Source organism: Anabrus simplex, chromosome 5, assembly GCF_040414725.1.
Source record: "Anabrus simplex isolate iqAnaSimp1 chromosome 5, ASM4041472v1, whole genome shotgun sequence".
NCBI lineage: Eukaryota > Metazoa > Arthropoda > Insecta > Orthoptera > Tettigoniidae > Anabrus > Anabrus simplex.
In genome coordinates, this window is record NC_090269.1 from 322,720,403 (window position 1) to 323,008,760 (window position 288,358).

The window sequence follows — 288,358 nt, forward strand, 5'->3', positions numbered from 1 at the left end:
GCCAGCCAGCTTACTACCAGTCACATCAAGTTGGTGAGTTTCCATCAAAATAGCAGGCCACTATGCCTAATACCAGTCACATTTTAGATGGATACATTTGTCTATAAGGGCGGGTACCCTTGCCTACAGCCAAACACAATCGGGTAGGGGACTTTTAAACAACAATGCATGCTCCCTTGCCTTCTGCAAGTCAAATCGAGAAGTGAATTATTCACTACAATGGTAGGTCTTCCTTACTAATGCCAGTTACACAGGTGTTGGAGAAGGACCCCATTTCTACTGCCAGTCAAAGTCGGTGTGGGGAGTACTGATTACAATAGCAGACACACCCTTTCTCGATCGCTACAACACGATACCAGTGAATATATATAGGTCGACATACGAAAGTATATGCATGCTTAAAATATTGCAGACCTTCATTTACAGATTGATTGCTGCAAATCGGTACGTCATACCTACAAAGGATTGTACCATAAGACGTCAGATTTAGCGGCCTAAATGGCTGGTCGTATATCTGATCTATTCATGGGTCAGATTGAGTTAGAAACGTGGAATAGGGTAAAATTTTTGTAAGATTATCTCACATTGCATTACTTTTCAGATAATTATCTGACAGCTACATACATAGCATTTGGCTCACATATGGCTAATGGGTGGGCCAATTTTCGTGTAGGGTTTGATGATTCTATCTTTCTTATAAGTGATTGAAAGTATGAATTATGCATGTGAAAAGTCCAAATTTACTTAACATCGAGAAATAGACAAAAATCAAACGTAAAAGGGATACAGATACAACAAAACGTCATAAGACCAAGGTTGTAGATCACTCCAAATTGAACGGAGATTGTGCCTTCCCTTATGTGATAGGACTTCGCGAAGATCTGCACCATCATTAAAATTGCCTCCATATTTCGATATTCTTCGGGGAAAAAAGTGAAAAATTTAAAGCTCTTGGAAATGTTCTGTCCGTTACAGGCTAAAACGTATAATTTTGCCAAATTTCTGTTTTCTTGTTCGTCTGGCAGATTATGCTGCAATGTGGATTTTGGGCGAGGAGGGTTAAAATTAGGACTTTCAGGAAACTAAACCAAAAAATTATGCAGATGGTTGTTACTATTACCCCTTAAAAGCGTAGCCGTGCGAACATTTCGCCAAAATAGTCAATGTACAGGCACACAGTCGTTAGGATTTTACTTATATATATAAATAAGGAATCTGCTCCACGTACAACACCTTTTGGTCTATGTCTGCTGGACTTACCCTGCAAAACCGACCATTCATGACATCTCCCTTATTAATCTTTCTGTCGAGAAAATACACATGAAAAAAAGTTTTAGAAATGGATTTCCAACAAATTTGGTCTATTTCCACTCAGGTTGGTCATGTACTGTATATACTGTAGAAGAATAAATTCAACATTTCGGTTCCCTATAAACCGCCAGTCCATTCCAGGAACAGGAAATGTTATTGACCTTTAAAATCTACCTTTGGAAAGGTGAATGCTAAATATAAAGTTTGGTTCAAATATCTTCAATAGTTTTCAAGTTGTGAGAAATACGCTCAACACACGGCCGTTCTTAAGTTAAGTCCGGGTAATGATATCTCCCTTATAAATCCTCTTACCGAAATGATGCACATGAGAAAAAAGGTTAAAAAATTAATTTCCATTAAGGCAGGTAGATTTCTATTAAGTTTGGTTGTGTACATTTTGTGGGAGTGCAAAATCACGGTTTCGGTTTCGTATAAACCCCCCAGTCATTTCATGGATTTAGAAACAGTATTTGCCCTGAAACCTACCACAGGACAGGTGGATTCTAAATATGAATTTAGGTGGAAATATATCCAGTAGTTTCCAAGTTATAGACAAACAGACAAACAGAAAAACAGACACCAAAGCTAAAAGTATGCAGATGGTCATTATTACACCTGAAACGGATAACTGTACAGAAATGTCGCCAAAATAGTCTTGTACAGACACACTCTAGAAGTGCAGACCTTTATTTCGAGAGTTACTGCTTTGAAACTCTGCGACATATCTGCAAACGGACCTCACCATCAGACGCCTCTTTCAGTGTCCTACATGGTTGGCCCCGTGACATCTTCTCGTATCGCCTATATTTATGGGTTAGGTTGAGTTAGAATCATTGGGTGTGAAATTTTGTACAGTTTTCGCATACTACTTTATATTTGTAATATTCATGTGACAGATAGAATAATAATAAAATTTGGCTATCACATTGCCACTGGTCATGCCAATGTGCGTGCCGAATGTCATGATTCTATCCTTCCTGTAAGTGTGCCAAATTAACGTTAACATATACGTGTAAAAGTACAAAATTAACTTGAAATCGAGAAATACAAAAACGTATAAGGAATATAAATACGATGAAAAGTCATAGGACCAAAGTTATAGATCTCTCCAAAATGAAAGGCGATTGTGCTTTCTGATTTGTGATAAGACTTACAGATTAACCACCAACTAACCGTCATTAAAATTGCATCCATATTTCGATATTTTCCGGGGCCGAAAGTTATACATTTGCATAGCTTAGAATATTTCCTCAAAGGAAAGAGTGTCAAGCTTTCGGGATTAGCACTCGCATACATACGGTGTAATTAAGGAAGAAAATAATTCAGTAAAGAAAGTTGAAATTAATAGAAAATGGATTAAAACTAAGGACAGCCGGATGACGACAAATATGTAAATACCAAGTGAATGTATTGGAAAATCAAATGCCCCTCAATAAAATATGCTGGTGTGAGTTATGGATACAAGAAAGAGGTAACAGAGGAGAAATTTAGGCGCAGGCATTCTTAGGTCAACAGATAAGATGACTAATGGTGTTATTACTTAAGCTATTCGAGGACGGTTATAAACTCCAACGATATGCCGCCAATATCCCGGAGAATGGCCGATTGACGCTCTCTCTTGTCTTCTACCCAAGGAACAACCACGAATTTAAAGGTATGATGAGGAAAACGGTAATACGTTATTTCCCTGCTGGCAAGCAGTCAGAAAAGTTGCCATGGCAACCTGTACGTTCGTTGTCGGTCTGTCGGTCACACACGCAGACCTTAATACCCGTAGAAAATAGTAAATTTCTCCGTCATTTGAATAGTAAAGTAAATTATGAACATAACGAAAGGTTATTTATAATGAAGAGACGTTTCACATACGGTCCACGGAGTTTACAGGAAATCAATAGTATAAGAGAAAATGGAGGAAAACCGTTCTGGTTTTCCTATAAATCCCCGTCTAATCAAAGATTTTAAAATGAAATGCACATAGAAACCTTCCTCGGGGTGAGTATACTCCAAATATGAATTTTGGTTGAAATCTATCCAGCCGTTTTGCCGTGATTGTGGAACAAACAAACAAACAAACACGAAAAGTAAAAACCACCGATTCGGTCTTGAGTTGACCTAAAACGGATAAATATCTGAAAAATTGGCAAAACAAACGAAATTACAGACAACGGACCCCCTACAACTTTATTTATAAGATTATTTACAGGTTATACATTAACCAAACAAATCAACAAACCAGAATATTTAACAATTGTCTATCACGAAGCACATGGAGATTGTGACCTTGAAACAGTTGACTGCTGACTGCTTATATTAGCAAGTCGTCCTAAAACACAACACGTGTTCACAAAAACAACTCCAGGTAACCAATAACTCAACTCCACCATCAAGACAGCTGACCGCTTCTTTATATATGTTGCCTGGCCAGTCTTCTAGAAGGATATGTCACAACACATCTTCTAGTAAATTCTAGAGTGCTTAATACATAGTTACAGTTGGAAGGAAGGTTCTACTATATAGTTCTCATCTTACCTAGTGTTATTCTGGATATTACAATGTGTTGCATAATACTGTAGTGGATTACACATCATATATAACACATTAACTAAACTTATATATATATATATATATACAGCACACGTTTCATGACGTAACCTCACAAGCAACGCATCATATCGTCCGTACATATAACTTAACTACGTAAACAATAATGATACTAAATGGATGTAAACACTTCGTAGCCATACCTCACAAGTCATAATAATAATCGCAATCATAAAACAATAATAATAATTAGGGCTTGATATTGGCATTATTAACCCATGGGTTAAAGAATTTTGTTTTCAAGTTATATCAGTTTATCCCACTTGAGTCATACACAAGCCACAAACTACAGCTGCTTGACAGGACAGTATTTAGGCCACTGATGACTTATAATAATAAAGCAGCAAACGAATGGATGATAAATCACCCAGGACACCAGATTTCCATATAAGAAATAGGGGAATTACTTGGGAAGGCATATCGCTTGGCATTCACCCCATAAAATGTAGTGAGTGGGTTCCAAAATACTGGAATTTATCCATTAAATAGGAACATATTTCGTGACTAGTTTTTAAGCTCATATGTCACTGATCGTCAGGAAGATGCCTCCAGTAGAGAAAAATATGTTACAGTTAGTCCTACCATGCAACAATTAGCCAAGTATTGCTGACACAAGCAAGCGAATCTAGTCCTCAGCCTTCAGGAAGCGTAACAATGGAAGAATTGTGCCACCAGAAGAGACCTTTTCCGAAGGCAGGTCCCAGGAGAAAACTGAGGGAAGGAAACCTGAATAATTTACAATTTTGACACATACTTCAGTAGAAAATTATGTACGCCAGGAGTTCGAAGCTCGTAATTCAAAGAAAAGGAGGCTGAATTTCAATTCGCTTAATGATAAAAGGTGACAAAATCTAGGCTTTCATTTTCAGGAGAAAATGAATCATCCAGCTCAGATGAGGATTTCAATATGGTGTCAGAAGACTCATTAGATTTTACTACATTCAGGGAGGAGGTACTGGCAACCGGTGACTTTGATCCCACACCTGAAAATATTGAAACTGGGGACTTTGTGCTCGTTAAATTTGCAAGCAAGAAGAACATTGGGTGATATGAATAAAAATGAGATGTAACTCGGAGACAAGTCTCGAAGGAGGATTGAGACGTAAGTCACTTGCGAGACAGAACTCGTCATGTATATGAATATTGTTTCTCGCTAACGAGACTTGTCTCCTTCCGCTTGAGATGAGTCTCGCACACTGGCTCTGGTATCTGTCAGCTGAAAAGTGAATTAACAATCGGAGGGCTACAAAGAATGGTTTTGTTGGAACAGATGAAAGTGTTAGATTTGCAAGCGAAAAAGATCGAAAAGCGACAGTGTGTTCTCGAAAAAACAGAAGAACTCTTTTCAGTGCAAAAACAGGTTTTGCAAACTGCAAATGGAAAATCTGTTACATGAAAGGGAGAAGAGAGCAGAAAAAACAAGTACAACCGAAATGGAACACCCGACGATATTTTTTCATTTAGAATAGTTTTTGACAGCCTTTTCTTCTTCAGTTGTGTTTCACTTGGGAGCCTATTCTGCAAACTATACCTTTCGTATTAATCAATATTCAATAATCACAACAGTTATTATTTCAATTCGTTCTAGGCTCACATAAACGTAGTGGCTCGTACACTTGTTATACTTGCACCCCAGCTTGGGAACGACTGATTTAAGGTTGATTTCCTTGTAAGTTCCCTTCAAGATATTGTGTAAGAAGTTACATTGTATTTATCATCACATTTAGGATCCACATTCAAATGCATAATTTTCTGCGGTCATTGAAAGTCAATCAAGCACTTTTTAATAACGCTTCGTACTTCATTCTTCACGAATATGAAGAGTTTATTGATCATACCTGTGTATAGCTGGGGGTGTTCCTGCATATAATGTACTTTTTCTACAGTTTGTTTTACGTCGCACCGACACAGATAGGTCTTATGGCGACGATGGGATAGGTTTAGGAGTGGGATGGAAGCGACCGTGGCCTTAATTAAGGTACAGTCCAAGGCATTTGCCTGTGTGAAAATGGGAAACCACGGGAAACGATATTCAGGGTTACCGACAGTGGGGCTTGAACCCACTACCTCCCGGATGTAAGCTCACAGCCGCGCGCCCCTAACCGCATGGCCATCTCACCCGGTATATAATACACAATCATTACCTATACACTGTTGCAAAAACTGTCTAAATTTCAAACTTTCAAAACATAGAAATAATACAAAATGCTATCCATATTCATAAACGAATATAACTAACAAGGGAGCTGTTTTATTTGGATCGGACAAATCGCAATGAAACTTAGTAATATTATGAGCTAAGATATGCGGAACTCAGTGGTGATAACCGTTCTGTCGTGAAATAATATTTTCGTACCGGTATTTATTGACAGTAAATTGTTGCTCCAGTTTTAAATGGAACGTAGTGTGTAGATGACAGCGATTTCAATGAAACATGGTAGGATGATCAATTAAGGTATCAGAACATCGCTGCATGACTGACGTTGTTATATAGGTTACCCGCAGTGTGACAAAATGAATGACTCAACAAGAATCCGAAATTTTAAGGCTATTTACAGCATGCAAGTTTATATACAAATGACGAGGATTTCATATTACGTATTTTAGCTTCAATTGTAAACGACAAAGAAGTATTAAAAGCCCAATATTTTGAAATATTCATATACTGTGCATGTTAGTAAAATGGGTTTGACGAGCAAGACATTCTGTTCATGTTGTCAAAATCTAATTTTCACTTTAAAGCGCACTGTTTAATGTAACTTTAAAACAGAACTATCAGTGCATTTCTTTAAAATAGAACTATCAGTGTATTTCTACAGTGCATACGCGAGGTCAATACAGCTGCAAACCACCCAGCTGTTCTTTAGCAAATGTCGTTGATTTTATGACAAAGTGAATATCAACAATATATATAAGACAGGTGGATTGACAATTCATCGAAGTTTCATCGAAATCTGTCTGATGCAAACCAAATGCTTCCCTTGTAGTATTCGGTGCAAGTGTTTTGGTGCGATGGTTAAGAAGGAGCAGCACTCAGAGAGGCAGCAAATCATTGGCCGAATAATGTCATTATGCGAATATGTTAAATGTTGTGAAACCAGTTACAGCATATTTTTCTCAAGGGCAAGAGCCGCTGGTTGAAACTTCTAAATAAACCTAGGAACAATGCAATCGAAAAAGGTATGGGCAGGGAATTTTACGGCACTTAAAGTAAACATAAATGGGATAGCATACACCAGGACCAAAGATACTCACACATTCGTTCAATACCATTTGGCCAACATGTGATAGAGAGCGATAATTTTCAGACTTGAAAAAATATCCTTCCAGATATCAAAATGTGAATAATAATAATAATAATAATAATAATAATAATAATAATAATAATAATAATAATAATAATTTCGTGTGGCAATTTCTAGCCTGGTACAGCTCTTGTAAGGCAGACCCTCCGACGAGGATGGGTGTCATCTATCTGCCGTGTTATTGCAGTGGAGGATAGTGTTGTATGTGAGTTGCAGGAATGTTGAGGATTTAATGTTAAAACCTCTGACCCGACCGCGAATCGAACCCGGGGGGCCCATGAACCGAAGAGTACTACGCTGACCATTCAGCTGAGGCGCAGGACAAAGTGAATAATGAAACCCTTGAATAACTGTAAGTCATATCTTAAACATAGCTATGTTTTGTTTCGGCCTTTTCCGTGATTGTGAATTAATTTTATTTATAAAATGTTAAGTCGTATTTTGTGAATAGAAAAAATGTCAACGTACAGAAAAAATCACAAATGTGGAATAGATTAAGAATAATTAAATTCATTTAATAATTACTAAGAAACTTTTCAGAATTGTATGTTGCACGGTTTTGCATATTTCTGGTTTGATTTTGAACATTTTAGACTTCATGATGCATGTAAATCCTATCGCTAATGGCTATCATCATCATCATCATTTTTATCATTATTGTTATATGAATGTCTCGTGTACTGGCTCCAGAAAATGTTGTGCTAACTATTCCACATTTTCTTTGCGGAAACGGTAGAGATCTTTATAATCATGTTTGAAAGAATCTCTTCGTGCTTTATAAATTTTTCTTCTCCGTTGTAAAACCATCATAAACTCCGCCATCACGTTTTCAGCCTGATTCTATCGCTTTGAGTCACCTTCTGGGCAGTCTCAAGAAATTCTGAGATCAATCTCCATTCAGAGAGACTAACCTCCAGTTTATTCATATACACTTGGAGATGTGTCTCCGAGAGAATCCGCTAACGATCTGTGTCTCAAAGAGCAAAGATAACTGCCGAGACATCGCTTTTTTATTCATATACATTTGAGACATGTCTTAATATTTATGAGACAAGAGATACGTCTCCGCTTTATTCATGTCACCCAATGTTTATCATGTTGGATCGGAAGTAGTTGTGAACCGCAGTGACGAATACAAAATTACATTTCTGAAACGTTGCGCAGGTGGTAAGACATCCATCTATCTCGAAACAGAGGACGTGAGTTACGTTATAGCTGGGGATATAGTTATGAAACTGGAAACGCCAGTAACTGTTAAAAGTAGACAGCGTGCTGATAAGCAACTTCTATTCAATGTCTATTTTTCATCATACTGTGTGCGGTTATTTCAGGTCTCTATTGGAAAAATATGGATATGCATTTTGTGCACAAGAAATATATTTTTTATGTTCACAGTTTCAGTTCCAATGATTTATAAAATTTTTGTTCTACTACGTACTGCAGTTCTGCAAATTTTCACATGCGTATATACCTCCCTTACTAGAGGTGGTTGGTGACATTGTAGGGTGTCTATTTATGAATTGTGTTTAGCTTTTGTTGAATATCTAACAGTTTAAAAATATGACACATTCAGAAGGAAAGTATACGGAGCTGACTGCAACAGTTGATCATTATTCAGAATATTTGTTAAAAAAATAACATGTAAATTTTGTCTCTACCCTCCCCTCCTTCCCCATCATAAAAACGTACTTCAAGCGCACATAGAGAAATGATATCCTTCTCGCTGCAAATTTACATGGGAATAGACTTTCTGAAATTTAACTAGGCATGAGAAAATATAAACTCTTCTCTGAATCAGTGATGTACTCTGCCATATCTTGACCCGTATCCCATTCTTATTTAATTTCAGTACCAGGTACATAACACTAACAATTAAGTGAGTTAATTCAGCCTTTATTTCTAACGAGTTAACAACTGCCATTGGCCACGTTATTTACACATTACGAAAACATGTTATCCTCTTTCATTCTGATTTTCTTTTAGAGAACAGCAGTCGAAGGGCATTACTAATCGACTCTTACATCGCCCTTGAATGTTGGCGAGAGTGCTCGCAAGTGCGCATAGCGAGGAAACGATATCGGAGGTCACATTTTATGGCAAACTTTCGAGTTTTCTTATTCAAACAACGTCACCTAACCTAACGTAACCCTGTATGTACTAAAAACATATATCAAGCACCAACAGAAAAGTGATAACCTTCTTGCTATAAATTACATGGGAATAGCCTTACAAAACTTTAACCAGACGCAAAAAATATAATCTAATCTCAGAAATCAGTGATGCGCTCTGTCATATCTCGAGGTCTATTGCATTTTTACTTAATTTCAGTGTAGAGTATTAAAATTAAGCGATCGTTTACCTAGTTTTTATTTCTAACGAGCTAACAACTGCTACCGACCACGTTATATACGTATTTGTTACGAAAACATGTTCTCTTTCAGTTCTCATTTTCCTTACGGAATATCAGTTGACGAGTGTTACTAGTCGACTTCGAGATCGGTGTCGATCTAACTGTTCAAAGTTTCAGAACTAGAATGACCAGGCTGCCTACTGCCGCGAACACTCATGTGTAATTATTCCGCTCAAGTACGCACACTGCTCATTCCAATCACTGCCTCAGAGTAGGGATCGAATAGCTGGAATAGTATAATTATTCAGAGAGTTACGTACCAGTAATATCAGAAAATTTATGAACGAGAGGAATGGCATGCTAAAGAAGACATAGATCTAACTCCTCACTCCCGAACTACTTCCCGCCAATATTCAGGCAGGCTGTTGTACTCGATCGTTGCCTACGAGATATACAAAGCCGGGAAGTGTGCGCTAGTTGTGAGCATAAAAACCGTCCCCAACCAGGTTCGCAGTACCGCCGCCGGATGTCTCGACATCGCGCTATACTTTGCATTTGCTGTAGTGTATTAACATATGGAGAAAAGTGCTTTTAATATGTTTACGTACAGATTTCCCTTATTGTTAATGTTTAAATGAACTCCAAGTAGATTTCATATTGAACTCAAATGGGTCACATCATTGGCCTAGAATATGAATTATGGTAGAAAGTTACGGGAATAATGAAGTTGAGTTATGCGAGAGGCCGGGTGTGTGTGGCAATCCCGTTTGTTCAAGCTTGTAGCCAGATAGTACACATGTCATGATTATTTGGTTGCACAAGAGAGAATCTCCACTCTAGAGAGAGAAGGTCTGCAACAGAGCTATTCAAAATTTAAGTTGGTAGGACTTCTGAACAGCGAATCAAAGCACAGAGAGCTCGAGGCTGAGTGGAAAAAAATATGGACGCCAACATGAAAGCCCTCAAATATTGGCAAAAATCCGCAGGGAGATAACATAGAAGAAGATTCAGGCTCCTACATAGTCGGAAAATTAAGACGATAGGTCCTAGTAAATTATTGTAATTCATGAATGTGAGTAATAAAGGCAGGATATTACACAACTGATTAGGAGATTCCCTAAACTCCATGCCATGAGGCAAGCGTACGAAGAGGAAGCTACGCGTATCTCGGGAGGCTCACTCTACTTTTTGGTTCGGGACGACTCGGATGGAGATGTGTGGTGTTCGCCGTGGAACGGAATTTTGAGCATTTCTCAGCCTAATACATGCTATATTGAGAACGCATAACTAAATCCGCTGGATTTATTTTTACTAGAGAATTGGAAGTATAAATAACCAAGAATTTTGAGGTATAAAGTCACGTGATAAACCTGTTCGTTGGGAATTAAAGACCCAAATGGTACAAAGTCGCGGGACGCCTTGCAGTGCCACGTGTCGGAAATCACGAAGTTTTCAGAGACGGAGTATTTACTAAATTGTGACAAAGAGTGTATTGAGTATAATTCATGTATATTTTTCTCTGTATTTTAGTGTAAAAATGCGAGTGGTGTCGTGTGCAATGTTGAACCAAAAATGAAGAAAATGGATGTCGAGGAAGGCATTTATGCACACGTTAATGCTAGATATGATGGTGTGAATCTCATCATGGGGCCTACCTGAGGGCAAAAATGCTGTACGGCTGATCAGGGAACAACACCGGACTCGGTAAGTACCTCCTGGTTCATATCATTTTCACCTATACATGATCAGCTGAAATTAAACTTGTAAATAATATTTTTGCATGAAATGATTAAGTTCAACTTTATTTTTCGACGTAGCAAGGGTTAGCTAGATATAGGGAGTAAATTTCAATACTGATGCCTTCAGGAGTGCACATGTGTAGGATAAGAAACGTGTGTTGAGATATGAACTTCTGTAATAATAAGAAACGTGTGTTATGATCTTATATAATGTGTGATATTCTAAGATCGTATTCGGGTGTGTAAATATATTAATTAGAATAGATGGCAATCCGTATGTGTTTTATAGTCACTGGGATAGGATAGTGATAGTTTATGGCATGCTGCGTGGATAATTTTAATCATCGAGAGAAAGTTCATTGACATCATGAAGATATGAACCAGTGAACAGTCATGCACATTACAGTGGATAGTTAGAATCTGTTTCATCAATAAGTAATATGCATTTGACCAGTAAGTGAAAATGTGCTGTTAGAAAGTAGATGTTCTGTCATATCATTCATTTTGGTGATTTGGTTGAGATTAGTTTTGAAGTAAGACCTTTAACATACGAACACTAGTGGCAGGTAACGAACCTGTGATATTATGGAATGAGATATTTGAATATAGTGCCGGCAAATGAAATAAAATGTTTCTCGATATGTTATGATAAATCCTGGTAAGAATTGCACCAGTAGACATGTGAAGTGTGAGATAAATATTGTGTATTGAAAGCGTTGTATGCTCATGAATAATTGATATTGTAGCCCAAAGGGAGCTAAGTTATATGGAAGACGATTTTTGAAAGGAACATATGAAGTTAATTAGAACGGAGATATATTAGTCTGTGGTGACAGAAAGATTGCCGTGCGTGTTAAATAAATGAAAGGGACGCGTTCTCAGATAATACGTTCCTATTTGCTCTGCGCGTATAAAGGAAATTTTAAACTGCGTTGATTAGGGTCATAAAATGAAAGAATAAATGTCATTGGTTATATAATTCCGATGGAATGATTTAGGAACAGCACATTGAGGTTTAAAGATTTAATAATATTTCGTGATAGTCCATTGTAAAATAGGAAATTATAGGTCACTGTAATATTGCGATCCACATGGTAAGAATTTCGATTCCGACCAGGTCAGTGAACATGATTTTCCCGGCAATTATGAATATGACTGACTTTGCTTTATTGCGTATGCAATTTGTATTTTACTGTGCATTTGGCAATGCAAATTTTGATTTGCAGTTGCAACCTCTGTGTTTGATGTTGTGAATTCATTTCATGTGGTTGTGTGTTTGAGGCAATAAGGTTCTGTCCTATTGTTATAGATGCAGTGTAGATTAAGTTTTTGGTGGGAATTCAAATTAGTTTAGGTCCCTTCGCTACAAAGTGATCGTTTACTTTATGTGTTAGTGAAACAGATGATTATGTGTACGTGAAGTAATATCGTAATGGAAAATTAAAATGTTTGAGTTGATTTGCATCAGGAGTAGTTATCGATCCGGTGGTGTTCCGTGTTAAGTGTATATAGATGACAGTAGGAAGCCGATATAAAAGAATGATTTAATAATTTTAATGATCTAATAATTTCAGATTTAATCATTTTTGGAATTCATGAGTGATTTAATAAATGTAATGAGTTAATAAATCTAATATTTAGTATTTTTAACAGAGGTAAGATTTCGGATGATTTAATAATTTTTAATAATACTATTTTCTTTTTACAATTTAATAATTTTGAAAGTATAATGATTTAGTGATTCAGTATCTAGTTCAAATGTTTATATTCAGAAATACTTTATACACTACCGCTCATTAATTTCAATACGCCCAATAATTGACAACTATCCTGGGGCCCCAATAAAGAAGGTATTGGAAAACACGGAGCAGGCGGCAAGAAATCTCGGAAGTCGTGATGCAGTAGTGATCATCGGCGGGACGAACGACGTAGCTCACAACGACGCTAAGAATGTTATTTCTGAACTTAAATGTACACTAGGTAAGCTGACTCATACTAACATTTTTGTAGTGAACGTGCCCCACAGGCATGATTTGATTAGAGATTCGTGTGTGAGCATTGAAGTGGACAAAGTTAATACAGATATGGTTAAAATTTGTAAACATTTTCGTTATACACAGGTAATTGATAGCAGCAGTTTCGAGAGACACTGTTACACAAAGCATGGCCTTCATCTAAACAATTCAGGTAAACGAAAGATAGCAAATAATGTTCTAGATTTTATTAATCATAAGATATGTACGGTACTGTAAAAAAAGCAACTCCCTTGAGTTATAATACTGACCAGGAAAACTAGTAGAAAGAGCCAGCTGTACTTCAAGCTGGCTCAGCCAACTAGAAAATGAAACTCAGGAAAGTAAGGAATTTCAAGTTACCCAATTGCAACAGTCAATTTTTAGGGAGGAAGGGGGTCTGAGATTGCTCTTGGTAAATTGTCAGAGTGTAGTAAATAAACAATTAAAATTTGGTACATTGATGGAATCTTATGAGACTGATGTGGTGATAGGAGTGGAATCATGGTTGAGAGAAGGGGTGGGTAATAGAGAAGTATTTCCAGAAGGGTACACAGTCTATCGTAGAGACCGAGGAGATAAAAAGCGAGGGGGGAGTTTATTCTGGTGAAGGAAACATATTGTTCACATGAATGGTTTACCGATGAAAGGGATGAAATATTAGGGATAAAATTAATTTGTGATAATATGAAGGAGGTGGGAATTATAGGAACATACAGGCCTGGAAGAGAGGAAAGAGACATGGAAATATTTGAGAAAATAATATACTCATAAAAACAATAATAATGATGTGGTAATAATTGGGGGAGATCTAAACTTGCCTGAGGTTGAATGGAATGGAGCTGCGAGTGAAGCCCATGAACAGAAACTGGCAAATAAGTTAATTTGGGAGGGAGGATTTACACAAGTAGTACAAGAACCGACTCGTCTCAATAACTTACTAGATGTATTCTTGATTAAACTATGGGAAATTGTTGATAGAACTGAGGTAATTGAAGGAATAGGTGACCATAAGGCTGTAATAATGGATGTAGGACTGGTACCAAAAAGGCTTAATAAGAAGGTCACACAAGATAAGAAATTGTATAGAAAAACTTAAGTTGATGAATTTGGGACTTACCTTAAATCACAATTCAGTTGTTGGATAAGTGAAGGGAGTAACGTGGATACACTTTGGGAATCGTTTGGGAAGGAGAGAAGCGATTTGTACCTGTTAAGAAGGGTAAAATGACCTCAGACCCTGTTTATTATACAAGGGAAATAAGAAAATTAAAAAGAAAATGTAGAATAGTAAACAGGAAAATCAAAGAAGGCAGGGAGAGTAGAGAAAGTAGAAAACAGCTAATGAGGGAACTGAATAGAGTGAAAAAGGAAGCAAAAGAGAATTATATGAATGGCATCCTTCAAGAGCGTAATGACCACAAAGGGAAATGGAAAAAGTTGTATTCATATATCAGGAATCAAAAAGGAAAAGGAATCCAAATTCCTACAATGGTGGGAGAAGGGGGTGAACACTATTTAACAGATACTGAGAAAGCAAACCTCTTTAGTAGGGAATTTAGAGATTCAGTAGATGATTGTCAGGAGTTGGAAACCGAAACAGAAGTTACAGAGGGACAGACACAGAGGGAAACAAGAAGCTTTTCGTTCACAAATGAAGATATTTTCAGAGAAATCCAACTGCTTCAGCAAGGAAAAGCAGCAGGAAGTGATCAAATTACTGGTGAGGTGATAAAGACAATGGGGTGGTAGATAGTGCCTTATTTATGATTTCTCTTTGACTATGTCATAAATAATACTGTAATACCAAAGGAATGGAAGGAATCTATAATAATACCAATTTATAAAGGAAAGGGTGATAAAAGGAAACCAGAGAACTACAGACCAATCAGCCTGACCAGTATAGTTTGTAAAATACTGGAGAGTTTAATATCAAAGTACATCAGAGGGATATGTGATGATAAAAATTGGTTCATGAGGAGCCAGTATGGATTTAGAAAGAAATTTTCTTGTGAGGCACAACTGGTGGGATTTCAGCAGGACATATCAGATCAATTGGATTCAGGAGGCCAGTTAGACTGGATAGCCATAGATCTTTCCAAAGCCTTTGATAGAGTCGAACATGGAATATTATTAAAGAAATTGGAGGGAATAGGATTGGTCGCAAGGGTTACACGTTGGGTAAAAACATTTCTAAATTCAAGGGTTCAGAAAGTCAAAGTAGGAATTAACGTATCGCAGGAAGAGAAAGTTTGGAAGGGAATTGCACAGGGCAGTATAATCGGTCCGTTACTTTTCTTAATATACGTAAATGATTTAGGGAACAATATAACATCAAAAATAAGATTGTATGCAGATGACATAATTGTTTATAGGGAAATAAATACCAATGAGGATTGTTCAGAATTACAAAGGGACCTTGAGAGTATCCAACAATGGGTTGAAGAGTATAACATGAAGGTTAATGGAGGCAAATCAAGATTTACAAACAGGAGTTTTAAAACTGAATTTGAATATAGTTTGGAAGGGGTAGTTATCCCAAAAGATGGCAAGTGCAAATACTTAGGTGTAAGATTTGAAAGTAATTTGCACTGGAAGGGTCATGTGGATGACATTGTTGGGAAAGCATACAGATCGTTACATGTCATAATGAGGCTACTTAAAGGATGCAACAAAGAATTAAAAGAGAAAAGTTACTTAAGTATGGTTCGTCCATTATTGGAATATGCAAACAGTGTTTGGGATCCTCACCAAGAATACCTAATAAAAGAAACAGATAGTGTGCAGAGGAAAGCAGCAAGATTTGTAACAGGGGATTTCAGGAGAAAGAGTAGTGTATCAGAAATGTTAAAGAAACTAGGGTGGGAAACTTTAAGTAAGAGAAGGGAGAAAACTAGACTTATAGGTTTATATAGAGCCTATACAGGAGAAGAAGCATGGGGAGATATCTGTGAGAGGCTTCAGTTGGAAAATAATTATATCGGTAGGACTGACCACAAATATAAAATTAGAAGGAATTTTAGCAGAAGCGATTGGGGGAAATTTTCATTCATTGGGAAGGGTGTGAAGGAGTGGAATAGTTTACCAGGTGTAGTGTTTGATCCTTTTCAAAAATCTGTACCGATATTCAAGAAGAGAATAAACAGCAACAGAGAAAATAAAAGTGTTAGAGGGCATTCGACCAGTGCAGGTTAATGTAAATAAAGAATGTGTGTGAATAAATTAATTCCATCCCCTGGTCTAAGGAGTTTGGACAGCCAAAGTAGGGGACTGCCTGTAGGGGTGAAGTACAGTGGGGACTTCGAGGGCCCTGGGACCGCTACGGTAGCTGTAAAGGCCCTTCAGGAACTCTGAAAAGTGGTGGTAAAAGGGGCTCTGGTTAAGACGCAGCAGGTCGTTATGCTACTTAAGTTCCAGAATGGGTAAAGAAAAGAAAAAGTAAATAAATGCAATGTAAATTTTAATCTTATACCAGTTGTACAGTATCATTTGAAGTAATTCCACATACTGTATATCAGATGACTATATTTGTAAGTAGTACAGGATATATTATAAGTAGAATTTTGTAAACAATGTAAATTTATTAAGGATGAGCTGTGTGTTTAATAGAAAAAATTGTTAACGTAAATTATATAATATTGTATTATAGGAAAATTTTATTCTCTTGTTAATTTAACATTTAGTGCTTGACAATAATGTATTTTAGTGTACCATTTGCCAACGAGGTAAACACCTCATTTGCAAATAGAGATTTTGATTTTGACTACTTCTCTATAGATAAGGTCTAATACCGTGGGCACGGTTGAGGAAGTAAAGGAATAGTACAACAGTTGTACACAGGTCATGATTTTTGTTTGTGGTCATCAAGATACAATAGTATCCAACAAACAATGTTGTGTACATAAACGTTATGTATCTATCGGATATGTTTGTTTACCTATTTGCCGACGGACGCCGCATTTGGTGCACCTGTGTTGTTCCCTGTAGTGATGTGATATCTGCAGCGAACGGCAAGCATTGCCACGATACATAACATGTGGTTCCTGCATGCCAGTTCCTTCGTGACAGTTGAAGTGTGCACATCGCTAGTATAGCTCCACGAGTGGAGAAATCCGTAGAAGAACGTGCTACAATTGTAGCACTTAGCCAAGCAGGTTTATCTGTTCGCCAAATTGCGAAACAGTGTAGTGTCTTTGTGGGAGTGCAATACACCCTTCACCGCCAGAAGACAACAGGCAGCAATAAGGACATTCCACGACCAGGACGACTTCGTAAAACAACCAAAAGTGATGATAAATATATCAGAATTACCAGTAAGAGAAATAGATTCAAAACAGCGCCCCAAATTCGTGCCGAATTGGTAGAAATGAACACGACAACAATATCTGTTGCAACAGTAAAAAGGAGACTGATAGAAGCTGGCTTGAAATGATGTGTCACAGCAAGGAAACGCCTTCTAAGGCTCATGAATAAACAGAAGAGACTTGAATGGGCAAGAAAACATCGTAATCGGACATCGGGAAAGTGGACGAAGGTGTTATTTACCGATGAATCGAAGTTCGATATTTTTGGAACCAAAAGGAGAATATTTGTTCGCCGATTTGTAGGGGAAACGGTAGCCTAGCAGTGTGTTCTACCTACAGTTAAACGCGGTGGAGGTTCTGTTATGGTTTGTGGATGTTTTGGCGGAGATAGAGTTGGCGACATTGCGAGAATAGAAGGATGTATGGATCAGAAGCAGTACCACCGCATACTCCAGTATCATGCAATACCAAGTGGATTGCGCTTAATATGGAAAGGGTTCTCCTTACAACAGGGTAATGACCCAAAACATCGGTCGGCATACTGTACGAACTACATTGCATCAAAGGAAAAACCGAAAGTACTGAAATATATGATATGGCCGTCCCAACGCCCCGATTGTAATCCCATTGAAACTGTCTGGGTTGAAGTGGGCAGACGTATCAGGGAAGTCAATATATCCAGCAAGGAACATCTCTGGTATATTGTTAAGGATTTGTGGAATCATATAGATTCACGATACCTACAAAAACTGATTGACAGCATGCCTCGAGTTTGTGAGGCAGTCATTAAATCCAAAGGAGGATACTTTGATGAAAGTAAAATATGTTTGTGATTGTATTATATATGTGTAAGTTAATATAATTATCTTTTGTGAAAAATAACGTTTAATTTGTGTTGTAAATCTTAAATACCAGGGTGTATTGAAATTAATGAGCGGTAGTGTATTTTTCAATGGTTAATGGATAGAAGGGAGAGTGGATACGGAGTAATGAGTTCATGTATAGAGAAATGTATTTCGAACTTATTTTTGATTTTAAAGGTCACTCTAATGAAGGTAATTGATGTAATGTTGGTCAACTATATTATTTTTTGAAATATGGTGTTAATCAAATATAATAAAAACCGAGATGTATTTCGTAAAATGAACAAGATTTTTAAAGTAATGTCGGCAAATGATAATGAGAGGTGATAAGTGTTCAAGTAAATGAAATGCATTAGGATGAATTTGGAATTCATTAATAAGATTGTTGTTTTCATGGTAATAATTGATGATGGAAGTAAATTGATTGGATACTTAAGCTGACGAATTTCAATAGATAAAGGCACTAGCTAGTGGTTTGGAGTGAATAATTGAATGAATTAAACAAATTTTATACATGAATATGACCATAATACGGTTATAGTTGACCGGAGGTTATGAGTGACGTATCCATGTACAGTGAAATGTTAGCCGAACTCCTTTATTTTGTGTAGGGATTTTTTTCTTTGCCAAAGTTTATATTTTATTTAATAAATTTGTGTTTTTACCAACAGGTTCTCATTCAGATCTTTTTATTTAATTTATCTTCTCTCTTATCCTTCCTGCTCAATAATTTAAGGTTAGTTATGTTGTTCGAAGATATCTCTGTGGGTCTTACCCGTTTAGCGACCCTGTGATTCAATTTTGCCGGTGCCACAATTCAAAAGCTGGAAGGGTAGAGGGTTGAATATTCACTATAAAATATGGTATATCGTACTGTAAGTCCAATTCTTCAAAGAAAGGAGAACATTCGAATTTCAACAGTTTTCTGCCTTCCTGCCGATCCAGTTTTAACGGAGAAGTGGAGAATTGCTATATCCGGAAAGGGGGGAAAATTAGGTTTCCTTTGGTCACCTGGGACGCCATCCAGAGTCAGTAATTTACATTTTAAATAATGAGACTTCAGTTTGTGGGTTACAGATTCATTAGATCACTTCACTGCCTCCGACTTCCGCATCAAAAAACACTTAAGAATTATGTCGGCTTTTCGAATGGAGAAACTGGAATATCAGCCCTCATTAAAGAAAGGCTACATTACGAAGCCATGAATTTGACATGCGTGGAGGAAACGTTACGATCCCTTGTCATAGATGAAATGGCTATTAAGCCCAGAGTACCCTATAATAGTTATCTTGACCAACAGCGGTTTTGGAATTACTTGACGAGACACTCGAAGGCAAGTTAACTAATCAATTCGCGATTATTGTATTTTCTTTCAGATGTACCGGTACTATTTTTAATAGGCCTAAGATATATGCAAGTTTTGTTATCTTAACGCAATTGATATTAAGAATGACACCATGCCTTTTAAGAGAAACCTGTCTCTCTGGAGTTGTCTTCCTTGGCCATGATAGGTCGTTATCTTGTTCCGAGTTGCGGAAGAAAATTCCAATTATAAATCATGCTTGGGACAGATTATCCTCGGCCACTATTGACAGTCCACTCATGTGCTTCATTAGGATGAAAGATCGTGGAGCAGTACGCTACCCATCAAGAAAATTTGTAGACTTTCTGCAAAATATGTTGAATTTTACGCGCCACTCATGTTATCTGGGCAACATGAATTTGGTTTAAAAACCTTAACGTTTTTGTTGTTCCAAAGTTCATTGAGGAATTCAAATGTGACGACTGTGATCAGAAAGCACTGACTGTAACTCTCATTACAAATCTTTTAAAACAAATACTCGACAATAAAGCTCATAATAATTCCTGATATCACTTAAATGTGTGCTTTACTTTACATCAAATAACTCTAAATTACATTTAGGTGGTCCTAACTTAATTATTTGTAGTGTTTTACTTCTTTAAAAACCAGCATGTACTATTAATTGAATGTATTTCGCGCGAACAGCATAGCACAATGTCGAGACCTCTAGCGGACGTTCATACAACTACTTGCGACCGCATTTCTATCGGTCCAGTTCTCGGCCTTATATATCTCGTAGACAACGACTCGATACTGTACCGGGAACGCCGCTACGGAAGCGAAGTTCGAAGTATGTTTATTATACTTCGCGCGAGGCGGAAGATATGCAGCCCGCCGAACTCAATGACGTACGCAGCGAGTGACGTAGCCGCCTCGGGTGTCCTCTACATGACCATATATGGTCGTGTTCCAGCCCACCTGCAAAAGTCTATTTTGCGTTAAAATATTGCTATTTTGACACTGCCATCGTAAAGACTATTATAATGGACGCAACCTGTCACCATTTCAGGGAAATCCACCGTATACCTTAGAGAGTTATAAGGGTAGATAATACCCATGTTCTAGATCAGGGTCAGCCAACTGGCTGGCGTGTGGTGTAATAGGGCCCGTGTGACGTCGGAGAGCACATGTGACGTATGAGCGCAGAAGGTGGGGAGACGCTGTCGTAGAGTGAGCCTCGTTTTGTAGTAAACACGTGCAGTGTCATACGTAGGGTAGTGGTACAGTGCGATACATAAGTATGGATGAACCGGGGACATCACGGTGCGACAAGCTACCTAAACCTCCGATCTTTTTATCTTTATGGGAAGATCTATATTTATTTGTTGAAAATGATAAGAATGCTACAGCTAAATGTTTAGTTTGTATGTGTAGAAATAAAGTTGCTTTATAACTCTTATGCTACTTCGTAACAAAGCTACGTTACAATAAAATGTGTAGAGAGAAATATGTACTACACATACCGCATTGTACCTGCAGCCCTTGGGCCTCCCCCTACGAATGACGTTGTGTTTCCCCTCTCCCCTCTAGCCTTCACTTCTCAGTTACAGTACTAAGTACTTCGTTTCGCTGCCCGAGCAGAGTGTGTGACGTGTTACCTGACATCGCACGTACACGCAGTTGGCTGACCCTGTTCTAGATACCTCCACACAATCGGGTATAAAAGGACGACCCGGACTAAAAAATCAGTATCTGTCACTCCACCGTCTCTGCAGCACGGGTGACGGGAGGAGCGCTGTGAGTGCAGACCGAACCTATAGTTGGAAAAAGTCTTTGAAATCAGAGTGTTGGAACTTTGTTATTTTCTTAACGTGCCGCGTTGGGGCTTAGTAATTTTCTTAGTGTATCACATTGCAACTTTGTCATTTTCTTCAAGTGCCGCGTTGGGACTTTGTTATCCAGTGACTATTGAAGGAACTTTTTATTCTATGACAAGCTGTGTCAACGTAAACTTTCGTGTGAATGGTATGAGTTTTCTTCCAAGTACCACATTGAACTTATGTCTTATGACAAACTGTGGAATTTAAGGTATTTTTAAACATTGCGTTCGATTGTGAAAATATGAAATACTTTCAGAGTACTGCATCAGAACTTGTGCTTAGGCTCGTGTCAACATGATAGACTGTGACAACTTAGAATACACATGCCATGTTCCGAGGGAACATAGAACTTTCTAGCGTTATAAGTGAATTCACAATTTGCGGAGTTGGACTTTTTCCAAGTACCATTTTTTCTTTAATGATTATTTACTTTGCTTATCGACGGAATAAGACATTTTCCGACTGCTATTTCATTTACTAAGTTTATTGCAAATGTGCCAATGTGTTCCGAACCTTCATAAATTGTGCATTAAGAACTGTGGTGACTATAAACGGCAATCCTATAGAACATTCTAGTTTACCGTACCTGTGTTAGTAAGCTCACGTCACGAGCTTAACATTTTATACATTAATTCTACCAGTACAAGGTCAAATATTTAATGCAATCATCCTGTTTTTCAAGTGACTGTTTAGGAACAATTTCGATTCAATGAAGTGTCTGAATCAAGGATTTAGTAATACTTGTCACATTTCATTGTACGAGTAGATGCAATCATTGAAAGGTCATATCTATTTAACAGTGCCACAAATAAATGGAGTGCCGTACAGGGACTTGCACGTGAATCATGTCTTAAAAATCGAACCCCGGAAAGTGTGCGTCCAGAACTTCGAGAAATTCCAGAACTTCACATCCAGGCGGGCGTGGTTCCTACCTAGGCCGTATCCAGCGCCATCCCAGGACCCGGAGTTGCCAACTGGCCACGCCACTTCAATTCTACTGTATGAAGGTGATATTAACTTGTTTTCAATGGTCAATAAACTCAGATTATCCAAAAAATCTCGAAGTTCGATGAACTATACCCCTCTCTGTACCAACTCCAATGTTTTACGCCACACCCTAAGATATAGTCCATGCTCATCAATTTAGTGTCAAGCGCCTCTAAGATAAACATCTTTTCCTGGTACAATACGCAGCAGTAATCTCATCTATCGGAGATAAATGGTAGCAGAATACCCAAAGCACATCATAACAATGGTCAATGTAAAGTTACTGTTGATCAATTTTATGAGCTTTCTATACTGGGGGCCTTCATATTTAGTTTTCTTCTGAATCTGTGATATTAGAGCATCTACTGTAAAGTGAGTCGTTCTGCCTTTCATGACTCCATCTTGTGTCATTATTCAAGAGATCGTTCCTTCAGGACTATTTTCTCATTCTTATAATCAGCTTCAAAATTTAATCACCACCAATATTTTTATAGTCGGTACAGTAAAACTGAATAAGACATAAATAATCAAAAATTGTATTCTCTATAACTTTTGTTATGTAGTACTTTTCAATATGACAAGATAGGTATTAAAAATTTAATTTTTGGCACCTTCCCCTAAACTACCATTTCGAACCGAGTAAATAAAAATATTTATAGCATAGACTGTAGTTCCTTATACCCCGACTTAACATAAAATTCTGTTCACCCATTTTCTCTTACCTGGGCGCTGATATGGACTTGGCAAAAAAATAATAATTCAAATTCATGTATATCTCTTATGATAGCCGGTAAGGTAAAAATGTTTAAGACATAATTGATAGGGAATTTAATAATATATAACTTTAGTTATGTAGTATTTATTGATAGGATCCATCATAACAAATATTTGACAATTAAATTTTAGGCCTTCCCCTAAACTACCATTTCACTCAGCGTGAATAACATTATTTATGGGCTAGATTGTAGCGACTTATTCCCCGACGTTGTATACCGATTTTCAATAAACTCTCTCTATCCGTTTTCTCATGAGTGTACGTACATACATAGGCCATACATACAGATAAGACAGAAATTACGGAAAATTAAAATGTGGATTTCCCCTTGTTACTATGGTCACGACCGGTAAGGAAATATCATTATTCTTGAATTCTGAGCAATGTACTGATAAATTAAAATTAGTCAGAATTGTCTCCAAATGCTCCTAAAATCTCTAGAATCGATCAAAGAGAATGGAATCGACTAGACTGATGTAAACCAACACGAACATAGCACGCGAGAACGAGAGATTGACAATCGATATACAGGTTTCAGTACACATCACACATTTCGTTTGAAAGCGGTCAATGAACGAAGGAGTTCCGGCCACTGGTGTGAAAAAGATGAAATGGCGGAATTTGAAAACAAATCTTTGAAGTTCACCAAAAAAATAAGCTAAAATCGGGAAAAATAATAGAACAATCGGGAGGCGGGAAAAACTGTCGAAAATCAGGAGTCTCCCACCTAAATCAGGAAAGTTGGCAGGTATGGAGTTGTTAACTCCAAGTAGTTGCATGATAAGGTCAAAAGGCACTTGAAGCATCAGTGTGTAGAGGTGTTGTGTCTCTTTCATGGAATAACCTTCGTAGTAGATTGTATTCATGAGCTGTCTTGTGTAGATTCAACAAATTGGGTGTTCAATAAAGCCTTAGATGTGGGAGAATTCACAATGTGACGCGTGTTGAAGACTGAAATGTATTAGAAAAAGTAAATGTATGTTATGGAAACACATAGAACATTCTACTAATGGGTGGAAGTTTAATAACGCTTACCCCTAGTGTTGACAGAGAGGTGATTAGCCTTGTTGGTTGTTTGAGACGATCTGGCAGTCGTTATTCTACTAGTACGTGTATTGTAGGGGGTGTCTGTGAAGGCGGAGAATGAGTCGGGAGTGGGGGTAGGCGGGGAGCATTAGTAGTGTGAATCGGTGACTTGGAAGTGGCTACTATTGCGATAGGGAAGTTGTTAATGTGTTTGTAATGAAATATTTTCATAAAATTATTGGTATTTATATTAAAGGCAGTGAGTAAATTAGCGATTTGTTCAATGAATGGACTATTTGTGTTGAGAACATAGTTTAGATTACTATTAATGTTATAATGCTGATCCAAAAAAGTAGGCATTTTTTAACTTTGTCATCAGTTTACTCTTATTGACATTTTATAATATGAAGGCCTTGTTCAATCATGGTAAAGTTATGGCCAGTGTCCTTCATATGATTGCTCTTAGCAGAATATTTTCTATGCTTTGAGGCATTGTAGTGTTCCAAATATCTAGTTTTTAAACTGCGTCCAGTTTGCCCTATGTACGTAAAAATACACTGGGCACATTTGAATCTATAGATTTCGGAATTCCGCATCTAAAGCTTTATTCAACACCCTATTTGTTGAATCTACGCAAGACAGCTCTACAATCTACTACAAAGATTATTCCATGAAAGAGACACAACATTTCTACACACTGATGCTTCCAGCGCCTTTTGACCTTATTATGCAACTACTTTGAGTTAACAACTCTACTGTAATTCTACGTACGTGATTCTCATCCAACAACGTTCAAAGATTTATTTTTCGATATTTTAATTAATCCACGCTTCATTAACATCAACAAATTTGTACAATCCAATTGTATGTTAGATCATTATGACTATGTCTCATTCTACAAATAATCAACTTGTACTATTAATATAATTTTGTGTGGCTATTTCTAGCCGAGTGCAGCCCTTGTAAGGCAGACCCTCCGATAAGGGTGGGCGGCATCTGCCATGTGTAGGTAACTGCGTGTTATTGTGGTGGAGGATAGTGTTATGTGCGGTGAGTGAGTTGCAGGATTGTTGGGGACAGCACAAACACCCAGCCCCCGGGCCATTGGAATTAACCAATTAAGGTTAAAATCCCCAACCCGGCCGGGAATCGAATCCGGGACCCTCTGAACCGAAGGCCAGTACGCTGACCATTTAGCCAACGAGTCGGACAATTGCACTATTTTTAGACAAACACTAATATCCATTCCACCCGTACATATAATACTATAACAAGTTTATTATTGAATTTTAGTTACACTTAAGCATTACTTTCTGCACAGACTTAATTTTTATGACTTTAATCTTTATTATACTTTAATGAGGAACCCAGTTCAGGGCGCTGACTTAGCTTTAGATTAAGTGTGGCTGAAGATGCTTATAAAGCTTAAACAAAACATGTCCCATTTTAACATCTATGTAACATATGTAACTTAGACTAAAGTATTAGAATGGTGGTTTTTAATAAATTTGTTTGAAACTGTTTACACACTGTAATAGTCCAGAATGTTATCTTTGGCTCTTGATTTACAGAAAAATCCATTCCAGTCTCTCGGAGACTCAAAATTACGAGAGAACTTGTTGTGTCATATTCTTCTAGAAGCCTGGCCAGGCAATGTATATAAAGAGACAGTCTTGAAGATGGAGTTGTTTTAGTGAGAGTATGAGTGCAAGTCATTAATAGAGTATGTGAATTTGTTGCGTTGGTAGTTGGTTGACATGCAAGCGTGTGCGGTCTTCTTATTCTTTGTAACAGTGTTTTGTTCGAGAGCGTAGTAGTCAAGTGTTCAAAATGGTGGTTTATTGATGTGTATGTATAACGTAAATATAAGTTGTAAATAAAATAGTGTACACAACTGAGAGCATTTCATGTGTGTGCCTTAGTGGACACAACCTTCTTACCCTACACTTATTCCACACAAGGACTGAAGATGAAGCTCCGAATCAGAAACGAGCCCATCGAAGGCTGAAAAAAGATGGATGTAGAAGAACTGGGATTAAATAAACATGTTAGTTTAATATATTCGTTTTAAAAAATTGTTTTTAGCAGTGTGAAACATGTACAAAATTGCCATTTTAAAAAAGGAAATATTTACAAAAATGTTAGCATAATAAGCTGTGATAGTACATATATCACACCCTCGCACTGTATGTAGAAGTTAGAGATATCATGGTCAGTATTCGATTTATTATTATTTATTATTATTATTATTATCAGTATTTCATTTGTATATTTTGTCATTTATATTTGTAAGCTGGGAGATATCCACATATGTAGGTATGAGTAATTTGTTTTGTACTGGGAAAACATTGCTATCTTGGACTCTGGTAATTCGTATGACTCGTGCGGATATCCCAGTGTCTGATGAAATGTGTTTGTTGATGTTGTTGTACTAGAAAAATTTTATGACTCATGTAATATACCCCAGAGTTTGTTATTGTCTTGTGAGCAAGAAGTAGTTCAGGGCATGCTCTTGACATAAGCATCACTCATGATTGGCTGGCAAGGACCAATCCAGACGTATTATCTGAGAGGAAGGGGAATGCTGATGTCTATAAACGTTGATCAAACGGCGGGAACCAGAGAATCACTACGGAAGAGAACCACAACTAACAGCAGATGTACCAGTACGCAGCATTATGTACCCGCCCTGGGATATAAAGTTTATCATGCTCTATCAAAATTCGAGGGATCCATTCTGGTGAACTCTGGCACCCATACTACGGACATTTCGATACATTATTTTGATTAATTTATTTCAAGTATTTTATGAAGTTTTTAAGTAATGTTATTTACTTATATATTTTTGTTTATTGGTAGTTATCAAAATAGTTACAAAGCACCAAAATCAGAGTAAAATAATAATAAAAAATCACACCCCTAGTGATAACTCTCCTTGCACAGCCATTCCACCATGTAGTTTCTTTGAATTTTCTGAATTTGCTCTGCCTCTCAGGGATTTTCTCTGCCGCCCCAACTGTTGTCTCCTTGAGTCTGTTACTGTGTCTTGAAGAATATTTCGGTCTAGGTGCCGTTTGTCATCTTTTGCCAACACACACATGTATATAATTTTCAGATGTAGCCATCACCATTTGTACAGTAGGCCTACCATCACTAGCATGGTAGTATTTCAAATCACTGTCAATCTCTGAATCAGCAAGAGCAGTAATAACATTACAACTTTTACTATAATTTGGGTCCACTTATTCAATACATAAGAAGTGTGATAAATTAAGCCCATAGCACTTCAAGACTATTTTATTTTTTTACATTGTTTTTTTTTTTCTATCAGTTTATAGCATAAGACTCTCAAGTCTTGGACTTTTAGAAGATATGGACTTAGAGACACTATAATTTTAACATAGTTTTATGTTGTTAATATGGTTTTAAATTGTGATCAATTTGACGTTGATTAACTTATATGATTGTCAATTTTTCCACAAACTTATATCAGCTGATCATGACGCAGAGGGCTGTCAAAACTAGTTCCGATTGAAATATATGTTGTAATTACATCTAACAATTATTTTTTTTAAATGTATTGAATAAGGTGGACCCAAATTATAATAAAAGTTGTAATCTTGGTTCAATACGGACAAACAATGAAGTTTATTAATTTAACAGTAGTAACATTATCGTAGTCTACAACTTCACCGCCTCCATCATCAGAATTCTTCTACTATTCTCTATGCTCCAGTACCAATTCTTGCATTCTTAAGTTCGAGTATCAAAATTCACTTCATTTACAACATACTCGTATATACAAAATCACCTTCACTTAATTCACAAAATTCATCATTTAATTCTAATCATCCTTGAAAAAAGGCTAAGGAAAATAATAGAACCACAACTACAGGAAGAACAATATGGATTCAGAGAACACCGATCAACTACCGATCTCATATTTGCACTTAGAATACTGTTAGAAAAGCATTGGGAGAAGGGCAAAGACTTAACACTAGTGTTTTTGGATCTCGAAAAAGCATTTGATAATGTTCCAAGGAAAACTATATGGGAATGTTTAAGAAAGAAGAATGTACCCAAAGGGCTTATCCAGAAAGTTAAAATGCTTTACGAAGACTGCTGCAGTTGCGTACAGATAGGAAACAGTAATTCTGATTGGTTCCAAACCACTAAAGGAGTGCAACAAGGCAGTACCCTTTCACCATTACTCTTTATCACTGTCATGGACGAAGTCATGAAAGAAATTAAGCAGAAGAACAATATGGACATCAATGCATTTGCATTTGCAGATGATGTAGTCATTTGGGGAAATACAGAGAAGGAAGTCCAAGAGAGGCTGAACACCTGGAATGAACATTTGAAAGTACACGGATTAACAATAAATAAATCGAAAACTGTTACTATGTCTGTCAACAGGCAGAAGAAAGGAAAAATAATGCTGGAAGGTACACAACTGGAAACAGTAGACCAATATAAATATCTTGGGTGCATCATTTCAAGTGATAACAGAATACAGCATGAGATTAACAACCGCATTCAAAAATCAGCTGTTTTACCATCAAGTTCGGAACCTCCTCTGGAACGAACAAGTTCCCTTAAGATCAAAGCAGATTCTATTCCAATCATACTTCACCCCCATAATAACATATGGCCTAGAAACCTGCACAACAACCCAACAAGTGGACAGCAAACTACAAGCCGCAGAAATGAAGTTCCTACTAACTATGGTACAGAAGACGAAAAGGGACAGGGTAAGGAATGAAAGAATAAGGGAGCAAGATGGTGTGTACTCATCCCTGAATGAAAAAGTGACAAGGGCCCGTTTGAAATGGTTTGGCCATGTCAAACGAATGGATGATGGAAGGACAGCAAAACAATGGCTACACACAGTCGTGGCCGGAAAACGACCGGTAGGAAGACCTAGGAAGAGGTGGCTGGACCAAGTGAAAGAGGACATAGGAACAAGAGGAATCAGCTGGGATGTCGTCTTGAGAGAAGAGTGGTACATGGACAGACAGAAGTGGAGAGTGCTCGTAAACCACACCCGGGCAACTGGAGTGGAAAACTGATGATGATGAATTCTAATCGTCATCAGATTCCTCTATAAATCTCTGTATATCATTCTTATCCACCATTATCACAAAAAAAAAAAGTAACTCAAGAATATGCAAGCCCAATAAAATCTTTAGTGGTAGCTCAAAAATGTAATCATAGCTGATGCTATGATGAATCTACCAACACGTGTTGGTAGTATGATACATATGCTTCTATGGAATAACTAAGACAGGGTCATTTTGACAACAGAATATTGTCTCTCAAGCTAGAAAGAGTTCATATTGTATACAAGTACCAATGAAGCAGAACAAGTATCATGTAATACTCAACATTAGACTTCATACAACAGGAAGTCATGTCTGGTTAGCCATGTTGTTGGCTCTACAGTATACAGGGCCACCAGGTGGACAATTACGCCAATGTGAATAACATTACAAATGAAGTTTTACTGAACAAATTCCGTATTTGCACCAGGAAGGCATCTAAACCAGGCTCAAATAAATATATGCAACACAGTTTGCACCTGCAACACCAACAGGGTGTGGAAAAAGTGGTGGAGAAGACTTGAAATAATTCCATATGCCACAGTGTAGTTTCAAACAGCTAGGTCCACCTTTTGTCCACAAATAAGTTCTCCCACCCATTTAAAGGATCTTCATTTAAAAATATCAAATACAATTTCTAAAAACCTAAAAGGAAATTAAAAGCCTGTATCCAACATGGTCAAAATAATATGCACAGCCATACTATTTAGTAAACAGCCCCCCTGGTGGCCACAATCATTAAGGCATTGAAGTCTAAACGGTCTGACATCGAGGTTAGCCAGCCAGAGTCCCGTTGGTTGAATAAATTTTTACCATCAGAGTTGGTCGGCAGAGTAGGGGAGGTGGTGGTATACAATCTGTAGTCACTAGATTGTGCGCCAAAAGCCTGGATTAAATTACAAACCTCTCCGCAGTGCTCATATGGAGTGAGGGCATATGATGCTGTTTGATGGCGATTCATACATCCAAAGGGGACGTTAAGCCTCGAGCAGACCCCTTGGTACTTTTTGACAGGAGCAGTCTATGTGCCAGCACCGGGTTTCACCCTCTCCCTTCCTACTATCATAAATCACGTCACTCATTTCACCTAATTAACGCCTCTGATGAGGCTAACGTCGGGAAGGGCACCCGGTCATAAAAACCTGCCACGACAGATTCACCTCACCTCATACCCGACCCCGTAGAGAAATGGGACAAGGGTTGCACAAACAATACTATTTAGTAAACATGAAATTTATTATGTTGCATTGTGCATTACAATAAATATTAATATAAGCTTAAGATAAATACGGAACATACATTACAGCAAAAGAATAGCGAACTTCTGCATTGATTTCAGCACTCCTCCCGATCTGTGGTATATTACAGAAAACGCGAGTTTATTAAAAAAATTTGGCGAGGAAGGCATTATTAATTATAAAACTGTATGTAGTACAGCAACAGAGGTATTAAACAGCTATAGGTTCAACAGAGGGGTATTACACGAACTCCAGATTGTATAAAATAGTGACCGAGTATTTTGGAATCCTAGTAACTCAATAAATTTTGAGCAACACAAGCAGACCGTAAAAAATATTAACTTTGCTGTTACAATTGTCTTCACATTCCCATGCCATCATTAGGAGAGCGGATATCATCAATCTTGAGTATCATCTTGACCAGTTGTGTAGCAAGTACAATCTGCTGCTGCTTGCTATGTAGGGTCTCTATTACATGCTGTTCTTTCATGTCTGAAACAAGAGTGAAAGTATTTTAGAAATGTATAAAAACTTTATAAAATTATTACACTGTATGTTGTTCTGAAACACATATGTGACAATTATTATGGTTGAGTTTAGTGATGATTTATAATTAGACATTTACGCCCAGTTGCATAAAGACATCTGACCGGAGATCAATTCAGAACTTAGTTCAGAAAATGAACTAAGATTAAGACTCCGTGGCGTTGTATAAACCTGAACTCTGTTTACACACGTGTAGTTCAAATGTAATCGGAGTTCAGGAAAGTGGACGTTGCAACAACGCAAAACAAATGAAATACGAAATAGCTTTGCTCGTTGGATAACACTTGAATGGTGGGATTGACCTGGCCGTGACTCAACAAATGAAATATAAAATTGTTTTGCCCTTTGAATAATACAGGATGAATTGAGCTGGCCTTCACTGTCGACAAATGCACGTCGTTTGCAGCATGTAGGGGGGCCTACTGGAATTTCTTCATATGCTTTTCTTGCAGCAAACACAGATGAATGGCAAACATATCAGACTTCCCTCAGTCAACCCTTGTTTTTCCTCTTTTTATGATCCCCACGGTATTAGGTTCCCGAAGCATAGCGAGTATTTAATTTTCACGACCTTCGTCGTCATTCTTTCTTTTATTCATTTTTTGAAGAATCTCTTAGTGTTAAGAAGGGGTAATATCCCAGTTGCAGTAGGGCTCGTTGGGTCTTGTGTGGTTATACCACGTCAGGATAAAAATGTTGTCATATAGAACTTCTAACCGACACCACTTCCAGGCCACAAAACCAGCCCTTTGGACGATGGGCAGAAAAACTTTACACGCCTAGAAGAAAAGCTCCCAGGTGAGAAGGTTGGTAGTGCACTCGCCCCCGAAGGGAGTTAAAGCGAATACAAGAGAGAGAGAGAGAGAGAGAGAGAGAGAGAGAGAGAGAGAGAACAAAGCCGGGTAAAAACAGATATAACGCAGCCAAAAACCCCCAAAAGGAAAAAACCACACACTTACCGAGAACAGAGAAGGGAATCGGCCTAAGGCCGTGGTTACAATTACCAAAAGGGGCAATTGCAGTGCCCCATTGAAAACGGTGAATGAAAAACAACACCTTGGTAACACAAAATAACTTTAATTGGTACCGAATGAGATGTAACAACTCCAAGAGGAGGGAAAAAAACAACCCAAATCCTAACTGAAGTCACATTTTAGTAAAATCTACGATTAATAGAGAAAAGAAAAATGCCAGAAAATAATTTTGATATGTTGAGACTAAATTAAATGAAAATAGTAAAGTAATTTGCAACCAAATAAATAAGAAAATATTTTTACTTTAAATTAACTGATAATAATAAAAGGATTTGCATAGCAGCCTATATATAATTCATTCATCACATCCCTGACCCGGTCACTGACTGGAAAACAGGTTGTAGGTTTTTCAATAAAAGGATTTGCAGCCAATAAATCAGAAAATATGTTGATTTGGAATTAACAGACAATAATAAAAAGATTTGCAACCAATAAATCTATATATATAAAATAAGAGTTTTGTCTGTACACTGCTCAAAATTTAAAAAGGATGTTATTTCTGTATCAGTCACTCCATAGTAACAAGGAAATGCATTTTTTAATTTTCTGTAATTTCTGTCTGTCTGTCTGTCTGTCTGTCTGTATGTATGTACACGCATCACGAGAAAACGGCTGAAGAGAATTTAATAAAAATCGGTATGTAAAGTCCGGGAATGAGTTGCTACAATCTATGCCATAAACAACCTTTCTCACGTGAGAGAAATGGTAGTTTAGAGGAAGGCCTAAAATTTAATTCTCAAATATTTGTTATTAGTTGTCCCATCTATATATATATAAAATAAGAGTTTTGTCTGTACATTGCTCAGAATTTGAAAAAAATGGTATTTCTGTATCGATCATGTCCACAGTAACAAGGAAATGCACTCTTTACTTTTACGTAATTTCTGTCTATGTATGTATGTATGTATGTATGTATGTATGTATACGCATCACCAGAAAACGGCTGAAGCAAATTTAATGAAAATCAGTATGTAAAGCCGGGTGATGAACCGCTACAATCTAGACTATAATTTTATTCGTGCTGATTGAAATGGTAGTTTAGGGGAAGGCCTAAAATTTAATTCTCACATTTTTTTGTTATTAGTGGTCGTATTGATAAATACTACATAACTAAAGTTACATAGCATTAAATTTCCGATCATTTATGTCTTATGCATTGTTACCGTACCGGCTAAGATCACAGAGATATTCAAGGATTTGGATTTTTGTTACTGAGTCCGTACCACCGCCGAGTCACTAGAAAATGGGTAAACACAATTTAATGAAAATCGGTATGTAAAGTCGAAGATTAAGGAACTACAGTCTACGCTATAAATAACTTTATAAGGCGCCCTAATATCACAGAGTCGAAAGAAAACTAAATGTGAAGGCCTACAATACAGAATGCTCATAAAACCAATCAACAATAACATTACATTGACCACTGTTTGTTGTGATATGCTTTGTGTCTTCTGTTGCCACTCATCTATGATAGATAGGATTACCGCTGCGTAACCAGTATTTTTAAAATTTTGCTTTACATTGCACCGACAAGATAGGTCTTACAGCGACGATGGGAGAGGGAAGGGCCAGGAGTGTGAAGGATGCGGCCTTACTTAAGGTACATAACAGCATTTGCCTGGTGTGAAAATGGGAAACCACAGAATACCATCTTCAGGGCTGCTAACAATGGGGTTCAAATCTATTATCTCCCGGATGCAAGCTCACAGCTGTGCACCCCTAACTACACGGCCAACTCGCCCGGGCGTACCGAGTGTAACAGCATGCCTGAATATCGGCGGGAAGTAACTCGAGTTGGATAACTTTCTTCTTTAGTGTGCCATTCCTCTGATACATACATTTTCTGATACTACTGGTACGTAATACACTGGTTCATCCTGGTCATTCCAGCTGTGAAACTCAGGACTGTTACATCGGCACCGTAGTACTGTTCGTTAAAAGTGACAAAATGTGAGGTTTTTCATTTGATCGAGTAAGTATTTCATATGATAACATTGCTTTTAATCGCTACATTCCTACTGACGTTTTTGTAATGATCTATGTTGATTTCAGTTAGGAAAGCCACACAAAGTCGGTCTTTCTGAGAATCCCGTAGCGAAGCACGGGTACATCAGCTAGTCGTAAATAAAATCAGTATGCAAAATCGGGGAATAAGTCGCTACAATCTCGGCCATAAATAACTTTATTCACGCTGAGCGAAATTGTAGTTTAGGGGAAGGCCCAAAATTTAATTCTCGAATATTTGTGTTATTAGTGGTCTTATTGACAATTACTATGTAAATAAAGTTACATAGTATTAAATTTCCGATCATTTATGTCTTATACATTTTGACCGTACCGGTTATGATAACGGAGATATTAATGATTATGGTTTTTTGTTGCTAAGATCATATCAGCGCAGTCACGAGAAAATGGGTAAACAGAATTTAACGAAAATCAGTATGTAAAGTCGGGGAATAAGGAACTATAGTCTACGTTATAATTAATTTTATAAGACAGCCTTATATTACAGAATCGTAAGAAAACTTAATGTGAGGGCCTGCAATACAGAAGGCTCATAACATTAGTGATTAAATCACTACATTCCTTCTGACGACTTCAGGTAGGAAAACCACAAAGACAGTCTTTCTGAGAATCCCGTAGCGAAGCACGGGTACATCAGCTAGTCAGAAAATATGTTGACCTCCATACCTTTCTACCAGAAGTTACTAATAACTAACATAAAATGCGATCGATCACGGGTATGAAAAACTAAGCAAACCTTTAGTTCCAGTAACAAGATTACGGTTCAGCTAGATGATAAGGAGATCACTTCGTCTTCGTCACCTTGAGTAATGAACCCCTTTACAACCATGGGGCTGTTCCCAAGGTAAGTAACAATTTATCAAACGAAAAAGAAAGTTTTAAAGGGTGGCGAAAATGGATTAACGAAAATCAAATATCATCAACAAGATTCACCACACCAATAACATTGACAGAGAGCAATGAAAAAGCATGCGTATCGGTTCACTCAAACCAATTCTCACAACAATCCAATCAACATCATGTTGCTAGGGTAACCCAAAACAACGCAAAGCCTCCTTCCCGAGCGAGGAGGAAAAGAAACCACAGCAAGGAACAATATCAGGAAAACTCCAAGAGAAAAGAAAACATACAAAACAGCAGAAAAGTACACAGAATTACAGACAGGAAACCCCAGAAAGAAAAAGGAGATAAGCTCAATACCTTGGAAAAGCCACCTTGGTTCACAAGAAAATATAACAATACAGGCCAGAAACGAACATGATTAAATTTAAAATTAAATTTTCCAAACCAGCCCACCGTGCCTTTTCCACGCTCCGAAGAATAATTGGTTAGAAGAACCCATCTTTTAGAAACACATTAGCACTCACAACGCCAAGTCCGAATTTGATGATATTATTATTATTATGCTCGACCTGATGAAAGTACTTTTGGCATACATCCAAACTTTCCTTCACGGGGTATGAGAAAATAACTGCACAGGTACATACCTTTTTCAGACACTACACTTCAGAAAATCCAAACCTGGTCACTGTTGGTAGTGTTTACCACGAGGCAAATGAACTTAATCTTTCCACGAAGAATCCAGAAGAAGCTTTTACACTCGTACAGTTGCAGTGCAATAGTAGCGATTAAAATGTTTCATTCAGAGAAAATATGTATTGCATCCTAGATAATTCTATAGCCATTCTAAGAAAGTAACTACTGTGTACTAAAATTAAATTTTATTAAATTTTAATGTGTCCTAGAATCTGTGCAAAATGACATACACTATTGTAGTTTGTGGTGTGTGATTCATCAACTCTTAAAGTTTGGCTCCCATGCAGTTGGCAGGTCTGCCTGACCTTCAGGCGGCGCCAGTGCTGTTCGTTTCCTCTGTTCTGCACTGTACGCACGCCTGGACTGTCCCTCAAACCAAGTGTAAATTTTAAGGATGTTCCAATTTAAAATATAAACGAACTACTCAACCAAGTGCTAAAAGATAATCCCTGTCAAAGAAAACAGGTTGATTAAAACCACCCTACTCCTATGGGTGGGGGACGCAGAAAAATATATGTGCAGTGTGGAGGTAATATGTAGTTCACTGAACTAATGACAACTTGATGAAATATAGCCCAATTGTTCATTACCTGCTTATTCTTGGAAGAATACTACAGGCTTGTTATTTATGGTGGAGAAAGGCTTTATAAACTTACGCGAGAATGGAATTGGGGTCATTATTCTTTTTACATTGTCTGATGTGCATTCAGATTCAGTAATCAGTATGAACTCAGTGTGTGAACGGCTCATTTATACTTGTTTGGCTGCAGTTCTCTTCGCTTCACTTAATTTGATATTTTCTTCGCAAACACGCTTGACATTGTACGTAGCTAAGATTTGATTTGATTTCACCTACCATACTGATTTGTTGATGTTAATACCTCATACAGTGACATTACTTGGTATTGTTAAACGGTGATGGTGCTTCTTATTCAATGTATATACGAGGTCAAAATGGGACGAAGATCTCGTACTTCTAAACTGTCAGTGATAGGCTAAAGCAGTCTGTAATCTGGATAAAGATGAGGGGAATTGGTGCAGTGTTTCCTGGGTGGTGATGTTTTGAAACAACCAACGAACCTATAGATGGTTGTGGCAATTGGAAAGGCCCGGAAGTCAAGACTTAAGAAGTAAGCGTTGTGTTAGGTTAGGGATGCACTTAGCAAATACAGTGAAACCCTGTTAAGAAGTTCCTGCATAAGAAGTTTTCCCGCCTAATAAGTGTGATATTCTTGGTCCCTTGATCTGTTGCATTAAGATATATGTATATTTATCCCGCTTAAAGTGTTCTGTTGTGAATATATATTTCCCGGTTAAACAGTTCAAATTTTAGAGCACCTTAAGATAGAAAACGTCCGCTCAAAGCAGCTCATGGTTAGAACCCTGTGTTAGGACAGTTTGCCTGTCATGGAGCCTCTCCGGGCTTGCCAAGGCCATATGACGTCACGCTGTGACACCGCCACCACCAGATGCTCACTCTCACCTTGTGGAATCGAATCGAACCCATCATTTAACATTAAGAATTTCATTCTTCAGGTTCCGTATTGAATCAAGATTCACAATAGAGAAATGGTAAAGTTAATATCCACCTTTTCAATACAATATAATACGTGAAGGTTTACATTTAAAACATCACGTTTATTTACATTTGGTACCGGTTTCGACAATGTTTGATGCCATCATCAGCCAGGACAACTATACAAAGATATATTACATTAATCGTGACTCCTACAGTAATATTACATTAATAGTATTGAATATAAACATGAGTATAATTAAAAGTATATACATATATAAGCTGACAGTCAGTGCGATAAAAGATTGTTTTTATAAGGTGTACACCTTAGTATTTTAGTTAAAAAATGAGAAAGTATTAAAAGTGAAGTATAATAATCAGCTTTTAGTGACATATTTGTCTGTTGAACAGTAGGGTTATGTTTATGACGGCTTTGTAGCCATGTTTAACATTATACAAGGAGTAGACACATGCTTAGATATGAGTGTTTCTACATAAAAGTATGTACAGTAAAATCTAGAAAGTATTCAAATGTGGCTTGAGCTTGGACTTAATAGATTGGATGTCACTGCACGTTGATGTTGGTATATAGAATGTCCGTTGGTAGATTCTATATATGTTTTTTGTACTCCAATTTTGTATGTTTATATCATATTAGTGGATAGAGCATTGTGGATTAAGTGCAGTTCTGTTGTGATGGTATTGAAGAGATTCTTGTGCTTTGAGTTGCGAGTACCTTGGTTGTTCGAGAAAGATCTTGAACCAAGACGGAACCTATAAGAAAATATAATCCGCGAATTTAGAATTACGTAAGCCAGGAATGTATAGTATTGATAAAAGAATAGAAGACTCACCTCGAATGCCAAGCCATTTCTCTATTGTCGAACCCATCAGTCGTAATTTCCACTTCACCGTTTACATCAAGCAGAATAGAATTGAATGGGATTCTACGCGGGAAACATAAAGCACGCAATGGATGGTTTGATAGAACATTAATCCAGTAAGTTGCGTGCTGAGACAGGGTGAAGTCATTGAGGTGGCATCAACATTAATTAAAAACCGAAAAATGTATTTGTCCACAACACAGCAGCTTCTTATGCATTACCATACTGTTTGTTAGGAATACATGAACGACATCCGTAGGGAATGCCACTTACAAAATTGTTCACGGTAAATACTGTACATTCCAAGCCATGTCAATTATCGTACTGACATACCGTACTGTATATGGACTCCAACATAATATGATTTGAAATAAGGTCAACAATAATTGCAAAATAAAGTACCGTATAGGCCTAATCTACCTACCACAAAATTTAATATTCAAACCTGTTTGGTTTATATTCCCTTGCTTATTTCCTTCCAGATATTCTCTCTTACGTTGTTGTTGCAATAATGCTTTTGGGTCTTGTCGTAGAGGAAATTACGTTTTGGAACTAAACTGATAAGATTTTCTTTGTCCATTATTAGTTAGGTGAATAAAATATTACGAAACAAAGAAACATCCCAACTCTTTGCAGGAAACAGCCGACCAAAGAGAATGCAGCCGACTTGCCAGCTGATTATGCCGCCAAACAGCCGGCCGAAAGATCCTGATCGTCTACGAAGTTGAACGAATGTTGATAACCAGCTGGGTGTTGGTGAGAGGAGGCCTGATACACGCACTCGAGGCATTGCGATACCACGTGTTGGCATAAAATTGAAAGTTATTTTTATTTTTACCTTTATACGAGCTAAACATTGTATTATTGTGTCACTCGTAATATTATTACATCGCATTATTAGAACATAGCACAAGGATGAGGAGACATGAAATAAAATTCTCGTGGGGAAAGAAACTGTTTACGTTTAGATGTGCTAGTGTTGCTACTGCGCCTTTATCACTCACATGTAATACCCCAATACTTTCCCATGCACTCATTTCTGCAACTTCGAACCTGCTTTCCTTTTCTTCATTACCTTTAGCATGAAGAGGATTAAAGCAGGAAAATAAACTCAATATCGGCTTGTCCACGCGGGTACTTGCGAAACAGCCAGAAACTACGCCCATGGCCGTGACAACTAGTAGGAATGCAGGGGCGATATAAGCCTATGAATAGGTTCTAAGAATATCTCAGAATAAGTTGCCGATGTCCCGTATGCTGCCGTTAACTTGATGATGTCGGGTGTGTGTGTGTGTGTGTGAAAAACAGAGGCGGTTTATGGAAGGTTCAGCCAGTATGCCTCAGATACATGGAAAACAATGTGGGAATGTGGGAGGTTTATAGTTTTTTTTTTTTGCAAGTTGCTTTGTCACACCGACACAGATAGGTCTTACGACGACAATGGGACAGGAAAGGCCTGGGAATGGGAAGGAAGTGGCCGTGGCCTTAATTAAGGTACAGCCCCAGCATTTGCCTTGTGTGAAAATGGAAACCATGGAAAACCATCTTCAGGGCTGCCGAAAGTGGGGTTTGAACCCACTATCTCCCGAATACTGGCTGCACCTAAGCGACTGCAGCTATCCAGCTTGGTGGTTTATAGTTCAGAAAGCAGTAAAAACCTAAAAACAGTCAACCCTCGACAATTTCTTTTCCAAGTAGGAGCCTAGATTTTTGTGTTTGGAAATGTATTTAATGTCTAATGCAGTATGGAATTTACATAATGTACTGTGACCATTCATCTTTATGCCATGGAGATGTTAGGAGGTCTGGCTAATTATATATGCCGTTTTCCGCAACATCCTGTGACATATAACGCAGTAGTTAGCATTCTGTATGCTTTCCGAGCGCGTGAGAAGAGATGATAACGCTACGCACGGAGATGGAGGTTTTTTGAGACAGGGCCAAATTAAGGCGTGTTAACCGTTGAAAAATAAATGCCCACTATAAATTCAACACCGCATTCATTAGTACCACTTCACCATAATTTATGAAAAAGAGGAAGAAGAATACTTCTATATGAGATAACTTTTCTAAATTTATAAATCAGGTCTCATTCGAGCAAATGTATTTTATGCTGACTGTCAATGCATATAAACACAATACTTTAAATATGGATCAGTAATGACGCCTATCATACAGTAGTACGCAGATCAAAGGCGACTACTGAAATCTGACATGTGGAAAAAAGTGGGAGATATTGCATGATGAAACATGACGCATGATTTTCCAAAAGGACGCTTTGGAAATTATGAATAACCTACTGATCGCTTTGGTTTCACAGATGTTCAGTAGAAAGTAGAGGTCATGAGCTTTAATTCGATTGTTATCACATCGTTCAAAAACTTCTATTACCGGACCGTCATTTCCAACAGGGACATATTTCACTTCCCCCCTGACCATTTTTCCGAAGGTTATAAATATAGCCTGGACCGAGACACTGTATCTCATTCTCATCTGTGTAGCTGCAGTGGTAACACGTTACTTAATTGTCGTCCGTATAGTGGCAGCCCAACATATCAGAAGCGGACTTGGATATCAGTTACTTGGATATCAGTGTATCAAGTGTTGTGCCATTGAAGAAACACATCAATGTGATTTAATATTTTTACGGAATAAGCCGTGTGGTACAAGTTAATGTACATAATTGTAGAATAGAAGCCTTAATTTGGCATTTCAACATCACAACCGTCGAAGATAGTTAATTATGACTTATGGTGCAATCACCAACGGAGGGCAAACGCTTCAGGTTATTTAGCGTGGTGAGACAGTTAATTAATATATGCAGGGGCTAATTATCATCGCTCTCGAGCATTTAAGAACGAGTGACATTTAGCAAAAATTAAATAAATGTTCTTGACAAAATTAATATTCGCATCCTCCAGGGACATTCGTTGTGATAGTCTGTGTGACGGTCAGGGAATGAACAGTGATTTTTACAAACGTATCACTACTTAGGTTAATCTGTTTGAACTTAAGAGTGGATCTTGTTACAAGTAGGCCCCCTTTGAAAGTGCAAAAAACAGTATTTGATAACTCATTTTCCATTTTTTCTGTATGTTCGTGAGTGGTCGTCGAACCCAAGACTCGGAGCCTGCAAGAGTCGCGCCTCAGTGCCTGCAATCAGCTTTACAAGGATCGTCCCGAAATTCGACTGAGAAAACAGCAGTTCGAGTCATGGATCGTCGTATGAAGAAGAACCAAGGACTACTAGGAACAATAATATTCATCATGTTCGTGTAAAGATCTAAGATGTACCCTAGATGACAGCAAGCCTTACTCACCGAGTGTTAAGTACATACTTTAATATACCCTAAACACGAGATATGCATGCCAGTAATAATAATAATATTTGTAAATATTATAATGTCATAATTAAATATTAAATATATAGGGAACATTATGCGCGTATGACTGGGAAAGATTTATTATTATTAGTTAGGATCATCAAGTGATTTTTAAGATAATCATTGATATTTAACAAAATTCATTTGCATGAATTATTATATAGACTTCAAAGTTCTTAGCTTATATGAACTATCTTTGGGAAGAACGGCAAGTTAGCTAGATTTATATTTCTTCGTCTGGTAAAGATCTTCAGAGTAGTTTGGACATAAATGATACTTTGAGATACGGATATTTGTAATCCCGGATAATATTAGATAATCATTGGAGTTGATCCAGCTCGAGGTGTAATTAATTTATAATTATATGTGAAATTGTGAGAATAAAATAACCTGAAATAATGGGGTTTTCTCTGTGAATTAAATGAACGGATTGAGATACGATGCCAAGATATGAGAGGGCGAAGCTGTAACATGTTTTGTTGTTAGAGTGATAAGGAAGAATAAATAATTATAGCTGTTGTGAGATATAAAATTGGGCTGAATATATAGCCAGATAACGAGTAATAAGAAATAATGGCTTTCAAGTGAGTGCATACTTGACAATGAGCCGAGATGATATGTAAGAGAAATGAAAGGGAGAGTGACAGATGATTTATGGTATCCACAACCCAGGACTAGTCACAGCTGTTATTGTGATGAGCAGGTATATGCTGGTCGACCGTAGGCCGAGCAAACTTTGCAGTCTCTAGCAAAGCGATGATAACGGGCCAAGCTCTTTTCATTTACCAAAGTAATCTCAAACCCATTCTAATTATACGTTGAAAGTAACACGGATAATTTCCGGATTTTGTGAAGGATAGATCCCTTCTCGTGCTAAGCATTAATTTAGCCTCTGATTGGAGTCCAAAAATTTTTACCTTGGAAGCCGAAGCCTGTTGGTTCGAATGATGTTCGAGCGAAGATTTAACCAGATATTATGGCTTGGTTAAGCCATATGTTCAAGATGTGTTGTGTAAAGATATTCGATATTTTTTTTATATATATATGTTTCTGTGCGTTTTATTATTTCCCAAAATAATATGGTGATGGGTTTGATTCCAGCCTTGACTGATTTTCTTTAAATATATAATTTGTTTGGTAAACCCAGGATATGCACATATATGTTCAGAGTGTATGTTCATCGTAAGTGTTCAATGTAAATATACATTCGTCGTGGTCAAATGGATCACATGTTCGATACTCGGCAACGCAATCTCGTGTGTATATCAGATGTGCTTATATTGTGTTATAATTTCTTTTCTCCAAATCATGACCGGTAGACAAAGGATACTATTTAATATCCAGTTATGACTAACACATAAAGGATATCTGGTTCTTACCCAGGAGTCTCGAGTTCGATCCTAGGTACTGGGGCCTGTTTCATAAAACTAACTAATAATATTAGCTAATAATATTAGAACTCATAAAACAAATTATTAGTTGTCAAAATTCTGTTTCATAAAGATGTATGCCTGACTAATAAAATGGCTTCACTAATAATATTAGTTCATTAGTCAGCTGATACAGTTTGAGGTTAGAATCGATTTGTTGCATGTTCTTACAGTAGTTTGTTTTCGTTCCTTGCAGTAGGCTAGCGCTTGACCCACTCATACTCTGTGCTTTTTGTGTTTGACTACAACCGGAACCGGCTATTCAGTGAAGTTTCAGATTCTTGTCAGTTTATATAGGCTACAATGGGTAAAAGAAACGACAATAATGTCAGGAAAGAAAGTTTCCTTAGAAAAGTGCTGGAGTTGAAGGGGCAGTTGTTTGGAGCCTTTTCACTAACCGTGACAAAGGACTCGAAGAGGCAAGCATGGATGGAACTGCGGGATTATGCTGTGGCTATTGGGCTGGTCACAGCCGACAAAGATCACACTTATGTGCGGGATGCTACTTGGCCTAACATGAGGAGCAGAACAGTGGTAAGTTTTAGCTGTTGTTTTTCTCTTAGTTGGAGGTTATGTTAGTGTTTATTTACTAACTTCACGCCACCCTTTTCTCAACTGGGTGTCGATATTTTTTAAAGGGGGAGAGGGGGAAATAAGGAGACTATTAGCTCCGCAGTATAGTTTACTGTGCTGTATACTACCCATAGTCATTTAACATTATGCATCATACAGCCATCCTTTGTGTTTTTATGACTGTGACTGAGCAGAACATAACCTGAAATGAATTCCAGTGATATTTATAAATCTTTGTTATAATATGCAAAAAAGCATACAAAAATTATTGTATACAATAGATGTAGGTAGTACTTTAGTATAGACAGTTACAACAGGATGTCCTTCTTCTAGACTTACATGGTTTCTTTTATTTACAGGCAAAAGTTGATAATGCTTATCAGACAGGAAGTGGGGGAGGAAGTAGCAAAAAATTAGATGTCATAGACCACCTGGTTCTTGACATTATCGGAAGAGAATCTCCTGTTTTACAGACATTCGGAACAGAAGATTCTCTTGGAGAAATCGTTCTTCCTACAATGGGACCAACTTCCGCTTCAACCAGTGACTATATAGTGGCGGTGGAAGAAAGTAGGCCTATATCTGCCACTGAAATTGATGGAAACTGGCAAAATGGAGAGCTCCAGCATCAGCAGGAGACACCTAAGGCTAGAGGTAAGCTGGAAATGATTTAACTTAAGACTGTATTATGGTATCTAATTCCACCTCTTGACTGAGACTTCTTTGTGTGACTTTAAACTTACAGGCTCAGGCTGCCCGCTAGTAACCAAGATCTGTTTTCCCTGGATTACATTTAGTGGAACACTGTACATAATAATGTGATGCTTGAGCATGTTTATCATACTCTGGTATAGTCATCTTGAAACATATTTTGCATGAACACTAATGGCATGAAGAAGTTGAAATAAATGTATCATATGTCAAAAAAGCTACACTTCATCATAAAATATAAATCTGTGAAGTGGATCATCGGCAATCCCATTGTACACAGCCACTACAACCAACAAAAATTGACTACATTGCTCACAGCAAGCCATCAGTCATTCCTCTAATGCCTGTGCTCATCAGGGACCCTTTCTTGAAATTGGCACGAGTGAGCATGCCAGTTTTAAACATGCTCATAACAGAAACGTGTGGATTATTGTTCAGAAACTTGGGTACGTTCCCAGTTCTTGTCGCAAATGGAAGTGTCGTTAAATATATAAGCTGGTCAACTAGTGTGTACAAAAGAAACACCACTGACACAGTACTTTATTTGTAGAATTCTTTTCTGTGATAATTTCCTTTTTCTATAATATTTTCTCCTTAATAGCAAGGGAAAATCTGGAACAAATATTTGTTTATAGGAAGGGGAGTTAGGGATTGGAATAACTTACCAAGGGAGATGTTCAATAAATTTCCAATTTCTTTGCAATCATTTAAGAAAAGGCTAGGAAAATAACAGATAGGGAATCTGCCACCTGGGCGACTGCCCTAAGTTCAGATCAGTAGTGATTGATTGATTGACAATACTTGAGCACCTCTACAGTATGTAAATTATATGGGCAGATTTTAAAACATTGGGCGTTTGAAAAAAAAACATTAAGAAGATAAGAGTTATTGTCTTTTTAATCTGTAATATTATAATTTAAATTTTGGTTCAACGATTACAAGGAAATTAGGCCTACAAATTTATATTATTATTCCTAGCATTTACCCGTTGGTGCAAGGTCCGCCATTTTGCACGATCTTGGGCATCGTGTGGTCTTAACATGAGAGTCTTCGTATCATTTACTGTGTCATGCCAGCTTTGCTCTGGACGTTCGTGTGGACGTTGCCCATTAATTTCAAAGGAGTGAGTTAAATTGGCTCCGGGCGAGTTGGCCATGCAGTTAGGGGCGCGCGGCTGTGAGGTTGCATCCGGGAGATAGTAGTTTCGAATCCCACTGCGAAAGCCCTGAAGGTGGTTTTCTGTGATTTCCCATTTTCACATCAGGCAAATGCTGGGGCTGTACGTTAATTAAGGCTACGACCGCTTTCTTCCAACTCCTAACCCTTTCCTATCCCATCGTCGCCTTAAGACCTATCTGTGTTGGTGCGACATAAAGCCGCTAGCAAAAAAAAAAAAAAAAACTGTTCCAGATGCGGCACACAGGACATGACCATACCATTCGAGATGCTTTTCCTGTGCTTTCTCAGTGATGGGTGCAATGCTCATTTGCTAGTGAATGGTGTCGTTTTTGACATGATACAAGTGTGATGCCATTTCCATATTATACAATTTATTAACTTCATTATATATACCCGCATTGACTTTTGCTCACCTGTAATGGAGTGTGTTCCACCTTCCAATACCTATTTTATTGTAGGCCTTTATATGTTTAGGACTAACACATTACACACGGTATTGATAATAATTAGGACAAAAAATAGCTTAAGATGTCTCTAATAGAGACTAAAACATAATAGCCGAATATGTGTCTATTACAGATTATTTATAAAGGCTGGTGTTTAACAATTTATTCCTGTCATTAATCTTAGGGTACCCATTTTCTGGAAAAATAGGGAAAACATGGAAAACACAGGGAAATGACTTGTCACATCAAAATTAATCTTTCAGTGTAATACTGTACCCAAACGTAATGATCGAGTGAGACTGATATTAGGCGCGACACGAGCCGAACGCAGTGAGTAGTATTTTGAGAGAGAGATAGAGACAGATAGTGAACACATGCGGTAATGAAGAAGAGTGAATGAAAAAGAGAGACATACTTGCACGAACCGCTCAAATGTTCCATCAGCCGTATTGTTCCAAATACAGTGTGTCCCACTCCCAGCATGGCCGGGAGACTACATGCATGTTCTGAGCGGTATATTCATAACCTTCTGCGTATTCTGTGTCCACTATTACTACATTTATTGCTTACTCATGCACCCAATAGCCTTCATCATGAGTACTAACCTCTTTAATTTCACTATGTACGGAGGATTTTGAGATACCGACTTCTTGTGCAACACATTGTACAGATGTAGTGGGAGATCGTACGAATGATGTGTTAATGTCGATATTTTTTTCTAATAGAATCCCTCGTTTCAGTTTAGGAATCACAACATTAAGTGATCCTGTTAATTTATTCACGAGATATCTGTTTCTTTACCTGGAAGAGGAACCCCGGGAAATCTCTTCTGAAATTGCCTACTCACCTCTTTATGAGTCGGTTTTTACATATGTGTCATACATAAGAATTCTTTGTTCTAGTATGAATTTAACTGGCATTTCAACATTGTAGTAATGTAATTAATCTAATTAATTCTACTGTAATTCAGCCCCACACGGTCTTGTAACAAATGTATCGCTTCACGGCTTCCCATGACACACAAACTCGAGTACTATACGCGAACTTTTTCTTGAGCCCGATTTTTACGGGGTGAGGGGTAAGGAGGGAGCGTTGACGGTTCCGGTTATACTGCCAACTGGATGGAAATGAAATCTGAATTGAATCGATAATATGATCGATCGATATGAATTTTCTAAACATTTATTATCTTACGCCAACAACTCTGTTACACATACATTATTTAACATTATACAACATTTCTCGATGCAAATCTTGTTCCTAGCATGAATTATTATATAGTTTGGCTTAGCTGTGTAAACAACATCAGTACTAGTTCGTAAAGTGTACGCCAGATGTCGCACAGCAATGCATAGTTTGTGTTTCAGAGATTGCCAATATGGATATCGAAGATAACCGAGGTCTACCGATTCAGCACTAGGGAGCTCAGGGCTCAAGAAAAGGTTTGGGTATAGTAACTGACCTCCTCATGGCAATGCAGTGAGTCACCACGAGATTATGAATACACCGCCCGGAGTGTGTATGTCGACTACCAGCTCCTCTGGGAGCGTGACACACTGTACCAGCTTCTCCACCGTAGCTACCATTGTGGACTTCACTCATAACCCTGGCTGGGGCCCTCCGTATTTATTTGGGGATGCAGCCTCTGAAGGTTGGCGGGCTCCCCCAAGGCAATCACAAATCAATGGGAAAAAGTTATTATCTATGAACATTTAATTTTTCTATCAAGGTCTGGAATTACGTTTCATTAAGAGTGAATTTTAAGCTACACCACATGTAATACTAGATACATCACACGTCTCTTGCACTGCCTCCTTTAAGCGGTTACCACAAGTACCGGTATGTCTTTTTCATTAAATGTCTTTCGCTACCACACGTGCGCACTCTATCTGTCTCCATCTCTCTCTCAAACTACTACTCGCTGCGTATGACTCACGTCGCATCTAATATCAGTCTCTCTCGATCATTGCATCTGGGGTACAGTCTTAAATTGAAAGATTAAATTTGTCCATAAAATGGGTACCCTGAGATCAATAGTGGGAATAAATTATTAAACATTAGCCAATATAAATTAGCTTAACTGTAAGTCTTAACTTTCACCTAATTTTCTCCTTTTTTTATAGGTACTGTCAAGAAGAGGGTACTCGTCCAGCATCCCGAGGAAACTAAAGAAATAGAGTCCCTCAAAAAACGGAAGCTTCAACTTGAAGTCCGGAAGCTGGAGCTGGAGGTGTGGGAGAAGGAAAATTTACTCAATATTGAGCATTCACCCCTCACAAGTGGTGTTCAGGAACGTGGGAAAAGAACTTTCTGTACCAAACGAATATTTAATTGTAGAAAACAATGATGGTAACTTTGTTGTAGTTCAGCCTCAGATGTAAAAAGTGTAAATAAAAATCATAAAAAGCACAAAATTACTGTGTTGGGTGTTCATATGATTTGTCTTTTATGCATCACAATGTCTGTTCACACGAAGTGGTCGTAAAGGAATTGCAGTTTTTCTTGAGCCTGGACTGGAACCTCCTCACCCTCCTGAATATCCTCTTGCTCCAAATGATCCTCTTCCATTTCAGGAGCCATGTAGTTATCTAGACGTCTTGACAGGTTACAAAGTACTACACAAGCATTGATAACTTAACAAGCAAAGGTGGGATTTAATCGCATACCAATGCTAAGGACAGGAAATTTTTCTTTAAGGAATCCTATTGCACACTCTATAACCCTCCTTGTTTTTTTATGTGCTCTTAAAAATCTTTGTTGAGACTGACTAGCAAAATCTCGGATTACTGGTGGTATGAGCCAAGATTTTAAAGGATAGATGGAGTCTCCAAGCAGAACTGCACCAGGGAAAGGTCTCTAGCCATTAGCCATCCTATTGTTCAAGCCACTTAATCTTAGAACCCTAGTATCGCTGACACTGCCAGGCCAGTTTGCACATACATAGTAGAATTCTAAATTTGGCCCACATACTAGCAGAACATTCAAGGAATGTTTCCCATGTCGATCAACAAATGCCGGTTCATATGCACTTGGTGCATCAATTTTGATAAGTGTTCCATCAAGTACTCCACAAATTAAAGGAATACCACCAAGTTCAGTGAATCTGGCAACTACTTCACCACAGTCAGCTGGCCAACATACAACATCCTGAAGAAGAGTGTTATTTATCGCAGTCACAACTCGGTGCACAACTCTGCAGACTGTTGCTTTTGAAACACCATGCATATCAGAAATACAATGATACTGTGCACCACTACCTAACCAGTGTAGTGCAATCTGAAGCTGCTGTTTTGAGGTTAGTGCTTCATTCCTTGCAGTGGGAGATTCTAAGATATTACCAATCCTATCAAGCACATATTCAAATGTTCTGTAATCTAACCTAAATCTCTCATTGTATTCATATGATTGTTCCATATCAGTATAGGCTGTTCTTGGTCTAAAAGTTCTTGGACGGCGAATATAAACTCTCTCCTCATCACTATTTGAATCAGAGTCAACCATTTCACTGATCTTCACAATTTTATGCCAATATATCAATATACCACACACTTTGGTTTCACTAATAATATGAAATATGAGTCAAAATACACCAATAGAAATAATCCCAATAATATGAGTAAATTTTATTAGTTATGTTGTCTATGAAACAATTTACTAATATTATTAGGAACATCTACTAATAATTTAGACTCATAAACTAATAACTAATATTATTAACTAATAATTTTATGAAACACAATACTAATATTATTAGTTAATATTATTGGTTTTTACTAATAATATTAGTGAAATATGTTTTATGAAACAGGGCCCTGGAACCATATTTAATATCCATTTGTGACGAGAGTTTAACAAATAAATTCAATACCCATTTATTTTAATATCATGTATCAGTGTATGTTGATCGAATGAATTGGTGTACATCAAGAATTAATTATGGCAAGACAATTTCAAGAAAAGAAGGCATATAATGTATATAATGGTATCAGTTTAATTGTTTCTTTTACTCATATGTTGAGATACAACATTATTTGTGTGGTTCATATCATTATAATAAATATGTTTAGAATCTATACTTGAACAGAGATTCTTCTCATTTACAAAAATTAGCATATTCCTTTCATATTATAGAATCCTACTTTCATTATTTTTAGATAGTGCCTATTTTATTTCTTTATCGGACATTCCATTACCCATATTGCTCTACGAATTCAGCCGGTGATCTTATGAAAGTAGGGAGGATGAGACTTCAAGCCTGGTAAGTGACTTCTGGCGATTCTCATCGAAATGTTCCACCTGTACATCTGTTTGTGAAACCAAATTAAGTAATACTGCCTTGATATACCTAATGTAAGCCTTATTTTTGTTGCCCAATTTTTGGGGCCAGTTTCATTTTGTCGCCTGATGTGTTCAGAGCTGGTTCATACTTAATTTGGTGCGACGACTAAAGCCCTAACGGTTGCAGTACGGTCACCATCTACCGTTTTAATGTTCTTAGTATTTCTTTTATCTCTTGTGCAAGGTTTTATATAATATGTTCCTTTCTCTTGTCAAGAATTTTTATAATACAGTATGTTCAATTAGAGTATTTTACTTTATCTCTAAAAATGTGCCGGGCTGAGTGGCTCAGACGGTTAAGGCGCTGGCCTTCTAACGCCAATTTGGCAGGTTCGATCCTGGCTCAGTCCGGTGGTATTTGAAGGTGCTCAAATACGACAGCCCGTGTCGGTAGATTTACTGGCACGTTAAAGAACTCTTGCGGGACTAAATTCCGGCACCTCGGCGTCTCCGAAGACCTTAAAAGTAGTTAGTGGGACGTAAAACAAATAACATTATTATAAAAATACATGTCATGATAATCTAATACTGTATTTTTATTGTGGCTTTCTTTTAGCAGCTCTCATATATATGACTATTTCGGTATTGTTCACAAACAAGGAAATCTGTTGGCTGTGTGTTTCACATGTATGTCAAAATACAGAATAAGTTTTCGGGCATAACCCGTTTTAAGAAGTTTCCTGCTTAAGATTTTTTTTTTTTGGTCCCTTGAAAAACTTCTTAACAGTTTCACTGTAACTGGTTTCAAATCATAACGCTAGTTGAGGCACCTTGTCCTTACTAATTAATATGTTGAGTGAAAATAATGTGTGTTTGAATCTTTTATAAGGGATACCACATGAGGTATATGTACAGAGTAAATTTTAAAGCGATTGGTACAGAATTATATATTATGTTATATATAATAAAAATCTTCCGGGCTGTTATGCCGTGGTCCACTCCTCTCGCTTCTCCCAGACGTTTCAACTACTGCTGCGGTAGTCATCTTCTGTGCCGTCGTGTAGATACGCTCTCCTGTATCCTGCTGGCGACTGCGAAAGTTGTTTGGGAAGCAGCTGTATTTATATGTAAGTGTGTGGCCTCCAATTGGTTCGCGCTGTGCAATCCGACATCCGATGGATGAAAGCACGACCTCCGATTGCGTCGCGCCGAGCAGCCTGACGTTTGGTTGGCTATCTGAGCACACAACCTCTGATTGGTTCGCGCCAGGAATGGATTCTGACTGGGTCGCTCCGAGAAGTCCGTCGTCTGATTGGATCTCGGAGTGTACGACCTCCGATTGGGTCGTGCCGAGCAATGGATCCTCTGGTTGGTTGACTGTAATGTCCCTGATCTTAGTAAACTTCGACCGTACGTTATATAAAGGGGTGTACCAGGCCTTGCTGAGTTTCAGTCCTTCCTCCTTTCTATTAAAGTTATCCGGATGTTTATGTATTTCGATTGCTTCCCTGTAGAGACGGAAGTGAAAGTGGGATGTTGTGGCCAGTATGTCAGTATCCTCGTAACGGATCTCGTGCTTTCAGTCAAGCAGTGCATGTTCCGCTACTGCTGATTTGTCGTACTGCCCCAAGCGACAATTCCTTTTGTGCTCCGTCAGGCGAGTGTTGACACTTCTGCCAGTCGTGCCAATATAAACAGCTCCACAGCTGCACGGTATCCTATAGACCCCAGGAGATGTTAGAGGGTCACGTGGATCTTTGGCAGAACGTAACATGTTTCGTAGCTGTTGGGTCGGCTGAAAAATGGTTTTAACTTCGTGATGTTCAAGGAGCCTTCCAATACAATCCGCGACGTCCTGTATATACGGCAAATAAGCGATACCCTTCTTTCTGGGTTCTTCTCGCTTACTATTCGCTGGCTGTCTTCTGGGGTGGAGTGCTCTCCTGACCTCTTGTACTGTGTAGCCATTGGTTTGTAAGGCTAGATCAAGATGCCGTAGTTCCTTCTCGATGTACTCTGGTTCACAGACACGAAGGGCGCGATCCACCAAAGTCTTCATCATGGCGCGCTTCTGGCCAGGATGGTGATTAGAATTTTTATTTAAGTATCGGTCTGTGTGTGTTGGTTTCCGGTATACTTGATGCCCTAGGGATCCATCATTCTTCCTCTTCACCAGCACGTCCAGGAAAGCTAATTCTCCTTCCTTTTCCTTCTCCACAGTGAATTGTATACGAGGATGAATACTGTTCAGATGTGTAAGAAAACCGTCAAGTGCCTCCTTTCCATGTCCCCATACCACAAAAGTGTCATCCACAAAGCGGAACCAACAGCTGGGTTCATTTACAGCAGTCTGCAGGGCTTCCTCTTCAAAGAACTCCATATAAAAATTAGCTATAACAGGGCTAAGTGGGCTTCCCAAGGCAACACCGTCTGTCTGTTCATAAAATTCATGTTTCCACTGGAAAAATGTCGTCGTAAGTACATGCTCAAATAAAACGATTGTCTCCTCTGCAAAGAGATGTTGAATATGTTCAAGAGTATCCTTGATTGGTACCATAGTGAAAAGCAAGACGACAAAACTAACGAGTACATCCCCCGGTTGTACTCGCAAGTGTCACAATCTGTTTATGAAATGGGCCGAGTCTCTGACGTGCGAGTCCTTAGTCCCTACGTAAGGTTTCAGTAAATTGCTTAAATATTTTGAGACTTCATAAGTTGGAGAGCCAATGGTACTAACGATGGGACGAAGAGGGACGCCTGACTTATGGACCTTAGGAAGACCATATAGTCTTGGACACAAGGCTTCTGATTTCTTCAGCTTCTTCTGTTCTGGTGAAATAGAAGATTTCTTAATCAGAGTATTGGTATTGCGCAGGATACTCATAGTCGGATCACGGGGAATTTTTTTGTAGATCGATGGATCAAGAAGTTCTTTGATCTTATGTTCATAATCCACGGTGTTCAAGATAACAGTAGCATTACCTTTGTCAGCTGCTAATATGATAATACTTTCGTCGGCTTTTAAATTCTTTAGCGCAAGCCCCTCGTTCTTGGTAGGATTACGTATTGGTAACTTGGCCTTGCAGAGTATCTTGGAACAGTCGTTACGTATTTCCTCGGAAACCTCTGGTGGCAACTGACGTATTCCTGATTCTATGTTGGAAATGATATCTTCTATTGGGATGGTCGCCGGTGTAACAGCAAAATTGCCTCCTTTTGCAAGAACAGTAGTTTCATCTTCTGTTAAACAACGGTTAGATAAATTAACGACTGTCTGGGCAGTATCCACTCTGTCGATCGGATCCCTCGTCCTCATATTGCCACTTACGCGTTCGTACTTTTTCTTCTGCTGTAGCATATCCTTCTTCTCCTGATGTTCCATGGTGTTGTAAGTAATCCTGTCAATTCGGTCCCAGTCACTCCAGTGCATCGAGTTGCCTGTCGTCAAATGTAGTGATAAAAGCCGTTCATCATTGAGGGCCAGTTATTTACGAGTAAAATGAATACGTTCCCTAAGAAGAGCTTGTTCCGTGCTGTTATAAATTCTGTGTGCCGAAGGAGTTGAAAAAAGTCTCTTCTGTTGAAGAAATTGTGGAATAACACAGGTGTCGCGGCAGCGGAGTAAAAATGTAAGAGAGCACAGTAGATGGGATTTCCTCTTGCGAAGCGTTTCAAATTGACAACTTAAACGATAAATATCCTCCCAGTACAGGTGGGTCATTAAAGTATGAAGGCTTTCACGGCCGGTGTCAATATAATAAAAATCTTCTGGGCTGTTATGCAGTGGTCCACTCCTCTCGCTTCTCCCAGACGTTTCGACTACTGCTGCGGTAGTCTTCTTTTTTCTTTTTTGCTAGGGGCTTTACGTCGCACCGACACAGATAGGTCTTATAGCGACGATGGGACAGGGAAGGCCTAGGAGTTGGAAGGAAGCGGCCGTGGCCTTAAGGTACAGCCCCAGCATTTGCCTGGTGTGAAAATGGGAAACCACGGAAAACCATTTTCAGGGCTGCCGATAGTGGGATCTTCTGTGGCGTCATGTAGATACGTTCTCCTGTATCCCGCTGGCGACTGCGAAAGTTGCTTGGGAAGCAGCTGCATTTATATGTAAGTGTGTGGCCTCCAATTGGTTCGCGCTGTGCAATCCGACATCTGATGGACTATCTGAAAGCACGACCTCCGACTGGGTTGCGCCGAGCAGCCTGACGTTTGGTTGGCTATCTGAGCACACGACCTCTGATTGGTTCACGCCGGGAATGGATTCTGACTGGGTCGCTTCGAGAAGTCTGCCGTCTGATTGGATCTCTGATCGGGTCGTGCTCAGCACGACTGGCAAAATTGTCAATACTCGCCTGACGGAGCACAAAAGGAATTGTCGCTTGGGGCAATACGACAAATCAGCAGTAGCGGAACATGCACTGCTTGACGGAAAGCATGAGATCCGTTACGAGGATACTGACATACTGGCCACAACATCCCCACTTTCACGCCTGTTTCTACAGGGAAGCAATCGAAATACATAAACATCCGGATAATTTTAATAGGAAGGAGGAAGGACTGAAACTCGGCAAGGCCTGGTACACCCCTTTATATAACGTACGGCCGAAGTTTACTAAGATCAGGGACATTACAGTCAACCAACCAGAGGATCCATTGCTCAGCACGACCCAATCGGAGGTCGTGCACTCCGAGATTCAATCAGACGACAGACTTCTCGGAGTGACCCAGTCAGAATCCATTCCCGGCGCGAACCAATCAGAGGTCGTGTGCTCAGATAGCCAACCAAACATCAGGCTGCTTGGCGCGACCCAATCGGAGGTCGTGCTTTCAGATAGTCCATCAGATGTCAGACTGCACAGCGCGAACCAATTGGAGGCCACACACTTACATATAAATACAGCTGCTTCCCAAACAACTTTCGCAGTCGCCAGCGGGATACAGGAGAGAGTATCTACACGACGCCACAGAAGATGACTACCGCAGTGTTCGAAACATCTGGGAGAAGCGAGAGGAGTGGACCACAGCATAACAGCCCGGAAGACTTTTATTATATTGACACCGGCCGTGAAAGCCTTCATACTTTAATATATATTATGTTGTTTGTGAAATGGGCAAGAAGGAAATGTAATTGTATATTGTGAGTAATGTTAGGATTTTCCGATAAACTTTAATTCTCAGTAAATTTAATAGTTAAACTATGATCACTTTTACTCATGGAGTGAAAACCTGGCATGTTACCTAAATTTAATTTCAGGGGTAGACAGTAACAGGTAAGGTTATATAGCATGTTTGGAGCATCGTCAGCCTGATGACCGTCACCTTGGGAGGGGGAGTTCTGTCATGCTCTGCGAGTCAATTATTCCTGTAAATTGTTTGCAGGTGGCTAACTTTTCAATCATGTAGTATTTTCTGTTTAGCCAAACAGTTAAAGTACCTGTATTTACAACATTAACACAAATGTATTCCAGATAGGAAACTACACAATCACTGCTTCCGACCAAAATAGTCCAGAATCATTCTCTGTTTACACTTCTTATTTCTTATAACATTTGTTTTCAAAGGCCATAAAGGTTATGAACATTATTTTCACCCCCCCCCCCTGTACAGATGACAGATACCTGCATAAAACATCCACTGCTGCACTTGCATCAGCACTGGTAGGCATTACTTCACTGTCTCCCTCTGCTTCATCACTGTTACTGGTGGGAGACTCTGCTGCTGTTTGCTCAGCAACCAACTCCTCCACACTTCTTTCGTCTGCAGTGATCACAGAATCATCTACCCGAAGAAAATCTTCAGTAGTGCAGTCTGACTGCAACATTCTCCATACATCAGGTAGCAAGCCTCCTTCTTCTTCTTCTTCTTCTTCTTCTTCTTCTTCTTCTTCTTCCAGCTGAGATTCGGGATGATTCTTGAAAAATCCTGTTTTCAAGAAACAATTTGAGATGGTGGTTTGCTTCGCAGCTTTCCAAGACTTTGTAATGAAGTGAAGCACATCCAGGATTGAAACTTTAAATGATGATGGATCCTTTCCAGCATCCATAAGGAATAAAATTCGCTGCACCAGATTCTTCTTATAAAGTGATAAAGGAGTGAATAACCCCTAAACCCATAGGTTGTAGCTTGCTTGTGCAGTTTGCAGGCAGAAATTCTAACTGCACACTCCTCAAATTAACATCCACGGGATGTGCAGGACATCGGTTGATGAAAAGAAAAATCTTCCTATTTTGCGCAACCATTTCTGAATCAAGAGCAATTAACTGCTTTTGGAAAAGTTCTGAGGTATTCCAAGCTTTATGGTTGACATCGCAGGAAGCAGGTAATGATCGCACATCTTGAAGCAATGAGGCTTTTTAGATTTCCCTATCACATAGGAGTGGAGCTTCTCAGAGCCATCAGCATGGGATCCCAACATCACTGTGAGCCTCATCTTGCTGTGCTTCCCACCATGCCATTTATCTCAAATCAAATCAAAATTCAAAATCTCTTTATTTGCAAATGAGGTGTCTACCTCGGTGGCAAATGGTACACTAAAATACATTATTGTCAAGCACTAAATATTAAATTAACAAGAGAAGAAAATTTTTCCTATAATACAATATTATACAATTTACGCTAACAATGTTCTCTATTAAACACACAGCTCGTCCTTAATAAATTTATATTGTTTACAAAATTCTACTTATAATATCTCCTGTACTACTTACAAATATAGTCAACTGATATACAGTATGTGGAATTACTTCTTCAAATGATACTATACAACTGGTATAAGATTAATATTTACATTGCATTTATTTATTTATTTACTTTTTTTTTTTTTTTTTTTTTTTTACCCGTTCTGGATCCTAAGTAGCATAACGACCAGCTGCGTCTTAACCAGAGCCCCTTTTGCCACCACTTTTCAGAGTTCCTGAAGGGCCTTCACAGCTACCGTAGCGGTCCCAGGGCCCTCGAAGTCCCCACTGTACTTCACCCCTACAGGCAGTCCCCTACTTTGGCTGTCCAAACTCCTTAGACCAGGGGATGGAATTAATTTATTCACACACATTTTTTTTATTTACAATAACCTGCACTGGTCGAATGCCCTCTAACACTTCATTTATTTTCTCTGTTGCTGTTTATTCTCTTCTTGAATATCTGTACAGATTTTGGAAAAGGATCAAACACTACCCCTGGTAAACTGTTCCACTCCTTCACACCCTTCCCAATGAATGAAAATTTACCCCAATCGCTTCTGCTAAAATTCCTTCTAATTTTATATTTGTGGTCAGTCCTGCCGATATAATTATTTTCCAACTGAAGCCTCTCACGGATATCTCCCCATGCTTCTTCTCCTGTATAGGCTCTATATAATCCTGTAAGTCTAGTTTTCTCCCTTCTCTTACTTAAAGTTTCCCACCCAAGTTCCTTTAACATTTCTGATACACTACTCTTTCTCCTGAAATACCCTGTTACAAATCTTGCTGCTTTCCTCTGCACACTATCTATTTCTTTTATTAGGTATTCATGGTGAGGATCCCAAACACTGTTTGCATATTCCAATAATGGACGAACCATACTCAAGTAACTTTTTTCTTTTAATTCTTTGTTGCATCCTTTAAGTAGCCTCATTATGACATGTAATGATCTGTATGCTTTCCCAACAATGTCATCAATATGATCCTTCCAGTGCAAATTACTTTCAAATCTCACACCTAAGTATTTGCACTTGCCATCTTTTGGGATAACTACCTCATCCAAAGTATATTCAAATTCAGTTTTAAAGCTCCTGTTTGTAAAAGTTGTAACAGTTGATTTGCCTCCATTAACCTTCATATTATTTTCTTCAACCCATTGTTGGATACTTTCAAGGTCCCTTTGCAATTCTGAACAATCCTCAATGATATTTATTTCTCTATAAACAATTATGTCATCTGCATACAATCTTATTTTTGATGTTATATTGTTCCCTAAATCATTTGCGTATATTAAGAAAAGTAACGGACCGATTATACTACCCTGTGCAATTCCCTTCCAAACTTTCTCTTCCTGAGATACATTATTTCCTACTTTGACTTTCTGAACCCTTGAATTTAGAAATGCTTTTATCCAACGTGTAACCCTTACGTCCAATCCTATTCCCTCCAATTTCTTTAATAATATTCCATGTTCCACTCTATCAAAGGCTTTGGAAAGATCTATGGCTATGCAATCTAACTGACCTCCTGAATCCAACTGATCTGATATGTCCTGCTGAAATCCCACCAGTTGTGCCTCACAAGAAAATTTCTTTCTAAATCCATACTGGCTCCTCATGAACCAATTTTTATCATCACATATCCCTCTGATGTACTTCGATATTAAACTCTCCAGAATTTTACAAACTATACTGGTCAGGCTGATTGGTCCTTTCAATGCCTTAGTCTTGCTGGGCAACACACTGAGAGTCCAGTTTCATGTAGGTTAAAAATGTTCCTGGGTTCATAATCCTTGGTCAGCTTCTGCAATCTTCTATCGATCCATTCTTCCACAGTTTCATCACTAACAGCATTAGATTCTCCACAAACAGTTTTATAGGTCAGGTTATACCATTTCCTAAATCGCTCGATCGAGCCATTGGACTCGCTGAAATTTTCAATGCCAAGAATGTTTGCCACTTTAAATGCCTTTTCCCTTAAGAGCACACCATCAATTGGAATGCCTGTGCCTCTTTCCATTTTCTCGTATTTGCAGTATGACACATACTTCCTTTTCTTGGAGTTTGGTCCGCATTCTGAAGCACTTGATGTAATGCTTCCTCTGTTTTTTACAACTGTATACAGCGTACATACAGGAAGCTGCAATTCGCATCCCAAAGAAACGTGTTCCGCGGTACTATCAACCTTTTCTAATATTCAAACTTTCTCATCCATAGTGAAAGTTTTTCTTTCCTTTTTTTTCCCATTATTAGTAGGAAAACAATAAAGAATTATTAACAAATACACATGACGGGAAAGGAAGATCGCGGCGATTCACTTTGACAGTTGACTCAAATAACAAGAACAAAAAACGTAACAAATAACAAAAATAAATGTGACGAATCAGCGACAATAACTTTCACAACTCCAACAACAAACGCAGGTGTAAGACAATAACCGTGAAATAACGAACTCGAGCAAGACAAACACTGAATCACTTGATAACGTCTCCTCCTTGTGCTTTATTGCTAAGTACAGTATCAGCCAAACACCTGATATCTCTTCTTCTTCTTCTTCTTGTTTGCGGTTTTGTCGGGCTGTGCATTTTGCCATTACCCAGATACTGTATGTGCGGTATTATACAAGTTTTTGATTTCTATTAGGTGTTTGTTTACTTGCATTCAAAAGTCGTAGGGTTATGGTGGAAAGTTTGTGCATCTTGCATCTTGAGTATGAGGATTCTCAAATTTACTCATAATTTCATCCCAGTTTTTAATGTCAATTTGTATATATTTGTTCCATTTGATTTATGCCAATTGTGTGCATGTACATTTGTTTAGTTATTAGATGTTTTACATTAAGGCTGAAGATGGCCAGCCCCAGCCGAAACTAGTCCCTAATTAATGTAATTTAGAATATTGCATATTATATTGAAAGGTGGACCATTACAACATTAATTTAATAATTATATTGTAATTACAATTCAATACGGATCAGAACCATGAAGTTTATATCCTATGAAGATACACATACACTCATTTTAAAAATTCACCACCTTTTCACCCCCTTGGTGACAGAATATCAAAAAATCCTCCCTTAGCGATCATCTACATTGTAATACAAATCTATCCTCAAAATTTCATTTCATTATGTCCAGTAGTTTCGGCTTGGCAATGATGAATCAGTCAGTCAGTCAGTCAGTCAGGACATGTTCCTTTATATACGAGGTGTCCAGGTTAAAGGAATAATAATATAATAACTTGAGAAGTAGTGGAGATATTTACTTGGGGTTTGTTTCTACAAGTAGGGTAACTCAAAATGTTTGCTTACATACCTAATAAACCTCAATATGGGCACTACTAGTGGCGCGACAGACATCTAATCGATATTCCACTTCTCTCCAAGTGTTCTGCAGCATTGTAGGCGTAATATTTGCGATAGCTGCATGAATGCGATGACGCAGATCTGGTAGATCACGAACTGGTGTCTGGTACACCTGATTCTTGACAAACTCCCACAGGAAAAAAAGCAAGTGGCATTAGGGGGCCAAGCAATTGATGGACTACCTCTCCCAATCCAGCGATCTGGGAACTCACGATTCAAGAAATTCCTCACAACTTCCGCATAATGGCATGGTGCACCATCTTACTGAAAGATCATGTCACGAGGAAGTTGTGGCACAACATAATGCTCTAACATGTCTAGGTAACGTATTCCATTAACTGTAGGCTCCGCGAAGAACAATGGGCCAATAACCCTGTCCTTCAACAATCCACACCACACATTCACGTTCGGCGAGTCCCGGTCCAACTCTATCACTATGTGAGGGAGGGTTCAGATCGCCATATGCGGCAATTGTGCTTGTTTACCATGCTGGACATATGGAATGTAGCCTCGTCCGAGAAACAGACCGAATCAGGGAATGCCTCGTTTCCATCAATTTTTGCCAGAATTGTCTCCACGAATGCCTTCCATAGTGGCCTGTCCTAAGGTTTGATTTTCTGACGAAGCTACAGTTTGTACGCCCCCCGTAGGTGCAACCTTTTGTAGACGACAACGTGTACTGTACGACGAGGTAACTGTAACTACCTACTTGCTTGTCGAATTGACTTAAGAGGGCTCCGCTTGAAGGACTCGCGGATTAAATCAACAGTAGCCTCTGAAACTGCGTGCTAGGCGTGGCGGCCCGACATCGACAGCAAGGTCCCAGATTCTCGAAGGCCGCCTATCCTATTTCATGATCGTTACATAAGTGGGAACATCATCAGTTGGTAACAGTCCATACTCGCCAAAATCTACGCTGTACCAGTGTAACGGATTTTATCTCCGCGAGCGAAAGCACACAGAACACCTTCTATTGTCGAGTCCACATGGTTACCGGAGCGCTTCTCGTGAACAATGCAGTTATGTGCACGCGGTACCACCGCCACCGCAAGTGAACACAGAAAACATTTTGAGTTACCCTAGTTGTGGAAACAAACCACCAATAAATATCTCCATTTCTCGAGTTATTAAATTTTATATTATCATACCTTTAACCCGGACACCTTGTCTATAGATGTAACCAAGTAAGATCTTTCCTCGTTGGACTTAAATTGCTAAATTATGTACCAATACGATACTTCGGCATGTACTGGCCTCTGTGCCGTCAAGCGGACCCTACACCAGCAGAATAAAGTCTTGAATGAAGAAGAATAATACAGTTGCTATACATTATAAGAATACAGTTGCTATACATTTTGCTAGTTTGTCAGTATTTCGTGGTGTAGCTTATATTTTCACCACCACTATTCAAATGTTTATCATGAATGCACAGCAATCTTTGAAAGCACAACAAATGCTAGGATTCAAAGTGGAAATACTGGAAGGAAACCTTGCTTTATATTGCTTTCTGAAAGTTAAATTTTACGGACATGCTTAGTTTGAACATATGTTTAATTAGCGACAGATTTCTCAGTCAAGTATGAAAAGAGAGAAATTCTCTCTCAAATAGGAAAAATAGCTATGGATAATTTGGCTGCAATCATTTTCAATGCAAAAAGAGGAAAAACAGTAAGGATCAACGTTAATATACATAATACTAACCCATTGTGCCTTTCAGCATACAGTCAATGCCAAGAGCTGGATTCTTTTCCTTCAGTTGCCGTGCTTTCACCTCTGTCAATGTATGAACAGGAGAGAGTCCCGAGTTCTCAGCTAAGGCCATAGGAATACTCTCAAGTGCATCAGAAAAGGCTCTAAATGCATACTGCTCCAGTGACGATATCTGAAGAGAAATGATAAATTACAACTATGGGAGTGCATGCACACATTTCACCAGAAGACAATTTTGAACAATATTTACTCTCAGCAAAGCTCCGTCAGTTGTGTGTGGGGTAGGGTGATTTTCAAAATTTATGAACATAATCTTAAAAAATTGTTATCAATATTAAAGGGAGAAGTTAGAGTCATTTATTTATTATTATTATTACTACTACTAGCTGAAACCCATCAAGACATGATGGTCAATGGGGTAAATATTTACTGAAGGATTGTTATATACAACATTCAATGTATATTTTTTTTTTTTACAATTTTCTCTACGTCACACCAACTCACAGGTAGGTCTTACGGTGACGATCGCGAGTGGAAAGAAAGGGACTGTGGCCTTAATTATGGTACAACTCCAGCATTTGGCTGGTGTGAAAATGGGAAAACACAGAAAACCATCTTCAGAGCTGCCGGCAGTAGGGTTCGAACCTACCATCTCCCGAATGCAAGCTGATACATGACTCAAAACCACGCAGCCACTTGCTTGGTGCATTCCTTGTACATAGATGCCAACATTCCAAATGACCTATCAGTAAAATTAAAATCCCCTTACGTCGAAATACACGGAACCCCAACACATCAGAATGCGGCAAAACATGACAAAATTAATGACATTATAAGGAATAAAATACAGTAGAAGTGCGTTATAGCGAGAATTAATAACAGCGAAAAATTCACTCGCTATAGCGGATTGTCGTTATATCCGATTTTTGTATAAAAGTCGGAAAAACCCATACACATTAAAATTCGGTATGGAATGGCAATCAGATTGTTCAAAACTTGCGTTTCCGCAGATGATATCCACACTAACGGCTTACTTGTTATTTCTCGAAATTCGATACTACGTGAAAGTGTATGTTTAATTTCATTCTGAAAAAATATAGTACCGTATTTCACCGAATCCAAGACGAACCCCAATTTTTTCTTCAAAAAATTTAAATCAGGCTCAAAAAGTATTTTGTAAAATCATATGAATGCCTTTGTTGTACCGTAGGCCCACGCATTTCAGACTATTTTTAGATGCCGAACATTGGCTTTCGTCATGCCGTAATTTTTTTTTTTTGCGGCTGCAAATTATTCTTTATTTCCGCGGGTTTAATGGCCATTAACTTATAGTTGGTATAATAATACCAAAGAGAACCCGTTGAAAACTTGCCGGCAATACCTATTCCGTGCGGCTCTACAATACGACGATCCATCAGGAAATTATTCTTGCTGTCCATAAAACTTACTTTTACACAGCGTCAGATATAACCGGCTACCGCTACACGCACGTCTCGCTTGCCGCCTAGCATTGTATAGGCCTAATCGCGGACGTTGAAAGTCAACGAACGAGTTTATTGCGACACGATATGGCCATTCCACCCTTGCGATTTTCGTGCAGATACCTCACAATTTCATCTTCGACTTCTTTAAGCGTCCTTGTTGCGGACCACTGAATGCATTTTTTGTACAGTACGCATTTTTTTTAGCTCCGTCTTCACTGTAACGCCAAATATTGGCTTTAGTTAGGCGTATGCTGTATTTTCTTGTGGCAGCACAATTACTTTACATTTCCGAGTGTTTAATAACCATTAACTTAAAATTGGCATCATAATATCGACGAGAACCTGTTGACAATTTGCCGGCAATACCTTTTCCACGTATCTTGACAATACGACTCTCCATCACGAAAATATTCCTGCTGTCTATAAAACTTAATTTTACTAAGCGTCAAGTGTGCGGGGGTGAAAAGAAGCAGCGTAGTTACCGCGGTAGTTGCCAGTGGTATCCATTAACTTACTGTTAGGCCGCGAATGCAAGACAACCCTTGAGTTTTCGCATGCGATTCTGAGAGAAAAAAAAAAAAAGTCTTGGATTCAGATAAATACGGTATCACTCCAGAGGTCTCTGTGGCAAACACTTCAGTTTTCTTCTTCAAACGGCGTCACCTAACCTAACCGTATATGTATCATGAAAACATATTTGAAACGCATGTAGAGAAATGATAACCTCCTCGCTAAAAATTTACATGTAAATAGCCTTTACAAAATTTAACTAGATGCGAGAAGATATGAACTATCCTCTGAAATCAGTGATGTGCTCTGCCATATCTTGAGGTGTATCACACAGGTACTTACTTAATTTCCGTATAGAACATTAAAATGAAGAGATCGTTTACCTGTCTTTATTTTTAACGAGTTAACAACTGCTATCGGCCACATTTACGCATTTATTACGAAAACGTGCTATCCTCTTTCATTTCAATTTTTTTTTAAGAGAATAGCAGTCGACGGGTATTACTAATCGACTCCAACATCGCCTTTGAATGTCGACAAGAGAGCTCGCAAATGCACATAGTGAGAAAACTATACAGCACTGAAGATGATCGATCGCATTTTGTAGCAAACGTTTCAGTTTTCTTATTCAAACAGCATCACCTATCCTAACTTATCCGTATTATACGTATGATGAAAGCACATTTCAAGCGCCAGTAGAGAAATGACAAACTTCTCGCCATAAATGTTCATAATAGCTTTTCCGTAGTTTATCCAGACGCGAGAAAATATAAACTGAAATCAATTATGCACTCTACCCTATCTCGAGATGTATCCCATTCTTACTAAATTGCAGTATTTAGCCTTAAAATTAAGTGGTCATTTAGTCAGCCCTTACTTTTAACGAGTTAACAACTGTTATCGGACACGTTATTTATGCATTTATTACGAAATTGTCCTCTTTCATTTTGAATTTTCTTTACGGAACAGCAGTCGACGGGCATTACTAATCAACTCCGACCTCGCGCCTTCGAATGTCTACAAGAAAACACGCTAGTGGACATAGGGGGGAAACGATACCAAAGGTAATCGATCGCATGCAATATAATCGCTGGGGTGCATAAATATTGGGAACGGAAAAATCGCGCGTGCTTCATCGCTCGTAATAACGGATGCGTCAGCGATAGGTCTCTCGCTATAACCGAAGGACGACAAACAGTTTAATATAGGAATTTTGAAGGGACAGAAATATATTGTCGCTATAATGGAGTTCTCGTTATATGCCGTACTCGCTATTGCGGACTTCTACTGTATTTCACCTTAGTTAAACTAACACAAATACCTTGAAAATGCATCATTGAAATCTACTTACACACTGTAATTTGTTCATGCACATGACTAATTAAAACTTTGAAGTAAAGAGTATGTTGCTGCACGTAATAATGTACCCAAATTATTTACATTATATACACCATCACATGCACATCTTTGCTCTGATTTAACAGCTACAATTCTGGCTTTTTTTGCTTTCTTCAGAAAGTTAATAGAATACGTGATTCCAGAGTTCCATTGGATGTCGATGACTGAAACTGTGTCCTGTTCTTAATCCAGCTAAAAATTCGTTCACACTCTGCATTACTATGTGATATAGTACGAACAGACAGCATGATCTAGAGATCCTGTCGTATTTATAATGTCCATCAGCTCCACGGATATTCAACAACTGTGTCCATTTTGAATAATTTGTTTGCTTTTTGCTTTACGTCGCACCGACACAGATAGGTCTTCTGTCGACGATGGGACAGGAAAGGCCTAGGAATGGGAAGGAAGCGGCCATGGCCTTAAATAAAGTACAGCCCCAGCATTTGCCTGGTGTGAAAATGGGAAACCACAGAAAACCATCTTCAGGGCTGCCGACAGTGGGGTTTGAACCCACTATCTCCCGGATGCGAGCTTACAGCTGCACGCCCCTAACCGCATGGCCAACTTGCCCGGTGAATAATTTGTAGCTTGGTTACTTACAACACTAGATAAGTCGTCTATCTGAAGAGCCTCAAACTGGCTTTTGGAATTCATTCACAGAATCATCTTGTTTCATTTTTTCTTTTAAACAAAACAGTAGGAAACTTCTCCAAAAGAAATTAACAGAAGAAAACTCTTTAATGGCATGAAGTTTGTTTTGTTTTTTTGACAAGTTGCTTTATGTCGCACCGACACAGACAGGTCTTATGGTGACCATGGGGCAGGAAGGAGCTGGCAGTGGGGTTCGAATCCACTATCTCCCGAATACTTGTTACTGGCCACACTTAAGTGATTGTAGCTATCGAGCTCGGTGGCAGCAATTTTAGCAACATGTGCATGTTTTAGGACATTGGTCTGGAGTATACATAACAGGACTTCCTTGATATATTTAAGCAGACATGCAATAACTGAAAAAGGCTTTACACAAAAAAACTTGTTTAACGTAACAGAGGCAAGAAATAACATACACACTTGAAATCACAAGGTAGTTCGACTTTGAAGTCACAGTTATGGCCTTTTTAGCTTTCTGTAAAAAGTCTTGAGAAAATGTTTTCTCATAACACAGACCAGAACTCCCGGTCTTCAAAATAGAAATAGACTCCAGAGATTCATTGAACATGGATGATCTGAACTATGTTCTATTTTTCTTCAAAGGCTGAAAACATGTTCACATTCTGCATTGCAATGGAGTATGATGAGAACAGAGAGAGCATTACTCTAGAAATTCAGTTATACTTAAGGAGTCCATCAGCCCCATGAATTCTTGATATTTGTGCCTAACTGGAAATCACTTGCAGCATCTTGATTTGCAGCCAAAGTGTCATCTGCCTGAAGAGGTGTGAAATGCTTCTGAAGTTCATTCACCACCTCATCTGTATTTCATTCCCTTCCTTGCATAACTTGATAGGAAACGTTTCCAAGAAAAAATGAATGGAAGAAAACTGCGCATCTTCAATCTATCCTCGCAACTTGAGCATGCTTTAACACATCATCCTTGAGTAGAAACTTGTTGATGATGTAGACACAGGCAGTACAAAAGTAGTTTCTCACTGATAACAAGAAAAGGAATTTATCTGTATCCTGGAGATCATTCACTATGTTCAAAGTCTGAATGCCAATAACTAACTCATCATCACTTCTTTGACTTTGAATCAATTTGTACTCAACTTCAAGTGATGAGGAGCTTTTGACAACTTTGGGCTTAACAAACTTGGTGAACAACTGCTTTAGCAAATACATTAGAAGTTCTAATAATAAGAGAACTTGTGGGGAAGATGTCTGAAGGGCAACATTGAATTTGTCAAATACAGGAATAGTCACATGAAAGAAAGTGCAAAAGGCCTTGTTCAAGTTTGAGGACAGGAATATAAATAACTTTTCCTCACGTGCTGTAGCAGAAGTCTTACTTTTTAGGATGGGTTTGTCATATTTGGAAGAATATGCTATTCTTTTAGGGGCATGTGTAGTAGCAGAATCAAGAATTCTCTTCTGATACTCTTAGGATCCACTTTGTTCAACACTAGGTATTCTGAAATATGTCAAGCTTGTGGAAATGTTTTGGGTACATAATACCGTATTTATGCCAATAATCCCCACACCATAACTTTAGGAAGGCTCATTCTGAAAAAAATTAAATTCCAACATTGATGCAAATAAAACCTGCACCCCAATTTCGTGCCTCAAATTATAAAAAAAAGAATGCGGGGATTATTTGCATAAATACGGTATTACTTCCTCTTTGAAGAAAGAAAGAAAGAAAGAAAGAAAGAAGCGATCTTATTGGTCCAGTAGTCTATCCAAACACCTGCCGAAAGATAACCACCTAGTACATGTGAGCTTCAGAATTTTCTTTGCTTCTTTATTGAGGGAAGAGTGGTACATGGACAGACAGAAGTGGAGAGTGCTCGTAAACCACACCCGGGCAACTGGAGTGGAAATTTCTGAAGGCGTTCTTTTCTTTTAACACTCTTCTCTAAGAAATAAAATATATCAACAAGGATCTCATCCACTTTAAGTAGTAATCTTGAAAATCCACAGCCAGCACCTTTTCAGCTGCTAGATTATTCAGGTTGCAAATGCAACCTATGATGGCAATACCTGGAAGAACTTCTTTCAGAACTGCTGAAACCCCATTTTTGTATCCTGTCTTAATAGGAGCACTGTTGGAACAGAAAGCCACACAGTTTTCAATTGGCACGTTATGAGAATTCAGCTGTGATAACATCAGGATATCTACCCGTCTAATGCTGGTATGGATAGCATGGTGCTCACTACGTTTTCCCACGGAATATCATAGAGGATACAACTTGGCATTTGTATCACTGCTTCCATCCACTGCCAGAGAAAATGGTCCATTCTGAAGGCACTTACTTTCAGATGATTCATTTTTTGCCATTTTATTTACAATGCATGTCGTTTTCGTGTGACCACAGCTATATTTCTTTGCAACTTCTGATGTGGGAAACATCTTTTTAAATAAAGCACCAGAATGATCAGCCGCACTTAAGGGCACATTGTGTTCCACCAAAAAGAAAGTAAACACTCTGCCCTAATTACGCCACTGTCAACGTTTCCAAGCTTGGCAAAAAATGTGTTGATTGTCTTGTTATCTTCCTTCGATTCAACATAACTTACGTATTTTCTGCACTTCACACGATTACTTAAATCGTTTCTTCCACCATGTGCAATATTAATATCACACCCAATACCATACAAAAGGCAAATTTCCTCCCTTTCTTGATTTTAGTATGCAAGGAAAATCAACAGAATATGATTCTTTAAATGAGGCGTCTAATATCAAAACCGGCCAAGTCACAAAATTTACGAAAATGAGTTAAGGTTATCAATTTGAAGTAGAAGTATAGCACTATCAGGTGAAACAAGAATATGCTTTACAATCGTCCATGTCTTCATGTTAGAGAGCACTGAATTCTCGGTCGTGCAACAGAATCGGCCAAGTCATGCAGCCAGTGAATTCAAAACCGGCCAAGTCAAGGAACGAGCGACAATCTTTATGACGCAGCATTCTTGTCTGGAACCTTGTGTTGTTACATTAAGCAACAATGTGATAATATCAGTAGGCAAAATCATTCCTTGTAATGTATATTCTTTGAAGTCATAATATTTTGTCTTTTGTTCGTTTGCAACACTGATTTACGTATTTGCGGGCATCTTACCATCATTGGCGCCAAAGCAATCCTATTTCCGGTGTGCTCGTATTTTGTCATTATTGTGTGCTGTGACGCGGATATCGTTCCGAGTTGTGAACTGAAAAATTTACTTTCATAATAAATGAAACCCCCAGAAAGAGAACAAGAGATAGGTCACAGTGGACATCACAACAACGTAAACGGGAGCGGCAAGAATAATATTTCATTTTATTTTTCTACAGATTATCGAAGTTTCTCGTTCGATTCTTGAAGCAGTTAGGTTGATGTCTTTTCAGAAATTAGCCTCGCAGAACTGTCAAACCTAAAATATGGGTTTCTATGTTTCATTTTTCGAGATTAAAAGAGAATTCAAATGAGCACATTTGAGAAGAAAATAAGATGATCTAACTATGCATGTTTGTGCGAGTGTGTGTTCTAACTCACATTAAAACCTATAGCAATAATAATAATAATAATAATAATAATAATAATAATAATAATAATAATAATAATAATAATAATAATAATATAGCATCAGAAATCTTCTAGCACTGTAGTTTTATAAAACTGTAATATTAGCAAGTGAAACAGCTTTCGTTGGTCATGAGAGTTCCAACACCGTCTCTGAAGTCGGTATCAATAGTCCACGAGAAATGCCTGATATTGTATTATAAATAAGAGCAAATTGAAGACTTTCAACAACAATATTCCTTAGTATGTTTGAACAGTACCTATCTTAATAATGATTCTATTAATGTAAGTGACTATTATTGGCGATCATTTTATTTTACTGTGTTCAAGATCTAACTAAACTATAAACTTTTAGTGAGAGAAATCCTATTTTGTATTCTCCTCAGCTTTATGATGTTGTTCTTCGTTTATTATTATTATCTCATTTATGCTGAAATGCTCTTTTTAATTACAATAAAGAAAAGTAATTAAAATGTCAATTTATTTTCATTTAATTGCCTTTTCTCACAAGCGTTTGGAATTTAAAACGAATACAGTTTTACAAAAACAGAAATTGTACAAAATTGCAACAAAAACGAACAAGTCAAAATTTAAATTAACAAAAAACATGGGTTAATTATGAGTTACATTTCTCAAAACACCGGAACTTAAATATTAAACCATTAAGGATATAACTGTGAAATAAAATCTTTTCTGACCATCATTGCTTTGTCTCTACAGGTTTTTCATCCATATTGAAAAATATGCCTTCAGTGACTTGGCCGGTTTTGATACTAGACGCCTCAAATGTCTGGAAGTACTGTTTCTTGTTGGATTTATCGATGAATTTTTGTTGGATTTCTTAATGAATCCTACAATATTGGAATATAACGTATGAAACTGTCCGAGAACAAATGTCGCGATATCTACTGAAACATCGAAAAGAACCTGGATCACTGAACTTCACATAAAATTATAACAAACACTCGAGGCAGTCAAACACTTCATTAAAACATGTGAGAGCACACACTCTTAAACCATTAAATGAACACGACGCCAACGTTGTGAACAAAGAATATGCATATCGTAAAAAACACACACACATGTGGAACGAATTTAATTAGTCCGAGGAATACAGGAAACTGGGAAGCACGAAGTTATAACAAAAACCTCGGAATATATCATTAAATATGTCATAACCTTAAAACGTCAACTTCGAGAACAAATAACAACACTCACGTGGTTAAAAAATATGGGTTAAATCACAACAAACAAACGGAGCGGAACAAAGAATTTGTGGAGCAGAACCTGTCGGCACCTAAGATTCACGTGGAAGAACTGTATCCAAGCTTTAAATTCAATTCCAATGATGACACAAACATCACACGGTTAAAAGAACCAATTGTATCAAAGAATGAGTTATCGACTATCGTGGACTTGCCTTCGACCCATGCAAACAATCGATTGTATGTACGGAAGTGGGGTGATTTTCAAATATTAATATTTCAAATTTTTGTCCGTGAAGTCGTAAAACGACACTGTCCATCTGTAAAACCATAAAATGCTGCAATTTCCGTAAATTTTACGGATAAACCATAAAAGTTAGCAGGTATGGAATGCCAATTACCAGTTCATCATCCTTCTGATTCTGGATTGGGTGATACTGGACATCAAGCAATTTAGACCGTTTAACTACACTTGGCTTCACAAACTTGGTGAGCATCTGTTTCAATAGATCCATCATTAATTCAAACAGTACATGGATATGTGGGGAAGCACTCTGAAGGACAGTACTGATCTTATCAAATGATTAGATAGTCAATGTAAAAAAAGTACAAAATGCCCTGTTTAGGCCAGAGGAAAGAATCCAACAGCTTTTCTTCACGAGATGTAGTGGGATTCAAGTTTCTGAGAACAGGTAAGTCACGTTTGAACGAATGTGCCATTCTTTCGACAGAAGATGAGGAGGAGGAGGAGGAGGAGGGAGAATCCCATACTATCTTCATTTGTTCGCCATCAGATCTACAGTGTCCTTTCGGAATAGTAAAACCAGATAAATTGGCGGAATTATTTGGAGCACACACTACCACCTCATTCTTAAAAATGAAAGAAGTGGATCCCACTGATCTAATAAATGAGGTGTCTACCTCAGTGGCAAATGATACACAAAAATACACTGCTCTGAAGTACTAAATTTTAAATTAAAAAGAAAAAAGACGACATTTTCCTAAAACACAGTATTATACAATTTACAGTAACAATGTTTCTATTAAACACACAGCTCATCCTTAATAACTGTATATTATTTACAAAATTCTACTCATAATATCTTCTGTACTTGCACACATAATCAACTCATACAGTATGTGGAATCACTTCAAATAATATAATACAACAACTACTACAGATTTAAATTTTTTTTTTTTTTTTTTTTAAAGCTCATTTCGGTACCTAACGTGCATAACGACCTGTTGCGTGTTAACCAAAGCCCCTTCTGCCACTGCTTTTCAGAGTTCCTGAAGGGTCTTTACAGTTACCGTAGCGGTTCCAGGGCCCTCTAAGTCCCCACTGTACTTCACCCCAACAGGCCGTCCCCTACTTCGGCTGTCTAATCTCCAAAGACATGAGGGTGGAATCAATTTAGTCACAAAAATTCTTTAGTTACAATAACCTGCAGAGGTCAAATGCCCTCCAACATTTCTTTTTTCTGTTGCTCCTTTACACTTTCCTTGAATATCTGTACAAACTTTGGAAAAGGATCAAACACTTCCCATGGTAAGTTGTTCCACTCCTTCACAATTAATTAAATATACCCCGATCGCTTCTGCTAAAGTAACATCTAATTTTGTACTTGTGGTCAGTCCTACCGATATAATTATTTTCCAACTGAAGCCTCTCACGGATTTCCCCCCCATGTTTCCTCTCCTGTTTAAGCTCTATATAATCCTGTAAGTCTAGTTTTCTCCCTTTTCTTACTTAAAAGCTTCCCACCCAATTTCCTCTAACATATCTGATACAGTACTTTTTCTCCTGAAATCCCCTGTTACAAATCAAATCTTGCTGCTTTCTTCTGTATCCCATCTATTTCTTATATTAGATATTCCTGGTCAGGATCCCAAACTGTTTGCATATTCCAATAACGGACAAACCATACTTAAGTAACTTTTCTCTTAATTCTTTGTTGCATCCATTACGTAGCCTCATTATGACATGTAACAATCTCTATGCTTTCCCAACAATGTCATCAACATGACCCTTCCAGTGCAAATTACTTTCAAATCTCACACCTAAGTATTTGCACTTGCTATCTTATATGTCAATTACCTCATACGAAGTACATTTACATTCAGTTTTTAAGCCCCTGTTTGTAAATGCTGTAATAGTTGATTTGCCTCCATTAACCTTCATTTCTTATTGAAAGCAACTGTACTCAATACTCTCCTGCTGACTTGCTAGGCCTAACGCATAAGAGGATTTTCTTTCAGATGATTCTCTCCTCAATAAGATTCAGATATCAAGACTGAAGTGGTTTGGTCACATGAAGAGGATGCCAGTAAACAGAACTGCAAGGAAGGAATTTGACAGAAAGGTAGAAGGAAGACGACCCATGGGAAGGCCACGAAGGAAATGGATAGATTTAGTTAAGAGCGATGTACTGCTGAGAGGTCCTGATTGGGACAAGTTGGTGGAGGAAGAATGGTACAAGGACAGGACGAGATGGAGGAGGCTCATATACCACACCCGGGAAAATGGAGATGGTTTAGGATGATGATGATGATTCTCTTCAACCCATTGTTGAATACTGTCCAGGTCCCTTTGTGATTCTGTACAATCCTCTGTGTTATTTATTTCTCTATAAACAATTATGTCCTCTGCATACAATCTTATTTTTGATGTTATATTGTCTGCGTATATCAATAAAAGTAATGGGCCGATTATACTACCCTGTGGAATTCCTTTCCAAACTTTTTCTTCCTGTGACACATGATTTCCTACTTTGACTTTCTGAACCTTGAATTTAGAAATGTTCTTATCCAAAATATAACCCCTTATTTCAAATCCTTTTCCCTCCAGTTTCTTTAATAATATTCCAGGTTCCAACCTGTCAAATACTTTGGAAACGTCTATGGCAATGCAATTCCAACTGGCCTCTCGAATCCAACTGATCTGATATGTCCCGCTGAAACCCCACCAGTTGTGCCTCACAAGAAAATTTCATTCTGAACCCGTACTGGCTCCTAATGAACCAATTTTTATCTTCACATACAGTGAGTCAAAATGAAACTCATACACTAGAGGAAAGCTTGTTTATGTGGACTCAACAAAACAATACATATTACTTTATTTTAGTCTTGGTTCTGGTTTAACAAATACACATTTCTCTACTAAGGTAAAAAGTGCAGTAAATCAATAATTTATAATTTCAAAGAAAAATTAATACATTATTCTTAAACATGCACGAAACAGGTTAAAGTAAAACTCATACACCTTCAAATAATAAGATATGTATTGTATATATTATGATCGGGTATTTTTAAATATTAGTACGGTACTCTTAGTATTAAGGATTGTATATATCATACTTTTATTTTTCCATTTCTGTTCATGTCTATTTTGATGTTTATGTATTTTGAATTTTATCAGAGAAATTGTATATTTTGTATGAACTACAACCCTAACATACCTTATGGTAAAATAGGGTTCACAGCACTTTGGAGATTAAATAATAATAATAATAATAATAATAATAATAATAATAATAATAATAATAATAATAATAATAATAAAGTAGTTCTTGAGCGATCTCTAATAACAAAATGTTTTTAAGAGTCAATACTTTGTAAGATACCCTTTAGAACTTCTCATGGCTTTTAAACTGTAACGCATAAATTGTACCAACTTTTTGCAGTGTATTTGCTTTCATCTGCAGAAATAACGGTCTTCCAGAAGTCAAAATCTTTTTCTATATACTCTGTTATGACGCTCAAGCTTTTCTTCCAATTAATCTTGCTAACAAATGGTTTCTTCCTAGCTATTCGTCCATGTCTGTTACTTTTCCTTAGGATAAGTCGAATAGTTTCTGGATGTGCTCTCTTGTTGGTATGTTCCTCAACCATTACAGCCAGTTTAGGAGGTATAATCACTGGTTCCAACCTGTCAAATACTTTTTCTTCACTTGTCCTACTATCCAACGTTCCTCCTTAAGGCTGAATCAGACCCACAGCCGTAGTGACAGGAAGTAAAGGAAATAAATTGGACAGGGGTAAGTTTAAAATTTCACAATTAATTTCCATTATTCTAAATAATTTCTTTAGGCAACACATCCTCAGATGATCTTAACTAATAGACGCAATTTTCTTTCTGCTGGTTACAGGTCGTATAACAAGCTATCCGACTTGACGAGTTCATAAACACAAAAATTGTTTAATTCAACCAACAGCGGACACACCCTTTCCATTTAGAAAAATAGGATAAGCAAGAGAATCAAGCTTCATAGTACAGTACAAAAGGGATGCGAAATAAACAAGAAGTCAAGTAAAGAAGAAATAGACTCAAGCAAAAAAAACTTCAGGTCAAAACACTAAAATTCTTAAAGTTTTTTAAACAACAAGTGATTTTATTAAACCTTCGGAACTTATAATGAAACCAAAGACATTCTAGTCCATAATTTATTTTTAAGTTTAACGTCCTATTAACAACCGTCCCCCTCCCCTCTCCAACCTGTATGTCCCTTACTAACACCAGTTTTTTAATGTTAACTATGTGATTGTTCCTCTCTAAAGAACCAGAGAAACGAGGAAATGCCATTTGGTCCTTGTTTCAATGACGGTGAAATCCTGACATTCACCTCCCCGCGGTAGAGAGGGGGCAACGACTGCATATAAAAATAATATATTATATGCAGGCGGCTAACGAATGAAGGGACCGATTATCTCCCGGTATAAGGAGATCCCCTATACCAAGTGGCAACAGTCTCTGAGAGTGGATGAGCGGGTATGGATAAGGGCACTCTATTGTCCTGGGGACAAGAAACTATTCCCAAAGGCAAAGGAACCAGTTTGGTCAACGGCATTAGGATGCAGAAGGCAACGGGAAACCACTGCATTAAGGATCCTGAGAGATGTTCCAGTAAATCCACATGGCATGGCTGCAACGTCAAGATCGGAGCTGGCCGTGTGGATTGTCTACCTCCGTTTGGAGACGACGGCTTAAGAAGATGATGTGATTGTTGTATGCTGTTTTTAACTAAGCTTTATGTAAACAGCTGATGATGATCGCAAAGCGATCAAAACATGTCCTGACATTATTAATGTTTTTATAAGTAGCCAAAGGCTAAATAAAAAGAAAAGTATCGATTAGGTGGAAACCTTTTTCATATATTGATTAGATTACATTATCGATATGGCAATGAAGTGGATAGTTTGTAATACTTGTAGAGAAGGCTTTAGCCGAGCGTGTGAACTCACGTTGTGATTCTGTCGTGTTGGTAATCGATTGACATGCTAATGGAACAGTCTTCTTCTTAGCAGTGTTTTGTTCAAGATAGCAGTTTATTAGAGTGTGTGTGTATAATGTGTGTATAATTTGTAAATAAAACAGTGTACACAATTGACAGCATCTCCTGTGTGCATCTTTGTAGTTACAACACTCTACAAAATTAAGTACTTGTAGTACTATAAATTATCAACACTTTGCAGTTTGCCCTCTCTTGCCTAAAAATATAGGATAAAGTGAACTCTGAATAAATAGATAATGTTACATCATAATTTCTTCAGCATTTATTACATGCTGCTTTTTTTGTGCTGGTGAGTGTACTTGAAGAAAAGAAAATATGTAGGAAAATATTCAAAACCAAACCAAACCCATGGAGCAACAACCCCGAAAGGGCATGGCCTACCAAGTGACCGCTGTTCAGTCGGAAGGCCTGCAGATTACGAGGTGTCGTAGGGTCAGCACGACGGATCCTCTCGGCCGTTATTCTTGGCTTTCTAGACCGGGGCCACCACCTCACCGTCAGATACCTCCTCAATTATTATCACTTAGGCTGCGTGAACCTCAAACCAGCCCTCAGATTCAGGTAAAAATCCTTGACCCGGCCAGGAATCAAACCCGGAACCTCCAGGTAAGAGGAAGGCACGCTACCCCTACACCGCGAGGCTGGCAGGAAAATATTAAATCTTCTAAAAAAAAAAAAGTCATATTTTTACAATAACTTTTAGAATGTATGCTTTAAAATGAGAGGTCACTCACTGAAACCTGCTTAGCAGTTTTCTCACAATTTCCAATGGCAAAAATGGTTCATCAAATTCTCACCTTATCTGCCTCTTCCGAAGTAGCAATGGCACAGGATATTTCGGCAGCTCCACCTCCATATACAATGCGGTTATCCAACACGAGATTACGCACTACACACAAAGCATCATGTATACTTCGTTTTGCTTCCTCAATTATCTGCAAATGAGAAGGAAAACCACTGCAGTGAGCCGTTTCCATTTACTTCATATGTAAGAAATTAATGAGTCTTACAAGGACACCCAAGAAACTGAACACACGTACCCGCATAAGACATTATATAGAACATAAAACAGAAATTAATTTATGAGGCAGGCTAGAATGTAATATAGATAAGCACAAATGTTTTCTTTCAATGTCACATAGATACTAACTCACAGTTTATACGTTCATCATACAAACAAGTAATACAACAGATCTTTAACGTTCACACACCAAGGGGCTGTAACATTTGTTATTTGGAAAGCAAACATGCCTTAACCCCTTTCCCTTGTCTGTAGTGAGAGCCCTGACATATTGTATCAGCTCATTGCCGTCTCTTAGCAGACAATACACGATGCTATACTGTATTACCATCTTCTGGTTCAGCGTGAAACTTTGTAGAATCCAGATACTATTTGACAGTCAGTTAAAAATCTATTTTTTAGATGGCAGCGTAGCCATCAGCGGTGTCCAGTCAACCCACACATGTTAAGGCTCAAGCGATAGTAAACGAAACGTTATCGCCATGTGCTCTCCTAGTCATATACAGTGTACTGTTCAATGTTGATATATGTCAGGTAATTGTATAAAACCCCAGTATTTTTGCACCCCCACTCCTTCCTTGTAGCCTAATGAATATATCTAACAGCAAATGATGGTGCCTACAATGAACAGACAATGGTTGACTTGTGTACCGTAACCCAACATGTGCCTGATGCTGATGGCTGGCGCAATTATAAATCAACAGATTCCGATTTTACAAAATCTCTGTTTACAGCGGTTTCAGGCTACAAACCACTGCAGGGTATGAAACAAGAGACAGAATTAGAGTTTTTAAATTGTTTTTTTAATTATAATTTGTTCAGTGAAATTACTAACGAGACCAATCTGTATGCAATAACAAAAGTAGTAACAATAATAAGAATGTAAAATAATTTGTCTTAAGTTGTATATATTGCTTTTATTTGCACCAGTATAGCTTGCTGTAAACAAATCATTAAGAGCAAGTACCATCTCCAAAATCATGAAAGATGAATACAGGTCATCTGTCTGTCTGTTAGGTCATCAGCCCAGAGGCTGGTTGGATCCTCAAATAGCACCACCAAAGGCTATGCAGTTATATGAAAACCGCAAAAACCAATGGCAGTACCAAAATGAGGCGTACTAGGCAAGACGAGGAGTGAGGTAGTTTGCCATTGCTTTCCTCACTGGGCCAGGCAGCGCTATTCCAGCACGACTGACCCTATGAGCAACACCTTTCATAACACTCAGACGTACCGGTTGTACTCTGAAGGCCATTACTCAGCACCACCCATACCCCAGCAGCTTCCATATTGTCACAGCCATTGATGAGACCGGGACTTCAGTGGAAGCTACACTTTGCTCTGGCCTGTGGCAAGAGATGGATGCAAAAGTACTGCAACCACCAAGAAATGACAGCAGGCAGATACAGGTCATATGAAATAGAAATTCACATTTAAAATATGAGTAGAAGAGACAACACAGAACTTTATTTTGAGGGGGTAAGGCTACGTTTACACTAGCAAGTTCTTGGAGCAATTTACTTGCACAGAGAAACTTGCTGGATTACTTGCAAGTCTAAATTCACCAGCAAGCTGACTTGCAGCAGTTAGCAATATCTTGGATGTGCAAGCAGTGTGAAGGACATTTCGTGAGCTTCCACAAGTTACTTGCACCGATAGAATCTAATCCTATTTCGTGCAAGTGGAAGGTGCAAGTTGGTAAGTAGGTGATCACATTTCACACATTTGCTTCTGTGCATATTGTTATTTAATTTGGAAAACGTAATTACATTCATGCAATCACATGTGCTCAAATTTATTTTTAAGAAATGGAGAAAAAATACGAATGGTCCAGGAAGGACACTAGTGAATTGATATAAAAACTGAGAGCTTCCCAGAAATTTGGCACATTCTCAGCAGTGAATTCCAAGACAGAAATAAGAAATCCAATGCTTTCAGCACAATTGCCGAGGACTTTTAATACACCACCGAAGGAAATATTGTAAAAATGGCACAACTTGAAAACAGTTTTCCCAGGAAGTGAAGAAACTTGCAAAATTAAAAAGTGGCCCTTAACTCATTGCGGACCGTGGACGGCGTAAGACGTTTAAGCTTGCTCCTATGCTGTGGGCCGTGGACGACGTAAGATGTTTAATGTTCCGCGCGAAGCAATGCTGTTTATATTCGTCATCTATGCATTCTTACACCTTAGTCAGCGTTACTGGTTGTAGCAGGAACTTGGTTGATATTTTTGAGATAACCCCCGCGTTGAGTGGGCTCATGTTTATCTTAGCTGTTTTAGCAGGAATTCACTTCCTCGCGTGTCAAGACGGTACTTGAGATTCCAATGGAGTGCGTGTCATTCTTACCGAGTGTAGTATATTGGCTTATAAAAGAAAGTTTATTACGGGTGATTAATTATTAGATATTGTTCACAATGATTATTCTGGTGATGAATGTATTCCTGAAATAGACTCAGATAGTGAAAGTGAGAGTGACGGGGAATTTCCGATTCCCGAATCCAATAGGCCTATAAAGGAAAGTGAAGTGCCTGATACATATCATCCTAGTTATTGTCCACCTGTCCATCGTTTAGAGAAAATTCAGGTACAAACGTTCAAACAGAAAATGAGCAGGATATTTTGAGTTAGGTGAGTATTTTCATGAATGACGAATTTTTTCAGTATGTGTGTGAGCAGACCAATCTATAGGCGAGTCAAGTGATAGGCGCGGCGCCCCGGCCGTTCACGAAGAATTCGTTCATGCAATCGTGGAAACCGATTATTCCAAAATCCTGATTTAAAAATGTACTGGAGGCATGGGCCCTTTCAGACAGACGAAAGCGTAGGGAGGCGGCGGACTATGCGAACACCAGATCTGGAGGAACAGGTTCTACAGGACATGGAGACGAACCCTAGTACAAGCTCCAGGCAAGAGGCCAGCCAACATGGTGTAAGCCAGACTACGATTATATGTATCCTGCATGACAACCACTATTATCCCTATCAACTGCAACGAGTGCAAGGATTATCAGCGCGGATTTCCCTCTACGGGAAGGATTTTGTCGATGGTTTTTGCACCAGGCCATCACAGTTATGGGATTTCTGTCATCAGTCCTCTTTACCGATGAAGCAACCTTTACCAGAAATGGCATTGTCAATCTGCATAATCTTCATCTGTGGGCTACAGGAAATCCTCGGGGAATGGTTGAAGTGTTTCATCAGCACCGGTTCAGCATCAATGTTTGGGCAGGGATTCTTGGCAATCACCTACCTCGACCAGTTATTATTCCACAACGCCTCAACGGAGGAAGGTACCTAGACTTCCTGCAGGATACTCGGCCTGGATTGCTTGAGAATGTGCCTTTGGCAATAAGACAGGTTATGTGGTTTCTGAATGATGGAGCACCCCCAACTTCTGCCTTACAGTTCGCTAACACCTCAACAACACCATCTCCAGGCGCCGGATAGGACGCGGAAGCCCTGTTGCATGGCCTCCTAGACCACTGGACTTAAACCCCCTGGATTTTTACCTCTGGGGACATCTGAAAAGCGTTGTGTATGCTGAAACAGTTCCTGATGTGCAAACCGTTCAACAACGTGTTCACGATGCCTGTGACGCTATTCGGTGAGAGGTCGAAATGTGCGAAAGAGTGAGAAAATTCATGACACGACGTCTGAACACGTGCGTTGCAGCCAATGGAGGCAACTTTGAACATCTGCTGTGACGTAGATGCAATTCAGCTACGTACTGTGTTCCGGGACTCTTTGCTGTCGTTGCACGCACACCGTCCATTTACGGACACATGTGCGTAGGACATTTTTTTCCTCCATTTCCAGTCAGGAATCAGACCCTGCAGTTTGTCGGTGTTATTTAAGTTCATCCTGTAGAGCCTCCAGGAATGTGAATAAGGTAAGAAGAATAACATTTCTCAATTTTCACAAATTTAACAGATTTTACTCTAAATCATTTAGTGTTAGCACCATTGTATAACATTTACTGATGTATTTAAAGGCAGATTCTTGTCTGCTGATTTCTTCTGTATTTTCTAACATCGCGATAATAAGAACTTCGTAGCAAATTTATCTTGTCATTATTTTGTGCAATATATTTTATTGTAAACTTAATCGGTTTGTTGAAAGTGCGACTGTTGTCGGCCGATTTCATTTATATCGTGTATCATTGTGATGATATTAAAAACATTTATCTCATGTTTCTAAAATTTCACATGTCGTGCAATCAGCTGTTGTTATAGCGGCAACATCGCTTCATGCGCCACTGCAGTGTGACCAACATTTTGCACAGCTGTCATGTGCAACCTTATGCCAGCCCACCTACAATTCCACTCAAGAGTAGGAAAATAATAACTATTATTCTGGATGAACTGATGATGATTCGAAGGGAGCCAAAACCAGTCTTCTTTTAATAAATTTCAAATATTTTACATTGTGTTGAATGGTGGAACATCCCTCAAATCCTATTATATCAGAGGGTATGTGACAAGCTAAAGCACCGGTCAGCAATGTATTAACAAAGTATTTTGGATGACTATAGTGTTCGACTGCTCATTCACAATCATGTTACACCCAGGCTTACCACTCAATTGCTGTGGAGTGCCATATGGATTTGTGATGTCAGGCGGAATAGAGCGCTCGCATGCGATTCCACGCGAATACAGACACAGCTCGCGTACGACACTACATGATAATCAGGATAATAAACTTTTAAACTCCAATGTAATTGATGCAACTAAGCTGACAATAATTAAGATTTACCATTTAAATATGGTGAAACATTGTTAGTGCGTTCCTCACGAACACATTTTCCCACTTAGCACGTCGTAAATTTGCCATCTCGATTCTCATCGTATTAAATCTATGTAAAAATACCTTGCTTACTGCTTCACGAATTTTTGCCATCACCGCTTGGTACGATCACATTTGTCCTAGCCCTGAAAATGTTACTGTATTTGTCATCCCCTGTGAAAGAAACGTGATTTCCAACTCTAGTAAGAGCCACCACCAAAGTTGGGCGATTACGGGAAATGGCCTTCCTGAACTTCACAGGATAAGCTGCACTTTCGGGGAGCAAGCTGTTAACCTCAGGAATGTTCAGTTTTGCTTGCTGGTTAGCAGCGAAATTGCTGAATAGCAGTGAGCCGGCTTGTGGTTAAAATATTTCGCATTCCATTCAGTAGGTAGAAATTTATCTTGTATTGAATGGTACAGTGAAGTGCAGCAAATATTTGTCCCGTGATACGGTAGTCTATATCTGGATTAGAAACATAATCATGTGAAATTGACTACTGTGGTGCATATTTGTCTTGTGATAGCCTAGTTATGGATACAGAGAATGTCATGAAATTCCTTAATAACGAAGACAAAATTAAAATCCATCAGAAAGTGGACCGGCGTAAATGCGCAGAGGTTGCAAATGTTAAAACTCTCACGTTCGAGTTCCAACTCGATCACTCAAGTTGGTCAAAGTTTTATTCAATTCAAAAAGGCAGCCAAAGTCATTCCTGTTCCTGGCAGTAACGCATATCGAGTGGAACCTCCAATTCATTGTTTATTTAAGAGTGCTTCTACTGACATTTGTTTTAAAAAGAGTGTGATCTGCAATAATACTTTGATATTTTTGTTGGCCCCTGTGCCCATGTTTTCATGTTTGTTATCTTTTATCTGTTTTTTTTAACACCATTTTAGTGTACTTATAATAACCACTGGAAAAGATTTTCATATTTGTTCTCTTGTGTTTTTCACACCTTGTATTACTTTCCTCACATCTTTAGAAATGGGAGATAGGCCTATAGTTTGCACTGTACCCGTGGATACACGACCGGAAAAAATTGTATCCAGTGTTTCCATATCCTTGTTGGATAGTTTTTATTTGTATATTCATTAGTATGTTTTCTCGCTTAACACATTTTTCATTGTCCCCTGCAGAAACGTCTTAATGAGGTTTCACTGTAAACAGTTTTATAGTATTTACATTTTAATTTGGAACACCTAATGGCTCAAAAATATATTAAAATTATATAACTAGCACAATGTAGGTTACATTAACCGGGCGGTCTATCAAAACGGCAGAACACAGTTTCAAAAACCTAGGGAGTGTATTATTCATGCAGAATACAAGGCTGGGCAAGAAGATTAGTAAAAGGGTGCAACAGGGCAATGCATTCTACCAGTGCGTACAAAACCCTGTCTAGAAAAAGTACCAAGGAAGTGTAAAGAGATCATGCACAAAATGTATTATGCACCTTTATTGACTCTTGTGTGCGAGTAATAACTGAAGCCATCTCTTTTCACTTTCGACTCAGTTAATTTATAACTGTTGGGCTCTTCACTGTTTCTTTTTTCAGGTGTAATAAAATTACCATATATTTTCTCTTTCAGGAAGTTTATAAATGTGTTTACTTACAGTTAGTTTTGGCAGACTGAAGAACCTAACAGTCATACATACTGACCTATGCGGCTGAAACCTGGACAGTGACAAGTAGGGCGGAGAGTAGAATTCAAGTCAGTGAAATGAAATTGCTAGCAATATGTTAGGAAAGACAGGCTGAGAAACAAAGATGTGCGAAAGGAGGCCAGAATGGAAAGCCTAATTGAGAAAATTGTTAGGGGTAAAATAGGGTTTGGACATGTAAAGAGGATGGAGGAGGAAAGAATAACAACAGTTTGAGGGAAAGAGTGTGTCTGGGACAAAATGTTAGAAGAGGAATGGTTTAAGGATGATGATGATTCAAATCCATGTGGAGAAAAGAAAAACATTAACTAATATGGCTGATATCAACAGACGTCTTACACCAATTCTGATCAAATTTAACAAGTGACCTAGTTTAGAAAGTTTAAAATTCACAAGAATAATTTTTACACTCCCAATATGGAGACAGGAACCCAGAAGGAGAAAGTCTTCTAGATCTATGTGTAAGGAATGGCTTGAGAATAAACAACAGTTGGTTTCAGAAGCAGCTAAGTCATAAACTAACAAGATACAGTTGGAATGGAGATACTAAAACTCTGATAGATTTATATCTGACAATGAAGCAGGAAAGACCATATGTGATGTCAGAGTTATACCAAGTGAAAGCCTGGACAGTGACCACAGACTTCTCCTCACAACAATAAAGCACATTGAAATTTATAGGCCTCAGAAATACAGGAAACCAAAAATCAAGACATGGGAGCTAAAGAACAGAGAAACAAGTTGAATACACAAAAAAAGTGACCAATAAATTACCATAAGATGCATTACAAGAAGGCAACATCGAGTGGACTAGATTCAAAGAAAGCATTGTCGGAGCTGCATTAGAAGTTTGTGGTAAAACTAATAGCAAAATGAAGGGGAAAGAAACTCCTTGGTGGAACGATCGGGTGAAGATTGCTGTGAAAGTGAAAAATGAAACCAGGAAAGCCAGAGACAAAGAAATGCAAAAAGGAAGTCAAAGGAACGAATCTAGAGTAAACGAACTGCAGCAGAAATACAGAGATCAGAAGTTACAAGTAAAGAAAATTGTGGCCGAAGAAAAACAGAAAGCTTGGACTGATTTCACAGATAAACTAGAGCAAGACAGCAAAGCTAATTCTAAACTACTTTACCGAACAATACGAAATATAAGAAGAGACAATGAATACATAACAGCAATAGAGGAACTAGATGGTAACATAGTTAGGGAGGAGACAGAAATAAGGAAGATCATGAAATCCTATTTTGATAATTTATACAACAGTACTGGGAAAGACTCCAATGACGTAACCACGCAGGTCAGTTTAAGCTGCAATGATGAGCCTGACCAAGAGAGTCCGCCAACATGGAAGGAAGTAGAGACGGCCCTTAATAGTATGCCCAAAGAAAGATCTACAGGATTTGATGAAGTCAGTGCAGATATGATCAAAGCAACTGGTGCAATAGGAATACAGTGGCTTCATAGAGTAATTAATGCAATATGGAAGGATAGGAAAGTCCCAGATGATTGGAAAAAGGGAATAATAATACCTCTCTTCAAAAAAGGAAGCCGGAAGAAATGTAGCAATTATAGAGGGATCACTTTATTGTCTCATGGTTTGAAAATATTTGAGAAAATACTTGAAAAAAGGCTAAGGAAAATAATAGAACCACAACTACAGGAAGAACAATATGGATTCAGAGAACACCGATCAACTACCGATCTCATATTTGCACTTAGAATACTGTTAGAAAAGCATTGGGAGAAGGGCAAAGACTTAACACTAGTGTTTTTGGATCTCGAAAAAGCATTTGATAGTGTTCCAAGGAAAACTATATGGGAATGTTTAAGAAAGAAGAATGTACCCAAAGGGCTTATCCAGAAAGTTAAAATGCTTTACGAAGACTGCTGCAGTTGCGTACAGATAGGAAACGGTAATTCTGATCGGTTCCAAACCACTAAAGGAGTGCAACAAGGCAGTACCCTTTCACCATTACTTTTTATCACTGTCATGGATGAAGTCATGAAAGAAATTAAGCAGAAGAACAATATGGACATCAATGCATTTGCATTTGCAGATGATGTAGTAATTTGGGGAAATACAGAGAAGGAAGTCCAAGAGAGGCTGAACACCTGGAATGAACATTTGAAAGAACACGGATTAACAATAAATAAATCGAAAACTGTTACTATGTCTGTCAACAGGCAGAAGAAGAAAGGAAAAATAATGCTGGAAGGTACACAACTGGAAACAGTAGACCAATATAAATATCTTGGGTGCATCATTTCAAGTGATAACAGAATACAGCATGAGATTAACAACCGCATTCAAAAATCAGCTCAGTTTTACCATCAAGTTCGGAACCTCCTCTGGAACGAACAAGTTCCCTTAAGATCAAAGCAGATTCTATTCCAATCATACTTCACCCCCATAATAACATATGGCCTAGAAACCTGCACAACAACCCAACAAGTGGACAGCAAACTACAAGCTGCAGAAATGAAGTTCCTACGAACTATGGTACAGAAGACAAAAAGGGACAGGGTAAGGAATGAAAGAATAAGGGAGCAAGCTGGTGTGTACCCATCCCTGAATGAAAAAGTGACAAGGGCCCGTTTGAAATGGTTTGGCCATGTCAAACGAATGGACGATGGAAGGACAGCGAAACAATGGCTACACACAGTCGTGGCCGGAAAACGACCGGTAGGAAGACCTAGGAAGAGGTGGCTGGACCAAGTGAAAGAGGACATAGGAACAAGAGGAATCAGCTGGGATGTCGTCTTGAGAGAAGAGTGGTACATGGACAGACAGAAGTGGAGAGTGCTCGTAAACCACACCCGGGCAACTGGAGTGGAAAACTGATGATGATGATGAATATGAAGAAAGACTTACCATTTTATTTCCACCACGAATGAAAATGGTTACTGCACGGGAGTTCTTGCATTCTTCTATGACCAACATCCGATCCTTGGTGGTTCCGAACTGCAATTCTTTCACGAGACCAGCATGGCCTAGTTTATCTGGGGAGAGCTCCTCGAATCGGGGAACAATACGTCCACCGGTAGCAATGGCAATAAGCTGTAAGAACAAATACTAAAATAACATCGAATCTCAAATGAGCATTATTCACCATAGAATTAAAATACCAAATTCTCACTGGTTTTCTTGCTAATAAGATTAGGTTGTAATTACAAAAGAGACGTATTACAAGTAATAAACTTCATTCTGGTTCCGTATTGACTTTAAATATCTAAGACGAAATTCTAGAAAGAATACAATTATATTAGCTCCACCTATTCAATACACTTCTGTCATTTATTAAATGGTCTGTTTAAAAGTTACATAGTTGTTTAAAATACCTTACACATGTTTTGACCTAGCTTAGAGGTCACCATCAGCAAAATAGCAAAGAAGAAAGACATACAACAAAAACAGTGATACATAAAAATTCAAAGAATACAGTCAACAAAAGCAATGGGAGTTTATGTTAAAATGTACATAGCTTCAATATCAAATATATTCAACAAGTACAATGGAAACTGTTAAAAATGTACATGGATTCAAACTTGGACAAAATAAGTTGCGAGTGTGGGTCCAACCGTATTTAGTACAAATTGCCTGAAGGAATTACTTGAAGAATAGTGAAGTGCCTCTTTAAACTTTTAACAATTGTTTCCTATTTTTAACATTATAGCATACCATATTTTTTTTTTTGAATATGTGGCATTCGTGCGACTCCAGGAAGATAAAGACTTTTAACTTCAAAAACTGTACCATATGTATATATTTGACATTAAACATTACATTTTATTAGAATAGTGGCATTTTTGTTTAATCTTAGTAATGTTTTACTCTGTGCAGTCGCTACTGAATAAGCAGGTTCATCAATAGCTGGAACATAACGTTCCCCGCACATTTGCGTCCCAACAATGCACTTTTGTATCTACCCTGCACAACCGTTGGACATAATGCTGGCAATGCAACGCAAGATATTTGAACTTGACCCAATGATATCAGTGACTCTTTAAACTTTAAGAATTGTTTCCTGTTTTTAACATTATAGCATAGTATAAAAGTTTTTGGAATATGTGGTATTCATGGGACTCCAGGAAGATAAAGCCTTTTAACTTCAAAAACTGTACCACATGTATATATTTAGACATTAAGCATTACATTTTTTAACAGGTCAAAACTGGTACTGTGTTTTAATGTAATTTAAATTATCACATACTTAATATAATAAAGTATTGATTAGGTGGAAAACTCTCATCCTTCAGACTTGTGTGGTATGTAACTTTTAAACCGGCCATTTAATAACTGACAGAAGTGTGTTGAATAGGTGGACCTAATATAATTGAATTCTTTTTAGAATTTCATCTTAGATAAGAGAGACTTATTCAAAGTGGTCTTGTCAAATACTGTACATGTTCAAACATTATCGTATTAAGGCATTACACCACAATAAAGCTACATCAAACAAGTTAATAACTTACTGTAAGCATAACATCGATTCCTGTGTTGCAAAGTTAGAAAACTGTCTACATTCTCAAGTTCTCATTACTATTATATAAAATATTTTAGGTTAATATTGCCATTACATGATGATGCTTGTTGTTTAACACATGGCTGACCGGATGCTTGAGCTTGTCACATACCCTGTGGACTGGACATTTTTCTACTAACCATCCTAGAGTGCACTTGATTATAAAAACGTACATAAATATTAAACCATTCAAGATTTTATCTTTAAAGTTGGTGGATCTGTCTTTACAAAACTATCTTCGGCGTTAATTCCTAACACATCATTAATGTTTACATCGTTGTTGTCGTCAGAGTCACTTGAATAAATAAGCACACTAGGTAAATTACGGCGTGTAGAAGCTTGAATATCACTTCCACTATCACTCTCACATTCAGTTTCCACTAATTCATTATCACTGTATCCATTTGAACAATTATCGGCATATAATTATTCTAAAATATCGTCCTCAGCTAACAAAGTATGCTGCGGGCGCTCCATCTTGTCACTGACTGAACCGGCAGAAAGAAAGTCAATGTTTCGAAACTAAATCAAAGAATACAAGAGGCTGTGAATAAAAGAAAAGTGGCAGATATACATCTACGATTTATTCTACTTAATGTGCAAGTCCGAAATAGTTCAATATGTTCAAGAGATATCACTGGAAGACCGAAAACAATGTCGTGAATAAAACAGAGATTTCTCGGGGCCGTCACCTACCGCTGGTGAGCGTACTACGAGATTTCTAGGGGCCCGTCATCCATGTGTTAAAGGGGTCTAACATCTAAGGTCATCAGCCCATTACCATTACATACATGATGTAAAGGAATATTCATGCCTCACTCAATGGTTCCCAAAGTACCACTTAAAGTCAGAGAAGTAAAGTGTGAAATCAAGTAGTATAAAACTTTTGTTTCCAAGACAAATGGGGAGTTTACTGAAAGGTGACTCAGTAAAAAAAAAAAAATTCTCTCTCTCACACACACACAACGTGATGTTTCAAACGATGCATGAAGTTAAAAGGTACAAAAACATTTCGAAGTTATAAGAACAACTTGAGAAATGCCTAAAAAACTTAATATATAAGTATGATTCAGACTTTAGGTCAGTTGATATTGCGAGTATAGATGTCTTGAAAAGACGATAAACCCGCCAAGAGCTTTTAGTCGACAGTCCAACAGCACTGATCTCAAAGACACAGGATTTCTACCACCATTTTGGGGATCGTACCCTTAGCACCAATTGTACAATCGAAATAATATAGGACAACCTGACAACCGGGGACTTGGAGAGGATAGAAAGAGTCGAAGCAAGATTCCTCAAAGAAGGCTCTAGGAGTAGGTAAACTGGCACCCTACAGACTTGTTTATGTACTGGCACGGGAAACCTACTTCACTGAAGATTTACAAAACCATCTACCACTGCCATCTACCGGCCCATTCCAAGAACTTCAGTACAAACTTAAGACGTGCAGAAATATACCCCAAATTCTACGGCAATGACGCCATGATAATCCGTAACTTGACCAAACAACTTCAAGAATAAAGACACGTCATAACAAGATATGCGATACATGGCTTCCACCACAAATTATACGCAAAGACAAAATTCCACAACCCAGCAAATGACTGTCTTTGTACACTGTGTAAGGAAAAAAAGCTACAGCTACCATCTGGTAAAGTGCAAAAAGAGACTAAAAACACAATACAGCAAAACGTAAATGAACACAACAAACTTAATAACTCATTCGAGTGCTCCTTATAAATATATAATTGTAAGACCCATCACTTGAATATCTTCTAGCTGATATTTTTCTCTGGAATATGACACTGTATGCAAATATGTGTTGTTTGAGTCATCAGGCCATAGACTGGTTTGATGCAGCTCTCCATACCACCCTATAATCTGCTAACCATTTCATTTCTATGTAAGTACAGCATCCTACATCTGCTCTAATCTGCTTGTCATATTCATACCTTGGTCTATCCGTACTGTTCTTGCCACCTACACTTCCTTCAAAAACCAACTGAACAAAGTCCTGGGTGTCTTAAAATGTGTCCTATCATTCTATCTCTTCTTCTCGTCAAATTTAGCCAAATCAATCCCCTCACACCAATTCAATTCAGTATCTCTTCATTTGTGATTCGATCTGTCCATCTCACCTTCAGCATTCTTCTGTAACACCACATTTCAAAAGCTTCTATTCTCTTTCTTTCTGAGCTAGTTATCGCCCATGTTTCACTTCCATACAATGCCACGCTCCACACGAAAGTCTTCAAAAACATCTTTCTAATTCCGATATCAATGTTTGAAGTGAGCAAATTTCGTTTCTTAAGAAAGCTCTTCCTTGCTTGTGCTAATCTGCATTTTATGTCCTCCTTACTTCTGCCATCGTTAGTTATTTTACTACTGTAACCTGTACTGGCATCGTAGTCCTAATTTAATATGTTGTTGCCCGCGCTATATTTCCTCTTAAATGCTACTAATTAACTATATGAAATCGGGGACGGATATACAGATCAAGCGCGGTGGTTGCATGTCAATGTTTAGTCAGTATCTCCGGGTAAAAACATCTATATATATTCAATAATACTATCTACCTTCGCAAGTTCCGTTGAAGAGGGTGTATTTGTTCAATAAGTTACTGATTTTCTCCGAAATCCTATCGTAAAATCAACATGAGCCTCTAAATATACCATGACGCCGAAATAGCAGTCTATATATTATCTTATAACTAATCTTCTAATCTTATAACTAATCTTCCTATCTCTACCTTGGAAAATAAACGCTTAAATAATCTTAAAACTAATTTATTAGCATGCCAATACTATAAATAATAAAATAATATCAATCTCTGGTAATAGAGGAAAATAAACTCCAATATAACACATTATCATTCTTGATAAATCAAAGTCTTGAATTAATACAATTAAAATTGGGTAGGTTTCATTAATTCGTTTGGGCATTAATTATTATTTTGTTATATGACCACATTTCATGATTTTATCATGGGGACAAATAAGGTTAATTCTTTATTAAAGGAGGGAGTGGTCTTTCTTTCCTTTAGGTCTATTTGGAGTCTTCTTTGGGATTGGTTTGGAAATACGTATTGACTTGTCTGTGGCATGAGATAAGTAACTCCTTTCCAACTATGGCTTCAAAATGCCATCTTGAGTAACAAAAAAAAAAAAAAAAAAATCCTAACCGTCTTAATATCAATTCCAACATCCTTATATTTTAAAATATGTGCCAAAATAAAATCAAATATCTTCATTTACGAGTGCCATATCCATGTTCATCGATCGTCATAACCTGCCAAAATCGTACAGATCAATTAAATATTATGTGCATTTTCAATTAAAATGACTCCTTCTACTGCCTACTAATTTTACCATTTTCAGGTTAAAGCGTGCTCCAATACTGTATATTCACTATGTGAGACAAATATATTACTAGGCGACTATATCTCTTTCCCATATGCACTTCAAACACATGTAAATTACGATCAACCTGTCTCCATATATCATTTAAGTTCGACCAATCGACCACCTAACCTCACTGCTATACTTAATATTCCCGTATCTAGGCCTTAATTCCATTCCTTGCCTCATTTTCAATCACAACATAACCGTAGCTAAGCATAAATTCGCGCCTATTTCATTCAATCATTTTTTACACAATAACTTTTCAACATTTCAAAACACCACCAACATATTATTATTCACGCTTCTAATTACTGCGATTCCTCCGCATACAATCAATATCTTTACGCAACGTCTCCATAATGACTACTACGTCGCAGTAAAACACTTCTTTTACCTCAATATCTATTCATAACACCGCAAGCTGCTACTATTTATTCCAATTCTTCGTAAATTGGAACGATATTGGCCTAGTTAGTCGATCTGGTCATTGGGTAGCCTAGGTTTATTATTATACACTTCACTTTCTTATCTTAGCCTCGCCTAGTTTGATATACGACGTTCTCTTAAGCATATAGGTTCAAAAACATCATTATCCACTTCCTGATACTGCTCACATAAACCTCAGATCAACTTATGAGCAAGGCAGTATATTACTACACATAAAGAATACGTATCTGTGGTTATTTTCTCCGGCATGTGCCTTAGAATTCACATATTGGCACAAACAGTTATATTTTTGGCACTTCAGCATTTCTACAATTATACTACACTAAATGAAGTAATTTTATAGTTAAATTTCTTGAAAATGTTACTTATCTCAAGCCATTTTATGTCCGATGTTGGTTTCTTCTTCCTCCTCGCGGAATCTCGGAACGTCTAGCCTTGTGCTGGATTACGTCATGCTGGATCTCTCTAAGTCGCCGGGCTTGAGCTTACGATGATTTGGTCAGCCTTCCTCCATCGCTTTACGCTAGCTCCATTTCGTGTCCAATTTCCATGTAACGAAAAGACATTGTCAATTTCACAGAATACATCTTAATTTTCCGTATACAAAGCTCTTCCAAGGACATTGACTAATTGTATTTATGCTTCTTATTCTCTATAGATAATGCTCAGATTTAATTATATCTTTATAAATTGGTTCTTTCTTGGTGAAATATATTGCCTAAATAATGTTCTTTGAATCTTATAGATGGGTTATTCGTATTATTTGAGGAAATCTGGCCGCTTATTAAGTTAGTATAGGCCTTATTTACGAATGCCATATTCCGACACCTCTTCTTCAGCACAGTACTTGAAATGTATTGTACGTGCTTCCCTGCCGTTTTTACGTAGTTTTCAGTAGTTTGTTATTGGATTCTTCCCTCGTACGGATTCTAGTATGGTTGTATTGATTATAATAGCTGTTCTTCTGGTTAGGTAATCACAATTTACAGTTCGTTTCTGGTGTAATCTTTTCGCCAAAGTAGATAATCAAACGTTTTTCAATTATTTTTTTTACGTACAATGGTTCGTTTCTCATAGAGTTTCCTTCTCGCCAGGCAATGCCTCCTAATTGCGATCAACTTGTCATAAAAGGTTATTCCGTGCATTCTCAACACTTGAAGCTGATCTGCGCCATTTTTCTTCCGATCTATCTTCATGTCAACTGACGTCAATTGTAACGTAATGGTACACTACCCAAATAGCAATATTCATCTACTTCCTTTAGGACTTCACTTCCTAATTTAATATTTCCTTTATCACCTGCCTTCGTTCGACTGCACTCCATTACTTTTGTTTTGGACTTATTTATTTTCATCTTTTACTCCTTACCCAAGACTTCGTCCATTTTTGTAGTCAACTTCAGCTGGTTGCGTTAAATGTGACTCTCATATAATTGTGGGGTCTAGAATATAGTGTGCTTTTCCCTAAATGGCGATCATATCCATTCTCTTTGTGCTGCAGTTTGTTGCAAGACCATGAACCTCCTCATAAGCCCTTGCCTTGGATGGACTGCACAATAGACCTGAAGTTATAGGTCGTAGCCTGACTAGGCAGGCACCCAGTACACCAGTTGATATAAATTCTCATTTTACAAAAGCAGTATACATTAAAAACAATATCAGTGCTCTCCCTAGGACCTATTTAGTGACGCACCACCCTGCCGTTTTAACATAACCTAGTTACATAACACAATTCATAATATAATAAGAGTTTTGTCTGTACATTGCTCAGAATTTTACAAGAATGGTATTTTTGCATCAGTCATGTCCACAGTAACAAGGAAATGCACTGTTTAATTTATTTTCCATCATCTCTGTCTGTCTGTCTGTATGTATGTACAGGCATCAGGAGAAAATGGCTGAAGAGAATTTTAGGAAAATTGATATGTAAAGTCGGGGTGTGGGGCACTACAATCTAGGCTAAAAATTATTTTATTCACGCTGATTGAAATGGTACTTTTGGAGAAGGCCTAAAAATTTCTAGGTTATTAGTGGCCCTATCAATAAATACTGCAGAACTAAGTTACATAGAATGAAATTTTTCAATCATATATGTCTTACACATTTTTACCGTACCAGCTATGATATCTGAGAAATTCATGAATTTCAATTTTTGCTGCGAAGTCCATACCAATGCTGAGCCACGAAAAAATGAACAGAATTTAATGAAAATCAGTATGTTAAGTCGGGGTATAAGACTCTACAGACTAGGCTATTAAAAAAATGTATACATTCTGCATGAAATGGTAATTTACAGGAAGGGATCTAAAATGTAACATTTAAGTATTTATTATGCCACTGGTCCTATAGAAAAGTAGGTACTACATAAGAAAAGTTCTACAGAATACAATTTCCGATCATTTGTGTCTTAATAACAGTTTTACCATACCGAGTGTTGGGGCTTTTGTGTTGGCAAGTTGGCTGCCGCATTTCATTTTGTAATTTTCACAGTTGGCACCATGCTGACGCATCCTTTATCTTAGTATACACAGCGACTGGCAGAAGTAGACATATCTTGTGGAGCATCTCCACATTTTTCTTTGTACATATGTGGTAAATGAAACGTCGTATGGCTTTTAATGGCAGAAGTGTCCGAGGATAAGTTCAGCTCACCAGATGCAAGTCTTTTGATTTGTCGCCCGTAGGCGACCTGCGCGTCGTGATGATGAAATGATCCAGTGTCGGCGAAATTAACCAATTATGATTAAAATTACAGACCCTGCTGGGAATCGAACCCAGGACCTCTGTGACCAAAGGCCACCATGCTAACCATTTAGCCATGTAGCCGAACATAAAAATGTGGTGTTTATTCATGTTGAATAAATATTTTAAATCATCTACTGAGAGATGTGTTGTGTCTGCTCGTGTAGGGCAGTCTGGTCCTCCAATTCATTTGCATCAACTTGTATTTGTGCACCTATGGAAATGAACTTATGCTTCTGATATGTTGATTTGTCATTTGCAGCACAAAAATTCTGGTCCTTCCGAGTCGGATGACAATCATTGTGAACTATGATGTTTGACAAACGTACAGTTTAGAATACTGTGCTGGACATCAAATTATCATTGTCATGTATCGCTTTCTACAACCACCATTTGAACACAGCAACTAGCCTGGTGCAAAAAACATTGTTATTGTATTGAAGCACCAGAATGTTGTGCTTAAAACTAACTACTATAAATGTTTGAATATGTTATACTGAGATTTCAAAGAAGTCTACTATTGCTTTGGAACTGTTTTGAGCTCGCATGTTAGGAATCTGTGAAATGTTACCCCGTGCTAACGCATAAATTCTTGTGAGCTGTTTACGCCAGTTTGTATCTGATACCCTGATGTTCAAGATGTTATATGCTGCTTGGAACTTTGATTCCAGCGAACATTACATCGCAGACGTCATCCTTTGGACTTTCGAGTCACCTTGGCCATGTGGTTCCAGTCAAGGATCGGTTCCAGTGGTAGTGATGATTAATGATACAGCACCGCTATGTACTGTAAGTCCGTTCCATTTGTCTATATTGTTCCTATCTTGACTAGGGCGGAAATCCTACCTAATATTCTAAACCTACCGCTAGCACTTTCTGTGTATAGAACGAAAATATTGTCCTGATTTCTCAGGGGCACTATGAAGTTCCGTAGTAATAATTTGCTGGGCTGCTTAGTGTATTTTGCACATTTTTGGGACTTACGTGACTTATTGTACGTTATTTTGTGCTTGTATGCATCCACCTACATTGTTGGGCCCATTCAAATACTGTCACTCATTATGACAATACGAAATGAATGCAGAGTACTGATTAATAGTGCTCATGATATGCATAGTCACCACTGTTGTAGGATTGACTGTTACCTTGAATATTGAATTTTCACGACTGCACCATATCTCTTCAAGACATACTAAATGTAACACGACCTAATAGGTTGAAATCTGTTTCGATTCTGTTATCTTGTTCGTAATTGATTACCGTAACTATTCATCATGATGGTAGAATCCAATGCAAAGGCTGTTCAAAAACGTCGGCTGCTTAAGTTGTGATAGTACATATATCACACCCCCGAATTATATGTAGAAGTTAGAGATATTATTGTCAGTATTCGATTTATTATTATTATTAGTATTTCATTTTATATTTTGCCATTTATATTGGTAAGCTGGAAGATATCCACATATGTAGGTATGAGTAATTTGTTTTGCACGAGTGGGAAAACATTGCTTTAATAACTCTGGTAATTTGAATGAGTCATCTGGCTACCCCAGTGTGTGTTGTGATGTACTTGTGTCAGGAAATTCCATTAGTCATGTATATATCCCAGCCTGATGCGATGAGCTTGTTGTTGTACCAGGGAAATTTGATGATTCATGTAAAACTCCCGAGTGTTTGTTTATAACTTGGGAGAAAGAAGAGGACCACCCATGATTGGCTAGCAAGCACCAATCCAGACGTCTCATCTGAGAGGAGGGGGATGTTGATGTCTATAAAGGTTGATCATACAGCGGCAACCGAGGAACATTGTATGGAACATTGTAAGGGTGATTGTAGAGGTGATTGTAAAGGAACGAGAAGGAAGATAACTACAACTACAACTGAGGCACTGTACGGGAAGGAAGTGGTGCTGATACACGGTACTGGAGTGACACGGCTGCAATGGACTGGACTTCAAACGTTCGTGGAGCGTAGTCTTGTTATGTTCGTGGAAAGTGGCTGATTGTGGAGAGTGCTTGCGCATTAAGTATTGTAGCACTTGTGGCAGCCTAGCATTATATGTTGGTGAAAGCTATCTCAGACTTTCCATAAATTTATGTTGAGGATCGACAGACGTGTGTATATATCTTTACAACAAGTGTTAAAATATGTGAACACAGTAGAACAAGGTACAGTATCTGTGTGATGTGATAACTGCCGATTATGAGAATCGGTAAGTCGAATTGATATAGAGACAGTGAAGGGTATTTATCTTCATACATGTACATTGTTCATCGGACTATCTACAAATGGTACCTTAGTTCTCGCTTTCGTTTTCCCACGATTTTCATTGATCATACGGCGGCAACCGAGGAACATTGTATGGAACATTGTAAGGGTGATTGTAGAGGTGATTGTAAAGGAACGAGAAGGAAGATAACTACAACTACAACTGAGGCACTGTACGGGAAGGAAGTGGTGCTGATACACGGTACTGGAGTGACACGGCTGCAATGTAAATATGGAGTCTTCCAGCAATATTTTATGTGTGTATTATATGTATAATGTTGTATGTTGTTGAGGTGCTCATGCACGGAATTTGTTAAGAATATAGTTAGCTATTTTAGAATCAGTGTTATTGATGAACCTAGGTGCAGTTCCTACCTAATTAGTCGTTTTCAGGAGGTTAGGTAAGGCCTGCAGCAGATGTACCAGTACGCATTATTATGTACACGCCCTGGGATATACAGTTTATCATGCTCTTATCTAAATTCGAGGGATCCATTCTGGTGAACTCTGGCGCCCGTCCTACGGACATTTCGGTTAATTATGCTTATTAATTTTATTAAGTTTTTGAGTAATTTTATTTATATATTTGTATTTATGGTTTTATTTATTATTATCATCTAAAAAGTTACAAAGTGATCCTGAAAATTACTTGGAACAAGACAACATAAACCATCACAAACTGATTTCCAGGTAAAATATGCTGCCAGAAATTTTGGAGGAATTCAGTATTTATAGGGAGTATCCAGAATGTGAATTAGATTCAAAATCCAGCAAGACTCACTTTGGAGCGCATGATGAATTTAAAAACAGGTATCATGCAATAGTTGGTAGGATTCAAGAATTGCTTTGCTCATCTGAGAGACTCGAGTCCTAGTAATGCATCCATTGTCTCTGATAACTCTACTTGATCCAGCTGTAGTTTGAAACTCCCTCCCACTGAATTGTTTTCAGGGGAGATTTGACAAAATACTTGAGTTTTAGGAACACTTTTGAAAGCTTAATTAATAACTGTACCTGCATTGACAATGTGCAAACTACCTAGCGACGTCTCTTCAAGGTGAGCCAAGGGATTTATTAGATAACCTAACCACATGTGCTGAGAACTTCACTGCTGATTGGGAGTTAATTGATGATTATTTTGTTTAAAGGGGCCTAACATCTAAGGTCATCAGCTCCTAATGGTGCGAGTTGGACAACATTATATAATTAAAATTTTAAAATGTATCCACTACTGGCTAGAATTTAAAACAAATGAAGATGAACAATGATTGTGAATTTAAAACAATCAGTGGATCTAATTTACAGCGCCTTATTTTCGGTAAAATGACAGATGATAGATTATGGTAGATTAAAATATACAAACACAAACTAAAGCAGAGTCAAATTAATAAAACTTGCAGAACGATAATACAAAGACCAATACGAAACACTATGTTTATACTATTAATTTATTAGCTTCATCGTCCGTATTGATAGTTCAAGTACACAAATATGAAGGATGAGTTCTCCAACTAATCAATACTTTATTTTACACAGTGTCAATATTATTTACTTAAAAGGACAGTACCAGTTTCGACCTGTAAATAGGTCATCTTCAACTGTTGAAGAACCTGCTTAACACCTGGAGTGTCACGTGAGACCAACGGTGACTCACAGAGCTTAATGCCATTCGGGCCGCGTGAGTCTGCTGTGGACTCACGCGCACTCTCCAAGTCTCAGGCCCCGTGGTGCCATACTGTCATCACACTTGACATGTAAACGTATGTTAAATGAAAGTAGGTGGCCAGTACGTCATGAATCTATTCTTGGCCTGTTAATTTGTGAGTCCGATGTGGCACCACGTAGCCTGTACGTCACTGTAATATATCAACCACAATAAATAAATTATGATGACATTTTTTATTGTTTTCAGATCGTGTCATGTGTACAAATAACAAAAGATTGTACTGTATAGTGTACTCATTGTTCATTGTCTCATATCGGGGTCTATAGACGAATTGAAAACATAGGGCATAAAAATTACATGAACTTTCTAGAAAAAAATATTTGTAACTTTGTCTCATTTGCAATCACACCACAAATTGGTACACTTTTTGCATATGAATTTAAAGTATAACAAATGAGACTTTCTGAAGAAATATAATTCAAACTGCGTTTCACAATCACACTACAAATCTGTGCACTTTGAAGAAACAGTCCAAACAGAATAAATTTTCACAGGCTGGTCATTTGAACTTAGAATGTTGAGTCTTCCTCATGCCATATTTCCTTCCTGATTCTCGACTGTTTCTTCACAACACTTACTGCATCTCCGTCTTCCCTGCCGGCCTACATCATCCAGTCGGTGGGGTATTATCCGGTTTTTTGGTACTTGTGGGGGAATGTCAAGATCTTTGATACCGGTACCTGTTAGCTATTCAACAATGTCCTCTTTGAACTGGGTAACGGATATACTCTCATTCCCAAGTTGATTTGAAATATAGATGGCATTTACTATACTTGTGCTGATCAATATCTCTATAGTTATTTTTCTGTACCATTTTACTCCCCGTCTCAGGGAAGTACTATAACTCTCTTTATGATCTGATAAATCAATGTACGGTTTACATTTGTTATACTCTATAACACTCCATGGTTTTTGCATTCATCATCCCTCCTCTGAATAATGACCATCTCACCAGTGTGTTTAGTTGTCAAAATTAACACATCTCTTATCATGCGATTTCTGAACAACCACACCAGTGTTACTTTCACAGGTTTTTGCCTCTCCTCTTGCTAACTTCCTTTTAATAACATCGGTTGGATTATACTTCCGATTAGATTTCACTGTTCCAAAGATATGAGTTTTATTCTTTAGTAGTTCATGAGCTAATGAGACAGACGTATACCAGTGTGTCTGGAAGGTGAGAACTGTGCTCCGATACGTGGTGACACATTGGTCTCACGCGGCCTATACAGCTGGAAGGTAGTGTCCGTAGCCGCATGAGACCAATGTGTCACCACAATTTCAACACAATGTTACGACTACAATTTTGGCCCAAGCTGTCTAAAAGGTACATTTTGGTAATAAGATGCATTATTTTATAGTAAAAAAAAAAAACAGGAATGGCTTGGATGGAAATTTTTTTACTGCATATGTGGCACTTAAGGTGTTAATAGCGACTGTGCAAAATAAATACTACTAAAATTAAAACTGAACAAGAATGCCATTAAAATAAACATGAATGCCACTATTCTAAAACATACCTTTGCATATACTATATTTAGACTTTCTCTGATTTTAATATTTTGAATTCTATCTCTTCTTGTCTTTATAACCGACTAGCTGATGTACCCGTGCTTCGCTACGGGATTCTCAGAAAGACTGACTTTGTGGTTTTCCTAACTGAAATCAACATAGGTCATTACAAAAATGTAAGTATGAATGTAGCGATTAAAAGCAATGCTATCATATAAAATACTCGATCAAATGGAAAGCCGCACGTTTTATCACTTTTAACGAACAGTGCTGCGGTTATATTGCGTTGCCAATCTAATAGTCCAAAGTTCCAGAGCTGGGATGACCAGGCCGCAGATTGCCATGAACACTCATCTGCCATTATTCCGCTAAATATGCACACTGTTCATTCCAATCAGTGCCTCAGAGTAGGGATTGAACAGCCCGAATGCTATGATGATCCAGTGTGTTACGTACAAGCAGTATCAGAAAATTTATAAACCAGGGGAATGGCATGCTAAAGAAGAAAGTTAACTACCTCCCCAGCTACTTCCCATCAATATTCAGACAGGCTGTTACACTCTGTACGACTGGGCGAGTTGACCGTGTGGTTAGCGGTGCGCAGCTGTGAGCTTGCATCCGAGAGATAGTGGATTCGAATCCCATTGTCGGCACGCTGAAGATGGTATTCCGTGGTTTCCCACTTTCACACCAGTCAAATGCTGGGCCTGTACCTTAATTAAGGCCTAAGGCACTCCTAGCCCTTTCCTATCCCATCGTTGCCATAAAACCTATCTATGTCGGTGCGACGTAAATCAAATAAAAAAATACTCTGTACGCAGCAGTAATCCCATCTACCGGAGATGAGAGGCAACAGAAGACACAAAGCACATCACGACAAACAATGGTCAATGTAATGTTATTGTTGATCAATGTTATGAGCTTTCTATATTGTAGGCCTTCACATTTAGTTTTCTTACGACTCTGTGATTTGTAAAATATTTTATACCATAAACTGTAGTTTCTTATTCACCGACTTTACATACCGATTTTCATTAAACACTGTTTACCCATTTTCTCGTTACTCGGCGCTGATATGGACTTAGTAACAAAAATCCAAATTCATGAATATCTTTGTGATCATAGCCAGTACGGTAACAATGTATAAGACATGAATAATAGGAAATTTAATACTATATGACCTTAGTTATGTAGCATTCATCGATTACACCTCTAATAAGAAATATTTGAGAATTACATTTTAGGCCTCCCTCTAAACTACCATTTCACTCAGTGTGAATAAAATAATTTACAGCCTAAACTATAGCGACTTATTTTCTGACTTTGCATACCGATTTTCATCAAGATAGGACTACTAATAACAACAATATTTGAGAATTAAATTTTAGGCCTTCCCCTAAACTACCATTTTTCTCAGCGGGAATACAATTATTGATAGTCTAGATTGTAGCAACTTATTCCCCAACTTTGTATACCCATTTTCTTTAAAATACGACCACTAATAACATAAATAGTTGAGAATTCAATTATGGCCTTCCCCTAAACTACCATTTCACTCAGCGTGAGAGAAATGATTTATAGCCTAGATTGTAGAGGCTCATCCCCCGACTTTACATACCGATTTTCATTAAATTCTCTTCAACCATTTTCTCGTGATGCGTGTACATACATACATACATACATACATACAGACAGACAGAAATTACGGAAAAGTAAAAAGTGCATTTTCTTGTTACTATGGACATGACCGATACAGAAATACCATTATTTTCAAATTCTGAGCAATGTACAGACAAAACTCTTATTTTATATATATAGATGTTCTTAAAATTTCATCTCTACTGCTTGGATCTTACTATCTTGTCTCTAATTAGTTACCAGCGTTTCTAGTAAGTATGTTACAATTGGTATGAAATACTGTTTATATGTTAATTTTGTTCTCTTGGGTACTTTGTCATCCCATAAAAGCTCTCTGACTTGATAAAATGTCGTACCTTTACTTAGTTTGCTATTAATTTCAGGGTTGATTTCATTACTTCCATTAATAATGCTACTCAGATATACATGCTCTTTCTTTTGATATCATGTGCACATCCTCTGCACTAACAGAGCACTTAACAGTTCGGTGTTCATAATAGCACGGAATTAGGCCTTGTTCTTCATCGTACACACCTGAAAAATCGCGGCTACACACACTACAAAGCACACGTGAATGAGATTTTGAGGAACGCAGTAAACAGGGCCATTCTTTCGAGGATTCCTCCCCAAATTTTTGAACTATTTTTGGTTTATTACTAGCGTCACTAGTCATGGTAACGTCATCACACGTATTTTCCTGCACAAGAAATCACTTCATTATTTCAAACCTTTCGCATTTCATACCACACAATTAGCAACTCTAAGCTAAATGCTTCATTCAGTCCTTTTAAATGTAAAATATTCTACTTGATATATATGTAAATTTGACAACCAAAATCGCAAATACTTCAACAGTCATGTACACAGTATTCACAATGAAACTGAGTTTGTCACCACTTTGCCGCCAAAACAAAGACAAAAGAACTCGGCATACTGCATGGAAGTCTGATCATGTGACGAACAAAGACAACAACTCTACAACACTTCACAGGTGCCTACTTTTCCGGTACTGGAAGCACTCACTGCGTTCATCGTGTGAAAAACTCGAAATATTATTGAACAAGGGACAGGAAATGGGTATAAATTATTACTGAGAAATCTGAAAATGATATTCTGAGAATTCAAGCTGTAATGGCATTCCTTGTGTGTCCTTTTGAACACTTTACACTTAGATTTAAAAATCAACAAAAAATCTTAATTTGTGGTGTGTGATTCGTAAAGGCATAATTATGATGGATAATTCGCAATTATTACAACTGAATCGTAATAGTTGGCATCTCTGCTACAGCAGTCAAACTGATGATTTTCATCAAGGAGTATTAGTCAGCACGAAGTATAATTTGCATACCTAAATATTCACTACAAAGTAAATGTTAAGCTCCTAAATTCTTGCTTCTAGATATAAAAAGAAAATGAACCATTCACTTCTAGTGCCAAATTTAACATACACTATACTAAGAGAGACCAATCAGCTTTAGCAATTGTACAATTTAAGAAAAAGTGGACGAGAATAAATATATTACCTCAATCTCAGGCCCTCCTACCCACCGTACAGCTGGCAAGTGTCTCTTTAGGAGCAAATGGTTGGCTTCATCATCAAAGCCCCATTGGCAAATTGCAAGTGTAGCTCCAGCATCCTTGACCTGTGAAATGAACAGCATAATTTCAAATTAATTTGTAGGTTTCTTTCACGAATCTATGAAATAATACTATACAAATATTAATTCAGTTTTTAAAATTATTTTGTTTTCACTATCCAGTAAGCAAGCTTGTGCGAGAAAACCTAAAACTGCCACTTGCAGCTGCTTTCACAGGTCATCTCCAGTTTAAGACTCCTATTAGCCAATGAGTCAGTAAGAATAAAAGTGACAGTAATTATCTGCTGTGTGCAACTCTAAGCTAAATGCTTCCTTCATTCGATCCTTTTAAATGAGAAAATATTCTACTTGATATAAGGTAGCGAATTTGAACCTTTATTTCAAGAATGAAATTGTATCTTTTCTATCTGAATTCTGTATGGCAGATTGGTTCAAGATGAAATGGAAGTGTATGGAAACTGAGCAACTAGCAATTAAATACAAAGTAATGGAATACTCCGCTGGGTAGAGTTTGGAGACAAGTGTTTACAATTACATCTATAAATTGTTGATGTACTTAATCTAGGCCTGAATTCTGTCTGATTTTTCCTAACACTGAAACTCTGTGCGAGAGTTACACTGTGCGGTATGCTTAATACTGAAAATTCAACAATGCTTAAGGTTTTAGACTTAGTTTGTCCACATTTTTGAGCTCTGCAATGTTGGCCCCAGTTCACATCAATGTTAGGTCCATGTACAATATATTCAGGGAAATTATCACACTGGTAAACTGCAAATTCCTCTAAAAGTTTGTCGTGTTCACTTTCCTTGACCAAACTTCGGAATCTTCGGACAAAATATTCAAGCGATGAACAGACCTTCATTCTGAGAGAGTCCGACTCCATGGCTAAATGGTTAGCGTGCGGACCTTTCGTCACAGCAGTCCCGGGTTTGATTCCCAGCAGGGTCGAGAATTTTAACCATAATTGGTTAATTCCTCTGGCACGGGGACTGGGTGTAGGTTTCGCCATCATCATATAATTTCATCCTCATCACGATGTGCAGGTCGCCTACGGGCGTCAAATCAAATGACCTGCACCAGGCCTCTCTAGAGGCCACACGCCATTTCATTTCATTCTGAGAGAGATGTCTACAACTTTGGCATAAGGAAAAAATTCATCATCAAGGAGAAATTTCCTGATAATGTAACTGCAAGATGCCATATAAAACTCTCACAGAATTATAAAACATCTCTTCATCACAGTCATTATCTTTCAAGTATGCCCTGGCTTTTGCTCCAATTATCAAGTCCTCATTGGCTTTTTGTTATTTCATCCTGTTGAATTCAACACTCAAAAGGGAAGTAGATTCTGACTGAATATAACATGACTGAACAAATCTGATCTATAGGTCGGTGAAAAGACCAGTAAGTTTCCTATTAAGAAGATGTATGGCTGGAGCATCTTGTTGTAGAAATAAATTCACTGCATTAAAGACAGGAAGTGTACTCTGAAGAAAGTAACAAAACAGTTTTGTGTGTGTCTCTTGTAAGAAAGATTTTACACTTTCAAACTGCTTGGTGCTCTCATTTTTTATGGTGGGCTCACTACAAAACATGAGCGTCAAAGCTTCCCACAGCTCGAGAACTCTATTAATAGACTGAAGAAGCGAGAGACACCGGGTACTGACATATTTCAAAATTTTGTGACAATCTGTACCACAAACAGCCAGATATAATTTCAACGTGTTTTGCCTTTTAGAACTCATCAAAGATAGTAAAATAACTGAACCAAAAAATTTCTACATTGAATGGTAATTGGGCCGCTGCTTTTTGTGCACAAATGTGTTTGGGATGACACGAACAACCCGGGACATAAACAGAAGAATGCCTGCCTTTCACAAATTTGGCAACACCTTTATTTGCCCCTATCACTGTGTATGCATTGTCAAGATGAAAAAGAAATGCAATTTTCCCATGGAATGGCTAAAGAAGACAATTCACCATTAATAACAGAGAAAATTCCCTCGCCTGTGGTGTTAGTACTCTCTAACAACAATAGAAGAGTTGAAACTTGGCCTTTCTGAGCATTAAAGAAACAGACTACTACAGGACAAAGTTTAACAGCATTTGAATCCATACTACCATCAGTAGCCAAAGAAAAAGGCATTATTCGCAAAATTTTACTCTTTCATTTTTTGCCTCAGATGGCGTGTATTGAACTCAACCAGAGGTTTTAGTTCTTGTACAATCATATTTCTGATATATTTTAGAGTCGGGGAACATTGATCTAAATAAATTTCCAGCGTGGTCTGAAACTGATAACGAAATATTATGCTCCAAAAGAAATGTGAACAGCAATTCGGCATTTGTCACCACAGTTTCATTACCTTTTACGAAGAACAATGAAACAGACTGGTTTCGTAATTTTGATTCACCGTATGTGTAATGTTTCTTGGATTCTATGTGTCTTCTGTGATCATCTCATACACCGTGAGCTACAGAGAAATCACAAGAACACACACTGCAGAATACGTTGTTTTCACTAACACATGAAACAAGCAGGCATGGACATTCATTTGCGTAACAGTCTCGATATTTCTGTAACACTGCTTTCTTCTTAGAAGAAGATGCAATTTGACAATTGCTCCGCTTCATTTTACAAAACCACTTCTTTTCAAATCAATGACTAGGATAATTAGAACAAACGTGCTAAATATACCACTCACGTCTACACGCACAACAAAGTGAGAGCCGAACGCGCGCACTGGAGCAAAGCAGTGCAAGGAGTAGAGCCTACTTCACGGCCGACTTGATGCGTCATGCTAGCTAAGAGAACAGCGTATATCTATGTGGCTTGCCGTGATTTCACAACGCTCGTGGGAAACAAAAGGAAGTGATGACCAAATAACCGCCAAATATGTTTAGCTGCCAAATTACAAACAATGAAACGAGGGGAGTCGACCAGTAATGCTCTAAGGGATTGAACATTTTTTTTTACTTCTTTCCTTTTTTCTCGTAGAAATTAATTTTTATCGTGATAATGTTGCACTTCCATAATAATTTCCCCTTTGTTCATAATCGCGAAGTGAAATCCTTAATCATTACGGACAATTCGTAATAGTTGGCACCTCTGTAACAGACACCCTTATTCACTAGACACCTCCCTATACAGACATTTTTCCTCAGAACCAATTTTATTTTACACTGAACTCATTTAAATGGATACGTCAAAGACCAGGTAGCAAATATCGCCATCAGTCCCGTCCACTTGTCTTAAGCGGACACGTCATCCTTTGTTTTAAAACCATTCTGCACATACACAGAAATCCCTTTTCAATCATTCAGTTTGTAAGGGAAAACAGCATTAAAAATTTTAGTGCAAGAAACGCATGGATTGAAAATCTTTTCAGCCGTAATGGATTAAGCTGCAATTTCTTCGTTCCACCAAGGAACGAGTTTTCGGCGAGGAGTCCCTGAAAATGATGGAATGGACTCCTCAGCAGTAGCAAGAATAACTTGTGTTATATAAGTAGAGCTGGGATTTCTATGTAATTACAGTAAAACCTAGTTAATTCAAAGTCGTTGGGACTCAAAAATCGGACTTGTGATTTCGAATTAACCGCCAATTCGCAATTCAGAAGTACCAACCCTTGCCGCGTTACAAAATATTCTAAGGCCCGTTACTGCATGCAGTTAACCTTGCTTCACAGTTTATACCTTTCAAATGCCACGAAAAAAGAACTATTTCCAAAATGTATCCAAGAAGGTGCATTTACAGTATTCAAATAATGCACTTGGATATCTCACTGGTAAACATAACCTCACGCAACGAAAGAAAGAAAAAAAAAGGAAAGAAAAAAAGAAAAAAAAAAGCACGATTCAAAGACGAGGAGAAATATGCTGGCTCCCATGTGCAAGTGCTTTATTAATTGGATTACTATACTGTATGCATTTTAGATGCCTTGTATTTACACAGAAAGTACCCGATGCCCTTAAAATCGAACTTTCCTATGACTCTATCCTTGTACGATTTCCCGCCATGGCACTTCTCTCGCACTTCAGAAATGTAAACACTTGCCGCACACAGAGTATTCTAAGACCCATTAATACATGCAATCACCTCGATTCACACTTTAAACCTTTCAAATGCCATGGAAAAAACTATTTCCGAAATGTATCCAACAAGGTGCATTTACAATGTTCAAATAATGCACTTGGATAAATACAAACATAACCTCACGCAACGAAAGAAAAAAAAAAAATCACACAACTCAAGAACGAGGATAAATTATGCCGGTTCCAATGTGCAAATGCATTATTTTTTGGATTTCTGTACTTTTTGCATTTTTAGATGCTTTGTACTGGCATGGAAAGTGCCCGACACCCTTAAAACATTGTAGCTTATCGAACTTTCCTATGACGAGGGGATAAAGTATCTCACTTCCATGTGCATTGCAACGCACTACTATGACCCCCATCCCTCACCCTTGTACGATTTCCCGGCTGGCAATTTCTCCTTTAAAACCAGAAGACCGTTTGGGCTTACATGAGAATAAAGCAATGCAGTTTCACCGGCAATGACAATGTTTCAACATAACATGTAATAAAATGACAATATTGTTCGGTGCCTACGAATTTATTATATGAGCCACGTTTTTCGTCAACTGTCGGCATCGCCAGTGTTCGCAGATTCTGTTTTCCCGCACACTGCCTGTTGTGTGATATTACGGCGTTCCTTAAAAGGTTGAATACAAAAGAATTCAGATTTCAATCAACTTAGCAATCGTGATGCGCACTGTAGACCCACCGAAGGGGCTGTAAGTGCGGAAAGCTAACCCTCCACGTTCCGGAACGCGTGTTCTATTATGACGCGAAACGGATAAATTTCGAGTTGAAATTACTCTGTAACATACTATTGTTTTTAAACGTAACGGCAGTTTTAAAAGTCTGAATTTCAGTAATGGGGCCCGACATTGTACTTCGAATTATGAATTACCCATATTTCGAATTAAATAATTGAAATAACATGCAAAACTATATCTCATGTTTCCGGGAACGAGAGCTTCTTCAAATTAGGAGGGATTTTGAATTAACCGATTTTGAATTATCGAGGTTCTACTGTACATATTCTGTTCCTTGCTATTTAGGTGCTGGGAATAGTCATATGTTCACAAAACACTATATTAGGGTTATTATTACCGAATTTCATTTTACATACTTTTTTATATTTGTGGGTATTCTACATATTCTTAGTGATATTACATTAAATTACATATTTTAGAGTTTTCCTGTTTTCATATACGATAAATTGCTGAATTGAAGTTTCACACTTAATGCGGGGCTGTTGTCTGTTTTCTCAATAGGGGGATTGAGGTAATTATGAGTGACAGGTATTTGAGAGGATGATAGGTGCAGGTAGAGACCCTTGCAAAATAGATTAATCTGAAGGTTCCAATTAGCTGCAGGAAAACTGTTACTTTACACGTGCCAGTCTTAAATCTTTCATCCCTTTTAGAGTTAATTGCTTTACAACTAGCCACTTTCATGTTGGAGTTTCCAGGAATATTTTTCTAAGCGCATTTCTGTGACCTCTTTGTTATGTACTTAGGAATTTCCAAATCTGTTGTTAGAGCTGTCTTCCTGGCTTCAAAGTTAAAATCATGGATTGCAGTTGACGAGTCCTTGGCAACTGATGGCAAAGTAGTGATTTGCCAAGCATGGAACAAATATATCGTATGTTCCATGAAATCCCAGCTTGAGCAACATGCACAAAGTGCTCTGCATAGAAAAAAACAACAGTTAGGACTACAAAAGAAACAAATCCTTTTAACACAGATGCAGCCTTCATCTTCAAGTAACCCTTTTTATAAAGACTTATGCAGTGCAATGATTGCAGCCAATATTCCATGGTATAAACTTGAAGTGCCTGAATTCCCATCTTTTCTGGAAAAATACTGCAAGCAACATGTTCCTAACCAATCAACACTACGCAAGAATTATCTTCAAGTCTGCTACGACGAGGTAATGCATAACATAAGACAGCATATAGGAATTCTTTCACATGGGTTGCTGTTGATGAAACAACAGATGCTAAGGGTAGATTTATTGCAAATCTTGTGGTGGGGAAGCTACAACCTGACAGCGCCTCAAAACCATGTTTGATCTACTGTAGAGAGCTAAACTATACAAATCACTCAACTATTGCGAGATTTGTGAATGATGGATTAAGAGCTCTGTGGCTGACTGAGATGAAAGAGGAAAAGGTATTAGTGATGTATTCCGATGCTGCAGCATATATGCTTAAGGCTGCAACTGCTTTGAAGGTGTTTTATCCCAATATGCTCCATTTTACATGCTTGACTCATGGACTGCAACATGTTGCAGAAGATATTAGAGCTAAGTTACCACAAGTGAATAGATTAATTTCAGCAACAAAAAAGGTTTTTCTAAAAGCTCCACAACGAGTGCTATCTTACACACAGCAATTGCCAGAGATACCACTGCCGCCGGAACCAGTGTTAACAAGGTGGGGGACATGGATAGAAGCAGTTAAATTCTATAGTGAGCATCTAGATGCTATAAAGATTGTGGTAGATTCTTTTGATCCTGAAAATGCAGTATCTATTAGTGAATCACAAACTGCCTTTAGTGACTCCGAAGTGGTCTCCTCTATCACCTACATCAGGGGCAACTTCTGCTGGCTTCCAGAAACCATCAAACGTCTAGAAACATCAGGAATGCCACTGCAAGATTCTATGGCCATCATAGAGGATGCTATTGAAAAACTAAGCGCTGTGCGTGGGGAAACTGGTGCAAGTGTATTGAGTAAATTGCAAAAAGTGTTTAAGAGAAATCCTGGTTATTCAACATTTCACAGTGTGTGCCGAATTCTAAATGGAGATGACATTGATCCTCCCGAGGACATTTCTCCAGCGAAAATTCCTCTTCTAAAATTTGCCCCAGTTACATCATGTGATGTTGAAAGATCTTTCTCTGCATATAAGAACATCCTATAAGTGACAAACACCTTTCCATGACCCCAGAGAATATCGAAAAATACTTAATAGTTCACTGTGCTACAAAATTTAAGGAATAAACGTGCTTTGAGTGTTGAAAATAATAAGTTTCTATTGAATGTGTGTGTGATATATTCATATAATATGACTCCAAAGAACATTGAAAAATAGTTAATTGTTCACTGTGCTGCAAAATGTAATATAAAGCGTTTAGTGTGTTGTAACTGACAAAATGGTAAGTTTATATTAATTATATATTACATATTTTGCTACATATTTTGGTGCTTTTTGTTACATTTTTACTTGATACTACATAAAAATCGCAGCTCTACATATAAGTTATATCGCCGTCTACGCTCTGCCTGGTCACGTCCTTAAAGACAGCTAGTGATGTGAACTTTGGCCAATCTGCATGTTTAAGAATCCATCGAGGAGGAGCCTCGACGGATTTCTGTTTCAATAAAGTAAGAACAATGGGAAAAGGGTCACTGTCACAGAGATCATCGTGTGTATTCCACCGAAACAACCAACGTTCGGCTGCATAGAAGTTAGTCAATGCTACAGTATGTGCCACAATGTACACTGAAAAGAGTCGGTTCACAAGTATTCAAAATACATAAAATACATAATCCAGCTCTCTTACTAATGTTTCCAACTCCCTTCCCCTGGGGCAAGGCCTTTCAGAGCCCCATATAGGGTGATGGGCATTAAAATTTCCCAATAAGAGGAAGGGAGGTGGAAGCTGATCTATAAGATCAGTTACATCATTTATTGCAAGTTATGAATCTCATTCCGTATTGACTGTTATCAGTTTACAACAGAAAATATTTATAAAATCCTCCTATCAATACAAGTCAAGTCATCTGTTAGATGAAGCAAAGACTATACATGTTTCAGCCTAATCTCAAGGCCATCTTCAGTAGTAAAACAATGATTACATAATATACAAACAAATTAAAAATCGTAAGCATTTTCTTAAAAAACATAAATCTTTACCTAATTTGGCAACCTTTATCTTCAAATTACAATACAGGTTTGCTTTCTTACTAGCCTGGATGGCGTTGCCAAATTAGCTAAAGATTTATGTTTTTTAAGAAATTGCTTACGATTTTTAATTTGTTTGTATATTATGTAATCATTGTTTTACTACTGAAGATGGCCTTGAGATTAGGCTGAAACATGTATAGTCTTTGCTTCATCTAACAGATGAATTGACTTGTATTGATAGCAGGATTTTATAAATATTTTCGTTTGTAAAGTACATCATTTATATTAAGAGGCTGGGCTGGTGGAAAATAAACGTTACATACTGTTGCTATGACAGGCAGCGGAACGCGAATTGCTACGACCTTCAGCAGGCTTCTTAATGGAAACTCTTTGCTGTAGGTATCAGAACAGACAAAAATGCCAGTGCCACCGGATGCCCGGTTAGCATAATGTCGTTCTATCGAGTATAGTCGAAATTTCTCAAGAACGTATGATGACCTGGTCTGAGATTTGTTTCCTGAATGCAGACTATACTCACCAAATACTCACTAATGAGCTGGCTGAGCTCAGAAAGATCCTTTCGTAACAGTTCCACTGAAAATGTAATAGTGTTGGTGTGGATTTCTGAGGTTTACATTAGAAGCAGCGAGATGCTACTTAACCTGCACTCATATCCCCATCTGAAGATGGAGATCTCCATGTGCACCACGTCGTCTTAAGAAATGTGATCTCAAGCTGTTCTGCATATGGATAAAAAGCACTTAGGACCATATCCCAGCTAAGCAAATGAGAGCATGGATGATTAGTTATGGAATGCTGGTAGGCCTGAAACCAAGATGCAACTGTTTGTTTTAAACATGCTGCTGTCTATGAGCAGTTGTGCTGTTTCGATTTGTGATCTCATTTCCTGTCAACATGCAGTTACTAAGTGTCCATATTTATTAATTTCGGGTGAAAGTATCATGATTGTACCCTGGATTATATTTACAACTCTGATAAATGTGCCATCTAATGAATGATGCATTGGCAAATTTTGTATACAAACCCTCAACTCACTCATAACCTTTTAAAATTTCATTTTATCACTATTATACAAACACTGAACATTTATCAATGTTTTTACATGTAATACTCTCCTTCGTGTAATACTGAAACTTTAACCTATACTGGATGAATAAACAGAGATGTACGATAAATACAAACTTTTACCCTGCAAAAAAAAGGGGAGGGGAGGGGTGCAGGCAGGTGTTACAGAGGGAGCGGTATCAGGGGTCACATGGGTAAACACGGTAATATTCAAGTTATGTTTATCTAAACTTGCAAATTATTATTTTTTCAATAATTATCCTTCACTGTGTATGAAATTTTAAAGATACCTGATAATGAAACGGTGTTTCTGAAAAGAAGCACCAAAGGGCATGGTGATCAACTCTTAAGAAAATTTTCAAACACCATAGTCTAAAATGTGATTAATATACATCATTGAGATCTTATCCAGCAAGTTTTGGGAATCTACAAACATCTGCACATAAAGTCAGTAAAGAGTAGAGATCTATTCTACAGTCTATAAGTTACTTCACCTGCTGCACCATCTGTTCAAACTTTTCAGCTTCATATTCCCGCAGAGCCCTGTAGTCCTCAACTGAAGTCACATCAAGCTTATGTTTTGTTTTGGGTTTTGGTGGTTCGAATGGGCATGTTAAGATGGCAATCTTAACATCTCTCAACACCTATCACAAAAGAAATATTTATGAATTATTATCTGTGCGAGAAATAAAAATACAAGTGATCACATTTCATGGCTAAAAGAAGTACAATAATTACAGCTCAGCTGTTTCCAAATAAAAGGTGGTTTCAGCCACTATCAACGACATAATATTACAGTAAGGTTGCAAAATTGTTGCAATTTCTGTCAAAATTACGAACTTAGGCTCGATAAAATGTCTCGCTAAGGAATAAAATAAATTCACTAACATAATGTTCTATTTGTTTATAAAGCACAGTCCAAGAAAATGTATTAAAAGATTAAAATTCTTCTCTACAGCAGAACACTACTTTCAATCTGCTCTACTTTCAAAATAAAAGGTGGAGATATGAGATAACACAACCTTCAAAGGCAGATTATGCAGAACAAATTTAGTACACCATTTGAAATTCACCACACCTGAATTTTAAATGTCTTCTCTATTCTAATTACTGTCCACCCATGGGGGTTTTCTTGCCTGTTCCCCTATTGGACGCATCCCAAGTGGCAGATAGGGGGGCCCTCCGGACTTGTCTGGAGGGTCTTCGGGAAATAAAATACCCTCTCGCAGACCAAAAACAGGTATTGCCAGAAAACGTCTTGAGAAAGTGTGATTGTTACTAGCCCAAACCAAGGCTCGGAAGTGGAAACCTTGCCAACACATGCTCGAGAGGCATCCACGTTACCTCCGCATGGGTGACACGGTGGTTCAGGTGAAGAGGGTGCTCGTGATTGAGGTGAAAGTTCACTGCATGTTCTGGAACCAACATATCCCTTTGCCCTACGCAGCCTGAACGAGCCGCAAGTTGGGAACGGGGCGAACCCAACCTAGAGGGAACCCATGGCTGTAAACTCAGTCATGGTAATGAAAAGTGGGAACCATATGAGTAGGTCTACTGAAGGTTGAACAAACCTGGTCGGGTTCGGGCCCAGGGATGGACCGCTGAGGGGCGTGGCGCGTCCTACGGAGAGCCTGAGTTGCGGGAGGACGTCTGGCAGAATGCCTCATCACGGAACGCCGCACAGGACCCTAGAAGGGGCAAACACCCTACGTCATATGGAACCATGGACATTCCAAATGAACCACCTAAACAAAATACCAAGGGAAGCTATGGAAGCTCCAGAAGAGCAGGTCCAGTGGCAGGCCTAAGAGGAGAATAAGGAGACAGAAGTCCCAGTAGTGCAGGCTGAATCCAAACCTGAAGAAGAAACAGAAAGCAGACTCCTGGACAAAAGGAAAGAGATATCACTGAGAAAGACCTGAAGATATTGGCATCGAAACTAAATAGGATGCACATAGATAGACCACCTCACAAGTGCCTACTACAATGAAAAAAAGAAGGCGAAGAAAGAAGACAAGATAGCGGCTGGGACTTGGGTAGAGAAGAAGCCAAGGAACGGGGATCGGCGAGGCGCTATGCCAACGACTATGTCCAAAAGGCCAAGGTCGGAGGAAAGCACGCCATCAAATCTGGCTACAAAACCACCCTCCAAGAAACAGAAGGAAAAAAAAAGTCATGTCCTTTTCGGAAAGATTATCCTCAGTTAAGGTCACATACCCTGAGACCTTTCCAGATGGAAAACTGCAGGAAGACGTTACTTAATTGTCATCTGCTCTGATAGCACAAATGAAGCCGCTGTCAGACGGATGTCTACCAGGCTTCCTTGAGTCACTAAGGCTGGAAAGTAGAGCTACGGTACTGATCTGTGCAAATCCAGAAACAAAAAGTTGGCTGGAACAGACAGTAACAAATTGTAACCCATGGAAACGGGAGACCCTAAAGGTGGCGGACGCAAAAAGGGTGCTGAAAACGACCAAGGTCATCACCAAGTTCCCACCTCTTTTCGACAAGATGAAAGTGGAGGATGTTCTTGTCAGAAACAATCAGCATGATACCAAACTTCTAAACTTCCAACACAAGAGTGGAGAGTCCTGAATGCCACTTCAATCGACAAGACAGGAAGGACAGTCGTTTTAGCCCTTGGAGAAAGAGATTTTAAAGGGCTCAAAAGAGAAGCCTAAAGGCTAAGCTCGGACTTGGGCAGATCAAGTTTCAGGTCATCAGGGGAAAAACGAAACCCAATGTTGATAAAGATGGGGCTGAAGGTCAATCATGCCAACCTCCAGCATAAAAAAGCCGCTGTGGCTAATTTTGCCAGGAAGTTCAAACCTAAGGCTATTGACGTGGCCCTTATTCAAGAGCTTCAAGAGCCTTGGGTAGTCAAGGGCAGAGTAGCATGACTGGCGGAATCTGGAGATAGGCTGATGTACGATACGACATTGGAAATACCCAGAACATGTCTTCTTGTGAACAGGAAACTAAAATGTCTTATGTTGCAGGAGCACTGTTCACCGGACTTAACCGTGGCCAAGATTAAACTTGGAAATTGGGAAGGACCCAGAGAAATTACCATAGGCTCTACATACCTCCCATATGACTCAACTAATCTGACCCCATCAGAAGAAGTTGAGAATCTAATTTGCAATGCAAAGAGGAAAGGCGAACACCTAGTCCTTGAAGCAGATGCAAATTCACAGCACACGGCATGAGGCAGCACAAACTGCAATGTAAGAGGAGAGTCTTTATTAGAGTTTATTATTGGAACTGACTTGAAGATACTAAACCTAGGAAACAAGCCTACATTTATAAATAAAATTCTTAGGGAGGTAATAAGACCTTACACTAAGCACTACGCATACTGCAAACTTTATTAAAGACTAGCTGATGTACCCGTGATTTGCTACGGGACTCTCAGAAATACTGATTTTGTGGTTTTCCTAAATGAAATCAACATGTCATTACAAAAACGTCAGTAGGAATGAAGCAATTAAAATCAAAGTTATCATATAAAATACTTGATCAAATGGAAGACCGCACTCTTCTGCCACTATTCCATTAAATATGCACACTGCTCATTCCAATCAGTGCCTCAGAGTAGGAAATGAATAACTAGAATGCTATGATGAACCAGTGTGTTACGTACCAGCAGGTTCAGAAAATTTATGAACCAGAGGAATGGTATGCTAAAGAAGAAAGTTATGTAACTCCCCAGCTACTTCCCGCCAATATTCAGGCAGGCTGTTACACTCGGTATGACCGGGCGAGTTGGCCATGTGGTTGCGGGTGTGCAGCTGTGAGCTTGCATCCAGGAGATAGTGGATTCAAACCCCTATGTCGGCAGCGCTGAAGATGGTTTCCCCACTTTCACACCAGGAAAATTCTGGGACTGTACATTAATGAGGGCCAAGGGCGTTTCCTTCACACTCTGGCCTGGGCTTTGATACTTGCAGCATTTTTTTCACATCCAAACCAGTGTCTTTCAAGTTTTGCAAAAATGTCATCGGAAGGTCCTCAGCGGTAGCATGACCTAAAAATACAGATGAAAGATTTCTTATTTGAACTAAGTTTCTAACAGCCATTTCCATTTGACCCTCCTGAGCGACAGAATTTAAACTATTACAAGATATTAGAATCATTCCGTATTGGCGGTTTTCACTTTACAATGGCGAAAAATGAGAGTATCCTCCTATTCAATACATCATATATTCCGTCATTAGACGGAGCAAACAAATTCAGACATGTTTCGGCTCGCTTGAGCCATCTTCAGTGAAAAAAAAATTAGGGGGGTTGGAATAATTTACATAATATAAGTTGAAAAAATGCTAAAAAAACATAAAAGAGCAAATGAAAAAACAAACAAAAGAGAGCCTAGACGTAAACAAAATTAAAACAAATATACAATATTTACATCAATATGCAGAGCAAAAAACAACTTATTTCGACAAAATTCAGTGAAACAGGTGTTAATTTGAAATAATAATTGATACTAAAAACTGCGTTAACCTAAGAAACAAGGGAATGAGAAAACAAATGATGCAGATAGAAATGAATAATAGTAGCACATGGTGAGGTTGTGGACCTCATAGTTTACAAATTATTGGTTTATAAAAATGACAAAACAGTTTGAAATTGCTGTCAAAATCATCCTAGTGAAAACCCATCACATAAAATTGGTTCGCGTGATCGAGACCGTTACTTTGAGAAAGCCAGGCCACTAGAGAGGACAACCACCTACTGCACACCATTAGAACTTCATTGACAGTTTCCACTAGATTACTACAATTTATTATGCATCTGTCTTCTACCTAACACAGCTTCTCATATTTCTTTATATGCGGCCCTTCCGACCCCTCTATAATAAGGCAAAACACCAGCCAACATTATGAAACAATAATGAAGAAAGGGACCGCTAGATTGAGAATGCTGCTATTTCTAAAGCCTTAAATTTCATGGTGTTTTTTTCTCCTTGTCACAGGCTTTTCACCTGCAGGTTAATTCAGGCTTGGTTTCAATCAAAAATGTTTGCTCCCGCTCTCCTCCTGACCAATTTGATTTGATTTGATTTGATTGATTTTATAAACCAATAATTTGTAAACTATGAGGTCCACAACCTCACCATGTGCTACTATTATTCATTTCCATCTGCATAATTTGTTTTCTCATTCCCTTGTTTCTTAGGTTAACGCAGTTTTTAGAATCAATTATTATTTCAAATTAACACCTGTTTCACTGAATTTTGTTGCAATAAGTTGTTTTTTGCTCTGCATATTGATGTAAATATTGTATATTTGTGCTAATTTTGTTTACGTCTAGGCTCTCTTTTGTTTGTTTTTTCATTTGCTCTTTCATTATGTTTTCTTTTAGCATTTTTTCAACTTATATTATGCAAATTATTCCAACCCCCCTAATTTTTTTTTTTCACTGAAGATGGCTCAAGCGAGCCGAAACATGTCTGAATTTGTTTGCTCCGTCTAATGACGGAATATATGATGTATTGAATAGGAGGATACTCTCATTTTTCGCCATTGTAAAGAGAATTTAAACTTTCATCAAAAGAAATACAGGTAGCCTCCGTGGCTCAGGTGGCAGTGCACTGGCCTCTCACCACAGGGTTCCATGGTTCAAATCCCGGTTGCTCCATGTGAGATTTGTGCTGGACAAAGCGAAAGTGGGACAGGCTTTTCTCCGGGTACTCTGGTTTTCCGTGTCATATTTCATTCCAGCAACACTCTCCACTAACATTTCATTTCGTTTTATCTGTCATTCATTAATAATTGCCCCAGAAGAGTGAGACAGGCTTCAGCAGCCGGCACAATTCCTATCCTCGCTGCTAGATGAGGGCTTCATTCATTCCATTCTTGACCCAGTCGGATGACTGGAAACAGGCTGTGTATTTTCATCAGAAGATATACAAAAGCAAGGACACTCTTTAAGCAAGTTTGTAAATTCTTTCTGGAAGTATGGACCCAGTCCATATGTAAATAGGTATCCAAGTTTATGCTTGTGCAACTTGAACTTCTTCGCAATTTTGCTGTCAGGAAATATGATTTTAAAAAGATCACTACAAATGCCAAGAATTTTAACAGAAGAATGAGTCACAACTTGAGGAATAGCCCATAATACCTCTGCAGTAACAGCTTCATCCTTGATGATAACATTGTTAAGAGTGCTTCTAGGCACAACACAAGTATGATTATCATTAACAACTGAAGTTAGCACTACACAAAGTTCAACTTTCACTGGAACAGAGTTTGTAGTTGATTGAGCAGCATTCACAGGAATAGAGTCTGTCGTTGCTTCCTTGGCAGGTATCATGTGAATCAGATTTTTGCTGGAACATGAAGTGTTTACTCTTTCGATGTGCCTTTTGCCTTTGGCATGAGATCGAACTGAAGACACCCCCATTTTGCTAATATCATAACTAGTCCTACACAGAGAGCAATACCCTTTATAGTTATCACTTTCAACTTTCTGAAACCAATTCCAATCTAAATTTATTGTTCTGTCCAACCAGTTACCTTTGAAGGAAGTCTTTCCTCATATTTTACTCACCGTCTCTGAAAAATAAGTGCAGCACCAATGTAAGTAAGTTTTTTATAAGTTGTTTTACGTCGCACCGACACAAATAAGTCTTACGGCGACGACGGGACTGGAAGGGAGTAGGAGTGGGAAGAGAGTAGCCATGGCCTTAATTAAGGTACAGCCCCAGCACTTGCCGCCAATGGGGTTCGAACTCACTATCTCCCGAATACTGGATAACGGTCGCACTTAAGCGACGCAGCTGTCAAGCTCGGTAGTAAATAAATAAATAACAATGGATGAATTATATTATATATTATATTGTATAACTTGCTTCTTGCTGCAGTAATAGTCTATAAAAGTTGGTGAGCTTTTCCAAAACTAGCTTTCCACTACTTAGAGTTACAACAAAACTTGCTTTCTACAGGAATTATTTTTATTTTGAAGTCATTCAAGCTGTAAATCTTTATAACTGCATGGATTTGGTTTAAAATTAATACGACAATGGTACTGTTGAGTACGCAATAATGTTTGGTTGTTACTTCCCGTCTGCTTTTGTCCATTATCCTTTTCATTGCTGAGATGAATCTCTTTTGTAAAAGCCTCATGCTTTCTTTCATTGGTAAACATCTGCACTTTTATTATCATCAGAGTCATTACTATCATTATTTATCTCGAAATCATTAAAATAGGAATATGCATCTTCCAAATCTAATGTGGATAACACTCTTACAACTCAGATTTGGCAAGATTGAGCTCTTTGCTGGTGAACGACATAACTCACTCATCCCTGACAGACTCTCTCTGCTAGTATGCATGTTGCACATCCCACAGCTGATAACGCAGTGTCGTATTTGTAGTAATATCTCACGAATGAATCAACAGATAATTATTATACAATTTTCTATCTACTGCAGACAGGTGGCTGTACGGTATAAGCCCACGGAATTTGAAGGATTTCTGATGTCAACATTGCGAGTATAGCATAGTTATAATTGGATGTTTGTTTCGCTCGTAAAATTAAGGGCGCAGCACAGCAGATTGCAAGCGCAGCAATATAAAGATTATTAGTAGTCGAGTCTTCTCTGGTCAGTAAAAGAAGCTTCGTGATTCCTGTGCTATAGAATTTGTGCAGTCATTAATTAAATTTAACATGACTGAGGAATATTCTAATGTAAATGAAGTTGAATGAAAAGTGGACTAAGTATTGGTGTTAATAAATATCTTATAAAACTAGAATGATACTAGTTTCCCTTTTTGTTTGTTTCCTTTATATTCATAAAGCGTATATGCCAAAGACAATGTTTAAATTATTTTGAAGACTCTGATGCAGTATAATTTTGAGTGAAAGGTGGATAAAATGTCCATGTAAATAAATTTCATAGAACAAGAATAACATTCTTTTCTGAATTAATCGATATTCACCAGAGTGTGCGTATCAGAATTTGCAGGGATGGTGTACTGTAAAACTTACACTTATTAAATACGTAAAACTGATGGAAAAACCAAGATAACTAATGTTTAGTAAAATTACTAGCAATTTCTTTACTAATATTTTGTGTAGAAAGGAAGTTTTGAAAGAACTGTTCACTTTTGAACCCTCATACAGAGTACAATTCTTAAATTAAATAAAACCCAAAGATCACCCTGTAATAAGCACTAATCATCCCTTTCAGACCGTGTACGCACAATTGTGCCGGTTTGTATTTTATTTATATCTGAGCTTATTTGACGTTTTCTTGGCACTAGACCGGGACTGCAGTGCTTGTGCAGGACACGTAGCATATACTTCAGCTGTTTTTATTTAGTACTTGACCACCAGGGGGCAGGAAGAAGAGTTTAAAAATACAGTTCATTAGCACGATGGTGAGAAGCAGTAGGCCTAATGCCTAAAGTAAGTATTTATTTGTTGCATTCATATTAATCTAGAAGCTTTACTGAATATCAGAATATAATCAATAAAGTGTGTAAATTGTGTAGCAAACGTAAATTGTGAACTTACAACATCGTACGTAATACCATGAGGTTTTGAATGTTGATACGCACATATGTGCGGACTAGGTTTCCTTACAGGCAATGCATGCAGGAGTGCTGGGTGCTGTCACAAAAAGGACTGTGAAAGCATAACTCGTACTCTACATGAGAAATGTAATGTATAAGATTTTAATTGTTTAAAATCGTTCCACACTGTAAAACAGAACATTTGATCATGTACATGTGCATATTCACATGTATTGAGTTGAATTTTTTTTTTTTTTGCAAGTAGTGAATGATGTCCTTACACGCACAATTGTGTGGGTTCTGTTTTTCAGCCGATAGTTCTTATTTTGTAAAATAAGCTGTAAAACATGTATTTGAGAGCATTTTAGTAAGTTTTTGACGTTTGGACACCTCCAGATTTCCTTCAGGTCTGACGACAAGTTGCTGCTGCCAAAAGGGCAGTAAAAGCAAAACTCTTCCTCAATGTAGAAAATGTAACGTTTTTTTGTGTTTGAACGAAGATTTAATTGCTTTAAATTATTACCCACTGTAAAATAGAACATCTGATCATGTACATATGTATATTCACATGCATTGTGGTCATTTTTCTTTTTTGTAAGTAGTGAATTAAGTCCTGACACGCATAATTGTGCGGGTGCTTTTTTTTTCAAATGTTAATTTTTATTTTGTAGAATAAACTAAAAATATATGTATTTAAGAGCATTTTAGTCAGTTTTTGACGTACAAACAAAAATTCACAGTGCCAGTTTTCTTTCAGGTCTGAAATGGTTATAAAATTGATTTTAAAAAAACGAAAGTTTATAACTATAAAGCCTTTCTTGGAAAACAGTTTTTTGTCTCTCACTTTTTCACAAAGCAAGTTTTGCAAAAACGGTCCTCAATTTGTGGAAGTGGATGTATGGATGTAAAGGATTTTGAATCTAGAGGATACATTTGGCACTTCAACTGAATGATAAAAACTTCTCAGCAACGACCTACATTTGCATTCATTTTCAAACAAATTATACATTCAGATACCGAGAGACCTGTTCCATTTAAAATCCACTGATTAGGATCAGTAATGTCGTTCTAGAGCTCAACTACTCTTCCTGGTAGTGCACAGTATCCATTTTCTGGTAGTAAATTTTCAGTGAGAAAGGACTTCTCAGAGTTTCTTCTCTGTAAACTTGGTCAGATCTGTGGGAAATGGAAGATGTAATGCCACTGCTTCAATTCCTCTTCCAGAGGTCTCAGTATAGTAACACTGACAATGTTACTCCCTAACAAAGAAATGCCCACATTGCAATGTTACAGAAACATTTTCTATACTCCACTATTAAGGTTCAGTCTTTTATTTGCATATAGCATGCAGTTAGGAACATCAGCCAGTCATACAGAGTATTTCTCTGCAGGGACTTCAACTTGTTAGGATTCTCCAAAAATGTTAATAGCAATTTATTTAATGATGCCACTTGTAAGGAATGTATCTGCTTAAATCACATATCAGTTTACATCATCGAACAGTAAATGCTCATATATCTAGAATTGTCTTAATGGAGTATACAGTATTAATACTTATTAAGCTAATTATTTTTACATGCTGTATAGTGTTTAGAAGCCGGCCCTGCGGTGTGAGGGTAGTGTGTCTGCCTCTTACCCGGAGGCGCCTGGTTCGATTCCCGGCCAGGTCAGTGATTCTTGCCTGTATTTGACGACTGGTTCGAGGTCCACTCAACCTATGTGATTACAATTGAGCAGCCATCTGACGGTGAGATGGCGGCTCCGGTCTAGAAATCCAAGAATAACGGATGAAAGGATTAGTCATGCTGATCACGCAACACCTCAATCTGCAGGCCATCAGGCTGAGCAGCGGTCACTTGGTACACCATGGCCCTTCGGGGCTGTTGCACCATGGGGTTTGGTTTGGCATAGTGTTTAGAAGACAGTGTACTAACAATTCTTTTAATTTAAAAAAAAAAAATGTAGGAATCCACTCTAGCCCCTTAAATACCACTCATCTTGCAAATCAGCCACAAATGCGGTAGCTTTCATCATCTCCTGATCCAATGCAACCCCTTAATTATCACGTTATTAAATTAAAATAATATGCAATGGTACACTTATAACTGCTGGCATTTAAAATACAAATAAACCAGAAGAATGTACAACACCTCTTCATCCTAAGTAATTTAAAGAAACAAGTACAAATCAAGTCATATACACAGTAGAAAGGAACGCTGAAAGAAACACGCAACAGGATAAACACAATGACAGGTCAGTGTGGGAAGAGGAAGAAATGGAAAACACTGGAGGAGAAAGACGGGGGTCGAAGGGGTAGTATGTGGTCCAGGTGTACACTTCTTGCTGTTGGAAGTGCACTAGTAAAACACAGGAAATGCCATGTATTCCTACCCAGTCTGATACATGCACGTCCACACCGTGGCGTCTTGACAACAGGTACATTCTTTAAGGTACCGGTACACGGCTAAGACATGTAAGGGCGGAAAGTGAATTCCCGACGCTTAAATGGGGACCAATCAGCTAAGGGAGACAACCCTAACAGAAAACATCGGTCCTCCAGGATAGCTGGGGGTTGGAGTAAGGCCAACAACCTCACTCCAGAAAAACTGTTGCGAAGCCCCAGAATATGCCTCGGAATGGTGGATTTAATAGACAACAAGCTAAGCTAAAGGAAATGGACTATGCAATTGGTACATGGAATGTGCGCATACTTCTACGAGCTGGAGCATTGAAAGTACTGATGCAGAAACTAGAAGCCAACAAAGTGGGCAAAGCAGCCATCCACGAAACAAGATGGTCAGGAAGAGATGAGATTTGGAATACCAAAACCACAAAATATTTTGTAATGGGAAGTCAAGGAATGCACAAGAAGGAGTAGCATTTATAGTACGAACACAAGCCAAAGGTGAAATACTACAGTTTTGAGCAATAAATGAAAGATTGGCAACACTGCATGTTAAAATGCGATTCTATAATCTAACAATCGTAAATGTATATGCACCAACAGAAGACAAGGATCAGTTCTTTGCTGAAATGGAACAAGTGCTAGATTCAATCCCATCAAACGATGCTAAGATGATAATAGGAGACCTAAATGCGCAAATTGGGAAGGAGGAGATATATCAAGGAATGATAGGGATCCATAGCTTATAGAACAATACTAATGATAATTGCTTGACCTTGCTACCAGCAGAAACATGAAAGTGATGTCAACTTGTTTCCGTCATAAAGAGGTACACAAGCAAACATGGATATCGGCAGATGGAAAGACCTGTAATCAAATAACACCATGTAGTTATGGATAAAAGATGGACATCCAATATCATAGATGTCAGATCATACAGAGGAACAAGTTGTGGTTCCAACCACTTGGCAATCTTAAGGTGTCACATAATGAAAGCAAGGAAGGAAGGAGTGAATAGGATAGATAAGTACAATACTAGTGAACTGAATAAGGAAGTATCAGAAAGATGCAGGGTAAGAATGGCAGACGTTCTGGTAGAGAAATATAATAAGGACCAAACAGCAATGGTCGAAACCAAATGGGTTGCTCTGAAGGGAAGTGTTAAGGCAGTGGCAAAGTACACATTAGACATTGCACCCAAAAGAAGTGGTTTGATGAGGAATGCCAAAAAGCCATAGAAGAAAGAGAAGGCATATGAAGCATAAATAGAGAGACCAACAAGGGTGAAGAAACAAGTGGTTGAAAATCTGAATAAAGAAGTAAGGAATGTATGTCAAAGAAAGAAGAGAAGAAAATTAAATGAGGAAATGGCTAGAATAGTGGAGGAATTTAAAGAAGATAATAGCTACATGGCTTACAGAGAAGTTAAGGAAGTGAAAGAAGGATTCAAGGCAAGAACAAACATGTGTAGGGACAGAGATGGGCAGCTTTTGGAAGATAAAGAAGGGATCCAAGATAGATGGAAGGAATATTTCCAATGGAAGGGCTACCTCAGGGAATAACTATGAGGCAAATGAATCGGAAGTCACAGCACCATCTATGCCATACAGCAACTGAAAAACAAAGGACCAGGTATTGATTGAATCCCTGCAGAGTTGGTATGTATGGAAGTGATACGTGGACCCTCCCAAAGATAGATTCCTTCGAAAGGAAAATCCTGAGAAGAATTTACGGACCCATATGCGTACAAGGGGAATGGAGAATTAGATATAACAATGAACTATATTCCCTGTATGGGAAGGCACTCCTGTCGCATGCCATTCGAATACAGACTTAAATGGGCAGGTCATCTAATTAAGATGGAAGAACACCGAATCCCAAAGAAGGTATTCTTAGGAGACTTTGGAGGAGGAAGGCCTGTGGGAAGGCCACGTAACAGATGGGAAGATGGTTTACATCAGGACAGAGCACACATTTCAAGATCCGGAATTGGAGAGTTGCTGCGCGAGATCGACAAGTTTGGCGGAGAGCAACTGGAGAGGCCATGACCCGGAAACGGGCCGTTGTGCCATAGTAAGGTAAGGTAGGAGGAGAAAGACAAATTTCCACATCTTCATACACATCTGTCTTCTACATTAGTTCTTACCACATCAATTCCATTTCTCAAATGTCAATTTTTCTCAGCCTCCAACGAGCTCATTTCTTCTTCCAAACTTCATCAGGAAGACAGGCTTGAGGTGCCATCTTCACATTTATCTTTGGTTTTTCTCTTCCCTTTTGCTCATGTTTATCCAGCTCTCTTCTTATCTGACATTTCTCACATCGAGAATGAAGGCCCGTCAAGATGGCACCAATGAGTGTTTGAGGCCCACCCTCCTTATGAAGAGATGATGGTTGCCTAGTTGTACAATGACCACCTCCTCATTAAGATGAGAAACAGAAACAAGCTCATTGGGGCAGATAAGAAATGAATGTAGAAGAACTGCAATTGATGAGGAGAGCCAATCTGTTACAAGACAGCAGTATATGACGATGTGGAGACTGTCCTGGCCCTCTTGTTTCCTTCGTATTTCTTCCCCTTCTTGCAGTGACATTGTTTATCCTGTTATGTGTTCCTTTTGATTTACCTATGTTTCTATGACATCACTTCAATTCCCTGCCTTAAATGCCATGCTGTTTAAAGTAAGTTCACAATACAATGCTGAACAGAGCTTAAACAAATTCCATAACCTGTTGGCTTATATTATACATGACAATTTACACAGTCACATAAAAATAAATACAAGCCATCTTACTCTAGCACAGTGTCTGACCAGCAAATCTTATTAAGCAAGGATGCTGGAATTCTGCTGTGCATACAAAAAAATTCTGAAGTATTAAAAAGCAAACCAACATAAAAAGAAATGTTCACATCAGAGCTGGTTTACACAATGCCATTATTAATGGCCAATGTTCATCATAGCCACTGCAGTTGCACACAACAGCCATTAGTGCCACAAATGTTTGTCACTCTCAAGAGGTCAACGAGTGAAAATTGTGGGAAGTTGTTTTCTTATATATTAAAAAAAAAGTATATAAAACTGGTTACAATAATGTAACAAGATCATCAGACTTGCAAGAAGGAAAATAAAAACCTAGCATAATGAGAGATTAACAAACAATGATGTGGACCGAGATATCAATTACAGCGAAAGAAATTTAAAATATCATGGATCTTTTCGAGTTATATTTGTCCAATTACCGAGATAGAAGAACCATTCCTACACCATACTAAACTGCATGTACATAGTTAAGGAAAACAGAAAAGCAGAGATCACTATGCAAAAAAGAGACAAAGAGTTTATTAAATCTGCTGGCAAAATGTATTTACAGTGCACTGTCTTCTGGTGTGAGTAGAACAAATGTTATACTTTCATTGACCTGTCTCAGCTTCATCCTGTAACAGTATTTTATACATTAAGTTCTTTGAAAAAAAAAAAAAAAAAAATGTTGTAACCTATCTATTTGGTTGGGATCATTATGATTTTATTTTTATTTATTTATTATTATTATTTCCTGCCTAGCTTTCCGTTCTAGTGGGTCCCTAGCCTTCTGATCTGAATGGTTTTCTTTCTCTCTCTCTGTTTTTTTGCTATTTGTTTTAAGTCTCACCGACACAGATAGGTCTTAAGGCGACGATGGGATAGGAATAGGAAGGAAGCGGCTGTGGCCTTAATTAAGGTACAGCCCCAGCATTTTCCTGGTGTGAAAATGGGGAAAAAACGGAAAACTATCTTCAGGGCTGCCGACAGTGGGGTTCGAACCCCACTATCTCCCGAATACTGGATACTGGCCGCACTTAAGCGACTGCAGCTATCGAGCTCGGTCCGTTTTCTTTCTTCCCTTCTGATACGCAGCCTTCAGGCGAGTGTTTGTCTTGCTGTGCCCTTCCTGATGTAAACCTCATCAGAGGGGTTAATGAGATTAAATGAATGATGTGATAAGAGTGAGTAAAACTGACTATATTTACTTTTTATGCAAGCCTGACGCAAGTGTGATAAACTGATAAAACTTGAAAACAATATTCTCTAACCCATGGGTAAATAATGCAAATATCGAGCTCGATTTATTATTATTAGGTTCGTTACGACCCCTGAGGATCACGAGTGACTTGTTCGGTACGTCTTCTTTCTTCCCAATACCTCTTCATTCTCTCACTCCTCCTCTTTCTCTCGGCTTCCGTGATCTGAATCTGGATCCTGGTGACTATCCATCTGTGACCTTCCACGAGCTTTTTGTATTTGGACCTATCCTGTACTGTCATCAGTGGATATTTTTCCTTTATGCCAATAGTCTCCCAATCTTCTCTAACTTCCTTCATCCACTTATTTCCAGTTAAGCAGGTTGCATTCCATATCTTCTTCGTCAGCCTACTGTCATCCATCCTCATGAGATGTCCAACAAATCCTAACCTTCTCTTTCCTATCACACTCGAGATTGGTTCTATACTCGCATATAGTTCCTGCCTTGATCTGTGTACCCAAATTTCACCTTGCTTTTTGGTGCCCCATATATGTCTCAAGATTCTTATTTCCTCCTTCTCCAATTGTATGCAAGCTCTCTTGCCTAATGTCAGCGTTTCAGTTGCATATAATGCAGCATTCCTGATGGTTACCATGTAGTGTCGCAGTTTGGCGTTCCTCGAGAGGTTCTTCTTTCCATATGTAGTCATGGCTGCATATCATAGTTTCAGCAGCAGTTGAGCTCTGTCTGTGGTACTTTTGTTGCTTTGTACTTTACCCGTGATGTTCTCACCTAGGTACCGGAAGCTGTCGACTCTCTCTACCAGCTCGAATGATTATTATTATTGTACAATTATTATTATTGTACAATTATTATTATTATTATTATTATTATTACTACAATGACTTGTGATGTACATCGACTTATTAGTACCATTAATAGTTCACGATCGGATTATTTGTGAGGTTCTGTCATGAAACATTTGCTGTATACAGATATTTATAAGAGTTTAGTTAATGTACGTAGCTCGAGTCGTAAGTCATGGCAACTATTTTTTTCTTCTCGCAAACAGGGGAAAACACAGAAAATCTAAGATATGCACTTGGAAACATACGGTGTGTGCTTGTGTATGATGCCACTAGATGGTGTATATAAACAACAGTGTGGGTCTAAGCATGCCCCCAAGTTCAGTGTGTGAATGAGAGCGTCACAAAATGGAAGTCAACAACCAGGAGCAACAATCTTTTATTAAAACAGCAGTTCTCCGCGGCAGAAATGCACGCCAATGCCATGCAGAGCTGCGGGAAGCATTAGGTGTGTATGCCATGCCCTATAAAACAGTGGTAAGGTGGGTGGAGACGTTCAAACGGGGTAGAGTATCAACTGCCGATTTGCCTCGCCCAAGCCGTCCAGTGTCCATGGACAAAGATGTACGGATAATTGTGATCGATCAGTGCTTACATGAGGACAGGCGCTGGACTCTAGCGGATTTGTAAGAACATACAGCAATACCAGCGGCAACAATACATTTTACATAAGGACCTACAGATGCGTAAACTTTGTGCAAATTGGGTGCCAAGTCACTTAACGGAGGTACACAAATGGACTCGTTACGAAACATGTCACACCAATCTGGAGAGGTTTCAGCAAGAAGGACGAGCCATGTTGAATCGCATTATTGTAGTCTATGAAACATGTGCACAGGCTTATGAACCTGAACTGAAGAAACAGTCAAGTGAATGACGTTGTCAGGTGTCACCACGGAGACACAAGGTTTGAGAAAATCAGTCGCCATATAAGGTTATGGCAATCCTGGCATACGATGTTCAAGGTGTTCTTGTGTGTCATCCAGTGCGCGAGGGGCACACTGTCAATGCAGTTTATTACAATTCCTTTTCGTTGTACCAACTGCGCCGTGCAGAGCGAACCAAACGTCCAGATCTTTTAGACAACGCCATAATCCTACACGATAACGCAGCAGCTCACTCAGCAGCTATCGTTCTGAGTCTCTTACAACGGTGGGGATGGGAGGTTCTTCCACACCCACCTTATTCTCTAGATCTGAGCCCATGTGACTATAATCTAATCCCCAAAGTCAAGAAGCCATTACGTGGACAACGGTTTGCTAACAAAAAGGACATCGTAACAGCATTTCGGAGAGAGCTGTCACATGTTAGCAATACACATGCAGCGAATGGTATTCAGCGCCTGCCCCACCGCTGGCAACGCACAGTGGAAACCTTGGGTGATTATTTCAACCAGTGGAGACCTGTACTTTGTACGTAGCCTTGTGTATTTGCTGTCTGTACCATAATAAAACAATGTTTACCAATGGCCTGTGTTCTGCCACTTTCCTACGATAATCTCCTGAAGTCAGAATTTGTCTTCAGGCACTATGCTTAAGTACAGGCCATATATTTCCAAATGCATACTTTAGATTTTCCGCATTGTCCCCTGTTCGCAAGAAAAACAATAGTTGGCATAACTTATGACTCAAACCTCGTAAGAACCTCTAATTAATAACATAATTTATTATTACCTGTATTAACGATCTGTAATCCACTATAGAATTGTGAAACACACTGTAACATGCAGAATGGTACTGGGTAGACAAGAACTCTGTAGAACATTCTGTACATTATATATGGACCTTAACCCTTTGGCACTCAGCTTATATGCAGGGGTGTGCTCGAAGACAGACTAATTTATGTCATTTTCCAAACCAAATTACAAAAAATCAACATGCAAACAGTTTAACACACATTAAAATAAAATAAATCACAATAACACAGGAAACTATGAGCATTTCAGAAATGAATATACCTAGGACGTATTGTTATTGGTAAAGCAAAAAAAAAAAAAAAAAAAATTGAAAATAAATTTTTTAAAATAATTGTTGGCTTTCAATGACTAAAAAATCAGACATTGTTGCGTCATCCTTCTTTACTCTTAGACGTGGAAGAAAGAACATGTAATTCTGAATAATTTGATATCAATATGACGTGTGTGCTGCAATTCATTCATGCAGCATAGCACAAAGTTATTCACTGTACTTGTAACGGTCATCGATGTCAGGACCTCGCTGTCCGATCCACGGTGAGCAGCTGTGACTGTGTCATTTCCCAAATAATGCGAATCACTTTCGGCAAAAGAAGGTCATTATTACTGTCCAAATCATCTGAAAATTCAAGGATATCGGCCTCATTTGGCCTTGAATATGGCCTAGCCATTACGATAAAAAGATGACACAAGCACGTGCAACAACGGAGTTATGAAAAGGAGTAAAATTATAGTTTGCGAAGTACAGCGAACACACGATATACCAAAGAAATGAAATATACTCTGAACTAAACTCATAGCAAGATCAAATTGTATTCATAAGCCAACAAAACAGATCCACGCAATAACAACTTCAAACAAACACAACATAAACATTCACGGTGAACAGATTTCATTTGTCGAAAATAAAAATATTTTGTAGGGCTGGTGGTTATATCTGTATAGTAAAACGCAAATTCAACGCTTTAAGTTACCGTCACGATCAACTGTTACGATTTAACAGCCACGCAAATGACCAAAATCCCTAAATAGGACAGAGCCGATGTATCGGCGCCGTGAGCTTTCTCGCCATAACCTCTCGCGCCGATATCGGCGCGCTGAGTGCGAAAGTGTACCAACCGACAGCATTTAGTGTGAGTCTTTGTGGATACATCATCTGGCGACCGTGACGAGGATGTACAAATTTACGAGTAAATACGAGTGTAAGTGCGAAACGATCAAAATGAAAGTGATACTAGAGAATATGTCCGTGATACAGCTCAAAGACGAACTCGCCAACAGAAACCTCCCAACGAACGGGGAGAAGAAAGCACAGACGCAATTACGGGAAGATCTCGCTGAAAAAGGAGATCCCGAAAAGATTTTCATCTAAGTCGATCAAGATCCTGACGAAACTTCGGAAGATGAGGTAAATCTGACCAAAATGTGTTCTAACCTAATGACCATGATGCAGGCACTAAATGACAAACTGTCACACAAAATTTCAGACGTCAATTCCGCCCTAATAGAACAGATTACAGACCAAATTTCGAAAGTAAATGACACAATTTCTCTAGCTAACCCAATTTTAACCGGACAAATATCACAAGTATACACGTAGGTTTACAAGGTTGAACACGGCCTAGGATCGAAAAAATCAACCGTAGATTATAAAATATAATTGCAAATTAGCGACATCACCAGTCGATTAACGCAGCAGATATGAGACATCAGGTCAAAACTGGGACAGGTTGAACAGCTCGATATCAGGGTAAGCCAGCTGGAAGGAGATATATTGGACCTCAAGGAAGAGGTGGAAATCCAGGTTTCTGGCATTAAGCAACAGGCTGAGCGGAGGATTTCTACCGTTGAGGGAAATTCTGGGAGCCATATTTCTGCTGTTGAAGGAAGGTTGGAAAACCAGTTTTCGACCATCAAGGGAGATATGCAGAATATAAGGGAAAACATGCTTCATGCAGTAGAAGATAGATTAACTCAAACAGGACGCATCACCACACCTCTAATCCCCTCAAACCTAACCGGCATTATAGCACACCTAGACCAGAAGGTGATCATAGAGAGCCTTGCGGAATTCCACGGGCGACTGGAAGAGAACCCGACTAGCTTCACTGAGGGATCGGTCAGTCTGTTAGGAAGGACTAATCTAACAGAGGACAGCTTCGTGTAACTCATAACACCGTGATTAAAGAGGCAAGCCGCTACTTGGTGGAATAACTTGAAGGGTTTAAATTTAAACTGGATGGACTTCAAGAGGGAATTCCTTGCTAGGTTTAATTCGAAAGGAGTGAAGAGCTCCGTAAAAAGGAAGCTACTGACTGAGGCACAACCCACTGGCATGAGAGCTAGAGTCTTCGTCCTACAGATGTATCAACTGTTCAAGTGTCTGCACCCGGAACAAAGCGAAAACGAGATCTTACCAGACATCACAGAGCTACTCCACAATAAGGTTCAACCCCTAGCAAAAGTATCACAACCGAGATCCTTTGATGATCTACGCAGAATCACCCAGCTGGAGGAGGAACACAAGGGCAAAGCTACGAAAGAGACCAGCACAGTTAGAAAGAGTTACCTGTGTGGAAGAATGGGACACCTGAAGAACAAGTGCCCAACCTTGACGTCGGAAAACTAGGTGTGGCTCATTCTGGATTGAGGGGGGATGGGACCGGGCACAGGAATGCGCCTCAAGGCCCAACAGATAAGCAACCCAGGAGAGGGATTGGTCTGATAGTGAGAAGTATAGGCCAACCCCGCCCAGGTATCATCTTAAGGATAGGCAACGAGAATTTTTCAGCCATACTCGATAGCCAAGCAAGCCATTCGTTTGTCAAAGAGACTGTCGCGAAATTACTACCGCCTATGAAGTCTCACCATCTCGGAAGGGTAGTGGGAGCAGCGAACAGGGTAACCTATTCCATCCAAGGACAGACTAACCTAACTGCTAAATGCACGAACATTCCTATTGTAATTGACGTTGCAGTGATTTAGAACCTGACACCTGACATCACATTAGGTCATGACTTTCTGGTGGAATACAAGATGGTCCTAGACTATGCAACTCATGAATTTTTGAGAAAAGGAAGACGTCTGAGGGTCGCCTGGCATGATGGAAAACTCCGGACTCGCAAGGATACAGAAGCCGACGTGACCTAGGAGATGTCCAGTTAACACATCTTCGACCGAGTGAAGAAGAGGAGCTGAGACACACCTTACAGGATTTTCCACAAGTCATCACCAATAAAATAGGACGGACTACCACTGCAACCCACACAATTGAATGCAGCCCTTCCTCACCAATCAACCTGGATAAGAGCAACTTCATCATCCAAAAGATTCAAGAGATGGAAGGGCAAGGTCTCATCGAACCCTCTACATCCTGTTGGGCTTCACCTATCGTCCTAACAAAGAAGAATGGAAAGTATCGACTATGTGTGGACTTCCACAGGTTGAACGAGAAGGCTGTTAGTGATGCCTATCCCATGCCTCACCTTAAAGACTCACTGAAACAAGCAAGTGGGTCTAGGGTTGTCAGCACACTGGATCTCAACTCTGGATACTGGCAAGTGGAGGTTGAGGAAAGTTCTAGACCACCGACCGCCTTCGTGACACCGAGAGGATTGTACCAGTTTGCAGTAATGCCTTTTGGATTGAAGAATGCTCGTGCCACCTTTATCCAACTGATGGATAAGGTATTATCAGGATATGTTTTAGATTTTTGCCAAGTGTATCTTGACATTTTAATTCGCAGCAAGAATTTTCAAGAACGCCTTGTACATAGGAGTTAAGTACTGGAACGACTGAAGATTCATGGACTGACTTGCCACTTTGCCCAGACCCGCGTAGACATCTTGGCCATGTCTTAACATCTGAAGGCTTAGAAAGGCAATCGGAGAAGAATCTAGCTATCAAAGAAGCTGAACGCCCGCGGACCAAGCGACAAGTATGTCAGTTCCTTGGCTCGTGTGGATGGTATAGCAGCTTCATGCCACATTTTGAAGAGAAGGCAATAATACCACTCACCGATCTACTCCCTAACAACTGCCCGTTCCGATGGACCAGCAAGGAAGAGGCACCATTTCAAGGCATTAAGGCTGCGATATGCAACGCTCCTGGTCTAGCCTGCAGACGGACGCCAGCGACTCCGGTTTAGGAGCAGTTTTATTTCAGGAGAGGCGTGACGGCAGAAGGTTCATCATTGACTATGCCAGCAGGATGCTATCTCCCACTGAACAAAACTACTTCAATGCCGAGAAGGAAGCCTTAGTTGTCTTGTGGGCCATGGGCAAATTCAGAGGCTACTAGGAGGGAAGGAAGTTCCAGCTCTACACTGGTAACGCCGCTCCCGAATGGCTGAACTCTCGTCTCTGGCTTAAAATCTAAATTGATGCGATGGGCTCTGTTAATCAGCAAATTTTATTTTGATGTGATGTGTGTCATGTAGCAGGACTGACAAACATAGGAGCAGACAGCGTATCTAGGCACCTAGCGATGGAACCCGAAGCTAGGAGTACCATTGTCGAGAGGGAGTTCCCAGGAAAGCACCAGAATGAGCCCAAGGAACCTGTCATTATGACCATCTAGAATGAACTTGATCTGGGAGTGATCAAACAGTGGCAAGAACAAGACAAGCCATGTAGGACCATTACACAGTGAATTAGGAGACAGAACACTGATAGTCGACTCGTCCTAAGGGAATTCCAAGATGTCTTAGAAGAACTTCTGGGTTGACGGAGGACTCTTGATGTACAGATCTCACGTCTCCGACACACCTGCAGTAGTGGTGATCCCCAGACAGCACATGACTGACATCCTCGAGAAGTTCCATGACAGCACTGAAGCCGGACATCCAGGAGGTGAAGAGACATATCACTCTATCCGACGAATTCTTCTGGGTCAACTTGCGGAAAGACATCCTGGACTATGTGAAGGGGTGCTATATCTGCGCCTGCACCTTACTTCAAATAACTCGCGCACCCCTGTTTTACTTAATTAAATTCCAGAAAAAATATGTGCGGAGAATTCATGCACATACGGTAAGATGGCAGAGTCAAGAGTAATGGAATTAAAGGTTGGATATTCAAATAATGGTATCAGTTATGGAATTCTTGTGTCATCATACAGAATCTTTTTTATTGATACTGATCTAATCAATCTCAAAAAGTAAAGTTACATTACCCTTTTACTACTGTTAATTCCAATCAATTCTCCACCCACATTTTTCTGTTTTCAATGAATTTCTTATTTTGCTGAGTAAATTTGGAATAAATCATTCCGGGAAATATTAACAGGCATTATTCGACTGTACAGCTTATTTACCATACCTCAAACTAAGTGATTTATATAGTTTAGTGAACTCCACATCAAGATAAAAATTGGCCACCAAAGTTATTAATACCCGCAATCTGATTCGGTTACCTCTACGACCATGGTAATGAATTCTGCTGTCTACTATAACCATAACCTAAAGCCGAGGCTAAAGAAGACAGAAGAATAATAATTGGGTATAATACATATCAAAGATTTCAACAAAATCCACCAATATGCTCTCAGATGTAAATGCACTTGCTACAATGTGCTCTACAGGTTGATTGAGATTCTAAAAAAAATTAAGACTGACCTTAGGCATCTGAGGATGTGAAAAATCTTTGTCAATAACGACTCCTTTCACCAACATTGTGTCTTCTAGTCGTCCACCTACTTTTCCCTCCACCTTAATCAGTTCAAAGTTGACATCCCTTTTCTCCATATCAGCTACAGCCATAACAGCTTGCACAGCAATTTCTGCCATCTGGCGGTGACATTTATTCACTCTGCAACAATGAGACATCTTCAAAAACCTTGACAATATATATGACAACACCACACACAAAATAATTGAGTTCCAACTATGACAAATACAATGATGATTGTAGTTTTAAGGGGGAAAACCTAGGGATTACCAGCCCCCTCTTAACTCTAACATACCGACCTCAATAGCTGCAGTCACTTAAGTGCGGCCAGTGTCCAGTATTCGGGAGGAGATAGTGGGTTCGAACCCCACTGTCAGCAGTCCTGAAGATGGTTTTCTGTAGTTTCCCATTTTCACACCAGGCAAATGCTGGGGCAATACCTTAATTAAGGCCACGGCCGCTTCCTTCCCCCTCCTAGCCCCTTCCTGTCCCATCATTGTCATAAGAATTACCTGTGTCGGTGTGACGTAAAGCAACTTGCAAAAAAAACTCTTAACATAGGCGATTATTGTTTACAGAGGAAGTACAACAGGGCAACCATCCTCCATTAACACTACTCAGAAGGAAAATTGAAAAGGTCCTACACTTTGAAAAACTACTATCGGCGATAGAAAGACAAGGACCACAAATGGCGTGAACATGAAAGACTCCCTGGACCTCGCAGACCCAAAACCACTGGGGTCGGAAAAGAACAAGAGTTGATGAAGGAAGGTCGGATGTGATAGATGAAAGTGAGGAGCCTGGGACAAGTGGAAGCAATGCTGGGACTCAACTAGGGGCTTCACAAATGCCAATCCAGGCTCCCAAGTTAAGAACCCCATGGGCACCATTTAGTAGTGTCTTGTGACAGGCAGGGGATACCATGGATGTTATTCTACTGCCCCCATCCACAGGGGCAGATATGAGGAAGAGATCCAACCTTCCATAGAATAAAGGGCATTGGTCAATGATTGGGGTTGTTAAAGACATTAAATTACTCTGGGCTTCACAGACCCCAGCATCAGAAGATAACAAGCAGCTGACCCATGGAGGTCAGATATGGAAGATAAAAGCCTGACACAAATACATAAATACACTAAGCCTATTATGGTGAGAAAAGGCACAAAATGTTCCACATCTATCTTAATCTAAGATATATCGGAGAAAAGGGTCGTGAGGTCTTGCATCCGGAAGACAGTGGGTTTGAATCCCACTGTCGGCAGCCCTGAAGATGGTTTTCTGTGGTTTCCCATTTTCACACCAGGCAAATGCTGGAGCTGTACCTTAAGGCCACAGCCGCTTCCAACTCCTAGGCCTTTCCTATCCCATCGTCGCCGTAAGACCTATCTGTGTCTGTGCGACGTAAAGCCACTAGCAAAAAATAATATATATATTAAAAAGATGAGGAAAATGTATCATCAATTATCTAAAAATACACTTATTTGATACATGACAAATTAATATTCAGATCTGATCAAAAAGATAATATAGTCGAATGAATAAATCTGTCGATATGCATCTCACAGGTAAAATCTCTCAACTCGAGAAAAAAACTTCCTTTCTCCAAACATAGAAATGCATGCGAGTAGCATACTTGCTAACTTTCCAAATGATCTATCAGTAAAACTACATGATCATAAGATAAAATTAGCAAAGAACACAATTCACGTTACTCCACAACTACATAACCTAGCTTCACAACAAGTGGCAATAAACATGAAGCAAATTAAGTGACGAACATTATTCACATGTTATTACGTAACCACATGACCTATGCTTTGTAATTCATGGTGAAGAACAAAATTTTTTTTATACAGGACTGTAAAAGTCATCTATCAAAGGAATTAATGCATTAAAGAACAGGCAAACAATTATTCAAGAATGTCTCGCAAACAAATCTATATAGATCGACCAAGATTTTATTTAGTATGCATCTCGTATTCCCAGTCGAAGACTGTAATAATTGGATAAATATAAATCAGAGCAATGTATCGAACATTAATAAAACATACACTGGTGGCCTGAGGAAGCTTGTTCTGGCATGAATTATAAAAAGACCTTGGTATGTAAAATCTTGAGATGTTTTACTTCTTGTGTAAAACCGTAAAACGTAGTCTTTCCGCAAATTTTATGGAAAACCCGTGAATGTTGGCAGGCATGGAGTAGTGACCTACATATTCTGCATTTGCGATAAAGCAAATCTGTATGTAAATTTTGTGCTTTTAATGCAAATCTTGCATTTTTATACAAATATATTGTGAAATTTTGAAATAAAAGCACCAGTTTCAACAAGAACGAAGACACCAGATAGTTCTGATGGATTCTGGATAATGTGTGTGTACTTATAACAGACTCAAATGTGAGTAATATTTATGCTTTGATACTGCAGTAAAACCAGTCAAGATATTTCTGCAAGGGACAACGAAACTCAACGTGTTAAATGAGAAAACTTACTACTGAATATACGAAGAAAAACTATCCAACAGTGATAGGGAAATTCTAGGGACGATTTTTTCCGACATGAGGGCATTTTACGTCATGTTTCCGTGGGGACAGGGAAAACTATATCTACCATTACTAAAGATGAGATGAAAGGTGTGAAGAACATGAAAACAAATATGAAAACCTTTTCCGCTGGGGCTTATAAAATAAGTTCACTGAAAGGTGTGAAGAACACTGAAAAATAAATATATGTGTGTTTAATAATTATTTACAAACTGCAGCTAAGTTCCTTCTTTGGACATTGTAGAATTCGTCCTTTAGGTTAAAAAATGTCGAGACCTGAACTGGAGATAGTCGGTTTGTGTACCGGACCCTATGAAAACATCTGCATGGAGGCCAATAAAAAATATTGAAGTATTATTGCAGAACACACTCTTTCTAAGACAAATATTAGTAGAAGCCTATTTCGGAGCAGTGGGTTAGTACACACTATTTTCTAGTCATACCCTTCGACAATGAATTGGAGGTTACACTCGACCGTGACCAAGACCAACTACAATGGTCTTGGAGTGACTTTAGCCACCATTTTGAATAAACTTCGACCAATTCCAGTGATCAAGTCGAAACTGAAGGTGCAAGTTTCAAAATTCGCGACCTCTCCGTGCTTTAAGATGCAGACGCCAGTCCACTACCTGACATTTTAATTTTGTCTTCATTAGTAAGGAATTTCACAACTTTTCTTCCGTATTCATAAATAGGCTGTATCAAGACATATGCACCAAGCTACAGTCATTCTATGTTAAGAAAACAGTATTGCTCTTATGACACCAGCGTTGCCATATCTAACAGCTATGCTCAACAGCTTCACACCAAAACTGTAGCATATAGATTGGTAAAACTCACTACTTTCAAGTTCAAAATAAAAGAAAAAAGCAACTAAGCTGCAATTCTTTTTAAAATGTAAGGTACAGGGGTTGTAAAAACATAAATAAGCCCCCCACCCATACATCATTACTGCACATATAAAACCTAAGTATTGATATTCAAGGCAAACTGGGAGAAAATAAACAACAAATAATTTTTGTTGACTCTGTGTGGGGGATGCAGTTAATTGCTGTTATGCCAGGTACCAATGTGCCATCATATAGCCCCACGAAAAGAATGGTAACAATTAAATGAACTTGTGAAAAAGTGGTAAAAATGTGGCAAAATTAAAATGCGCTGAAGAAACAAAAGTTAAATAACCAAACCATGCACAGATAAATATCACAGCAAATTTCTGTACCAGTACAAGTCATGCCGAGATGTATCGCTACACACTACAGCATCAAGATCTTCAGTAACAACTGCTGTACAGTACAAGAATTTTAGGTACACACATAAATAGATGACTTCTCTTCACTAGTGATAAGCTGTCGGCGATTCACAACGTAAGAGGTTACATGTCACATGTAACAGAGCAACTCGGAAGGAAAATGAAGAAGGCAACAAAAGCTATGGCTGGCTGTTCCAACCATTGTGCTTCCTCCCCGCGAATGTATTTATGAAATAGAAAAGCTTCAGTAGTTATTAAAATAACTCAAAGGCAAAAATATGCCCCATCCATTTTTTTCTTTCATAATACAATATAAAGCACATTATAATATTCTTTCATCACGAGGAATTATGAGTGTCAAAGAGAGGGTGTGTTCACTCTTTAAAAATAATATTCTTCAGAAACTTGCTAGTAAATCATTGGGAGCCAATACTCATGTTCTAAGATCAACAGTATTAGTTCTAAGATCAACAGTATTAGCCTCATCATATTCTGTTGCTGAATACTGCTGCCCCTCCTGGATCAATAGTGTTCACACTAACAAGATTGATGTACAAATCAATCAGGCAATGCACATAATCACGGGATTCATTCGGAGCACGAACACGCTATGGCTTCCTGTTCTCAGCAAAATTCCACCTCCAGCCCTACGACAATCAGGTCATCTAAAGGTATTGAAAAACATTCAGCAGAACCCCCAACTACCCATCCATCAAGATATTACAAACACTGAACATCATCAACTGAAATCAAGGAAACCAACTTGGCGTACAGCAACCAATCTTGAAAGAAACTCTCTTCATGTTCACAGTCTATGGAAAGCCCAGTGGGATCAGTCATCAATAGTCAACACACATCTAATTGAGAACCCCTCTAAACGTGTACAAAAGGATTTGATCTTCCAAGGCCAGAGTGGAGAACCATCAATCGGATACGAACTGGACAAGGCAGATGTGGTTATCTATTGTGCAAATGGGGTTGGACTACCTCCACAAATTGTGATTGTGGTGCTCCTTCTCAGTCAATCCACCACATTGTTGCTGACTGCCCAATTTGAGCTTTCAAAGGAAAGCTGATGGACATTCACCGCACACTGGATGAAGCAGTTGACTGGGTCAAAAAACTAGACCTAGATTTGTTGCATTGTACAGACTTGTGACTACGCACATTTATCCTAAAACTATATACATATACATACGTTCATCATATGATAAATAAATAAATAAATAAATAAATAAATAAACTCCTTGTAGGTCCATAAGAGCAATACTGTTTTCTTGACATGGAACTAGCTATAGTCAATTTCACACGATTATGTTCCTATATAGGCTACCGTATCAAGTGATAAATATTCGCCACAATTTTCTGTACCACTCAACGCAAAATAAATTTCTAACTTCCAAATGGAATGTGAAATATAAGCACAGATAGGCTCACTGTATTACTCAGCAATATCACTGCTAAGCGGCAAGCAAAACTGAACATTCCTGGGACTAACAGCTTGCTCCCTGAAGGTGCAACTTATCCTGTGAAGTTCAGGAATTCAAGGTCTTTTCCAGTGATCAGGCAACTGTGGCGACAGCTCGTACGGAAGTTGGAAATCAAGTTTCTTTCACAAGGGATGACAAACAGCATTTTCAGGGTTAGAAAAAATGTGACTGTACTCATACTAAGTGGTAATAGCGAAAATTCGTGATGCGATAAGCGAGGTATTTTTATACAGATTTAATACAATGAGAATCGGGACTTCGAATTTACGAGGTGGTAAGCAGGAAAACGTGTTAATGAGGGACGTACTAACGAGGTTTCACCGTTTCAGGTTAGGAGATGCATTCTCAATGCCACGTGGTAAAACATAATGAAGGGAAGTATTCAGTTTCTTAGTTTTATATTAAAATTTCCTTTAACAATTTTGAAACCACATCACAGTGAGAAAAAAATGTAAAAATGTGAGACAAGCGAGCTGATCGTTAATGATGACAGAAAAGTTCTGCCGGAATCATGTCCTGCAGGAATCAAACACTTCAAAGAATGGCAATGTTGGAAATGTAGTTCCTGAGAAGTGCACAGGTAAAGACTCAGAAAGACTGCAAAAGAAAGGTTATAAACACTAAGTTTGGAGCAGAAAATTTACTGGATACAGTAAAAAGACCGAGGAAGAAGTGGTTCGGGCATGTGCAAAGGATGTAATAAACAAGATCTTCAAAAGCAATGTTATAGCAAAAGGTGGAGGATAGAGGAGGAAGATCTAGGAAGTGGAGAAAGTGGAGAAAGTGGTGGAGTGAAGTGATACAGACCACTATCTGATCTGTAGTGAACTAAGTATCTCTAGGCCTAGGGTAGAGAAAGTGAAATCTGTCTGCAAACGATTAAGGGTAGAAGATCTCCAGGACAAGGAAATTAGAAGTACATGGATATGATTAGTGAGAAGTTTCGAACAGTAGTCAGTAAGCAGGTTCAGGAAATAGAAAGTGAATGGGTGGCATACAGGGATGCTGTAGTAGAAACAGCAAGGGAATGCCTAGGAACAACTGTGTGTAAAGATGGGAAAAGGCGAACATCTTAGTGGAATGATGAAGTGAGAGCAGCCTGTACACGTAAAAAGAAGGCTTAACAGAAATGGCTCCAAACAAGGGCAGAGGCAGACAGGGATTTGTACGTAGATGAAAGAAACAGAGCGAAACAAATAGTTGTTGAGTCCAAAAAGATGTCATGGGAAGATTTTGGTAATAACCTGGAAAGGCTAGGTCAAGCAGCAGGGAATCCTTTCTGGACAGTAATAAAGAGTCTTAGGAAGGGAGGGAAAAAGGAAATGAACAGTGTTTAGAGTAATTCAGGTGAACTCATAATAGATCCCAGGGAATCACTGGAGAAGTGGAGGGAATATTTTGATCATCATCTCAATGTAAAAGGAAATCATCCTGGTGGTGTTGCAAACTGCCAAGCTCATAGGGAGGAGGAAAATGAGGTTGGTGAAATTATGCTTGAGTAAGTGGAAAGGATGGTAAATAAACTCCATTGTCATAAGGCAGCAGGAATAGATGAAATTAGACCTGAAATGGTGAAGTATAGTGGGAAGGCAGGGATGAAATGGCTTCATAGAGTAGTAAAATTAGCGTGGAGTGTTGGTAAGGTACCTTCAGATTGGACAGAAGCAGTATTTGCACCTATCTATAAGCAAGGGAACAGGAAGGATTGCAACAACTATCGAGGTATCTCGTTGATTAGTATACCAGGCAAAGTATTCACTGAAATCTTGGAAGGGAGGGTAAGATCAGTCGTTGAGAGGAAGTTGGATGAAAACCAGTGTGGTTTCAGACCACAGAGAGGCTGTCAGGATCAGATTTTCAGTATGCACCAGGTAATTGAAAAATGCTACGAGAGGAATAGGCAGTTGTGTTTATGTTCCGTATCTAGAGAAAGCATGACAGGGTACCGAGGGAAAAGATGTTCGCCATACTGGGAGGCAATGGAATAGGGATGTATAGAACTAGCACCGATAGAGCGCACTGCTGTTGTACTGGGTAAGCGCAATGCGCTCTTCATTTGTCTTCTGTGTACTCATGCAGGTAAATATCCACGAATTTAAGTTGCTTAAATTGTTATTTTCGTGACTATGCCGAGCTATTGCAGTGTTCCTCTTTGACAAAATCTGGGAAGCTCATTTTCGTTTCACCAGTTTCCACAAAATAAAGAAATGAGGAAGAAATGGTTACATGCTATTAGAAGGAAAAATTTCGGTGAGAAGAATCAGACTGAAAATATTAAAGTGTGTTCATTATTTTCAACCTGGTGACTTCACGAAAACTTTGTTGGGTAAGTGTGATTTACAAATGAAAATAATTCCTATTTTCTACCTACAAACTGATTAGGCATTTTGATAACAACCACCGAATTTATGCGTTTGTATTTAAAGGTGAGAGATCAAGATTAAAACCGGGCGCTGTTCCATCGCTTTGTCCGTGGACCATGAACAGAACAAAAACAAGGAAGAGGCCATACACCAGAAAATTGCCAGATTACCACGATAAGCCTACAATATCAGAATATGCAGAAATCACCTCCTTTGAAGTACGGGAAGAAATCGTGAATATACCAGAAGAAGTGAATGTTACATTTTTGTGGCTCTCATTTTCAAAGACATCAGCACTCAAAAAATACTACAGGTAATTTGGTTGTTGAGCAAACAATACGTAATCCTGATGCCATATTGCTTTATACAGGATTTGTAGACGTCCGACATTGTAATTTGGTGTTTGCTGTTCTGGAAGAAAACAGATACAATTTACAGATATTCCCTCTTGAACCCAGACTGTGTTTCTTTTTGACAGTTATGAAGCTAAGGACCAACAAATCTGACAAAGAACTAGGCCTTAACTTCGGAATCCATAAAACTACTGTTGGGAGAATATTTAATGTTTGGATCAATTTCATGTACTGCCAATTTAAAGAATTGACCATTTGGCCTGATGGAAAAAATGCCCCTGAAAACAGCCCCCGTGCTTTCAGACAGAAATAACCCTCGACTAGAGTTATAACTGGTGCAACTGAGATTATAATAGCAAAATTTGTTCCAAGGGCAAACATTCCACTTTCATAGGGCTAACTGGCCTCAACCGTTTGGTAGGGGGATGCTGAAAAGTTTATAAATTTTGGCTGCATGTTTTTGAACTCTGAATTATACCAGTCTTGGGGAAGTGCTCTAATGCGTAGCTTACAGCAGCAATGTGCTTATAACATGCCTTGAGGCCTGCTCCAGCAAAACGTTCACATTCCCTCCTATAATGTCACCAGGTAATCCTAAAATAAGCTTCACATTATAGGTCTTATGTTTTGTGTACACGGGTTTCACAGCACTGCATTTTAGAATGTCACCCAACTGAAATTAACCTTTTATAAACAAAAGAAACTTTTCATTGAAAAGTCTGTATCCAGCATAACACAAACACAATGATTTGTAGTTGGAAACAGGTGCTCCATCTATTTCCGATTTTCTAGATACGAAATAATCCATCAGATGGAAATTTGTGATAGTGATCTTCACCTTATGGCTGATGGTCAAATATTCAAAGAAACCGGCACTGGGAAACTCAAGGATATTCACATGCTTTTGGTGGTGGACAAAGGTTGTATCTACAGTTTCATGTAAGCCGTCAACCTTAAAAAAAATAAAATAAAATAAAAAATTAAATTAAAAAAAGAAATATATATACATGAATCGAAGTTTATAAGCAAGGGGAGCAAGTGCCTGTTTAAATATCTATTTATGATTTAAGTCTTGTGGATGTACATATATTTATGAATGTGCAGTACTCAAAGGCATGCTGATTCCTATTCATTATTTGGATAATAAAGCGTGTTAGAATTTTCTAATTACCGCTGTACTAACTCTTCCTTCCTCCCGCTAGTTTTAGCGTTTCTGGTCCGTAGCTCATATTGCAGCTGTTTAAGGTTTAAACGCTGAAAATCGTCCGTAATATACTAGGGGATATACCTATACAATTAAGTAATATAGTCTTGGAGTAAAATTAGAGAAGATACAAGAAGAAATTTAGCTCAGAAAACTCGGTCACATTCTATATATATCTCGCAGCTGACAGGGAGAAACATAAGGCGATCGCATTGCGCTTAGCCAGTAGTACACGAGCGCTGTCTGGCGCGAACTTTTTCTGCCCACATCCCTATTACGGGTAGATTATTAAAATCAACCAAAGGCATTTATGTTGACAATTGGGCTTCAGTGAGAATTGATGATAGAATGAGTTCTTGGTTCAGGGTACTTACAGGGGTTAGACAAGGCTGTAATCTTTCACCTTTGCTGTTTGCAGTTTACATGGATCATCTGCTGAAAGGTATAAAATGGCAGGGAGGGATTCAGTTAGGTGGAAATGTAATAAGCAGTCTGGCCTATGCTGACGACTTGGTCTTAATGGCAGATTGTGCAGAAAGCCTGCAGTCTTAATATCTTGGAACTTGAAAATAGGTGCAATGAGTATTGTATGAAAATTAGCCTTTCGAAGACTAAATTGATGACAGTAGGTAAGAAATTCAACAGAATTGAATGTCAGATTGGTGATACAAAGCTGGAACAGGTCGATAATTTCAAGTATTTAGGTTGTGTGTTCTCCCAGATTGGTAAAATAGTATGTGAGATTGAATCAAGGTGTCATAAAGCTAATGTAGTGAGCTCGCAGTTGCGATCAGCAGTATTCTGTAAGAAGGAAGTCAGCACCCAGGTGAAACTATCTTTACATCGGTCAGTTTTCAGATGAACTTTGCTTTACGGGAGCAAAAGCTGGGTGGACTCAGGGTATCTTATTTATAAGTTAGAAGTAACAGACATGAAAGTAGCAAGAATGATTGCTGGTACAAACAGGTGGGAACAATGGCAGGATGGTACTCGGAATGAGGAGATAAAGGCTAATTTAGGAATGAACTCTATGGATAAAGCTGTACACATAAACAGGCTTCGGTGGTGGCGTCATGTGAGGTGAATGGAGGAGGATAGGTTACCTAGGAGAATAATGGACTCTTATGGAGGGCAAGAGAAGTAGTGGTAGACCAAGACGACGATGGTTAGATTCAGTTTCTAACGATTTAAAGATAAGAGGTATGGAACTAAATGAGGCCACAGCACTAGTTGCAAATAGAGTATTGTGGCGACGTTTGGTAAATTCACAGAGGCTTGCAGACTGAACGCTGAAAGGCATAACAGTCTATAATGATGTATGTATGTATGTATGTATGTATGTATGTATGTATGTATGTATTGTGCCATTTCACTGTTATGAGAAGTTACGACCGTAAGTAGAACAAAGATGGAACCCATGTATCTTGGAATAATTAATGCCAAAGGATCTGAATCATACCGCATGTGAAGGCAAAAGTGCTCACATCAAGTGGGAGAGAAGAAGAAGTAAGATCCAGAAGGCAGTGAAAAGGATCGAACGGGAATATTGTTACTAACAATTATATATATATAAAAAAAAAGGAGATTGGATTGCTACCTAAAATATACGAATTGAAGACGGAAGTAACTGCACCAGAATCTTAAGGACGGCACAGCAAGAAATCAGCTCCGCGGGATAAAGAAGGAATTTTTAGAAGCTACATTGCGAATTGAACTGGAGACTAATAATTTCATTCAGCGATCTCCAAGAGACGTGAAGAGAGGAAAATAACAGCAACCAGCTTACGTCACTGCAGTCCTTGCTGACGTACTTCACGATATTACCGAAGTGAAGAGTTACAAAGGGAATCCTACAATAACTCGAAATTGAGTGAAGAAAGAGAATTAATCATTTCAAATTCTAAAATTACATCACCCTAAGGAAAATATTCGACCAGCAAATCAACTCTTTCAGAGGGAACAATCTTCACATTAGACAGTTTCTCACAGTTATTCACAATGGAAATGCTAATTAATCTCATATGCCATTCTATTCCGACTAGACCACAGGTGAACATGGAGCTCTAAGGAGATGATAAGCCAGACTGCCCAAATGGGTGCCGCAGGATGACGTTGCCGACCGAGATGACTGAGCCCAGAGGAGGAATATGTGAATATTTCCCGTCCACCCAGGGAAATAAGTAGCGACGTTTCAATATGTCCTGTCAGCTGGACATGTGACGGCGACTGGAGCTGCTGAATTCAGATAAGTCTTACTTTTAAATCAGTGTAATAATGTTTGTATTCAACTGTAAATGTAGTATGATTTATTAATTTGTTCGGTGCGAAGTGATTAAACGACAAGAGTGGTGTGATAAATTAGAATGAAGGTGGACAGGTAATCTTCAGATGTGCATAACAAATCCTTAGATAGGTAGTCACTCAGTGATAAAAGCCTACGTTCGGAATGTGATCCATGTAGTGTGAAATTCTGAGTTAGTCAAAGTGACAGTAAGTTGTATGATACACAATAGAGCGATATAGATACGTGTGTTCATTGGTTATAGTCAATGAATGTCAAGTTAGGAACCAACAGTAGGATATGCTTGCTAGGTAGACAAATCTGTTTATGATAAATGGTGGTTATGACTGAATGAAGGTCATGGTATTTGGAAATGTATCCATGAACCGTAATTGAAAGAAATAAGGGCAACAATGGTAAGAAGTGAACCCGTGTTAGTAAGGAGACAGATTATGGTTTTGAGAGTATAATAGTAATATTTTAAGAGAAGTTGATACGTAATTGATGATTGAGAATAATGATAGTTATTGATTCTTCGCGAGGATGAACACGGTGACGTGACTACGTACTTAACGGTTTTCATGTAGAGTTTTGCTAATTAGGAAATGAACGTGTAGCAATTTCATGTTCTGTTTATCTCACGAGCAAGCATGTAGAAATACAAATAAGATCAGAGTGACATCCGTTGGGTAGAACGCTCACTTGGTAGTGTCAACAAAATCTCAGTTAGGAGGACGAACTGAACACATGTGCTGTCACAAAATTTTTCTTAATACCAATTCTCAGACGAGAGGAACGTAGTAATTTCTTAGGCGACATCCCATCACTGATGACCAAATGGAAATGTAGAAATGATTTTCAATGGTCAAGTCTTCACACTAGGCACCACTCTTGATAGCATATTTCAGACGAGACTAGTAGGGTAGTCATTTTTTTTTTTTTTTTTTTTTTTTGCTATGGGCTTTACGTCGCACCGACACAGAGGGTAGTCATTAACAAGTATAATATCGCACCTATGTTTAGCTTAAAATGACGAGAATATTTGGATCTTTAAATGGTATATGTGTCTTACTGGTTCTGATTGAACTTTTATGAGAACTACATTGATTTGAAAGGGGAACTTGTCGGAATTCATGCAGAACAAAAAGGAGTTAGACGAAGAAGCATTAATATTCAACATTTAATTAATTAAATTTTCAATGGTCATTATTCCATATCCAACATTGTAATTTAATTATGTATGGAAACATTAGGGAACTATCCTCCCAGATTAGCATCCATAGGTATTTATTAGTATGTTGAAGGATAGGATTATTCTATGGCAGTAAGTGAATATGAGCTCCAAGGGAGAGCTAATAGTTAATTCAAACCTCATATGTAATAGGAAAAATTCCAATTCTTGAGATATGGTTATAAGTCTCAAAAATGCGTCCTGGATACCATGAAGAAGACATCCTCAATCTATATTTTACTTATTGGAACTCATGTTGTAAATATTTCTTTTCTTTTCTTTGCTAGGTGCACCCAGACCAATAATTTTTTTTTTCTTTCTTGTTACCCAGATAAGTTATTAACTATACAGATAAGTTTTTCTTTAGTTATCCAAGTAAGTTTCCAATTACTTATACGAATTTTTAATTACCTATGTTAGGAAAGCTTTCACCAATTTAAGTATTCAAACATATTCGACTTCGTTTCAATCCATTAATTGAACGCTTTATTCCAATTTAATTATTGCTTTAAGGGCCTAAGAGGAAAAATTTGACATTTTCTTTTGGACTTGTGGGTTTAATTTGATAATTACGAGCTGGAGCATAATAGTATTCAACTTAATGATGGCCTATTCAGAACTTAATACCTTGCCATACATTGCAATCTGTCCCTGATTTTGTGGGCAAGCATGACCTAAGCACTTAACGTAATGAATTCCAGTAGATCTATTACAGATGATGACGAGGTCAAACAACTTTTACTTTAGAATGCATAGTGGGCGCTGGATGTGCCAAATACCGGTAGATTTTCCATGAACATTACTTACATATATTTTTGCACGATACCGCCCTTTTCTTCGATTCTTCTTTCCACCCAGAAACGTGGAAATGTTGAATAAAGGAGTGATATAGAGCAATTAAAAGAAAAAAAGGAAATGAGTAATTAAATATTGAATGGAGAAATAGGTAGACTTATGAGGTTAAGTCAATGTTCCCTCGAAATAGGCCAAGTGAACAGTCCACCATACAATTTCCTTTACCAGATTTTTCTTTTTATGGATGATAGTTCGATATTCGAATTCTGGATTGAAATATTGTTATAATAAACAAATATAGAAAATGTTAAACAGTTCTTTCAATGTGTTTGTAGTATAGAGACCTAGATTTAAGTAAATGAGAGCGATAACATCTTGATAGCATAAGAATTAGAATAAGCAACATATGGAAGTCGTTTCTATAGGTGATTTATGTCTTACTTAGTTCCGCATGGTATATCTTTCTCTGATTCGGAACTCAACACCCAAATTATTGAACTGTTTAGTTGGAAAGATCAGAATTAAGCTAGCCTGGATATTATGCGTCCTTTCAGGGAGCCGGGAACGGCGCAGTATGTATATTTCTAAATTTGTGTGATTAGTGTGATTTAGGCTGATGATATTTGAAAATGTCTAAACCGGTACCACTAATGAATAAATGTTGTAGATAACACTGTATACAACTTGTAATTTGTATTGAAAAGATTGAACCTTACTAAAACTTATCTCTGTGATCTCAGTTCAATACAGAAACTCAATGAAGTTTGTATCTTTTATCACCATCAGACATCCATTCGGTGTAGAGCTGTTTCATAGCAGTTATGAAAGGCTGGTTCATGCACACATCCAACGGCTGTAGAATAGAAGCCAGTCCTCCGGGAATTATCGCAAGATCGGTTTTTCCTTTCCTCATATGTTTTACGGCGTCAGTTGTATGTCCTCCGTAACCGTCCAACACAAGCCTGTTTCGTTTTACTAACAAAGCTCCCGGGCGACATTGCCAATTGCACTTCACCCAGTCCTCAACTAACGCACTGTCCATCCAGCTGGACTCGTGTTCTAACAATAAAACCGGACGGCAAGTTTCCTTTCGGAAGCATTTTCCTTTTCAAAACCACATATAGAGGGAGTTTGGTTCTATCCGCTAATACGCACAACGTTACCGTGCATCTTTGCTTTTCGTTACCACCTGTTCTGATGGTTACACTTTCAGAACCCTTCACTATATTTTCCAACGGCATTTCAAAATAGACCGTGCATCGTTGCTTTTCGTTACCACCTGTTCTGATGGTTACACTTTCAGAACCCTTCACTATATTTTCCAACGGCATTTCAAAACAGACAGGTGTCAGGTCAGCATTCCCAATTTACGACAGCAAATAAGAATTTTGCTTCCTCGAATGAATAATATGACATTGAAAGGCCGTTAATTTTTCTTCATACGCCCCAGGAAGACGACCAGGTCTTGAACCCAATAAAAGACAAAAATATCAGTACAGCTTTTGGGACAACAAACACTAACCAAAAATTATTTTTTAATCACAACACAGTCAATTTAAGCAAAAACATTTACTCAGGCTCAGGCATATACAGGCTCACCTGCACGCAATGCAACGTCTCTTATATTGGTTAAACAGGCCGAAGTTTTCGAACTAGGTACTTAGAACACTATAATACCAATAAGCACAATAAATTTTCAGCTATGAGCTCCATATGAAAGAAACAGGACATCACTTTAAAAAAAGAAAAAGAAAAGAGTTAAAAATAACACTTGTAACATACTTTGTATTTACGTACATTTCAACACGGACCTAACATGAGAATTATAACGTGTAATGAGGGCATTTTACGTTGTGTATCCACAAGTACAGTGAATACTATATCTAGCATTTCTAAAAATGAGAGGAAAGTATTCAAATGTGTGAAAAATGCGAGAGAACAAATATGAAAACCTTTTCTGCTGGGGCTTATGAATAACAAGTGCATTGAAAGGTTTGAAAAACACTAAACAACAAATATGAAAACATATGCACGGGGATCAATTAAAATATCGAAGTATTATTGCAGATCACACTCTTTCTAAAACAAATGTTAATAGAAGCCTTTTATTTCAGAGCAGTGGGTTATTAAACATTATTTTCTGGTCGCACTCTTAGACAATGAATTGGAGGTTACACTCGTCCATGTGTGACTGGGAGGAATCAGAAGGATTGACTTTGACCGCCATTTTGAAAAACTTTGACCAATAATCGAATGAGCGAGTTGAAACTCGAAGGTGCAAGTTCAACATTCGCTACCTCTGTGCGCTTAAAAATGCAGATGCCAGTCCACTTTGTGAAAGATTTTAATTTTGTCTTCATTAGTAAGGAATTTCTCGACCTTTTCCGTATCCGTAACTAGGCTATCTCAAGACTAATACGCACCACGCTAGTCAATTTCACGCGATTATGTTCTTAATCCATATAAAGGCTATTGTATCACGCGACAAAACTTCACTGTACTATTCAATACAAAATAAATTTTTTACTTCTGAACTGGATGTGAAATACAAGCACAAATAGGCTCACTTTTTCCGCAATCGCGCAACTGTGGCGACGGATCTTACTCTTCAGGCCTACGAAAAATGTGATCATACTCGTAAGTGGTGATCACGAAAATACGTGATGCTATAAGTACTGTTTATTTTTATACCCCTAATCCAGATATAGGCGACCGTATCACGCGACAAATATTCTCTACACTTCACTGTACCACTCAAAGAGAAACACACGAAGGCTCTGGAATAAATACAGGGAACTTGAGGATCAAGAAAGTCTGGGTTCTTATAAAGAATCACAAAGAAAGTACAAGTCAGAAGTCAAAAAGGCTTCTAAGAAATCATGGAGACAGTTTTGTGACTCAATCGAGAGTGAACATGAAGCGGCAAGGCTTCATAAAATTCTAACCTTGGATGGAAGGGCAAGGCTGGGCTCATTGGAGTCACCTTCGGGTGGATATATATCCACAGAGGGGGAGACCCTGAGCTTATTGCTTGATGCCCACTTTCCAGGTTCAGTAGTCACGAATAGTGAAGTAGAATCGAGCGGATTCTTCAGACCCGATAGATGTAGCTGAAAGGAAGCCGCAGAGATCGTTACCCCAAGAAGGGTGAAGTGGGCATTAGAATATCTTCCCCTTATAAAAGCCCAGGAATGGATGGGATCTTCCCAGCACTTCTTCAGGAAGCGGGCGCGGCGCGGTCCTTATACCATACCTAGTAAGAATTTTTAGAGCCTGTCGCACTATGGGGTACGTGTACTCCTTGTGGCATCAGGCGACGGTAGTATATATACCTAAACGCGGAAGGTCTTCATATACTAGACCTAAGGATTATAGACCCATTAGTCTATCGTCTTTTCTTCTTAAGACTTCGGAAAGACTGGTGGATAGATATATCAGGGAGAAAGTATTAAGATATCAGGGAGAAAGTATTAAGAGACTGTCCCCTGCATCCTCATCAACATGCATACCAACCAGGGAAGTCGGTTGAGACGGCACTACACCAACTAGTTTCTAGGCTGGAGAGGGGCTTGGATCAGCAACTTGCTATGGTGGTATTCCTAGATATAGAAGGGGCCTTTAACTACACATTTTTGGGCTCCACAGAACTTAGTCTAGAGAGAAGAGGAGTGAGCAGGATGCTCATTAAATGGATTGTGGTCTCACTGCAGGGCCGTCAAGTTCTGTTCACCCTCAACAAAGTAATGTTGAGAGCTAATATAGACAGGGGGGTGTCCACAGGGAGTAGTATTATCACTAACATTATGGTGTCTGGTAGTGGATGAACTACTTACCAGGTAAATGTTGGAGGAATCTACGCCCAAAGCTATGCAGATGACATTAGCCTGATGGCGGTGGGAAATTTTCCCAGTACGGTTTCAGAGCTCGTACAAAGCTCCCTATGCAGGGTGGAAAGAAGGTGCCACGACACGGACTTAACGGTTAATCCCGAAAAGATGGAGCTCGTGGTATTTACCAGGAGGAGGAGGCTAGATGGACTGTCAGAGCCTTTCCTATTTGGGAAAAAATAAGTTAAGACAACCTCAGTTAAGTACCTAGGGGTAATCCTTCAGGCAAGACTGAGTTGGAAGAAACATATAGACCATAAGGTGGATGAGGCTCGCAAGATTATGTGGGCGTCGTAGGGCCGTCGGAAAGACTTGGGGCCTAGGACCTTTAAGTGGTCCAGTGGCTCTATATTTCTATTGTACGGCCCACAATCCCCTTTGCATCTTTAGTCTGGTACCCAGGTTCGGAGAGTAAAACTGTAATCACCAAGTTAAACAGGAATAACAGGGGCACTGGATACTACATTATGTGCAATGGAGGCCATCCTAGGTTCTCCCCCCTTACATTTATATGTTAAGGAAATAGCGGGAATGAGTGCTTACCGCCTCTGGTCACTCGGAGGATGGTCCTTCAAGAATCCGAATAGAGGTCATGCTTCTATTCTTACAAGGCTACACCAGACCTGCCCTACGACAACGATGATCGGGGACATGATGAAGCCTAGTTTTAATCTGAATTATAAGTTCACAGTGGTGATACCCACAAGGGAGGAGTGGGCCGTGGATGCTGATGCCCGTCTTAGGTCTGGGGGCTGTACATGGTACACAGATGGCTCGCGGACAGAGACGGGCACAGGCGCTGGGGTCTGGGGGCCTAAGACAAGGCTCTCCCTTCCCACGGGTAAATATTCTACCGTTTTCCAGGCCGAAGTATATGCAATACTAGCCTGTGCTGTAAATATATGGAACATGCCGGACATAGAAGATGCATCACCATTTGCAGTGATAGTCAGGCAGCGTTAAAAACACTATGCGCAGTTAGAACAACATGACCTGCCTGTTGAAGGAGGCGACTAAAAGGGGCCTCAGGGGCTCTGAACTTTGGAGCGCGGGCTGGCGACCACGAGGCCCTTAGCTGAGTCCTGGCATTGCTTCCACTTACTTGTGCCAGGCTCCTCACTATCATCTGTCCTATCCGACCTCCCATGGTCAAGTCTTTTTATTTTCTGACCCCAACGCTATTAGGTTCGCGAGGGCTAGGGTGTCTTTCATTTTCACGCCCTTCGTGGCCCTTGTCTTCCTTTGGCCGATGCCTTCATTTTTCGAAGTGGCGGATCCCTTCCGTTTTTCCCTTCTGGTTAGTGTTATGTAGAGGATGGTTGCCTAGTTGTACTTCCTCTTAAAACAATAATCACCACCAGCACCAGAACATGAAAAATGGTATGGGAATGCCAAAGGATGTTAGATCAGCTGTGTGAACTTAGCTCAGTTACCCTATTATGGGTCCCTGGGCACACAGGTATCAGTGGAAAGGAAGAAGCTGACAAACTAGCAAAACAAGGCTCAAAACGTCCTTTCATAGGACCAGAGCCCTTCCTAGGAATATCACTCCGAAACGTGAAACTGGTAATATCCCAGTGGACAAACCAGTCTCGCTTACCGACATTTGGAAGAGGTTAACCATAGCAAGGCAGGCACGTGAACTTATCAAAGGGCCTAGCGAAAGTTATAAAAAGGTCTTGATAAATTTCAATAGGACCAGAAGGTGAATGGTAGTTGGATTGTTGACAGGCCACAATACCTTACAGAGACACCTACATATCATGAAAATCAGTCAGGATCTGATGTGTAGAAGATGTGGTAGGGAGGAAGGGACCTCCGTGCATGTGTTGTGTCAGTGCAAGTCTTTTGCAAGCACTAGACATCGATATCTTGGCTCACATTTTGTGAGCTTGGAAGATATCAGGAATGCGAACATCCGGACACTGGTATCCTTTAAAGGAGCACTAGGGCTGGACTAGGCAAACCCGTTTAAGGGACACAAAGGGTCTTCACAGACCTACGTGTGGAGCTCCGAAGGCAGGGCTCACCCATTCTGTATCTATCTATATGCACCACTCAACACAAAACAAATTTCTAACTTCAGAATAGAATGCAAAATACGAGACAAATAGACTCACTATGTTATTCACCAATCTTGCCGCTAATCGGCAAGCAAAACTGAACATTCCTGACGCTAACGGCTTGCTCCCCAAACATGCAAATTATTATTTATTATTTATTTCATGCCTTCATTTGTGGCAAAGTTAAGGCTCACGGCCCTCTCTTACACTTAACCACATATCTAATAAACTTTATAAAACAGAATAATGAAATAATATATATTTGTAGATCATCTGCATATAAATGATACTTACAGTTACTGAACTGAGAAGATATATCATTGATATATAGAGTAAACAGAAGAGGTCCAAGCACGGATCCCTGTGGGACACCTGTTTGTTTCGTCTTCCAGTCTGTGGTAATGCCGTTTATGACAACACGTTGTCGCCGATTGGAGAGGTACGAAGCAAAGAGCTGAATTGCAGAGGGACTCAGATTAAATCTTTGTAGTTTCGCTAATAATATGTCAATATTTACTGTGTCAAACGCACTACTAAAGTCAAGTAAAGTAAGTATAGTCACTTTCCGCTAATCTATAGCTCGTCTAATGTTGTCTGTAATTCTTAGTAGTGCTGTCCCTGTGCTATGTCTTTTCTTGAAACCAGATTGGAAGGGGTCACGCAGAGAATATTTTTCCAGATATTGTTCAAGTTGGCTATAGATCAATTTTTCTAGAGCTTTAGACAGTGCTGAAAGAATGCATACAGGACGAAAGTCTGATGCTACATTAGCTTTACATAAAATCAGTTTCATGGTCCGTATCGCACTTCAATAGATTCACAATTAAGTATTTATTTATTTTCCACCTAGTCGATACAGTGATTGCTTAAGGCAATTTTAAAGGTCAAAAGTGGTACATGTTTCGTATATTATCAACATCTTCAGCCACATAACACTGTTTAGATGAAAAATATATAAAACTGACAAAATAATGCTTTAGAGGAAGTGTCCTTAAAATTAACATAAGATTGACAATTTTATGTTAATTTTAAGGACACTTCCTCTAAAGCATTACTTTGTCAGTTTTATATATTTTTCATCTAAACAGTGTTATGTGGCTGAAGATGTTGATAATATACGAAACATGTACCACTTTTGACCTTTAAAATTGCCTTAAGCAATCACTGTATCGACTAGGTGGAAAATAAATAAATACTTAATTGTGAAGCTACATTAGCTGTCGACCTTTTTGGAACTGGGACAACTTGTGCATCTTTCCACTTTGTCGGAAAATAACTACGGGAGAGGCATGCATTTAATAAGTCAGTAATAACCGGCAATATTATATCCATAATGTTAGTAATAAAGAAAATAGGGATTTCATTAGCCCCTGTTGCATGAGATTTAATTGAAATCAGTACTCGCCTCACTTCAGACTCTGAAACAGTTCAAAATACGAAATATGGGTGATCAGATGATTGTTGTCATATTATAGACTTGATGGTGGCCTGCACTATATCGTGTTCAGGAGCAAAAACATCTGTTGAAAAGTGTCTATTGAACTCGTCAACCGGTATTTCTGGTTTAGCATGGTTCGCAGGAGGCCTTCCAATACCTAATGAACGAAGTTGTCGCCAAGTACTACCAGCGTTTATATTATTGGATAGACACCGGAAGTAATTGAATTTCTTATTGCGGATAATTTGTTTAATTCGATTTCGCAGTACACGGTATTGTTCAAATGTGTCAGCTGATAAATTTTGTTTGTAAAGTCTATATAACGAATCACGCTGAGCCATCAAAGATTTAATTTCAATTGTCAGCCACGGACAGGGCAGCCATTTTACTTTCACACAGCGCTTAGGAGCATGCTTATTGTAAAGTCCATGTACATGAGAATTAATATTTTCCAGTTTTTCATCTATGTCATTCATTAGTATTATGTCACCCCAAGGACATTTGCATGCATCTTCTTTTAGGCGATTCAAATCTATATTTTTCAAGTCTCTAAAAGCCGCGTATTTCGACCTATATTTAGGAACTCTTAGCGAATACGCTAAGTATATAAGGTCATGAGCTGATATTTCAGGAACAGGTATTTGACCATGTTTAAGAACCTTGTGTGGATTATTGGTTATCATGAGATCAATTAGTGTATCGGAAGAGACGGTGGAAGTATGAACGTGGTTAGTTGGTTCCGACGGCAATATTGTCATGTCACAGGAGAGAAAAATTACTTCGAAAACGTATTGTTTCACTAGTCCAAGTTAACAAAATTTGTATTAGTCTCCTAGTATAATCACGTGTTCATAAGATGGTACAAGTCTCATTCAATCGTCCTCTAACTCACCAATGCCCCCTGCATTTGGAGGCCTATATACAACCCCAATGAATACTTTAACAGTGTCTATAATAATTTCAACAAACATAAATTCAGGAACAGGATTTGTAGTAGTGGTAGAAGTTTTTACCACTGTACTCCTGAGATTAAGCTTACAAAACAATGCAACACCACCCCCACGCCTGCTCATCCTATCAAATCGATGAATACGATACCCTTGTATTTCAACCTACTGGAAGGAATTGAACTACATAGCCAACTCTCACTTACAGCAATTATATGAAATAAACTGTTTTCAAATATTGCTTTCAGTTCATCATAGTGAGCTACAATAGACTGGCTGTTAACATGAGCACACAACAAAGCTCATGGAAATGCTTTCACTTCCGTTTCTAAAATACTACGAACAGATAGATCTGAAGAGAGAATCTGGGAAGAGAGAGAGGTAAGAGGAGTAAAATTAGAAATCGGTGCCAACGAGAAAGGAGGGGTGGTGTCTGTGTCCAAGTCTATGCTCGCAATAGAAGTGAATGACATTGTTATACTTAAATCCTCAGGCAGAATAAACAGATAGCGGCCTACCTCGATATAGCATAAAATATAACTTCCAGAAAAAAAAACACACACACACACACCATAACTAACCTAAAACATAGAATTGGCCTAGTATACATTAGCAATAACAAGAACACAATCATAATTATTTCCTAGTGCTAATTTCGCCTAACCATCTAATCAAAGAATTTAATTCTGCAGGAGTGTTTAAGTGCATCTTCTTTCCATCGGCTGTGAGGACGATAATCGTGCCATTTTGCGTATAGGTGTTACGCATTCCAAATATATCACGTGTCTTGTGGAACATCTCCTTCCCTGTAGCTGTCAGAGATTCAGAAATAAGAACTTTAGTGCTTTTTAGCAGCCGCTTAGCGCGCCACACTATCTCGTTGCTGATATCTAAGAAATTTTATGATAATTGGCCTGTTTCCTGAAGTCACCACATCAGCAGTCGATCTCTGTTGTCGCCCTAATCTGTGACATCGATCAATGCACTCAATATTCAGGTCAATCTGCAGTTTATCTCTGATGGTATCCAAGGCCTTGCTGTACACATCTTCATTACCCTGTGAAGTTCAAGAATTGAAGGCCTTTTTTCCATAATCACGCAACTGCGGATATGGATCTTACCTGAGTTGGAAATCAAGTTTGTTTCACAAGGGATAACAACATTTTCAGGGCTATGAAAAATGCGATCATACTAAGCGGCAATAGCGAAAATTCTTGACACAATAAGAGAGGTATTTTTATATAGATTTAATGCGGTGAGAATCGGGACTTCAAATTTACAACGTGCTAAGCGGGAAACCGTGTTAATGAGGAACGCACTAACGAGGTTTCACTGTACTACTGTATGTTAATTGTAGCCCTGTTTCACAGGTCCAATGAAAGTTTACAGGTTGTTAATGGCAAGAACACAATATATTTAGGTGTAGAATAAAAGGTGGGACAAGTAGAAAATGGCATAAATTGCAGGAACATAAAAAAGAGGTTAACTACATTTTCATGAAGTTACCTATCTTATTCCATGCCAGAAATGCGATCTCTTTAGGGGTCCAAAAATTCTGCAGCACTGAGGGTAGATAGCTGTGGGAATGTCTGCTAATACCTCCTACCTGTTTCTACTAGGTGAAGCACATTGTAAGAAACTTTGAATGAGTAACAACACTTTCCGGAAAACTTGTTTTATAGTGACCACAAATGTTCTCTGGAGTTTCCCTGATCTTCTCTGACTCACGAAAACTGAGCGACAAGTTAATTTGCCGAAGAGCACGTTTTACAAGGAATAAAACATAAGAAATTCCAACCACCACCATTCCCACAGCTGGCCTAATTTTCTCTCCAATTCCTTTTTTACAATTATTTATGGAAAAACAACTACATTGATGGGCACTTCATAACAGTAGAAGTCCGGTATAGTGAGAATTCATAATGGCGAAAATTTTACTCGCTATAGCGGATTATCGTTATATCCGATTTTTTGTAAAAGTCGGAAAAAACCCACACACATTAAATTCAGTATGAAATGACAATCAGTTTGTTCAAAATTTAAGTTTTCGCGGATAATATCCACACTGCGCCTTACTTGTTTGTTTTTTGAAATCCGATGGTACGTGAAAATGTGTGTTTAATTTCATTCTGAAAAAATATATATTACCGTGTTTCTCCGAATCCAAGACGATTCCCACTTTTTCCTTTAAAAAAAATTAATCATGCTTAAAAAGTGCTTTGTAAAATCATATCGTCCCTGCTCTGGCAAACTAACGAATCTGCAAATTGTCAAAAGGTTAGGAGAGCTGAAAAAAGATGTGATTACTCATGTCAAATAAATTTTTATATTTAATTATTCGTTTTATGTGTTAGGCATACAGAACGAGCTGCAGATGTGAGACTTTGTCAGAGTGTAGACAATATATAAATAACAAAATCTAGACCAGAACTTCAGAACTACAGATTCCTTAGTTTGTCAGTTTCGCTAGTTTGCCAGAGTGGGGACGATATGTCTTTTCTTATACAGTACGCATTTTTAGACTATAGACGCCGAACACTAGCTTTAGTTATGCCATATTTTCTGCAGCTGTAAAATAATGCTTTATTTCAGCGGGTTTAATAACCATTAACTTAAAATTGGCATCATAATATCGAAGGGAAATCGTTGAAAATTTGCCGGCAATACACATTCCACGCATCTCTACAATACGACGATCCACCAGGAAAATATTCTTGCTTACTATAAAACTGTTACCGGTACTTTCACTCAGCGTCAGAAATAACAGGCTGCCGCTACACGCACGTCTTGCTTGCCACATTCAGCCAACTTCAGCGGCTAGCGATATATAGGTCTTAATCGTGGACTTTGAAAGTCAACGAACGAGTTTATTGCGCCGCGGTATGGCAATTCCGCCCATGCATTTTTGTGCACATACCTCACAATTTCATCTTAAACTTCTTTAAAGCTTCCCTGTTGTGGGCCACTGAATGCATTTTTTTGTGCAGTACGCATTTTTAAGCTATCTTTGTCTTCACGGTAACGCCGAATATGGGCTTTAAATAGGCCTATGCCGTATTTTCTTGCAGCTGCACAATTATTATACATTTCTGAGTATTTAATAGCCATTAACTTAAAATTGGCATCATAACATCGATGAGAACCCATTGAAAAATTTCTGGCAATACCTGTTCCACATATCTTTACAATACGACGATCCATCACGAAAATACTGCTGCTGTCTATAAAACTTAATTTTACTAAGCGTCAGGTACAGCAGACGCTTTATAACTCTGCTAGTGATAGCTGTGGCCTTTCTAAGAATTCGAAGGCTCGATGTTTTGATGCCATACTGCAGATCTGAGAAACGTTCTTGTAGAGAATAATAGAATATCATACCCTCTTCACTATTTTCCAAGATCCAGTGAAGTTACAAATAGGCACTGTACGACCGATCACCGCGGCTAGCGATGTAGGCCTGTGATAAAGAGGTGGTCGTTTATTGTCAATGAGTTTCGTGTATGTGTGCGCGCTCGGGGGCTGAAAAGAAACACTGTGGTTTGGTTACTGCGGTAGTTGCCAGTGGTGTTCATTACTATCAGGCGACGAATGCAAAACGACCCTTGATTTTTCACACGATATTCTGAGAAAAAACGTCTTGGATTCGAAGAAATATGGTATCACTCAAAAGGCTTCTGTGGCAAACATTTCAGTTTTCTTTTTCAAACGGCATCACCTAACCTAACCGTATATGTATCATGGAAACCTATTTGAAACGCATGTAGAGAAATAATAACCTCCTCGCTAAAAATTGACATGGGAATAGATTTCTGAAATTTAATTAGAGACGCGAGAAAATATAAACTATCCTCTGAAATCGGTGATAGTACCCTGACATATCTTGAGGTGTATCACTTTCTTACTTAACTTCAGTATACGGTATACCATTAAAATTAAGAGATCGTTTACTTCAGCCTTTATTTTTAACGAGTTAACAACTGCTATCGGCCAAGTTATTTACGCATTTATTACAAAAACGTCTTATACTCTTTCATTTCGAATTTTCTTTTGAGAACAGCAGTCGACGGGTATTACTAATCGACTCCAATATCGCCTTCGAATTTTGACGAGAGAGCTCGCAAATGGACATAGTGCGGAAACTATACTGTACCGAAGATGATCGACCGCATTTTGTGGCAAACGTTTCAGTTTTGTTATTCAAATAGCGTCACATATCCTAACTTATCTGTACTATATGTATGATGAATACAGGCTTCAAGCAGAAGTAGAAAAATTATAACCTTCTCGCTATAAATTTACATAATAGCCTTTCCATAATTTAACGCACGCGAAAAAATATAAACGAACCTCGTAATCAAAATGGTCTGCTATATCTTGAGGTGTAGGCCTATCTCATTCTTACTTAATTGCGGTATTTAGCATTAAAATTAAGCGATCGTTTATTCAGCGTTTATCTTTTACGAGTAAAAATCGGTTATCGGACACGTTATTTACGCATTTATTACACAAACCTGTTCTCTTTCATTTTCCTCGCGGAAGAGCAGTTGACGGGTATTACTAATCTACTCCGACACTGCCTTCGAATGTCGACGAGAGCGCTCGCTGGTGGGCATAGCGAGAATACGATACGATACCGAAGATGATCGATAGCATGAAGTATAATGACTGGGTGCATAAATATCGGCAACGGAAAATCGAGCGTGCATAATCGCTCGTAATAACGGATGCATCAGTGATAGGGTTCTCGCTGTAACCGAAGGATAATACACAGTTTAATGTAGGAATTTTGAAGGGACGGACAAAAACTATCGTTATAACAGGGTTCTCGTTATATGTCGTACTCGTTATAGCGAACTTCTACTGTATATATAAACAAATTCTTTAAAGGTAACACGTAGGCCTAACATATGCCTTTATCCTATTTCCAAGGAACAAAGTACAACTAACTTATTAATAGAGCAATTCAAATATGAAAATAAAATTATTTTACCACAGCAATCTAATACTATTTCACGTGGATTTAAAGCACTCTTGAGATCAAAAGCAATGAACTTGTGTTTCTAATGTAGTTGAATACAATGAATTCTGATCAGTTTAGGTCTATATTAAAAACATTTTTCAAATTTGAAGACAAATCAGTCATAGGCACCATAGGTTTCTGACGTGGTAATCTTCTGAGGAAAGATTTATCTGGCAAAATACTTCTAAAAGCACTTAATGTTGCCTTAAGTAGTGGATTCTTTCACAGCTTCTCTAAGGTATTGAAGGTTTTTTTTTCAGTGTACTCTTTCACAGACTTGTCAGTGTGATCATAATTGATCAACACAGCATCCATTTTCCAACCATCTTCTTGCAGTGAACTTGTAAGGAAATACAGTGCTTGTTGTTAAGTATGTATTTTTAGCACTCGAGCAGGGCTACCTTTGAAAAGAGATCTGAAAAAATTAACAAGGTCCCAGTCAATTTTTTGAGGTCCCTGTTTTCTGGACTCAATTCCCTGCATATAAACTGCATATGCCTACATCAAGAGAAGATTTGGCCTCAACGTTTACCACTTGCAAATTATTTTCAAGTTTCTTAATAAAACTGAGGTTAAAATTCGGGCCCATCCAATGCGACTTAAACTATTGCCTAAAGGTAAGGAGAGTCCATGTATAAAGCCATCTAACTAGTGATACAGAGTTACCCTGCCTAAAAATACACTATTCCAATACCTTGTTGCAACTTTTTGAAGATTTACATCCCTAAACCTTACACACAAGCCCTTTTGTCCTCTTTGGACAAATTTGTCCAATGATTCATCAAAACAAACAACATAGCCAGAGCAATGTTTTACGTCATTTTGCAAATTTTCTTCAAAATATGGGGCTAATCCATTTAACATAGGAAGCCTTAGTCTTGCCCATAGAAAGTTGAGACCAATTTTACTGTCTGGAAATGTTGTTTTCAATGCTGTAGAGGTTTCATCACAAGAGGAGAGAAATCTCTCCAGAGACAACCTACAGAGCCCCATATGGCTTCAGTCGATAACATCTTTATTCACACTGAAAGTCTTTAAACTTGTTTGACTTGTTCCTGCCAATGCCAATTCCTTTGCAGCTGTGGAAGTAGTGCCAACTCTTGGCTACGTTTCTTCAAGTGGAGGTGGAGTAGAGGTATTCTTTGTAAAGAAAGACAATGTTGGCTGGGAAGACTCAGCTTTCATTTATTTTCATAAGTAGGTCCTTTAGCATGAGAAATGACTGCTTGTTTATGCATATTGCTAAGTTTGAATGATTTACAACACACTTTACAATATGTTGAAGTTGCATCATTTACCAATGTTTTCAACCAATCATCAATTCGGGCAAACACTTTACTGTCGAGCCAAAGTTTATTAAATGTACACTGCTTATTAGCCATTGTTATAAGTTTCAAGAAAGCATACTAGAACTGAAATAAAGAATAACATAGAAATGGTTGAAAGAAATGACAAGTGCACAACATAAATTCTAGAATTGTTACACACTTACTGTTAAAAATTACTTGAAAAAGAAATGCTACAACAGCCTGGAGCTTTACATTACACACCTCAAATCCATCATTGGGAAATATTTCCCCAACTTGCCAGATTTCCTTGTCTATTTCCCTGACTTTCCAGAATGTGAATATGATTACATCATTTTAAATGCCGAGTCCAAGGAAAATTCATTATTTTATTTTTACAACGTTCATATCACTAAACACTCTCCCTAATTCTGCATTAAAAAGCGGGAATCACAGCACTCTTTGAAAATATTGTCCCCAGTATGACAAACTAGCGAAAGTGACAAACTAGGAAACCTGTAGTTCTAAGTTTTCGTCTAAATTTTATGATTTATGTGATGTCTACCCCCTGACAAAGTCTCACATCTGCAGCTCATTCTGTACGCCTAACACATAAAACCAATCATTAAATATAAAAGTTGATTCGACATGAGTGATCAAAATTTCTTTCAGCTCTCCCAATTTTCTGACAATTTGGAGATTCGTTAGTTTGCTAGAGTGGGGATGATATGAAAACTATTAAACGTTCACCGTTTTTGTCACTTTAGAATTTTTCTCAATGTCGCTAGTTTTCTTTCTTGCGATAAAATATATTTAGGACACCAGAGAACATGGTGGTAAACAGTGATTTAGTTTTTTCTCAGAGTGGAATGTTCGGTAATAACATGTGTATGAAGTGCAATGGATCTAATCATGGAAGTGTTGCTAGTCCTAATAGTCTTAATGCTTCTTATGAGTGCGTATTTAAGAATACGTTTGGTAGTGAAGTGTCGGATCCGGTAGACGATCTCTTTTCCGGTAAGCTGACTTTGGACTCCTCGTATCTGAGTTTTAGAATAAGAGATCTGGAATTTGAACTCTCATCCAAAGATGAAATCATTAAAATGTTATTAACGGATCTAGAAAATGCTCTGCTGGAATTGAAGAACTTTAAACAAAATAATGTTGAAATGCCGAGTGAATACGAACATGATTTTAAAGAGGTTAAGTCGAAGAATGTTAGGCCTAACCGGAAACAGGTTGTATTTAAAGATTCTGTAAATAATAATTTAGTGATACAAAACAGTTTTCAAGTGTTAGAATCTAATGATCATGAGGCAAACATAGAAGACTAAGCTGCAGTGTCAAAAAGACAAAAAAAATCCTGTCGGCAACCGGTACATAAACAAGCCCGTACATTAACAGTGGGGAACTCTATGATAAATGTTGGACCCGAAGTTGAAGAGGGAATTGCGTACTGCTATCCAGGCATACGAGTGGGTCAACTTTAAGAACATGTAAACAGTGACAGTATTGAAGAAAATCCTGAAGCCCTGATAGTTCACATTGGCACAAATGACCTTCAACACCTAGTGACATAATGGCCGAAACTAATAGGCTTATTACTGCGATAAAAAGGAGGTTTCCAGCAGCAAAGCTTTGTCTCGGTGGCGTTTTATATCGGCATGATGTTGATTATCACTATATAGATGCTGTAAACTCCACTCTTGACTGGTTAAGCCGTAATGGAGATGTCCTTTTTGTCGATGCTAATAGTTGGCTTAGAGGTAGTGATTTTAGAAAAGATGGGCTACACCTTAACAGAAAAGGAACCTCAAGTTTGGTAAACTTCTCACTAGAATATCTAGTAGAATGTTCTTGGGGAAATTAAGAAAATAAGGGGGGATGCTAATCCTAATGGCAAAAACTTAAGTGATACAGAAAATAATTTAGAAAGTATAACATATCAGGAATATAATACAAAATGTAGATACGGAATCATTTCACAGAGGTCAGATACACAATACTAAGAAAGTACCAAAGACATCAATAAAAAGGTTAGTTGAACACTAGAAGATACTATCAAAAAGTAAATGGACTTTGAAGCAAACTAACTAAACTTAAAATTTCTTCATGTTTAGCTGACTATGACTTCATGGTATTAACCGAAACAAACTTAAATGATGAAATTAGTGATGTGGACCTCTGACTCGAAACGTATTCAATTTTCAGATGTGATAGGTCTTTTTTAACGAGTATGAAGGCATCCCATAGGGGTGTAATGATTAGGGAGCGGATTTTTATGTAATTACATATTTTTTTTGCGTAAGTTTTAACGCAAATTACGAAGTTCATTATTCCTATTGTGCATCCCCAAGTGTAAAAACTGAATCTTATTTCACATAAAAACACATTTTCACATTTTTTAAATGTAAATACATATTTTAAGAAAATCTATAATAAGCACATAAATCGGCAATATTTGTTGATCAATAAAATTTAAAATGCTTCTGTGTTATAAAACAATGCTCATATTTTCATTTTACGATTACGGTATTGTTGTATTTAACATAATGTATCTGAATGTTTCGGCTATTTATGGACTTCCCTCCATAAGTTCTAAAACTTGCTGGTCACTGGCTACGTCGTTACATTTAGACAGCGATTTGATTTGCTGCACAAGATGTTTCCTTTGCATGATGTCATTCCAACTCTTTAAGAGTCAACCCTCTCGGATTTTGTTTATAGAATATCAGCGAAAGGCAATCACGGAGAGATAAGGTGACGTAATTCCGTTACGACATGGGAAACTCGGATGAATATTGCCCCACCATTAGGTAGTGGAATTTCATCACTCCTAAGAGTAAGGTTAGCTGTTCGGGTCCATATATCATTCCCGTGGTTGTGTGATTTTGTATGGATTTATAAGAAATATTGCCTTCAGTGTACGCTGCTATTCTTTTTATTGAAACAGTGATTCACCGTAAATGCGTGTGTCGTAACCTGCAAAATAATGCCAAAAGTGAAGTCGAGTACAAGGTCACGTCTTCAACAATATGTAGTGGAATTTAAAAGCATTTTCACTACCGATGGAAAAGTATTATTTTCTCAACCGTGTGGTAAAACAGTACGTGCAGATCAGCGTTCTCAAGTAATCCAGCATTTGTCTGGAAATAAGCATACTGCGGCTGGTTCGCGTGTGCGTTCGCAACAATTACTAATAGCTGAACCAGCTACTTCAAATGCAGGCCCATCTAAATATTCCCAGTATTATTTAGATGTGTGCTGAGCATTTGTTTGCGCCGACATTCCTCTTGGTAAAATAAATAATCCGGGACTGAGAAATTTCCTAACAAAGAACATTAATTTTGAGCCTCCAGACGAATCCACATTAAGGAAAAACTATCTCCCAAAATGTTACGAAGAAACTTTACAGAGAATTCGGGCAGTATGTGATGGCGAAAAACTGTGGGTGAGCATTGACGAAACCACTGATTCAAGTGGCAGAAAAGTAGGAAATGTAGTTGGTGTGTTGAAGAATGACAAAACTGCTTGCGAACGTTCTTATTTGCTAGCGTGTAAAGAAATGCTTGCTGCAAACCATGTCACTGTAGCTAGGTTATTCAATGAAGCCATGCACTTACTTTGGCCAAAAGGTATAAAATACGACCATGTATTGCTTTTCCTTACTGACAGTGCAGCTTACATGAAAAAGGCAGCCGAAGGCCTTTCTGTGAGCTTTCCGAAAATGATACACGTAACTTGTGTTGTTCATGCTCTACACAGGTTATGTGAAACTGTGCGGGCTCAGTATCCTCGAGTGGATAAATTAGCGTCTAATGGCAAAAAGGTCTTCGTAAAAGCACCCTCAAGAATCGATCTCTTTAAAGAGAAAAACCCGGATCTTGCGCTTCCTCTTCTGCCTATTGTTACGTGGTGGGGTACCTGGCTTAGCGCTGTGGTATACTACGCAGACAATTTCGAAAGTTTTGCATCCGTTGTGAACGTGCTAGATAAAAACGACGCGTCGTCAATTGAGAATCTTCAAGAGACACTAAAAGACAGCTCTTTGAAAAATGATTTGGCGTTTATATCTGCCAATCTAAGCTTCTTGTGTAAAACTATAGACATACTTGAAAAATCCACTAACCTGTTGTCCGAAACAGTGAAGGAAGTGTGCGCTGTTGAAAATAAATTAGATTCACTCCCGGCTTCGCAGGTACAGGGACTGTTAAAGGTCAAATATCAAAATTTGTTCAGGAAAAACAGAGGATTTCAAACAATGTGCCAAATTTCTAGTGTATTAGAGGGTGCTCATGCTGGCTAAATTGATGGCGTTATTGTTGGTGACATTCCTCTCTTTAACTACGCTCGTCTGACTTCCTGTGATGTGGAGTGATCGTTTTCGCAGTATAAGGCGTTCTTTAGAGATAATCGGCATGCATTTGTGATGGACAATTTGGAGATGACTTTTGTTGTTCACTGCAAATCTGAGACTACTTCTAGCAACTAATATTACAGCGTGTGATGGGTGAGTACGAACTGGTACTATTTTTTCAAAGATGATAGGTTGCTTTTGCCATATTTAAACAAAACATTACCTTTAAAAAAATAACCATTCATAATATCTACTCTGGCATATCAAAAATTAATATACCATACAGCACGTTTCCATACACAGACACCATTTTGCCTTAAGGAGCCCTTTTGGTAGCACCCTATTCCAATACAAAACATTATACTTATTTATTTCTTGAGCGCGAGTAGTTATGTGATATTTAAAGGAAAATAATTTCAATTTTTATCACATATTTTAAGGTTTTTCATCACATAAAAAATAAATATTTTTCACATTTTTAGCACATAAAAATCCGCTCCCAAGTAATGATCTGTATTAGCAAGAAATCTACCCTGATACCGTGGATTAACACAGTTGAACAGTTGTTTGTGTCCCTGACTTTTAACACCACAAAATTAATCATTGGTGCTGTATACATTCCACCCAAGTCTCCTGTCCAAAAATATTTCAAACATTGCAGTGCTGTTGAAAAAAATTATGTCAATACTCGACAACTATTTATTGCTCATTGTTGGCGACTACAATCTACCACATCTTAATTGGATAGTAAATGTCAGTAGAAAACCACACTATGCAGTCCAGTTTAGTTATAGACACTTATCTATGTTTAAAACAGTTTAATGCTATCCCTAATTTTCTTAATCAGTTACTTGATTCGGTTTTCAGTAACTCCAGTTCCATTGAAGTAAAATCTAGTATTGAAAGCATTTTCCCCCTCGACAGACACCACCCAGCATTAGAGATTTATTTACCTATGAATGAGCTATGCAATTCCTTGCCTGCTGATAGTTTTTATTTTGACTTTCTTAGTGGTGACTATAATGGATCTGTCACAGTTCAGCTGGAAGGTGATGTTGCAAAATCTATCAATTGATAAAGCAGTAGAAACCTATTCAGTACTACATTATGGCATGGAACTTTACATCCCTATACGGATTTTTTTTAATGCTTTTTTTTTTCAAGTTGCTTCACGTCGCGCCGACACAGATAGGTCTTATGGCGACGATGGGACAGGAAAGGGCTAGGAGTGGGAAGGACGCGGCCGTGGCCTTAATTAAGGTACAGCCCCAGCTTTTGCCTGGTGTGAAAATGGGAAACCATGGAAAACAGTCCTCAGAGTTGCCGACAGTGGAGTTCGAACCCACTATCTCCCGAATACTGGATACTGGCTGCACTTAAGCGACTGCAGCTATCGAGCTCAGTATATGGAATTTTAAGACTCCCAAATTCCCAAAGAGGTTTAATCATAAATTGAAGTCAATGATTATTGAAAAGAAGAAAGCAGACAAGCGATACAAAATATCAGGTCTCAATAGTGATTATCAGCATTTCTCAAAATTAATAAATGAATGCAAGTCTGAATCTAAATCTTGCTGTACAATGTATGTCTCCAACTGTGAATGAAGTATTACTTCCAATTCACAGAAATTCTGGCAATATCTAAGTTTTAAAAGGTCATGTAATAATATTCCTTCAACAATGTATCTTAATGAAGTTACAGCAAATACTGGAGAAAATATTGTCAATCTTTTTGCTAACCACTTTTCATCTGTTTATTCCTCTCATCAGAATAGTAAGTTAGTAGTATGTCATATGATTATCCTTTCTCTGTCAATCTATCAGTTATAAACATTAGTAAGACAAATTTACAATAAGCTGATATCTATGAAATTAAAGAAAACTGTAAGACTGATTGTGTTTCAACTTACCTGCTCAAGTACTGCTCACTTATTTCATGTGAAGCACTCTTATCTGTTCAACTTATCATTTAACCAAGGCGTTTTTCCAGCGGAATGGAAGAAAGGAGTTGTTAGTCCAGTTTTCAAAAATGGTGATAAAACTACATAAAACAATATAGACCAGTTACAATTTCTTCTCGTATTTCCTAAATTTTTGACTCAATAATTCTTGACAAAATCATACCTCTCTTTAGAAACATCATCATTGATTAGCAACGTGGATTCTTTTCAGGACGGTCAACCTGTAGCAATCTTCTTTTATTCTATCAGTTCCTCTTGGATGCAATAGAGAACCACTCCCAAGTGGACTGCATTTGTACAGACTTCTCAAAAGCTTTGACACTGTCGACCACGATATCTTGCTGCAAAAACTAACAGGCTACGGAATTAATGGGCCCCTCCTCTCATGGTTTGAATCGTATCTTAAAAATCGCCTGCAGATTGTTAAAATAAGGAATCATTTTTCTGCGCCTATCATTGCTACCAGTGGAGTTCCTCAAGGGTCTCACCTTGCACCCTTTTAACTCTCTACATAAATGACATTAAAAATATACTTAAGAATTCTGAATTGCTTTTGTTTGCTGATGATGCAAAAAAAATTTATGCAAATTAATTGTCCACTTGATTGTTTAAAACTTCAAGAAGATTTACATCACCTGGAAAAGTACCGTATTCAAAATGGGTTGAAACTTAATCATGAGAAATGTTAAATAATATTGTTTTTTAAAAACAAGAATAAAATATCATTTCAGTACAAATTTAGTAATAACACCATTCTAACTCCTGTTTTACAAGTTAATGACCTTGGTGTTTTATTCAGTTATAAATAGGGCCCGGATTTATATGCACTAAAAACTCTGAAAATATGCATTCTCATATGCATTTAAAATGTTGTAAATATGCATGAAAATATGCACTAAAAATAAAACAAAATACACTAACCAGACGAATTATTTAATTATAACTCAATGTTAAATTAATAAACATGTTTAATTCCTAGCAAAATTATGCATGTCAGTAAGTTTCAACACTTTTTCAAAGTTTTCAGGAGTCAATAACTTCCTTTTGTCGACAGAATCAATTTATATGCTGAAAATGTTCGTTCTACGTCGACAGATGTAAGTGGGTAATACTTGAACACTGGGACTGACTACTCGGAACATTCTTCTGATAAAATCTTCAGGCATTTTTCAGTATAATCTGGTGAAACACTGCAGCAGACGAAGTTAACAGATGAACGCACTTATTTAAGGCTACTGTAAGGAGAAAGGAGGAATGTCAGAAAGAAGGAAATAGGTATTTTGAAAAGCTTCATTATCTGTCTACCTGCTTGTATTGCGACAATGAAAGCTTTTTCCTTGATCGGGAAAGGCTTATGTTACCAAGGGATGTACAACATACGGAATTCATTAGATTTTTAATTTCGTTCAGAAATCTTAGATAATCGATCACACATGAGAGAAAAATATGTCTGTATATGCACTAATGCTCGAAATATGCACTAACGTTCAAAATATGCATCTGCATATGCATTTTTTTTTAATCCGGGCCCTAGTTATAACCTATCGTTTAACGAACATATTGAAAATATTTGTAAGAAAGCATTTCAAAGATAGTGTTGCATTACTAGATATTCTAGAGAATTTTCAAACTTAGCTACCTATCGATTGCTGTATGTGTCTATGGTACACCCCATTTTAGAATACTGTACACCTGCTTGGAACCCTTCTCATCAGACCTCTATCCATAGATTCGATTCAGCACAACATAAATTTCTTCGTTTATATTCATTTAGAGCAGGATTCTCATATGATGATGTTGATTATACATCCCTACAACAGTCCTTAAATCTGCATAGCCTGTCACAACGCCATGAATTATTGGATACACTCTTCATTTTTAAATTGCTTCATTCCTTGGTGAATTGTCCCCAACTCCTTGCAAAAATTAACGTACATGTACCAGACGGACGCACAAGGTTCAAGAATACATTGTCTATAAATTGGCATAGAACTAACTATGCATTCAATGGGCCAATTGAACGAATGTCAAGATCTCTAAACAAAGTGGATATTGATATATTTAACTGATCATTGTCAACATTTAGAAATCACTTACATAATCTCCAGAATTGACTACTACTTTCCTGTGCTTACTTGTAATATAACCTGTGTATATATCTGTACATATTTTTCTACTTATACTCCATTGAACTTTCTTTTTTAGTGTGTTTTGTTTTGTTTATTCTTCTCCACTGTTATGTAAAATGGTATTACTATTAATAAAGTATTATTATTTCAAACATCTGAAAGTTGCAACACCGAGGGTAAGAAAATAAAGACACAGAAAATAGAGAGGAATTGTTACTAGCCCCAACCAAGCTCACCTAGAAAATGGCAAACAATAAATGTGATTAATTTGGGACGTTCCATTATTCTGATATATTTCTTCTTCTTTGTCGTTTAGGCCTACTGAGGACCACGAGGCTCGTATCTACTCTTCGGTAAAGTTGTTGCTTTCTTCTTCTTCTTCTTCCAATACTCCATTTGCTGACTATGAGCCAGCTTTCTCTCCTCTGTTCACTTAGTTCCTGTAATCTTCTTACTGGTACGGGACATTAGGAAAACACTGTGTCGGACGACTTGACGGAACAGTATTCGGTCATGAGTTTGTCCCAGTGGGATACCTAGTTGTTCCATATCCAACTTAACTGATGTGATCCATTTGTTCTTAGAAGCCTTGCCTCTTCCTGTTACTGTGAATATCCTGTTGGTGAGTCTTTCGGAATCCAGACAGGCCAAGTGTCTATAAAAGGTCAGGCGCCTTTTCCTTATGCACGTGACGATGTCCTCCTGGTGTTCATACAGTTGATCATTATGGCGGATTCTGTAAATGCCTCCTTCCTCTCTGATGGGTCCTAATATCCTCCTCAGCATCTTCCTCTCTTTGAACTCCAGCTTTCTGAGTGGGCCTTTCCTGGCCATTACAAGGCACTTGGAAGCATACAGAACAGATGGTTTGACGACCGTGTTGAAATGTCTGAGTTTGAGGTTCTTGGAGAGGCACTTAGATGAACAGATACGACACGAGTGATAAGCCCTTTCAAACTTGGTACATCAGCCATCTATGGCTAGGTTCTCGCTCCGATTCATGGAGATCCATTCTCCCAAGTACTTAACTGCAGGTACTTTTCATATGGTAGCGTCTGTAAGAGGAATTGTAGAAGGGGCCTCCTTGATATTGGTCATAAATTCAGTCTTTTGGAAGCTGATCTTCAGACCAGTCTTAACCGCTACACTATAAAGACTAAGTTGTAGGTAGCCTCCTCTATATTGTTTGCCAGTAGAATGAGGTCATCGGCAAAGGCTAGGCACGGGACAATGAGGTTGTCTCTCTTGTACCTAAGCTTCAGTCCAGCTCCCGGTGGTAGCATCGTTCATTCCCTAATGATCTTTTCCAGGACACAGTTGAAGAGAATGCAGGAGAGACCATCACCCTGTCTAACTCCTGTTCTGATAGGAAAGCTTTCGGCTCTATTGCATGAACAGACCTGGATGTTCTTTTTTGATTTCTCATGCTTCAAATGAATAACTAGTGCAACAGAACAAACCTCTACTCTCACTCTGAACTGCTTAGTTGGACATAGGATTTCCGACAAAACAACGTTATTAGTTTTAAGTTCCAGCAACTACTTTTACAGCTTTGGAGAATCCGAAGTGCAAGAATTTTGTCCCACAGGAGTTCATTGATGTGATAGTAAATCTATCGGCATGAGGCCGACGTATTTGAGCACCTTCGAATAGCACTGGACTGAGCCGAGATCAAATCCACCAACTTGAGCTCAGAAGGCCTGCACTCTACAATCTGAAATATTCAACCCAGCCCTCACAAAACATTAACTATAGTTACTTAAGAGAAAACTTACATTTTGGAGCCTAATGTAGTCATAGCAGTCTGAATGAGAGGCTCCAAGTCAGTAGGGTTCACTGGAAAACTATCGGAAATTTTCTCCAAATGCTTCACAGCACATGCTGCAGCCAGTTCAAAGCCATCAGCTATGCGGATTGGATGGATACCTTTATCCAATAGTTGCTCAGCCTGCTCCAATAACGCACCAGCAAGAACTACAACAGAACAAAGACGCTAAAATTGAGTTAACAGATTACACACATATCAACAGCTGTTCGTAGTAATAGAAGATATAACGGAAAAAAAAAAAAAGCAAATTACTTTTCAATCTGATCACCTGAGAGATACAGGACATAAAATGTTCTTGAAAATATGTCATCCACCACCTTAACTAAAATATCATTTTAATATGACACAAATGCAGAACTCTCTTGCCTTACACTCTTCATAATAAACTTGCCGACGTATAGAAATGTTAAGGAATATATATCTGTCTGATGCACATTAAATCATAATTATTGATGAGTTCATAGATTATATTTCCTGATCATCCACAAGTTGAAATTTTAGTATAACTATGCTTAACAATTGGCACTGCCCATCCACAACTTCCCATTATTATGTCGAAAGACTGGCAGCGCCCGTCCAGCATTCTCAACATATTTCTTGTTCCTATAAACAGCACTGTTATGTTACTTTATACAAGTAAACTGAAGCCTGTGTATGTTTGTTGCTTGAAATCAATTGTGTTCCATCGATAATTTACATTCCGTGAAAGCATTTCTGAAGAAGCAGCAGCAGTCTTGTTTATGTTTATATTGTGGCAATGGCGGCGTCCAGGCATAATAGAAACAAAATGTTTGTGTAATGTGAGGAGTTTACAGATTTGGTGAATGAAATATAGTCAAGTGAATAACAAGGAATCTGGAATTAAAGATTTTGATGAAAGTTCAAGTAGTGAGGAAGATGGGGTGTTATATGTGCGTGCGTGTGTGTGAGAATGAAGATATACCGTGTGGCTCGACTTGGACAGTTGATCCAAATACTCCCAAAAAAATTAACTTCACTGGTAAGTCGGGAATCAATCCACTAATTTCCAGACAGCTGTCTGAATCTCCTGCACAATTGGACGTGTTTAGTCAGATTTTGGATAATGGTTTCTGGGAAAATATCGTAAATGAAAAGAACAAGTAGGCTCGTGATGCAGTCATGGCTGGTAGGGTTCTTGTAACAAGTGGGTAGATGAATCCGTAGATGAAATGAAAGCCCAGTTTTCCCCAATCATTATGTCACAAAAAAACTAACCTCAATGATTATTGGAGCAGTAGAATAATTTTATATTGCCCCATTTCTGGTGAAATGATGTCTAGAGACAGGTTCGAAACCATTACAAAACTATCGTTTTTTTTTCAGGCAGGGAAATTGGCATTGATGAATATTTGATGGCATTTGGTGGGACAATTTCATTCTTCAGTTCAATCCTTGAAAAAGGGCTCATCTTGGCATAAAAATTTGACTGTAATTCTGAATATTGTTGGACTTCCATATCTACGCTGGAAAAGAGGAAAACATTCCCTTGGGATTGTCTAAATTTCTTGTCAGTGAAAGAATTGTGTTGGAAATGTGTTCCGATTTCTATGGGGAAGGAAGGGAAATTTACATGGACAACTGGTACATTTCCCTCCATTTGTTTCACAAACTATTCAAAAGGAAGTTGTATGCAGGAGGAACTCTAAGACAAAATATGAAAGACATATATAAGCAACTAAAAGCAAGTCAAACTTGTAATATATGCAAATAATAACAGTAAATAATATGATTAAAATAATCAAATATGAATAAAAATAAATGAGAATATGCAAGTTGTGTTGATACACAGAGACAGTGAAAGGTATTTATCCATATGCATATGCTTTGTAATGAATTTTCATCAGGCTGACTGCAAATGGTATCTTGGTCCTCGCTTTTCGTTTCCCACTGTTTTTGTTGTTGCTGCTGGATATGGAGTCTTCCAGCTTGGGCGTCAATTGTAATATTATACATAAATAACTTAAATAAATTAATAAAATCATTGAAATAAAATAAATTAATAAAAATAATTAATCAAAATGTCCGTAGTATGAGTGCTTTATGCCTTACTTAACTTTCTGAAAACTATTAAATAGGTAAGAACTACACATAGGTTGATCAATAACTCCACTGATTTTAATATCCGTGCATGAGCATCTCATCAACACACCAGAATGTATATAAAATACACTCACAAAATACTGCTGGAAGACTCCATATTTATATAAATATCCAACAACAACCAAAACAATAGGAAACGAAAAGCGAGGACAAGCTACCATTTGCAGTCAGCCCGAGAAAGTTCATTACAAAGCATATACATATTGGATAAATACCCTACACTGTCTGTGTATCATCACAACTTGCATATTCTCGTTATTGGCACTTGTATTACACAGATACCGTACCTTTATAACACTGTTTACTGACTAACACTTGGTTTAAAGATACATTCACTCGAGCAACACACGCTGTTGTTCCAGAACAAATTATGGAAAGTCTGAAATACAGAACCCCCTAGATCTCACCAACATAAGACACCAAGCCACCACAAGTGATAAAATACCAAGTGCCTAAGCAGTCCACAGTTTGTAGGTCAACCATGTTTCACAAACATAATAACACCACATTCCACAAACGTTACTTCCTCACTCCTGCTGTTTTAAGTCAAGTATCTCCACCAAAGTTTGAAGTCAAGTCCATTCCACCGTTTCCTAATGTGTCTAAACATACCACAGCTTCCCCCTACTCTCACATGATACATCTAGATTGATCCTGGCCATCCAATCATGAGTGGAAGATCCACTTGCCGTACCAAGACCACGCCCTGAACCACTTCCGGGTCCCAAGACAATAACAACAGACTCTGGGCAGTTCCACATGACTCACGCAAAGTTTCAGAGTTGTAAATAGACCTGTTTTCCCATCTGTTTGTACAAAAATTACTTATATCACATTTGGAGAACTTCCAGCTTAAAATATTAACAATAATTATACAAATGAATAATAATAATAATAAGAATAAGAATAATTTGAATAATGACAATAATATAGCTCAGTTCTGAATACACTGGAAGGGTGTGATATATGCACTATCACAAACTAAAGAAAAGGGAGCTCTCTTTCTCCTCATGCAATGGAGGGTGTGTTGTATATGAAATGGAAGGATAGAAAAAATGTATGATCAGACGAGAAACCTGAATGAGAAAATTGTTGCACAAAGACAAAAAAAAAAAAAAAACAATGCAAATCCGAAGACAGCTCTGAGTGAAATCACAAAGACAAATATACACATCACACAGGTCAGAAATAATTTGACTGAACAACTGTTGCAATCCCTTCAGCTCCCAGTACGATCCACTGTTGGAAGATCAACAACTGCAGTGTCCATGCATCTGCAGGCCAAATTCTGGGCACGTTTTGTTGAAAAAATACTGGCAATTTCAAAAGCTAGGACATCCAGGGAATATAAAGTTTGTTCAGTAAAAGGGAAAAGATTACAGACAGCGTATCAGTGTAAAAAGTATAAGGATCCATTACATCTAGAACACTGTTTTGAAATCTACCACACAGAAAAAACTATTAACCAGGTACACCGATGAGGAAAAACACTAAAATTGTATTTTTCTAGTATATCGTAATGCATTGGTACATACAAATCCTAATCATCATCAGTTTTCCACTCCAGTTGCCCGGGTGTGGTTTACGAGCACTCTCAACTTCTGTCTGTCCATGTACCACTCTTCTCTCAAGACGACATCCCAGCTGATTCCTCTTGTTCCTATGTCCTCTTTCACTTGGTCCAGCCACCTCTTCCTAGGTCTTCCTACCGGTCGTTTTCCGACCACGACTGTGTGTAGCCATTGTTTTGCTGTCCTTCCATCATCCATTCATTTGACATGGCCAAACCATTTCAAACGGGCCCTTGTCACTTTTTCATTCAGGGATGGGTACACACCAGCTTGCTCCCTTATTCTTTCATTCCTTACCCTGTCCCTTTTTGTCTTCTGTACCACAGTTCGTAGGAACTTCATTTCTGCGGCTTGTAGTTTGCTGTCCACTTGTTGGGTTGTTGTGCAGGTTTCTAGGCCATATGTTATTATGGGGGTGAAGTATGATTGGAATAGAATTTGCTTTGATCTTAAGGGAACTTGTTCGTTCCATAGGAGGTTCCGAACTTGATGGTAAAACTGAGCTGATTTTTGAATGCGGTTGTTAATCTCATGCTGTATTCTGTTATCACTTGAAATGATGCACCTAAGATATTTATATTGGTCTACTGTTTCCAGTTGTGTACCTTCCAGCATTATTTTTCCTTTCTTCTTCTGCCTGTTGACAGACATAGTAACAGTTTTCGATTTATTTATTGTTAATCCGTGTGCTTTCAAATGTTCATTCCAGGTGTTCAGCCTCTCTTGGACTTCCTTCTCTGTATTTCCCCAAATTACTACATCATCTGCAAATGCATTGATGTCCATATTGTTCTTCTGCTTAATTTCTTTCATGACTTCATCCATGACAGTGATAAAAAGTAATCGTGAAAGGGTACTGCCTTGTTGCACTCCTTTAGTGGTTTGGAACCAATCAGAATTACCGTTTCCTATCTGTACGCAACTGCAGCAGTCTTCGTACAGCATTTTAACTTCTGATCTCTGTATTTCTGCTGCAGTTCGTTTACTCTAGATTCGTTCCTTTGACTTCCTTTTTGCACTTCTTTGTCTCTGGCTTTCTTGGTTTCATTTTTCACTTTCACAGCAATCTTCACACGATCATTCCACCAAGGAGTTTCTTTTCCCTTCATTTTGCTATTAGTTTTACCACAAACTTCTAATGAAGCACCGACAATGCTTTCTTTGAATCTAGTCCACTTGATGTTGCCTTCTTGTAATGCATCTGATGGTAATTTATCACTTTTTTTTGTGTATTCAACTTGTTTCTCTGTCTTCTTTAGCTCCCATGTCTTAATTTTTGGTTTCCTGTATTTCTGAGGTCTATAAATTTCAATGTGCTTTATTGTTGCGAGGAGAAGTCTGTGGTCACTGTCCAGGCTTTCACTTGGTATAACTCTGACATCACATATGGTCTTTCCTGCTTCATTGTCAGATATAAAATAATCTATCAGAGTTTTAGTATCTCCATTCCAACTGTATCTTGTTAGTTTATGACTTAGCTGCTTCTGAAACCAACTGTTGTTTATTCTCAAGCCATTCCTTACACATAGATCTAGAAGACTTTCTCCTTCTGGGTTCCTGTCTCCATATTGGGAGTGTAAAAATTATTCATGTGAATTTTAAACTTTCTAAACTAGGTCACTTGTTAAATTTGATCAGAATTGGTGTAAGACGTCTGTTGATATCAGCCATATTAGTTAATGTTTTTCTTTTCTCCACATGGATTTGAATCATCATCATCCTTAAACCATTCCTCTTCTAACATTTTGTCCCAGACACACTCTTTCCCTCAAACTGTTTTGTTATTCTTTCCTCCTCCATCCTCTTTACATGTCCAAACCCTATTTTACCCCTAACAATTTTCTTTATTAGGCCTTCCATTCTGGCCTCCTTTCTCACATCTTTGTTTCTCAGCCTGTCTTTCCTAACATATTGCTAGCAATTTCATTTCACTGGCTTGAATTCTACTCTCCGCCCTACTTGTCACTGTCCAGGTTTCAGCCGCATAGGTCAATATGGCAAATAAGTTAACATGGGAAGGACAGCTGATACAGAAAGTGAAAGAACCAACCAGAGGGAAAAATATCCTGGATGTGGTGCTGATAAAACCACATGAGCTCACCAGATGAGCTCTATAGGGAAACTGAAGTAATAGATGGTATTAGTGATCATGAAGCTGTTTTTTGTGGTAGTTAAAAATAAATGTGATAGAAAGGAACGTCTTAAAAGTAGGACTATTAGGCAGTACCATATGGCTGATAAAGCAGGCATGAGGCAGTTTCTAAAAAGTAACTATGATCAGTGGAAAACGGTAAATAAAAATGTAAACAGACTCTGGGACGGATTTAAAGAAATTGTTGAGGAATGCGAAAACAGGTTTGTACCTTTAAGGGTGGTAAGGAATGGTAAAGACCCACCTTATTATAATAGAGAAAGAGACTAAGAAGGAGGAGCAGACTGGAAAGAAATAGAGTTAGAAATGGCTGTGGAAGTAAGGCGAAACTGAAGGAACTAACAAGAAAATTGAATCTAGCAAAGAAGGCAGCTAAGGATAACATGATGGCAAGCATAATTGGTGGTCATACAAATTTTAGTGAAAAATGGAAGGGTATGTTTAGGAATTTTAAGGCAGAAACAGGTTCCAAGAAGGACATTCCAGGAATAATTAATGAACAAGGGGAGTGTGTATGTGAGGATCTTCAAAAGGCAGAAGTATTCAATCAGCAATATGTAAAGATTGTTGGTTACAAGGATAATGTCGAGATAGAGGAGGAGACTAAGGCCAAAGAAGTATTAAAATTTACATATGATAAAGACATTTACAATAAGATACAAAAGATGAAAACTAGAAAAGCAGCTGGAATTGATCATATTTCTGGGGATATACTAAAGACAATGTGTTGGGATATAGTACCATATCTGAAGTACTTATTTGATTATTGTTTGGTCGGAGGAGCTATACCAGATGCATGGCGAGTTGCTATAGTAAGCCCTGTGTATAAAGGAAAGGGTGATAGACATAAAGCTGAAAATTACAGGCCAGTAAGTTTGACGTGCATTGTATGTAAGCTTTAGGACGGCATTCTTTCTGATTGTATTAGACATGTTTGTGAAATTAATAACTGGTTCGATAGAAGGCAGTTTGGTTTTAGGAAAGGTTATTCCACTGAAGCTCAACTTGTAGGATTCCAGCAAGATATAGCAGGTATCTTGGATTCTGGAGGTCAAATGGACTGTATCGCAATTGACCTGTCTAAAGCATTTGATAGGGTGGATCATGGGAGACTACTGGCAAAAATGAGTGCAATTGGACTAGACAAAAGAGTGACTGAATGGGTTGCTATATTTCTAGAAAGATCTCAGAGAAGAGCCTCCGTGGCTCAGACGGCAGCGCGTCGGCCTCTCACCGCTGGATACCGTGGTTCAAATTCCGGTCCCTCCATGTGAGATTTGTGCTGGACAAAGCGGAGGCGGGACAGGTTTTTCTCCGGGTACTCCGGTTTTCCTTGTCATCATTCATTCCAGCAGCACTCTCCAATATCATTTCATCGCATTTATCAGTCATAAATAATCACCCCCTTTGAGAGTGGCGACCCCATTGTAACAACAGCCTATATATGGTTCATTCATTACATCCCTGACCCGGTCAAAGACTGGACAACCAGGTTGTAGGTTTTCATTTTCAGATCTCAAAAAATTAGATTAGGTGAAACTTTATCTGACCCTGTAATAATTATGAGGGGAATTCCTCAAGGCAGTATTATCGGACCTTTATGTTTTCTTATATTTATAAATGATATGAGTAAAGGAGTGGAATCGGAGGTAAGGATTTTTTCGGATGATGTTATTCTCTATAGAACGATAAATAAGTTACAAGATTGTGAACAACTGCAATGTGACCTCGAAAATGTTGTGAGATGGACAGCAGGCAATGGTATGCTGATAAACGGGGTTAAAAGTCAGGTTGCGAGATTCACGAATAGGAAAAGTCCTCTGTTTTAATTACTGCGTTGATGGGGTGAAAGTTCCTTTTGGGGATCATTGTAAGTATCTAGGTGTTAATATAAGGAAAGATCTTCATTGGGGTTATACCGGGCGGTACACCTCAGCGCCGCTAATTCAAACATTGCGCCAGTTGAAACTCCTCTACTGGAGGAAGCCTGAACTTCAACAACCATGTTAATTCTAAAGTTTCTCAGAAGATGTCGCTATTCTAAATTTTGAAGAGTTCTGAACTGTGTCTTTTTCGATTTATATTTGTTTTCTCTGTAGTGAGAAGTGTGAACATTCTCTTCTAGATGGCACTACTAAAGAACTACAATTGTGCACCCTGGTGCGAAGTGAAGGAACTGTTTTTTGAGAAATTTTGTGTTCATAAGTTTGTTCTTTGTTAAATTTCTTTCAGTCATTTTTTGGGTTGGCAGTATAACCCTTCTCTTTCCGCTTGTTTTGAATTTAGCCAATCCCGATTTTCTCTAATTAATTTCTGACCAATAACGTATGTCTTCTCCGATATGGATATGTTGCTTGATCCTAGCCAATAAAGTTGAGGGGGGTGTGGGTTCTCATTCTTGAAAGGTCTCGAATGTTCCACGAGGGTATTTAAACTGCTGATTTTCTGGTCTCCGGGCCACTTCAGTAATATCTTTCCTTGTGTGATTATGTAGCAGGGGGCGGGAAGCGCCTCTTTCTTCGGGCAGCAGTTCATCCATAAGGTAATGACCTTTTAATAACTTCATTTCTTGCTAGCTCAGCAGTTTAACCCTCGGGGCAGGTTCGAAACTTTTATCATGTAACCTTCCTTTAAAATGTAAAAGACACTTGGTATAAATTCCGTCTCTTTAACTACAAATTGGGATAGAGAGTGCCTAACCCTCTCGAGCTCCCTCTCATATTGTTTTTGAGGTGACTACATTTTCATAACTGTTTTTCTCCGCTTCATAATGTAATAAATTTTCCTATCGTGTCACCTCCGAAGTATGGGATTAGCCCTTGCATAAGCAGCCTAAGATCCAAATAGGTTTTAAAAAGGTGTGTTAGGAGTGCAAGTTACGCCTCCATTCAAGTTGGTATTTTGGGGCCACGTAATTGTCCTGTTTCTTTAGTGAATAGGCCTCAGTAGGTTGGGTATTTTTACCCCTGTTCTTGTGTGCCTGGAGGGCAACTTGAAGGTGGAGTTTGGTGTGGCCTTTGAATTGGCTTGAACTTTGAGAGCGGGTTGCTCTTTCTTAAATTTGGTTTCTGTGTGCCTCGAGCAGGCTTTACTGGGTAATTGGGAGCTAGTGCTCCTTGGCATGGTTGGGGTTTTCTGCCCCTTTGTTGAATGTTGTTCATATGTAAAGTTGGGCTCATTGCTCAAGGATTGCGTGTCTGGGGGCTCGAAGCCTAAATCCATTAAGAAATTGCAATTGTACATTCTTAATTTGTTGATATGCTACTGAGTACCTGTCATACTTGTTATTTCTTGATCTTGAAAAGAAAATATAACCTTTGTTAAATTTTAAATTAACTTTAATTTCCCAGCACCTTCTTTCACCTCTGCTGTTCCACAGATAACCTCGGAACAGGGGTAATCACATAAATGGAATTGTAAATAAAGGGTACAGATCTCTGCACATGGTTATGAGGGTGTTTAGGGGTTGTAGTAAGGATGTAAAGGAGAGGGCATATAAGTCTCTGGTAAGACCCCAACTAGAGTATGGTTCCAGTGTATGGGACCCTCACCAGGATTACCCGATTCAAGAACTGGAAAAAATCCAAAGAAAAGCAGCTCGATTTGTTCTGGGTGATTTCCGACAAAAGAGTAGCATTATAAAAATATTACAAAGTTTGGGTTGAATGCAGGCACTCTCTATCAGTTATTCTATTTCCACTTCCTTTTTCTTTCTCAGATTTTGAATTTACCTGAGCACAAATGCAAGTGTGAAGAGGGGACTCTATCAACCTTTCTTTAATTTCAAAACTTCATCCATAGCATGACATGCCTCAACAAGGAACCTGGAAATTAGTATTTATCAGCAACATCATACAATAAGAATGAACAAGCTACAGAACCTCAGTCGATTACGCTCCCCGCAAAATTGCGGCCCAACATAGCACCTTGATTGTGTATTCACAACGGTTGGTCTCAGTGCCGACATGCTGCAAAGACGTTTCAACGTAACACCGAAACCTCAGTGATCCTCTATTTTATAGGAACTGTATTTTCAACCTCTGTTATACAATTTTTGGAGTGTGTGGCATTCAAGGGACTCCAGCAAGCCAAGCCCTTTATTGCACCATATGTATATATGTATATTGTTTGACATAATGTTGGCAACAGCACAGATTTTTGAATGGAACTCCAATGAGTCTAAGCCCCATATTGTACCATATGTATATATCTTAAGTAATATTATATTAGAATAAGGCATTCTTGTTAAATTAGTTTTAGTAATGTTTTACGTACTATCGCTATTAAGCAGGTTCACCAACAGCTGATGATGACCCTTTTACAGGTCGAAACCAGTACTGTTTCAATGTAGATAACTTCAAACATTTTGTAATAAAATATTGATTAAGTGGAAATCTCATTCTTCATACTTGCATTCTTAATTCATCAATACGGACAAGAAGCTGATAGATTATAGTAAGTTTGGGTTGGGAAGAATTGAGAGAAAGAAGAAGAGCTGCTCGACTAAGTGGTATGTTCCGAGCTGTCAGCGGAGAGATGGCGTGGAATGACATTAGTACACGAACGAGTTTGAATGGCGTTTATAAAAGTAGGAAAGATCACAATATGAAGATAACGTTGGAATTCAAGAGGACAAACTGGGGCAAATATTCATTTCTAGGTACTGGAGTTAGGGATTGGAGTAACTTGCCAAGGGAGACATTCAATAAATTTCCAATTTCTTTGAAATCGTTTAGGAAAAGGCTAGGAAAGCAACAGATAGGAAATCTGCCACCTGGGCGACTGCCCTAAATGCAGATCAGTATTGATTGATTTATATTATTTACATTTTATGGTCTTCATTAGGCCCCTTTAGTCAATTTTATAAAACGGGTTTTTCAGTTTCTGTTAGCACAGTATTTCTTCTCTCTCTCAGATATTAACTTTCTTTCTCTGTAACTGCCCATGCCATTGTCCATCTTTTGATCTTGATTTATAGTCTGGTTTGTTTATGAGTTTCTTGAATTTGACTGTTTTGTTTCTTCAATCTTCTACTGTAATTTGTAGTTCCCTCCTATTTTCCTAGATTTCTGTAATTCACCTAATGTTGCTCTTACTGTTCAATGATTTTTCCATAATACTCCTGATAATCGTGTTTACTGGTGTCCCGAGTAATGGCCCAAGAATGAGATTTGTTTCTTCCCGATTGTACTCATCATTGGTCCCATTTCCTTGCAAACTGTTTCATTAGAAGCTAGTCTCCTGCGTCCTGTTGTGTTACCTTTCATATGGCAGCGTGGTATCACTTTTCAACAGGACAATGCTCGCCCACACATGCCACGTGTCTCTATGAACTGTATGCATGATGTTGAGGTACTCCCGTGGTCAGCAAGATGCCCAGATCTGTCCCCGATAGAACTCGTGGGACCAGCTCGAACATCCAGGATATCAAGGACCCGTTACAACAGTTGTTGGCCAGCTTGCCTCAGGAGAGAATACAACAGCTTTATGACATCTTTCCCAATCGAATCAGTGCATGCATCCAGGCCAGAGGGAATGTAACGCGATACGTGGGCTCGTAATGCCAAATTCTTTGTAAATTTGTGTATTTTGTAATCACTGAAATAAAATCACTCACCCTCTCAATACATTAATTTTCATTTTGTTTCCTCCTCCCCTTCTGAGTGCTTCAATTTTTTTTTTTCTTCTTCTTGTCAGGAAGTGTACATATACTCAACTGCTGAAATAAAGCTAAATAATAATTTGCCATTGGCATTAATGCTTTTTACCATGAATAGTCTGTTAAATAACTCGTGGATACTAATTAAATGCAGTTAGCAACTTACAGACATAACCTCAACCACTTTTTCTTATCTCTGGTACCTGACGGGTCTTCGAAGTCCCCAGTATTTTATAACATCAGAATTACTGAAAGCTACATAAACAAAAGTTCATACAGAAGAATTTGTCGCTTTAGACATTTATTTAGTGGAGAAAACAATTAGGATTTCATTTGAACAGCAGATATTCTATTACAAATCAATACTTCTTGGTGCTCCAATTTTCACCATAATGGCTTCACCACTACTGCATAGTGCCATGCATAAAAGCCAGACAGCTGCTGTATATCAAGAGTGCCTAATGCTGTCATCTCTTGCCAGATTCTGAAACTGCCTTTAAAGAGCCCTGTCAGGTTTTCAGGTGAAAACTGAAAAGATTGCTCCTCCTAATCAACACACATCCTATTAAAAAGAATTCTTTTATTCAGTACAAGTTTCAGCCCCTTTCATTGGGCCTTCTTCAGCTTTGTAGATAAACTTATAGGTAAACTTAAAATACAAATTAGCATACGTTAGAAAAACTGAGCAAAAGGGCACCTCACATTTGATGAAAATTAAATGTACAGACTTCAGTATGTAGTCTGAACTTCATAAAGACTTGTATGAATCTAGAAGTCCTTATCAGTACTAATACAGTATATATTAATGTACCTGTGTATATGATTGATATAATTAAGCCATAGTCTATATGACATGTTTATAAAAACTACTTACATTCCAATCTAACAATCTTACGTTTTGTTTATAGTTCGTGTTGATCCTTGTGGAAATTATAATTTTACTGCTAAACTTCACCATCGAATCCAATGTACACTAATATACCTGAATACATCTTAACTTCTAAGTACAATAAATTAAAATTTGGTCCATTTAACCTACTTATAAAACTTTTTTACAAACATGTAGTCTTCCTGATGTTTAAAATCTTAAAATAGGTCTCCCACTGCCTGAAAATTTATAGTCGTTACTCTGTATGCATATTTAACCGTAAAATTACTTGAAGCTGCATTGATAATATAGAAATGTTGACTTGTTTGGCAACTGAAATTGTGAAAAATGTTCCCTCGCACAGGAAGACAGTGTTCAAACCCATGACTACAACAGCACAAAATACTGCAACGCTACCAGCCGAAGACAATAAGATAATCAAAACAAAATAAGCTCTCTGGCTAAATGAGAATAACTGTCCACTTCCTGTAGCACACATCTCAGATCCTTTTCTAACTCAAATCACTTTACATGACTCACTTGAATACAGACTAACTGAAAATGTTCAAATTGCAACTGCAAACAGCATCCAATTACAATCCTTCTCTCATACCTTAAGAATGTTTTAATTTGACTGGACTTGACATCATTAACTTCCTCTTTAATGGTGGAGTACAAATAATTTGATTACACAACTGTGTTCCGATCTACCTATACAGATTACCTGCTTTACAATATTGGATTAGATATATTTAAAATCTTAAACTGTAAACAATAATAAATCAGCCTGACATAATATTGCATAAAAAAGCAAAGTATAAAAATATTTGAAGAGCAAATAACTCTGTAATATGTAACATTGTACATATTATACCATGTGTGCTTGAGAAAGTCTACACTCAATGTTTGCCTTATCTTTCACAGAAAACTATTTATGCTTTGATATTTTCATGTTAAATGCTAGAAACTGTTAACTAGACTGAGCACCACTTAACCTACAAACGAGCTCATACCCTCCCCCAATAGGTGGGGATTAGCGATTAAAAGCCCGACCTTAGGCATTTCCAGGACCCTCAATAGCTCTTTGCTGGTTCCGTATTGTCAGCCACTCTAAGACCTATGATTTATTTTTTCTTTTTGCTATTTGCTGAACGTCGCACCGACACAGACAGGTCTTATAGTGACGATGGGATATGAATGGCTAGGAGGGTGATGGTGTTTCTACATCATTTTCAACAGTGATTTCGTCTTGTTTTTGAATTGTTATCAAACTAAAATTTTTAGACTAAGAGATCCACAACCTCACCATTAGCACTTATTGTTTTGTTTCTGCCTGTATCATTTATTTTCCTTTCTTCTTAGTTTTAGCACACTTTTGGACTCAATCATGTTTTATATGAACCTTTTTTTCACTGAATTTGTCTCAGCGAGTTATTTATTGCTCCATCTAGTGATGTAAATATTGTATATTGTTAATGTTTTTATTTCAGTCATGTCTTTTCCTTTTTCCTTCATTACGTTTTTAGCACACTTTTAGCTTGTATTATGTAATTACTTTAACCCCCTTATTCCACTGAAGATGGCTCAAACGAGTCGAAACATGTTTGAATTTTACTGCTCCATCTAATGATGAAATTATGTTTTGTATTGAATTAGGAGGATACATTTAATTTTTCCGTTGTAAAGTACCACTGTAGTCTAAAATAAGGGTACAATATAAACAATACAATACAATACAATAGATTTATTTTGTCTGGCAAGATTAAGGCCCTTAGGCCCTCTCTTCCATCTAACCAGAAAATATAGTTTTTACATGTGCAAAATTGAAATAAACACACAATTGAAACATCTTGCAACTACTAAACAATACAATATTAAGATAAAAAATAAAAATAAAAATAGGAAAAAATAAGAGAATGATGATGATGATGAATATGATTATTTACACAATTATCACATGATTACCTACTTTCTATTATCCTTGGTAATAACAGTGGGATTATATAAAGTCTATAGTTTGAGGAAGGCTAAATCTACAATATTTCCATAGCATTACTTAGTAGGTAGCGGTGACAAAGTTGAGGTTCCTCTGACAGAGACGGATAGTGCATTCCATTGTCGTGCCGAAGAAATAACAAATGAGTGTGTATCATGTGGTGCGGTGAGGTGGAATAGATAGGAGTGTATCAGATTTTGACAGTGTTCCAAAACTGTGATTGGATGAGAGGTGGCGAAATTGACTGTACAAGTAAGAAGGTGAGCATGAGGAGAGTATTCGACGAAGAAGGCACAAAGCATGAAGATTACGGCGCTGTTTGAGTTTTAGCCAACCGAGTTCATCGTAGGCAGGTGCAACATGGTCAAAGTAATGTAGGTCACATATATAGCGAAGAATGGCGTTTTGCGCGCGTTGTAGTTTGTCGTTAAGAGCAGCAGTCAGGTCGTCGTACACGGCGTCACAGTAGTCGAAATGAGGTAATACCAGAGTGCAAATGAGGCGTTCCTTTAATACTCGAGAAAATATGTTGCGGAAACTTCTAAGCGAGTTAAGTGTCGCAAATACTTTCCTGGAGATGCTGGTAACCTGCTGTTTCCAAGAAAGATGCTCGTCTATCATAACACCGAGATCTTTGACAGATTCACTGAAATCAATGGGTGAGAGTTTTGGTAAAGCGAATTCGCTTATAGTTTTTGAACAAAGCGGAGGATGTGAAATTAGTATAGGGCTTGAGATTTTATGTTATTTAATCTCAGTCCAGGTACAGATTTCTTGTAAGTCTCGATTGAAATTTTTAATTTCATCGGTTAGTCTTTCCGGTTACAGTGCAAGTATAACTGTATATAATCAGCGTACATGTGGTGTCTGCAGCTGTTTACCGACAACGTAATATCATTGATATACACAGAAAATAGAAGCGGTCCTAGGACAGACCCCTGTGGAACAACAACCTCTACGGATCGCCAGGGTGAATATTCATTATTGTTATTTCTTACACACTGCAGACGACCGCGGAGGTATGAATTCATCCACTGAAGACTGTTTGTCGAGAACTGAAGTTTAAATAGTTTGGAAAGTAGTGTGTCTGTCAACAGAGTCAAAAGCTTTAGAGAAGTCAAGAAGAGCTAGTATGGTAACTTGTCTTTTGTCCATCGCATTGCGAATGTCGTCTGTAACCTTAAGTAGTGCAGTACTAGTGCTGTGGTAACGTCGAAAACCAGACTGGTGTTCGTCAAGAATATTGTGTATTTGCAAGTAGTTGGGAGACTTGTTGGTGTACAATGAATTCTAGGGCTTTTGAAAGGACCGATAATATGCTCACAGGTCTATAGTCAGTTACGTCTTCAGGCGGTGATTTTTTAGCGAGCGGGATGACAACGGCAGCTTTCCATAAGGAGGGATATGTGCCAGTCATTAGTGAGTGGTTAAATATGTGAGTTATAGTAGGTAAAATTATGTCAATTATTGTCTTAATAAGTTCTATTTCTATGTTGTCTATCCTTTTGGACTTCGATTTTATTCTAAATACGGCTTGTTTAACTTGCGAGGGTGTCACATGTGAAAAGTAGAATTTTTCTCTGTCAGGTGCAGGGGAGTTGTAATTGCTGTATAGTGTTCTATGTTTCCTTTCTCTGTCAATGGTATGTCTGGGAGTGTTAAAATATGTATTGAGGGAGTCCAGGGATATGTCAATAGGATGATCGTCTCTGTTTACCTATTCCCATGTGTCTTAGTTCTTTCCAAGCCATAGAAGATCTAGTATTTTGTTTTAGCAGGGTATGTGCATTTCTAATTCTAGCGTTGCGTACTGCCTGCGATGTTTTATTTCGTAGCCGTTTAAATGTGTCAAAATTGTCTTGTGTCAGTTGTCGCTTAAACTTTCTATGTGCGGCATCTCGTCTTGCCATTAACTCCTTTAGCTCTAAGTTTAGCCATGGTGTTGGGGCTCGCGTTACCCGTACTGTTTTCGGCGGGGCGTGTCGATCAAAAAGCGCTGTCATATTCGTTAAATATGTTTACTTCAATGTCAATGTCGTCAAATGTCAGTATATGGTGCCATGGTACATCTAGTGCGTCTTCAGTGAACATACTGTAGTCAATTTTAGAGAGATTTCTGAATGTAATAGTCCTTGGTTTTGTCTTTCAGGTCTTTAAGGAGTAGGATATGTATATTAGGTCATGAGCTGAAATTCCTGGTACAGACAATTGTCTCTCCGTGTTGTAGTACTTCGCCTGTATTCTTGACAACCATTAAGTCGATTGTCGTGTGTGACGTGGCGGTGTGGTGAGTAGGGAGTGTTTGCAAAATGCTCATATCGCAAGATGTAGTCATGCTTAAAAGCTGCTGACATTCGGCATTGTTGTTTCCGGTGTCTGTGTTAGTCTCCCATGACAATTACATGTTCATATTGCGGGAGTACGCGTAACAATGCATTCTCTACGTCCTCCAAATGTCCAATCGCAGGTGACTTGTACACCACACAGACAGCACCTTTCTGATGGGCTACGATTATTTCCAAGAGCAGGAACTCCGGTCGTCTATTGTATTCGCTATCTGAACATGCAATTATCCTAGGCTTTAAACTGGTTTTGACTATAGCTGCTACACCTCCTCCCCTCTTTTCAGCTCTGACGTTCCGAAGTAAACAGTAGCCAGGTATGTTGAAAGTCTTCGAAGGGATCAGATCATGAAGCCAGGTTTCAGTGAGAAGGCAAACATCAAATACGTCCAGGACAAGTTCTTTAAGTTCGTGGAAATGGGCAGATAATGAATGTACATTTAGATGAGCTATATGGAGACCTTTAGGGAAAGAAGAAACTTTAGCAAGGAGCAGGTCTCTAGTTGAGTGAGAAGGAAGGGGGGTAATTCCAGAAGGGGTCAGTGGACAGTTGTCACAAGGTCGTGTTCTGTTTGTGGAGAGTGGAGGGGTGAGTGAGGCCTTGAAAGGGATTGTGGCTGGGAAGGAATGTCCGGTACTGTCAGAGGAGAGTAACCCATTAGTTCTCGTTGCCACCTTATGAAAAATTAATCATTATATGAATGAGAAAATATAACTACAGTGAGCTAACCTAATTAAATTAAACTATGGTGGTATTTAAATAAAATGAAATATAACAAATAGAGATCAGAACAGTCAAGTGAATTGTCCATTTAGTTGCTATCTCTATCCTCCGGTAAGTCACACAGCCGGTTAATGCGCACTTTGCCCCCATTAGGTTTCTTAATGATGATATCACCGTCTGCAATCCAACAGTTGGCTACATGGAAACGGTGAATGGCGGCCTTCAGTGTGGAGAGTCTAGCGGACGTGAGATCTTCGCCGATGGTAACATGAGTGCCCTTTAGTCTCCTTTTGTTACGGAATACTTCTTGTCGTGTACGATAGGAAGTAAACTTGACAATGATAGGCCAAGTTTTCCATACTAATTTAGGCCCAACACGGTGACTTCTATCAATATCATTGATGTTTATATTCACGCCTATATCTCTGAAGAAGTCTACAGCAAGTCCGTCAGTATTTTCTTGTGAGCTCTCCTGCACTCCAAAGATTCTAAGGTTATTTCTCCTACTATATTGTTTGAGAGTGTCGCTTCTAGCTTCGAATTCTGACCTAAGTGCCTGGATTTCCTTGTCCCGACACTCAAGTTTGTTCTTTAAATCCGCTACAAGTTCAGCATTGAACTGGAGAGATTTCTCTAATTCCTTAACGACAAGTGTGGTCACTCGCTCCGATATCCTCCTAATTCTGTCCAGAAACTTATCCGAGCTGAGAGTCTCATTCAGGATCCTCGTGACGGTCTCTTCCACGAGGTTGGTACTACCGTTCGCTTCCTTGCTGTTGCGCTCGTTACTCCTGGTCATCTTGTTTCACAATGGAATATTTTAATGAACTGATAAAAATATGACCACGACAGCCGGACACATTCACTTTAAACCCTTTCAGACTGTTTGCACGCTTTAACACAACGTTTGATATATATTACTAGGAAATAAGACCTGCTAATATTTAGTATAAGTTTTTATTGTAAGTGAATCAGGACCAATGATACTTGTTCATTGTAGCTGAAAGTTAAATATAACAGAGTTCACAAAAACCAGAGTTGACTGTGTTATTTTGAATGAACTAAAATGCAACATGTACACTACGCACCCTCAGAACAAGACTGTCGTAACTACCAAATCACTGTTTTGAGCAAATTGCGATAAAAGATCTCGAATGCACTTCAAAATTCCAGGTTTTAAGATAGACACTAGAATTTTTTTTACTCACACTTGTACATCAATCTGGCACCCGGAACTGTAATTGTTTACCTTCAATGTATAAAAATAGGCATGAAATAAACAACAAACTATATTTACGACAGTTTATGTGTTGGTATATTGTTGAAATGAAAAAGTTACATCAGTCATACAATACAGTAGGAAAATAACAGAAGTGTATTGAGACATCATGAGGATTGAAATAAAGTGTTATTAAAGTGTATAATGTTACAATTCATAAATCTTAATACGAAATGGGCTATAAATGCTTAAAATAAAAAGAATAAATAGTATTACAAAATTTACTTTGCGAAAATGGCAATGATAGGTAAAAAGCATGATACACTCTTCGTATTATATTTCCATCACACAATGATATTAGGTCTTTCTTCTTTTCAGCCAAGATACACGGTTGTCGTTTGTAGGCAAGAGTAATTGGATTGTGTTCAAATTGACCTTCTCCCCCTTTTGACAGCCCCTAATATTAATGTAATTGCACTCTTCGCACTCTAAGTCTGTCTTGTAGCATAGAGTATAATTCTGGCCCTTTTCCAACTTTCAACACTCTAATTTCATTCTATTCGACTGATTCTCCTTTATCATTCACTGTGTAGTTGCTACCCATTTTGTCAGTTAATTTCTTCAAGTCATGGAATTTATTGTAATTCATCTCTCTGACCTGATATTCTGTCCCTCTTTTCGTGGCACATTTTATGATTCCAGTCCACTGCACAGGCACATACACTGGATCACTCCTTAAAGCTTTTTCTTTTGCTTCTTTATGCAGGAATGCATAGAATCCCCAGCATTCTGTGTATCTCCTACAATTAAATATTTGTGGGTTATGGCTTGGAGGTTTGGAATGGTATCCACTGCATACAGATACATTGTTGCCAGGAACTTATTCTGGTTCTGTGCAGGGCAATTATCACTTCAAAACATAACGTCTTTACACTCAATGGATTTGAGATAATCATAGACACAGGATGCAATTTCTATTGCTGCTTTCTTACCAGATGCTTCATTCCAAAGATAGCAATAACCTTTTTTGGTTGCATTATCAAAAATTGTGAAATTGTACACATTTAGCCATCGTTTATAATAAAACACTGATAGGTCACTACATGGTGCCTGAAGGACAGACTGCAGATCAAAATCACACTTTAATATCGTTACCTCCAAGTGCTTTTTCTAAATCAGCATTTCTCTTGGCCTCTAGTGTACACAGCAGTAGGTCTATGTATGTTCTTAGATATGGCAAATTATCGGTGTCAACATGCATCATATGCGAGTTAGAAGCATTCACTTCCTCTGCTCTTTCAATTACACTAATACAACATTTGCCAGAAGAAATGTGACAGAGTAACAATCCTCTACTTGGGAATACATGTTTACAATCTCGGCACTCCACTTTGTGGAATTTTACTCGCTACACAATTGCAACTTGCCAGTGCCTTGGTACAATACTGTCTTTCTATAGAAAGCATAACACTGTCAACACTATACAGACAATAATAATGTGCCCCACACACAACGACTTACGACAGTTTGTCAGTAGGTACCTCTGCAAAATGTTCTACAAGAAGACTGTTGTAATAGAGTTACTACAGTTTATCAATATAAACCTCTACAAATTCACAAAACTCAAAAACTGCTGTTTGCGTGTTTTGAATGGTATGGTATGACTTACAACAGTTTTACTGTTCGATAGAGGACAATATATTATAACCTTCCAATGTATATCAGGATGAGGTTGGTGAACACATTGGAAGTTTATGTTGAGAAATAATGTCAATGAAATCTTATGTCCGGTCATCATACGTCCAGGAGAATTTGAATTCAGTTGACTTGTCTAATTATGTGAACAGCATCGCTGAATTGAAGATATCGGCGGATTGATAACAAGTTCTACACCCCGTGGTGCCTCGAAAATATTGGTAGACAATAAAACATCGTGAAACATAAGGCAGGATTAAATGAATAATACACATTCCTCAAGTAAAGTTACTGAAATGCGTATGAACGGCAGAAAATGTCAGTGACAGAATGTTACTGAGGGCCATGAAATGTGTGAATAATTTGGAATAAGCAAAGTTTATATGAGAGGGCCATACCTTGTGCATCTAGTCTCACACGATTCGACGATCGAGATGGAGAATGAAACTGTCAATTACTAACCTAAATACGAGGCAGCAAATTATTAAACAAGTTCCTTTGCCGGTACAGCTGATTTACACGAGATCGTTACGCATTATGTGTCAAATGTTTTCAATTGTCAAGAACACATGGGAGTTGGAAGCACAGAAGAATTATGAAAAGCAAACTGTCCGTGATTATTATATTGATGTAGAATTTCTTTTTGTCTCTGAGGAAGTTGACTCTCAATCTGTATGTCTTAGAAGGATCGGAATCGTAAAATTCGTGGGGGAGAAAGATTGTTTTGAAGAGATATATAACGTGATATTGGCATATTGTAAACAAATATTATATTGTAAAACAAGATATCTTGTTATCGAAACATAAAGGCAAGTGTGTTGATTGAACTGTGAAATTATATCAAGGTGTATGACCCTGTCCTAATAGACATTTCTGAGTTTCAGGTAACATGGAACAGACGATTATTGAATATAAATATGAGATGACAACACGTATTAACATGAACAACTAAAATAGAGGGACCTCGAAGGATCTGGCCAGGAATGTGATGGACACTAATGGATAAATATTAATAATTGAGAGCTGAACATGGAAGGTGACACCGTCGTGGAGCAACAACCCAGGATGAGTACTTAAATATCGTCTACATATTCCGCCATGTAGTTGCTTATTTTAGATGTAGAGTAGTATTCATTTTTTTTAAATGTCGATTTATGACATGTATAATTTTCAACTTGAAGGCGACCGTTATTTGTTAATCATTGCGTTGTGTCGATTATGATCGTTGCGTCTAGTGCGGTGATTCAATCTATGTTGCGATAATATGCGATAGGTCTTGTGAGTTTTCTTTTAATGTCTTCTAGCAAGGTTTTACGGAATGATTTTTCGGCATCGATGGTACTGGTGCCGTAATAGTGTTATTGTGATGAACGTTAACCTAACTCGTAGCTCAAAATACCTCGGAGGAGCTCGGTATTTGCGACGTGCGATTCTATGGTCTTCAGATATTATGTGCTTGTGCAGAATACGGTGTTTGATAACGAAATTGCGATATTATTGTGGTGATGTGGTGTTAATGCGGCAACATATTTAGTAGTCTTTGACGTGAAATGCCTGAATAGATTGTTTTCCTAGGCATTGTAAATTCGCCGTGCATGACGTTTTGTGTGACGTGATAAGGTGTTTGATACGGTAGGATCTTTGAAAATATGTATACGGATAATGAAATGTGGATGGTTATAGACGTGTCATTAGGATTGCGTATTTTGAGATGATGCAATGTGAAGGTCCTGATGAAGGTCTTGACGTTAGGAATTGTGTTGCTCATGCGTGAATTTTAATGTCGTTATGATGAATGATTTATTTAGGCACGAGGCCGTATTTAGGATAATGTTATAGGATTTTCGTACTCGTGAACACTGATAGATGGTCGTCACATTTATCCTATTTAAATACAATATAGACCAGAGCACACAGTATCAAGGGGATGTTAGGATCTTCACAAAATGAACAGTAACATAAGAGTATTGGGTCATGTCTTAAAGGGAATACGATCTCCAACGGTAAGTAAATCATTTCTTTGCTAGTTGGATATTTTTTTTGTAATCATTTGAGTTGGTGCCTAGTGCTGATGTAGTTATTTCAGGCCGAACTTCGCAGTGGAATCCGGTGGCGCAGAATCAACGTAGTTAGAAAAGGTTATTGTAGATGCTGCAGTGTCTCTTGATGTCCTTTATCTAGGTGTAGACTTCGATGAATGTCCGAGAGGATCGAGTTTGTCTTTTAAGTGCATGATATTGATGGATGATATATTATGCTACAATCCTGTGTCTTTCAAACATTTCTCTTGCATGTGCGATGATTTATGAGTTTAGAATAACGGTGTTTTCAAGTTGCTAGGTAGACAGTTTACCGATAATGCGATGATTTAAATGAGAGTGACAGAATACTACGACATATTTAAGTAGGAACAACATTTTGACATGGATGATTCAGCGATTCCCAGTTATTTATTTTAAAATGTGTGATAGATAATAGATCTTTCACTGTAAGCCTTCAGCAGTGAGACACTGTCTCTTTTGTTTTCGATTTCTCTTGATTGACGATGTTGTAATTCCTTTTGTAACAAGAGCAAGAAGTTAGGTGTTTATTTCGAATTAACGTAACATTCATTTTTCCTCCTATATCAGTTCGTGTTGCTATTAATTTGTTCATTATGTAGCTGTTATTCGAAGTCATTTTGTAGTCATTAAACGGAAAATCCTTCCATAAATGAAACATTTCACGGAGTTCTCATTTGATGCAGTGTAGGAAGACTAGGATAGTTATTTAATTTAGGATGAGATGAAATAATGATCAATGAATCTTGATGAATATGCCAATATCTTAAATCTCTTGGCATTCTGTTGCGGAATATTTACATAATTTTGGGTAGGAAATGATTACTTTCTACGTTTAAACTATACTGATACCAGTCCACTATATAAACCTGTGACCCAACTCGGACTTGCACGTCCCTAGAGTGGAGGCTTCATGGATCACCGACTGTTTTGCATTGCCGTGGCGTAACCCAACACCGAGATTCAGAATTGAGATGTGCAAAATGGTCACAGGGAGTGCTGTCAGGGCTCAATATCAGTTTTTAATGTGTTCGAAACTCAAAATTCAACTCTTGGGAGTTACGACAGTCTTGTTCTGAGGGTGCAACTAGTGTCCAAAAGTTCACCTGCATACACCCCAGCATCAGTGGGTAGGGTCTGACACATCCCACTCTGACGAGCGTAACGTCAGACCTAAGACAAAACGCTGGTTAATAGAGCAAACGCCTGAAAAGCCAACATCTAATTTTTGTTCAGATTTTTTTTTATATGCTCTATTGGTGGAAAAATATCTAATTCCCTCCATGGGAACTTAGAATTTCCATCAGTACCAGGTTGACCAAGGGTAACCACCCCATAGCAGGACCGATATCTGGCTTTAACCGCCTGTCAAAATCGGAATGCACCTGCAAGACAATTGTTGGCGGAGCTTGCAGCCATCTCAAGGTTTGCCGTTTCCCGGTAAACTGTATACCGGAGGCTCAGAACAGCAGGGCTGTTTGCCCAACGTGCAGCAGTGTGCGTCCCGCTCACTCCAGCATAGAGACGAGCCCGTTTACTGTGGAGCCGTCAACATCGAAACTGGACCATGCATGAATGGAGGCATGTGCTCTTCACAGACGAATCCCACTTCAGTTTTCAGAACGATTCCCGTCGCATATTAATCTGGAGAGAACCAGGTTGCTGATACAACCACAGGAACATCGTGGAACGGGACCAGTACAGTAGTGGTGGCGTCATGATGTGGCATGGCATCATGGTGAATGGCTGTACAGACCTGCACATCTTCATGGGTGGTCCAAGGAACACTTAACGCTCTGAGATACAGGTATGAGGTACTGAGACCACATATTCGACTCTTCCAGCTGGGTATCGACTGTGCGCGGCAATATTCGTTGCTTTGCCTCGTGAAGTCGATACCATGTTGCCTCGCGCGGCAAGACGAACACTGCCGAGCTCGAGCCAAATCGGAGCGGCCTTTTGTCCCGCGGCAAAGGGATTTCAGTGCACTGTGTTTGTTCAGTTGAGACGGGTGTTGGAGTGGTTCTACCGTGGCGAAATGGAGAATTAAATTTGTATAGCTCCGATACAGTTGTATAAATGGGTGTAAAAAGATCATGTGGAATCCTAAAAGAGCTTGTTAGCACAAAGTATGCTCGAGGACGCATGGAAGGACATAGGTGAGGAAATGAAAATGCCAGTTCAAGAGTTAAAGCAAAATGACAACTTTATTGGCGTCATACAGAACAAAAAAGTCTCGGATTAAGAAGTCTCTCGTAACTGGTTCTGGTACATACACACTTTTGCTAGCGACTAATCTCATGTTTTAATCCGTATTAAAACTGTTGATTTACCATAACAAAGTTTTATTATGGTCCACCTGTTCAATACATTATAATGTTGGGACATGTTTTGCTCCCTTACATATAACTTTTTAACTAATGAAGATATTTTAAATGTAACAACATTATAATGTATTGAACAGGTGGACCATAATAAAACTTTGTTATTGTAAAAAAAAAAGTCCATATTTATTAACCCGTAGAGAGCCAGACAATGATATATCGTTTCGTATATACGCGTAAAGTGCCAACCACGATATATCGTCGTTTGGATAGCGCGCCATTCTATACAAGTTAGTACAACTTGGGCTGTCAGATTGCGACTTCTTATGTGTCGAGTCCATACAAAGTCGTCATTAGATTTTAACTACGCCGCTAGATAATGCATAAATTCATTCATCATCTATTGAATATCTAAAGACCGTATTCATCTACGACGTATGATCTCCATGCCGCGTGAGTAAAATGGCGACTGGCGGGAGAAGTTATTTTGTTAACAATGATAAACTAGCCTTATATCTTAATAATTTTTAGTGAAGAAGAGGATGATGAAGACTCGGATGAGGAATTCATTCCTCCAACAAGTGAGGAAGGGAAAAATGAAAGTGTTATTGGGAGTGATAACGGCGAATTTTCTGTAAACACTCAACCACGTGATCATTGTCCGAGTGTAAACATTGGAAGTGGTAATGACCGTCTGAGTGACAGTACTGATGATGACGACGGCTGTAACAATATCCAACAGCAACAACTTTTTGTTTTCCGTGAAATTCATATTAGGTCAAGATGCGAAATACCAACCCTCACCTGATTATGATACTCCTGGCCCGAGACATGCCCTTTCGTCAGACGCAAACCTATAGCATATTTTTATTTTATTTTTCACGACTCAATTATGGAACCTCATAACTACAGAGACAAACAGATATGAGAAATCATGCCTTGTTACCACATGCCAGAACACAGCAGTGGCGCCCGGTTACATTGACTGAAATGAAGGCCTTCATTGCTGTTTTGCTGGAAATGGGTATAACTAGAAGGCCGAGCATATTTTCTTAATGGGTCAAAAACTCCCATTATATTCCATGGTTTAGAAATATGTTCTCAAGAAACAGATTCCAACTGATCTTGAGATTCTTTTATCTCATGAAGAATGATAATCTATCACCATCTGGTCACCCTGGCTACAAGCCATGTCCCAGGTTCGATCCCATTGTTGAACATGCCAATTGTACATGACGATACCATTATACATAACTCTTAAAATACTGAAGATAAAAATGTGAAACTTTACGTGTTTATTCATCTGAAATAGGATATTTGAAAAAAGTCACCAACATTTATTGTTGAGTGGAATTTTCTGATTTTTTTTCTGTTTTGATTCTGATTTTTAATTTTTGGTGTTTTAAAATTTTTTGGAAAATATTTTTTTTACCAAATACCCAAGAGCATTTTAGTGTTATTTAGTTCAGCAGTAAGAGTGTCTTCTTGTTAATATTTATTAAAAATTTCAAGTCATAGTTATAATATTTGTGAACTATATAGTCCAGAGAGTGAGAACCTGCAAAATTCTCTAAATCTGCCTGGCAATCTTGGCATACTGTGAGCACCCGGGCCTGGCACTAAGAGGGTTAAACTGACTGACTTACAGTATACCACTCATGTTATATGCAATTATGCTAATTAGTGCTAATGCACTAATCCTGGCTTGTTTATTTACAGATGCAGGTACTGTTTACGTATCCAACTGATTTGCTTTCAAGGGATTTGACTTCATGGCCGACTAAAATACACCCTTTGCTTGGTAAGCTGTTCTATTTAAAGTTAAGAACTTCATTTTGGTCTGTATTGAATCTAGATTTACACTATAAATTGAGGATAATTAAGTCCACCTTTTCAATACAAATACAATGTGACGTCATTAACACATCATGAATTTATTACCTTTCAAAAAATTGGGACCGGTTTCGGCATTATTTGTATGCCATCATCAGCCATAGGAAACTTTGTAACAAGGCTTAAGTGCAATATTAACATAACATACAACATAAATAGTATATAAAAATTGACCATATTCTTACATAACTATTAAAACATGTTGGTGTAGTCCTTAAGACTTAAGATTAAAATTGGTAGCATATTATATGCAACATATGACTTATTACTTCTATACAATTTTTGACTAAAGTTAAAGTTTTGTCAGGTTCTTTAAATATTACAAAATGCTGATTTAGCATCCAATTTAAAAAAAATATATATTTGAAAATTTTTGTAACTACTAGGCATTTAAAGGTAATTGTGCATTTTGGTCAAAAATAGCTAAAAATGACATGTATTAAAATGAGTTCACCTATTAACAAATTGGAAACATTAACCTATTTGTACTAGGTGTAGAGATATGTTGCAGTATAAGTCTTTGGTAACTCAATATCTTGCGTTAATGCAGTTTGGTTATTTAACAGCAAATCGAGTAAAATGATAAGTTCGGCTGATATTATTTTAGACTTTAAAACATTATCTGTCCATTATAGAGGTAAAACATATGAATAATAACACAGTAAAGGTTTCCACCTACTCAATACTAATATGTATTTACAATATTTTAAATTACATGGAACTAGTTTCGACCCACCTAGGGGTCATCATCAGCCATATTAAAGCATAAACAACTCTTGTCGAATCCTAAAACATGTTATTTTAACGGTGAGAATCTTATGGATTTAAAATTTATAAAGTGAAGTGTGGTAATGAAATGAGAAATGTTAGTATGGTACAGGTGAGTAATAATTAATAATTATACGAGGAATATACATACTAAGAAGTTTGGAACAAAGAATAAATGGGGTGCTCAGTGTTGTAAAAATTATACACTCATGGATATCAGTAGTCCTCGTACTAAAGAATACAATGTAAAATGACACATATTAAAATATATACAGAAGTATGTACAAAGTCTGGAGAGTAAAAGGTGATAGATACTCTTTAAATGCCGAGTCGGCTTGACACTGATCAGCTTAAGCAGAGAAATTAAGCATTTGGTGTATTAAAGCTGTGTTGACCGGCAGCATTGTTGATTGTTGGACTTGAAATTATTTTTGAATTTCTGGTTAAAAAGAAGGTGGATACTGCGCGTGGAGATAGTAATTCTCAGTTCTTAGCGGAAACCAAATAGAACCTCGCACTGCTGTGTGTGCAGTTTAGCTGATGGTGTCAAGCCGACTCGGCATTTATTTAAAGAGTATCACCTTTTACTCTCCAGACTTTGTACATATTTTAATATTTTTATATGTTATTCTCAGTTCAATACGGACCAAAAACATGAAATTCATAACCCTTGACATTATAGAGGTCCCTTGAGTACAGATTTTTTAATGGGCAAAAACGGTTCCTTATTAGAATTGATTACAGGTTCACTCTGTTTTGGGGTTTGAATAGAATGAAATTCTTATTTCATTATATAATGTTGTTGTGCAATATTCATATACATAATGTTTCGTCTTTGCTAGTGTTCTTAAAATATAGATCAACTTAACAGGAGTGGACTAGTGAACCGGAATTTCTTGGAGCATTACATTCAAGGTCTTTGTGGTTCTAGAAATATCTCGATCCAAGACGGACCTAGGAGAAAGATATATATACTGCAATTAGCATAAGAATAACAAAGTTTGAGAAGGCACTATTTCTATTTAAATAGAAACTCTCCCCAAGCACTACGTTGTCGAGAATAAAGCCAGAGAGGAACTGTGTACTGGAAAGGCAGATAACAGACTACGAGTACTAGAAGAGGGGCGGACTCAAGGGACCTCTATAATGGACAAATAATGTTTTAAAGTCTAAATCAGCCGAACTTATCATTTTACTCGATTTGCTGTTAAATATCCAAACTGCATTGATATTGAGTTACCAAAGACTTAAAACTGCAACATATCTCTACACCTAGTACAAATAAGTTACTGTTTCCAATTTGTTAATAGGTGAACTCATTTTAATACATGTCATTTTCAGGTATTTTTGACCAAAATGCACAATTACCTTTAAACGCCTAGTAGTTATAAAAATTTTCAAAGATTGAAAAATGTTTTTTAACTGGTGGACGATAATGCCCGACCGCACCGCGCTGCTCTGGTGGATGAATTTCTGGCTGGGGAAGACATTCATCGCATGGATTGGCCAGCGAGGTCTGCGGACCTGAATCCTATAGAACATGCCTGGAATGCATTGGGGAGGCGAATTTCATCCCGTCAGCCTCCAACAAGGACCCTCCAAGACCTCCGCATTGCCCTTTCGGAGGAATGGGATCAACTGCCACAAGAGCTCTTGGACCATCTGATAGAGAGCATGCCACATCGCTGCAAAGCATGTGTGGCCATTAGGGGTAACCATACACCCTATTAACAGCATATTTTGTTAGTTGTTGTCAAAGGCGCACCTTAGCTATCAGAACATATCTGACACTTTTTCTGGACAAGCTGTGTGACATATGGTGTGTGAGTCAGCTTCCGTTTGTTCAGCAATCTGTATGATATTCCTATCAGGCGGTATAGCCTCGGTTAGTGATTATGCTTAACTTTTGGACCCTAGTGTAATGTATCACCATTATACCACTCAAATTCTTTATCATTCCAGGTTTCAGCATGAATTTCCTGACTTTTTATTGTTTCCCAGACGAGTAGAATCAATTTAAAAATGCAATGTTATCTCTACACTTCAAATTTTTGTCCCATAGCTTTTAACTTGAATTAGGTATACAAAAGTCAGAAACAGATTCAGTTCAATGATAATTCGTTTGATAGACATTGCAAGAAAGCAACTGGCAAGAACTCTCAAACTTGATATTATAAGTTGAGGTTAGCCATATTGTGCACTGGGTTACCTATGATTTGACTATACAGCGACATAGCAATACTGGGGTCAAGGCCCAGAATAATGTATTGTCAATGTTTGTAATGAAAAATTGCTAACAAGAAACTTTTATAGACTAATAATTACGAATATTAAAACAGATACTCCCTCCAGGGGTGAGCCTCAATTTATACAGATTCAAGACTTGCATGGAGAGAGTGAAGCACTGCTGTGGATTGAGCATCAGTGAAGTTCTCAGCCAAAACTACAGGACACCACAAGAGGGTAACATCCTTCTCCATAGCTTTATTGATTAAAGATACACAAGGAATTTAACACGTATGCATGTGCATGGAGTACCAGTCGAAGTCCCATTAACAAGGTATACCAGGCGATGGAGCTGTCTGTGCACACCTCCACATGACGGGAACAGCTGGGCCCATGATGTTAACAAAAAGAGTTTTTCTCTCAGGTACACAGAGACACATTGAATCACGGATGTGTTTCTAGGATTCCTCTCTTTACAGGTCTAATATGTCCAACATCATCATCCGTTCTGTTCTTCCATCCATAAGAGATACACTGGTTGCCTGATTTCAGTGCTGGTTTTAAGCCCACACAAAACTGTCCACACTAATTTCAGATAGACTCCCACAGCCCAAGAAATCATATCCATGTTAAACACTTGGGTAGAATATTATTACAAATCTTTTAGGTTTCATACATTTTACAGTAAAACAAATGATGATCAACCTAAGAGATATTCATGATTATTACTTTTTTTTTTTTTACAAAATAATATCTTCACAAACATGTAAACTCGCATACAGAAAATCTGGCCCAATCCCGCAGATCACTATAGTGTTTCTTCCTCCTTAAGGTTTCCACACTCGCCTAACACTTGACTTCACACAGTCTTTACAGTTTCCCTCTATGACTGACTAGAAATAATCCTGAGAAACGAAAATAAACTAGCTGATGATGTCATGCCCTGGTGCAAAATGAAGGAAGGGTCAGACAAAGCCCACTTTTATGAAATTTGCTATGATTTGAGAGATGGATAGGCCAATGTAATATAATCAGTGACTAGACAACGAAGAGGGAGGAGTATAAAGTGGTCATCCATTGGGGGATATTAGAACCTGTCAACTGTTTTACTAGAAGTATCCAAGAGGAGGAAGGAGTTGATGCTGGACAGGGAAAGATTGTTCTTTACCAACTTAAATTGCACTTCGTATGTGGGCCACATTCTCCCTGTAGAAGTGTACAAAACACAAGTTGTATATAATGCAATTTCCAATCCTTTAGGTTTATAGATGTTACAGTATAAGCCACAACAAAGATATTCAAGAACTTACGTTTTTATTGCCTAGCCCATCAGCAGTGAGCAACAATGGTGTTAGAGATGGTGGTTGTTGGAGAGGTGATTGATCTGAGGAAGAAGAAATGATGAGGTAATATCAAGTGTGGTTTTCTCCCAGGAAATTCCCCACACTCCAAGAAAAAGCTGGAATACTCTTTTGAAGTCCCTGGGTATTTTATCATTTCCAATCCCTAATATCAGACATTCTTCGCACACCCAAGTACCCAAAGAGTGGCCTACGTCCTAAAACTTATCGACAACATTAAATTGACCAACTCTTCTACTACCACTCACCTCCACTAGGTATCATTAATGTCAGTGTTCACAATATGGTAGGGTAGAACTGTACACTAAGGAGCACTGCACACTCATGCAGCTTTCTTACTACATTTGTATGTGTGTATAAGGCAAGTTATATTACGAATATGATATATTGCAAGAATTATAAAACTTCACTTAAATCACCTTCACTATACTCCTCCACCTTCTCTGTACGTAAACCTCTGCATACGGATCTTCCAACTGTTCATAACAATTCTGAAAGTCATTAACTATCAACCCATACAGGAACTTCACAGTAACTCTTCCACAGACTGAAAACTATTTTCCTTCAATACACTTTTTACTTCAGGCAACAAAGAGCCACAAGGCGCTAGATCTAGCTAGTATGGGGGATGTTCATGAACCAGAATGCAGTTATTAGCTAAAAATTTCTTCACAGTAGGGGCACCGAGAGCCAGTACGTTTTCCTGATGTACAATCCATACGTTATTCCAGAGATCTGGGCACTACTTCCTCGCTCATCTCTGTCTTCCCAAAACCACAATATACCACAATTGTGTAACTATATGAACCTCAGACTACCATTCAATCATAATAATACCTTGAATATTGAAGAGAAGAAGAAAAAACAATCAGTATCACCTTGCATTTCGACTTTCTTACTCTAGGAGTACCCGGACTCTTTCAGTGCACTGACTGCCTCTGTTTCAGATCGTATAGAAAGATCCATATTTTGCCACATGTAGTGCTGTTTTTTAGTGAATGTCTCGCTCTCAGGCACGTTGTAAGACGTTAGAGCAATTACAGTAAAACCTCGTTAAGACGTTTCTTCAGGGGAGAGGGGAAAAGAACGTCTTAAGCGAGAAAACGCACTGCTTAATACACTAGTAAACACTATCCAACAATGATATGGAAACACTAGATACGATTTTTTTCGACTTGACGGCATTTTACGTCGAGTATCCCCAGATACAGTGAAAACTAAACCTACGATTTCCAAAGATGAGAGGGGAATATTAAAAGGTGTGAAAGACATGAGAGAACAAATATGAAAAATTATCTGCAGGGGATTATAAAATAACAGTGAACAGTGCACTGAAGGGTGTGTAAAACACCAGGCAACAAAAATATAAAAGCATTTGCATGGGAGGGCCATGAAAATATCAAGTATTATTGCAGATCACACTCTTTCTATAAACAAATGGTAGAAGCCTTCTATTTCAGACCAGCGGGTAGAATTAAACATTTTCTAGTCACACTTGTAAAACAATGAATATGAGGTTACACTCGACCACGTGTGACCTGCGACTTTGGCCGCCATTTTGAAATCGACAAAACTTCGATTCGGCCAACTCAAACGATCAAGTAAAAAATCTAAGGTGCGAGTTTCGCGCTACCTCTACATGCTTAAAGCTCCAGGTGTCAGTCCACTTACGGAAAGATTTTAATTTTGTCTTCATTAACAAGGAATTTTACGACTTTTTCCAAATCCATAACTAGGCTGTCACTCACAAGACAAATATGCACCATGCTGGTCAACTTCAGACGATTATGTTCTTAATCCAGATGTAGCCTATCAGGCAACAAATATACGCTACCGGTACTCTTCATCGTACCACAACACAAAATCTATTTCTAATATCTGAATAGAATACGAAATACAAGCACAAACAGGCTCACTGTGTTATTCAGCAATCTTGCTGCTAACCAGCAATCAAAACTGAAAATTCCTGAGACTAATGACTTGCTTCCCTACGGTGCAACTTATCCTGTGTTGAGGAATTCAAGGCCTTTTCACGTTATCATGCAACTGTAGCGAAGGCTCTTTCTTACCAAAGTTGGAATCAGGAAATCACTTTCCTTTCATAAGGGATGACAAATAACATTTAAGGGCTAGGAACAATATGATCGTACTAAGTGGTAATAGTGAAAATTCATGACTTGATAAGTGAGGTATTTTTATATAGATTTAATACAATGAGAATCAGGACTTCGAGTTTACGACGTGCTAAGCAGGAAAACTTTAATGAGGAATGCACTAACAAGGTTTCACTGTATTCCTTTCCTACAGTCCTTTTATTCCGGAGTGAGGTTTCTAGGGCCAACACTTTTTTCTTGTTCAATTTGTCATGAAAACATTTCTCTTACTGTCTCTTTATCAATGTTCACCAAACCTGCTACCATTCTGATACTCTATTGCTGATCTGGACACACACTCTCACAAATTTCTGAATGTTTTCATCAGTTTTTGATGGGATTGGATGACCCAGATGTTCTTTTTCCACTTCTTTTCGACCCTCACTATACCTTCTGTACCACACAAGAACTTGTATATGGGACACACAAGAATCCCTGCACACCACCTTAATATTTTTTTTTTTTTTTTTTTTTTTTGCACAAAGAATTTCACATTCTTATGCTGCTTGATCTTTAAACTAGGCACAATTTCCAACAACTGGACAAGAGAGCCTCCACTTCAAACTGAGCACAAAAGCAGACTAACAAAGACAGCAAGGCAAAAACCTACACTCTGTTCCTGTTGTTTCATGGTTTACAACTCTCTCACACCCTTTTCCCACTACATTATGCAAGGCAGAAGAGCAGCACTGTTTCTTATCAGCCACACCTCATATTAATTTATCACAATTGGTTTGTTACAGTATGAAGGGCAACAGTGTTTTAATTGTGACACAGTTGGTAATGATATCCGTGTTGAATTGCGGGAGCGACATAATACTTCAGCAATCTCTACTACTTGCTTTACGTCGCACCGACACAGATATGTCTTATGGCAACAATGGGATAGGATAGGCCTAGGAAGTGGAAGGAAGCGGCCGTGACATTAAGGTACAGCCCCGGCATTTGCCTGGTGTGAAAATGGAGAACCACGGAAAACCATCTTCAGGGCTGCCGACAGTGGGGCTCGAACCCACTATCTCGCGATAACTGGATACTGGCCACACTTAAGCGACTGCAGCTATCGAGCTCGGTCTTCAGCAATCTCAGTCAATGGCAGTGGCTGAAGTGATATTGTAAATAGCGCATGTTTTATGATATTTTATTATTTTTAAAAAATTTATGCGGGCATATTGGTGGGCTCCCAGCCTTGGCAACGAACACATTTTCCTACAAGTAATACGAGGTAAGATTTACACAATTTAAGTTTCCTGTTCAAGAAACAGAAATGTAATTTATGAAGGGGTCCCCTGTACTATAGCTTTACCTTGTAACTGCCAGCTATCTCTCCTTGGAACTTCAAGGTTATTCCACAAGCCAATATTGATCCAGATATTATTAAATTGATGCTAGTATTGAGCAAAACTGAAAGGTAAAAAAATTCAACTGAGAAGCATTCTGCCGAAAGGATTATCAGAATGCATTTTGCACAACTGCACAAGAACTAACCCATCAATGATGCATACAACTAGTCCTACATAAATCTCAAGTACAGTATATCATGCTGATTTTTGTAAATTAATGTTAAAAAATTATGCATTTCATGCAAGGTAATGCAACAAATTCTCCAGATTTACATACCTACAACACCAGTAGTTCCATCACCAATTTCATTATCTTGGGACTGTGACAGCTGTACCATAAGTTTGGCAATTTCATGATCAACATCCATCTGCTTCAAGATAGTGGCTCCATCATTTGTAACAGTAACATCACCATCTGAGGATACCATCATCTTATCAAGCCCTTTAGGACCCAAGGAAGTCTTCAGTGTATTTGCAATTGATCTTGCTGCTAGAATATGGGACTTAAAGAGAAAATGTAAATGTACAATGTGAATAGTAATTCTTTTAAACTTTAATTAGAATGATATATCCCATCACTGATCAAGACAGATATATAACACTGGTCTACAGTAATTCTGCTACTGACTGAACAAGTGTACCGAGCGTAATTTGAGCGTGCTGATTACAGATCTGAAGTCCATTCTTTTCTATCACATCACAATTTTAATTTTTTTTTAAAAATACATTTAGATCCATTATACTTATTTTATCATCATTATTGCACATTCAGATAAGAACTCATGGCCTCTTTGATGATTTCATTAGTCAATTGTTTTAACATCTCAGCAGCTACCCACCATGGATATACTTTTCCTGCCAAAATAATTTTAAGATACAACAATGGACTCCAAGGACTGAAACAACTGTGGGAAGGAAAACAAAGTGAAACACAATGACCTCGACAAAAGAAGACATTTCTTCCAGCTTTTTGCAATAAACTTGGCTATATGAAAAACTTTGTGAGGGCTCTGAATCATGATGGTGAAGGTTTTCAGTATCTTAAGAAGTTTGGGAGAGTGAAAAGAGATGCAAAATCGCTGGCAGGAATTTTCAATGAGTCAGAGATCCGACAGTTGATGTGTGACACTACGTTCAGGTCAAAACTGAGTGCTCTTGAACTCTAAGCTTGGGACACATTAATTTGTACTAGTGTGTCAACTAGGTTGTTAGGAATTTATCGAGCTGATAATTATGCTGCCCAAGTATATTACATACTTAAGAGCATTTCAGAATTAGGTTGTTGCATGTCTTCGGTCAGAACAAGAAGTCAGTGTGTATTCCACATCAGACATTAGATATACTCTACATTTCACTATAGAGATTTATTTCATTGCCTGAGGTCCTAACTCTACTTAGACATATTATGAAAAGAACATCACAAAGATAATTTTTGTTTCATATGTATTTTAATGTTATAATTATTCCTGCAACATTGTCTTTGTCTTATATACATATGTTTTAGTTATTATATAATCTATTTAATTTTATTTTGGCTAAAGATTGCCACTAAGAGGCTGAAACTTGTCCCAAGACCGTTGTAATATCATTTACTTGACATCTTGTATTGAGGTCTTGTCAATTTACTTCTTACACCAGACTGTGTGCCAAAAGCCTGGATTAAATTCCAAACCTCTCCACAGTGCTCATTTGGAGTGAGGGCATACAATGCTGTTGATGGTGATTCGTCCATCAGAATGGGACGGTAAGCCTCAGCAGACGTAAAAACCTGCTACCACACATTCATCTCACCTCGTACCCAAACCCACAGAGAAACGGGACAAGGGATGGGCAAACAAAAGTTAATAGCAAGGTTTAATGACACAGCTCCACAACTCAAAACATGATGTGCTACGATAAATCTAATTACAGATCTGGAATCAGCGCATCAATTTTGCTATAAAACACCTCAATTCACTATAAAACATTAGAAATTTCGTTCGCAGAAGAGTTTGTTTTTTTTTTTTTTTTTTTTGTAGACCAGTGTAAAATGAAGATTAAAAGTTACAAAAGGTTGAAAATAGCATGTTAACATATTTTCTACTTTTGATAACAGTCTCCTATGCGTGAGGAAAGGGAGAGTTAATGCTCACTGATAAAATGAAAAAGAAAATCTATTTCAATGGACAAGAATGAAGGATTTTAAGGGAAGGGTCCATTAACCATAGGAAACTTAAAAATGGTATCAAGACAGATTGAACATAAAAGGTTGAAGAAAACAATACATGAAAATTAATAGGGCAATACCATTTGACTAAGCTTAAGCTCAAAATCAATCATCCAACTTCCAGTAGTTCTAAAGAGGATTGGTTAATATATTACACAAAGCTTATGTAAGCCAGTTTTGATGTGTTCTAACAGATGTTTCAGGGAAAAAGAAAGATGCAATTCTTCATGATCTAGACTTGAACCAAGACAAGTAAATTTTCTCATACTCTCGGTATGGACATACTTGACTTAACTCAAATGGTTGATGCCTATTATCCTAAAGAGAAATACTGGGTAAGAGAATCTTAAGACCGAATTGGCAGTCATTGTAGACAGTGAAATAGTCTATAAATGGTAGAATGTTAGTATGGAGTTGAAGATTTGAGAACAAGTGTCTGACCACAAAAACAAGCATCTGCAGCATCTGCTTTTATGCACCCTTTAAACAATTAAACCTAAAGCTGTGAGTTTTCTGTAGAAAATATGACGCAATGCAATTAACCTTGTCCAAATTTTCTATCAATTCTTTGAATTTGCTATCAATTACGAATAATGATTTAAACAATATCTAAATTGAGTCGTCTGAGTCAGCAAGGAGTGCGGATATGCTGAGTTGAGTGCCGAGCAATGGGCAACACGTTGGCACAATACAGGATAGCAATTGGGAGCTGGCACTGTGGAATGGGAAGTAGAAAGGAGAGAAGAGGGAAGGTAAATGGTGGACAAAAAAAAAGAAGAAAAAAGGTTGTTGGCTGCTCTACTGGTGGCGGCAGTGGTGGCTGTGCTGTTGATAATAGGAGTGGAAGTAAATCCTGGCCCAGGTCCAGTGGGTTCCATTGGATGGGAAGAGTTCAAAGCAATAACAGATGATAAAGAGAGGCATGTCAGACGGAGCAAATAAGAGGAGTTTAAGAACCTAAAGATGAGTATTAAGGAAGATGTGAGGAAGATAATGGAGGAGGAAGGGTGTAATAAAGATGAGCTAGATCTATTGAAGCAGAAGTCTGGAGCAAGACCTGAGAGAGACGAAGCGATCAATAGAGAGGGGTGAGCAAGAAAGTGTGAGGAAGAATATTTTCATATATGGTGTGCAAGAAGAGGAAAAAGAGACTAAAGTGGAACTAGTGTACAAAGTGGTGGAACTGGTTCAGAATAGGATGAAGATCAACTTTAAGTTGATATAGACGATGTGCACCGTGTGGGGAACAAAGGGGGTGAAAATGCAACTGTACATACAAAGCGGGTTTGTCAGAGAAATATCACCGTTGACACGCTAATTCACCTTAACAGTTAAGCTACTGTAATTTTCCACTATTAGAGGTTATGGGGTAATTTCTTGTTGATTTGGTCCATGCCAATGCCTTAGCCAGGTGACCGGGGAGTTACCTGTTTTGTAAACTGTAATCTTGGGGAAGAAATAAAATAATTCTACTAAGTAAATGTTATAAAGCAAATAAATCCTAGGTTTTATACAGGCTTGTGTTGGAACAGCCCACATAATCTTAATGTTCTTCCATTTTTACCATCAGCACAAAAGTTAGAACTTAAGAACCGACAATAGTAAGTATAAAAATTATAACTACCTACAAAATATGCAGAGCAAAGTTTGAAAGTTATAATTTAAGAGTACTATAACCTCTACAGTCACAGCTGTTCGGGGTTGAAGAATACTTGGTTTGTCCAGTTCTACCAACTAATTAGGTTATGGCTTTTAATTTATGATGACCGGGCGAGTTGGCCGTGCGGTTAGGAGCGTGCAGCTGTGAGCTCGCATCCGGGAGATAGTGGGTTCGAACCCCCACTGTCCGCAGCCATGAAGATGGTTTTCCGTGGTTTCCCATTTTCACACCAGGCAAATGCTGGGGATGTACCTTAATTAAGGCCACGGCCGATTCCTTCCCATTCCTTGACCTTTCCTGTTCCATCGTCGCCATAAGACCTATCTGTGTCGTTGCAACGTAAAACAAATAGCAATAACAGCTAATTTATGATGGCAAAATACTACACATTTCCTTTCATTGATAAAGTATTTTATAAGCAATTTAAATGCAGTGCTTAATTACTAACAGTTAATTACTCACATGTAGATAGTTAATTTACTGTCTGCTGTTATATATATGAAGACGTTTACAAAGAGCGGATTACATTCTATGTGCGGCACAGAAGTATTAGGCTACAAGTTTATCAGTATTTTTGATGTAGCTAAATCTTTGTGAATACAAATTAGAGACAATAACTATCAATGAGTACAATAAACAGTACCGGTACTTACGCTGTGGAAAGAAGTCATCTTCACGAGAATGCAGACTGTACACTGTCCTGTATCGCGTAACGCGTTTTCCAATTGACAGCGTGGAAGCCCATCTTTCTCTCTGAACTTTTTGTACAGGAAAGTAGTAAAGAGATTTCGCACCCGTTTTATACGATTTTCGACCTCAAATTTGACAATATTCTTTCTGTTTCCATCACAACGTCAATGCCTCGCCTTGTAAATAAACTTCACCAGTCACTATGTTGCAGCTTCAACATTCTACCGCGTGGCTGCGCCATCCAACTTTTCTGATGTCAATTAGGCAAATACTGAGTTAGTGCTGAGTGACTTTTGGTGCCAATCAAAGATTCATCTACACTAAGTTGTTGGTGTGGAGTGTAATGGTATTGGAATACCCAATTGGCATGCTCAACAATGGGATCAAACCTGGCACATAGGTTGTAGTCAGGGTGACCAGGTGGTGAAAGATTTTCATTGTTCACAAGATGAAAAAACCTCAAGATCAGTTGGAATCTGTTTCTTGAGAATATACTGTATTTACAAAGAAGTTCAATCACTACTGATCTGCATTTAAGGCAGTCGCCCAGGTGGCAGATGCCCTATCTCTTTTTTTCCTAACCTTTTCCTAAATGATTGCAAAGAAATTGGAAATTTATTGAACATCTCCCTTGGTAAGTTATTCCAATCCTTAACTCCCCTTCCTATAAACAAATATTTGCCCCAATTTATCCTCTTGAATTCCAACTATCTTTATATTGCGATCTTTCCTACTATTTAAAGACGCCACTCAAACTTATTTGTCTACTGATGTTATTTCACGGCATCTCTCCACTGACAGCTCAGAACATACCACTTATAACTTAAAATCCAATGGAAGTATTTATAGGTGTATTAATAAATACTTTCATTGGATTTTAAGTTATAACAATTTTCAATACGGTTAAAACATGAGGTTTATGACGTGTAACATACCACTTAGTCAAGCAGTTCATCTCCTTTCACCCAAGTCTTCCCAGCACGAACTTTGCAATATTTTTGTAACGCTACTCTTTTGTCGGAAATCACCCAGAACAAATCGAGCTGCTTTTCTTGGATGTTGTCCAGGTCTTAAATCAAGTAATCCTGGTGAGGTTCCCATACAGTGGAACCATACAATAGTTGGGGTCTTGCCAGAGACATATGCCCTCTCCTTTACTACTCCACCAGGGAATTGTTACCGCTAGACACGGAGCGGGGCTGTTGTGTATACATTATGTCAGCTCGCCATCGTATGGCTGCCGAGGACGGGAGAGGGGCAAGAGGGGGAACGCATGTAGTCATACAATGAGAACAGTACCACTAACCTGCTTGAAGTTACATTGTATTGACTAGATGGAAAATAAATAAATACTTAGCTGTGAATCTATTGAAGTGCGATACGGACCACGAAGCTGATTTTATGTAAACAACTATGCTCTCGGGTGGAATATTTGGAATAATTTTTTTTCTACCCATTTCTGATAATTGCAGCTATTCATTTCATCATGGTAATCATGTGATTGGATTCTGTGTCATAAATTAAATCTGCTCCCTCTATGAAACCCATTTTCCCTCCCGCATGGACAATAATAGCTCACTGTCCTGGACTGTGATTCGTCATAACCCCTGCGACGTCTTCATGCTGCCAACATTTCTTTTTTTTTTACAGTGTAGTTGTGTAGGAACACACGTTTCATCCATGTACACTACTGGTTTATTTGGACCCTTCACGTTATTTCTTATAGCTCGTAAGTAGTCCGCACGTCTAGCAACAATGCCTGACCTTTCCATGAGGATAGTTTGTTTATTTTTATACTACCGAAAATAAAACCCCATTTCTTTTACAATTTCCCGGAAAGTTACCTTTCCTCCCTTAAACTGTATTTCATGTTTCGCAAATACAAGCAGTTTCCGCAGCGCTGGAATTTCTTTCTTTTCTTCATAATTATAGGAATTTTCTACGAATACGACATTTATCAAAGTCATGTATAGAAATCACTTTTCTTTCAGACCGTTCTTTGCGTGGTGTTGTAACCTTTTCGCCAGTTTGCACTGCCTTTTCAATGTCTTTCAAAATATTTTTTACGGTTTTTTCGGACTTACCAACATTATGTGCTGCCCTTAAAATTGCTTTTTGAAGAGGTATAATTACTTTGTTCTATTTTTTCTCTTGCTTACAAAACTGCACGACATTGTATATCTTTTTCTTCTCCGCGGAATGAGTCCATTTCCCCCCTTTTTCTGTTTCGGCGTTTCCATTATTATTATTATTATTACTAATATTATTATTATTATTATTATTATTATTCGTACTATGTACTATATGTTAAAACACATCTACTCCACTGCTCAACGAACAATATAGTCTATTAACTGTTTTCACTTACGTACGTACTTACATACACGGCTTTACTAATCTACAAAGCACAATGCACGACCCAGCACGAATCATTCACTCACACGATATGCGATGAGGTTTCGCTGGCGACAACTGCACTTCTATCGCAGGCGTGTGGCTGAGCAGAGCGCATTAGTTCCGATTTCCGCCACCGGCAACAATTTGCTGGCTGGGTAATACATCCTTACTACAACCCCGAAACACCCTTATAACCAAGTGCAGAGATCTGTACCCTTTATTTACAATCATATGTATGTGATTACCCCAATGAAGATCTTTCCTTATATTAAGACCTAGGCACTTACAATGATCACCAAAGGGAATTTTCACCCCCATCAACGCAGTAATTAAAACTGAAGAGGACTTTTCCTATTTGTGAAACTCACAACCTGACTTTTAACCCCATTTACCATCATACCATTGCCTACTGTCCATCTCACAACATTATCGAGGTCGTACGATGTCGGCATGTAAAAGATCTCTGGTGATACATTTGGTATTCACCCGACAAAATTAATTAAATCTCAGCCATAGACGCCCAAGAGAGATCCGGTTTACTCTGTCTGCCATCTAGCGGACCTAGAGTAAAACGGAACGTCGAAATTGACGAGCAGACAGCCAGATGGCGTCAAATCGAAATGTCTGCACACGGTAGCTGAGGCCATACGATTATTATTATTATTATTATCATCGAGGTCATTTTGCGGTTGCTAACAATCCTGTAACTTATTTATTACACTGTACAGAATAACATCATCTGCAAAAAGCCTTATCTCAGATTCCATTTCTTTACACCTATCACTGATATATATAAGAAAACAAAGGTCCAATAATACTGCCTTGAGCAATTCCCCTCTTAATTATTACAGGGACAGATAAAGCTTCGCCTACTCTAATTCTGTGAGTTCTATTTTCCAGAAACATAGCCACCCATTCAGTCACACTTTTGTGAAGTCCAATTGGTATAACAATAAGATAAAGTTGAAAACTAGAAAAGCAGCTGGAATTTATACGATTTTGGGGGGGATATACTCAAGACAATGGGTTGGGATATAGTACGATATCTGAAGTACGTTTTTGATTATTGCTTGCATGGGGGAGCTATACCAAATGTATAAGGAGTTGCTATAATAGCCCCTGTGTATAAAGGAAAGGATGATAGACATAAACCTGAATATTACAGGGCAATCAGTTTGACATGCATTGCATGTAAGCTTTCGGAAAGCATTTTTTCTGATTATATTAGACATGTTCGTGAAATTAATAACTGGTTCGATAGAAGGCAGTTCGGGTTTAGGAAATAATATTCCACTGAAGCTTAATTTGTAGGATTCCAGCAAGTTATAGCAGATATCTTGGATCCAGGAGGTCAAATGGACTATCACGATTGACCTATCTAAGGCATTTGATAGGGTAGATCATGGGAATAGTACTGTCAAAAATGAGTGCTATTGGACTAGACAAAAGAGTGACTGAATGGGTGGATATATTTCTAGAAAATAGAAATCAGAGAATTAGAGAAGGCGAAGCTTTATCTGACCCTGTAATAATTAAAAGGGGAATTCCTCAAAGCAGTATTATTGACCTTTATGGCTTGCTTTTTTTTTTTTTTTTTTTTTTTTTTACAAGCTGCTTAATGCCCCACCAACACAGGTAGTAGGTCTTATGGCAACGATGGGGGAGGGAAGAGGAGGCGGCCGTGGCCTTAAGGTACAGCCCTAGCATTTGCCTGGTGTGAAAATGGAAAACCACGGGTAAACTATCTTCAGGGCTGCTAACAGTGGCGTTTGAACCCACTATCTCCCAAATGCAAGCTAACAACTATGTGACCCGAACCGCACAGCCACTTGCTCAGTTCCTTATGTTTTATATATAAGTAAATGATATGAGTAAAGAAATGGAATCAGAGATAAGGTTTTTGCGGATGATTGTTATCCTTTATAGAGTAATAATTAAGTTACAGATTTTGAGAAACTGCAAAATGACCTAGATAATCTTTCTTTCTAGTGGTTTTACGTTACACCGACACAGATCAAAAATTAGATGAATCGAGGATGCTTGTTGTCTAAAGGGGTCCAAAATCTAGATCAACGGCCCCTCATAATGGTACTAATCGCTAGTACAGTAGAACCATGGTATTTGTCATGTTGGGGTACTAATCAAAAGTAGCGTAGACTCACGGTATTCCACACATGATGGTACTACTCACAAGTATTGTACATCACACAGGTAACGCATACCTATGGTGTTTCTCACATAATGGCGCCACTCATAGGCAACGCAAATGGATGGTGTTCCTCACCTACATGTACTAATCACGGACACCATTATTCCCATGGTGTTCCAACGCGCAGACCCGTGATGTTTCTCACAATGATACTAATCACGGGTACTGGAAACCCACAGTGAACCTCTCTCTGCTACTGATCACAAACCTCTGGTGTACCTAATATAGTGGTATTACTCGCAAGTAAAGGTGACCCATGGTGTTCCCCACGAGATGGTACTAATCCAAAGTAATTTCATGGTTCTAATACAATGATCCCTTGATCGTCCCTTTTAGTCGCCTCTCACAACACACAGGGGATACCGTGGGTGTATTTTTCGTCTGCATCCCCCATGCACAGGGGGTAGACAGAGAGAAAAAGAAGAAAAGAGAAGGGGTCCATCACTTCGAAAAATGAAGTCCATCACTTCGAAAAATGAAGTAACGGACAAAGATAGGCAAGGGCCACGAAGGGCATGAAAATGAAACACTCCCTAGGCCTCGAATGCTCTAATACCATCGGGGTCGGAAAAGAACAAGTGTTGACCAAGGGAAGTCGGACAGGATAGACGAAAGTGAGGAAACTGGCACATGTAAGAGGAAGCAATGCCAGGACTCAGCTAAGGGTCCCGTAGTCGCCAACCCACACTCCCAAGTTGAGAGCCCCTTGGGCACTTGTTTGTCCCCTCTTACAACAGGCAGGGGATACACACAGGGTGTTTACAAAATGTTGCTAAGTTTGTGCTGGGAAGACTTGGGAGAAAGGAGACTAGCTGCTCGATTAAATGGTATGTGATATAGATAATAGATACATAAAATTAAAAATCCACCGTTTCAATACTAATATTCAAACCAAATAAGTTATAACATTTACTTGGAACTAGTTTTGACGCTGGTGAGAGTCATCTTCAGCCAAATATGAGAACAGGCAATCGTAAATATACATATCATTAAATCACTGCACATATAAACACTCTTAATATGGAACTTATGATGCCCCTTAAAGTATCTGAGAATAAAACTTCAAATAATCACAATTTCAAAATCTTGAAGTTGCGATTAGAACCATACAGTTAGTAAATCATACACTAGAGGTAGCATTGGCGCTGCAGTCGCGTGCGAAGCTGAACGAGCGCGCTGTTTGACAAAAGCTGGATTGTTTGGCACTGTCACTAATGGAGCTTCCCGATAAATTGAAGTTTATATCTCTTTGAAGGAAAATGCCAGTCTCCTGAGCAGCTTATGCCTGAATAGAGAGGTTCACAAAGGGCCACGACATATCTTTTCACAGGTATTTTCCTTGAAATTCATTTCCGTGCGTATAAAATAATACTTTGTTGAGTTGGCCTGCTTAGGCTGACTTCGCGACTGCTTCCCCTGTCGGCATGAATGTGATACTTTGGATCTTACCTTGAAGACTGAAATTAATGTTTTACGAAATATAAGGGATGACATTTTTCTTTTAGTGAATGGCCATGCCTTTAAAAGCGAATACACAGAAAAATCATGTTCATGATACCGAGCGAGAGGCTGCAGTCTGTAGGTCACATAGCTGTCAGCTTGCATACAGGAGATAGTGGGTTTGAACCCCACTCTCGACGCCCTGAAGATGGTTTCCAACTTTTACACCAGGCAAATGCTGAGGCTGTACCTTAATTAAGGCCATAGTCGTTTCCTTCCCACTCCTAGCCCTTTCCTGTCCAACAGTCATCGCTGAGACGTAAAGCGAATTGGTACAAACAAGAAGATGAGAAAAGATGTGCATGATAGTCTGAAATTGTGGTCCGTTTTTCACTTTTTGTGTGTATTTATAATAGGCCTATAAAAAGCTATTGAATATATTTTCTGTATATAAAGTTTGTTGCTTTCCCTTCGTACAATACTTGTAGCAATCCCCATTCATTCCTTACCACATTTTACAATTTAGAGACTAGATGTGCAACACCGTGTGAACATCTGAGTCTTTTATTTTCGTCAATGTTATTATTCCTTTAAATGTCATATAGGTCTATATACAAGCATATAATGAATTACTGACCGAGCGAGTTTGCCGTGTGCTTAGGACCACGCAGCTGTAAGCTTGCTTTTGGGAAATAGTGGGTTCAGAAGGCACTGTCGGCAGCCCCGAAGATGGTTTTCCTTGGTTTCCCATTTTCACACCAGGCAAATGCTGGGATTGTACCTTAATTAAGCCCACGGGTGCTTCTTTCCCACTCCTAGTTCTTTCCTATCCCATAGAAGGCCTATATGTGTCGGTGCGATGTAAAGCAAGTTATAAAAAATATTGAAGTATTTTTTCAATTCTTTTCTATCATATACTTTACGACTCTCCCTTTCCATTAACGGAAATCAGTTAAAATCTTAAAGCAAATCATACATTACAGGAAAACCTAAATAAAAACTCCATAAGAGGCTGAAACGACAACCGAGTGTCATATTTCCACTTGTAATAACGTTTAGAAAACATCGACAATAATAATAATAATAATAATAGTGGCTCTACGCCCCACTAAGTACTTGCATGGTTTTCGGAGACGCTGAGGTGTCGGCATTTTTTCCCCGCGGGATTTCTTTCATGTGCCGCTAAATTTATCTATTTACAAGAGGCTGACATATGAGCACCTTCAAGAATCATCAGACTGAGCCCGGCTCGAACGTGCCAACTTGGGCTCAGAAAGGTAGGGTCTAAACCGGCGATGATAATATTTTGCCTACTTTGCCCCTAAATCTCGCCAACGGTTTTAGGCCTAAAAATTCGCTCATCCGCTTCGTACGAGAGAGGACATTTTCGGTCATTGGGGAGAATTATACCAAATTTCTGGTCATTTACATACACACACACACACACACACACACAAAAGCGAAATATACGTGCCCTCTTTCTAAACGTATGTTGTTAGAAGACTTAATATGAAGAGTAAATTGATTTTCTGTAAATTAACTGCACCTGAACACCGTTCTCTTTTATTACGCATTTAGTCCTGTATTCATGCTTTTTGGGCTTTCTTTTTTACTGGAGAGAAGCATCGCAAGTATACTGTAGTATCTGAGAATATTTACATGTAAGAATCTTAAACCTTATGTATATCCACACATTTTTAAAAGGCCCCGTTTTACATTGATGAGTACAGCGGAGTGAGCTTTTTGCCAAACAGCTGCGATTTCAACATGCTCCGCTCGCTACACTGATTCTCTCGTAGACGGTGGCGCCAATGCTACCTCTGGTGAATCATTTCCTAACTCTATGATTAGAACGACGCTTAACACAATATAATTCTTTTCACTCAAGTAAGAACTTTGAAAGTATTGAGTTTGACTTAGAACTGTAAGATTCTCAAATAAATAAAAAGTCTTCTCATAAATGAAATGTTATACAAAGGTCGAACCACAGTGTTTGTTTCCCTGTAAATATGACCATCACAAATAGAATGACAAGATTATTTTACTCAAAATGGAATCTTGAAAGTCCTGAGCGCTACTTAGAGTAGGAAGATTCTAAATTTAAATAAAAGGCTGTCACAATTGATCAGAAGCAGAAATGATGAAACACTGTAATTACAACTTTTAAAACAGACGACTGTTCAAAGTTTGTTTTTCAATAATAATTTTAATGTTTACAAAGAAACTTTATACATAGACATTATACAGGCTTTTGGGCTTATGCCATGTCAAGAAAATAAGGTGAAATTCTTTACGTTTCGCAGGTAACTGTGCTCTTCGTAATCTATGATCTTCATATCCGTATTGACGAACTACATAATTATAAACAGGAAAGGACTTCTACCTTATCAATACTTGTTTATTGTAATTATTTACTACAGTAATGGTTTTGACCCCCTTCCTTTGGGCCATCTTCAGCTGAACAGTACATTCACATATAGATCATGAAGCAATGATTATACTTTGCCTGGGGAATGCCATATGATAAATGTTTGGTTACGTCCAAATGGGGCATATCAAGACGGGAACTGGCATGTATGTCACTATGGGTGACAATGCAATTATGTCTATAATAATATGCTTTAAATCTTAAAATTAGTTTATAAAACACTATCTCCACGTTATAAATGAGAACTGTGCTCTGCGCCTTCAGCAGGAAATCTCGACCTTCCTACTACTACTACTACCTAGGTAAATCCTTAATGGCTGGCAACCAGGTATTAATTGATAAAACACTGTCCCTGTTGAAATTGTTAGGATTTCTACGTATTTTCACAGCTTCCCACATAATCCTGGACCTGTAGTGTCTAGTGTGGGTAAGAGCTCGAGCATCTTGGAACGTGACATCATGAACTGACGATAGAGCGTGCTCAGCTATTGCTGATTTGACTGGCTAGTTGAGACGAATATTAGGTTCATGTTCCTTGATACAGGTACCAATGGACCCGCACGTTTGGCCGATGTGTACATCACTGCAAGTACAGGGAATTCCGTATACTCCAGGATGTAAAAGTGGGGACAATTTGTCCTTGGTTTTACCCAGACTGTGAGCACTTTTAGTGGCGGTGCCAAAGACTGTTTTTACATTGTGTTTGCGGAGGACCTTGGCAATTCGATCTGTGGTGTTGTAAATGTAAGGCAAGTGGGCAGTTCCCTTCACTTCTTCCTTCTGTGAGCTCTGCTTGGTCGTTTCTCTGGAATGCAGGGCTCTATGAATCTGCAAATCGCTGTAACCATTACCCTTGAACGTGACTTTGAGCGTGTCCATCTCCACCTGGATAATTGATGGCTCACAAATTTGTCTCGCCGTCTTGACGAGTGTCGTGAGAATGCCTTGTTTTTGTGCTGGATGGTGGTGAGAATGGGCATGAAGATAGCAATTTGTGTGGGTAGGCTTACCATAGATGGTACGTCCTAAGGAGCCGTCCACTTTCATTCTTACCAGAACATCCAAGAGAGGAAGGCATCCGTCCGACTCCATCTCCATAGTGAATTTAATTGAATGATATTGCTGATTTAGGGGATTTAGAAATAGATGAAGTTTCTGAGGACCTTCTGTCCAGACCACAAATGCATCATCAACATACCTTCACCATATCATAGGCTTGATGGGCGCCTAAGCAATAACCTCCTCCTCAAATCGCCACCTTCACGCAGATTCTCACCATCCAGCATAAAAACGAGACATTCTCACAACACTCGTCAAGAGGGCGAGACGAATTTGTGAGCCATAAAATATCCAGGTGGAGATGGACACGCTCAAAGTCACGTTCAAGGGTAATGGTTACAGCGATCTGCAGATTCATAGAGCCCTGCATCCCAGAGAAACGACCAAGCAGAGCTCACAGAAGGAAGAAGTGAAAGGAACTGCCCACTTGCCTTACATTCACAACACCACAGATTGAATTGCCAAGGTCCTCCGCAAATACAATGTAAAAAACAGTCTTTGGCACCGCCACTAAAACTGCTCACAGTCTGGGTAAAACCAAAGACAAATTGTCCCCACTTTTACATCCTGGGGTATACAAAATTCCCTGTACTTGCGGTGAGGTATACATCGGCCAAACATGCCGGTCCATTGGTACCGGTATCAAGGAACATGAACGTAATATTTGTCTCAACCAGCCAGTCAAAATCAGCAATAGCTGAGCATGCTCTATCGTCGGTTCCAAGATGCTTGAGCTCTTACCCACACTAGACACTACAGGTCCAGGATTATACAGGAAGCTGTGAAAATATGTAGAAATCCTAACAATTTCAACAGGGACACTGACTATCAATTAAGTAATACCTGGTTGCCAGCCATTAAGGATTTACCTAGGTAGTACCCTTCCCTGTCCCTTCACTACCGTTATTTCGTCTCAGTGTTTTCCAAATTTGTACGTTCCTCATCGCCAGATGTTTCTTTCCAGGCTTGTGTCAGTCATACACCTGTCAATGTCATATGTTACGTACACAGGTTAGGTAACTCTCTTAGACTGATTCTGATGGTTCCATCAGCTTCCGCTTTGAATGCTAGCGCTGTACCGCGTCCAGAGAGCAATCTGGTGAGGAATGAAGTACCATTTCCACTTCTATTATAACGTCTAAATTCAAAAGGTCGTTGTTTAAGAAGCCGTTCTCGTGGACAGTAGAGATTTCCTTCTGATGACGCAGAGTACAGTTCTCTGCGAAACGTAAAGAATTTCACCTTATTTTCTTGACACGGCATAAGCCCAAAAGCCTAATTATTGCCTATAAGCACGGGCCATGAAAGCATCAATGGCAATAAACTTCATACATGTTTCATCATTTCTGCATCTGATAAACTGTGACAAGACCTTTTATTTAAATTGAGAATCTTCCTACTCTAAGTATAACTCAGGACTTTCAAGATTCCATCTTGAGTAAAATAATTAAGTGTCGTTCTTATTGTGATTGTCATATTTACAGAGAAACTCTATATGTGGTTCGACCTTTGTATAACATTTCATTTATGACAACACTTTATTTGAGACTCTTACAGTTCTAAGTCGAACCCAATACTTTCAAAGTTCTTACTTGAGTGAAAAGAATTATATTGTATTAAGTGTCGTTCTAATCATGACTTCAAGATTTGAAATTGTGATTATTTGCAGTTTTATTCTCCAGATACTTTTAGGGGCATCGTAAGTCCCATATTAAGAGAGTTTATATGTGCATTGATTTAATGATATGAATATTTACGATTGCCTGTTCTCATATTTGGCTGAAGATGACGCTCACCAGCGTTGAAACTGTAAATGTTATATTTTATTTGGTTTAATATTAGTATTGAAAAGGTGGATTTTTAATTCTACATATCTATTATTCTCAGTTCAATACAGACTTAATAATGAAATTCTTAAATTTAAACGTGATATAGATGTTGATTCCCATGGGGAACCTGAAATTGGTATTATAAATAGTATGTTCCAAGCTGTCAGTGGAGGGATGACGTGGAATGACATTAGTAGACAAATATAAGTTAGAGTGGTGTCTTTAAAAGTAGGAGAGATCACAATATGAAGATAAAAATTGAAATTTAAGACGACAAATTGGAGCAAATGGAGTTAGGGATTGGAATAACTTACCAAGGGAAATGTTCATATAAATTTCCAATTTCTTCACAATCATTAAAGAAAAGGCTAGGAAAACAACAGTAAGGGAATCTGCCACCTGGGCGACTACCCTAAATGCAGATCAGTAATGACTGGTTGTTTTAATCTCGAGAGGATGATTTTTCTATTTACTTACAGAGAGGTAAGAGGTGTACTTGTGATAAAAGTTTGAAGGCCTAAATTAATGACGTACTTGAAGTTGATGGTGATTACTAGGGACGGATGTTGTTGAAAATATCATCTTTTTTCCCTTTAAATTGGACATTGCTTTAGTATAGAAATGCATTCTGCGATATATGAAATGATAACACTTTTTAATGGAAATTTGCTAAATATCTTTCATACTCAAGCAAACTAATCAGCAGCTGTTGGCAACTACGAAAGGATAGACCTAAGAAAGATTTTTAGCTGCGAGTCTTGTGTTCCTAAGATGTGCAGGAACACAATACAGAACTATGATAATTAGAGAAAATATTTCCTAACGTGTCTCAAGCCCAAGGAATGTACCAGCCTTCGTATCCGCCCCTACAATCCCCTCGGACCTCAAAGCCGACAGATGGAATTTGAAATAACAGTTATATAAGTTCCACTTTAGTACAATAATACCCTCTCAAGTAGACCTGTACAAGAAAAATTCCAAAAGTGAAATCACCACAGTGTGTTTTTAATTTAGCTAGTGAATGAAATTTCAATAGATGGGAGTGTTTTACTTTGTAAACTGTGTGGCAAAACGAAGTTTGTCCTACAACACATTAAACGAGAAAAACGCGAGTGCGAGGAACAACCAGTTTTCCCAGGTTTGTTGATGCTTGTTTAAAGGAGCCTAACATCTAGGTCATTGGCCCCTAATGTTACGAAATGAGACAAAACGCAATGACAATTTAAAAGTCCAAAATTCATCCACTGACAAATTTAAAACGTGATGGTGAAGAATGAAAAGATAAATACAAATTTATAATAATCAGCGTAAAGAACTCAAAATAATGAAAGTTAAAAATAATTCCAAAATCGATCCACTGGCTAGAATTCAAAAAGATGTGAACAACGATTATGAACTTAATCAGTGGATCCGACCCGCAAACTATATTGAAAAATTAGTATTACTGAACAAGGGACTGCTTAAAATGCACAATTTCTGAATTGATGATTCTTGTTGTCCAAACGGGTCCACAAACCACGTCAACGACCCCTCGTAATGGTACTTATCGCTAGTAACGTAGAACCATGGTATTTCTCAAGTTGCAGTACTAATCAAGAGTAGCGTAGGTTTACGGTATTCCAAATTTTAAGGTACTACTCACAAGTATTGTACGACACACAGGTAACTCAGACCTATGGTGTTTCTCACATAATGGTGCCACTCATAGGCAACACAAACCAATAGTGCTCCTCACATAGGTGTACTAATCATACGGACTCATACTATCGCATGGTGTTCCTCACATAGTGGATACTAATCACAAGCAACGCAAACCCACAGCGTCTCTCAGACCCGTGGTGTTTCTCAAAATGGTACTACTCACAGGCAACGTAAGCCCGTGGTGTTCCGCAAATAGTGGTTAATCACGGGTTCTGTAAACCCATAGTGACCCACCCACTACTGCTACTAATCACAAATCTATTATGTACCCAACATAGCAGTACTACTCGCAAGTAAAGGCAGGCCGTGGTTTTCCCCACATGATGGTACTAATAACAAGTAGTTTCATGGTTCTAATTCAATCATCCTTTGGTTGCCCCTTTTAGTCACCTCTTACGACAGGCAGGGGATACTGTGGGTGTATTCTTCATCTGCGACCCCCACCCACAGGGGTTTTTCCCAGGTTCTTTAGGGGCAGAAAAGTGTTCAAAATATGGCTGATCCTACCCAAAACCTGTATGAATATGTATGAATAGGCTATATGTTGCTTTTTATTCTTGCATCCAGAAAATCACTATGTACATATTTATATACACTTTCAAGTAAACTTTTTTTTTTTTTTCTGTAAAAGCAAACTATGTACAGTGAATACAACACGGATATATTATTTGCAAAACCACCGTTTCACCGTCATCAGATTTCAGTTTGGTCAAATATTTTTGAAGCAACATTCTAGTTAATGGCATTTTTCTGTTAATTCCTAGGCATTTTATTGATCATTATCAGTTACATGTTTGGGTCATCAACATTCGCCCTCTAGTGATTACTCGTTCAAAAGGAAGTATAACCAGGTAACCATGCTCCCTTAACACACTATACCTCTTTTCACGAGAGTTTAATCCTGATGTAAACAAATAGGCGGAGCACCTTGTATTTGCACGTGGACACAGACATAGTTGATTGGAGAAGCAACAGTCGCACTCACTCGACTGTATGCGAGCTCAAAGAAAAGTAGTACATTGCATTCATTTTTAGTTTTTTTTTTGTTATTGTCTTTACTTCACACCGACACAGATAGGTCTTATGGCAATGGGACAGGAAAGGGCTAGGACTGGGAAGGAAGCAGCCGTGGCCTTAATTAAGGTACAGCCCCAGTATTTGCGTGTGAATATGGGAAACCACGGAACCTTCAGGGCTGCCGACAGTGGGGTTCGAACCCACTATCTCCCGAATACTGGACGCACTTAAGCGGCTGCAGCTATCGAGAGTTTAGAAGAGTACATAATCAAATTAAAATATGGTTGTCATATGTACCAGTATGCTTTTTTGATAAAATAGTGATTACGAAAAATGAAGCCACAAGGCATGGTGTAATACAGGAAGTCTTCTCGTAGTGGGGGAAAGTCCCAAGCTGTATAACGTGGAGATAAGGTGTTGCATCTTGCAGCACCAGTCAGTGAGAGTATTCATAGTGAGAGAAATGGAGCAAGATGTAGGACCATCGCGTGTAGTGAAGCACAAAAGAGGAAAACAGCTCAGAAATGACCACAGGCAGTGGATTGTGAATGTGTTCAATAAACTAAGTGAACAGAATCCAGGTTTAGTCGTTTATTCAGAACTTCACATCTTCGTACTGTTGTCATATGCAGTGCACAACCCTGTACGTCCGAATGCGAGACGACATGGTGGAGGTCGGTACTATATACATGCTCAGCGAACCACAACTCGCTGTTTGGAGGAGGCGTGGACATACCATGTTCACATCAGGATTAAACTCTCATGAAAAGACATATATAAATGAAGAGGTCTGACCCTCCTAAGGATGAAGGTATCAGCAAGAGAAAGGAAAGAGCTACACAGGGCGTGAAAATGGAAAGACGCCCTAATCCTCGCAAACCCCATACTGTTGAGGTCAGGAAAAAACAAGAGTTGACCATGGGAGGTCAGATAGCATAGATCAGGGATGGCGGATCTATGCCATGCGTCACTAGGTGACATGGGAACACTATTTCAGTGACACAGCACATAACCATAGCCTATTAACGTTTTTATATGTGTCTTGTCCTATACACTATACATATGTCGTGCAACGCATAGTCATAGCGTTTCACATGTAAAATATTTATTATCTAAATGCTAGTTGCATTCAAACGTGCATTATGGGGAACACTGATAGGTCCAGAAGTCAAGTGCGTATGTGTGAGGTGGCCAGTAACACGTAATTATTCTTAGTGTATAACCGTTTATTGAATATTGTTTTCTGGTGGTTTTGTATACGGACCTCGCAAACTTGTTTTTGGTTCCAAAAAAAAAAAAAAAAACGGGAACTTAACAAAGGTGGTGGCCGGATTTTTCAAGAACAGTGGACAAGGGAATTCGTAGTGATAGAAAGCAACAATAAAGCTTTGTGTTGCCTGTGTTCAGAAACAGTTGTATCCCGCACATTTAATGTAAACAGTCATTGAGACAAATCATTCAAATGTTTGTTCCATGCCAAACAAAGAAAGAAGAGAATTTGTTTCATAAAAAATATCGAACTAGTTCTTTTGTATCATCTTTCAGGCCAAGTGCGGCTAGTTTCCATCTGTCTCACTACATAGTACAGCATAGGAAACCACTTTCTGACAATGAGTTCTTGAAGGAGGCTTTCATATTGACATCCAACACATTATTTGAGAACATTCATAACAAACAAATAATTATGAAATTAAATTAAATTAAATAAATGCCACCAGCAGAAACACTGTCAAGGATAGAATAATAAGAATGAGTAAAGATGTTTTGGAGCAATTGACAGCTGATTTGGATAACTCCCAGGTATATTGCCTTGATGAAAGCACAGATGTGGCCTTACTAGTAAGGTTAGCTGTTTCTGCCCAATTTCCTAGTGGAAATTTGATGAGGGGAGGAAATAGTTCAATTTCTTAGCATACGAACTACAACAAGAAAGGACATAATGAACAAAGTGAAGCAAGAACTTGTATTAAAATGGGGTTTGAGTTATAGAAAATTGTGTCTGTGACAACAGATGCTGGACGAAGTATGGCAGGTTTTCATAACGGGTTTGTGAAATTTCTTAAGTAAGAAATTAAACACCATTTTACGGTTCCATTGTATGTTTCACCAGGAAGCCCTATGTGCAGAAAGAATTCCCAGAACTCGCGAACCCTAATCTGGCTGTGCGATTTAATGTTTCTCCATGATTTTACAGCAGTATACAATATTGTGAATAAGGAACTGCAATGAAAAGGACACACTAGAGACAGATTGTTTGATATCATAAAATCATTTCAGAGAAAACTTAAAAGTATTTGTCAGGGATGTTGAAACAAAGACATTAGTTCTTCCCTTCAGTTAAAGTACAACTTGAATTGATGTCAAATTTTCCGGATCATGCAACTTTTGAAGACCCAAATATGAATGATGTGGACGTCTTACAATATTCAAAACAAATAGTTTCCAAGAGATTCTGCCATTAGAGACTTGGAGAAAACATTGCACTTAATTTCAAAAACCTCATATTGCACAAATTAAGGTCAATCTTTGTGACCAGTTAGATACTGACCTTTTAGAAATGGAGTTGATTGACCTTCAAGAAAGCAGTACATGGGTGAACAAATTTGTACAACTTCGTGAATCATTGGTGAAAATAGTGTGTTGTTGGTGAATACTCTCTCCAGAAGACAGATAACTTAATGGTTGAAGAGTGGAACAGCTTCCCACAAAAGTTTCCGGACATTAAGAAACTTGCTACAGTCCTACTTATTTTGTTTGGTTTCATCATACTTCTACGAGCAACTATTTTCTACAATTCACGTTGTGAAGTCGATGGTTAGAAACAGTCTTGGTTCAGACCTTTGTGTAGTATTGAAGACGACAAGTTATGAACCTAACATAAATGACATTGCTAACAAGATTCAACAACAGTTTCACACTAAATGTGAGAATGATATTTCACTTACAGTCCATTGGCAATGTCCGTATTTATTTCTGTATCTCATAACATTTAATGACGAAGTGTGTTATAATGGGCGCTATCATAACCTTTTACAAATAATGTTAGGTATTCTTAAAACTTACATACTTAGAATGTATTTTTGCAATATTTGCAAAGTACGACCACAGAACATGCAATCAAATGCATTTACATGCTACGTATACTGTATATATCTAGTAAATATAGATAAATATGTAACATTCGGGATGGAGAGGGGGTTGTATCCAATTTTTTAAAGAAAAATAACAAGTGGCACAGCAGACACTCGAGAAAAATAAACCAGACTTAAAACGGCACACTGGTTGAAAAAAAGTTTGCCATCCCTGGCATAAATGAAAGATAAACCTAGCACTAGTGGAAGTAAAGCCAGAACTCAGCTGAAGGCCTCATGGCCATCAACCCACACTCTCTAGCTGAGAGCCCTAGGATTCCCTTTTAGTTGCCTTTTACGATAGAGGATACACTTGGATGTATTCTACCTCCCTCCCCCCCCCCCCCCCAGCAAGGATGACTGCCTTGATCAATAGTTCACCCCTCGCAGCCAAATACTCGCTACATTCAGCTACAAGCGGAAAGACTCTCGTTTATTTCTTGCGATGGGAATGGTAAAGAAGTAGGGGACTGCAAATAATAGCAAAGATGGCTATCATGAATAACATCCTCATACTTCATATGTACAATTATTACCAATATTAGGGCAAAATCACTAAGAATGCAAGATTTCGAGATTTAATAATATTCAAAATGGAGTCCTGAACACGTGAGTAATTTTCAATGCATTATAATTGTTTCCAGTCCCCTACTTCTTTACCAGAGCCCTTGCCGATCTTCTCGCCAAGGACGTGAGTATGTTCTCGCCAAGCAAAGAGATAGCAGCTCATTCTATATCAGACAGTGTGCAAAATATGAATTAACTTATATTTCGGGGTCAGGATGAAAGCAATTGGTCTGGACTGATTAGGTCCAGCTAATGAAAAAGCGATTGGTCTTGATCTGTTAGGTCCGGCTAGTGACAAAGCGATTGGTCTGGATTGTGGTTAGGTCCGGTTAGTGACAAAACCATTGAACTGTGACCAAGCAAAGGGGGTCTGGGGGCGTAAGCCCCCTGGTTAGGGCTGCGAAGCGGCTTTTAGGTCTCTAGCATTCTGTAGGGAGATAGCAGCACATTCTATTTAACTTATATTTCAGGTCAGTAAGCAAGCGACTGGTCTGGACTGGTTAGGTCCGGCTAGTGACAAAGCGACTGGTCTGTCACCAAGCATATGGGGTCTGTGGGCGTACCAGGTTAGGGCCGCAAAGCGACTTTCAGTTCTCTAGCATTCTGTTGGGAGACAGCAGTGCAATCTGCATTAACGTATTACATTAAATTACTGCTGTTGTGTATTTCATATTGTTTCCTTTACATGGTCTTTTTTCTTTCTGCTTTAATTCAGCACGGCTTGGTAACGCAATCTAATTACCAGCATTCGTCGCCATAAGACCTATCTGTGTCGGTGCGACGTAAAGCCCTTAGCAAAAAAAAAAAAAAAATTACCAGCATTGATGACAATGACATCACATTCTGTTCACGTTGACCAACAGGAATGCAAGTAGCTACTTCAGCCATGGGCAATGGCAGGTGCTGCTCTTTATTCGGTTATAAAAGTGAATGTACTTCTGGAGGTGGGACGGAGAGTTCCTAGACATCACAATGAACACATCTCTCCTCTAAAAGGAATTCCAAGTAAGATTTGCATTATTTTCACTTCCTTATATCGTTACAAACTTTGGGCTGCAGTGTGTCCACTTGCAGTGAAGAAGGTTATTGAGGCCACGAGGAACCATAGAGCTGCAGGTCCGGATGGGATTTTCAATGAACATCTGAAAGCCTCAGCACCATACCTATTGCTAGTATGGACAGAGCTGCTGAACAAATGTCTAGAGACAGGGAAGATTCCATCATCTTGGAGGAAGTCAACTATAAAAATGCTCTATAAAGGAAAAGGAGAGGTGATTAGACCTGAGTCCTACAGAGGAATTGCACTGGAACAAGTAGGTTTTAAACTGCTTACAAGATTGCTGACCCAACGCATAGGCACACCAGTAGATCCGCTTTTGCTGGAAGAACAGTATGGCTTTAGATCAGGCAGATCAACTTTGATGGCAGCTGGAAATCTACTTCAAGACATCCACCGAGCAACTGCCGAACATCGAGGGAAGATGTACGTAGTTTTCATTGACTATACCAAGGCCTTTGACAGAGTAAACAGGACAAAGATGCTGAAGAAGCTGGAAGCTTTAATTGGAAGAACATGGCTGACAAGACTAGCAGTAAATATATTAACAGAAAATTTCGTACAAATAAATGACAACCTTTGCACATCCAAATGGATCAGCCAAACGACTGGAGTGCTTCAGGGCGACCCATTGAGTCCATTACTATTCAATGTCCTAACGCATGATGTGACAGCTAAGATCAAGAGATGCACTAAGAGTGTAAACGCATACATATATGCCGATGACATGGCATTGGCCTCAGAGAATAGAGATGAATTAGAGAGTGCGATGGATCTCATCACAGAATGGGCAGATGAGAATGAAATGGCGCTAAATGTAAACAAAACTGAGTTAGTAGTATTCAGAAAAGGTGGTAAATTAGCAAAGCAGGATTTTATACAATGCAAAGGACAGAGGCTCAGGAATAGCAATGCCTACAAATACCTCGGAATCACAATTCAAGTAACTGGAACGTCTTTCTCGATACACCTGAGGGAAAGAATAGCCGCAGCAATTGGGAACATCAACGACATCAAGCAACTACCACGCCTGTCCCTGGAGACAGCCATGCGACTTTTCGTAATCAAGGTTATGCCTGTAGCCACATATGGTCTCTCGAAGAAACAACTGCAAGAATTGGAAAGTCTGAAAGCGAGGTTCCTCAAGCGAGTTCTAAACGTCTCGAAATACACTCCATCTCGACTAGTCTATCTATTAGGCATAGATATCAAGGATAATTAAATAAAAAACCACCTATTCAATACTTTCCAGGTGGTATTGAAAAGTATTGGAAAGTATTGAATAGGTGGTTTTTTATTTAATTATCCTTGATATCTATGCCTAACGTCATCTTCAATACGGAACAATAATGAGAGTTGTTACTTGTAATAGTCTATCTATTGGCGAGGGAAACGTTTTTAGTGGAGGATGTGGAGGAGCTTCTGCCCTGGTTCATAATAATTCCAGGTCTGGCATACTTTATGATGAAACCCATGTATGGCAAACCTCGGTAACTGTATGCCGTAAGTCATATCCTGTGCGTGTCCATTCACGGTTGATCATGGCGTCTGTTCCGTAGAAATCCATCCCAATATCTGCTCTTTTTTCTTTTAGTTCTTGTAAGAGTTCTCGATAACTTGTTGTGGATGGTAGCAGTAGGTGAAGTCTTACATCGGCAGAAGCCTAGTGTAGGCACTCCACTCACTCCGCATGCTGTACAGGAAAGCTCGGCGGCCGGTGATGCTCTTTTATTTTTACTTCACGGGATTGCCGATAGGAGTGTCCTTTACGATCTGCGAGCGATCTGCGAACTGTTGCCAACTAAGGAAAAATCCACCAAAAGCCAAGCCCGCGAAGGTAGGTTTTTGCCGTAGGTTTTAAATTTCATTACATTATTTTGTATATATATGTTAGGTTACAACCACTAAATTACTTTTTTCTTGCCGTGCGGGCAGTATGCGCCGCGGCCATAGTTAAGAGCCTCTCGAAGGGAGTGTGGCTCCCGAAGGGAGTGTGGCTCCCGAAGGGAGCCACTGTTCTCATGACAGAGCTTGGCCTGGATTTCAAATGATAGGTTACAGCGACTAAATTAGATTTTTTCTTGCCGTGCGGGCAGTATGCGCCGCGGCCATAGTTAAGAGCCTCTCGAAGGGAGTGTGGCTCCCGAAGGGAGCCACTGTTCTCATGACAGAGCTTGGCCTGGATTTCAAATGATAGGTTACAGCGACTAAATTACATTTTTTCTTGCCGTGCGGGCAGTATGCGCCGCGGCCATAGTTAAGAGCCTCTCGAAGGGAGTGTGGCTCCCGAAGGGAGTGTGGCTCCCGAAGGGAGCCACTGTTCTCATGACAGAGCTTGGCCTGGATTTCAAATGATAGGTTACAGCTACTTAATTACATTAGTTCCATTCCGGTGTTTTCATTCTGCGCGGGTTGGCAACGGAATCAGAGAGTTAGGAATTATGGGAATGACGTCATGTCGGCCAATGGCCGTGCTCGTAGCTGGCCGGCTAATGGTGGTTGACGCTTGAGAACTTTCTTTCTGTTATAAAAGTAAACATACCTTTTTGGGCGGGTTGGGTGGGTCCCTGGCTATTGAAATGAACACATCTCTCTTCCCAAAGGATTTTAAGGTACGATTCTTATATATTTCTTCGCGAAGTTGTGTGTTATATACCGGAGTGCCTAGGGTAGGTTTTTGCCCTGGCCGGCTAATGGTGGTTGACGCTTGAGAACTTTCTTTCTGTTATAAAAGTAAACATACCTTTTTGGGCGGGTTGGGTGGGTCCCTGGCTATTGAAATGAACACATCTCTCTTCCCAAAGGATTTTAAGGTACGATTCTTATATATTTCTTCGCGAAGTTGTGTGTTATATACCGGAGTGCCTAGGGTAGGTTTTTGCCAGATATTTTTTTAAATTTTATTTATTTCTTAAAATGGCCATTGGCTGCAATAAAATTCTTATTATTAAAATAGAATTTTGAAGAAAAATTTTGTCCAGGTGAATTGTGCTCACCTGCTGACAATGAACAGGAAAAGCTAATTAAAATATAAGCTAGCTGCCTGTATATAATGTAAATTTGTGTTTCTCCTCGTACAGATCACACATCCTGTCAAACTAGAAATATTGTTTTGTTTCGTAAGGGTTCGAAAGATGGGCAATCCTACCCAAAACCTGTACGGATTAGTTTTGTTAAATTTTTTCTTGCAATCCCTACTATTTGACAGCCATATTTGGAAAGCAGCCGAAACAACATTTTCAGAATATTGAGTTGCTTCGTTAGCAAACACTGTCAATCAAATACACAACATGAAATATTACTCGCTATTTTTCCAATCCACTCGAACCTTCCCGTCCACCGATCAAAGTATTCAACACCCACTCAATCCACCGATCAGTGTTCAACACCCACATCTCGACTGCCAAGCATAGCTTTTCAATTTCAGGAATCGGGAAGTCTGAATTCAAAGGTACAACCATGGAGAACTAGAGAAAGCAAAGCACGAAATTCGTAACACATCTATTAAATAGCTCATAAACATGCTCACAAATACCTTCAGGGCGTCAATGCCGGTTAATCTCTTTTGATTCTGTTGATCCCGGATTATTATAAACGGTCGACCATATTCATCAAATGCCAACGTCCCCGGCATCGACGTCATATTGATATTTTCTAGATCCTCAGCGAAACAATTCACAAATACAATACTCCACCAAATCCACTCAAGTACAATAATACATGTAGTAATATTTTTGACTAAGTTAACGCGAAACACGTAAACGTGCCTCGAATACTTCGAGAAAGACAAGAGCACAACACACCAGGATAGCCAATGTACGTTAATGAAATTACCCACCCGACATCGTAAAAAAAAAGATTTCACTAAAAAACATACCTCCCGAAATTAACAAAAAGTAAAAACAAATTACGTATTATACTTGAATCACTTACTAAGTCAATGCAACTAATTTTAGATAAACATGAATTGTTATACATACATTTCATTATACACATATTGCATTCCGAATACTTTTGGTCCATGTCTACGGGGTGCTTTGTAACCTGAGGCCGGTCGCCACTGATTAACATTAAACAACATATTAATTTTTAAAAAATGTTTACTGGTTACACCATCAACATGTTAAATGTTGAATACTGTTTCATTTAACATTGTGTCCACATTTCAAAATGAAATCAAAATCTTTTTATTTGCAAATGAGGTGTCTACCACGGTGGCAAATGGTACACTATACATTATTGTCAAGCACTAAATTTTAAATTAACAAGAGAAGAAATTTTTCTTTACAATACAATAATATACAATTTATGCTAACATTTTTTTCTATTAAACAAACAGATCATCCTTAATAAATTTACATAGTTTACAAAATTCTACTTATAATATCTCCTATATTTACAAACATAGTCAACTCATATACAGTATGTGGAATTACTTCAAATAATACTATGCAACTGGTATAAGATTAAAATTTACATTGCATTTATTTACTTTTTTTTACCCATTTTGGAACCTAAGTAGCATAACGACCTGCTGCGTCTTAACCAGAGCCCCTTTTTGCCACCACTTTTCAGAGTTCCTGAAGGGCCTTCACAGCTACCGTAGCGGTCCCAGGGCCCTTGAAGTCTCCACTGTACTTCACCCCTACAGGCAGTCCCCTACATTGGCTGTCCAAATTCCACGGACCAGGGGAAGGAATTAATTTTTTTAACACACATTTTTATTTACAATAGCCTGCACCGGTCGAATGCCCTCTAACATTTCATTTATTTTCCATGTTGCTGTTTATTCTCCTCTTAAATACCTGTACAGATTTTGGAAAAGGATCAAACACTACCCCTGGTAAACTGTTCCACTCCTTCACGCCCTTCTCAATGAATGAAATTTACCCCAGTCGCTTCTGCTAAAATTCCTTCTCATTTTATACTTGTGGTCAGTTCTGCCAATATAATTATTTTCCAACTGAAGCCTCTCACGGATTTCTCCCCATGCTTCCTCTCCTGTATAGGCTCTATATAATCCTGTAAGTCTAGTTCTTTCCCTTCTCTGACTTAAAGTTTCCCACCCCAGTTCCTCTAACATTTCTGATACACTACTGTGTATCCTGAAATCCCCTGTTACAAATCTTGCTGCTTTCCTCTGCACACTATCTATTGAACCCGAGTGAATGGGGTCCAAAGTCAATCATGATTTGATTTATGAAATAATATATGGTACATTTATTGAAGTACAGAAAATTTTATTCCATACGAGTAATGTTGAAATATAAGTTGGTTACACGACAGACTAGAGCCGTGGAGCTTAGTCTGTCACAGCAGCATAGAGCTGCTGCACAGCAGGTGAGCTCATTAGTTTGGCGACCAGGAAAATCCATGTCCACAAATAAGTTTCGGTCAGAAAGAGAAAGGCCAGTCACGAACAATAGGGATGTTGCAACTTGAACGCTGCCAGAGTATATTCTGGGCGGACGAAAAATTTCCGCTGCGTCACGAATTCTAGGAAATGGGGAACAGAAAAGTACAGTGTTTTCTACGACAATCGCTGGCCCAGGTGGAAACATAAATCACGTGCGTACTTGTAGTCCAATCACAAAAATTTGTTGGGAGGCTCAGGGATACCATCTTGAGATATGATGGATGAGATATTCTCGTAACTTCAAAAGTAATCATTAATAAATTATTGTGAGTACACAGATCGACGTAATGAACCTATTAGATGTCACGCATGGAAAAATAATCAATAATTATTGGCAAATTAAATGAATTGAAGGCTGGATTTCTTGGAAACCAGACATCTTGAATGTTATTGGCTGGACGAGAACCACGTTGAGATGGACGCCGTTTAGCGCGCCAAAAGGCAGAAAATAAATCCACCCGTATCTCCGAAATCTTTGATCGTCGGGAGTTCATATTTAATCCAGCGTCTATTCCAGAGGAGTGCATTAATGTGATATAAATTATAACATCCAAATCGGAATGCAAGTACCGATATTAAAAATCCACCCCCTCCCTCATGGACAAGACGTCAATTAATTCGCGAGGGAAAGCTTCATCCATATATAGGAGTGCAAGGGACCCTCGCCACCACACGTGAAATGAATCTCTGGAGCTGAACCGTCGTTCGCAGCTGACTTCAAACCCGTCGTGCTTACAGTAAATCAACATTTATTGGCACGAGCATCCGCCGGTACTTATAAAATGTGCTCGCACTCGAGCACCATGAACTTAGGACAGTGTTTGCCAGTTATAAATATCGTAGTGAAGTCAATTAATTGCATTGTAAGAGTGAGTAATATAAATTTCAATTGCACAGCAATAAGTGCAGAAATAGAATACTGTGTGACGAACAGTACCTTGAGGGAATAATAGCCTGTACTTTGGAAGATCGTACCGCTATCATGAACACTTCAAGAGTGCCATATGAATCGGGCGTATCGCGTCGGACAACATAAATCGTGCCGGGCGTAATATTCGACACTCCGTCGTATGTGTCCATATTCTTTTGTGCGGTAAAAAGGACGAAGTTCAAACAGTGTAAAATAATAATCATTTGGGTCTAGGGTGTTAATTTGTTCTGTATAAATCAACTTTAGTGTTAATAATGTCAATGGTGAAGTAGTGTGATATTTAAAATATTAGTATAAAATGGCGATGTGCCAGGAAATCTTCTGTGGAGTAACGCCATCAAGTATGGGCGAGTAGAACGGGGAAACGAGGCCGTAATGGTCTCTCCTCTGCTAAGCTGCAATGGATATCACATAAACAGATGAGTGCCATATGTAAATAATATTTGGGAAATGTTAGCGTGATTGGGAAAATGGGAATAATTTGATTTGACTTGGTTACCTTATGTAACAAGATGGGTCGCTTCACGACACCGTTCTAAAATGTAGCACGGACAGGATTAGGTAATAATAAAGTAAATATCGGGTCTGATTATATATTTCAGTTTGTTGGAGATATAAATTTTGTAGATATAGGGTAGTGAGTTAAGTCATGCATGCATTCATATTTCTTTATAGTCAAGAGTTTATGTTTGACATTTGATTTTGTTGTAATATTCAGATCGACCCGAAGTGTGCTTTTCTGTCAGTCATTGACGAGTTATATAATAATGTTAAAGGAAAATTCAGCCTTGTCATGCCAGCTGTGTTGTTGTTTTTGTCAGTGTGTTCATATTCTCAAAATGAGGTGGTACAAGTTGTGAGAAGTGAGATTAATAATAATAATAATAATTCATGAGATATCGGAATTTTACGTGAACAGTGGTTAATAATAAAATTTGAGTGATAATGTGTTGAGATTATCGAGAATCATTTAATGACGGGATGTCGTTTTAATTCGGAATTAAAGTGTGTGATAATTTAATTTGATCAAATAATAATATGGAATAATAATATCGGTGCTAATATCCGTACATGTTAATGAACGTGTTGTTTAAATTACGGTCCAATAATTTTACGAATAACTGTCGTGTCTTAAATTTGCAATTCATTAGCGGAACACATATGACTAATATTACGAAACCATGATTGTCAAATTTTGGTAAATATAATTTCAGACTGTTACGATTATTTGTGGAGAATGAACTAAGACGTAAATCGAATGTGAATAGAAAGGTGATAAAGAACCTGCAGTCAGATAATGAATTGTCATACGATGTCAGAAGTGGAATATATAAGTCAGTTGATAATTCTGTGAGAAATAAATAAATAAAGGAATATTGAGATAGAAAGGGATATAAATCCCGTATGAGAAACACTTAGCATATTGAAATGAGTGTAAAATATACGGGTAGTGTCACAGAGAAATACTGAATTACGTAGCGGCTAGAATTCGAACCCGTGACAGCATGTATGAAATAAATAGACTGCGCAGCTATTCGTCGAGATACTACGGATCCAAGGATAATGAGAGTTCATAGTCCACATAAATGATCGTATGATGTAATCATTGTAATGCCGAGTGGACAATCATGATTCCGTGATGATAATAAATATACTGCAGATAAAAGGTTGGACCGTGTTAATTAAATGGGCGATGATAAAGATGTTAAAAAGGAATCTATGATAATATGCAACCGATAATAATAATAACAACGTTAGGACGATGATAAATCATCGCTGTCAGATTAATAATAATTGTCATAATAATAATAATAGTAATGACGTCTTTTGGTTGATCATTGAATAATTGTAATCGCGACCGATATCTTAATGCATTTTTGGCAGAAGTGACAGGTTCATTAATAATAATAATAATAATAATAATAATAATAATAATAATAATAATAATAATAATAATAATAATAATAATAATATCTTGAGTGACGTCATAATAATAATAATAAAATCTTGAGTGACATTAATAATAATAATAATAATAAAATCTTAAGTGACCTTTTCATTAATAATAATAATCTTGAGTGACGTCATCATAATAATAATAATAATAATCACAAGAGGGAGATAACCATAATAATAACAGTAATAACCTATGTGTTTGCGTCCCGCATAATAATGACGATAATATCAAACGTGACATTGCAAGGAATCGTCGAGCATAATAATAATAATAATAATAATAATAATAATAATAATAATAATAATAATAATAATAATAATGTCAATAATGATGATTTCATGGAGGCAGGAATATGCTGACGATAGTGAATTAAATAATTGATGACAACATCCCTCTGATCGTGCAGTTTGAATAATAATAATAATAATAATAATAATAATAATAATAATAATAATAATAATAATCATAGTCATTTTGGTTACTTCGTTATCGTACGGCTCCCGCGCGAGACAAGTTACTGTAATACTTGATGTGTTTGTTTACTTCGCTTGCGATGCGAGAAGAGGACATCGGCACGGTATTTCCCACCGCACCTCGTTATCTCATTTGTGCCAGTAGTCTACTGAGGCCACTTTGAAATATTTCAGATCAGGTGTAAATAAAATATAAATGTTAATTCAGTGGTATGGCATCGGCTGGATATCGTAAGATAGGACCTGTCCGTGAAATACATTTCCTTATGATCACGAGGGCGTTACCCAGTCCGAGTACCGGCCTCGGAAAAATGTAGATAGCCGGGGTACTACATCTAGGTTAAATCGAGAAGCCGACCATAAACATAATTATGCTCGGGCTCTCGATATAAGGAAGGCTCTTCCTGGAACGACGGTTCGATTCAAACGTAATCGATCCGTAAATTATACCCCAAAATGTCATTTTATTTTAGGATAAACCCAACAGCATATTGTTACCACTTGTGGTATAGCAAGTGATTTGTTTTATGTAACGTATGAGAAAATAAATTATTGTTGCCAAATGTACCAAAATTCCGTGCGCTGGATGGCGCAATAAACTGCTCCTTCTGGCAATTATTTCAAAGGAAACCATTCTCATAATCTTTTATTGTAGTTAGATAGTTAGATGTTATGCCCTTTTTCAATTTAAATGTCACTTCCTAGTCCTGTCATGGAGTCCTTAAATTCATGTTTGCAATCGAGCTTTCCCCATTTTATTTTTAATTGCTCAGTTCATTCCCGTGTTCACTGAGGCCTCTATATTTACATATTTCTTGACTGAAACAATGAACCAACACCCCTGAGATTAATGCTAGTCTGGGACTCGGGAGGTGGACGGGTGCACTATTTCTTTTATTAGGTATTCTTGGTGAGGATTCCAAAAACTGTTTGCATATTCCAATACTGGACGAACCATACTTTAGTAACTTTTTTCTTTTAATTCTTTGTTGCATCCTTTAAGTAGCCCCAACAATGTCATCAACATAACCCTTCCAGTGCAAATTACTTTCAAATCTCACACCTAAGTATTTGCACTTGCCATCTTTTGGGATAACTACCTCATCCAAAGTATATTCAAATTCAGTTTTAAAGCTCCTGTTTTTAAATGTTGTAACAGTTGATTTGCCTCCATTAACCTTCATATTATTTTCTTCAACCCACTGTTGGATATTTTCAAGGTCCCTTTGAAATTCTGAACAATCCTCAATGTTATTTATTTCCCTATAACCAATTATATAATCTGCATACAATCGTATTTTTGATGTTATATTGTTCCCTAAATCATTTGTGTATATTAAGAAAAGTAACGGACCGGTTATACTACCCTGTGCGATTCTCTTCCAAACTTTCTCTTCCTGTGATATATTATTTCCTACTTTGACTTTTTGAACCCTTGAATTTAGAAATGTTCTTATCCAATGTATAACCCTTACGTCCAATCCTATAGGGATGTATAGAACTAGCACCGATAGAGCGCAGTGCTGTTGTACTGGGTAAGCGCAAGGCGCTCTTCATTTGTCTCCTGTGTACTCATGCCGCTAATATCCACGAATTTAAGTTGTTTAAATTGTTATTTTCGTGACAATGCCGAGCTATTGCAGTGTTCCTCTTTGTAAAAATCAGGGAAGCTCGTTTTCGTTTCATCAGTTTCCACAAAATAAAGAAATGAGGAAGGAATGGTTACATGGTATTAGAAGGAAACATTTCGGTGAGAAGAATCTGACCGAAAATATTAAAGTGTGTTCCCATCATTTTCAACCCGGAGACTTTGTTGGGTAAGTGCGACTTACGAACGGAAATAATTCGTATTTTCTACCTATAAAGTGATTAGGCATTTCGATAACAACCACAGAATTTATGTGTTTGTATTTAAAGGTGAGAGAGCAAGATTAAAACCGGGCGCTGTTCCATCGCTTTTTCCATGGACCACGAACACAACAAAAAGAAGAAAGAGGCCATACACCAGAAAATCGCCGAATTACCACGATAAGCTTACAATATTGGAATCTGCAGAAATCAACCCCATTGAAGTACGGGAAGAAATCGTGAATATACGCGAAGAAGTGAATCTAACATCTGTGACTCCCATTTTCAAAGACGTCAGTACTCAGACAAATACTACAGGTAATTTGGTTGTTGAGCAAATAATGAATAATCCTGATGCCGTATTGCTTTATACAGGGTTTGCAGACGTCCAACATTTTAATTTGGTGTTTGCTGTTTTGGGAGAAAACAGATACAATTTACAAATATTCCCTCTTGAACCCAGACTGTGTTTCTTATTGACAGTTATGAAGCTAAGGACCAACAAATCTGACCAAGAACTAGGCCTTAACTTCGGAATCCATAAAACTACTGTTGGAAGAATATTTAATGTTTGGATTAATTTCATGTACTGCCAATTTAAAGAGTTGAACATATGGCCTGATAGAGAAACTGTCCTTGAAAACAGCCCCCTTGCTTTTAGACAGAACTACCCCTCGACTAGAGCAATAATTGATGAAACTGAGATTACAATAGCAAAACCTAAGAATCCTACAGCACAGCAAGCTACATTTTCTACATACAAAAATGCAAACACAACAAAGGTATTAATAGGTATAAATCCATCTGGTTTCATAAGTTTCATATCTGATGCTTATGGTGGAGCAATATCAGATAGGCAGTTATTTATCAGATCAGGAATGTTGGATCTCTTGGAAGAAGGAGATTCAGCTATGGCAGGTAGGGGGTTCAACATTCAGGATCTGTTATGCACTAAAGGTGTAACATTAAATATCCCACCATTTCTGAAAGGCAAAAGGCAGTTTACTCCATCAGAAAACATTGAAACAAGGAGGATAGCCTCTAAAAGAATACACATAGAAAGGGCTATAGGACTTGCTAAAACATATAAAATACTGCAGTCAAAATTGCATGTCAGTAAAATTCGTCTTTCAGAGAGGATAATATTTGTATGTTTTATGTTATGCAATTTCAGGAAAACCATTATGTCAGGTTAGGATGACTGGAACAAAATATTCATGGTAAAACTTGTCTAATTTTGCCACCATTTCATGAATGAAAATGTCATCTCTCTCTATTTCCAACACTTGCATATCAACATCAGTGTACACAACAAAGCTACAATAATGTCTGTCTGTAACAAACAGCTGGCCTTGCACTTGGAAGTAATGGTTGTGATTTTTCTTGAGTATCACTGCACCAATGCTCTCGCCCAAGTATGGAACACATTTGATTGAAATAGCTTCATTTTTATTACTTGGCAACCCTTTAAGTTCCAAGACGCTATCCTGTCCAATTAATCCATCACAAGATGCTGCCAGATAATGTCTGGTAGGATGAATAATGAGGCCACACTTTTGGACTACATGGCCTGTTAGCTGAGAATATCTGTCCCTTGCTGAGTCTTCCGTTTGAAGTCCCCATTTCATATCACTGGAGCAAAACAAACTTCCCTTGAATAAGGATTTTGCTAGGGCTTTAGGAGTTTTTGAGTGACAGATTTTCCCAAAATTACTTGCTGTCAAACGATATTTCCTCTCTTTGAACCATAGACTTTGCTGGGATTGTTGTCTAGTATTTTCCTCAATTTTCTTCCTTTCCTCATCATTGACTCTTACAAGATTTTCAGCTTGTGTCGCACATGGATCCACACCATAATGGTAGTCATGAATGACATCAAAGCAGCCGGCTTGTTCTTTTTTAGAGCAAAAGAAAAAGCAAGCTTATGTTGGGAACTTTTTACAATACCTTCAACATATTGCTGATATCCAGGCTGATTAACTCCTGACAATGGCCTAACATCATGGCATGGTTCCTGGAAAACTTGTTCCAAGGGCAAACATTCCGCTTTCATAGGGCTAACTGGCCTCAACCGTTTGGAAGGGGGATGGTGAAAAGTTTGTAAATTTTGGGTGCATGTTCCTGAACACTGAATAATACCAGTCTTGGATAAGTGCTCTAATGCATAGCTTACAGCAGCAATATGCTTACAACATGCCTTGGGGCCTGCTCCAGCAACACCTTCACATTCTCCTGCTATAATGTCACCAGGTACTCCTAAAATAACCTTCACATTATAGCTCTTATGTTTTGTGTACTCGGATTTCACAGCACTGCATATTAGAATTTCATCCGATTGAAAGAAACATTTTATAAACAAAACAAACTTTTCACTGAAAAGTCTGTATCCAGCATCATACAATGATTTGTAGTTGGAAACAGGTGCTCCATCTATTTCCGATTTTCTAAATACAAAATAACCCATCAAATGCACATTTGTGATGGTGATCTTCACCTTATGGCTGATGGTCAATTCTTCAAAGGAACCGGTACTAGGAAACTGAAGAAATTCACATGCCTTTGGTGGTGGACAACGCTGTATCTGCAGTTTCATGTAAGACATCAACCTAAAAAAATACGTGAATTGAAGACTATAAGCAAGTAGAGTAAGTGCGTATTTAAATCTCTACTTATGATTTAAGTCTTCTGGAGGTATATTTATATATTTCTCAATGTACAATAATCAAGTAATTGTAATCTTTATGTAAAGGCATGCTGTCTCCTATTCATTATTTAGATAATAAAGCGTGTTAGAATTTTGTAATTACCGCTGTACTAATTCTTCCTTCCTCCCGCTAGTTTTAGCGCCTCTGGTCCGTAGCTCATTTTGCAGCTGTTTAACGCTTAAACGCTGAAAATCGTCCATAATATACTAGGGGATATACCTGTACAAATAATTAATATAGTCTTGGAGTAAAATTACAGAATATATAGTAGGCTTTAGCTTAGGAAACTCGGTCACAATCTGTACATTTCTCGCAGCTGACTGGGAGAAACATAAGACGATCGCCTTGCGCTTACCCAGTAGTACGCGAGCGCTATCTGGCGCGAACTTTCTCTGCCTACATCCCTATTCCCTCCAATTTCTTTAATAATATTCCATGTTCCACTCCATCAAAGGCTTTGGAAAGATCTATGGCTATGCAATCTAACTGGCCTCCTGAATCCAACTGATCCTATATGTCCTGCTGAAATCCCACTAGTTGTGCCTCACAAGAAAATTTTTTCTAAATCTGTACTGGCTCCACATGAACCAATTTTTATCATCACATATCCCTCTGACGTACTTTGATATTAAACTCTCCAGTATTTTACAAACTATGCTGGTCAGGCTGATTGGTCTGTAGTTCTCTGGTTTCCTTTTATCACCCTTTCCTTTATAAATTGGTATTATTATAGGTTCCTTCCATTCTTTTGGTATTACACTATTATTTATGACATAGTCAAAGAGAAATTTTAAATAAGGCACTATGTACCACTCCATTGTCTTTAATACCTCCCCAGTAATTTGATCACTTCCTGCTGCTTTTCCTTGTTGAAGCAGTTGGATTTCTCTGAAAATATCTTCATTTGTGAATGAAAATCTTCTTGTTTCCCTATGTGTCCCTCCCTCTCTATCTTCTGTTACTGTTTCCAACTCCTGACAATCTTCTACTGAATCTCTGAATTCCCTACTAAATAGATTTGCTTTCTCAGTATCTGTTGAATAGTGTTCACCCCCTTCTCCCACCATTGTAGGAATTTGGATTCCTTTTCCTTTTTGATTCCTAATATATGAATACATCTTTTTCCATTTCCCTTTGTGGTCATTACCCTCTTGAAGTACGCCATTCATATATTTCTCTTTTGCTTCCTTTTTCACTCTATTCAGTTCTCTCATTAGCGGTTTTCTAGTTTCTCCATTCTCCCTACCCTCTTTGATTTTCCTGTTTACTATTCTACATTTTCTTTTTAATTTTCTTATTTCCCTTGTATGGTAAACAGGGTCTGAGGTCATTTTACCCTTCTTAACAGGTACAAATCTCTTCTCTCCTTCCCAAATGATTCCTTTAAATTTAGCCCAAAGTGTGTCCCCAATACTCCCTTCACTTATCCAACAACTGAATTGTGATTTAAGGTAAGTCCCAAATTCATCAACTTTAGTATTTCTGTATAGTTTCTTGTCTTGTGTGACCCTCTTATTAAGCATTTTTGGTACAAGTCCTACATCCATTATTACAGCCTTATGGTCACCTATTCCTTCAATTACCTCAGTTTTATCAACAAATTTCCATGGTTTAACCAAGAATACATCTAGCAAGTTGTTGAGACGAGTCGGTTCTTGTACTACTTGTGTAAATCCTCCCTCCCAAATTAAAGTATTTGCCAGTTTCTGTTCATGGGATTCACTTGCTGCAACATTCCATTCAACTTCAGGCAAAATTAGATCTCTCCCAATTATTACCATATCATTATTATTTTTTATGAGTATAATCTATTATTTTCTCAATTATTTCCATGTCTCTTTCCTCTCTTCCAGGCCTATATGTTCCTATAATTCGCACCTCCTTCATATTATCACAAACTAATTTTAACCCTAATATTTCATCCCTTTCATCGGTAAACCATTCATGTGAACGATAAGTTTCCTTCACCAGAATAAACACCCCCCACCCTTTTTATCTCCTCGGTCTTTACGATAGACTGTATACCCTTCTGGAAATACTTCTCTATTACCCACCCCTTCTCTCAACCATGATTCTACTCCTATCACCACATCAGTCTCGTAAGATTCCATCAATGTACTGAATTTTATTTGTTTATTTACTACACTCTGACAGTTTACCAAGAGCAATCTCAGACCCCCTACCTCCCTAAAACTTGACTGTTGTAATTGGGTAACATTTGACTCATGAGTTGAGAACGTCCCTAGAACCCAGATCTTTGTACATTAATCTTGATTTAATAAACATGTTAAACTTGACTTTCTTTGTTTATATATAGACAGTTCATAATATCAATTTGTGGTAGTACATTTTCTAGACTGCAGTACCAGCATAAATTAGCTATGTTTAGAAAAAAGGAAACATTTTCCTACATTTTCAAGTGCAACTTTGTTATATCCGAAAGCACAGAAAATTACAAATGCATTATTTCGCAGCAAATTTCTAAAACACTTAATCTCATAGAATGGCCCTTACAACTGTACAGCTAACTCCACAGTTTATCCCCTTCTTTCTTCATCCTCTTCTTCCTCGTCAGATTCAGTGATTTCATGAAGAATGCCTAGTTCTTCCACTTCAGGAACACCTCTCACCTCATTATTGTAGAACTCAACAATCTTCTTCTCACTGTGTTTCAGTTCATTTCTCCATCTCTCTACTGTCACCTGGAGAATATATTGAAGTACCACAATCTGACAAGTATTTGATAAACTCAACTTTTCTATATCCAATAAATAACATTTCCACTTGGCCTACCTGATCAAGAGATTTTACATGGCCAGGTCTTGAAGCCACTCTTATGTTATAATACTCCTTCGCCACAGACCATACTAATTTTTGGAATGTTGTGGTTTTCTCATAAAAATAAAATGCCATGTATCATATCTTGTACATATTTTAAGGAATGCAACATTGAGGTTATGTGTCGGTAACTCAGATAATTGAGTGGAGTGGTTTATCTTCAGTTGTTTATTCTTTGAGCATTTGAATTGCCTGAAGTGTGTGAAAGGCAGTTGTAGTGAACCACTCGTAATAAATGGAAGTGTGAATGAAGCTGGTGTTTCAATGGTATAATTTGATTACCTAAACCGGTGTAACGAGCAAGAAATGAAGATATATCAACACTAATTCGATGGCATTGAAAAATGTGTGATATTATTATTATTATTATTATTATTATTAAAGCGTCTTTATAGTGGCGAAGTTAGGGCTCCCGGCCCTTTCTTACACTTAACCACTTCATGTGTATACAATGTATATTTTACATAAAATTTAAACATATGAAATCTTTACAACCTAAAGTATAACTAAAGCAACTAAAGTATCACTAACTAAACTAAGGTGAGTACAGTATAACTAAATTATATACAGGAACACATTCCAATAAACAACCATATTCACTCTCATTCATGCATCCCATTCACACTCAAGAAAGACTGGAAGTGCTTAAATGATGACGCTGGCAAAGGATTTTAAATTTTGTCTTAGATATAGCTTCCCTGATGTCATTGGGGAGTTCATTCCACAAGCTCGTGGCGGTGATAGTGAACGATCTGTTGTAGGTTGCGGTTCGATGCACAGGAATTTCTAGCGTACAGCCTGACCGGGTATTGAACAGGTGCAGGGAACTAAGGTAGCGAAATCTGGTGGATAGGTAAGGAGGTGTGTTTTCAGAAACACTTGATACACCAAAGTAGTTGCGTGGAGTCTACGTCTGTCATTCAGTCGTAACCAAGATAATTGTGTATAGAATGGAGATACATGGGCGTATGGTTGTATGTCGAATGCATACCTGATGCATGCATTTTGGGCACGTTGCAGTCTCATGCTTTGCTCGTTATTGATATCAATAAAAACTGTATCACAGTATTCGAGAATTGGAAACAAGAGTGATTGAATGAGCTTTATTTTCAAGGACCGAGGAAATATATTTTTTAACCGCTTCAGAGGATGCAGGCTTTGATATACCTTTTGGCACACTTTCATCACATGTTGCGACCAGTTCAGTGTTTCGCTTATAGCCACACCAAGATTCATAACTGTTTCACAAAATGGAATAATGGTATTGTTTAGTGCTACAGGAGGAATTTCATATTGTTTTAAGACGTGTAAGTTTTTTGAAGTACCAATGATTATTGCTTACGTTTTAAGAGGATTAATTTTGAGATTGTTACTCAATGCAAAATTACTTATGAGACTTAAATCAGCATTAACTTTTTCTACAGCACTCTGAATTTTATCAGTTCTTGAGTGGTAGTAGATCTGCAGATCATCAGCATAAAGATGATACTTGCAATGTGTAATCGATTTGGCAACATCGTGTAAGTAAATTGCAAACAGCAATGGTCCAAGTACAGACCCTTGGTGGACACCGAGGGGTTTGTTAAGCCACTCAGATCTGCTATTATTTACTTTGACACACTGACGGCGATTTTTGAGGTACGAACTGAAAAAGTTTATTGCCGTCTTGCTGAAATTTAATGAATCCAATTTTGAAAGTAGCAGTTGAGGAACAACAGTATCAAAAGCACTAGAAAAATCAAGTAGAACCAGTACAGTCACTTGTCGAGTGTCCATTGCCTGTCGGATATCATGAGTTACTTTCAGTAGGGCAGTCGTTGTGCTGTGTCCTTTCTTGAAACCAGATTGGTAAGGGTCAAGCAGTGAGAAGTTAGTCACGTAAGTGAGGACTTGTTCGTGTACCAAGCGTTCTAGTACTTTGGAAAGGGGTGGGAGAATGGATATAGGGCGATAATCTGATGGTAAACTAGGAGAATTCTTCTTAGGAATAGGAATGACGATACCGTGCTTCCACACAGTTGGGAATACTCCCTGTACAAGGCAATGATTAAATATATGCGTCAGAATAGGTAATATGGCACCAATAATATTTTTTATGAAAGATAATGGTATGTCGTCATTACCCGGAGCATCAGACTTGAGGGAGTAAATTACACGCTTCACATCGTTCGCCCCAACTTTTTTGAAAGTGAATTTTACTTGATTTACTCGGGAATGAGCATTTATGGCGTTAATATCATCATCAGTTAGGTCATCAACTGGTTGATGATGATGATTATTATTATTATCATTATTAGGATAGTTAGCATCATAGTCATTATTGTCAGTAATATCATTATTAGTGTATGCTGCTTTCGTAAAATGAGAATTTAGATCATCAAGTGGTATACTGGGTGTCTGCATGGTCAGGCTGCGACCTATACCCATCTGATGCAAATGTTTCCATATTAGTGCTGAATTTCGTCTGTTTGTTATCTCTTGAATATATTTATACTTGCTGTTACGAATTAATTTCTTAACTTTATTTCGGAGAATACGGTAATTTTCGAAATCACGAGTGCTTTCAGTTCGCCTAAATCGCCTATACCAAGCATCACGATTTGCCATGACCGACTTAATTTCATTTGTTAGCCAAGGAGACGAAGGGTGATAATCACGAATTTGCTTCTTCGGAGCGTGTTTGTCATACAGTCCTAATATTAAAGAGTTCAGTCTGTCAACCTTATCATCAATGTCATTAGTCAGTAGAATGTCATTCCACGGCAATTGATATGCTTCATTTCGTATTATCTCAGTATTAAAATGCTTGAAGTCTCTTCGCATTATGTACCTGGTTTTGTACTTTGGTGCCTTGAGAGAGTAACGTAAGTATATGAGATCGTGGGTCGAAATACCTGGTACAGCAAGCTGTCCATGTTTTACCACTTTTTGCGGATTGTTTGTTATAATAAGGTCAATCAGTGTGTGAGACGTGTGGTTTATTCTGTGAACATGGTTAGACGCGTCTAGTGTCAGTATATTGTAATCCATGCCATGGAATAGGTTTTGTAAGTATGTTGATTCGTTACTTGTAACTAGGAGATTAGTATTGAAGTCACCAAGAATGATTATGTTGTCCTACAGCGGAGTTAACTTCGATAATGCCACTTCTAGGTCAGATATATGTTGTATGTCCGGCGCCTTGTATACCACTCCGATCAGTAGTTTTTGATTATTAACCAAGAGTTCATCAAACATGAATTCAGGTCGAAATGGAGTCTTAGGATCTGAGGTCATAATTATTTTACTTTTTAAGTCGCTACGGCAATATATAGCGCAACCGCCCCTACACGATTTAAACGATCTAGGCGATGTAACGTCATGTTATTCAGCTTTACGAGATCAGATTTGAGTGACTGCTGTAACCATCTCTCTGTTACACAAATACAATGCAAGATATGGAGGAAGTCGTAGGACCGTGTCACCTTCATTGTGCAACATCTCATCAACAATATACCTGCTTTAAAAAAAGAGAAATGTTGTTATTCTTACATGAAAGTAAACCACATTACCTAAACTTATGTTTAGTTGCTGCTGTACCACTTTATGTGACTTCGATTCATATGACACAACCTTTACAGTTCACCTTTTGTTGCGTTTTCCGGTGGAGACACCACATTCTGTCTCACCCATGATTAAAAATTAAAGGAAAAATAATATCTGTAACATCACTAACAATAATTCAGTTGAAGAAAATATTCAATCTAGTATAATTATGACTAATTGATCCTTCCTCCATATCGTTGTCGGTTGATGCTCCACAAGCACACAGTGATATGCTACATTATCCACCACAATACACAGTGTCATATATTTCTTAATCCGACGATTAATTGCTTTTCCACACACGTCTGAGATTTCTCACTGTTCATAGCATCAAGATAATCTTGATTTATCTTAAAAATTTGTGGCAAATATCAAATCAGCACCTGTAAGAATTTTGAGTTTTAGCATGAAGTTATTCCTTCTCTTCCCTAAAAATATAAGACCACCTTCTTCAGGGATATTAATAGACAAAATTGTTATTTCTGTTGCCTGATTGAAAAGGGTATCTGATTTTAAGTGACAGCAATCACAATGCAACAGTTACCTGATGAAGAAGTTAATGAATTACTACTTACACTATTCTATGCGAAAATTTGTCGCAATTGTATTCAGTATCGGCGATTGGGAATTAAAAGTGCGGGGGCAAAAGGTATACCGACAACAAACAGTACCCAGTTTTGTAGGTTATAGCGAAGGGGAGGGGGGGTGCTGTTATACAAATCAAAACTAAAAAAAGGAAAGCTACAAAAGAGTAAGTTATTTTATGCTCTCTGACGAATTTCGACAGCGATGTAAAGACTGACAGTGCGATAATAACATTTTTTGAAGATTTTTATTCAATAGGATACAATAAAACGTTCACCAAAAGGTGCAATGTTAGACATTTATTAGAATTAAGAGAAATATGGTGTGATTATACAATTAAAATCACTTAGTATTTGACTATGCATAGTCTCCACTACTTGCTGTGGCGCTATACAAATCGGTTAGCCTGGAGGGACGATATTTTGTGCATATTTCCGCTAATAATTTTGCCAATAATTAAGGAAAATAAACGAAACACTAGCTGATAAGACCACAGGGCTTGTACAAACTGCTTTTTCTAAATCATTCCTAGTTTAAGATGGCGAAAATTAAACAAAATTATATTTTCTTCAGAAAGTGGGGGCGACCACTACCACCTCGCCCCCCCTAATAGCCGCTACTGCTTGTGTTAATGATATAACTATAAACATTAATGTTAATACTTTAGAACAAATCTAACCGCTACGAACATCGAAAATATATCAAGCACTAAGAGATAGGAAGCTTAGAATATGTCCAGTAGTCAACTATACACTGATTCAGGTGGAGATGCTCAATACAGAACAAACCTAATAAATAGGCCTACAGAACAAGTAATTTGCTGATACCAATATCCAGTAATATTACATGAAAATACACTGGAGAAGTTTTAATTGAAGTGCATCTCTACAGTTAATCGTTGGCCTAAAGTGAATATGGCATTTTAATTACCAACAGACCCCTTAACAATGGAGAAGAAAAATTCAAGAACCACTGATAGAAAGCAGAATCCCTATCTTTTGTTTCACTGCAACCTTGCCGACTGTCCTAAATGCAGATCAGGATTGATTGATTGATTGATTGATTGATTGATTGATTGATTGATTGATTGATTGATTGATTGATTGATTGATTGATTGATTGAAGTAGTAAGTTAAAATGTCAAATCCTATATCATGCCAGTGGATTTGAATCAATCAATCAATCACCACTGATCTGCATTTAGGACTGTCGCCCAGGTTGCAAATGCTACCAAGTAAACGGAATAGAAATCTGAAATAAAAACTACGCTGTAATAACACACGTGGGCAAATATATTATACAGTATACATATATGCCGTAAATAAATAAGAACACATAAAGGCTAGGTCTGTAAACCGTATCGAAGTCGAGACAAGACATGTTTAGGTTAGGTTAGGTTCATAACGGAATATTCTTCCATTTCAAATGATTCTCACAGTTAGAATCTTATCATAGAAACAAAATTAAAATTAACACCCCAAATAATTGTGATTTTTTCATAAGGTACTTATCACTACAAGTGATAACTCATCTTCTTCTTTTTCCAATACCTTGTAGCATTGTCTGAATTGATTTTTGTAAACGAGTTAACGTTGCTTTCCTTTTTGTGGGAGTTCGTGATGATTAGTTGGTTCCATCACTTAGACAGATGTTGAAGAAAGTAGAAGAGAAGGGGGAGGGAGAGGAGAAAGTGGTAGTGTTTCACGTTCGTACTAACAACGTAAGACAAGCAGGTATAAGTACCAACATAGTTGGGGATGTGTGGGATCTGGTAAATACAGCACGGATAAACTTTAAGGAAGCGGAGATTGTTATCATTAGAATACTGTGTAGGAGGGATACTGACTGGAAAGTGATTGGGGATTTAAATGAGACTATGGAGTGGGTATATGGGAAACTGGGAGTGAAATTTCCAGATCCTAATGGGTGAGTACGAGATAGGGATATGCGCTCAGATGGCCTTCACTTAAACCGAAGTGGTACTTATAAGTTAGGAAAATTGTTTAGAAGGGTTATAGGGAGGTACATTCAGGGAAACAGGGTGCGCTAGGCAGCGGTGTTAAGGGAACAGGGTACTGGAAATCAAGTAGGGATGACATAAAACTGTTAGTGCTCAACTGTAGAAGTATTGTAAGGAAAGGAATAGAATTAAGTAATTTAATAGATATATATTTACCAGATATTGTAAGAGGAGTTGAACCATGGCTGAGAAATGATATAACGGATGCAGAAATTTTCTCACGGAACTGGAGGGTGTATCGAAGAGATAGGATAGGAAAGGTAGGAGGGGGAGTATTCATTCTCGTGAAAGAAGAATGTGTAATCTACGAAAGAGTTAAAGATGACAAACACGAAATTCTGGGGGTAAGGCTCATTTCTAAAGATAATAGGCAACTAGATGTCTTTGGAGTGTACAGACAAGGAAAGGGTAGCGCAGATACTGATTCAGAATTATTTGATAAGATAATCAGCTATGTGGGAAACGATTAGGAAAGGCACGTGATCGTAGCGGGTGATCTCAATTTACCAAATGTCAATTGGGAAGGTAATGCGAACGACAGGAAGCATGACCGACAAATGGCAAATAAGTTAATACGGGAAGGGCACCTGATTCAGAAAGTGATGGAACCAACTAGAGGGAAGAACATTCTGGATGTGGTGCTGGTTAAACCAGATGAGCTCTATAGAGAAACCGAAGTAATAGATGGTATTAGTGATCACGAAGCTGTTTTTGTGGTAATTAAAAATAAATGTGAAAGAAAGGAAGAGATTAAAATTAGGACTGTTAGGCAGTACCATATGGCTGATAAAACAGTCATGAGGGAGTTTTTAATAAGCAACTATGATCGGTGGAAAACGGTAAATAAAAATGTAAACAGACTCTGGGATGGGTTTAAAGCAATTGTTGAGGAATGTGAAAAAAATGTTTGTACCTTTAAAGGTGGTAAGGAATGGTAAAGATCCACTATATTATAACAGGAAAGTAAAGAGACTATGAAGGAGGTGCAGTTTGGAAAGAAATAGAGTTAGAAATGGCTGTGGAAGTAAAGAGAAATTGAAGGAACTTACTAGGAAATTGAATCTAGCAAAGAAGTCAGCTAACGATAACATGATGGGAGCATAATTGGTGGCCACACTAATTTTAGTGAAAAATGGAAGAGTATGTATAGGTACTTTAAGGCAGAAATAGATTCCAAGAAGGACATTCCAGGAATAATTAATGAACAAGGGGAGTGTGTATGCGAGGATCTTCAAAAGGCAGACGTATTCAGTCAGCAATATGTAAAAATTGTTGGTTACAAGGATAATGTTTAGATAGAGGAAGTGACTAATACTAAAGAAGTATTAAAAATTTACCGATGACAGCAATGACATTTACAGTAAGATACAAAAGTTGAAAACTAGAAAAGCTGCTGGAATTGGTAAGGTTTCGGGGGATATACTAAAGACAATGGGTTGGGATATAGTACCATATCTGAAGTACTTGTTTGATATTTGTTTGCATGAAGGAATTTTACCAATGAACGGAGAGTTGCTGTAGTAGCCCCTGTATGTAAAGGAAAGGGTGATAGGCATAAAGCTGAAAATAACAGGCCAGTCAGTTTGACATGCATTGTATGTAAGCTTTGGGAAAACATTCTTTCTGATTATATAAGACATGTTTCCAAAATTAATAATTGGTTTGACAGAAGGCAGTCTGGGTTTAGGAAAGGTTATTCCACTGATGACCAACTTGTAGGATTCCAGCAAGATATAGCAGATATCCTGGATTCAGGAGGCCAGTTGGACTGTATTGCGATTGACTTATCTAAGGCATTTGATAGGGTAGATCATGGTAAACTACTGGCCAAAATGAGTGCAATTGGACTTGATAAAAGAGTGACTGAATGGGTGGCTCTGTTTCTAGAAAATAGAACTTAGAGAATTCGAGTAGGTGAAGCTTTATCTGTCCCTGTAAAAATTAGGAGGGGAATTCCTCAAGGCAGTATTATTGGACCTTTATGTTTTCTTATATATATCATTGATATGTGTAAAGAAGTGGAATCAGAGATAAGGCTTTTCGCAGATGATGTTATTCTGTACAAAGTAATAAATAAGTTACAAGATTGTGAGCAACTGCAATGTGACCTCGAAAATGTTGTGAGATGGACAGCAGGCAATGGTATGATGATAAAGGGGATAAAAGTCAGGTTGTGAGTTTCACAAATAGGAAAAGTCCTCTCAGTTTTAATTACTGCGTTGAAGGGGTGAATGTTCCCTTTGGGGATCATTGAAAGTACCTAGGTGTTAATATAAGGAACGATATTCATTGGGGTAATCTCATAAATGTGATTGGAAATAAAGGGTACAGATCTCTGCACATGGTTATGAGGGTGTTTAGGAGTTGTTGTAAGGATGTAAAGGAGAGGGCATATAAGTCTCTGGTAAGACCCCAACTAGAGTATGGTTCCAGTGTATGGGACCCTCACCAGGACTACTTGATCCAGGAACTGGAAAAAATCCAAAGAAAAGCAGCTCGATTTGTTCTGGGCGATCTCCGACAAAAGAGTAGCGTTACAAAAATGTTGCAAAATGTGGGCTGGGAGGACTTGGTAGAAAGGAGACGAGCTGCTCGACTAAGTGGTATGTTCCGAGCTGTCAGTGAAGAGATGGCGTGGGAGGACATCAGTAGATGAATAAGTTTGCATGGTGTCTTTAAAAGTAGGAAAGATCACAATATGAAGATAAAGTTGGAATTCAAGAGGACAAATTGAGGCAAATAATCGTTTATAGGAAAGGGAGTTAGGGATTGGAATAACTTACCAAGGGAAATGTTCAATAAATTTCCAATTTCTTTGCAATCATTTAAGAAAAGGCTAGGAAAACAACAGATAGGGAATCTGCCACCTGGGCGACTGCCCTAAATGCAGATCAGTAGTGATTGATTGATTGATTGCATGATTGATTGATTGATTGATTGATTGATTGATTGATTGATTGATTGATTGATTTTTCGTGCTTCTTAGACATCCTAATTGAATTCTGTACGTAAGTAGTGCACGAAATTAGATACAGTTAATAAAATGCTCCGCTCGTCATATGACATAAACTACGTTATTAAGTGCACTATTCGAATATGCAACAATTCTACTTACCTGGTATTTGCCAAACAGATATACAATCCCACATAAAAAGAAAATATGCATTAATTATACCCGCAAATGTAAGACTAATGAATTTAACAATACTGCAGTGGCAATACGTCATTTCTGGCAATTCATGAAATAAATCCTGACTGTACAGCGCCAGCGTGCCAGATTAACAGTAAATGTAAGGCGTCGTATCGGAAAGTAGGGTCGCTAAACTGTATGGTTAGCGACACTGAATAGAAACCCAACAGTTAGCAAAGTAACTCTAAACCACTACCTTTACATTACATTACAGGGGAGAAGGATTAATGTTGTACCCTTATTCTTTCTCCCCAACAGACCCCATAACAGTAGGGAAGTCAAATTCAAAAACCATTGATAGAACACTTCCTGTAAATTTTTCCTGACCTTACGTCCTCAGGACTGAATATTATTATTCGTCCTAATAATAGCAAACACACTATAAAGAATACGTGACACTTTGTGATATAACGCAAGACATTGATTGCCAGCGCACCTAGCGGGACGGTCTTGAAACTGAGTGTAGTAGTAATAGCGATCAGCAGATGTAGTTTGAAATTGTGTTCGTTGGTTTGTGTTAAGAAGAACATTTTCGTGTAAATTTAATTTTTCTGGTCACAAAAGTTTTTTGAATCACAATCATACAACTACTGAACCATGTTTCGTAAGGTTTGTGTTGTTTTGGGCTGCAATAACTTTGAACTTGTTCACCTACTGAAAACTTTCTTCCGTTTTCCTCGAGACAAAAAGTGTAAGTAAATTCCATTATTGTAAAATAATAGTGTACAAATCACATTAGGTTTTTTCATCTAGTTGTCAACAAATATTCTTCTATTGGATTAACTACATGATCAAAATTAATTCAAAATACATAAAACAAAAATTATTATTCTCGTACGTCTACCGCTCTTCCCACATCTGTCGATTCACGGGTACAAGGTGTGTCGCATATGTGGATTTGGCGCTATTTTACTGCCGTATGCCCTTCCTGACGCAACCATATCTGGAGGGATGTAATCACTATACCTCGGATTTGAGGAAAAGACCTATTTCGATCTCAGATAACTTAAAATTAAGTTGTATTTAAACATTTCACGTATTTATAAGGTTAGAAACGGTGATCCTATAGTGCCTAAAACTGCCTGAATGTCGTTAGAATCTATATTTGCCTATAGTCATATAATTAGTATATTAATCCCTAAATCGGATAAATTGCTTTTAATATATTCCGATAAAATAAAATATTTGCTGGCTCGTTTTCAGTATCTTAAACAAAATATGAAAATCGGAAAGCTGTAATAACCACACTCCCCGGAAAGCCTTAAAAACCTCCCAAAACGAACATTCCCGTAGTTTGTTACTAGGCAGGAGACATTAAGCATTGCGCTGCTGAGGAAAAACCTCCATTTCATTCTGTGAGAACAGTTCGGTTCCAAGTCATCTTTAATTAAAAAATGGTTACAGTAGTATCCACATTTCAAATCGGATGGTAAAAGTCTGAGACATTTCTAGCAAAGAGGTGAGTGAAATATGATTTATACTTCCCCCCTAACGAGTTATTATCAATTTAGCAAAATAAATATTTTAATTGATGCCTATTAAAATAAGTCAAATTAAAACTTCCAGAAATATTGAAGAGCCTATTTGAGAGACTATTTTAGGCAGCAAAATAACAATTCAACACCTAAATATCCGAGGTCTGGCATTAACTATTGCATGTTTCTGTGGTGGTTGGAAGTGTAGTGCGTTGTCTGATTATGAAACGCGTTGGAACAAGCACAAAATCAAAGTCCCGAGATAGAAGAATTAATTAGACGCAATTAAAATCCCCGATCCCACCGAGAATCGGATGCGGAACCTTCTTCGAGCTCAACCCTGACTATTCAGCCAAGTATTCGGACAAAACAAAATCGTTCCCGAATTTCGTTATTTTTTCAGTATAAACGTTCAACATTCGTAGTAGAACAAAGCAATAACAATTATTTACTTTCATTTTTTATCAATTTTAACATCCAACCAGGGCGAATAGAAATGCATAGTGTGACGACTTCTGCTGTTTGATATGTTCCTAGAATACGCGGCGCTTGTGTATATAGATAGCGATCAGCTGTCCCTGAACATGTGATTCTAAATGAGATGCGATGTGTCTTAATTCGGAATTTATCGTTTAAATGAATGATTTAAAACCGCGTGTTCATTATTGTGAAGTTTTTGGAATATACATTCTGATTACTGAGAGATGACTGTGGTTATGTACGACCTGTGTTTCGTGGAAATTAAGATACAGTGTTCCTTGTTTTGAAAGTAATGTGTGAAAAAATACGTAGGAAATATTTTTCATTTATTAATGATTTAAAGGGCATTAATTCTGAAAGTGGTTCTTCAGTATCTTAACGAATATCTCAAACGTGTATGTGTCTATAGAACTAAGCGACCTTTCATTAATTCACCACCAAATCAAGCTCAGTAGTATGTCCGTCCTGTGTCCAGGTCGATCCAGGGCTTATCGAATTTTCATTTCAGTTTAACATGGAATCCAAAAAGATTTCGACGCATCGATACGATGTTACCTATTTTAAACATTCTTGATGGACGTCTCCATCCAACGCATCAATAGAGTGACATTCCAACTTAAAGAAACGCAGGACTTTATCTAATATTTCTTATTCTACCATTAAATCCATAAATAAGTTCTCAAGTAATTCTTTTGAACAACAACTATTTATTGGCATAATAAAAATAGAAAGAAAAGAAAAATTGGAAGAGAAAATAATAGTAATTTACATAATGACTATCAAATTGATTATATGCTGCTGAACAGCTGATCTCTTACATTCCTAATGTACCATGGTGTTTCGCTGTCCTTTTTGCTCATAATCAGTTGAAATAAGCTAATTTCTATCTTCATACATTTTAATAAATTGAAAACATTTAACTGCGATCTACTCTTGAAAATACATTTTGAACTGAAAATGAAAGTATACTCTACTATAGCTTACAAGGAATTATAACATTCAACATTTCAATCTCGTTCTCATAACTGAATTACTTTCTTCAATTGATCTAAACTTTTATTTAAGTTTTTCGTTGATCTGAATTTCATCATGGATTCCGATATCTGCTTAAGCTTCAGAATACCCAATAAGTTTCTTTTGTTAGGCAGCTAATATTCACTGTCATTAACCTACTATTCATTAAGAAATAATATTATGTCTAAAATTCAAATATCTAATACATATAACACACTAGCAAGGTCAAACATGTTATGCATAGATTATATTTTACGTGCGTGCCAGTAAACGTAGTGAAAACTTCCATTATATGAAGATATACTACTACATGAAATCAATTATTCTCTCGTGGGCCATAGTAATGAACCTAATGATTTATTTTATGGCTTCAGTTCTGACTTGAATTGTTATGAAGACTGTAGCTCTGTATGTGCCGATTAACCATATCATAACCTAGAATCATATCATTTATTTATAGTAGGGAGGTCATCAGGTGACTATAATCCATTATCATGCGTCTCACTTCAGGTTGAGTACGCTGCAATTACGGTTGTATACATATTGTCGAAGACAAAAACCTTGCTATCCAATCACTGACAAGTATGATCTTGTCTTGTATCAAGTAATACGCACAATATTTCATTTTTTCTTATACTCGACGACGGATACACTTCCATATACATAACATTTCATCTCATTCTTCAATCAACTCTTCTACTTCGTAACAATGCACTTCACGTCGCATATCTTCCCAATGTCTACAATTCATCATAAGTATAACTCCCCACGACGTAACATTGCTTCTATTCTTGCATGTAATTAACACAGGATCCATTTCTTTTCACGCTTCCATAGCCCTAGTGCTGTCTAACGACGTTACTCTTCCATAACCAAGCTTAATAATACACGGCGTATAACCTCTTTAATATTCGTTGAATGACATCTACATCAACATTAATTACGATTTGGGATCTATGCATATTCTAATAACACATTCATCTATGGAATCAAACCAATGGTAAGACTGAGATTCATTTATACCTAGGTCACATCCTAGTACAATATAAATAGGTTGGCACATAAGTTATTCACAAGAGCTTGCCATATCAAAGTAGTTAATTTCGACTGTTACATTGGGCACTACGATTATATTTCACTTGCAGGTAACCTACAGAATTCTTTTCTACCAAACTATATAGACATTTTAAAAGAACAAGAAACTTATCTCGATTCCTCCGCCTTTTGGAATGGTTTGGTCTGCTCAGCTACTGCCTGCAAATCTCGTGGCTAGCAGCTGATTCTGCTGTCGTTAATTTTGATCACGGTTGATGATCTTGGGGTGGATCAGCCTTGGGTAGTCCGTTCCTTCACCTTCATGGAAGTATTCCATTGCGTCAAGCTCGTTCGTGCAAGGATAAAACATAATCTGTGTCAGACAATACATTGTGATGTGTTCTTGAAAACCTTTCAATTGATTACATGTTACCCCTTCACAATTCGCTTTCTTTGGTCTCTAATTTTTCTACAATGATTTACTCAAATATTTCTGCAGTTTAATGAAATTTATGTAGATTAGACTTATTTTATGGGCTATTGTGATGTTAATGCGTAGTTCGACTCTTTCTCTTCTTTGAGTGGGCTGATTGTATCTGCGTATAACGTTCTAGTCTTCTTCTGATCTTATTTAGTGATTTATATGAAATTACACGTTCTCTCTTCTTATGTTCTTCACCGGATATCGTTAACTTGACTGATTACAATTACTGGTATCCTCCTAGATCCATTTGCTTCTTCGCTTGTAAAGTTTTGTCAGAATATGTTTTCCTCTTTGCTCAAGCACGTCTGTATATTGTAATTGCCGATCAAGAAGTAATCCATTTTTCTCTAGTGTTGTCTTGTTTTAATAACCCAGCTCCCATTTCTTTGTCTTTTACACGGCCATCACGATTATATGTATTCTGCTATTAAGTCAATCTGGACTTCTGTGACATTATAGGCGCATTTATTCTGTTTAACGTCACTGCCTGTAATCCCATTTACTCCGATCTCATTTGATTTCCACTTTAGGGATAGCGTAAACGTACAGTAGCAATTATCAATTATGACCTTAGAAAAAACACATGTTCAACTGTTAGTGTACATGTTACTTAATATATACATATTAAAACTCTGTAGGCACCCACATGATTGTTACGTACCGGTATGTCATACGTATGTAATTCCGACATAACTACTTAAGTTAATATATATGTTAACATGCTCAGCTTAATGAATCTTACCAACACTTCACTTCATCACTCAGTTAACAGGACACCTTGGACATTTTGCGGGTATGTTTTGTGGTCTAGAAGCTTGCACTTCTCTCCTTACTTCATTTATTCTGAAATACAACTGACATTATTTAATGGAAAATTAATTTTGGTAGGGTACCAAGTCCTGAGCATGTTCAGTACAGCACCCAAGTCCATGAGAAATTGTAATTGGAGGTAAACTATCAGTATAACTTTACATAAGGCTAAATAACATAGGATAAATAACATAGTAATCATGGCTGACTGTGGACGAATTAACTCTGCCATTGGTTGAGGATTAGGCCAATGAAAAGTCGTCCGCATAATTCAAGACAGATCATCTCACTGTCTTGAATTATGGGAGTTACGTTTTATGAAGTAAATCTTCATGGAATAAATCTCCTTGGAATAACGAGACTTACGATATAATATGAATAAGAAATAGACGTCCAAAGCCGCTTCGCGGTTTCTAACCTGGGGACTTACGGCCCCAGGCCCCCTTTGCTTGATCACATACCAATGGCTTTGTCACTAACTGAACCAACCGAATCCAGACCAATGATTTTCTAACTAGCCGGACCTAACGCATCGAGAACAATGGCTCTGTCACTAGAAAAATTATTTCATATACACACATAAAGAAGGATATAGAAAAAAGATAAATTGCAATGTCCACAAACACCGACGTCCAAATTTCAACAGTAACCCCTTGATTATCATTGTAACGAACACATTGGTGCGTCATACTAGAAACTAACAATGACCAATGAACACTAAAAACGGTTCTACGCTGGTGAGCCTTAGATAGATTTGAACCAAGCTATCCAGACATTTTTGAAATACACTGACTGACAGAGCAAATGCAACACCAAGGAGGAGTGGTTCGAAAGGGATGAAAGTTGGGAAAAAAAACAGAGTCGGCACGGAAGAATAATTGATGTTTATTTCAAACCGATATGCAGGTTACACAATGCGCACGGCATCGACTCAGTAGGATGTAGGACCACCGCGAGCGGCGATGCACGCAGAAACACGTCGAGGTACAGAGTCAATAAGAGTGCGGATGGTGTCCTGAGGGATGGTTCTCCATTCTCTGTCAACCATTTGCCACAGTTGGAGTTTGCAGAGTTTGCAAACGGCGTCCAATGAGATCCCACACGTGTTCGATTGGTGAGAGATCCGGAGAGTACGCTGGCCACGGAAGCATCTGTACACCTCGTAGAGCCTGTTGGGAGATGCGAGCAGTGTGTGGGCGGGCATTATCCTGCTGAAACAGAGCATTGGGCAGCCCCTGAAGGTACGGGAGTGCCACCGGCCGCAGCACATGCTGCACGTAGCGGTGGGCATTTAACGTGCCTTGAATACGCACTAGAGGTGACGTGGAATCATACGCAATAGCGCCCCAAACCATGATGCCGCGTTGTCTAGCGGTAGGGCGCTCCACAGTTACTGCCGGATTTGACCTTTCTCCACGCCGACGCCACACTCGTCTGCGGTGACTATCACTGACAGAACAGAAGCGTGACTCATCGGAGAACACGACGTTCCGCCATTCCCTCATCCAAGTCGCTCTAGCCCGGCACCATGCCAGGCGTGCACGTCTATGCTGTGGAGTCAATGGTAGTCTTCTGAGCGGACGCCGGGAATGCAGACCTCCTTCAACCAATCGACGGGAAATTGTTCTGGTCGATATTGGAACAGCCAGGGTGTCTTGCACATGCTGAAGAATGGCGGTTGACGTGGCGTGCGGGGCTGCCACCGCTTGGCGGCGGATGCGCCGATCCTCGCGTGCTGACGTCACTCGGGCTGCGCCTGGACCCCTCGCACGTGCCACATGCCCCTGCGCCAACCATCTTTGCCACAGGTGCTGCACCGTGGACACATCCCTATGGGTATCGGCTGCGATTTGACGATGCGACCAACCTGCCCTTCTCAGCCCGATCACCATACCCCTCGTAAAGTCGTCTGTCTGCTGGAAATGCCTCCGTTGACGGCGGCCTGGCATTCTTAGCTATACACGTGTCCTGTGGCACACGACAACACGTTCTACAATGACTGTCGGGTGAGAAATCACGGTACGAAGTGGGCCATTCGCCAACGCCGTGTCCCATTTATCGTTCGCTACGTGCGCAGCACAGCGGCGCATTTCACATCATGAGCATACCTCAGTGACGTCAGTCTACCCTGCAATTGGCATAAAGTTCTGACCACTCCTTCTTGGTGTTGCATTTGCTCTGTCAGTCAGTGTATTTTCCCCACCATGCTTCTTGTACGCCAAGATTTCTCACAACAACTTCATCTACATAAGTAAACATTAATAATAATTCATTCGATTGGTAAATGAGATATTTGGATGACTTACAACATTCTTGTAGAATTGTTAGAGCTGAAAATGGGCTGTCATTTGCCTCCTCCGTATTGTTTTTCAGACATCCAATACATGGTGTACGGTCTGTCACTTTGCTTGAATATTGAACAATATACCCACAGAAGTGATGAATATCATTCATTTTTAAACTGGTGAAAGGAACTATTTGTTCACCTTCCCAAATTGATAAGGGTGGCTGATCAAAGGTAAGTTTGCTGTACTTTTTCCTGAGCAGTAGTTATGATTTTGGCATTCTTCTCCCATGGCTCTAATCTGACTAAAATTTATGTTAAGGGTGCTTCAACTTCAGACTGGCAATTACCTCCTCTAGGCAGAACATTGCTCAGTGGGACACACATTGATTGTAACATGTGCTGATGCAAAATGTCAACTGTCAAAGAGTGATCATCGCAGTTTATGGAGCGTAGGATACAAAGTGCCTTTCCAAGAGGTCTTGGTTGAACATCCATCCATCCATCCATCCATCCATCCATCCATCCATCCATCCATCCATCCATCCATCCATCCATCCATCCATCCATCCATCCATCCATGGAACGCAGAGGTGAAAGAAGGTGCTGGGTAGATTGGGTCTAACTACAATATCAAAAATTAATTTAAAACTTTAACATAGGTTATATTTCTTTTCAAAAACAAACAACTTAATTATTGAAGGAATAAAGTGACAGGCACAAATAGCAATCTAGAAAGCGAGGATTGGAAAACCCCAGATTAGGGAGTTTTACAGATTTGGGGGCTTCAAGCCGTTAGTTTACAAATTCTGAGATACCAGAACCAGTTTACAAAATGTTGCAAAATGTCAATGTTTAAACAAGAACTGGAATATTCCAATTTAAGAGCACAATTCTCCGACCACTTTACAGCCTTCCAGAGGCGCACCTTAATATTGCATTAGGACCAGAAAACAGCTTACATGTTCTCCAACTTTAACTAATCTCTTACAGCTCACTTATGGCAACTTTTCACAAACCCTTACAATCACTGGCCCCTCTAGGAACAATTTACAATTGAAATTACTTTTACACAGCGGTATCTATTACCCAACTTAATGGGCCTGCATGGAAAGAAGAACAGGTTCAATTACTGGCCTCAACACGAAAGGGCGGGAGGCGTACACTTGCTCTCCTAGAAACTTTAATGTGAAACCCTAATTGGGCTCTCGGCTCGATGATACAGAGGCTAATCCCAAGCTACTGAGGTGACTAGAATGAAGGTTAATTTTAATACTTTACCAAAAGAGAAAAGTTACAAGATCATAGTCACCTCAAATTATGTTGAAGGTGAAATCAAGAGGGTAACGCACTGTCTATCCCCGATTTACAGTTTTAAGAATGTATGAAATTTTACATTAGCCGAAAGAAGGTTTACATTTTGGAAAACAGGAGGTTACATAATTAGAAATCTGAAACTTCCCCTCGTGTATGTCTGCGGAGGTAGCTACAGAAAAATAAGCTTGGTAGACATTACCTTGGCCGCTGGACTGCCTCCTATCTTAACACACACACCCACTCTCAGTAATTCGGCCATCAATTTACAAGGTAGCCAGAAAAGCCGCAGTTTATATACGCAAGAGGAGGGTTCTACATGTTTCTGGACTAATCCGCACACACCCTCTCAATTTTATTGGCTTAATCAAAAGTTACACCAAAGGAACAAATAAGAAGCCTGTGATAGGCTAAAAAATAATTACAGAAAATTCCTATTGGGCAGATTCAAAACTGGTGGAGTGAGAAAGAAGTGTAGCAAACTTTGAAATATTTAAAAATTAAAAGTTAATTTACTTCGAAAAGCTCATAAACACAAAATTTCTTTCAATTACAAATTATTTTACCGTGCACCAGAGTGCATGACCTCAGTTTTTGTAATGACATCCATGACATCTATGGAGAAATGTTCAAACTTCTTGAAGTAAACAAACCCAAAGCAAATAAATCCAGTCAGTTTAGGCATCTTCACAATAACACAATTACTCAATACTTCAGTAGTGACATTTTCTGATTAATGTCCCAACTTCATGTAGTAGCAATTTCACGTTTTGTTCGATAGAAAGAGTTCTTTATTGGCACTTCTTCCGAATGAGCGGAGTTGAGGTGTACCTCCCGGTACAATAATAATAATAATAATAATAATAATAATAATAATAATAATAATAATAATAATAATAATAATAATAATAATAATAATAATTGTACCGGGAGGTACACCTCAACACCGTGCATTCAAATGATGCGCCTTCAAGAACGCTATCTAGCACATAAAATTGAAACAACTAGTGCAAGAAGCTGGGACGTGATCAAAAGATGTCACTACTAAAGTGATAGAGTAATGTGTCATTTTAAGGTTTCCTAAACTGACTGGATTTATTTTGTTTCATGAGTGTATCAAAGTTTACAACAGCTATTTCAAGAAGTTTGGAGTTCTCTCCATAGAAGTCCCTATAAAGAACATAAGTCATACACTCTGGTGCAAAGTGTCATAAGTAGCAATTTAAATACATTTTGTTTTCGTAGGTTTTCTGGACTGAATAGACTTTCCATGTTTTTGATACTTCAAGGTTTGCAATATTTCTTACTTATCCCGCCAATTTGCGATCTCAACCAATAGAAAATTTGGTGTATTTATTTTTCTGCCAATCGTAGGCTTCTTGTAACTTTTCTACTGTCCAATAAAATGAGAGGGTGTGTCTGGTTTTAGTCCAGAGCCTTCTCGAATCTTCATCTCGGGTACAAAAGTGGACGCCTTTTCGAGCTAAACTGTCTTATTGATCGTCGTGCTATTGAGTGTGTGTGACAAGAGAGGAGGCTCGGGGCTCATTCTTCTGCAGGCAGAACATCAGCTAAGGTAATGGCCACCATTTTTCCACCTCTGTAGTTATTTCCGCAAGCTGATTCCAGGGGAAGGTTCCTATCGTAAACTATGTAACAGTCAATTTACTAAAATGTAAACGATCTTTTTTCTCATGTAAACGCTCAATTAAGTCAAAAGTACTTAACTGAAAACCAGGGGTAGAGAGTGCGTTACACTCTCGAATTTCCCTACAATTAATCTCGAGGTGACTACGATTTTTGTAACTGTTTTTCACTTGTAAATTGTAAATTAACTTGTCCTTCCAGTCACTTCAGTAGTGTGGGATTAGCCTCTGCATCGTCGGGCCGCGCGCCCAAGTAGGGTTTTAACCTTTGATTTCAAGGAGCGCAAGTGTACGCCTCCATACATTATTGAGTTTGGGCCAGTAAGTTAACCTGTTCTTTTTCACGAAGACCCGGTAGTATGGGTACTCGATATGCCTGTATTGTTTCTTACAACTGCTACAGTCTTGTCAAATATAGGTTGTGCCTAGAGAGGCCAGAAATTGTGAAGTTTATTGAGCAAATGTAACAATCAAAGGATGCCTTGAGTAGGCGGTTAGGGTTTGCGAGCGCAGTCTCCTTGGCTGAATTATAGAACATGCAGGCTCCTTTGTAATGCAATAGATATATGTGTGATATTGAAGGGTGCCTTTGGAAGGCATTATCTTGTAACCTTTGGAGCAAAGTGCTCTTCAAAATTGTGATTTAGAATTTCCTGTGAAAGAAATTGGGAGATTCGTCTCCTTTCCTATCTAACTAAACACAACATTAGAGATGTTGGAACCTCTGTAAATTATAAGTTTGAAGCTCAAATCGTAACTTACCAGTTCTTGGCTTTTCTGGTTTTCTATCTTGTACAAAACTACCTCTGTACGTTGAAATTTAATATCTGAAAAGAAATATAACCTTTATTTAAAGTTTTAATTAATGTTTGACTATCGTAGATAGACCCATTACCACCAACACCTTCTTTTACCTCTGCGTTTCACAGAATACCCAGGGGGGAAAAATAATAACTGCGAATACAGTTCCAAGTAAGTAGTTCACGTAAGCGTAAATTACACAACGGAATATTAAGGGAAAAATAAACAATCCGTTAAAAAGCTCGTTAAACGATCCACTAATAATAATCAAAACTACGAATATATTTCTACGAAAGCCGTTGATGCAAACGTAGCCTAAATTACAAGACTAAAATTAAAAAAAACTAACCAATCCGTTAAAATGCCTATTAGGCCATCCCAAAATAAATCAATGAAACAAATAAATAGATGGTAAAAAATATGAAACCCGTTCTCGTAAACGTAAATTACATTTTTTGCTAGTTGTTTTACGCCGCACCGACAAAGACAGGTCTTATGACGACGACGTAAATTGCATGATCATTTTGGTGCTCATTAAGAACCCTTGCGTAGTTTACAGAAAGAACTGAAATACGAGAAATAATAATAAAAACAACAACAAGAATATAAATAATAAGCAACGTGTCAAAGATGTGACAAGGAGAGGGACATGACTTTGCAGGGGAAGGGACGTGGCGTGTTGAACGTAGGTGAACGGACCTATTGGATCCACGCCAATGACAGACCTCTCAGTTAATCTCGGAGTGGAGACAAAGCAGGACCTTATGATAACTTCTAGAATTTAAGTTCCCAAATGTTAAACTGAGATAAACATATTATTATATTATTATATTTATAAATATGTGAGTGTGACTTGAAAAATTCATGATGACACATGTCATTCTTTTTTATAGTGTGCGTTTTTTCTCTGATTAAATAATGTTTATTTACTGGTATGTTGTATAATATTTATATCGGACCTGCGTGTTCGACACACCGAAGAGCTTTTAAGTTAATGGAAAGGGAGGTAGGTCTCCCTCAAATAATGTACGGTATAGGGTAGGTGTAAGACAGGGAAGGAAAGGAATGGGTGGGAATTGTAAAAGTGCGGTGGTCTAATGTTTTTAGGGGGAAGGATATACGGGGCTATAAGATCTACACTACCGCTCATTAATTTAAAAACACCCAATAACTGACATCTAGTTCTCTGTTGATAAGGTCTAATACCGTTGGTACAGTTGAGGAAGCAAGGGAATAGTACAACAGTTGTACACGTGTCATGAGTTTTGTTTGTGGTCATCGAGATACAATAGTACCCAACAAAAAATGCTGTGTACATAATCGTTACGTACCTATCGGATATGTTTGTATACCTATTTGCCGACGGACGCCGCATTTGGTGCACCTGTGTTGTTCCCGGTAGTGTTGTGATATCTGCAGCGAATGGCAAGCATTGCTACGATACATAACATGTGGTACCTGCATGTCAGTTCCTTCGTGACATTGAAGTGTGCACATCGCTAGTATGGCTCCACGATTAGAGATATCCATAGAAAAATATGCTGCAATTGTAGCACTTAGCAAAGCAGGTTTATCTATTCGCCAAAGTGCGAAACAGTGTAGTGTGTCTATAGGGGGAGTGCAATATACCCTTCACCGCCAGAAGACAACAGGTGGCAATAATGACATACCACGACAAGGACGACCTCGTAAAACAACTAAAAGTGATGATAAAACCGAGCTCGATAGCTGCAGTCGCTTAAGTGCGGCCAGTATCCAGTATTTGGGAGATAGTAGGTTCGAATCCCACTGTCGGCAGCCCTGAGAATGGTTTTCCGTGGTTTCCCATTTTCACACCAGGGAAATGCTGGGGCTGTACCTTAATTAAGGCCACGGCCGTTTCCTTCCCACTCCTAGCCCTTCCTTGTCCCATCGTCGCCATAAGACCTATCTGTGTCCGTGCGACGTAAATCAACTAGCAAAAAAATGATGATAAATATATCAGAATTACCAGTAAGAGAAATAGATTCAAAACAGCGCCCCAAATTCGTGCAGAATTAGTAGAAATGAACACGACAACGATATCATTTGCAGCAGTAAAAAGTAGACTAATTGAAGCCGGCTTGAAAGGATGTGCCACAGCAAGAAAACCCCTCCTAAGGCCCATAAATAAACAGAAGAGACTTGAATGGGCTAGAAAGCATCTTATTCGACATCGGAAGAGTGGATGAAGGTGTTATTCACCGATGAATCGAGTTCGATATTTTTGGAACCAGAAAGAGAATATTCGTTCACCGTTTTGTAGGGGAAAGGGTAGCCCAGCAGTGTGTTCTACCTACAGTTAAACACGGTGGAGGTTCTATTATGGTTTGGGGATGTTTTGCCGGAGATAAATTTGGCGACATTGTAAAAATAGAAGGATGTATGGATCAGAAGCAGTACCATCGCATTCTTCAGTATCATGCAATACCAAGTGGATAGCGCTTAATAGGGAAAGGGTTCACCTTACAAGAGGATAATTACCCAAAACATCGGTCGGCATTCTGTACGAACTACATTGCATCAAAGGAAAAACAGAAAGTACTGAAAGATATGGTATGGCCGTTCCAAAGGTCCGATTGTAATCCCATTGAAATGGTCTGCGATGAAGTGGGCAGACGTATCAGGGAAATTAATATATCCAACATGGAACATCTCTAGAATATTGTTAAGGATGTGTGGAATCATTTATAGATTCACGATGCCTACAAAAAATCACTGACCGCATGCCTAGAGTTTGTGAGGCAGTAATGAAATCCAAAGGAGGATACTTTGATGAAAGTAAAATATAATGATTGTGATTGTATTTTACACGTGTAAGTTAATATATTTTTTGTGAAAATAACGTTTGATTTGTGTTGTAAATCTGAAATACCAGTGTGTATTGAAATTAATGAACGGTAGTGTATTCAGGAGCAGAATTCAGGACAGGTGTCTGTGAGAAATATGTATGACTCACTGCAGGTACAATAACTGAGGAAAGATGAAGAACAGGGAACTGTTGCTGAGGGTTGTGGAAGTATGAGGGAAGTAAAAGGTTGGAAAGGGAAATGTAGAGTAGAGTACAGGAAAAGGAAGGGTGAACACGGGTCATGGGAGAGAGAATAGGGAGGAAAAGTAGGTTCTGGAGCCGTTAGTAAAGATAGTGGTGACCAGGAGGTGAGGAGGTCAAATGGGATGGGTAGGGTTGAGGCTCTGGACATGGAGGTTTCCATTGGTAGAATGTGGGGAACGTGTATGAAGGAAAAGGAAACACGGTAGAGTGTTTTCCAGGAATTAGGTTAAGGCAAATGTTGAGGAAAGTTGAATAGAAGGAGGAGGGAAAGGAGAAGGTGGTAGTGTTTCACGTTTGTACGAACACCGTAAGACAAGCAGGTATAAGTAAAAACATAGTTGGGGATGTGTGGGATCCGGTAAATGCAGCACGGGTGAAGTTTAAAGAAGGGGAGATTGTTATCATTGCAGTGCTTTATATGAGGGATACAGACTAGAAGGTAATTTGAGATTTAAATGAGACTAAGGAGTGGGTACGTGGGAAACCGGAAGTGAGATTTCTAGATCCTAATGGAAAATGAAATGGCGTATGGCTTTTAGTGCCGGGAGTGTCCGAGGACAAGTTCGGCTCGGCAGATGCAGGTCTATTGATTTGACTACCCTAGGCGATCTGCACGTCGTGATGAGGATGGAATGGTGATGAAGACGACACACCCAGCCCCCGTGCCAGCGAAATTAACCAATTAAGGTTAAAATTCCCGTATCTGCCGGGAATCGAACCCGGGACCCTGTGACCAAAGGTAGCACGCTAACCATTTAGCAATGGCTCCGGACTAGATCCTAATGGGTGCGTAGGAGATAAGGATCATTATTATAAGATAAAACATTTTTCCGTATTGAACTGAGATTCACAATTGGAATTCAGGAAAAGTTCAACCTAGTCAATACTAAGTATCTCATATGAGATGTTTACATCATGTTATTTATTAGTTTAAAGTACCGGATTCGACGCATAATAGCGTCATCTTCAGCTTGAAGTAAAAAAATTGGTAGAATACGTAATATATTACTGTATACAATATACATGCAATGCAAATTACAATGGTTACAATTTTAAATTTAGGACTAAGTAAACAATGTATAAAATATGATGGAGTGATGTAACGCATTGCAGGTGTTATAGTCTAGTATGGTACATTGGTGTTGTATAATAAAAGGTGGTGAGTGAAAGTAAAAATCTTGATGTATATGATGATGAAATAAAATTAATGTCCACACTTCTGTTAATATCAATGGAGATACAAGTCAAGGACCAGTATACTGTATGGTTGGCAAGGCCATCTGATATTTGTTTTTAGCTGATACACCTTAAGGTTAGTGGTTGAATGAGGATGAATTTAAATTAAGGTTGTCTCAGCTCAACATAGATAGTAAAGCCTAAAAAGAAAGAAAAACTAAGTTAGTAAAGCGGATTGCTTGAAATAGGGGAAAGCAAATTTGTGGCAGCATATCACGGAATATGGGTTTACCTTGTTCAGCGTACTTGTGTGTTGTGAGAAGAGGTATGAACTTAGCGTGAATTGACGTGAGTGAGTAGGGTTTGTGGTACAGGGTTGCTGTATGGGCCAGGAGGGGTGAAGGGGGTGGAGGGGTGGAGGGGATTGAAAGGGGTGGTAAGGCGAGGTTTAAGGCGGGTCAGGGGGATGGAATGGTGGTGGTGTGCAGCGTAGGAGAGTGTTGTGCAGAGCGTACAAGGTCGATTTCTTATTCGTGGATTCAATGCCTCTAAAGACTTCGATTAAGAAGTCGAAAAGAATGTTAGGTTTTTCTGATATTTCTGTAAGGTCTAGATTGGGATTGAAAAATTGGTCTAAATGAATAAACCAGTTTTCTGTGACGTCGAGCAAAGGGCCTTGGTTTATGTTCTTAATAATTTCTAGATCTTGATCTATGGTACTGAAATTGTTTTCAAATTGCCGGAAACCTATTATACTTGATGGCATTGGCGTGTATCTAACTTTAAAACTTCTTCCAGTCTGTGCGATGTATGAGGAAAAACAAGTATTGCATTTGTAACAATTGACGCCTGACTTTGCAAAAATGTCGGATTTGTTTATTGACCTGAAATTGTGCACTATTTCTATCGTTGGTACTATATGAAATTTTGATATTATGTTTCTTAAAGATGTTGGTTACACTGTGTTTGTTTTCGTTGAAGGTCCTAAATGTAAAATTGTAACAATTTGTATATTGCATTGCATGTCTATTGTAGAGCCTACACAGTGATATGTTATGTATCCTGCCCATCTCGTAACTTCAAGCCTAAGATGACGCTACTATGCGCCGAAACCGGTATGTTAAACTAATAAATAACATGTTGTAAACATCTTACACGACATACTTATTATTGAATACGTTGAACTTTTCCTCAATTCCAATTGTGGGTAAGGATCAGCGCTCAAATGGCCTTCACTTAAACCGCAGTAGTACGTATACGTTAGGAAATTTCCTTAAAAGTGTTATAGACAGTGATATTCAGGGAAACTGAGTGGTATAGGGAGCGATGGTAAGGGTATAAGGATCCGGAAGTGAAGTAGGAATGGCATTAAAATGTTATTGTTGAACTATAGAAGTATTATAATGAAAGGAATATAATTAAGTAATTTCATAGATATTTACTCACAAGACATTGTAATAGGAGTTGAATCATGGCTGAGAAATGATATAATGAATGCGCAGGAATTTTCTCGTAGAACTGGAGTGTTAAACGTAGAGATACTATAGGATTTTGTAGTATAGGTAAAGTATTCATACTGGCGAAAGAAGAATTTGTAAGCTAAGGAAAAGGTAAGATAACAAATATGATATTCTAAGTGTAAGGCTCATCTCTAAAAATAATAGGCAACTTGATGTTTTTGTATTGTACAGACCGGGAAAGGGTGGCGCAGACGCTGATTCAGAATGATTTGATAAGGTAATCAGCTATGTGGGAAACGATAAGGAAAGGAACGTGATTGTAGCGGTTGATCTCAATTTACGAAATGTCAATTCGGAACGTAATACGGACAACAGGAAGCATGACCAATAAATGGCAAATAAGTTAATCTGTAGAGGGCAGGTGAATCAGAATGTGATGGAACCAAATGGAGGGAAGAATATTCTGGACGTGGTGCTGACAAAAGAAGATGGTCGACATAGAGGAAACCAGGCACGAGGGAGATTTTAAAAAGGTAACTATGATTGTTGGAAAGCGGTAAATAAAAATGTAAACGGAATGTGGTGTATGTTTACAGCAATTGTTGAGGAATATAAAAACAAGTTTATACGTTTAAAGGTGGTAAGGAATAGTAAAGATCAACAATATTATAACACAGAAAGAAAGAGACTAAGAAGGGCTGCAGGTTGGAAAGGAATAGAGTTAGGAATGCTTGTGGAATTAAGGAGAAACTGAAGGAATTTACATGGAAAATGAATCTGGCAAAGAAGTCAGCTAAGGATAACATGATGGCAGGCAAAATTGGTAGTCATGAAAACTTCAGTGAATAATGAAAGTGTTTGCATAGGTTCTTTAACGCGGAAAGTGTTTCCAAGAAGGAATTTCCAGGAATTATTAATGAACAAGGTGAGTGTGTATGTGAGGATCTTCAGAAGGAAGAATTGTTCATCAGCAGTTGGTGAAAATTGTTGATTACTAAGATAATGTCCACTTAGAGGTGACTAATAACCAAGTATTGAAATTTGCCTGCGATACCAACGGTATTTACAATAACATACAAAATTTAAAAAGTAGAAAAGCAGATGGATTTGTTAATATTTCTGTGGATATACTAAAGGAAATGGGTTAAGATATAGTATCGTATATGAAATACTTGTTTTAATTAATGTTTGCATGAAGGAACTATACCAAATGAATGGAGAGTTGCTATAGTAGCCCCTGTATATAAAGGAATGCTTGATAGACATAAAGCTGAAAATTACAGTCCAGTCACTTTGACATGCGTTGCAGGTAAACTTGAGGCAAGCATTCTTTCTGATTGTATCATACATATTTGAGAAATTAATAACTGGTTCTATAGAAAGCAATCCGCTTTAGGAAAGGTTATTCCACGAAGCTCAACTTGTAGGATTGCACCAAGATATAGGATATATCTTGGATTAAGGTCAAATGGACTGTATCGCGATTGTCCTATCCAGGGCATTTCATAAGGTTGATCGTGGGAGACTACTGGTAAAGGTGACTGCAATTGGGCTTGAAAAAAGGGTGCCTTAATGGGTGGCTTTATATCTAAAGAATAGAGAACTAGTGTAGGTGAAGCTTTATCTGATCCTGTAATTATTAAGAGTGGAATTCCCTAGGCCGTATTGTTGGAGCTTTATGTTTTCTTGTATATATTTATATTGTGACCGTATGCAGGTCTCGGTTGATTGAATATGTGTTAGGGTGTCACTGGGCTAGATTTGTCGGCGTGGCACGCGTGTCCTTGGCCAGGTGTAGACCTGTTTCTAACCTGAAAGTGGGAGCTGACTGACTCAAAAAATAAAATAAAGAATAAAAGAGGGCGAGAGATGAAAATAGCTTGAATATGTTCGTCTGCAGCTACACTGGATTTATAGCAAAGGAAATATGTATAATATTTTCGATGGCGTGATATGTATAATTAAGGAGATGTACAAACGATATTTTGTTGGAGAGTGCTAATGATATCACGTGTGAAGTGTAATTATTATTAACTGAGTATTTATTTAATGTCAATGATATTTCGGCAGAAATTACGGTATTATTCACTTAATGAAACCAATAAGAATTCAGTACTTGAATTGACTCTACTTCCTACAACGAGTGCTGCGCGACGGTGCTTAAAGCGAGTCATACGTGTACAAGCTCTCACATGCTTATCATTTACTCACGCCTGCAACTTCGTTCGCTTCGTCAGCTTTGTTTCATCGTAGAACGTCAGTGGGGATACTATCATCGACAGGGATATTGGACACATTTCCTGTGTTCGACTCTTACTTCAGATTGTGCTAGCATACAACTCTAATTAGTGTAACCAACAGGCGTCGAAAAAATATCAGATAACTCGTAAACGTATGTGTCTTTTCATCACTATTTGCAAGATTGTGCTCAGGATGTTTCTTAATTCATTTGGTGCAAGTTTCAGCAATCATCAGAGAGTGTAAACGTGGAAGAAGACCTCTACATTGTCATCGCCAGAAGATGGAAGTTAGTACCAGACACTACACACATTCCGTTATGTGTTTTTAAGCCCATAGACCGGCGTCGACAACGGAGAAATGCAAGGATTTCCATCTTAGAATGTGTGATTGAGGACTCCAAGAGTTCGACATGAAGACAACAAAATAAGTTAAGTCGACAACGTCTTATTTATATCTGTTCTCTGTAGCTCTTAACTTCTATTATTATTCTTTCTTGGGATTGGTCTCATAGTCTGTAGTTGATTTCATTTTCACGGTATTTCACTGGTTATTTCCTTATTTGTAAGATAGGACTTGGAACTTAATTCGTGCAGTTGTTTGATTCATGACCACGTGTTGTCGAGTTCGGAAAAGACAGAGTAGTTGAAGTTATCCATGTGTTATCAGAACCATCCTTTCTTATTGTACGAATTTCATTATAATATTGAGTTAATGTGTGTCAGATGAATTTAACGAGGTAATATTTTCCCAATATTTTTAACATTTTCTTGATAAATTGAACTTATACTCGTGCCTCGTGGTGACGATAGCATGTCATCAGGATATTAATTCCGAATCGAGATCATGGACTTAGTAAGAGTACATGCGCTGTGATATATGATTATTAATGGATTATTTAGTCATCAAGACAAATTTACCGAGAATAAGACTTGTTTGGACGATTACAGGTTCATATAAATTTTCCTGACTACACATTGTGTGATACGCGGCTATGATGTGTTATAGTCGTCATTATGATGTTGTTTCTGTACGTGGAAATTACGTGGAATAAGCACCGGCGATATGAGTCTTTGTGATACAGAATTTTCACGTGTTAATGTGACGATATTTTTATACATGATGTTGATCATGGTAGAAAAGAGAGAAGGAATCTTCGAGATTATACGAAGTGTAGTCACTGTAGAAATGTCTTTTCAATCAATCAATACTGATCTGCATTTAGGGCAGTCGCCCAGGTGGCAGATTCCCTATCTGTTGCTTTCCTAGCCTTTTCCGAAATGACTTCCAAGAAATTGGAAATTTATTGAACATCTCCTTTGGTAAGTTATTCCAATCCCTAACTCCCCTTCCTATAAATGAATATTTGCCCCAGTTTGTCCTCTTGAATTCCAACTTTATCTTCATATTGTGATCTTTCCTACTTTTATAAACGCCATTCAAACTTATTCGTCTACTAATGTCATTCCACGCCATCCCTCCGCTGACAGCTCGGAACATACCACTTAGTCGAGCAGCTCTTCTTCTTTCTCTCAATTCTTCCCAACCCAAACATTGCAACATTTTTGTAACGCTACTCTTTTGTCGGAAATCACTCAGAACAAATCTAGCTGCTTTTCTTTGGTCTTTTTCCAGTTCTTGAATCAGGTAATCCTGGTGAGGGCCCCTTACACTGGAACCATACTCTAGTTGGGGTCTTACCAGAGACTTATATGCCCTCTCCTTTACATCCTTCGTACAACCCCTAAACACCCTCATAACCATGTGCAGAGATCGGTACGCTTTATTTACAATCCCATTTATGTGATTACCCCAATGAAGATCTTTCCTTGTATTAACACCTACATACTTACAATGATCCTCAAAAGGAACTTTCACCCCATCAACGCAGTAATTAAAACTGAGAGGACTTTCCCTATTTGTAAAACTCACAACTTGACTTTTAGCCCCGTTTATCAACATACCATTGCCTGCTGTCCATCTCACAATATTTACGAGGTCACGTTGCAGTTGCTCACAACCTTGCAACTTATTTATCACTCTATAGAGAATAACATCATCCGCAAAAAGCCTTACCTCAGATTCCACTCCTTTACTCATATCATTTATATATATAAGAAAACATAAAGGTCCGATAACACTGCCCTGAGGAACTCCCCTCTCAACTATTACAGGGTCAGACAAAACTTCACCTACTCTAACTCTCTGAGATCTATTTTCTAGAAATATAGCAACCCATTCAGTCACTCTTTTGTCTAGTCCAATTGCACTCATTTTTGCCGGTAGTCTCCCATGATCCACCCTATCAAAGGCTTTAGACAGGTCAATCGTGATACAGTCCATTTGACCTCCAGAATCCAAGATATCTGCTAAATCTTGCCGGAATGCTACAAGTTGAGCTTCAGTGGAATAATCTTTCCTAAAACCGAATTGCCTTCTATCGAACCAGTTATTAATTTCACAAATATGTCTAATATAATCAGAAAGAATGCCTTCCCAAAGCTTACATACAATGCATGTCAAACTTACTGGCCTGTAATTTTCAGCTTTATGTCTATCACCCTTTCCTTTATACACAGGGGCTACTATAGCAACTCTCCATTCATCTGGTATAGCTCCTCCGACCAAACAATAATCAAATAAGTACTTCAGATATGGTACTATATCCCAACCCATTGTCTTCAGTATATCCCCAGAAATCTGATCAATCCCAGCCGCTTTTCTAGTTTTCAACTTTTGTATCTTATTGTAAATGTCATTGTTATCATATGTAAATGTTATTACTTCTTTGGCCTTAGTCTCCTCCTCTATCTCGACATTATCCTTGAAACCAACAATCTTTACATACTGCTGACTGAATACTTCTGCCTTTTGAAGATCTTCACATACACACTCCCCTTGTTCATTAATTATTTCTGGAATGTCCTTCTTGGAACCTGTTTCTGCCTTAAAATACCTATACATACCCTTCCATTTTTCACTAAAATTTGTATGACTGCCAATTATGCTTGCCATCATGTTATCCTTAGCTGCCTTCTTTGCTAGATTCAATTTTCTAGTGAGTTCCTTCAATTTCTCCTTACTTCCACAGCCATTTCTAACTCTATTTCTTTCCAGTCTGCACCTCCTTCTTAGTCTCTTTATTTCTCTATTATAATAAGGTGGGTCTTTACCATTCCTTACCACCCTTAAAGGTACAAACCTGTTTTCGCATTCCTCAACAATTTCTTTAAACCCATCCCAGAGTCTGTTTACATTTTTATTTACCGTTTTCCACCGATCATAGTTACTTTTTAGAAACTGCCTCATGCTTGCTTTATCAGCCATATGGTACTGCCTAACAGTCCTACTTTTAAGACCTTCCTTTCTATCACATTTATTTTTAACTACCACAAAACAGCTTCATGATCACTAATACCATCTATTACTTCAGTTTCCCTATAGAGCTCATCTGGTTTTATCAGCACCACATCCAGGATATTTTTTCCCTCTGGTTGGTTCCATCACTTTCTGAATCAGCTGTCCTTCCCATATTAACTTATTTGCCATTTGTTGGTCATGCTTCCTGTCGTTCGCATTTCCTTCCCAATTTACATCTGGCAAATTCAGATCTTCCGCTACAATAACATTTCTTTTCATGTCGTTTCCCACATAGCTGACTATCTTATCAAATAATTCCGAATCCGCGTCAGTGCTACCCTTTCCCGATCTGTACACTCCAAATATATCAAGTTGCCTATTATCTTTAGATATGAGTCTTACACCTAGAGTTTCATGTGTCTCATCTTTAACTTTTTCGTAGCTTACAAATTCTTCTTTCACCAGAATGAAAACTCCCCCTCCCACCTTTCCTATCCTATCTCTACGATACACACTCCAGTGCCGTGAGAAAATTTCTGCATCCATTATATCATTTCTCAGCCATGATTCAACTCCTATTACAATATCGGGTAAATATATATCTATTAAATTACTTAATTCTATTCCTTTCTTTACAATACTTCTACAGTTCAACACTAACAATTTTATGTCATCCCTACTTGATTTCCAGTTCCCTGTTCCCTTATCACCGCTCCCTAGTCCATCCCGTTTCCCTGAATGTACCTCCCTATTACTCTTCCAAACAAATTTCCTAACTTATATGTACCACTGCGGTTTAAATGAAGGCCATCTGAGCGCAGATCCCTATCTCCTACCTACCCATTAGGATCTAGAAATTTCACTCCCAGTTTCCCACATACCCACTCCATAGTCTCATTTAAATCCCCAATCACCCTCCAGTCAGTATCCCTCCTACACAGTATTCCACTAATAACAATCTCCGCTTTCTTAAACTTCACCCGTGCTGCATTTACCAGATCCCACACATCTCCAACTATGTTGGTACTTATATAGCTTGCCTTACGTTGTTGGTACCAACGTGAAACACTACCACCTTCTCCTTCCCCTCCTCCCTCTCTTCTACTTTCCTCAACATCTGCCTCAACCTAATTCCTGGATAACATTCTACCCTGGTTTCTTTTCCTCCACACACTTTCCCCACGTGTCTAACGATGGAATCCCCCATGACCAGAGCCTCAACCCTCCCCACCTCATCTGATTCCCTCCCCTCCTGGTCAGCCCTATCTTCTCTCACTGCTGCAGAAGCTACTTCCTCCTCCCTTTTCTCCTTCCCATGACCCTGTTCCACCTGTCTTTTCCTATCCTATACTCTACATTTCCCTTTCCTACCTTTTCCCTTCCTCCTACTTCCACGCATCTCAGCAACAGTTCCCTGTCCCTCATCTTCCCTCTGCTGTTCTACCTGGAGTGACTCGTACCGATTTCGCACAGACACCTGTCCTGAATTCTGATCCTGAATAGAGCCCTTAGCCTGCAATCTCCTTCCCCTCAGAACATTAGACCACCTGTCTTCTACAACTCCTCCCTTTCTTCTGATGATAAGAACAAGTTCATGTCGATCGATGTACTTCATAATTCAGCGTTAACAGTTTGGAATAAGCTTATCCTGACAATGCTCATGAAGTCAGTAATTTAAAATTTTATAGTATGTGTAAATCTTACTGGAGGACCTTAAGCCTGGAAAATAGATCCTCCAGTTTAATATCCTAAAAATGTTATAGCTCGATACCAGGCGAACCCACTGTTCATCGCCATAATTCGTACCCACGTGGAGACTTTACATTTGCAACATCTATAAACGGATTTATTGGAGAGTAGTGATATTGATTAGTACCCGAATGTGACGTGTAGATACTATAAATATTTCTTCTTTTTGGAATTTTCCAGTGGTTAGTTGTAGATTTGGTATGATTTTCTAGTGTTAAGACATTTATTCTGCATTGGTGTTGTGATAATATGTGACATTTTAGTGGTGTTTATTCATAGTTGTGGACAGGATTTCCACGATCACGAAGTATTTTTTCTCTATTTAATGACTTTTTGAGGAGTCATGATGCAAATTTCAGTTCTTTTGATGACCAAGCGATAGTAAATTTTGTTGTTAGTTCTCACGAGGAGATAAGTGGGAAGATGTTGAACAGATATACTCGACGTCTCGAAGTAACTTTATCAGAAAACAAAAGCAAATTAAAATTTCATTCAGATGTTAATAAAAATTTTGATGAACAGAATTTCACTAATATTTTGTTAAAAGAAGTAAATGTTGTAATCTTGAATTTTTTTATCTTATACCAAACCAAACCAAACCCCATGGCACTACATCCCTTGAAGGGCCTTGGCCTACCAAGCGACCGCTGCTCAGCCCGAAGGCCTGCAGATTACGAGGTGTCGTGTGGTCAGCACGACGAATCCTCTCGGCCGTTATTCTTGGTTTTCTAGACCGGGGCCGCTATCTCACCGTCAGATAGCTCCTCAATTCTAATCACGTAGGCTGAGTGGACCTCGAACCAGCCCTCAGGTCCAGGTAAAAATCCCTGACCTGCCCGGGAATCGAACCCGGGGCCTCCGGGTAAGAGGCAGGCACGCTACCCCTACACCGCGGGGCTGGTTTTTTATCTTATACACTTCTTTAAAATTTAATGCATTTTTCAGATTGTTCGAGGAGTTTGAGGCGACAAACTCATTTTTCCATAAATTTCAAGTAATTAAATTAATATTTATCGAAGAAAAAACTGATGTTATATTCAAACTCTGTCAGAATTGTAGGGAAAATAAGTCACGTGTACCACCCCATTTGTTAGTATTTTTTGTCACATAAAGAATCTGCAGTAAATGAAGTAACGTAGCGAACATTTTTCATCATCATAAACGTCAGGATGGAAGAAACAATGTATTTTACTGAATAAAAGTGTGATATTATTCCAATATATGAATATTCATATTTTCCGAACCTCATGTCAAATCCTGCCACTTGTATTTATTAAGTCACCAATCCTGTCGAACTGAGCACCCCTGAGGTGTCTCTTGTTCACCGGCAGATATATGAGTAAAGAGCTGGAATCAGAATCCAGTGTGATTTGTGTTCCATATAATATTGTTAGGTATAATTCTACGACTGATTTATTACTCGAATTTATTTCAGGATGACCCAATAAATGCACGCACATACATATGTACCATTCTAATAAGCTTCGAATGGCCACGCTTACGCATTGCTGTGTATTTAGAAGTCTCTCTTCCTCACGTACAACAGGTGGTCCGGCCCGTTTATACGTGGAGACCGTTAATCCTTAATCCCACTTCCCCAAATCTAGCTACGTCATATTGCAACTGTGTGTCGAACGCTGGATTTGAACACAGGGCTACGGGCTACACAGCACATTGACTATTCGTTGCCTCGATTCCACTGACATGCCAGTAATTCACACAGTCACATGCAGTGAACAACTAAACAGTATTCAACAGCAGGACGATACTCACATCAGTGAAGATTAACACAGATCCATTTACCCTCACACTCACGATAGCGGCTTCCCTCGCTCACTCACGGCGGTCCTCAATCCTCAGAAATCCACAAACACACAGTATTCTCAGTTAGCACACATCCTTCCGTTCCGTCGTCTTTATCCCACATACTCACTGTATTCTTCGACACCAGAACCACAGCTCCTGGATCAGATCTCGGGGGGACACTAGCGACAGCCAACACCTCTGTTGCCCTCAGCCCAGCTACCGAACCCAACACACTGAGTCTCACACTGACTCCGCCATGATGTCTAACATTGCCTCTGAGTCCAGCATCAACACTGACTACTGACTGTCCGCGTCTAGCCTCCCTTTTTATAGCTCGTTTAAATGTGAATCCTTATATTCGCGAGAGAGCTAGAGGCAAAGTAATCCCTTTGAATCTCCAAGAAACTCACAGGTAAGCCAAACGACGAGAACAATACACGGATAAGCCGGCCCCACTCCACAAGATTCCAGGTCGTCTGAGTCAGTAGGCCCACCTGGAAGTACCGAATGGGGCTAGCACGGGCTGGTACCTATTAATATCATTCAGAATGTTTTCAATCTAACTGTGTTGTTAAAAATACCAATTTACTGACCTGTAATCATTGTGTTGACTAGCCTGCCATGTTGTGTACTAGTAGTTCAGGTCACAGTGAAGAACGGGAGTGCGTTTATGTTAATTTGCGAGTCGATAATGCAGACAAAGTGGAAATAATCAAGGTCTTGCAAAATGATTTGAAGGAAACACAGTGAAATTAATAGTGAGGGAGGTAGTGAAAGACATTGAAATTAAGACTGATGAGTTAGGAACGAATGCTGTATTAGTTGTTATGAGTGGTACAAATTAAATAGGGTATTCCAGTGAAACCGTCTGTAAAGAATAGATCATGCCTTAGATAACCCTTTACCTCTAACAATTAAAATTTTTATGAAGAGTCTTTTAATATTTATAAATTTATTTCATTAATTAAAGTTCGCAGTTTTCGAGCCTATTTCAGATTGGTCGGATGATTTTGTATTGTTATAAAATGTTTACGCATGCAACAGTCACGTTCATTAAGTTATGTGATATGTCATAAGCAAGACATATCAAGTTCAATAAAGTATTGAAGGCACCAAGTTCCTCTGAGCAATAAATTGAACTGAAGCTCATTTACAATCTCATTATCTCAACAAATGCAGCGTCCATGCCTAAATTTCACCTGCACGATATATACTATTAGCCGCTTAGTTCCCATAATATCACATACGACAGCTCGTGATTTCCAGGATTATTCACAGTAAAATCACAACATTCCTACTCCTTATGAAGTAGTGATCAACGACCATACGGTAGTATTCAAGTTGTGTGTCTATGCATGTCACATTTTTGACACCACGAAACTATTCTATTCTACCTTAAGTAACTACATAGCAAGATAGGTATGAGACATTTAATTTGGGTACTTATCGGGCCGTTGACTTCAGGAAGACGACACATCTCATTTCTCGGTCTTATGTTTAGCCATTGGTGTCCATCTCAACACTCTCCAGTTCCGTCACTTTAAATTAGTTCATCATAATTTGATCTATGTCCGACTCGTTGGATGAATGGTCAGCGTACTGGCCTTCGGTTCAGAGGGTCCCGAGTTCGATTCCCGGCCGGGTCGGGGATTTTAACCCCCATTGGTTAATTCCAATGGCCCGGGGGCTGGGTGATTGTGCTGTCCCCAACATCCCTGCAATTCACATACTAAACACTATCCTCCAGCACAATAACACGCAGTTACTTATACATGGCAGATGCTGCCCACCCTCATCGGAAGGTCTGCCTTACAAGGGCTGCACACGGCTATAAATAGCCACACGAAATTATTATTATTATTATATTTGACCTATGAACATCATCTTATAAATTCCTCTCATATTACTCGACATCATGATACTTGAAACTTGTAACGTAATATTAATACAATGTTACGTATAATAATACCATTCACAATATTATTAATTTACACTCGCCTCAGTATTTTGGGAGAGAATCAGATATATCTCTTCTCTTTAAGGTAAGTTATTTGTGACACTTATATAATAATTCTCGTAATTAAAGTCAGTTTTTATGTAATCCCTTTCTAACCGTGTGCGATACTTCTAAAGCTCTTTAGAATCCTTTTCAATTATCTGTATTGTTCTTGAAACAAAATTCAATACTAGACTGCAATAATAAAAGTCGGTTTGCATTTGAAGACTCTTCCAAGTTCTGTGGCATCCCATATGATTTTGACGTTAAATACGTAACCTCTTTGATACAGAATCATTGACATCAGCAAAAGGAATCCATTTAACAATCCGTCATCTTCACAGTTTGACGTGCCAGTCGACTATTTCAAGATCGATTCAAATCCTCAGACCGTAATATAAAAAACATGCGGCCGAAGTAGCCGGATTGCTGATATTGGCCAACACGAAAATATCACGTGCATATTATATAAACGGCGGTAATTTAATATGATAAGTGTAACATCGTTCGGGAAATATCACTTTTACCCGCATGAAAACGCTTCGCCAACAAGTACGCACCACATATAATCAACTAGAATCACATATATTCTAATAGAAAAGAGACCAACAAGTTGATTATTTAGACAGTTCAATTCGTCAAATAACGTTTTCTCTTAGATTTCACTTCGCTGGATAGATGAAAATACATGAAAAAACTGTTAAAATTATATTCTAAAATCATTTTGAATGTTTCAAAATGAATTAAGGTGCAAAATTCCTCGATTTATTCGCTCTCATGAGAACTGTGAAACATAACTTGTTGCCTTAGATTTGAAGTGGTGGAAAATTTCTTAAATTCACCACCTAATGAATGGGAAGTACACACGAAATAATAATGTTATTGGCTTTACGTCTCACTGACTACATTTTTTACAGATTTCGGAAACTTTGAAATGCCGAAATTTAGTCCTGCAGTGGTTCCTTTATGTGCCAGTAAATCTACCGACACGAGGCTGACGTATTTGAGCATCTTCAAATACCACCGGACCGAGCCAGGATCGAATCTACCAACTTGGGATCAGAAGGTCAGCGCCTTAACCGTCTGAGTCTCTCAGATCATTATTACACCCGAAATGATTATGTTACCCCAATGAACGGCCCTTGTAATGTTAACATAATGCTGAAATACGGCATAACAGCACTTTTTACCATGATAGTAACCTTAGTAATGAGACGTTCAGACACTAAAGAAATAATAGGTTTTTACCCATTGAAGAACATGAATGCAAAACCTCTATTGACTAAAAATTGATATTTAACCACATGGACGGGCTTCAGTTCGGCGCAGTCTGCTTGATAACAGATAACCACAGCATGAATCGGAAGGTGTTGGTAGTGTAAAACCGTACGTCACAAACCCAGCTAATCCCTCTAAGTCACTATTTCTTTTGTGTAACTGTATACAGATTGCTCCATCTGTCACACTTATAAGTTTTGTTATACTCCAAGATCCAGCCAAACATTTTCGCAGGCAAAGCACATATTATTGTAAAATACACTTGCATCTAAATCACTAGACGCTCTGAAGCACATAGACACTGACGGAATAACACAATATCAATTATATTCTATCTAAGAATGTTTTTCGAGGAATACGAATAGTTTGGGAGTAGAGAACTGTACCTCAGATTTATTCTCAAAATGATATATGTACACTGCGGTTTTGCCGTGGACTTCAAAATAATCACGATGTATATTCCTAATCGGTTTCTCTTCTAATGTTCTAAGGTAATGGGACCAGTAGATGACACTTTAAGGGAAATTTCAGACACAAATATTCATATTGAATTTCATGTAGGGTGTACTATTAAATTTATTATTGATTTGTTTACTTCAGTAATCCCTTTACATAAAAATATAATGAAAGTAATAAATGGATTCTTTCCCAACTATAAAATCGAACAAGAAAAACAGGTATGACAAGTCACCAGTAGATGGCATCTGTCTTTAGCCATTGCGCCAGTAGTTGACACATCATGACACCAGTTGTTGACAGTTTGTTTATAAAAAGTTACTAACCCACAAACTTTTCATTATTCATATATAGAAAACTTTAAATAAAGGGAATACAAAGCAATACTGAAACAAGGTTATATCATTGAACCAGATATCTTAAAATGTGCGATATTTATTAATTTCTGATATTCGATAGTGTCCTCTGAGTGTACAATTTGGGGCTTGAAATCACTTCCTTTATATCTTCCTTATCATACCAACACACATCGTCAGATTTTGGCCACTTCCATGCATTAATTCCTGCCACGGCCATTACTTTGATATATGCCCGATTTGTATCTAACTTCTAAATAATTCCAGAATAATATTCACCCTCATAATCACATATCACATAAGCTCCCTTACGTAAATTCATTGGGGCACTTGTCAAAACACGTTCTTCTGATTCACTGTCATTTTCTGGAATTTCAGTCAACTTAAGCCCCTTCTTGGCTTTTTTCATTTCTAATTCAGCACATTTTTTCTTTATAGTTGCTCTTTCTCCTTTCAATCTCTCTGCTTCATCTTTTG

At 38.3% G+C, this 288,358-nt stretch overlaps 1 protein-coding gene and 1 non-coding gene across 2 annotated transcripts; both read right to left on the reverse strand.

The window, feature by feature from the left end:
* Window positions 1-30,775: 30,775 nt before the first annotated feature.
* Window positions 30,776-235,814, reverse strand: CCT5 (chaperonin containing TCP1 subunit 5). The gene is made up of 10 exons (XM_067147554.2): window positions 235,578-235,814; window positions 208,929-209,154; window positions 174,124-174,322; window positions 135,696-135,888; window positions 113,091-113,240; window positions 103,453-103,572; window positions 86,546-86,731; window positions 76,999-77,136; window positions 62,082-62,262; window positions 30,776-31,288 (listed from the first exon to the last, which is right to left on the reverse strand). Exons 1-10 carry the CDS (start codon window positions 235,683-235,685, stop codon window positions 31,158-31,160), a joined length of 1,632 nt encoding a protein of 543 aa, XP_067003655.1. The 5' UTR covers window positions 235,686-235,814; the 3' UTR covers window positions 30,776-31,157.
* LOC136875168 (small nucleolar RNA SNORA15) lies at window positions 126,249-126,375 on the reverse strand. Its single transcript, XR_010860407.1, has one exon. It is a non-coding gene; the product is annotated as a small nucleolar RNA SNORA15 (small nucleolar RNA).
* Window positions 235,815-288,358: the final 52,544 nt, after the last annotated feature.

Excerpts from the sequence above, each read along its gene's own strand:
- CCT5 (XM_067147554.2), bottom strand. The coding sequence starts at position 235,685 with ATGACGTCGATGCCGGGGACGTTGGCATTTGATGAATATGGTCGACCG. Across the intron at positions 113,241-135,695 it reads CACATCCTCAGATGCCTAAG|GTGTTGAGAGATGTTAAGAT; the intron begins GTCAGTCTTAAT and ends CTTTTGTGATAG. Across the intron at positions 77,137-86,545 it reads TTCGTGGTGGAAATAAAATG|ATAATTGAGGAAGCAAAACG; the intron begins GTAAGTCTTTCT and ends TCTCATTTGCAG.